The 288358-nt window shown below is 46.8% G+C and overlaps 1 protein-coding gene across 2 annotated transcripts; it reads left to right on the forward strand.

The window, feature by feature from the left end:
- Positions 1-10363: 10363 nt before the first annotated feature.
- On the forward strand, positions 10364-241503 carry cd276 (CD276 molecule). Of its 2 annotated transcripts, none has more exons than XM_080216223.1 (8): positions 10364-10640; positions 55860-56035; positions 91967-92308; positions 95672-95968; positions 163686-163820; positions 193111-193146; positions 200717-200752; positions 239789-241503. In XM_080216223.1, the coding sequence occupies exons 2-8, from the start codon at positions 55972-55974 to the stop codon at positions 239809-239811; spliced, it is 933 nt and encodes a 310-aa protein (XP_080072349.1). In that variant the 5' UTR covers positions 10364-10640; positions 55860-55971; the 3' UTR covers positions 239812-241503. The 2 variants fall into 2 exon arrangements, with proteins under 2 accessions (XP_080072349.1, XP_080072351.1); XM_080216225.1 differs by having other exon boundaries at positions 239792-241503.
- The last annotated feature ends 46855 nt before the right edge of the window (positions 241504-288358 follow it).

Genomic DNA, 288358 nt, shown 5'->3' on the forward strand with positions numbered 1-288358 from the left:
GGTCCACACTGGGACATACTTACCAACCAAACCAGAGTAAAATCCTTGTTTTTCTATTTAGCTTTCTTGCTGAGATATCCCTTTAGTACCAACTGACAGGTCAAAACTAAGAAGTTGTTGGCCAAGCAACCGTATAATTTTTGTTTCCCAGTTTGGTACCTTACTTACATTGTTAATGAAGTGTTTGAGTTCCTCCATGGCCTCACCCATCCCTATCTCTTCAGCCCTGCAGTCCTCCGAGATCTCTGTTGTTCCTCCAATTCTGGTCTTTAGTTTTTTTCCCAATTTTAACAGCTCAACCATTGGTGACCGTCTGTCAGCTGTCCATGTCCTAACCTCCTGATTTACCTCCTTAAATCTCTCCCTTTCTCTCTCTTTCTCTCCCTCTCTCCTTCCTCCTCATTTAAGCTGCTCCTCAAAATTACCACTTTAACCATGATCTTAGTCAACCACCCGAATACTTTGGCTTAGTGTCAAATGTTCCTTGTTTTAAAGTTTATTTATTAATGTCACAAGTAAATCTTACATTAATACTGCAATGACTTTACTGTGAAATTCTCCTAGTCACCACACTCCGGTGCCTGTTTAGGTCAATGCACCTAACTAGCATGTCTTTCAAACATTGGGAGGAAAGCGAAACAGCCGGAGGAAACCCATGCAGTCACGGGGAGAACATGCAAACTCCACACAGACAGTGCCCCAAGCTGGGAATCGAATCCGGGTCCCTGTCACTGTGAGGTAGCAGTGCTAACCACTGTGCCACCGTGATAGTGATGTTCCCATTTATCTGTCACCCTTGTCTTTCTAGATGATAGTGGTCATAGGTTTGGAAGGTGGAAGGAGCCTTGGTGAGTTCCTGCAGCCCATTTTGTAGATTGTACACATTGCTGCTGGTGGAAGGAGTGAATGTTTGTGGATGTTGTGCCAATCAAGTGGGCTGCTTTGTCCTGGATGGTGTCAAGTTTCTTTAGTGTTGTTGGATCTGCACCCAGGCAAGTGGGGAGTATTTCTCCTGACCTCTGCTTTGTTGATGATGGACAGTTTTGGGGAGTCAGGAGATGAGTTACTCAGTGCAGGATTCCTAGCCCTTGACCTGCTCTTGTAGCCGCAGAATTTATTGGCTAATCCAGTTGAGATTCTGGTCAAAGGTAACCCCCAGGATGTTGATTGTGGGGGATTCAGTGATGATAATGCCATTGAATGTCAAAGGGCAATACTTACATGCTCTCTTGCTGGAGATGATCATTGCCTGGCACTTCTGTGGCATCAATATTACTTGCCACTTGTCACCTGAAATCTAGATATTGTCCAGATCTTGTTGCATTTGAACTGGAGGGCAGAACACAGTTGGGTGCCAAATGGATCAGTGCTGAGACGGCAGCTCCTCACAATACGTACTATTGATGTGGAGCAAGGAATGGAGTGTACTGAGGCCAAGTGTGCAGACGAGAGGTGAGAGGGACGATGGGCTCTCACGAGCATAGAAATAGTTCAGAGAGAGATGTTGGCAGGTTCTGTAAGTGGGCAGTAACTAGACAAATGGAATTCACTGTGGGGAAGGTGAGATATTGTTCCTTATGAAAGAGAGAATGAGAAAGTATCTTCCGTACCTGAGGAGTCACAATAGGTGGCGAGCATTGCATAATCATCAGTGAACATCCCTACTTTCGACCTTACGATGAAGAGACAGTTATTATTAAACAGCTAAAGTTGGGTGGGCCTAGGACACTATCCTGAAGAACGTCTGCAGTGGTACCCTGAAACTGAGATGAATGACCTCCTAAAACCACAATCATTTTGCACAGTAAAGTTTATTTATTAGTGTCACAAGGAGGCTTACATTAACATGAAGTGAAATTCCTGTGAAAATCCCCTAGTCGCCACACTCCGGCGCCTGTTCGGGCACACTGAGGGAGAATTTAACATGGCCAATCCACCCTAACCAGCACGTCCTTCAGATTGTGGAAGGAAACAGCAGCACCCGGAGGAAACCCACACAGACACGGGGAGAATGTGCAGACTCTGCACAGACAATGACCCGAAGTGGGAATCGAGCCCGGGTCCCTGGCGTTGTGAAGCTGCAGTGCTAACCACTGTGCCACCACGATGCATTATTTTATGTATAAAGTAAGACATGGGTTCCCTTGGTCTCAGAGGGTTAAAATAGATGATGACCAACTGCCTGGCATTCCACCATCCTGCCCACTGCAGGAATTGTAGTGAGCACAACAGATAATTTGGAGATTAATTTAAAGATGCGTTGAGCTCCAGTTGGGAGGGGGGGGTATTTAAAACCTTGGGGTGCGCATGGCTGGAGAATCCTGCTCATCGTATGTGATTACTGGGAGGATTCTGTGATCTTTATTTCAGTTAGGTCTGTGGCTGTCCAGAGTGAATGGCCAACCCACTGCCTCACCCAGTTGACATGAGACGGATATAGATGAGGATCAGTGATAGCAGAGCCTGCCCTCAGCTAAATAAATTGGGATTACTGGGGGGATGTTAGGAGCAGGGGTCAACCAAGTAACCCCTCGCCTGCTAGTCAAATAGATCATGGCTAATAATCACAGTTGGCAGCAATGTGGGCAGACCAATTTTAAAATGACAGCCTCAAACAGGTTTAAGGGCCCTTTCTCGCATATGAAAAGTGACTTAACTCTTGTGTCTTTAAAATTTTTTATTTAGTCACAAGTAGGTTTATATTAACACTGCAATGAAGTTACTGTGAAAATCCCCCAGTTGCCACACTCCGGCACCTGTTTGAGTACAATGAGGGAGAATTTAGCACAGCCAATGCACGTAACTGCATATCTTTGGACTGTGGGAGGAAACAGGCGCACCCGGAGGAAACCCACGCAGATATGGGGAGAACATGCAGATTCTGCACAGTCAGTGACCCAAGCTGGGAATCGAACCCAGGTCCCTGGAGCTGTGAGGCAGCAGTGCTAACACTGTACGTTTCAGGCATAGTCTCACAATGTCTCTTCTCTCCCCACTCACATATATGGGAATCGAACCCAAGTCTTGGCAGTGTGAGGCAGCATTGTACCACCGTGCTGCCCCCAATGTATTCTATAAATGGTATGCTTTGTATAGCGCAATAAATAATCCTTTTCTTTGTATCCCAATACATGTTACAATATTAAATCAAACCAAATCAAAAGGGTGAATGAACCCTGCTTTGGGTGTTGTTGTAACTAAAAGAAGGAAGCACAGCCATGATCTTGGGTTGGCGCTCCATCTCCCTAACATCTGGAACCAGAGCAAGAAGGATAGGTGGAGAGACAAAAACTGTCCAGGTGTTTCCACAAGGCAAATGTTAATCACAGTTTGAATTTATTGGGCATGTCATCTTGTGTGTGGGTGTGAAAAGGCTTTGGGGAGGGATGCGTAATTACCAGCAAACTGAAAGAATGATGTTTTCCACAGTTTCACATAGTAATTTAACCCTTAGTTTTAAGTATCCAAATTAAGGGTAAGGTTAAACAGATGGAAGGCATTCATTACTTGAACACTTAGAAATGATCGCTTATTGACACTGGGCATTGAGTACGGTTAGAGGCTATGCACTTGTAATTTTACATTTTGTGAGTATGTCATGTTCATTAACTATTAAAATAATGTATCGTGAGAGAAGTGGAATATAGAAGTAGGGAAGTTTTACAGCTGTACAGAAGCTAGGTGTGACAACATCTCGGTTACGCTATACAGTTTTGATCTCCTGATTTGAAAACGAGAAGCTATAATTGCTTTAGAAGCAGTTCAGAGAAGCTTCACTGTGACCCCAATCTGCCTTTCAGAAATTCATGTTAGTGATGTTTCTCTGCAGATGTTTTAAGAGAGCCTTTTGTGTCTGTTGCCGACCTGGCTGATTAGATGTCCTTTCATTGCTGCTTAAATGGTTTAAATGGGGTTTTGTTTATTTTTGATCTGGGCCTAATGCACTTTCTAGGACTTTGTGACCTTTTGAATTATTAGAATCATAGAATCCCTACAGAGCAGAAGGAGACCATTCAGCCCATCGAGTCTGCACTGACCGCAACCCTATCCAGTCCCCATCCCTGTAGCCCCACTTATTTACCCTGCTAGTCCCCCTGTCAATAAGGAGCAATTTACCACGGCCAATCAACCTAACCCGCACATCTTTGGACTGTGGAAGGAAACTGGAGCACTGGGAGGAAACCCACACAGATATGGGGAGTATGCAAACTGCACGCAGACAGTGACCCAAGCCGGGAATCGAACCCTGGTGCTGGGAGGTAGCTGTGCTAATCACTGTCGTGGGAAGGATGATTGACAGGGATAGATTTTCTTTCTCTCTCAAGAGTTTCTTTCTCGTTCAGTTTTGGCTGTTGGCTAGTTAGAAGCTGTGTGGAATCCAGACTGACAACAGTATTTATGTGTGTGTCTCTCTCTCTCCCTGGTAATGGAAATTCTACTGGCTGCTGGTTAGATGGAAGCTGGCTTTCTTGCCTCTCTGGAGTGAAGATTTTGCTGTCAGTGGTTTGCTGGCTTAAAGGGAGAGGCCGTCGGTGACTCTACATCTACCTGGACAGGTGCTTGGAATTCCCAGAATGGAGAAGCCAGATTTTCAATTCTCCAACCAAAAGACTAATTCACAGTAGGTGCACTGAATGTATTCCAGAAGCAGCTGGATATGGCACTTGGGGCGAATGGGATTAAAGGTTATGGGGAGAGAGCAGGATTAGGCTATTGAGTTGGACGATGATGAGTGGCAGGGCAGGCTTGAAGGGCCGAACGGCCTCCTCCTGCTCCTATATTCTATGTTGCAATGCCAGGAAATCTAGCATCATGTGAACATTCTTATTTTCTGTGCAAAACCTGAGATTGGTGCATATTTATGGCGAGGTTTGTACAAATCTACTGGTGAGCTGACTATTCTCTGTCAGGTTCTTCTGTATGTCCTCCAAATATGGGCAGCGACAGTGGTTAGCACTGCTGCCTCACAGCGCCAGGGACCTGGGTTCAATTCCTGGCTTGGGTCGCTGTCTGTGTGGAGTCTGCATGTTCCCTGAGTTTCTTCCGGGTGCTTCTACATTCCGAAAGACGTGCTGGTTAGATGCATTGGCCAATGCTAAATTCTCCCTCAGTGCACCCAAGCAGGGGCCAGAGAGTGGCGACCAGGGGATTTTCACAGTAAGTTCATTGCAGTGTGAATGTAAGTCTACTAATGAGTAAACTTTAAAAAAGCCATTAAAAACTTTAAAAGTGTGGGAGGAAACCGGAACACCCGATGGAAACCCACGCAGACATGGGAAGAACATGCAAACTCCACACAGTCACCCAAAGTTGGAGTCAAACCTGGGTCCTGGCGTTGTGAGACAGCAGTGCTAACTATTGTGCCACCGTGCTACCCCTTATCTGATGTGTCCTCGTGCATGAACTGCACAATGTTAGCCAGCAGTTACAGCAAATGACCGGGAATATCAATAGAATGTTTGCCTTTATTGTAAGGAAGACAATGTGTAATGGTAGGGAACTCTTGCTACACTTGTATAGCGCATTGTTTATTCATTGGTGTCACAAGTAAGCTTACATTAACAGTGCAATGAAGTTACTGTGAAAATCCCCTACTTGCCACGCTCTGTTGCCTCTTCGGGCTACACTGAGGGAGGATTTAGCACGGCCAATGCACCTAACTAGCACGCCTTTCGGACTGTGGGAGAAAACCGGACCACCTGGAGGAAACCCAGGCAAACACAGGGAGAACGTGCAAACTCTGCACAGTGACCCAAGCCAGAAATTGAACCTGGGTCCCTGGTGCTATGAAATAGTTGTGTTAACCACTGTGTCACCATGCCTCACACTGGTGAGACTGCATCTAGAATGTGTACAGTTTTGGTTTCCTTACTCAGGAAAGACAAGTTTGAATTAGAAGCAGTTCAGATGCAAGGTTCATTTGGCTAAATCCTGGGATGAAGGCGTTGTCTTCTGAAAAGAAAATTATTAGTCCCAAGTGGGCTTACATAAACACTGCAATGACGTTACTGTGAAAATTCCCAGTTGCCACACCCCGGTGCCTGTTCGGGCACACCGAGGGAGAACTTGGCATGGCTAATGCACCTAACCAGCATCTTTCGGACTGTGGGAGGAAACCAGAGCACCTGGAGGAATCCCAGGCGGACATGGGGAGAATGTGCAGACTCCGCACAGACAGTGATCCAAGCTGGGAATTGAACCTGGGTCCCTGGCGCTGTGAGGCATTAGTGCTAACCACTGTGCCTCCATGCCAAAAAAAGATTGAACAAATTGAGCCTTTACTCACTGGAGTTTAAAAGACTGAGAGTTGATCTTATCAAAATATAGAGGGGGGGAGTCCTTTGGCTGAGTTCGCCCCAAAACTAGAAAACTCTTGCCCAATTTCAATGGACCTTTGCATGTTCTGCCCCAGGCCTGCTATGGTTCTGCGGACAGGAAAATTCTGCCTATATATACATACATATATATATAACATATTATATATATCTGGTCTGGAAGTAATTTGTTTTGACATTTGACAAATGGAAGTCAAATGGAAGCATTCCAACTGCCCAATACTATCAATAGTCAACGTGATACAAACAACATTCATTCAGGAGAGCAAAGAGAAAGGACTGTTATATTGTGGCATATATTTCATTTTGAGCAGAAATTGAGCCAGTGTACCATCTGGATCACAGATATCTTATACAAATACCCCAAGAGACCTCATAATAGATACTGCTGTTGTACACATGAAGAAAGATATGCCAAACCTTTTCTTCTCAGAGATGTTGTTTGTTGAGAGATCGTTGTGAAGGTCAATGAGTTTATTTGAAAGGTCTGAAAGCTCTGTCTTATAATAGCAGGAGAGGAACTCAATATGGTTCGACATTTGCTTGCGATGGCAAGATAACTAACCCAGGCTGCTGTCTTCTTGAATGCAAAAGCTCAACGCTAAGTAATCAACTTGATCGACGTTTTCAGAGTGGGCAGCACGGTGGCACAGTCGTTAGCACTGCTGCCTCACAGCACCAGGGACCTGAGTTTGATTCCTGGCTTGGGTCACTGTCTATGTGGAGTTTGCACATTCTCCCCATGTCTGAGTGGGCTTCCTCCAGTTTCCTCCCAGAGTCTGAAAGATGTGCTGGTTAGGGTGCATTGGCCGTGCTAAATTCTCCCTCAGTGTACCCGAACAGGCATTGGAGTGTGGCGACTGGGGGATTTTCACAGTAACTTCATTGCAGTATTAATGTAAGCCTACTTGTGACAATAATAAATAAACTTTAAAAAAAACAGATTGTTAAGGGGAACAGATAGGTGGATCAAGGAAAAGCAATTTCCACTGGCTGGGGAGACTAGGATTGGGGAACAAGGTTTAAAGATTAAAACCAGTCATGGAATCATAGAATCGCTACTGTGGACCCAGACCCTATCCCTCTAACCCCACATATTTACCCTTCTAATCCCTCTGACACAAAGGGGCAATTTGTCATGGCCAATCCACATCTTTGGACTGTGAGAGGAATCCGGAGCGTGCCCTTTCAGATTGTTTTCCTTGGAGAAGAGGAGTCCGAGAGGGGACATAATTGAGATGTATAAAATTATGAGGGGCACAGAAAGAATAGACAGGAAGAAACCATTCCCCTTTGTGGAGGGATCAATAATTAGGGGGCATAGATTTAAGGCAAGGGGCAGAAAGTTTTGAGGGAACGGGAAGAAAAACTTTTGGAAGATTGGGTGGAGGGAGTCTGGACCTCAGTGCCTGAATGGGTGGTGGAGGCAGAGTTTCTCACAACATTTAAGAAGTACTTAGATGTGCACTTATGATACCAAGGCTATGGGCCAAATCAGATTGGAATAGTTAGATGGATTGTCTTTGACTGGCACAGACATGATGGGCTGAAGAGCCTTTTTCTATACTGTAGACCATTATGGGTATACAACCAGGATCTTATCGCTGTTCACGCTGGCGGGATTTTCCAAATTCTCTGACCTCACTGCATTGGGAGCGTAGCGTAAACATCAAGTAAGATCACGCCCTGTGACTGAGTGAAATTAGGGAACACATCTGCATATAAAGGGTGATAGACTTTCCAAAATTTCATTAAAAAATATTCCTGAGATATTAGCATTGCTGGCTATACAAGCAGCTATTACCCAGTCCTAATTGCCCTTGAGAAAGTTTTAAAGTTTATTTATTAGTGTCACAAGGCTTACATTAACACTGGAATGACGTTACTGTGAAAATTCCCTAGTCGCCACTACTCGGTGCCTGTTCGGGTACACTGAGGGAGAATTTAGCACAGCCAATGCACCCTAACCAGCACGTCTTTCAGACTGTGAGAGGAAACCGGAGCACCCAGAGGAAACCCACGCAGACACGGGGAGCATGTGCAGACTCTGCATAGATAGTGACCCAAACCAGGAATCAAATCTGAGTCCCTGGCGCTGTGAGGCAGCAGTGCTAACCACTGTGCCACCATGCCACCACTAGGTAATGGTGAGCCGCCATCTTGAAACACTGCAGTCCATGTGGTGTAGTTTGGCAGTACCCTGTGGGAGGGAGTTCCAGGGTTTTGACCCAGCAATAGTGAAGGCATGGCAACATATTTGCAAACCAGGATGGTGCATGGCTTGAAGGGGAATATGTGAGCCCTGATGCCAATGACAATTTATGCCAGACCAGTGCTAAACTTGAGTCTAAGGTGGACAAGTGATTGTGAAGCAAAGGTATGATAGGATTCTGGGCAAAGACATGTGCAGTTGGTTTGTAGATGGAGGAACAGGTGAGAGGACCTCAGTGACAACCTCATGTTCCTGTGTCCCTGATACATGCCTTACACTGCTCTGCAATCCTACTGCAAGACATTAGCTACTGCTTTGGTTAAGAAAGCCCACCAACGCCTCTACTTTCTCAGGAGGCTAAGGAAATTCGGCATTTCCACAACAGCTCTTACCAATTTTTACAGGTGCACCATAGAAAGCATCCTTTCTGATGGTATCACAGCTTGGTATGTCTCTTGGTATGTCTTTATTGCGGTCTGACAAAAACCGCAATAAACTACAAAGGGTCGTGAATAAAGCCCAGTCCATCACGCAAATAGCATCCCATCCATTGACTCTGTCTACACTTCCCGCTGCCTAGGAAAAACAAAAGCTTAATCAAGGACTCCACGTATCTCTTCCGTTGGGAAAAAGGTACAAGAGTCTAAGGTCATGTACCAACTGACTCAAGAACAGTTTCTTCCCTGTTGCCATCAGACTTTTGAATAGATCTACCTCGCATTAAATTGATCTTTCTCTATGCCCTAGCTATGACTGTAACATCATACTCTACACCCTCTCCTTTCCTTCTCTATGTATGGTATGCTTTGTCTGTATAGCACACAAGGAACAATACTTTTCACTGTATACTAATACATGTGACAATAATAAATCAAATTAAATCACTGGAAAGCAGGCAATTTACACTAGGGGAGTGTACAGGGTGTATTTACAGAGGGCACAGTGGTTAGCACTGCTGCCTCACATGCCAGGGACTCGGGTTTAATACCTTGCTTGGGTCACTGTCTGTGCGGAGATTGCACATTCTCCCCATGTCTGCGTGGGTTTCCTCCGGCTGCTCCGGTTTCCACCCACAGTCCAAAGATGTGCGGGTTAGGTGGATTGGCCATGATAAATTCTCCCTCAGTGCACCCAAACAGGTGCTGGAATGTGGCGGATAGGGGACTTTCACAGTAACCTCATTGCAGTGTTAATGTAAGCCGACTGGTGACACTAATAAATAAACTTAGTGCTGTTGGGAGAAGCTGTTTGGAGTGTGGCGGCTACAGAACTTTCACAGTAATTTCATTACAGTGTTAAAGTAAGCCTACTCGTGATACTAATGAATAAACTTAGTGCTGTTGGGAGAAGCTACTGATATGTAAAATAGAATCTGGTTTGGATTGGAAGCATTACAGAAGTCAGATTAATCCGACAGTGGGTGGATTTTTGTAGAAAAAAAGGGCGGATTCTGTGAATTTTTAACCTGGGTGAGAGAAAGGGAATGAACTGATCCTCCCTTCCTACTGCACAGAAAACTAGGATGGGGAGTTAGTGAAATCCCACAAGCGGCTCCTTGTTAAAAAAGAAGTTAAGCTTCCCTTTCCCGTCGCCACTCATCAGAGGACAAGCAAATCATTATGTACAAGGGATTCGAGTGCATTTATATAAAAAGAGAGAGAAAGGGGGGAAGGGTAAGGCGGGATGTGTTGTGGAGTGGAGGCGGGCAGGGCGTTTGAAATGGACAGAGAGGACAGACAGAGGGAGTGTGTGATACTGACAAAACCATCCCCTTTGCTCAGGGAAACTCCGCTCAGACTGGTTACTGCACACACTCATACAACCAATGAACAGGAACTCAGCACAGTGTGGTGACATCAGCGGGACAAAAAGGGGGGCTCTATCCGACTTCTGTAGTCGCTGACTCACGCTTCTTGCACTTATTACTGATCCCACACCTCCCCCATCCCTCTGTGTATGTGTATTGTACCTTTACACCAAAGAAGAGGGACAAGACTGAGTGTAGCCGAGCCCTTAAGAATCCAACTGGTGTTTTGGGTGGGTGCCAAGAAGCTGGAACCGAGATTCTCTTTGCCTCCTGTCCTGGTAGCTTGGTGAGTACGTTTAGCCTTTTGTCTGCAATGGAACTGTAACCCCCTTCTTGAAAGAAATGTGGGACTGGTTTAGGAGCAGAAAAAGCGGGAAGTTTGCAATTATCAGGGCTGCTGCTGATCTGAGTTTTAACAAGTCCTTGCACAGTCATACACAGACTCTTAAAGCAATGTTACCCATTTCCTCCCAGAAGAGTCGAATGATAATTTGTTGAAATTTTAAAAAAAAATCCTCTGCCACTTTTTCTTTCCAAACTCTCTCCCTGTTCTCAAGTCATTAATTCTTGCTGGAGTAAATTAATTCTTGCTGGAGCGGCCCGATGGCACAGTGGTTAGCATTGCTGCCAGGGACAGCGGGGACCCGGGTTCAATTCCGGCCTTGGGTCACTGTCTGTGTGGAGTTTGCATGTACTCCCCGTGTCTGTGTGGGTTTCCTCCGGGTGCTCCGGTTTCCTCCCACACTCCAAAAGATGTGTAGATTAGATTGACCATGCTAAATTGCCCCTTATTGTCAGGGGGACTAGCTAGGGTGAATATGTGGGATTCTGGGGATAGGGCCTAGGTGGAATTGTGGTCGGTGCAGACTCGAGGGGCCAAAAAGGCCTCCTTCTGCACTTTAGGGACTCTGTGATTCTAAAGAGTTCACCCTCCAAATAGATATCACTTCTGCTTCAGTCAAGACAGCATGTGTGCCAGTAAGCTGATTTGACTGGGGGTTGAGGGCTATGTCAAGGGTCTGACCAAGCCCAAGATGGGGTGCAGTGTCTTTTCTTGGAGCTTTCGTAGAATCATAGCATGATTTGGGGTGGTGCAGTGGTTAGCACTGCTGCCTCACAGTGCCAGGAACCCGGGTTCGATTCTGGCCTCAGGTGACTGTACATTCTCCCCATGTCTGTGTGGGTTTCCTCCACCTGCTCTGGTTTCCTCCCACAGTCCAAAGATGTGCAGGTTCGGTGGATTAGCCATGCTAAATTGCCCATTAGTGTCCCAAGATGTGCAGATTAGGTGGCTTAGTCATGGTAAATGTGTGGGGTTGCAGGAATAGAGTGGGGAGAGGGCCTGGGTAGGATAGCCTGTCAGCGGGTTGAGGCAGACGTGATGGGCTGAATGGTCTCCTTCTGCATTGTTGTGATCCCTACGGTACTGAAGGGTAGGATACTCTGTCGGAGGGTTGAGGTAGATTCAATGTGAACTCTGCAGTCCAGAAGAGGTTGTTTGGCCCATTGACTCTCTGACAAAGATGAATGTTTGGAATCTGGATTTTCCATGAGTCTCCAACAAAGGCATTCCTTGTGTTTAAAAAAAGAATGGTTCTTCTTTCCTCAATATTCTCCCCTTAACTCAGGTCTGCACTGACCCTCTGACAGAGTATCTTACCTAGGCGCTCTCCCTTGCCCTATCCCTGTAACCCCTTTGGCTAATTCACCTAACCTGCCCATCTTGGGGCACTCATGGGCAACTTAGCATGGCCAATCTATTGTGTTCGTTTTTCACGAGACTCTTCTGTCCTTGATACAAAGGCAAACACCAAGCATTGTCAGAATCAAAGTTCTTTATTTGTCCTACACCTGTGGGCTGGCTAAGCTTTGCTACTCACCTTCCACTCAGTGCTGGAAGTCAGTTAGCAAGAAGTGCCCCGGAGTAACAAAGCTGAACCCTTTTTTATACAGTTTGTATCAAGTAGATGTGATTTCAAACAAGGCTTAAGCACACATCATCCGATTCAATCAAAAACGAATAGCAAAGGGAAGTAGTTACATAAGGAAGAACGCATTTACTAGTAACGACCCTCACCCATCAGAACATAAGCATAACGTCTTTAAGATACGCTATCTGTTAGTGCAAAAGAGAACATTGTCATGTACTTGGCTACACACACACCCCAGCCGTGCCCAGCAAACTGGAGCCTGTAGTTATCTTGTTTTGTCAGTTTGTTCCCATGCGCCGTTTCTCTGCCGTTCTTGCAAGCCCAATAGTTTATCCTGCCCTTTACAATGGACATTAACTCTTTAATATCTCAAATCCACCTAATCTGCATGTCTTTGGAGTCTTGTCTGTCTAGTGGGGAGCAGGAAATGGATTCAGTTTAAATTTTTGGCCTCTTTTAAGGCCAAACCAAATAAACAAACTCAAGTTAAATCAGGACAAAGTAAAAGGGGCAGCTCCCCTACAGGAAGGGGAACAGCCCGAACAAAATCAAAGTGCAAAGGAAACTTGAGAAACGACAAATTAAAATGTGATTATTAGGGTCAGTAATGCACCCCAGCCCCTGCGGTGCCCAATGGGCGTGGAAGGCGCCAGCTGCGCCTGTGGACACTGCATGCTCCCTCTCCAGGGACACCTGGCCATGAATGTAGCCGCGGAAGAGGGGCAGACAGTGTGTGGATTTTTGGAGCAAGCAAGGAGATGGATTTGGGTCCACTCTGAGCCTTGGTTTTGTAACTTTAAGAATGGGGTAAAAAAAAGGCACAACTGAACATGAACTTGTTCTGACCCAATATATATTTTTTATTATGTACCAAGGGCTCATGTGCCCAGAATGATAATTTATTCTGAGGTCATTAGTTGCCTATCCCTGCTGTTGCTTCCACAATGAAGCTCATCTGGACCACGGTTTATCAACCTTCAATCCAGTAATTTCAAGTATTACCTCTTTATTTAGACCAATTTCTTCTAGTTCCTCAGTTACACAGGTTCTTTGGTCACCTATTCATAGAGTTTTACAGAACATTGTCTCTGTGCTGGTCATTGAGCATCTATCTATTCTAACCGCATTTTCTGGGAGATTTTCTGTCCCTTCTTCCATGAAGATATTTCCAACATAAAAGTTTATTTTCTCTGCCATTTCCCAGTTCTCATAGAAGAGAATCACAGAATCTGTACAGTGTAAAGCAGGCCATTCGGCCCATCGACTCTCCACCGACTCTCTGATAAAGTAGCATACCCAAGCCCTCTTCCCAGCTCTATCCCCATAACTCCGCAAGTTTACCATGGCCAATCCACCTAACGTACACATGTTTGGACTGTGGGAGGAAACCGAAGCACCTGCTAGAACCCATGCAGACATGGGGAAAATGTGCAAACTCCACGCAGACAAAGATGAGGAGTAATTTCTTCAGCCAGAGAGTGGTGAATCTGTGGAACTGTTTGCTGCAGAAGGCTCTGGAGGCCAGGTCATTGAGCGTCTTTAAGACAGAGATAGGTTTCTCATTTAATAAGGGAGCGTAAGGGGTTATGGGGATGAGAAAAACATCAGCCATGATTGAATGATGGAGCACACACGATGGGCTGAGTGGCCTCATTCTGCTCCTATGTCTTATGGACAGAGTCATCTAAGCTTGGAACTGAACTCAGGTGCCTGGCGCTGTGAGGCAGCAGTGCTGACCACTGTGCCACCCATGTTCTCAATTATAAATTCTCCTGTTTTCCCCCCTCCATCTGTATGCTCTATTTAAAGGTACGTATGCACATCATAATGCAACATGCCTCTTTGTTCCAAACCAAAGAGTTACCCTAAAGAATCAAGGGGAAACTAACATGATGGGAGTTTTCCCATTCCGCCGGTCAAGGGAATTGTAGCAGGAAGGGTGGGGTGGGTTGGGGTGCGAGACATGCAAAGGTCCATCAACCTCGGGTGGGATTTTTTCCAGTTTCGTGGCGAGTGTGGCTGGAAAATCCCACCAGAGTGCCTGAATGTGCAACACGTTTATGAGTCTCTGAATTGTACTGGCCGTTTGTATATCTTTGATTTGATTTATTAGTTTGGCACATGAGTTAGTACATAGTGAAAAGTATTGTTTCCTGGGCGTTGTACAGACGAGCATATCGGTCATAGAGAAGGAAAGGAGAGAGTGCAGAATGTGGTGTTACAGTCATAGCTAGGGTGTAGAGAAAGATCAACTTAATGTGAGGTAGGTCCATTCAAAAGTCTGACGGCAGCAGGGAAGAAGCTGTGCTTGAGTTGGTTGGTACGTGACCTCAGACTTTTGATTCTTTTCCCCAACTCCCCTCTCCCCCCAACCTCACCGGGCTATGATTCCCATGGCATCAAACTTAGAAGCAGGAATAGGCCATTCGGCCCTTCGAAGTTGCTCCACCATTGATCTGATCATTGCTGATCATCAAATTCAACATCCTGATTTCCCCCCCCCCACCATATCCCAAAATCCCTTTAGCCCCTAGAACTACATCTAATTTCTTGAAATCAGACAATGTTTTGGCCTCAACTAGTGTTTGTAGTGAATTCCACACATTCACCACCCTCACCTCACCTCAGTCCTAAAAGGTTTACTCCCTATCCTCAAACTATGACCCCTAGTTCTGGTCTTTCCCACCATCGGGAACATGCTGGATCTTCCCTGTCTGACGCTGTCAGAATTTTATGCCCTCTGAAAATGGAAGGGATGGGAAAATTCTGGTGTCCGAGTTCATTTCTGTAATGGTCTTTGGAACGACTCTGGCCCATGTGCCAATCACTATCTTCCATAATTGCTACGGTACAGGATCATTAGGTGTTTACCGTTGCATCACATGACACTTAGACGTCCTGAAATGGTCAACATGCGGGATCTCTTCCATGTTTCAAAAGTCCATGACATTTATCTCGGGATCTAGGGAGATAACTACAATTTCTGATGGATTAGCCATGTGGGTTAGGGAATCAGAAATGGCTATCCAGCTTGAAGCATAAGTCACATTTGTAGCCTTGCATTTTGACCAGTAGGTGTTGCAAACTTGGGGGTGCACAAGTTCGGGGTTTGTGCCAGGTCACTTCACCTGGTTTATGGTTGGTTCCCATGACAAACTTCTTTCCGAATAGGTAAGAGTGGAACCACTGGCTGATGATTTGATTTGATTTATTATTGTCACATGTATACAGTGAAAAGTATTGTTTTTGCGTGCTCTACAGACAAAGCATAGAGAAGGAAACGAAAGAGTTCAGAATGTAGTGTTACAGTCATAGCTAGGGTGTAGAGAAAGATCAGCTCAATTTAAGGGAGATCCATTGAAAAATCTGATGGCAGTAGGAAAGAAGCTGTTCTTGAGTCAGTTGGTACATGACCTCTTGTATCATTTTCCTGACAGAAGAGAGAACGTCCGAGGTGCGTAGGGTCTTTGGTTATGCTGACAGCTTTCCCAAGGCAGTGGGAAGTGTAGACAGAGTCAATGGGTGGCAGACTGATTTGCGTGATGGATTGGGCTACGTTCAAAACCTTTCGCAGTTTCTTGCAGTCTTGGGCAGAGCAGGAGCCAAACCAAGCTGTGATACATCTGGAAAGGATGCTTCCAATAACACATCTGTAAAAATTCATGAGCGTCATCGTGGACATGCTGAATTTCCTTAGCTTCATGAGAAAGTAGAGGCATTGGTGGGCTTTCTTAACTATAGTGTCAGCGTGGAGGGTCAGTTGTTGGTGATCTGGGGACCTAGAAGCTCAAAGCACTCGACCATTTCCACTTCATGGGGTACGTCCTCCATCACACTTCCTGAAATTGATAACTATCTCCCTCATTTTACTGACATTGGGCCTGAGTCCCAATCAGGGTTTTGTACTCTACATTGAAATAATTAACTGAGAAATTGATAAGCTCTTGGGAGCAATAAATATAAAAGCAATAGCTTCCCAATCTGGAGCTTATGACTGCTGGCAAATGCAATTTAGTTCTGAGCTGCAGTACCTTTTGTGGCCACTGCCTCAGCTAGTCACAAACTGGTTCCTGACCTGCAATGGTGGCGCTGTTGAGCTGTGTTTCCTTTCCGGGTTACTGTGATTTTGGTGGGAGATGGAGATGTCTGCTTCAGGAAGTAAGTGATACAATGTAGAAAGCTTTTTGATTTATAGTTTTCTATTAGCTGGTTGTTGATTTTATCCCAGGCGGCAATATTTCGCTCCAGCACTAATGATTTCTCCTGTCTGAGGTCTGCCGCTTAAATTTGCAAAGACTTTTACAAACTAAAGTCTCCCAAATTTGAACAATCTTACTGGGACTCGATGCTGCTGACTCGAGTGCGGTTTGATTTGATTTTATTTGTTGTCACATCTACTGGGATACGTAAGAAGTCTCACAACGGGTTTATTTGGAATCACAAGCATTTGCAGTGCTGCTCCTTCATCAGGTGAGGTTCACAAACACGGCTTATATAGACAGACACAATTGTAAGATAATTACAGATTGAAATGTGAAGAATTGTCAGAATGCGAGTCTTCATATTCTTCACATTCCAATCTTTAATTATCTTGCAATTGTGCCTTTGCTTATATATGACGTGTTTGTGAACTAACCTCCACTCATCTGGTGAAGGAGCGGCGCTCCGAAAGCTCGTGATTAAACCTGTCGGACTTTAACCTGGTGTTGTGACACTTCTTACTGTATTTACCCCAGTCCAACGCCGACATTGCCATGTCAAAGGGGGTATGGGCACGGATTGTGCTATTCGCCTCACGCCCGACTTTACCAAATTTTCATAGCCGGAAATGCAATGGTAAAATCGGGTCCTCCGAGTTAAATTATAACCAGGAATGCACAAGAGACCAGAATGGAGGAGTGTGAAGATCTCCAAAGGCTGGAGAAGGCCACACATGAGGTGGAGATGCCGGCGTTGGACTGGGGTAAGCACAGTAAGAAGTCTCACGACACCAGGTTAAAGTCCAACAGGTTTATTTGGTAGTAAACACCACTAGCTTTTGGGGTTTGCACCTTTTTGACTTGATGAATGTAAAGACTCGCATTCTAATCAGTATTCTGTAAACTGAGTGTGTGCCTTTATTTGTCCTGTTTGTGATCAGAACTCCCCACTCACCTGATGAAGGAGCAGCGGTCCGAAAGCTAATGGCATTTACTACCAGATAAACCTGTTGGACTTTAACCTGGTGTTGTGAAACTTCTTACTATGAAGGCCACACGGCCAGATCATTTTTCCTTCACACGTGATTATCTGACATCCCTTTAGAAACTCCTCTGCTCCACTATCAATCATAGTGAACCCACAGGTTTTAGAAGAAGTTTTAATCTCAGATTTTCATCAGGTTTAAGAGCGAAACTGGTGCAGACTTGAACGCTGAACCACTTGAAGGCTCATGATGTGATCGTTGGACTGGGGTGGGCACAGTAAGAAGTCTCACAACACCCGGTTAAAGTCCAACAGGTTTATTTGGTAGCACGAGCTTTCGGAGTGCTGCTCCTTCATCAGGCTGAAGGGGCAGTGCTCCCAAAGTTTGTGCTACCAAATAAACCTGTTGGACGTTAACCTGGTTGTTGCGAAACTTCTTACTGCACTCAAAAGGTGCCTGTCAGCACTCAATCTTATCTGGTCAGCATGGTTTCAGCTTGATAGGAAGTGATTTCATGGACTAATTTTAGATGCTGTATCTGGAAAAATAGACTGACTCATCTCAGCTGTGGTGGACTGCAAAAAAACTACTGTTGCCAAACCCCAGGATGTCGTTCCACGTGATGTACTGACCGTTTTATTTTCAGACGGTCCTCTTTTTAGAGGCTGTACCAGTGGGTTACTCAGCAGCCGCTTAGTTACATACTTGCTCTTAATTTTATGTCAGTATATTTCGCTGTTACCTCCAACGACACCAAAGTCATTCCTTTAAAAAGTTGGGCGGCACGGTGGCGCACTGGTTAGCACTGCTGCCTCGCAGCGCCAGGGACCCAGGTTCAATTCCAGCCCTGGGTGACTGTCTGTTTGGAGTCGGCATGTTCTTGCCATGTTGGTGGGCTGTATGAGGGCACAGTGGCTGGCAGTGCTGCCCCTCAGTGCCGTAGACCTGGCTTCGATTCTGGCGTTGGGTCACTGTCTGTGTGGAGTTTGCACATTCTCCCCACGTCTGCGTGGATTTCCTCCGGGTGCTCCGGTTTCCTCCCACACTCCGAAGATGTGCGGGTTAGGTGGATTGACCATGCTAAATTGTTCCTTAGTGTTGGGGGCTGGGCAGAGCAAATATGTGGGATTACAAGGATAGGGCCTGGGTGGGATTGTTGTTGGGTCCTCAAAGGGATGCCATAGCGGTTAGCACTGCTGCCTCTCAGCGCCAGGAACCTGAGTTCAATTCTGGTCTCAGGTCACTGTCTACGTGGAGTTTGCACATTCTCCCCATGTCTGCATAGGTTTCATCCTCCTGTCGAAAGATGTGCCAGTCAAGCTGATTGGCCATGCTAACTTGCCCTTTAGTGTCAGGGGATTAACAGTGTAAGTAAGTGAGGTTACGGGGATAGGGCCTAGGTGGGATTATTGTTGGCGCAAACCCAATGGGCTGAATGGTCTCCTTCTGCACTTTAGGGATTCGATGATTCATTGAACTTTGTGGCACTGATGTTTTTGGGAGCCTAACAACTAGCAAAACAGCTCCAGATTACTAATTAATAATTATCCGGCCCCTCACCCTGCAGTGACTTTGCTGCTTTACGTTGCAACATGCACGCAATTCCTTAACTCTTCAAACTTTCTTGTCTTCACCCATTCCCATCCCTGAAAGTGGAAATGACCTTTGCATGAACTTTGTCTCTGAGCTGGTGAGCTTTTCAGAGGGCAGACAGAGAGGGTGGGCTATAACACATCATCGCTACTAATCCTGGGTCACACCTATGTGCTATGTTGGTTTGAGCTGTGTCTGTCCTGTTTAGATCTGCTGTGCCACATGCTCAAATGGTCTCTCAGTACAGTGCGAACATAAATATAGAGTGCCGAGAATGTTTGTACTGTGCCACTCGAAACATTAACCACAGCAGCGATTACGAGTGAGCTTGACTTGCTTGGTGCTGAGGGTTTCTTGAGCTTTATAACCCAGGTTTGGGAAAGTCAGAACTGCTTACTCATTGGACCTGCAAAAATCCGACACTCACTCCAGCTTCCATTCCCACCCCCCACTTCCCCCACTCTTCCCTTTTGAAGATGCACTTGTGAAGTTTGTTGTTCATAGAATCATAGAACCCCTACAGTGCAGAAAGAGGCCCTTCGGCCCATCGAGTCTGCACCGAGCACAATCCCACCCAGGCCCTACCCCCACATCTCATACCCACTTATCCCTCTAACCTACGCATCCCTGGACACCAAGGGGCAATTTCTTAGCACAGCCAATCAACCGAACCTGTACATCTTTGGACTGAGAGAGGAAACCGGAGTACCCGGAGGAAACCCACGCAGACATGAGGAGAATGCGCAAACTCCACACAGACAGTGACCCGATCCGAGAATCGAACCCAGGACCCTGGAGCTGTGAAGCAGCAGTGTTAACCACTGTGCTGCCCAATGTCTAGTTAAGTGGGAAGACAGTCACATTGTGACAATGTCACAACTAGGAATCCAGTGGCACAGGCTCGTGCCCTGTGGTTATGGATTCAAGTCCCACCGTGGCAGCTGGTGGAATTTAAATTCGATGAAAAATCTGGAATTAAAACCGGTGACATTGTTGACTGTTGTAGAAACTCACCTGTTTCACTAATATGTGACTGGAAATCTGCAGTAATATGGTGACTCTTGACTTCGGTCCGGCCCGTGAAAGAATAGAAACAATGGGGCCATGATTTATTGTCCTTGAACCTACAAGGTCATTTCAAAGGACATTTAAGAATTGTAGAATCCGTACTGCGCAGAAGCAGGCCAATCAATCCATCAAATCTGCACCGACTCTCCAACAGAGCATCCCACTCGGACCTTATCCTGGTAACCCCATGTATTTTCCCTGCTAATCCCCCTAACCTGCACATCTTTGGACACTGAGGGGCAATTTACCGTGGCCAATCCACCTAACGTACACACCTTTGGACACTAAGGGGCAATTTGGCATGGCCAATCCACCTAACCTGCATGTTTTTAGACTGTGGGAGGAAACCGAAGCACCCGGAGGAAACCCACGCAGACATGGGAAGAACGTGCAAACTTGACACAGTCACTCAAGGTCAGAATTGAATCTGGGTCCTTGGCACTGTGAGGCAGCAGTGCTGTGCCACCATGCCACTCATTTGCCACCGTACCACCCACATTGTCAACCACATTGCTGTGTGTCTGGTATCACATGCAGACCAGACCAGGTAAATAGGGTTTTTACAACACGGGTTTCGTGGTTCCATCCTTAGACTTTTAATTCCAGATTTTCTTTACATAATTCAAAACCCAACATTTGCCGTGTTGGGATTTGAACCTGGGTCTCCAGAACATTAGCCTGGCCTCTGGGTTACCAGTGATAATACCACTGTGCCACCACCTCCCCATTTACTTCCTGTTTTGAAATGACCTATTGAGGGCAGTTAGAGAGGGGCAGCAAGTGTCAGTGACACATTACCTGAAAGGATAAGTTTAAAGATGGCTTAATTGGGCTTCAGATGGCCTTATGTTGGTTGAGAGATTTCCTCTGAAGATCTCTTTGCTTCTCTTCACATACTGCCATTAGATCTTGTGTGTCCTTCTGAATGGTTTGACCGGAGGGAGTGATCTTCCATCCCGCTGTGCGCAGTGGGTCTGGAGAATCATGTTGGGGGGGGGGTGGGGTGATTTGTGGGGTTTCTCTGAATTTTGCACCCTACTAGTGTCTCCCAGCCCAGGAATCGGTGGGGAGGTGGGGCTTTCATTATTTTAAATGCTAGCCTTGCCTCCTCGCTGGTTTCCTGCATGGAACAGACTGTGCCGGAAATCTGGTGCTGGGAGAAGCTGGCGAGGGCATGAATACTGGCAAGAAGCCGGCAAGTTGCCCATTGCGTGACTTTCCTGGCCCGCTGCGTTACAAAATTAGCGCAGCAGGATGGGAAAATCACTCCCTTAATGTCTCATCCAGAAACCTCTGATCACTGCATGGAGAAATGGCCAAACGGTGGACTTAACCGATCAGTCAAACCAAACTAACATTTAATTCCACAGCCTGTCAGTGTTATTCGGAGAATAGCTCCAACATTAAAAGATGACTGACATAAGAACATAAGAACATAAGAACATAAGAAATAGGAGCAGGAGTAGGCCATCTAGCCCTTCGAGCCTGCCCCGCCATTCAATAAGATCATGGCTGATCTGTCGTGGCTCAGTTCCACTTTCCCGCCCTCTCCCCATAACCCTCAATCCCCTCTCTTATCAAGAACCCATCAACCCGCTTCTTAAAAATATTTAGCGAGGCAGCCTCCACCACTTCAACGGGCAGAGAATTCCAGAGATTCACCACCCTTTGAGTGAAGAAGTTCCTCCTCAACTCCGTTCTAAACCGCCTCCCCTTTATCTTGAGGCTGTGCCCCCTAGTCCTACTGTCTTTTTTGAGCGGGAAGAGTCTCTCCACCTCTATCCTATCCATCCCATTCATCATCTTATACGTCTCAATGAGATCTCCCCTCATTCTTCTAAACTCTAACGTAAGGATATAAAGATGTGGAAGAGCATTGTTTATTGTGTACTCAGGACTCCTCTGAATTGTAACCAATGTGGAAATTTGGGGTGACACTGTGGTTATCTCAGTTGCCTCACAGCACGAGGGACCCGGGTTCAATTCCATCTTTGGGTAACTGTCTGTGTGGACTTTGCATGTTCCCCCTGTGTCTATGTGCATTTCTTCCGGGTGCTCTGGTTTCCTCCCACAGTCTGAAAGATGTGCAGGTTAGGTGGATTGGCCATGCTAAATTGCTCCTTAGTGTCCAAAGATGTGCAGGTTAGGTGGATTGGCCATGCTAAATTGCTCCTTAGTACCTAAAGTTTGTTGGTTAAGTGTATTGGCCGTGCAAAATTGTCCCTTAGTATCTAAAGTTTGCTGGTTAAGTGGATTGGCCATGCTAAATTGTCCCTTAGTGTCCTAAAGATGTGCAGGATAGTGGGGTGAGCCTGGGTAGGGGTGGGGTTATTGGGATAGGGCATGGATGGGATGCTTTGTCAGAGAATCAGTGTAGACCTGATGGATTAAATGGCCTCCTTTTGCACTGTAGGCATTCTGCACACCGCAGCTTATCCCAGAGTTGATTTTTGTGAGGGAGGTTCGATCCTGGAAGCTTTCTCTCTCTGCTGGCTCCAGCTCTGAGCAGCGTCAGTCACTTGAGGTCGGGAATGATTCAAGGTGGAAAGTTTTTGAGTGTGAGTTGGCACTCTGTGTGTAACCGGGTGACCTGATAGAGTGGGTGGCCAGTGTAAATAGGCTGCTATATAAGGAGTTTGGAAAAGCAACCTACTATCAAGAAATCTACACTGGTATGCAGATGAAACATATAATTTGTGATTTAGCTTTGATGAAAAGATTAGCTGAGGCCCTTTCTGGTGAGGACAGTTGTTTTGGTTGAGAGAACAAGTGAACTCCAAGTTACTGCATTCTTTTTGCAGTAACTTATTGCAGTGTTAATGTAAGCCTGTTGTGGCACTAATAAATAAACTTTGAAAACTTTGCTGAGACAGCAACAATTTGTTAATTGAAGTTTATAATGGGGAGGTGATGGCCTAGTGGTATTAATCCAGAATCTCAGCTAATGTTCAGGACACAGGTTCGAATCCCGCCACGACAGATGATGGAATTTGAATCCGATTTTAAAAAAAATCTGGAATTAAGAACCTACTGATGACCACAAAGCCATTGTCAGAAAAACCCACCCTGGTTCACTAATGTCCTTTAGGGAAGGAAATCTGCCATCCTTACCTGGTCTGGCCTACATGAGACTCCAGGTCCACAGCAATGTGGTTGACTCTCAACTGCCCTCAGGCAACCACGGATGGGCAATAAGTGCTGGCCCAGCCAGCGACGCCCATGTCCCACGAATGAATAATAGAAATCAAAACTTTACCTATTGGAACCTTGAAATGCTATTTGGCTTAGCTGTGTTACCAATTCAGTTCTGTCAGAGATCTGTCTGCCCTTTGCAGTGTCAATTGTGACCCAGAAGCAATAGAAACTTGGAATCGCACTGTGCAAAAGAGGCCCTTCAGCCCATCGGGTCTGCAAGAAACACCCGCCTAATCCCATTTACCTGCACTTGGCCCATAGCCCTGAGTGTTATGATGTGCCAAATGCTCATCCAAGTACTTTTTAAAGGATGTGAGGCAGCCCACCACCACCACTCTCCCAGGCGGCGCATTCCAGACAGTCACTGCCCTCTGAGTAAGAAAGGTTTTTCCTCACATTCCCCACTAAATCTCCTGCCTGTCACCTTGGACCTGCGTCCCCGTGTAATGTTTACATACTTCAAAAGTGTCCAAAGTTTGCAATGTGGGAAGGCAAGGTGTAAAAGTAGGCGTAATCACATAGCGGTGGCCTGGAGGCGTTAACAGGGGATTATGATTCACTTTAACGTTCACTTATTAAAGCCAGAAATAGGCTTACATTAACACTGCAATGAAGTTACTGTGAAGTTCCCCTAGTCGCCACACTCCGATGCCTGTTTGGGTGCACTGAGGGAGAATTTAGCACGGCCAATGCACCTATCTTTCAGACTGTGGGAGGAAACCCACACAGACATGGGGAGAACGTGTAGACTCCGCACAGACAGTGACCCAAGCCAGGAATTGAATCCGGGTCCCTGGCACTATGAGACAGCAGTGCCACCATGCCACACTATACGCTGCCCGCTCATTTCAGTGGGAACCAGAGTTGATTCACCTGTTCTGTACCCCGGGGTTTGTTGCGCCTGCTTCACTGAGGCTCGAGCAACAGACCAAGGAACAAGATCAAAGATCAGCCAAAGCCCCATTTGAAACCCTCGCTTAGCCCTTCAAGCGAAGGGGTAATGAGAGTGCTGTAAATTACTGTACACCCTGACACTGCTGACCACTGTGCCACCTCAGAGGCTAACAGCGGGATTTCATGGTCTCGCTTCTCAAAACTGTAAAATACTGCCCAAGTCAACAGACCTTCCCATTCCTGCTCCGATTCCCACAGTGGGAGGGACGGTAAAATTCCAGCTTGTGATTAACAACACAAGAAGCAAACGTAAGGCTCCTGTGCTATAAACTCCAATGGTCAGTTGTGGTGGGATTGTTTGAGAGGTTGGCTGAATCACTAAAGCACTGATTTTTTAAGTAGCGTTTTTATGGTGCATTTGTACCAATTTGCTAAACATAGTCACCGTGGTAGTACACAGATGACCATGAGAAGGGGGCTGGTATTTGATAAGGAATTTTACCATCCCACCCGCTATGGTAATCAGAGCGGGCTAGGGGCGGAACTTGGGAACGTCTGTCGACCTCGGGGTGGGGGGGAGTGCAGAATTGTATAGTTTTGGGATGAGCGAGGCCATAAAATCCTACTGTTTGTCTCTGGGATGGCACAGTGGTCAGCAGACTTTTCACATATGAGGTGTTTTAAATCTTCCCCCAATCTGTTTCTAGAATTGTAGAATCCTGACTGTGCAGAGGGAGGCCATTCAGCCCATTGAGTCTGCACCAATCACAATCCATCCAGGCCCTATCCCCGTACCCCCACGTATTTACCCTGCTAATCCCCCTGATACTAAGGGGCAATTTAGCATGGCCAATCCACCTAACCTGCACATCTCAGGATACTAAGGGGTAATTTAGCATGGTCATTCTACCTAATTTACACATCTTTGGACACTAAAGGACAATTTAACATGGTCAATCCACCTAATCTATACATCTCAGAACACTAAGGGGCAATTTAGCGCGGCCAATCCACCTAACCTGCACATCTTTTGATTGTGGGAGGAAACTGGAACACCTGGAGGAAACCCACGCAGACATGGGGAGAACGTGCAAACTCCACACAGACAATGACCTGAGGCCAGAATTGAACCTGGGTCCCCGGCGCTGTGAGGCAGCAGTGCTGACCACGGTACCTCCGTGCCGTTTAGTAATCAGAAACAAACGATGAGGAATGGTTTCAAGTTTTTTTTTTAACAATCTTGGTTGGTTTCAAAGATGTGCTGCTGGTTTTACTGCCGTCCTCTTGTGTGACGTTATGGCGTGCTCTGGATTTATGGTTCATTATGATATCCTCAGTCGATATTTGTACCTGTTCCGCGTCCCCCGCTTACTGAGCGTGTCTGCAATGAGCCCAGTAAAAAAGTCATTACATTTTCTAACCACGGTTTACAAAGCTGGCCATTAGAGACCATTAAATTGGAGTGTTTCGTGTGGTGTTAGATGCTTACTTTGCTGGGGTTGGTTTAGCTCTGTTGGCTGGATGGCTGGTTTGTGATGCAGAGTGGTGCCAACAGTGGGAGTTCAATTCCCGTACCAGCTGAGGTTATTCATGAGGGCCCTGCCTTCTCAACTTTGCCCCTTGCTGAAGGCATGAGATTAAAACCCACCAGTCAGTTCTGCCCCCTCAAAGGGGGGAGAGCAGCCTATGGTGGTCTGGCACTATGGCATCTTTACAGTTACCTGCTCCTATTATTTGAAAAAGAGCTCCCATTTGTGGAAGAAACACTTTGGAAAATCTCATTGGTAGAAGCAAAGCAATTAAAGTTTTCGAGTTTATTTATTAGTCACAAGTAAGGCTTATATTAACACTGCAGTGAAGTTACTGTGAAATTCCCCTAGTCACCACAGTCCACCTGTTCGGGTCAGTGCATCTACCCAGCACGTCTTTCGGACCATGGGAGGAAAGTGGAATACCCGGAGGAAACCCGCGCAGACACGCGAAGAACGTGCAGACTCCACACAGACAGTGACCCAAGCCGGGAATCGAATCCGGGTCCGTGGTGCTGTGAGGCAGCAGTGCTAACCACCGTGCTACCGGCAACCTAAACCGATGTTTCAATTTACTAATTTTAATTTATTAATTCAACCAGCTGTTCCCTTCTAATCCAGGTTGTGAGATTAGTTTAACAGATTGGCTGTTGTGTGACAACTAGGGGCATCTCTTGATGCTATAGTTTAGAAAGCCCACCAATGCCTCTACTTTCTCAGGACACTAAGAAAATTTGGCATGTCTGCTCCCGCTCTCACCGATTTTTGCAGATGCGCCATAGAAAGCATCCTTTCCAGATGTATCACAGCTTGGTATGACTCTTGTTCTGACCAAGACCACAAGAAACTACAAACGGTTGTGAATGTAGCCCAGTCCGTCATGCAAACCAGTCTCCCATCCATTGACTCTGTCTACACTTGCCGCTGCCTCGGGAAAAGCAGCCAGCATAATCAAGGACCCCACACACCCCGGACATTCTCTATTCCACCTTCTTCCGTCGAGAAAAAGATGCAAAAGTCTGAGATCACATACCAAGCGACTCAAAAGTAGCTTCTTCCTTGCTGCCATCACGTTTGAATGGACATACCTTATATTTTGCTGATCTTTCTCTACACCCTAACTATGACTGAATACTACATTCTGCACTCTCTCCTTTCCTTCTCTCCTATGTACTCTATGAGCGGTATGCTTTGTTTGTATGGCATGCAAGAAGCAATATTTTTCACTGTATCCCAATACATGTGACAATAATAAATCAAATCCAAAACCAATGTATCCTTACCAATCTGAATGGTTGAAAAGATATGAACCTCTACATCCCTAAGTATTTCTGAATACTAACTAGGACCTGTTAACCAGTATGGCAGCACAGTGGTTCGCATTGCCTCCTCACAGCGCTAGGGACCCAGGTTCAATTCTGGCCTTGGGTGACTGTCTTTGTGGGTTTTACACTTTCACCCTGTGGGTTTCCTCCGGGTGCTTTGGTTTCTTCCCACAGTCCAAAGATGTTTGGGTTGGCCAGGCTAAATTGTCCCCTAGTGTCAGGGGGATCAGCAGGGTAACTGAGGGCTATGGGAATAGGGCATGGGTGGGATTGTAGTTGGTATAGAATCAATGGGCTGAATGATCTCCTTCTGTACTCTACTGCAGGGATTCTATGAACTTGCGTTAATATCAAGCCTTTATGTAAGACACTTTGCAGGTTTTTTTTAATTCTTTCCCAGGATGTGGGTATCTCTGACAAAGCTAGCAATTATTGTCCATCCTTAATTGCCCTTGAATTGGGTGCCTTGTAAGACAGTTTCAGAGAGCAATTAAGAATGAACCACATTGACCTTTGAGTCTTTCCTCTGGAGTCACAAGCAGTGCAGGCCAGGTTAAGAATGGCTGGTTTCTCTTCCCTGAAGGACAATAGTAATCCAATTTTTTTTTATATAACTTAAGAAAAATGTCTCCATGGTCACCATTACTGAGGTTAGCTTTTAATTGCAGACTGGTTGGATTCCTGGGGTGGGATTTGAACCTGGGTTCTTGGAGCATTAGCCTGGTTCTCTGGATTTCTGGGTATTACGCCCCCATCTTATCCCCCATGTGACATTGAGCCATGCAAGATGTTGCTTAAGTTTTAAGCTTGAAGTCTATTTATTAATGTCATAAGTAGGCTTGTGTTAACACTGCAATGAAGTTACTGTGAATGTGGATTGACCAAGACGCATCAGAGTCCAGAGCAGGAAGAATGAAAGTTGGAATTTTACCATCCTGCCCGTCATGGGAATCGAAGTGGGCGAGGGGTGGATCATAGGTTAATTTACACTCAGTTGTGACAAGTGAGGTTGTAAAATCCTGCCCGCGTGGTTTTTTTGGAAGGTTGTAAGACTGGAAGACTTGGGATGAGGCCAAGAAATTGATTTTGATCTGATTTGATTTATTTTTGTCACATGTATTAACATACAGTGAAAAGTATTGTTTCTTGCGCGCTATACAGACAAAGCAAGAAGGAGAGGAGAGCATGCAGAATGTAGTGTTACAGTCATAGCTAGGGTGTAGAGAAAGATCAACTTAGTGTGACGTAGGTCCATTCAAAAGTCTGACGGCAGCAGGGAAGAAGCTGTTCTTGAGTCGGTTGGTACGTGACCTCAGACTTTTGTATCATTTTCCTGGTGGAAGAGAGAATGTCCAGGATGTGTAGGGTCCTTGATTATGCTGGCTGCTTTTCCGAGGCAGCGGGAAGTGTAGACAGAGTCAATGGATGGGAGGCTGGTTTGGAAAGGTTTAAAGGCCAAAGATTAATTTATTAGTTCAAGGTTTAGTTTAACCTGGAAAAAGTTTCTGACTATCCATTCTGTCCATGCCCCTCATAATCTTGTAGACTTCTATCAGGTCACCCCTCAACCCTCGTCATTCCAGTCAGAACAAACCAAGTTTCTCCAACCTCTCCTCATAGCTAATGTCCTCCATAATAGACAACATCCTGGTAAATCTTTTCTGTACGCTCTCCAAAGTCTCCACATCCTTCTGGTAGTGTGGCAACCAGAATTGAACCTTATATTCCAAGTGTGGCCTAACCAAGGTTCTGTGAGCAATCTGTATTATGGTTGACTCTCAACAGCCCTCCGAGGGCAACTAGGGATGGGCAATATATGCTGTAAGAAGTCTCACAACACCAGGTTAAAGTCCAGCAGGTTTATTTGGGAGCAAGAGCCACTAGCTTGTGTCAATATGCGTGACCTTCTTGACGATCCTCTCCACTTGGAGCTGGCAATTTGATGGTAGCCATAATGTGGAGATGTCAGAGTTGGACTGGGGTAAATGTAGTAACTTCTTACTGTGTCTATCCCAGTCCAATGCCGACATCTCAATAAATGCTGGCCAGCCAGCAACGCCCATGTCCCATGAATGAAAGAGGAAAAAGCTACGTGTTTACTGTCTGTTCTGCTCCTCTGAGGTAATGGTGTGGGGCATCTGCCAGGTCGGAGGACGTTACTAAGCGTAGTGCACAGAATTATTTATCAGTGGGACTGAGCTTTCGATGTATTATAGCCAAACGAGGACTCATTTTGTTTTCAAAGGGTTAGACATTAACTATCAGTGAAAGAGTGTTATCCAATTTCAGCCTCTGCAGTGTAAATTGATTCCAGCTGTGGCTGGTTCATACTTTTTGGCTATCAGTCTATTGGGAAGAACTCTTGGCATTCTGGCTCCATTCTTTCACTATTTCACTGGGTTCTGTTGATGACTGTTGCTATTGTTTTGTGAAGTGTTGTCAGTGTCCAATATATACACAGCTTTGTGCAGCAAGCGCAAGATTTAGTACCAAGGAGAATGGGGATGAGAATCATATCAGCCATAATGGAGCAGACTCGATGGGCTGAGTGGCCTAATTCTGCTCCTATGTCATATGGTTTGCTGGAGTTCACCAGTGCCAGCTCTCAAACCAGGGTGGCATGGTGGCACAGTGGTTAGCACTGCTCCTCACAATGCCAGGGACCTGGGTTCAATTCCTGGCTTGGGTCACTGTCTGTGTGGAGTCTGCATATTTCCCCATGTTTGTGTGGGTTTCCTCCGGGTGCTCCAGTTTCCTCCCACAGTCCAAAGAGTGGCTGGTTAGGTGCATTGGCCGTGCTGAATTCTCCCTCAGTGTACCCGAACAGGCGCTGGAGTGTGGCAACTCAGAAACAAAAATCACAGAAACCCTACAGTGCAGAAAGAGGCCATTTGGCCCATTGAGTCTGCACTGACCACAGTCTCACCCAGGTCGTACATATTTACCTGCTAACCTACACATCTCAGGACACTAAGGGGCAATTTTAGCATAGCCAATCAACCTAACCCACACATCTTTGGACTGTGGGAAGAAACTAGAGCATCCAGAGGACATGCACGCAGACACGAGGAGAATGTGCAAACTCCACACAGTCAGTGACCCGAGCCGGGAATCGAACCCAGGTCCCGGAACCGTGCCGCCCCATTCTTGCGTGCAATTTTATTTATTTCTTTATTAGTCACAAGTAGGCTAACATTCACACTACAATGAAGTTGCTGTGAAAATCCCCTAGTCGCTACACTCCGGGGATGGGGATGATGATGGTTGTGTTGTCACTGAGTGTGTTTCCTCTGGTTGCTCTGGTTTCCTCCCACAGTGCAAAGAGCACAGGTTAGGTGGATTGGCCATGCTAAATCTTAGTGTCGGGGGGATTAGCTGGGTAAGTTAGCTGGGGTTAAGGGGAGGGGGCCTGGGTAGGATAGTTGTCAGTGCAGGCTCAGTGGGCTGAATAATCTCCTCCTGCATTCTTGTGATTGTATAATTTTTGTGTCAAGTAAAGTGATGGCTGGTGGCATTCTTTTTTTTAGCATCTTGAGCTGGCATCAGACATTCCCTCTGCAGATAGAGCATTGGCTGGTTAAGATAACAAAATAGCTAAAGCTTGGAGTTTGGGCAGATGGCCATTTCAGCTGGGTGACCTTTTCAGAGTCCCTGCCTTGACCTTCCTGAGTAATGAGCCTTGCTGGTTCAGCTAGGGGGTATGCTGAATTTGCATTTATATAGCAACTTTTCATAACCTTGGTACATTCCCCCAGTGCCTTTAGCAGCCACAGTAGTGCTTAACTTGCACAAAGCAAGTTCCCACAAACAACACGATAGTAACTGGATAATTTTGTTTTTCACTGTGTTAAGTTTTTTATTAGAATCTGGTTTTTGAATATGTTCCCAATCTCCTGGTCTGGTGCAGACACTCACCACCCTCTGTATGAAAAATTGCCCCTCTGGACACTTTTGTATCTCTCCCCTCTCACTTTAAACCTATGCCCTCTAATTTTAGACTCCCCTACCTTTGGGAAAAGATATTGACTATCTAGCTTGTCTGTGCCCCTCATTATTTTGTAAACCTCAATGAGATCACCCCTCAACCTCCTATGCTCCAGAGAAAAAAGTCCCAGCCTATCCAGCCTGTCTTATAACTCAAATCCATCAAGTCCCGGTAGCATCCTGGTAAATCTTTCCTGCACTCTTTCTAGTTTAATAATATCCTTTCTATAATAGGGTGACCAGAATTGCACACAGTATTCCAAGTGTGGCCTTACCAATGTCTTGCACAACTTCAACAAGACGTCCCAACTCCTGTATTCAATGTTCTGTCCAATGAAACCAACCATGCCGAAAGCCTTCTTCACCACTCTGTCCACCTGTGACTCCACTTTCAAGTAGTCAAGAACATGTACCCCTAGATCTCTTTGTTCTGTAACTCTCCCCAGTGCCCTACCATTAACTGAATAAGTCCTGCCCTGTTCAATCTACCAAAATGCATCACCTTGCATTTGTCTAAATTAAACTCCATTTGCCATTCGTCAGCCCACTGGCCTAATTGATCAAGATCCCATTGCAAATGGAGATAACTTTCTTCACTGTCCACTATGTCACCAATCTGAGTGCCATCTGCAAACTTACTTACCAGTCCCCTGTATTCTCATCCAAATCATTAATATGTGACAAATAACAGGGGACCTAGCACTGATCCCTGAGATACACTGCTGGTCACAGGCCTCCAGTTTGAAAAACAACTCTCTACAACCACTCTCTGGCTTCTGTCAAGAAGCCAATTTTGTATCCATTTTAGATACCTTACCCTGGATCCTGTGAGACTTAGCTTTATGCAACAACCTACCATATGGTACCTTGTCAAAGGCCTTGCTAAAGTCCATGTAGACAACATCAACTGCACTGCACTTATCTACCTTCTTGGTTACCCCTTCAAAAAACTCAATCAAATTTGTGAGACATGATTTTCTATTCACAAAGCCGTGTTGACTGTCTCTAATCAGTACTTGTGTCTCTAAATGCCTGTAGATCCTGTCTCTCAAAATACCTTCCAACAATTTACCCACCATAGATGTGAGGCTCACCGGCCTGTAGTTCCCAGGCTTTTCCTTACAGCCCTTTTTAAACAAATGCACAACATTTGCCACCCTCCAATCTTCAGGCACCTCACCCATGATAATCAATGATTCAAGTATCTCGGCTAGGAGACCGCAATTTCCTCCTTAGTCTCCCACAATGTCCTGGGATACACTTCAGGGGACTTATCTACCTTGATGTGCTTTAAGACTTCCAGCACCACCTCCTCTGGAATATGTACACTTATCAAGATATCATGATTTATTTCCCCAAGTTCCCTAACATCCATGCTTTTCTCAACAGTAAGATGGGTTAGGGGGATTGGCTATGCTAAATTGCCCCGTATTGCACAAAAGATGTGTAGGTGAGGTGGATTGGTCATGCTAAATTGTTCCTTTGTGTCAGGGAGACTAGCAGAGTAAATACATGGGGTCACAAGGACAGGGCCTGGGTGGGATTGTTGTCAGTACAGGCTCGATGGCCTCCTCCTGTACTATAAGGTTGCTAAGATTGTATTGTCCCAGCACTGTTCAAGCAAAACCAATTTTACCCAGTACTTGAGCCAGAGCCCCATGAATTCGACCCCATTTCACTGCCTCCAACCTTTGAGCCACTCATTCAACACTCTGATCTGAGTTAACTATGCCAACCTGCTTGTGTATCAGGTAATAATCCAGAGAACCACCTTTTGTGGTTCTGTTCTTTCATTTAGCTCCGAGCTGCTCACACTCGCTCAGCGGAACCTTTCTCTGAGCCCTATCAATGCTGTTGAAAGCTACATGGACCATGACTATGGGATTCTTCCCTTTACGTTCCATACTTCGAGCTGCTGTGCCTTCACTCTGACACTGGACTGGCAATATAGCCATTGGGATACATTGCTCTTGGCTGCAGAGAATAGTGTCCATCCCTCCACTGACTGTACCGTCCCCTGCCACAAACACTTTCCTTTCCCCAATGCCCACTTGAATGACCCCCCCCTGTACCCACAGTGCTGTGGTCAGTTTGCTCCTCCACCCAGCAATCCTACCTCTCATCCACACAAACTGTAAGGACCCCAAACCTGTTGATCTGCTGAAAGAGCTGACATTCAAAGAATAGCGAAGAACAAAGAAAAGTACAGCACAAGACCAGGCCCTTTGGCCCTCCAAGCCTTTGCCAATCATGATGCTTGCCTAAACTAAAACTGTACGCACTTACGGAGTCCATATCCTTCCATTCCCATCCTATTCATGTATTTGTCTAGTTGCCCCTCAAATGCCACTATCGTAAATGCTCCCGCCCCCTCCTGGGGCAACACATTCCAGACATTCACCACCCTCTGTGTAAAAAGACTTGCCTCGCACATCTCCTCTAAACTTTTCCCCACGCACCTTAAGTCTATGTCCCCTAGTACTTGACTTTCCTACCCTGGGAAAGAGCGTCTGACTATTCTCCATTGCTACCGATCAGATTCCCATTCCTGCCCCTCTTACCCTCCTGTCCCTGACCACAGGCTGAATCAAACCAAAAGAGATGTGACTTCCTCCTGGAACAATGTGTCCAGTAAACTTTCTCCCTCGCTGATGAATCCCACACGCAGCTCTGCAAATAGTAACAACGCATGTTTTATACATTTAAGTGAAATTCTCTTGTCCCCCAATTTAAAGAGGTCGGCAAGTCATTCAGGCTAAATGGAATGCTTTGGGAATAATGGAACAATGTATTTCACACGAACGTGCAAAATGCTCATCTGTTAGTTTCACACGCGAGAATTTCAGATTCACAGAATTGTTACAGTGCGGAAGCAGGCCGTTCGGCCCCTCATGTCTGCACTGGCTCTCCCAAATGGGCATCATGGTTTTGAACCATTCTCCTGTCTTTTCCTCATACCCCCTGCACATTGTTTCTATTCAAGTAATCATCTAATGCCCTCTTGAGCATGTGGGGCGGCACGGTGGCACAGTGGTTAGCACTGCTGCCTCACAGCGCCAGGGACTCGGGTTCGATTCCAGCCTCGGGTCACTGTCTTTGTGGAGTTTGCACTTTCTCCCTGTGTCTGTGTGGGTTTCCTCCGGGTGCTCCGGTTTCCTCCCACAGTCCGAAAGATGTGCTGCTCAGGTGCACTGGCCATGCTAAATTCTCCCTCAGTGTACTGTGTCCCCCTCTCCTTCCCGATCCTTTTCTGGTTTGAATCCTGGCCCTTGGGTCACTACCTGTGTGGCATTTGTATGTTCTCCCCATGTCTGCACGGGTTTCCTCCAAGTGCTCCGGTTTACCCCCAGTGTCCAAAGATGTGCGGGTTAGGTAGTTTGGTCATACTAATTTGACCCTAGTGTCAGAGGGATTAGCAAGAGGGTTACGGGAGAGCGGGGGGGAGGAATAGACTTGATGGGCTGAATGGCCTCTTTCTGTACTGTCGGGATTCTATGATTCAAATGCTGTCCAGCCCATGTCCCACAAATGAATGAATAAAGGAAAGAAAAATTGGCTGCTGTGTTTCCTACATTGCAACGGAAGCTACATTTTACAGGTTTACGAATGTTGCGATGTAAAAGCGATAACGTTTTCTATCTTCCTGTGACCATGGGCGGTGTGTTTCACTCCCCACTGGCGGTGGGATCTTGTGGTTCCCTGCCATTGTCAACAGGATTTCCTGTTGAACACATCACCTGCCATTGAAAAACCCCCTGGCGTGGGTGTGCCATCAGCAGGATACCACTGGTGTGAACGGTAGGGAAGATTTTGGTTTCTAAGCAGCAAAGTTCAGTGTTATGTAATTTCCTCAATAAAAGATGATCCAATTTCTGTATTAGCTTCCTGTTCAATTCCTTACTGGTTATTAGAAATTTCACTGTATTACATATCATAAAATTCCATAATATTTCAAACTTTAATTTACTTCTGCGCCTAGTCCTCTCTCCAGGAGCTTATGGACAGAGTAGAAATAACTGTAAGGGGTTGGAGTGCGATGGGAGTGGGAGATGAGGATGTGGGGGTTGGGGTGGGAGCTACATTCCTTAGATATGTGAGACTCCAGAATGTATTCCAGACACTGGTTCTATTGCCGAGTGTGCCAAACGGTTTCTGGTCTTGGACCAGGAGCTGAGGTGGATTAAGGTCAGTTTGGAATCCTGGCCAAATTCCTGGGCCTGGGAGACTTACCGTGCCAACTCGACAATGGATTCAACAGAGTGTGCAAATCTTACAACCGCCCGGGAGTATATGGTGTCCCTGCTTTCTGCTACTGTGGCCTGGCCTGTGAGAGGCCAGTGTTGGCTCACATCCATGTTGGACAACTCTCATCAAATGAGAATGTCGTAGAGGTTTACAGCATGGAAACAGGCCCTTTGGCCCAACCTGTCCATGCCGCCCCCTTTTTTTTTAACCACTTAAGCTGGTCCCAATTGCCCGTGTTTGGCCCATATCCCTCTATACCCATCTTACCCCTGTAACTTTTTAAAGTCTAAGTACTTTTAAAAAGTCAAAATTGTACCCGCCTCTACTACTACCTCTGGCAGCTCATTTCAGACACTCATCACCCTCTGTATGAAAAAATGCTCCTCTGGACCTTTTCTATCTCTCCCCTCTCACCTTAAAATATGCCCTTTAGTTTTAGACTCCCCTACCTTTGGGAGATGATGTTGACTAGCTACCTTATCTTTGCCCCTCATTATCTAATAGACCTTATAAGATGACCCCTCAGCCTCCTACGCTCCAGGGAAAAAAGTCCCAGTCTATCCAGTTTCTTCTTATAACTCAAAACATCAAGTCCTGGGAGCATCCTAGTAAATCTTTTCTGCACTCTTCTTAGTTTTAATAATATTCTTCCCAAAATAGGGTGACCAGAACGGTACACGATATTTCAAGTATGGTCTTACCAATGTACAATTTCAACAAGATGTCCTAGCTCCTGTATTTGATGTCCTGACCATTGAAACCAAGCATGCCGAATGCCTTCTTCACCAAGGCTGATCCACTTCAGATCAGCTATGATCTTATTGAATGGCGGGGCAGGCTCGAAGGGCTAGATGGCCTACTCCTGCTCCTATTTCTTATGTTCTTATGTTAAGACAGTCGAAGTGCGCTCTGTAAGCCAGTCACCATCTATTAGGTGCAGTGAGAATGACAGGTGCCCTTCCTGGTGGAGCTGAATAGGATCCGGGTGGGCTTGATGGGGTTTCTCCGCAACCCGGAGTAAACCTACGCGGACACCCAATGGGGTTTCACATTCTCCGCAACCCACCGCTAAAGTTCCAGTGGCGGACGGGATGGGAGAATTCCAGCCTTTAAGTTTCATTTGTCTCTGCCAATCCCTTTAAGTGGATGCTCTTGCGAGTTGCCCCTTGGTTTAGTCTAATTGGTTCAACCCAAGGTTGAATTCTGGGTCTTCCACAAGCCAGCTAAGCATTCTGGGAATTACATCGCCCTACTTCCCCCTTTCATCCTCGTAATTTGCTCTGACATTTTTCTCTTCACACCCCAACTTCTCACTTAAGAAGAAAAGGGAACTGGGAACATTGCATTGGAGAAGGGGAAGTGTTAAGGAAACATTAGAAGAGCTGGAGAATATTGGCGCATGAGCAAATATTTTCTTCAGTCATTTATTCCTTACTGCAGGAATGCGTGTGGCACTAAACCCAGACTTTGTCCTTCCCAGTGAATAAATGAGTGTTAAATATCTCCGTTCCATTATTTGAAGAGAGTGGGGAAAACATTACTCGTTGTCAATCTGTTTTTCTGGTGTTGGCTGAGGGAGGGACTGTGGCTGGAATCCAGGGAGCCGTTCCCTGTTCCTTGCCAGTGCAGCAGCTCCTTGGTGTCGCGTCAGTGCAGCCAACTGTACTCGAGCAGAGGTGGAAGGCACCAACGAGGGCCGGCACGGTGGTTAGCACTGCTGCCTCACGGCGCCAGGGACCCGGGTTCGATTCCGGCCTTGGGTCACCGTCTCCACGGCGATGAGCAATCCAGAACAGCGATGTGAATGATTTAAAAGCCCGCTTGTTATTTTAGTGTGCAAGTTGTGTGAGAACTCAGCAACTTTCTGCGATTTAACTGCGGCAAGCATTTGTGTACCATCTGAGGTGTGGGCTCACTTCTCATTCTGTGAGGTGGAATCATAGAATAGAATCATAGAATCCTTATGGTGCAGAAGGAGACCATTCAGCCCTTCGAGCCTGCACCAATATCAATCCCACCCAGGCCCTATCCCTGTAACCCCACATATTTACTCTGCTAATCTCCCTGACTCTAAGGGGCAATTTAGCATGGCCAATCCACCTAACCGGCATGTCTTTGGACTGTGGGAGGAAACAGGAGCACCCGGAGGAAACCTACGCAGACACAGGGAGGAGATGCAACCTCCACACAGAGAGTGACCTGAGGCCAGAATCAAACCTAGGTCCCTGGGGCTCTGAGGCAGCAGCGCTAACCACCATGCCCCCACGCCCCCAATCAAGATAGGGGGTCTTAATTTTTACATATTTTCATATGTTGGGGGTCTTAATTTTTATTTCCTTTGAAGTTAACAAAAATAAAGTCAGGGCAGATGTAAAACAGTCTTGTCAGTTTGCCAATGCCTGATTTATGTTATCACACAACATCACGTTACTCCCAGGGAGCGAGGTCCTGTGGGACGGAGGAGTGTACCCGAACATGGGCCAGAGTGTGGGCGACTAGGGGATTTTGCAGTGTTAACGTAAGCTGACTTGTGGCAATAGTAAATAAACTTAGACTTTAAATATTAAGTTCATTAAGAAAGCAGTGCCCATTTCAAATGCTTGTTCCAGGCACAAACTGTTGGTCTGTGCTCCTTATGTCAAGCCTAGTGGCATCATTGCAAGGCTATTAATCCAGAAACGCTGCTAATGTCCTGGGGACCCAGGTTCGAATCCCATCACAGCCGATGGTGAAATTTCTACCCCATTAAAAAAAATATGGTTAGGTGCATTGGTCTGAACAAGTGCCGGAGTGTGGCGACTAGGGGAATTTCACAGTAACTTCATTGCAGTGTTAATGTAAGCTACTTGTGACACTAATAACTGGACTTGGTCTGTGATTCTGGAATACATTTTCCACTGCATGCAGTTGTGGCAAGCACACATGAATAAGATAAATTATTTGTATTAGGACTAACACATTGCTCCTTAACCATTATCTTCTGAGTGTGGGATGTGGTATTTGTAGATGAACCACAGAAAGCAAGTTCCACATACTGGGTTTTTATTAAATGCAAACAGATTGCATTTGTTTCCCCGCACAGTAAGGGGGACATCTTTTAATGAGAGAGTGAATTTTTAATTTTCCGGTGGAAAACCTTCTGGAGTACATCTCCAGGGTGGGAAGTTGGTAACTTTCTCTTGTGATTCATTGAGTAAAAATTGATTGGATCATCTAGAACAGTAACACAGGAAAATGATGGTCAGGAGGATGTGTGTCTGGTGTACATGTGTGTGTGATGTATATGTATGTATGTATATGGTGCATGGCATGCATGTGTGCTGGGGTATGGCTGTGCGTGCTTTAGATATGGAGGGAACACGCAGACATTGACCCAAGCTGGGAATCGAACCCGTGTCCCTGGAGCTGTGAGGCAGCAGTGTTAACCACAGTGCTACTGTGCTATTTAGTCTTGGTGTCTCGGTGAAATCACTGCTACTTGTAGCAAAATTTGATTTTGCAAACTTTTTTTCCTCTTCCTTATGAATCTGAGGTTCCAGCACACGAATTGTGTTCGCATGACCTATTTTCAATTCTCTGTCCATTTGGCTTGGTGGCAGCATTCCTTTCTCGAAAGCATCTCCCGTTCCAGAGCCGGAGTTCTCCGATCTCGTCCGCTGCTGGGATTCCCTGGTCCATCTGCCACTTTTCCTTAATTAGCTACCGTTGCTGTTTATGGGATCCTACTGTGCATAGATGGTAGCACAGCACTGCTGCCTCCCAGCGCCAGGGACCCAGGTTCCATTCCCGGCTCGAGCGTCTATCTGTGCGGAGTTTGCACATTCTCCCCGTGTCTGCCTGGGTTTCCTCTAGGTGCTCCAGTTTCCTCCCACAGTCCAAAGATTTGCGTGTTAGGTTGACTGGCCAAACTAAATTGCCCCTTAGTGTTAGGGGTTTAGTACAGCAAATAAATAGGGTTATGGGATGGGATTATAGTTTTTGCAGACTCGATGGGCCAAATGGCCTCATTCCGCACTGTAAATATTCTACGATTCTATGAAAGATCAGTTTAATATAAGATTGGTCCATTCAAAAGTCTAATGGCAGCTTGCGTCGCTTGGTACATATTTTTTCCAGACAGAAGAAGGTGGGAAGCAAGAATGTCTGGGATGCATGGGTTCCTTGATTATGCTGGCTGCTTTTCCGAGGCAGCAGGAAGTGTAGACAGAGTCAATGGATGGGAGGCTGGTTTGCGTGATGGACTGGGCTGCGTTCACAACCCCTTGTAGTTTCTTGTAGTCTTGTTCGGAGCAGGAGCCATGCCAAGCTGAGATACATCTGGAAAGGATGCTTTCTATGGTGCATCTGTTAGAATTGGTGAGAGTCGTGGCGGACGTGCCAAATTTCCACAGCCTTCTGTAAAATTGGTGGGCTTTCTTAACTATATGGGGGGGACCAGGACAGGTTGTTGATGATCTGGACACCTAGCAACTTGAAACCCTCGATCATTTCCACTTCATCACTGTTAATGCAGACAGGGGGCATGTTTCCCACTACACTTCCTGAAGTTGGTGACAATCTCCTGTGTTTTACTGACATTGAGGGAAAGAGCTGGCGGCCTCAGCTGGAGCGAGAAACACGAGTTAACGTTTCGAGCCCGTGTGACTTCTTCAGAGCTGAGGCAAGGGAGCAACGTGATGGGTTTTATCCTGTTTGAGAGTGGGTGGAGGCTGCCTAATTAGTATCAAAGACATTTTACAAGCAGCACTGACTGATCTCCTGGGGTGCAACGGAGCAGCCAAAGTGCCACGTAACGCACTGATCAGCCGTGGATGTAAGTCAGTGACTGAGGTAAACGTTGCTCTAGTCAAACAATTAAGTGTGACATTGTCCAACCCGTCCCGGCGAGGCATATTGTGGGCAGGACTCTCCATTATTGCTAATTTTCCATTCAGAGATTCAGCAGTTTTTACAAACTGGATTTTGCTGGCTTCTCCATCTCAGCTGTTGCTAGCTACGCCCAAGCGATAGATTCTCTGGCAATGATCATTGAGACAGTCTCAAGCTGATACGAAGCACCGACACAGGCAACATCTGTTAACACTTAGACTCTGACTACAATAGGGGCAGGAAGTAAGATTTCAGCACCATGCACAGGAGCCACAGGCCTGCTGGAAGCACGTGAATCCTCCACAGAGCACTCGGAGTGCGGGGTTAAAGACACCCTCCTTCTTTACTCCTTCACTTCTCTTTTTTTTTGGACATCCTGTCAGGAAGGAAAAGGAAAGAGTTCCTTCTTCCTCCACAATTGGTTTGAATGAGAAATAGCCCCACGAGGAACTGAGGGATCTGTTCAGTGTCCAACCAGTGGTTGGCAGGGAATGCCCCAGCCATTATCTAGGGCAGCATAGTGGTTGGCACTGCTGCCCTGCGACGCCAGGGAACTGAGTTTGATTCCTGGCTCAGGTCACTGTCTGTATGGAGTCTGCACATTCTCCCCATGTCTGCTTGGGTTTTTTTTCTGGGTGCTCCGGTTTCCTCCCACAATCTGAAAGACGTGCTGGTTCGGTGCATTGGCCATGTTAAATTCTCTTTCAGTGTGTCCAAACAGGCACCACGGTTGGCAACTAGAGGACTTTCACAGTAACTACATTGCAGTGTGAATGTAAGCCTACTCGTGACACTAATAAGGAAACTTCAAGACACGGGGAGAACGCGCAAACTCCACACGGACAGTGACCCAAGCCGGGGATCGAACCCGGATCCCTGTCTCTGTGAGGCAGCAGTGCTAACCACTGTGCCACCGTGCCAACCCCCTACTGGGAGTGCGGGAAGAGACAAAACCGGCAACGATGAGTAAATCCGTGTGTACTAACTTGAACACGTAGCCATGAAAGCCTATTAAAGTAGTAATGACTTCAGAGAAGGGCAGTATTCTACCTTTGCTTTTGACAGTATAGTTTTGGCTCAGCTGCAATAATAATTGATGAACATCAACCTTCCACACTAAAAGTGGGATATCCCCATCTCCTCCACCCACTCCCCCATCCTCCCTTCTCCCCCCCCATCACCGTACCCTGTGACATGGTTTCCAGCAGCAGAGATAGCATGCCATTGGATGCCACCAGGGTATTCCAGTCCCTGGAAGTGTCTACAGCATTTTGCATGACTTGCCAGTCTGCCCGCTATAGGGAAAACCCATTGCCGGCTGGTTCAGAGGTTCCTCAGGAGGGGCTGGAAAATCTCACCCTCCGTGTCAGTCAACCCGACAGCGAGGCTGGCTATAGAGTGATTCAGCCCGCAGTTAGACCGGTCACGTAGTGAGTCTTCCAGGGTGGCAGTTGTAAAGACTGAACAGAGAGTATTCCTGATGGGAATAATGGAACATGGGCTCGTCCAGGTCACCCCAAGGAAAATGATCTCAGATGTATAGTGAATCTGTAAAAGAAACGCTATGTCAGAGATTCTTGGGTACCAGCAACCTTGGGCACACTTAGTCAACTCTTAATACAAACCACATTGGACACCATGCATCCAATGCAAGGTTTTAATTATTTGTACACAAGGAGAATTCCCCTCCTTCCATCGAAATGGCTGGAGTGGTTCTGACATTACAGAGAAACATTGCAGATGACACTGGGATGAGTGGCAGAACAAAGTGTGCAGAGGATGCTGAAAGTCTGCAAAGGGATATAGATAATCTAAGTGAGTGGGCGAGGGTCTGGCAGATGGAGTACAATGTTGGTAAATGTGAGATCATCCATTTTGGTAGGAATAATGAATTATTATTTGAATGGTAAAATATTGCAGCATGCTGCTGTGCAGAGGGACCTGGGTGTCCTTGTGCAAGAATCACAAGGAGTTGGTTTGCAGGTGGAGTATTGTGTACAGTTTTGGTCTCCTTACTTGAGAAAGGATATACTGGCACTGGAAGGTGTGCAGAGGAGATTCACTAGGTTGGTTCTGGAGTTGAGAGGGAGAGGAGAGACTGGGGCTATACTTCTGAATTGGAATTCAGAAGAGTCAGGGGAGATCTTATAGAAACATATAAGATTATGAAGAGAACAGACAAGATAGAAGCAACAAAGTTGTTTCCACTGGTGGGTGAAACTAGAACTAGGGGGCATGGCCTGAAAATGAGGGGGAGCAGATTTCGGGCTGAGTTGAAGACGAACTTCTTCACACAAAGGGTTCTGAATCTGTGGAATTCCCTGCCCAGCGAAGCAGTTGAAGCTACCTCATTGAATGTGTTTAAGGCAAAGATAGATACATTTTTGAACAGTAAAAGAATTAAGGGTTATGGTGAGCGGGCGGGTAAATGGAGCTGAGTCCACAAAAAGATCAGCCACGATCTTATATAATGGCGGAGCAGGCTCGAGGGGCCCGATGGCCTACTCCTGCTCCTAGTTCTTAAGTTCTTAGCTCTGTTCAGTTATAGTCAATTACAGCAAATCAGGAACAAGCATTTTGTTTCCGTCTTTCACTGACATACATGTTTGCCAAGTAAATCATGGCTTTTCGCCCTTTCTCGTTTGATGAAAAGTTGACTGCTGCTAATCCTTCATTTGCTTAGCATATCCCCATATCTCGCCTTTGGCATTTGTTATGGGAAAATCCAGTCTGGCTCACCCTGTGGCGGAAGTCAAGAAGCAGAATGTTATGTACCCTAGCCTGAAGCAGACAGGCTCCCTCGAAGGTCTGCCACTGATTCTCTCAAGCTGTTACAGAAAAGGCATGACGTTTTAAATCTGAGCATTTTAACTTCAGTACGAAGACTCACAACACCAGGTCAAAGTCCAACAGGTATATTTAATAGCACAAGCTGCCCGAGCGCTGCTCCTGAGTGCTCACCTGAAGAAGGAGTAACACTCCGAAAGCTTGTGCTTACCCCAGTCCAACACGGCATCTCTACTTCATTTTAACTTTCACAGATGCAAATTCTTTTCTTAAAAATAACTTGATTAACATGGGGCAAGTAGGAACCTGACCTTTTGAGAAGGAGAATGTGGTGGACATAAGAGACAGGTCCTTGACTTTTATATATTGGGTGGGATGTTTCCAGCCACAAACCACATCATGTTTTTGATTTGATTTATTGTTGAGAGGAAAAGAAAACACTGTGTGGCCCCTTTTAAAAGCTGGTTTTGTTTCAATGCTTGGAGCTTTTAAAGTGCAAAGTACAGCCAAAGTCCAGATTGAAACATTTGTATCCACAGCCACGCAGCAGAATTGCTTTGGTAACAGGCTTCAGGCATTTGAATGTTTCGAATCCAGCTTATCAATTTAAAAGCTGACACTCGGATACCAAGAACCTATCAGATTTGAATCTGATGGCATTAAAAATAAATCAGACCAATCCTGTTGTAGGAAAATTGATAGGTCATCAGGAATGAAAGAGAGGTCTGGAGAAAAAAATTAATTAGCCACTGCCACTTCTGATTTGCTTTATTGTTGTTACATGTATTAGCATATAGTGAAAAGCATACCGTTCATAGAGTACATAGGGGAGAAAGAAAGGAGAGGGTGGAGAATGTAGTGTTACAGTCATTTTGATTTGGTTTGTTATTGTCACATGTATTAGTATACAGTGAAAAGTATTGTTTCTTGTGCGCTATACAGACAAAGCATACCATTCATAGCAGAGAGTGCAGAATGTAGTGTTACAGTCATAGCTAGGGTGTAGAGAGAAATCGGCTTAATGCGAGGTAGGTCCATTCGGAAGTTTGGCAGCTGGGAAGATGCTGTTCTTGAGTCGGTTAGTACGTGACCTCAGACTTTTGTATCTTTTTCCCGATGGAAGAAGGTGGAAGAGGGAATGTCTGAGGTACGTGGGGTCCTTCATTATGCTGGTTGCTTTGCCGAGGCAGCAGGAAGTGTAGATGGATGTGAGGCTGGTTTGTGGATTGGGCTACATTCATGACCTTTTGTAGTTTCTTGCGGTCTTGGACAGAGCAGGAGCCATGACCAAGCTGTGATACAACCGGAAAAGATGCTTTCTGTGGTGCATATGTAAAAACCCGTGAGAAAGTAGAGGCATTGGTGGACTTTCTTAACTTAATACCAGCGTTGTTGGTGATCTGAACACCTAGAAACTTGAAGCATTTGAATATTTCCACTTTATCACCAAGTCAAATCAAAGAGATAATGCCCCAGATAATGACATCTTGGATGGGGAGCAGCTCACATCCGACAAGTCCAAACCCAACCTTCTGCTAACTGCTCTTCTACGCTGCAGAGACCACAAGGTGGTGAGTCACGCTGCCAGTCAAGGAATGTGGGCAAGGAGCACAGATGTCAAAATGGCACAAGGCCAATTCCGGGTTGCAGGAACTAAAGCTCGGAATATCGATGGAGTGCTGACACGAGGAACAATGCAGCAAACTCTACAGTGCAGCTGGAACCTCTGGCAGGCTGCCCACCTCCAACAGAAATAACCCAATATTGACTTGGCCCGAGGAGGAACCATATTGTGGCGCTGAAGGGCATTTAAAATGTGGGTTCCGCTTCATACAGAACAACAGATGCCTAGACCTGTTCTCTCCCATCCTACTCTCGCCTACCTGCTCACTATAGCAACTCTGACTGCTTTAGGCCAACTTAATCCAGAAATATAGCATCTTATAGCACAGAAGGGGCCACTCGGCCCGTTCCATTGGTGTCAGCTCTTTGAACATAGAACACTACAGCACAAACAGGCCCTTCGGCCCACAAGTTGTGCCGATCACATCTATACCTACCAGGCCATAGAACTATCTGTAACTTCCAATGCCATTAGATCCCATATACTCATCCAGAAGTCTTTTAAGCGAGTTTGCCTCTACCACCACCGACGGCAGCCGATTGAAGGAGCTTCTATTCTTCTGTTAAGTTAAAGACCACCAATGCCTCTACTTTCTCACGGGTTTTTACAGATGCAGCACAGAAAGCATCCTTTCCGGATGTATCACAGCTTGGTTATGGCTCCTGTTCTGCCCAAGACCACAAGGAACTACAAAAGGTCATGAATGTAGCCCAATCCATCACGCAAACCAGTCTCACATCCATCACAGTGCCAGGGACTGTGCGGAGTCTGCACATTCTCCCCGTGTCTGCGTGGGTTTCCTCTGGGTGCTCCGGTTTCCCCCCACAGTACAAAAGAGGTGCTGGTTAGGTGCTAACTTCTCCCTCAGTGTACCCAAACAGGCGCTGGAGTGTGGCAAATCGGGGATTTTCACAGTAACTTCATTGCACTGTTAATGTAAGCCTTACTTGTGACACTAATAAATAAACTTTAAACAATTTCATTTCATACTCCAGCTTTCTCCTGCAAATTAACTTGTTGAAAGCATGACCAATCTCATTCAGGAAGCTCCAGTGGAATCCGATGCCACCAGCCTTTTGCATGATGTATTCCAGATCGTAACATGCCACTTAGTGAAATGATTTCTCATTCCTCTTCTGGGTTCTTTTGCCAATAATCTTAAATGTATGACTGGATCTATGTGAGAGGTGGTGGGATTATGGACAGCACGGTGGCACAGTGGTTAGCGCTGCTGCCTCAGTGCCAGGGACTTGGGTTCAATTCTCAGCTTGTGTTGTTGTCTATGCGGAGTTTGCACGTTCTCCCCGTGTGTGTGTGTGTGTGTGTGTGTGTGTGTGTTTTTTCTCCGGGTGCTCCAGTTTCTTCCCACAATCCAAAAGATGTGCTGGTTGGGTGCATTGGCCGTGCTGAATTGCCCCTTAGAATCCAAAGATGTGTACGTTGGGAGGTTTGACCGTGCTAAATTGCCCCTTAGTGCCCAAAGATGTGCAGCTTAGGTAGATTGGCCATAGTAAGTTGCCTCTTAGTGTCCAAAGATGTGTGTGTCTGGTAGATCGACCACACTAAATTGATACTAGTGTCAGGGGTACTAGCAGGGTAAATATGTGGGGTTATGGTAATAGGGCCTGGGTGGGATTGTGGTCAGTGCAGACTCAATGGGCTGAATGGCCTCCTTCTGCACTGTAGGGATTCTGTGATCCTATAATTTCTGGTCATCAACTTGATTGCCACAAGGAAACAGTTCTAAAACCATTCCCCACCACCCCTCTTCCCCATCCCCGCAGCTGATTATTTTACTGTTGTTAGATCAGCCTTCCATTTTCCAATGGCGAAATCTTCCTGTCCCGCCGCCGTCAATGGGTTTTCCCGTTACTCTCACCCGCTGCCACTGGTCAACCTGCAACAGTGGCTCATTGTCTGCTGGACCGGAACATTCCACCGGCAGGAATGGCTGGAAAATTTCCGCCTTGTATGGAGACCAGTCGAGCTCACTGACAAGCCTGTCCTGATTCCAGGGGCGGGCGAGGCTGGGAGAACGGCATTCTCCACGGGCCTTGGGCGGGATTGTACGAAAATCAGTCGGACTTGGCGAAAAAATTCCGCCCTCTGTGTTATTTTCAAGTAGCTTTTAAATACTTTTTAAGTGGTGATGTTCCCATGTGTCTTCTGTCCTTACTCTGTCCCTGAGTCTGTTCAAGACCAGCTGATACCTTCCAAAGTTTTAAAGTTTATTTAGTAGTGTCAGAAGTAAGCTTACAGTAACACTGCAATGAAGTTACTGTGAAAATCCCCTAGTTGCCACACGCCTGTTTGGGTACACAGAGAATTTAGCATGGCTAATGCACCCTAACCAACACGTCTTTTGGACTGTGGGAGGAAACCGGAGCACCCGGAGGAAACCCACGCAGCCACGGGGAGAATGTGTAAACTCCACGTAGATAGTGACCCAAGCCGGGAATCGAACCTGGGTCCCAGGCACTGCGAGGCAGCAGTACTGAGCACTGTGCCGCCATGCGACGTAGGAGCAGAATGAGGCCACTCAGCCCATTTGAGTCTGCTCCGTCATTCAATCATGGTTGATATTTTTCTCACCCCCATTTTCCTGCCTTTTCCCCATAACCCCTGATCCCCTTATTAATCAAGAACCTATCTATCTCTGTCTTAAAGACACTCAATGACTTGGCCTCCGCAGCCTTCTGCGGCAAAGAGCTCCACAGATTCCCCACTCTCTGGCTGAAGAAATTCCTCCTCATCTCTGTTTTAAAGAATTGTCCCTTTAGCCTGAGGTTGTGCCCTCTGGTTCTAGTTCTTCCTAATTGTGGAAACAGCCTCTCCGCGCCCACTCTATCCAGGCCTTGCAGTATCCTGTAAGTTTTAATAAGATCCCCCCCCCCCCCCTCCCCCCCGTCATCCTTCTAAACTCCAACGAGTGCTGACCCAGAGTCCGCAACTGTTCCTCATAAGCTCTTCATTCCAGGGATCATTCTTTTGAACCTCCTGTGGACCCCTTCCAAGGACAGCACATCCTTTCTTAGATACGAGGTCCAAAACTGCTCACAATACTCCAAATGGGATCTGACCAGAGTGTCTCAAGGGAGCATTATGTATTTATAGTGTCACATGAATAACTGGAAAATGATGCCCTGGCAATATTTTTCGGGACGGATCACGAGTTCTGCTCTAACTCTAATGAAGAACAGTGCTCAGCTCCGCAAAACACATGGGCTCCTTGGGTGGCTCAAAACAGTCAGCCAGTGAGTTGCTAAGTCTCATGTACCGACGTCTGGTCTGTGAGCTAATCGCAACCAAGTGATGCAAAGGGGGCCCAGCAGACGGCTTTGAGATCTGTGGTTGGGGAGTGAAAATGAGGACACCCACTCTCCTGAAACACCGAGTTTCTTCGCCTTTATTCTTTCATGGAATGTGGGTGTCACTTGTGAGTGTACACAGCAGGATGCTTAACCCTGGCACGTAACGTGCTTCCAAATATGTTAGGCCAGAATTTTCCGGGCCCTGCCAGCGAGAGCGGAAAGCTTGACATTCGGCCAAACCTCTCTTCACCACAGCGGGACCGGAGAATCCCAGTCGCAGGCGAGTTCGGAGAGTTTCCAGGATCCAGATCTTGTTAACCCTACTGTAGTGAAGCCCTTGGCAAGGTCCCGTGAGGCAGGCTGAAGCAAAAGGTTAAATCACACAGGATCAGGGGTGAACTAACCAGGTGGATTCAGAGCTGGTTTGGCCATGGGAGACAGAGGGTAGCGGTGGAAGGGTGTTTTTCTGAATGGACGTCTGGAATTAGTGGTGTTCCGCAGGGATCAGTGCTGGGACCTCTGTAATATATATAAATGACTTGGAAGAAATCGTAGCTGATGAGGGAGCAGTGCTCCGAAAGCTCGTGATTCCAAATAAACCTGTTGGACTTTAACCTAGTGTTGTGAGACTTCTCAAATATATCAAGAGTTTATTTCTCCCAGAAATACTTGTAACTTTAACTGATAAGACACCGCCACTGACGCTCAGTAGCAGCAGTGTGTACCATCTACAAGATGCACTGCAGCAATTCACCAAAGATCCTTAGACAGCACCTTCCAAACCCACAGCCACTTCCATCTGGAAGGACAAGGACAGCAGATACACGGGAATGCCATCACTTGCAAGTTCCCCTCCAAGCCCCTCACCATCCTGACTTGGAAATATATCTGCCGTTCCTTCATAGTCGCTGGGTCAAAATCCTGGAATTCCTTCCCAAACGGCATTGTGGACTGCAGCGATTCAAGAAGGCAACACCCTCTCGAGGGGCAACTAGGGATGGGCAATAAATGCTGGCCTAGTCAGCAACACCCATGTCCCACAAACGAATAAAGAAAACTTCCAAGTTTTATCAACCTTTTGATGATGTGTTTAGGATCTGCAAAATTCCAAAACATTACTTATTTGCTTCAATATTTGTACACTGACAGTGGGATTAAGAGTTTCTTTCGCCCATGAGACAAGCAAAGCTGTTGCAACACAGAAATACAAGTTAAAAATTAACTTTTTTGTCTGCAAAGCCCCTTAGAACAGACAGAGCTTTGTTACTCCAAATTTGGTCAAGCCCTACAGGGTGGCATGGTGACACAGCGGTTAGCACTGCTACCTCACAACACTAGGGACCTGGGTTTGATTCCCGGCTTGGGTCACTGTCTTCCTGAAGTTAGCACGTTCTCCCCATGTCTGCATGGGTTTTCTCCCTCCTTGGTGTCAGAGGGACTAGGAAGGTAAATTTGTGGCGTTATGGGGATAGGGCCTGGGTGGGATTGTTGTTGGTGCAGGCTCGATGGACCGAATGGTGCACTGTAGGGATTCTATTCTTCTACTCTAGGAGACTTGGTAAAGGTGTACAAAATCGGAGGGGTATGGGCCTGGTAAATAGTGAGTAAGTGCTCCTTCTCGGGAGAGCTAGAGGGCCCAGACAGGCAGTAACAGTTTCCTCCCACAGTCTGAAAGAAGTGCTGGGTTGGGTGAATTGGCCGTGCTAAATTCTCCATCAGTGTACCCAGACAGGTGCCGGAGTGTGGGCGAGTAGGGGATTTTCACAGTAACTTCATTGCAGTGTTAATGTAAGCCTACTTGTGACACTAGTAAGTAAATTTAAGGCTTATTGTGCTGGCCATGCAAACAAAGCTGTGTGCACTCTGACTCAAGTTCTGGCTCCTCTCCCAAGCGATGATTAATCATTTCCATTGAACAGCTGTCTGACTGCGGCCTACTTCTCTCCAGCTGCGAGGCTGCCATGTTGGAAACTCTCCATATCTTTTTCCTGTTCAACAAAATGCAGACCATGTCGTAAGTTGGCTTGGCCTCACCTGGAGAAGGTGTCCAGCTCCGGACGCCGAACTTGAGGGAAGATGCCAAGACATTGGCGGGGGGGATTCACAAGAATGATTGCAGGGATAAACAACTGGAGCTGTGAGGAGAGGTTGGGACCATTTTCTTTGGAGAAAAGAAGGCCGGGCAGCATGGTGGCACAGTGGGTGTGCACTGCTGCCTCTCAGCACCAAAGACCCAGGTTCAGCTCTTGGGTTGGGTCACTGTCTGTGTGGAGTCTGCACATTCTCCCCGTGTCTGTGTGGGTTTCCTCCGGGTTCTCTGGTTTCCTCCCACACTCCAAAGATGAGCAGGTTAGGTGGATTGGCCATGCTAAATTGCCCCTTAGTGTCAGGGAGACTAGGAAGGTAAATTTATGGGGTTACAGGGATAGGGCCTGGGTGGGATCATTGTTGGTGTAGGCTCGATGGACCGAATGGCTTTCTCCCGCATTGTAAGGATTCTATTCTTCCATTCTAGGAGACGTGGTATAGGTCTACAAAATCCTGAGGGGTCTGATAAATAGTGAGTAACTGCTCCCTCTCAGGAGAGCTAGAGGGCCCAGACTCAAAATAACAGGCAAAAGAAATCAAAGTGAAGGGAGGAAATGTTTTTTCACCCAGAGGATGGTTGGAGTCTGGAGCAAACGAGCAGCACAGGGGCACAGTGGTTAGCACTGCTGCCTCACAGCGACAGGGACCCGGGTTCGATTCCCGGCTTGGGTCACTGTGCAGAGTCTGCACGTTCTCCCTGTGTCTGCATGGGTTTCCTCCGGGTGCTCCAGGTTCCTCCCACACTCCAGAGATGATGTGGGTTAGTTGGATTGACCATGCTAAATTGCCCCTTAGTGTAGATTAGGGGGATTAGTGGGGTAAATACTTGAGGTTAGGGGGAACAAGTCTGGGTGGGCTTGCCCCTTGGTGTCAGGGGTATTATGTGGGAGTTCAAGGAGAGGGCCTGAGTGGGAGTGTTGTCAGTGCAGACTCGATGGGCCGAATGGCCTCTTTCTGTCTGTGGGGATTCTGTAATTTAGTGAAACTTTTGAGAGCGTGGTGGAGGCAGGTTCGATCGACATATTCAAAAGAGAATTGCTATCTGAAAAAGAAGAATGTGCAAATTTTATAGAATCAGAATCCTTATAGTGCAAGAGGAGGCCATTCAGCCCATTGAACCTGCACTGACAACAATCCCACCCTATTCCTACTCCTGCAACCCCATATATTTACCCTGCTAATCCCCCTGACACTAAGGGGCAATTTAGCATGGCCAATCAACCTAACCCACATATCTTTGGACTGTGGGAGGAAACCGGAGCACCCAGAGGAAATCCACGCGGACACGGTGAGAATGTGCAAACACAGACAGTGACCTGAGGCCGGAATTGAACCCAGATCCCTGGTGCCGTGAGGCAGCAGTGCTAACCACTGTGCTGCCCATAGTTCGGGGAAATAAGGTAGGGGAGTGGGGTAGGTTGAATGTTCCTTCAGGGAGCCAGCGCAGACTCGATGGGCTGAATAGCCTCCTTCTGCACTATTAAGGGGCTGTAACGGGGAAAGGTTTGAATAGCTGTTCTGGACATGAATGGGAGTTGGAGTAGGGGCAGATTTTTCTAATCTGTTGCAGAGTTTGCAGGCAGAATGGATAGGGTAAAGTCTGGGAGGAGCGATCACGATTGTTCAGGGAGCCTGAATGATCTTGGTTTCCACGATGGAAGGAGCTGTTGCTGCTCTCTCTCTACGGGGTTTATGAACCTTTCCAACCCAGCTGTTCCCAGGTCATCGATTTTCCCAGGGACAACAGCCTCTTGAGTTATCCAGGGAGTTATTCAAGGAGCTTCCTGTCTGTTCTGAGTTCGCTGCTATCACAGAAGCACTGACTACAATACTGTTATTGGTTAGGGGGAATCGGTTTAGCTCAGTTGGCTGGACGGCTGGTCAGTGATGGCAGGGTGATGGGTTCAATTCCCATAGCGGCTGAGGTTATTCATGAAGGCCCTGCCTTCTCAACATTGCCCCCTCACCTAAGGTGTGGTGATCCTCAGGTTAAATCATCACCGGTCAGCGCTCCCCCTCACAGGGCAGGGCAGCCTCTGGCCAACAGGGACAATGGCCTCCCATCCATTGACTCTGTCTAACTTCCCTCTGCCTTGGAAAAGCAGCCAACATAATCAAGGACCCCATGCACCCCAGACATTCTTCCACCTTCTTCCCTGCTGCTGTCAGACTTCTGAATGGACCTACCTTGCATTAAGTTGATCTTTCTCTACACCCTAGCTAAGACTGTAACACTACATTCTGCACCCTTTCCTTCCCTTCTCTATGAACAGTATGCTTTGCCTGTATAGCACTCAAGAAACACTACTTTTCACTGTATGTTAATATACGTGACAATAATAAATCACAATCAAATGGCGACTTAACCTTTATTATTAGTTAAACATAGCGAGACACTCTTGCATTTAAATAGCACCATCACGACCCATGGACATTCCAAAACGTAGTAAGTAAAAGTTAATTGGCCACAAGTAGGCTTACATTAACACTGCAATGAAGTTACTGTGAAAATCCCCTAGTTGCCACACTCAGGCGGCTGTTCAGGTACACTGAGGGTGCATGGTCAATGCATCTAACCAGCACGTCTTTCAGACTGTGGGAGGTGACCAGAGCACCCGGAGGAAACCCATGCAGACACGGGGAGAACATGCAGACTTCACTAAACAGCCAATTAAGAAGTTTGGAGGTGGAGTCATTGGGATGTACATCATGCAGGGCAAGATCCCACAAGCAGCAATGCCACAATGACTAGACCTCTTTTGAGGTAATGGTTAAGGTATAGAATTTGAGGATTGCCCTACCCTTCTTTGAGATGGTGCCCAGAGATGTTGCACTGGAGAGGGCGGATGGGCTTTGGGTTTGAATCCTTATTTGAAAGTCACCATCAGTATGCTCTCATTGGCCAAGATATTCTGTGCACAAGTCGCTGGGATGGACTGGCATTGAGTCAGAAGTGAAGAATGCTCCCAACTGAAGCACTGCTGATATAGAAATGTTGGTGTGCAGACAGTATTGTGCTCATCTTCAAGTGATTGACACTTTCTGAAAAACACAGGAAATAGGAGCAGGATTAGGCCACCAGGCCCTTCCAGCCTGTCCCACCATTCAATATGACCATAGCTGATCTTTGCCAGCCTCAACTCCTTGTCGATGCCATTTCCTCATAGCCCTCTATTCCCCGATCTATCCAGTACTTATCCACCTCCACCTTAAATGCTTCTCACCCTACAGGGCAGAGAATTCCAGGATTCACCACTCCCTGTGAGAAGAAATTCTTTGCATTTCAGTTTTAAACGACCGGCCCTTTATCTTCATAAAATCCCTACAGTAGCGAGGGAGGCCATTTGGCCCATCGAGTCTGCACCAACCACTACCCACCCCGGCCCTATTCTCGTAACCACCACGCATTTAACCTGCTAATCCCCTGATGTTAGGGGCAATTTACCATGGCCAATCAACCTCACCCACACATCTTTTGGACAGTGGGGAGAAACTAGAGCACCCGGAGGAAACCCACGCAGACGTGGGGAGAATGTGCAAACTCTACACAGAGAGTGACCCGAGGCTGGAATTGAACCTGGGACCCTGGCACTGTGAGGCAGCAGCGCTAACCATCGTGCCACCGTGCTGCCCAAAACTTGTAGCCATGTAGCCTTGTTTGAGACTCTCCCACTAGTTAAAAACATCTCACCATCCACCCTGTTAAGCCCCCTCAGGACCTTATATGTTTGAATAAGGTCACCCCCTCCCCCACCCACCCCACCTCCCCTCACTCTTCTAAACTCCAAGGAATACTATTTAGTCTGTTTTGATAGGACAAGTCTCTCATCCCAGGAATTAGCTTGGTAAATCTCCTTTGGACTGTCTCCAGTGTTATGATGTGGAGCTGCCAGTGTTGGACTGGGGTGGGCACAGTAAGTAGTCTCACAACACCAGGTTAAATTCCAACACATTTATTTGGTAGCACAAGCTTTCAGAGCGCTGTTCCTTCAGCAGGTCAGCGCTCACCTAATGAAGGGGCAACGCTCCGAAAGCTCGTGCTACCAAATAAACTGGTTAGACTTTAAACCTGGTCCAATGTTACTATATCCTTTTTAATGTAAGGGGACACAAAACTTGTATGCAGTATTTCAGCTGAGGCCTCACTAACTCCCTGTACAATTGCAACAAAACTTTCCTATTTTTAAACTCCAACTCCTTTGCAATAAAGGGCAAAATTTCGTTTCTCGTCTTAATGACTTGTTGAACCTGCCAGCGAGCATTTTGTGACTCATGCACTAGAACACCCAGGTCCCTCTGTACTTCACTCACCTGCAATCTCTCTCCATTTAGATAATAGTCTACCTTTTTGATTCCTCCTATCAAAGTGTGTGACCTCGCACTTCCCCACATTAAACTCCGTTTGCAGGTTTTCTTCCAATCACCCAATCTATCTCTATCCCATCACAGAATAACCGTATCCTCCTCAAAATATGGCCTTCAACTTATTTTCGTATCATCAGCAAATTTGGGAACATTACATTCTGTTCCTTCGCCTGGATCAAAAATGTAAATAGTGAACAATTGCGGGCCAAGAACTGATCAAGCTTATTTGTCAGGAGTAAGGCTTACATTAACACTGCAATGAAGTTACTGTGAAATTCCCCTAGTCGCCACACTCCAGCGCCTGTTTGGGTCAATGCACCTTTCAGAATGTGGGAGGAATCTGGAGCAGCCGGAGAGAACCCACACAGACACAGGGAGAACGTGCAGACTCCGCACAGACAGTGACCTGAGGTCAGAATCGAACCCGGGTCCCTGGCACTGTGAAGCAGCAGTGCTAACCACTGTGCCACCATGCCACCCCTGTGCTACAGTGCCATCCCTGCGGTACTCCAGAAGTATTCCACTCTGAAAAGGGCCTATTTATTCCAAATACCTGTTTTCTATGTGACAATCAATTTTCAATGTATATTAACACACGCCCTCAAATTTCATGGACTTTTACTTTATGCACCAGCCTCTTATGTGGCACCTTGTCAAATACCTTTTGGAAATTTAAATACACAACATCTACAGGTTCCCCTCTATCTCCTCTCCCTGTTACATTCTCAAGAATTTAAGAAATTTGTCAAACATAATTTTGTGAAATTATATTAAGGAGGTTTGATCATATTCAACTTTCCACAATGATTAGTTATTTCCTCTTTGATTATTGGCTCCAGCATCTTGCCAATAATAGATGTTAAACCAACTGGCCTGTAGTTCCATCCCTTCTGCCTTTCCCCCTTTTCGAACAAGGGTGTCACTTTGGCTGCTTTCCAATCTTCTGGTGGAATTTAATGGGTTACGAAAAATTTCAACCATCACGACCTTATGAATGAGGTGTTCACAGCAGTTGTTCTCTGTGAAACCATACCCTAGTAGGTGGCTTCAAAACCTTCTGGAGAAATTTTGTTTTTGCTGGGTAAAGGCCTATTGAGGAGAAAGTGGAGAAATCAATTTATGGTCCAAATCGGCCACGATCTTCTCCTCGAAGGCTCGATGGTCTTAAGGGAAGTTTAGAGTTCATTTATTAGTAAGGCTTATATTAACGCTGCAATGAAGTTACTGTGAAAACCCCCTAGTCGCCGCACTCTGGCGTCTTTTCGGGTCAATGCACCTAACCAGCATGTCTTTCGGACTGTGGGAGGAAACCGAAGCACCCGGAGGAAACCCGTGCAGACTCCATACAGACAGTGACCCAAGGCTAGAATTGAACCTGGGTCCCAATGCTGTGAGGCAGCAGTGCTAACCACTCCTATTCCCCACTGTGTAATATTTCTACTGTATAAATCTTGCCACCTACGTAATGTTGTCACAATAATTTCCACATCTATTTCTCTGTCTTGTCCACAGGCAGGAAGCTGATTTTTGTGGGGGAATTCTAAACTCGACACCTTTGTTGAAATAAGTGGATCGCCTGAAGTTAGTTTCCTCGCTCTTCGCTGCTGAATTGTTGCTAAGCCCAATGATGTACACTGCCGTCTTGTCTGCGTGCTTTGCAGTCCATCTGCTGCTGGGACACTGTAGAGGTAAGACCTCAATCTTGCATGGTAACAGTGTGCTGACACTGAAAGACACAGCACACATCCCGTCAGTAGTGAATAATATAAATACAGAGTGGGTTCGGATAGGTACAGCTCATCGACACAGGCACTTGTAGAAACATAGGGATTTGGAGTGGGAGCAGACAAAATCTGGACCAGCATGGCATAGTGGTTAGCACTGCTGCCTCACAGAGCCAGGGACCCGGGTTCGATTCTGGCTTGGGTCACTGTCTGTGCAGAGCCTGCACGTTTCCAGAGCTAACCACTGTGCTATTGTGCCACCCAAATTATAATGATGGATAATAATTGGGCAGAATACATCAGTGAGACATTTCTGTAAATTATTGGTTGCGTGATGATGTATGGGTAGGCGTCTATATCAATGGGTTAAGATTTTGTATGAATACATTAATGCATAGACGTAGATGTGGGTGACTCGGTGGCAACGTTAGCACTGCTGCCTCATAGTGCCAGGGACCCGGGTTCAATCCCGGCTATCGGTGACTGTGCAGAGTTTGTATGTTCTCTCCATGTCTGTGTGGGTTTCCTCTGGGTGCTCCGGTCTCCTCCCACACTACAAAGATGTGCGAGTTAGGTGGATTGGCCATGCTAAATTGCTGCCTAGTGTCCAAGGGTGTGTAGATTAGGTGGTTAGGCCATGTTAATTTGCTCTTTGATATCCAAAAATGTGCAGGTTAGGTGGATTGGCCATGCTAAATTGCCCCTTAGTGTCAGGGGTATTATCAGGGTAAATACGTAGAGTTAAGGGGATAGGATCTGGGTAGAATTATTTGTTGTTCAGCTTGATGGGCTGAATGGCCTCCTTCTGCACTGTAGGGATTCTGTGATTTAATCCCTGTTGTATTTGCTCTCGTGACCATTGCAAAGTTTCCATGTTTTATTTTGAGACCGTAATATATTTATAAAATACAGTGGGGAGTAGGAGCTGGGTGAAAGGTTATAATTCCAATGGATCACTCATAAATCAGTTAACCCTGGTTTCTGTGGTCTGTGAGGCCTTATTTTGTACCCCCCAATTAAACAAACCCCTTAATGTTCACTTTGGTTGTCTGTAATCTCGGTGCTTTTTCGGACTCATCGAAGATACTTTCCCCCGTTTTCCTTTGGATGGTTTTCAGGAAAGGATTAGTGTGAGAATGAAGCTAATTTCCCATCTGCGTTGTTCAGAGCAAGAGGAGGAAGATATTTCCCGATTGAATTCTAGCCAAACTCATTCATTCGACAATGCATTGGATAGAAGCCCATTGAAATTCTCTTCCCGCATCTAGTGGTGCACGAAGGCAGACTTTCATCTGTGTCCATAGCTAGTAATGCCAGGAACTGGGCGCTGGATTTGTCGCCAGGAGGCTTGACGGAGGCCTCGCCACCTCAAGTGTGGCTCACCTGACACCTCTCTCACTCTTGCCGCCAGCCATGGACGTGTTTTGCAGGTTGACATTCAACCTGTTTGGCAGCGTTATGAACGCACGCACCTTGGCCGTCCAGTCATCCAATCGTAGAAGCCCTACAGTGCAGAAGGAGGCCATTCGGCCCATCAAGACTGCACTGACCACACTCCCACCCAGCCCCTGTCCCATTAACCCCATGCATTAACTCTAGCTAGTCCCCCGACACTAAGGGACAATTTAGCATGGCCAATCCACCTAACCTGCACATCTTTGGACTGTGGGTGAGATTTGAACCCTACGCTTGTGGCTCAGAGGCAGGGACGCTGACCCCACTGCACCACAAGATTTATTTATTTATCAGTGTCAAAAGTAGGTTTACATTAACACTATAATGAAGTTACTGTGAAAATCGCACAGCCTGGCGCCTGTTTGGGTACACTGGGGGAGAATTTAGCACGGCCAATGCACCTAACCAGCACGTCTTTCGGACTGTGGGAGTAAACCCACACAGAGATGAGGAGAATGTGCAGACTCTGCACAGACAGTGACCCAATGTTGGAATTGAATCTGTGTCCCTGGCGCTGTGAGGCAGCAGTGCTGACCACTGTGCCACCGTGCTTTCTGTCGTTGTTCTATTTTAGCTCATTCCTTGTTGCCGTGTCCCTGTTTCCGGCTTTGATCCACTCCTCCGGACATGAACACAGCTAGCTCTTCCATTAACTTGGTAAAGAAAATAAAGCTGACATTGCATCCCACTCTGTGTGCCAAATACCTTTCAACTTGTGGCTGGACACATTGGCAAGTATAAACCCTCCATAGTCTCCTCACCACCTCTGTCTGTAACCTACCCTGAGTCTACAATCCTCCAAGTTCTCAATTACAAGGGGGTACAGGTTCACGGTGAGGGGGGAAAGCTTTTCACGCAGGGAGTGGTGGGTGCCTGGAACGTGCTGCCAGAGGAGGCGGTGGAAGCAGGCACATTAACACCTGGATAGGTACATGAATAGGGATGGAATAGAGGGATATTGCCCGAGTCAGGGCAGAATATGTTTAGTTTAGTTAGGGCATCATGATCGGCACGGGCTTGGAGGGGTGAAGGGCCTGTTCCTGTGCTGTGCTTCTCTTTATTCTTTGTCCTTTGTTCTCTGCACTCCTCCAAACCATGGGCTTTGTCCACCACCTGTTCCTTTATTCATAGAATCCCTATCGCACAGAAGGAGGCCATTCGGCCCATCAAGTTCTGCACTGACCACAATCCCACCCAGGCTCTGTTCCCGAAACCCCTCATATTTGCCCTGCTAATCCCCCTGACACTAGGCTTAATTTAACGTGGCCAATCTACTTAATGCGCGCATCTTTGGACTGTGGAGGGAAACCAGAGCATCCTGAGGAAACCCACGCAGACACGGGGAGAATGCACAAACTCCACACAGACAGTAACCTGAGGCCGGAATCGAACCTGGGTCCCCACCGCTGTGAGGCAGCAGTGCTAACCACTGTGCCGCCCCAAGCAGCACTATTGCAGTTGTTTGGTTTCAAACTTGCCGTGTCCCTCAATCGCTCTCCCTCACTCTCCTTGAACTTGTGAATGGGCCTGGGTTAAAAGTTCAGAGAAAGGAATTTGTTTGGAGAGTTCAAACTTTTTCATTTTTAATATTGGCAGCAGTAATTCCCACCCTTTTAAGGTATATTAATATAAGCACAGTGGATGTTCGATATCCTTGCTTACAGTAAGTTGGGTGATGTGTTGTTGTAGCTGATAGAGACTGTATTATCCAGTTGCTAAGGCAGTGTGGTACTGCACCTCGCCTGTCCCTTTAAAGCTCCCAACTCTAATTGCTGTGAGTAAATGTGGTTGAAAGGCAGGATTTCTTTGCTGTGGGAGATGTGCATTTGGAAAGTTCTCATATCTTCCTGGTTTTGAGTCAGGCAAAGGAGAACCAATGGGCAGTAATCAACATTCCTTTTCTTGAAGATGTGATAGTTAACGTGCGATGGATTCCCTCCAAACCCTGGGAGAAGTTCCTCGGATATAGGCATAAAAGATTGCCGGGTGCCACGTCAAAGAAGACCGGAGCATCCTAGCCGGTGTTGGGGCCAATGTTTATCCCTCGATTAACATCACGGAAAACAGATTATCCGATCGTTATCACATCGCTCTTTGTGGGGGTTTGCAGTGGACGGATCGGTTGTCACATTTCTTAGGTTTAATTGGATAAGCAAAGGTGTAAGAACAGGGCAGGGAATAAAACAGCCCCAATGCCCGGGGTCACCGTTCCGCCCGGGGTCACCGTTCTGCCCAGGGTGACCATTCAGCCTGGAGTCACCGTTCCACCGGGGGCCGCCTCTGGCCAGCATTTATTGCCCACCCCGAGTTGCCTGAGGGCAGTTGAGAGTCAGTCACTTTGCTGTGGCTCTGGAGTCACATGGAGGCCAGACCGGGTAAGGATGGCAGATTTCCTTCCCCTAAATGACATTAGTGAACCAGATGGGTTTTTCCAATAATCAACAATAGATTTTTAATTCCAGATGTTTTTAAATTGAATTCAAATTCCACCATCTGCCGTGGCGGGATTCGAACCCGGGTCCCCAGGATATTAGCTGAGTTTCTGGATTAATAACCTAGTGATAATATCACGAGGCCATCGCCTCTCTCTCGATTCCAGTCCATCAAGTTGTACCATTGTGCTGTTTAAAATCAGGATATTTCAGTAACTAACTGTGGCTGCTCGGTGTAATTTGCTGCAAGTTATTCTGTATAATTACCCACTTTGGCAGGTGGTGGGGATGTTTCTGATTAGCTAACGGTCTGCCGCAAAGCTGTGAATCAATAGGCTGCTGTAATTTATTTGAGGGGATAATGGTTATCAGACGCAAAGTATACAAGGCTTCGATGCTTCAGACTGAGAAATGGCATCTCGCTTTCATAGAATCCCTACAGCACAGAGAGAGGCCATTCAGCCCATCGAGTCTGCACCGACCACAATCCCACCCAGGCCCTATCCCTGTAATCCCACGTATTTACCCTGCTAATGCCCCGGATACTAAGAGGCAATTTAGCATGGCCATCAGGAGGGTGTGATGCCAAAATGGTAGCGATGGCGCAGTGGTTAGCACTGCTGCCTCACAGCACCAGTGACCTGGATTCGATTGGGTCACTGTTTGTGTGGAGTTTGCACCCTACTCCCCATGTCTGTGTGGGTTTTCCTCCGGGAGCTCCAGTTTCCCCCCCACAGTCTGAAAGACGTGCTGGTTAGGGTGCATTGGCCGTGCTAAATTCTCCCTCAGTGTCCCCAAACAGGTGCCGGAATGTGGTGACTCGGGGATTTTCACAGTAACTTCATTGCATAAGCCTACTTGCGACACTAATAAAGAAACTTTAACTTTAAAAATGTAAATGAAGTATAAAGAAATATATGACTTCTGCAAGTAAATAATAAGAAAAAGAGTAGCTAAAGTGAGTATCGGTCCTTGAGAGGGTGACACTCTTGTTTTGGCAAAGCAGTCAGCATAATTAAGGACTCCACGCATTCCGGACATTCTCTCTTCCACCTTCTTCCGTTTCGGAAAAAGATACAGAAGTCTGGGGTCATGTACCAACTGACTCAGGAGCAGCTTCTCCCCTTCAGACTTTTGAATGGACCTACCTCGCATTAAGTTGATCTTTCTCTACACCCTGGCTATGACTGTACATTCTGCACTGTCTCCTTTCCTTCTCTATGAATGGTATACTTTGTCCGTATAGCGTGCAAGAAACAATGCTTTTCGTCATCTGTTAATACAATAATAAATCAAATCAAATCAAAAATCAAGACTGGAGATTGATGATGAGATAAGGAAGCTGTGAGTGGGGAGGGCGAGCAGTTTTTTGAGTGGTCGGTGGGTGGGGGGGGAAGGGAAGGAGGGGCTGTTTCAATGCAAGCTGGATGTCAAAGGAGAGATTTTCCTTTCTGTAACTTAATATCAGGAAGTGAGGCCAGAGAAACCACGAGGCTGGGATTTTTTCCACACGGGCTGGCACTGGGCCAGAATTTGCTGCCCATCATCAATTTCTCCTGGGAAGGTGGCTGCCTTCCTGAGTCGCTGCAGTCCATGATGTGTAGGTACACCCACCGTGCTGTTAGGGAGGGATTTCCAGGGGTTCGATCCAGCCGCAGTGTTACTGCACATCTCAAACCCAGAAAGAATGGGCAACTTGGAAACTAAGATAATTTTGAAATCTCGCTGGTGAGTCCGTTTTTTGTAAGTGTACGGTTGTACGATCGGTCAAGGGATACTTTTTAATGACCTTATTTTTGATGCCTGATGTTTTCTTGTTTCGTCAGTCTGAAGTTATAGAGTCATAGAGATACACCGCCTGCAAACAGGCCCTTCGGCCCATTGCATCCATGCTGACCAGGGTTTCTAAACTGAACTAGCCCATTTGCTTGCATTTGGCCCATATTCCTCTGAACCTTTCCCATCCTTGTACCTGTCCAAATGTCTGTTGAATATTGTAATTGTATCCACCACTACCACCTCCTCTGGCAGCTCATTCCGTACACGCACAACCCTATATTCCTCTGGGTGCAAAAGTTTGCCCCCCAGGTCCCTGTAAAAGACGTGCAGGTTAGCTGGATTGGCCATGTTAAGTTGCTCCTTTGTGTCAGGGGGACTAGCTAGGGTAAATGTATGGGGTTGTGGGGATAGGGCCTGGGTGGGATCGTGGTCGGTGCTGGGCCAAATGGCCTCCTTCTGCACTGTAGAGATTCTAGGATTCTGAATCATGAGGTCATGAACGGCATGGTGACACAGTGGTTAGCACTGCTGCCTCCCAGTGCCAGGGAGCAGGATTCGATTCCCGGCTTGGGTAACCATCTGTGTGTGTGGGTTGCACGTTCTCCTCAAGTCTGCATGGGTTTCCTCCGGGTGCTCCGGTTTCCTCCAACAGTCCAAAAATGTGTGGTTTAGATTGATTGGCCATGCTAAATTGCTTTTTAGTGTCAGGGGGATTAGTAGGGTAAATATGTGGGGTTATGGGGATGGGGCCTGGGTGGGATTGTTGTTGGTGCAGGCTCAGTGGGCTGAATGGCCACCTTCTGCTCTGTAGGGATTCTATGATTCTTTCCCCTCTCACCTTACGCCCTCTAACCTGGAGAAAAGACCTTGACTATTCACTTTATCTATACCCCTCATGATTTTATAAACCTCTATAAGGTCACCCCTCATCCTCCTACACTCCAGGGGGAAAAAAGTCCCAGCCTATCCTGCCTCTCCTTATAATTCAAACCTTCCAGTCCCGGTAACATCCTCGTAAATCTTTTTTGCACCCTTTCCAGCTTAGTAACACCCTTCCTACAGCAGGGTGACCAGAATTGTAGTGCTAATTACTGTGACATAATCGGTGCAGTCTTAGAACATTGTGACGTGCTGTTCGTTCCAAAGAAATAAGACTGGCGATCTTTTTCTCACGGAAACGGAAGGTCAGAAGGTGGCCATTCAGATTGTGATAGAGTTTGACGGGGCAGACACACACATGGGCAGGAGACCAAAATCATTGACCATAAATATGAGGAAGTCTCTAATGAATAAGGAATTCAGAACAAACTCGCTTAGTCAGAGAGTCATTTGAATGTCAAACTCAACACCACTTTGAGGTGAACAACACAGATACATCTACAGGGAGGTAAGATGAAGGAGAAAGGGATAGAAAGTTGTGCTGGCAGGTTTAAATAAAGTTTATTTTTTAGTCCCTCAAGCAGGCCCACATTATGTAATGAGTTTAATCAGGCAAGTGAGGTGGGCCTGTTAGAATATGACCTCCCTAATTAAGGGCCAAATTGATGGGCCAATCAGGGAGCCTCTTGCTTCGTACCTAGCCAGGCATGTCAGTTCCTCTGGCGCTCCGAGAGTGGGCTGCTAACTGACAGCGCTGCGTATGCTGTTGTCAGACTTGTAAAGAAACGGATTTTGGTGAAGGGACTTCTGCCTCTGAGAGCTTGTTACACACTAACACTGCAATGAAGTTGCTGTGTAAATCTTCTAGTCGCCACAGTATGGTGCCTGTTTGGGTACACTGAGGGAGAACTTACCATGGCCAATGCACCTAACCTGCATGTCTTTTGGACTGTGGGATGAAACTGGAGCACCCGGAGGAAACCCACGCAGACACGGGGAGAAGGTGCAGTCACCACACAGACACTGACCTAAGGCTGGGAATCAAACCCGGGTCCCTGGTGCTGTGAGGCAGCAGTGCTAATCACTGTGCCACCTCAAAGGATTTCTTTCTGTGCAGTAAATAATACGAGCTGGATATTTTTTGGGTTTTTTCCTGCGACAATCTCCTGATTGTTGCCTGACCAGGGGACACCAGGCCTCTCAGTTGAGAGAGTGAAAGCTGATTTCTTTCCCTGAAACCCTGTGGTCTCGGCATCCCTTTCTGTAATCTTCCCCCTCCTCCTCCCCCAGATCCAACTCCTCGGATTACTGATGATTCTGGATGTCCCAAACTTTTGATTTTCTGCATTCACTAGCCACATGGAATCTTCCAGATTCTGTGCCACTCGAGAACAATGTATTCATGGAAGAAATGTGTTTGGTGATTGTTGGAATTGAACTGGTGACACGGTGGCACAGTGGCTGGCACTGCTGTCTCACAGCGCCAGGGACCTGGGTTCGATTCCCAGCTTGGGTCACTGTCTGTGTGGAGTCTGCACGTTCTCCCTGTGTCTGTGTGGGTTTCCTCCCATGGCCCAAAGATGTGCATGCTACATGGATTGGCCATGCTAAATTGCCCCTCAATGTCCAAAGATGTACAGGTTAGGTGGATTGGCCATGCTAAATTGCCCCTTAGTGTCCCAAGATGTGTAGGTTAGGTGGATTGGCCACCTTAGATTGCCCCTTAATGTACAAAGATGTGCAGGTTAGATGGATTGACCATGCTAAATTAACCCTGAAATGTTCCAATATGTGTAGACTAGGGCAATTAGCTCTGATGGATGTGCTACATTGTGGGATAGGGCAAGGGGATGGGACTGTGCGGGTTACTCTTCGGATGGTTGGTGCAAGTTTAGGTGGATTGGCCATACTAAGTTGCCCCTTAGTGTCAGGGGACTTGCAGGGTAAATAAAGGTGGGATTGTGGTCGGTGCCAACCCGATGGGCCAAATGGCCTCCTTTTGCACTGTAGGGATTCTCGGATTACTGCTCGTTCCAACTGGCCCCAGTCCAACAATTTTAGGTCCAAATCTTCCGATCAGAAATATTGCCCTGAAAGTTACGCCAATACAAGCTGACCTCAAACTGGTTGTTGCCTAGAGCGAGAAATGATAAAATAAATCAATGTGCAACATGCTGTTTAAATCCAGATCGAATCATCCGAAACACACAAGGTGCAAGGCTTCTTTCCACCACTGGGGTGCAGTGCAGCTAAAGGAATAGGAAGGTTGTTCCAACCTGTTCATAACACAACGCTTCCCAAACCCTTCTCCAAACATCACCCCATTTTGACAATTGCAAATTAGTGTCACACCTGAAACCAACAAAAAGCACCAACAAAGCAGCATGGTAACAGGGATGAAGCAGAAAGGCTCGAGACTTCAAGTTTCTAGGGGTCTAGATCACTGATAACGTGTTCTGGTCCCTCCGTGCCGATGCTATAGTTAAAGGCTGTAAATGCCTCTATTTTCTCAGGAGGCTAAAGAAATTTAGCATGTCCGCTACATCTCTCCTTAATTTTTACAGATGCACCATAGAAAGCATTCTTTCTGGTTGTATCTCAGCTTGGTATGGGTTGCTGCTCTGCCCGAGACTGCAAGAAACTACAAAGGGTTGTGAATGTAGCCCAATCCATCTCACAAACCAACCTCCCATCCATTGACTCTGTCTACACTTCCCACTGCTTCGAAAAAGCAGCTAGCATAATTAAGGACCCCACGCACCCTGGACATTCTCTCTTCCACCTTCTTCCAATGGGTCTGATCTCCAATTTGGTGATCAGGATTGGTTGATTGTGGGAGGGGGGGGTTGATTTTTGCTAAATCTAAGTTTCAGATCTTGTGATCACTTTCAATCCATGACTGAAGTTTGAAGACAGGATGAGATTAATGTGATTTTTTTTTTGTCTCTCACTGTCCTATTCTTGGTGTCCGTGACCCCAGTTTGGGCACCGCTATCTGAACAATACTCTAAGAGTCAATGGGCAAGATTGTTCTCTACAATTGGCAAAGGCTGATATTGGGTAGGAAACATGGCATTGGGGTCACCAACAACAATGGTGGCATTTTGTGCCATGTTGCCTGGGACTATAGAATAATAAATAACAATCGTGGATTCCATGATGTATCACTTTTGGTTTGATTTGATTTATTATTGTCAGGAGTAATAGTATACAGTGAAAAGTATCATTTCTTGCACGCTATACAGACAAAGCATACCGTTCATAGAGAAGGAAAGGAGAGGGTGCAGAATGTCGTGTTACAATCATAGCTAGAGTGTAGAAAAAGATCATAGGTTAATATTTGATCTGATTTATTATTGTCACATGTATTAGCATGCGGTGAAAAGTATTGTTTCTTGCGCACTATACAGACAAAGCATACTGTTCATAGAGAAGGAAAGGAGGGAGCGCAGAATGCAGTAAAAACAAATTACTGCAGATGCTGGAATCTGAAACCGAAAGAGAAAATGCTGGAAAATCTCAGCAAGTCTGGCAGCATCTGTAAGGAGAGAAAAGAGCTGACGTTTCGAGTCCAGATGATCCTTTGTCAAAGCTAAAAAACATAAAATGTGGGAGATATTTACACTGCAGGGGGAGGGAATGAAAGATGAGACATAGCCACAAAAATAAGGGGAAAGGCTGCCCGTAGAGAGAGTAGAAGGAGTGAATGACCACACAGCAGAGAAGCTGAAATCAGAATGTAGTGTTAGTCATTTTGATTTGATTTGATTTATTATTGTCACATGTATTAACATACAGTGAAAAGTATTGTTTCTTGTGTGCTATACAGACAAAGCATACCGTTCATAGAGAAGGAAAGGAAAGAATGCAGAATGTAGTGTTACAGTCATAGCTAGGGTGTAGAGAAAGCTCAACTTAATGCGAGGTGGGTCCATTCAAAAGTGAGGAATTGAATTAAAGCGTTGTTAGAGCGTTTAAAAGAGTTAGAGTGAAGTTTTTGAAGTGAGTGAAAGATAGAATTGGAAGGTATGCTGGGTACAGCTTGTAAGAAGTCGCCTCGCTCCAGTGCCATCTTGGAGAAAAGTGTAGAGAAAGATCAACTTAATGCAAGGTAGGTCCATTCAAAAGTCTGATGGCAGCAGGGAAGAAGCTGTGCTTGAGTTGGCTGGTACGTGTTTTGAGACTTTTGTATTTTTTTCTCCCCGATGGAAGAAGGTGGAAGAGAGAATGTCCAGGGTCCTAAGCTGGGAATCGAACCTGGATCCCTGACACTGTGAGGCAGCAGTGCTAATCACTATGCCACCCCATTACCCACTCTCTGGAAATCTGCCCCTCTCCAAACTGCCTTCCTTTTGAATGAACTATTTTGAAAAGCTCTGACATTATCCTTTTAATTGTTCACATTTGAACTGCTGCTGCAGTGACTCAGTGGCTAGCGATGAGCTCCAACCACTAGATGGCAACGGTTGTCCATGAGAAGCAGACTTTCTCATGAGCATGAGGTAACCGACAACACTTAACGTTTGGGCATTTTAGCAATTATGCGTTCAGCGAGAGCAACTCAACAAGTCAATCTTGAGGGCAGGGCAAATACAAGAGGAAACAAAGAATTGCATTTTTATGGCTTCCTTCTTGACCTCATGATGCCCCACAGCCTTTTCCAGCCAATGTTTTGTAGTCAGTCACTGTATGACATACAGCAGTCAACTTGTGCACAGCAAGATCCCACATAAATCAACCTTCTACACTGGGGAGACTAAACACCGACTGGGTGGAACGTCTTTGCTCAGTCTGCAAGGATGACCCCGACCTTTTCTGTCAGTTCAGTTGCATGTGGTACGGTGGCACAGTGGTTAGCACTGCTGCCTCACAGCGCCAGGGACCTGGGTTCAATTCCGGCTTCGGGTGACTGTTGTGTGTGGAGTTTGAACGTTCTCCCTGTCTCTGCATGGATTTCCTCCAGTGAATGGGATCAAAGGTTATGGGGAGAAAGCAGGATTAGGCTGCAGAGTTGGACAATAAGTGATGAATCTACCGTCTTGAAGGACAAGGGCAGCAGATCCCCGGAAACGCCACCACCGGGAAGTCCACTTCCAAGTCACTTGCCATTCTGTCTTGGAAATATATTGGCCATTCCTTCACTGTCACTGAGTGAGGAACCCTGGAACTTTCTCCCTAACAGCACTGTGGGTGTGTGTACGCCAGATGGACTGCAGTTGTTCAAGAAAATCACCTTCTTGAAGGCAACGTGGGGTGGGCAATAAATGTTGGCCTCACCAGCGAGGCCCATGGAAAATTAAAGAAAAAGATTTCTCTTTGTCCAGAAGTTCTAGCAGACTCTGTAGTCATGGCTGGCACCGCAGATACCGGGAGCTGAGGGGTCTGCCTGAATTTTCTTTGTAACACGACAGAGCTGTGTGAAAGAATTGATATAACAATAGGATTGCTACAATTTCATTACTGATGCTCTGCCTCCAGGCTTTTACTTCTGTTAGATCCACCCTTTTGGAGTAGATGTATATCCTCGGGTGCTTTACTGTCGTGTGAGATACTGGACATCACCAGAAGGTGGTCTTTTGCTGATCGCAGTAAGGGGTAGGTAGCTTCTGAAACCAAAAGAGAAAACGCTGGAAAATCTCAGCAGGTCTGGCAGCATCTGTAAAGAGAGAAAAGAGCTGAGTGTTCGAGTCCAGATGACCCTTTGTCAAAACAGAGTACATTCTGATTGGTTTTCTAAGTTCCAGTTAGAATAGTTTTCTACAGGGTCTCAGGCAGAAATATTTCCCATATTTCAACCTTGACTACGCTTTGAAGTATAGAAACTAGGAGCAGGAGTAGGCCATTTGGCCCTTTTGAGCCAGCTCTGCCATTCAATATGATCACAGCTGTTCCTCTATCTCAATGCTATAATCCCAATTTCTCCCCATGCCCAACCCTAACCCTTGGTGCCATTAAAATCTAAAACATCTCTTGGATATGCTCAGTGACTCAGTCTCCATGGCCTTCTGTGGTAGATAACTCCGCAGGTTCACCACCCTCTGAGCGATTAAGTCTTTCCTCATTTGTGTCGTAAATGGTCTACCATGCATCCCCCAACCGTGGCCCCTGGTTCTAGATTCCCCAACCAGGGAAAACATCCTCCCTGCATCTAGTCTGTCCAATCCTGGTGGAATTTTACATGTTTCCATCAGATCTCCTCCCGTCCTTCTAATCTCTAGTGAATACGGGCCCAATCGAACCAATCTCTCTTCCAACCTTGATACCAGCCCAGTGAACCTCCACTGCACTCCCTCTAAGACAAGCATATCCTTTCTCAGGAAGGGAGATCAATATCCTAAGTGTGATCTCACCAAGACCCTGTATCATTGCAGTATGGTATGGGTGGCACAGTGGTTAACAGTGCTGCCTCACAGTGCCAGGGACCCAGGTTCGATTCCCGGCTTGGGTCACTGAGTGTGTGGACTTCGCGCATCCTCCCTGTGTCTGCGTGGGTTTCGTCCGGGTGCTCCAGTTTCCTCCCACAGTCCAAAGAAGTGCAGGTTAGGTTGATTGGCCATGCTAAATTCTCCCTTAGTGTACCTAGATAGGCGCTGGAGTGTGGCGACTAGGGGATTTTCACAGTAACTTCTTTGCAGTGTTAATGTAAGCCTACTTGTGATACTAATAAATAAACTTTAAAAAAAAACTTTTAAGTCTAGGTACTTAATTATCTGTTTGAGATGTTTAGAGGTGGTGAAAAGCACTATATAAATATAGGCTTCCTCTTGGAATCATAGAAACCCAACAGTGCAGAAGGAGATCATTCGGCCCATCGAGTCTGCGCTGACACAATCCCCACCCAGGCCCTATCCCTGTAACCCCACATATTTACCCTACTAATCCCTCTAACCAACACATCTCAGGACACTAAGGGGCAACTTAGCATTGCAAATGCACCTAACCCCGCGTATCTTTGGACTGGGAGGAAACTGGAGCATCCGGAGGAAACCCACGCAGACATGGGGAGAATGTACAGACGCCACACAGACAGTGGCCCAAGCTGGGAATCGAACCTGGGTCCCTGGAGCTGTGAGGCAGCAGTGCCGTTCATTAATTTACCCGAAAAATATTGTGTCACCTTACATTAGTGCCTCTATTGGCTGTTAAGTTTTAGAAGTTCAAGATCAAGGAAGGCGCTATTACAAGTGCAAACCTTACTTTGCAATTTTTCCTGCTACACTTTTGTTCTTGGAGGTGGCAGGTTCACGCTGAGAGGAGTAATGAGGTGTTTTTGAATTCGGGGCTTTAAATCGTGTGTGTTGCTAGACCGAGTGACTGGTGTCAGACTGGGTAGTTCCAAGATGCAGGAAGCCTAATTCAAACACAAGAAAGTGTTGAGTGGGTGTTCTTAATGTGACCTTGTGATCTGGAGCCATTTGTCGGAGCATGTCTGAGATTTTTATTTAATATTCATTATGTAACTTGCTTTGAAGCAGCTGTCATCACTAAAATTGAGATTTGCAATTAGAATGGGTCTCTAAAGTGCTGCCTGAACTTACTTTAATTCATTCCAAATCTAAATTGTGTTCTTTGAGTGCCCTACCTCATCAGTAGATTCTCCAATACCATTATGACATCCAATTTAATTCTTGTCAAGAATGGTTCCTCTATAATCTGTTGCTTAAAGTGCCGTGTTTCATAAATTGGCCACCCTCTTTTGTGTTATAGTGTCTGTGCCTCTATCTTATCAATGCTGATTAGGTAACGCAATTGAGAAACTCAACCAATGTCCAATAAAGGGAAGGGACATTGGAAGAGTGGTCTTTCTCTTCCCTGGTCACCAGTGGCTCGCACTGCTGCCTCACGGTGCCAGGGGTTTAATTCCCAGCTTGTGTCTCTCGTAGAGTCATAGGGCGGGATTTTATGGCCTTCTCTCGTCCCAGACATCATAAAATCCTGCCCGAGGTCAACAAACCTTCCCATTGTCCGCCCCTCTCCGATTCCCGGGGCGGTAAAATTCCAGCAATTGAATCATAGAGGTTTACAGCATGGAAACAGGCTCTTCAGCCCAACTTGTCCATGCTATCCCTTTTTTTTGAACCATTAACCTCATCCCAATTGCCCATGTTTGGCCCATATCCCCCTAAACCCATCTTACCCGTGTAACTGTCTAAATATTTTTTAAAAAACAAATTTGTACCTGCCTCCACTACTACCTCTGGCAGCTCGTTCCAGACACTCACCACCCTCTGTGTGGAGTAACCCTTTTGTATCTCTCCCCTCTCACCTTAGACCTATGCCCTCTAGTTTTAGACTCCCTTAGCTTTGGGAAAAGATGTTGACTATCTAGCTGACGCCCCTCATTATTTTATAGACCTCTATAAGATCACCCCTTAGCCACCTCCGTACGGAGTGTGCACATTCTCCCCATGTCTGTGCAGGTTTCCTCCGGGTGCCTCTGTTTCCTCCTACAGTCCAAAGATATGCTGGTTAGGTACATTGGCCGTGCTAAATTCTCACACTATTTTCACAGTAACTTCATTGCAGTGTTAATGTAAGCCTACTTGCGACACTGATAAATACACTTCAAACTCTGTTCGATTCTTAACCATCAAGATATGTACTATCTGTACCTCTTAGTGACCCAGATTGCTGTGTAGCATCTTGACTCCTGCTGATGTCTGTTGCCTCACGGTGCTAGGGACCCCCGTTCAATTCCTGACTTGAGTGACTGTCAGTGTGGGATGACAAGCGTCCACCCTTTGCCATCCTCAAAACTCCACGGAAAACTCGGGTTTTCCAGTCTTGCTTGCCCCGGAACTGGAAAATCCTACCGTGGTCAATGGACCTTTCTGTGGTCCGCCCATCAGGATAGGAAGAACCAGTGTTTACACCCCTCACCCAAACCAGCATGCAAGGGTTCCATGCTAAATTAGTATTCAGCCCAAATACCACGAGATCCTTTGCATTAAGTTGGCATGTAAATGACTGTGAAAATTTCAAAGAGGTGCTAATGATCTATGCACCCAGAAACCTATTAAACATTAAACATTTAGGTTGCCTTCCAAATATTTTTGACTTGAGAATTCATCACTGAATATTCACATCGTGATTAAACTAATCCTCTGCATGTGGTCCAGATGGTATTGGGTTGGAGTGACAGAGGATGAGGAGGAATCTGGTGGTTCATTGGCACAAACCCAGTTTTGTAAGTAAAACACTAGACTACAAAGCGCAATTCCAGCCTGTTCATACAGAAAAATAAATCAGCATATTGGGGAAAGTCATTGAGGAAGGACTTATTGTTGTCTGTGATCAAAGTAGTGTATACTGTGAGATCGCTGAGTTTCCCACCCTCGAGAGTGATGTGTCCCAATTGAAATGATTTCCAGCAGCAAGCTTTTGTGACTTTAAATAAATAAGGATTATCGGTTTCCTCCGATAAGAGGTTTGTGATGTCCCTCTCACGCACTGTCACAAACGCAAAGCTTTGAGTATGGCTGAAGGGAAAGAAACAATTATAAATCGTTGCAGTTCCGTACATGGCAGGCTTGTAGTTTCTTGGATGAATTGATGCTTTAGTTGGAATGGTGGCCTCATAAAAACAAAGGAATTGAAAGCTGCCTTATATTTGAATTGCAGCTCTCAGGTGAACTTGAGGAACAGGTTGTGGGAAGACTCCTTCAATGTTGTTAAGACCCAGACCAAAACTCCCAGTGGTTTTGTGAAGTTAGCCTAGACCTTAAGTTTTACATTTGATTTTGGCATTAGTGAGCATAAAATGTTTCACTCCAGGTATGATTCAAGTGACCCACGAGTGAGCTTTAATCAAACAAAGTTTATTGAAGAACACAGTTAAAATATGACAAAAAGAATTAGCATAACTTTTACCAATTACCAGACTTAAACATGACACAGTGTAATTCTTAACAGCTAGCTATCTCTGTTCTTCCAATTTAAAGCCATATCCCATATACATATTCCCTTCATCAGAATTAATTAGCACGAAAACGAGTATGTTCATGTAATGTTGGATTTTCACACTTCTGGACAGACGCTCAGGAGGAATTTTCAGAGAAGGATGTATCCCCAAAACCCCAGAGATGTAAACCCAGCCTCCAGCAGCTCCCAGTTTCCAGACCCAGAGACACAAAAGGATACCTCTCCCTCTGCAGCTTTCACAGCAACAAGTCTCAGAGAAAGATCCACCCTCATGCAGCTAAATCTCCCAGAAAGAGACTTATCTCCTGACAGATTTCAGTCACCAACTTCAGACGGGGAAAAGAGAGACACTTCTCTCTCAAAATGCAGCATCTAAGCTTGAATATTCTGTGTAAGCCCAGTTTCCCTGTCACATGACCATACCTCCCAATGAAGCCCCACTCTACAAAGTCCAAGGGAAGACACCAGAACAGTATTAGCTCAGATTAAAACCAGCACTGTAGCCATTGGAAGCAATTATGCTGCTGCAGCAACAACATGGAGTGCCAGTAGACAGGACAGCCCCGAGTATATCAAACTGCTACAACAGATACTGCACAAGAACATGGCTCAGATACATTTCTTAAAGGCACAGTATCGTCACAAGGTGTAGCCGGTGTATTCCTGAGGCTGTGTAGATGTCTTGCTGCTGGTTTGATGACTTAGATGTTATTCCTGGTGGTATCTGATTTTTCTTCTATATGTAAAAAGCAGATAACAAACATATTTGCCTTCCCCATAGGGCCTGTAACAAGTCCAAAGCCCTTTTCCCTGATAAGGTGGTGTGTTAGACGGCTAAGTAGTCCTCTGTTTTGACTTTTCATGCCCTGAGAGATTCAGATGGCTATGGTCTTAGTGTTTCAGATGCAGAGTCATCATAATACCTTGAAAGATCAATGAAATCTACGTCATGTTCATTGAGCACCCAACTGGATTTTGACATTGTCCATGGTCATTTTTATTGCCAGTGCATCCCTGACAAAGGGTTGTCCTGAATTTTACAAAGGTGATTCTCCGTATGCAGTTATCTATTTATTTCAGGACAGGTAGAGCCCTGCAGAGTGTTGAGGAACAGGAGTACAAGCGCAAGCAGCTTCACAGGTAGACAGAGTGGTGAAGAAGTCGTTGGCACAGTGGTTAGCATTGCTGTCTCATAGCGCCAGGGATCCGGGTTCGAATCCGGCCTTGGGTCACTGTCTGTGTAGAGTTTGCACGTTCTCCCTGTATCTGCGTGGGTTTGCTCTGGTTTCCTCCCACAGTCTGAAAGACTTGCTGGTTAGTTGCATTGGCCGTGCTAAATTCTCCCGCCATGTACCTGAACAGGCTCCATAGTGTGGCGACTGAAGGGATTTTCATAGTAACTTGAAGGCGATGTTAATGTAAGTCTACTTAATAAATAAACTTTAAACTTTTAAAAACTTTAGCATGCTGGCTTTCATCAGTCTGGGTATTGAGTACAGGAGTTGGGACATTACGTTACAGTTGTAACATAACGCGAGGGGACATAGCTTTAAATTAAGGGGTGGTAGTTATAGGATGGATGTCAGAGGTAGGCTTTTTACTCAGAGGGTAGTAAGGGCGCGGAATGCCCTGCCTGCAGCAGTTGTGGACTCGCCAACTTTAAGGGTGTTCAAATGGTCAGTGGATAGGCATATGGATAACATTGGAATAGTTTAGGTTAGAGGGTCATTAGATTGATTCCACTGGTTGGCGCAACATCGAGGGCCGAAGGGCCTGTACTGCGCTGTAATGTTCTATGTATAAGTCGTTGGTGAGGTTGCACTTGGAGTATTGTGTCCAGTTTTGGTCACCCTGTTATTGGAAAGACATTGGAAAGAGTGCAGAGATGATTTACAAGGATGTTGCCAGGACTCGTGGGCCTGAGTTACAGGGAGGGGTTGGCCAGAGTGGGGCTTTACTCCTTGGAATGTAGGAGAATGTTGTGCGACCTTATTGAGGCGTATAAAATCAGGAGGGGCATCGATTAGGATGAATGCACATAGGGCGGGATTTTCCAGCTGCTCTCGCCCCAGGACTGGAAGATCCCGCCTGAGGTCAATGGACCTCTACATGGTCCCCCCTCCTGCCCACTACAATTCCCGTGGCGGGGTGGGACGGGAAAATTGCAGTCATAGTCTTTTTCCCAGGGAAGAGGAATTGAAAATTAGACAGCGTAGGTTTAAGGTCAGAGGGGAAAGATTTAAAAGTGACCTGAGGGGCAACTTCTTCATGCAGAGGCTGGAGGGTGTATGGAATGTGCTGCCGGAGAAAGAGGTTGAGGCGTGTGCAATATTTAAAAAGCATTTGGATAAGCACATGGGGATGGGAATGGATTAGAGGGATATGGACCAATAGATGTGCAGGTTGGGTTGATTGGCAGTGTGAAATTGACCCTTGTATCAGAGGGGATTAGCGGGGTAAATATTGGCGTTCCTGGATTAAGGCATGGCTGGGATTGTGGTTGGTGCAGACTCGATGGGCTGAATGGCCTCCTTCTGCACTGTAGGGATTCAGGCCTTGGGTCGCTGTCTGTGTGTGGCGTTTGCATGTTCTCCCCCACGTCTGCGTGGGTTTTCTCTGGGTGCTCCGGTTTCCTCCCACAGTCCAAAGATGGGTAGGTTAGGGCCCAGCTGGGAGGTTAGCATGGACCAGTTGGGCCAAAGGGCCTATTTCCCTGCAGAATTGCTCAATAACTCTCTGACTATATCTTGCATTGTTTAAAGTTTATTTATTTATTGGTCACAAGTAAGGCTCACATTAACACTGCATTGAAGTTACTGTGAAAATATCCTAGTCGCCACAATCCGGTGCCTGTTTGGGTACACTGAGGTAGAATTTAGCACGGCCAATTCACCCGACCCTGCACATCCTTCAGACTGTGGGAGGAAACCGGAGCACCCAGAGGAAACCCATGCAGACACGAGGAGAACATGAAAACTCCACACAGACAATGACCCAAGCTGGGAATCGAACCTGGGACCCTGGCGCTGTGAGGCAGCAGTGCTAACCACTGTGCCACCCCTGCAGATGTATTACCTAGAAAGGTCCGGTGAGAAGCATACAATAAATAGGAAACTGTAGAATGGTGATGCAAATAATCTTGCTCTCAATTTGCCTGTGACTCAAGTGTGGTTTTCCAGTTTGATTAGTGAGACATTACTCCATTGGCAAAGGTAGTCACTAGCCTAGAAACTGTATGATTGATGAGCTGAACAAGATTTTAATTTCATTTGGGGAATACCCAACACTCGATCAGAACGCTACACTGTAATCATTGAATCAGCTCCCCACTGTGTAGCTCATGGAACTGCAATTCCTGATTAATTACCAAGGAAATGAGATTTAAAATCAAAAACAAAAATACAAAGTGCTTGGAAAATTTCAGCAGGCCTGGCAGCATCGCAGGAGAGAGAAATGATTCCTGGTTTTGTTTCAGATTTTCTGAATATTGCGATAGTCCTTGGACTTGAGAACAGGCTGAGAGTATTTTGTTACAAATGTACCGTAGTCTATTGTTCTAAAATATCTCTTCAGTTTGGCTTCAGTCAACATTTATGTTGACTGTAGACCAGTGGTGGGCAACCTACAGCTGCTGGGTCACGTGCGGCCAATCTGGGTTCTGAGTGTGGCCCCATCAGACATTTTGCTACCTGTTGCCCATCCGTGGGATTCCACATTCCGCTGATTCCCATCCGTGTAGTTTTTTTCCTATCGGTGTGATTAAAGTGATTGACACGTAAAGCAAGGGCGATTGAAGTTAGGTGCGTGCTGATTGCTCACCACATTGACTGTGAGAGCCCTGCGCTCCCTCTGCGTCGAAAGTCAATATTTCTTTTGTTTTTAACCATTTGAAGTTGATGACAATTCTATTAATATATAAATGATGAAACAATTTCTTAAGTCTTAAATTTATTTATGAGGAACAAAGCAGGCTTACGTTAACACTGCAATGAAGTTATTGTGAAAATCCCCAAGTTGCCACACTCCGGTGCCTGTTTGGGTACACTGAAGGAGAATTTAGCATGGCTGTTGCACCTAACCAGCATGTCTTTCAGACTGTGGGAGGAAACAGGAGCACCCAGAGGGAACCCACGCAGACACGGGGAGAATGTGCAAACACCACATGGACAGTGACCCAAGGCTGGAATTGAACCTGGGTCCCTGGCACTGTGAGGCAGCAGTGCTAACCACTGTGTCACATTGCCACCCTTTATGCAAATACAAATATACATAAAGCATTTCTTCTGCTCTGCGTGAGCCATTCCTATGAAATCGATGACAAATAAAGGATTTTAAATGCGCAGCTAAATGCTCATTGTCAACTTGCCGTTGGAGATGGGAGCACTGCAGTTACTGGTTCCTCCGGCTGAACAGTAAGTGGGTTCCAACAGCTAGAGGACATATTAGGCTGTTAAATGCTGCGGAACTCTAAGTGGAGATGAGCCTCTCTGTACCCTCCATCTGCAGAGTATCTCATTCCTGGAGCGTGATGCATGAGGGTGAGTCTATCTCTGGGCAGACTCCAGCTACAGAGTGCAAGGAGGCTGCTATTTACTTATTGCTGTTGGCATTGTCATTGCCCTACTGTTGAGGGGCATTGCTCTGGTTGTTCTGCTAATTGCATAATTAAATGGGCTCGAGAAAGACATGCTGTGGTCAGTATTGCAAAGGCTGTTTCACTATAAACATCCCGTTTACCATATTGCAACAACGGAACAGGCCATTCAGCACTTAAATCCTGATTTGATTTGATTTGTTTTATTATTGTCACGTGTATCAACTTCCAGTGAAATTTATTGTGTCTTGTGCAGTATACAAAGCATACCATTCATAGAGAAGGAAAGGAGAGAGTGCAGAAGGTAATGTTACAGTTACAGCTAAGATGTAGAGAAAGAGCGAGGTAGGTCCATTCAAAAGTCTGATGGCAGCAGGAAAGAAGCTGTTCTTGAGTTGGTTGGTATGTAGCCTCGGTCTTTAGTCTCTTTTTCCCAACAGGAGGAGGTGGAAGAGAGAATGTCCAAGGCGTGTAGGGTCCTTAACTTTGCCGAGGCAGCGAGAAGTATAGACAGAGCCTCTGGATGGGAGGCTGGTTTGCGTGATGGACTGGGCTACATTCACAAATCAAATCAAATATTGTAAGAATGGAACAGATCGTTCGGCCTATGAATCCTCTATGGTTGCTTTTCGCAACATGGTGCAACACTCGTTCCAATCTTTCAAACTATCCCAGTGAATGCAATAACCCCTCCTCCAAAAAAAATAACAAAACCAAATGTCAATGTTGAAGCACATTCAATCATGACATTTTTTCCCTTCCTCTCTCTCATTCTCTCCTCCTCTCCCAGACTACCTGGATCCACTACAGTTTGCCTATCGCCACAACACGTCCATAGCAGAGACCATTTCCCTGGCCCTGCACTCAACCCTGGAACACCTAGATAACAAGGACACCTATGTCAGACTCCTATTTATTGACTACAGCTCGGTCTTCAACACCATTATTCCCACAAAACTCATCTCCAAACTCAGTGGCCTGAGCCTCAGTACCTTCCTCTGGATCCTGAACTTCCTAACTCACAGACCACAATCAGTAAGGAAAGGCAACAACACCTCCTCTGCGATCATCCTCAACACTGATGCCCCACGAGGCTATACTCTCAGCCCCCTACTATAATCCTTATGACTGTGTGGCCAAATTCCCCTCCAATTCGATTTTCAAGTTTGCTGACGACACCACTGCAGTGGGTCGGATCTCAAACAATGATGAGACAGAGAACAGGAATGAGATAGAGAATCGGGTGAACTGGTGCGGCAACAATAACCTCTCCCTCAATGCCAACAAAACAAAGGAGATTGTCATTGACTTCAGGAAGCGTAAAGGAGAACATGTCTCTGTCTACAGCAATGGGGACAAAGTAGAAATAGTCGAGAGCTTCAGGTTTCTCGGTGTCCAGATCACTAACAACCTGTCCTGCCACCCCCATGCCGACACTATTGTTAAGAAAGTCCACCAACGTCTCTACTTTCTCAGAAGACTAGAGAAACTTGGCAGAATTAAGGACCCCAGGCACCCTGTACATTCTCTCTTCCACTTTCTTCCTTCGGGAGAAAGATACAAAAGTCTGAGGTCACGTATCAACCGACTCAAGAACAGCTTCTTTCCTGCTGCTGACAGACTTTTGAATGGATTTACCTCGCATTAAGTTGATCTTTCCCTACACCCTAGCTATGACTCTAACGCTACATTCTGCAATCTCCCATTTCCTTCTCTATGAATGGTATGTTTTGTTTGTCTAGTGTGCAAGAAACAATACTTTTCACTGTATGTTAATACATGTGACAATATTAAATCAAATCAAATCAAATCGGAATCCCTTCTCTGTGGAGTTAGGAAAATGACATGGCTTTTAATAATGGAAGGTGAGACCATGATTCAGGGGGCATGATGGCACAGTGGTTAGCACTGCCGCTTCACAGCGCCAGGAACCCGGGTTTGATTCCCAGCTTGGGTCACTGTCTAAGTCGAGGCTGCACATTCTCCCCATATCTGCGTGGGTTTCCTCCGGGTGCTCTGGTTTCCTCCCATAGTCCAAAGACATGCTGGTTAGGTGGATTGGCCAAGCTAAATTCTCCCTCAGTGTACCCGAACACGCGCTGGATTAGGAGATTTTTCACAGTAACTTCATTGCAGCGTTAATGTAAGCCTACTTTTGTCACTAATAAATAAACTTTGATTCAGAAGCCCCCCTGCTTCTGAAGGATCCAATTTTGCCAATGAAGGAAAGAGCGTAGAGCAAGAATTGCGTAGGAGGGAAAGTTAAAACTCAGCAGGGTCATTTCAGCTTAGCTGAGTTCAAATAGGGGCCGTACTTTAGAAGCCATGAATTTATGAAACAGATATAAACATTCTTAAAGGGTGGATGAGAGCTGTTCAGTTGTCATGGCCTGAAGTTTTTAAAAAGATATACTACTCTTTAAACTCTTTTTTAAAAAAAGCGGCTATGCTGTCAGTGATTGTTTTTTAAAACAAAATTCTGCTAGACTACTTTGTTTGACAGGCCAGTTGGTGTAGCATCTGTTTGAGAAGCTGCAACATAGTTCTTTGCTGGATCTTCCCTAAGGGCTAATCAGTATGATTTAAGTCTCCTTTGTTCTAAAGAAGATAACCTAGCTGATCCAATCTCGACACCAAGCTGCAATTTCCCAGTAGCTTAACTGCCGCAAAAAAATTTCTCACTGAACAAATAGGCTTCCATCACCACAGTTCCTCCACTTTTTCCTTTGATTTTAGATTTCCAGCATCCCCAGGGCTTTTCTTTTATTATTAGGCTTCATACCGGGGTTAATCATAGGTCTCTGTGGTCTCAAAATCCTTTTAGGTTTTGCCCATCTAACTTAATCTAGCCAACTCCAACAATCATCATTCTCTTCGCTGCATCATTCAATTGTGACTGGGAGTCTCCTCTCTGTACTGCCTGTGTGAAAACAATGGGCGGTGCAGTGGTTAGCACTGCTGCCTCACAGTGCCAAGGACCAGCGTTCAATTTCGGACTTGTCTGTGTGAAGTTTGCACATTCTCCCTGTGTCTGCATGGGTTTCCTCCAGTGCTCCAGTTTCCTCCCACAATCCAAAGATGTGCAGATTAGATGGATTGGCCATGCTAAATAGCTCCTTAGTGTCCAAAGATGTGTAGGTTAGATTGATGTATATATGCTGGCGTTGGACAGGAGTAAACAGTAAAATGTCTGACAACACCAGGTTTAAGTCCAACCGATTTATTTGATAGTAAACTCACAAGCTTTCAAGGTTTCCCTCTTCGTCAGGTGAATGGAGAGTTCTGGCCTCAGACAGAGCATATAAAGCACAGACAGTTTACAGATTACTGATTAGAATGCAAATCTTTACACCTAACCTGCTGTTCAAGTCCTAAAGTGGCCGACAATGTGAGTGGAAGGAGCACTGATCACAGGTTAAAGAGATGTGTATTGTCTCCAGACAGTACAGTACGTGAGGTTTTGCAAACCCAGGCAAGTCACAGGGGTTACAGATAGTGCGACATGAACCCAAGATCCCTGTTGAGACCGTCCTCATGTGTGCGGAACTTGGCTATTAGTCTCTGTTCAGCGACTCTGCGCTGTCGTGTGTCGTGAAGGCCGCCTTGGAGAATGCTTACCCGAAGGTCAGAGGCTGAATGCCCGTGACCACTGAAGTGTTCGCCAACAGGAAGGGAACAGTCTTGCCTGGTGATTGTCGAGCAATGTTCATTCATCCGTTGTCGTAGCGTCTGCATGGTCTCCCCAATGTACCATGCTTTGGGACATCCTTTCTTGCAACGTATCAGGTAGACAACGTATCAGAAGAACGGTGACCACAACACCACACAACCTTGCCACAGCAACCTCTGCAAGACATGCCGGATCATCGACATGGATACCATCATCACACGGGAGAATACCATCCACCAGGTACACGGTAAATACTCTTGCAACTCGGCCAACATTGTCTACCTGATACGTTGCAAGAAAGGATGTCCCGAAGCATGGTACATTGGGGAGACCATGCAGACGCTACGTCAATGGATGAATGAACATCGCTCGACAATCACCAGGCAAGACTGTTCCCTTCCTGTTGGCGAACACTTCAGTGGTCACGGGCATTCAGCCTCTGACCTTCGGGTAAGGATTCTCCAAGGCGGCCTTCACGACATACGACAGCGCAGAGTCGCTGAGCAGAGACTGATAGCCAAGTTCCGCACACATGAGGACGGTCTCAACAGGGATCTTGGGTTCATGTCGCACTAACTGTAGCCCCCATAACTTGCCTGGGTTTGCAAAACCTCACTTACTGTACTGTCTGGAGACAATACACATCTCTTTAACCTGTGATCAGTGCTCCTTCCACACACGTTGTCGGCCACTTTAGGACTTGAACAGCAGGTTAGGTGTAAAGATTCGCATTCTAATCAGTAATCTGTAAACTGTCTGTGCTTTATATGCTCTGTCTGAGGCCAGAACCCTCCATTCACCTGACGAAGAGGGAAACCTCGAAAGCTTGTGAGTTTACTATCAAATAAATCGGTTGGACTTAAACCTGGTGTTGTCAGGTTTTTTACTAGGTTAGATTGGCCATGATAAGTTGCGCCATATTGTTCAAAGATCTGTAGGTTAGGGGCATTCGTAGGATAGATGTGTATATATAGTAAGATATGGGGTAAGATACTCTGTCAAAGAGTCGGTGCAGACTGGATGGTCTGAATGGTCTCCCTGTGCGCTGTAGGGATCCTATTCCAAGACTTCTAAGTCACTTACCCTCCTGACTTGGAAATATATTGCTGATGTGCAGGTTAGATGGATTAACCATGAACAGGGTTAAGGGGATTGGATGGAGAGTTGGCTGCTCTTTCAGAGAGTCGGTACAGGCTGGATGGGCCGAATGGCCTCCTTCTGCATTGTAGGGATTCTATGATTCGAATTTCCTGATCTTTGCCTGGAATTTGCATTTTGCCGGTATTCCCCTTATCACTGCCACATTCCTTTATCCGGCTGTTGCAATTTAATTTGATACGAAGGATAGATAAACCTGGAGTAACATTTGATTTATTGCACCAGTTGTGCGAACCTGACAAGTTCTGGGAAGCCACCCAAGTCAAGACACCAATCTGTTCCTGTGAGCGTCTTGTGTTCACTTCTCATAGTCTTTCAGTAGTTGTCAGAAAACATTGATGAAGGAACACTATTTGATTTGATTTATTATTGTCACGCATATTGGGATACGGTGAAAAGTATTGTTTCTTGCGCGCTGTGCAAACAGACGTACCGTTCATTGAGTACATAGGGGAGGAGAGTAGAGGGTGCAGACTGTAGTGTTACAGCCATAGCTAGGGTGTAGAGAAAGATCAACTTAATGTGAGGTAGGTCCATTCAAAAGTCTGATGGCAGCAGGGAAGAAGCTGTTCTTGAGTTGGTTGGTACGTGACCTCAGACTTTTGTATTTTATACAAAGAAGGTGGAAGAGAGAATGTCCAGGGTGCATGGGGTCCTTGATTATGCTGGCTGCTTTCCTGAGGCGGTGGGAAGTGTAGACAGAATCAATGGATGGGAGGCTGGTTTGCATGATGGACTGGGTTTTGTTCACAACCCTTTGTAGTTTCTTGCGGTCTTGGGCAGAGCAGGAGCCCATACCAAGCTGCGATACATCCAGAAAGGATGCTTTCTATGGCGAATCTAAAAATTGGTGAGAATTGTAGCGGACATGCCAAATTTCCTTAGCCTCTTGAGAAAGTAGAGGCATTGGTGGGCTTTCATAACTATAGCTTCTGCATGGAGGGACTAGGACAGGTTGTTGGTGATCTGGACACCTAGAAACTTCTCAAACATTTCCCCTTCATTCCCTTTGATGCTGACAGGGGCAGGTCCTCTACTTCCTGAAGTCGATACTATCTCCTTCATTTTACCGGCATTGAGGGAGAGATTATTGTCATTGCACCAGTTCACCAGAACCTCCTTTGTGCTCGAAGTCAGTTTTCTCGATTTGATGACCGAGGGAACCCATTTACCTGGTTTTGAGGCAAAGATTCTCTCATGTTGACCAGAACCTTACAAGGTAATGGCTGAGCTGAGGCTTAGGTGCCACGTGGAGATTAGACTCATAGATCATAGAGATGTACAGCACAGAAAAGACCCTTCAACCCATTGCATTCTTGCTGGTCAGGTTGCGGAGTCTTCAAGTATGAACCTGGATGGTTTGAATCAGAAAGACCAAATATTTTTCGTACAGAATTCACGCCCCCTTCCACCCGCCTGTCTTTTGACAACGCAAACAATGATTTATGCTCTGGATGCTGGGAATCTGAAATAAAAACAAAGTGCTGGACATTTGTCAAGAGTTAGAAAGGTTATCATTTGAAGGGAGATTGAAAGACCAGAGTGTTATTTAAAAGAGGAAAAAAATGCACAAAATGCAGAATGATAGCACACAGGTAAAACAGGTAATCAGGAAGGCTAATTGAAGATTGGAGTGTATGAGTTGGGAAAAAATAAAGTTTATTTATTAATCACAAGTAAAGCTTACATTAACACTGCAATGAAGTTACTGTGAAATTCCACTGGTTGCAACATTCTGGCACCCTGTTCATGTCAATTAACCTAACCAGCATATCTTTCGGACTGCGGGAGGAAACCGGAGCACCGGGAGGAAACCCACGCGAGCACGGGAGAACGTGCAAACTCTGCACAGACAGTGACCCAGCCGGGAATCGAATCCAGGTCCCCAGCGCTGTGAGGCAGCAGTGCCACTGCCAAAGTCTTGCTATGACTGCCATGATGAGATTCGAACCCAGGTGCCCAAGACATTAGCTGAGTTTCTGGGTTAGCAATCCAAAAATGATTTAATTTATTATTGTCACATATATTGGAATACAGTGAAAAGTATTGTTTCCTGCGCGCTATACAGACAAAGCATACTGTACGTGGAGAAGGAGAGGAGAGGGTTCAGAATGTAGTGTTACAGTTGTAGCTAGGGTGTAGAGAAAGATCAACTTAATGCGAGATAAGTCCATTCAAAAGTCTGACAGCAGCAGGGAAGAAGCTGTTCTTGAGTCAGTTGGAACGTGACCTTGGACTTTTGTACCTTTTTCCCGATGGAAGGAGGTGGCAGAGAGAATGTCCGGGATGCATGAGGTCCTTGCTTACGCTGGCTGTTTTTCTGAGGCAGTGGGAAGTGTAGACAGAGTCAATGGATGGGCGGCTGGTTTGCGCGATGTATTGGGCTACATTCACAACGTTTTGTAGTTCCTTGCGGTCTTGGGCAGAGCAGGAGCCCATACCAAGCTGTGATACAACCAGGAAGAATGCTTTCTATAGTGCATCTGTAAAAGTTGGTGAGAGTCGTAACTGACATGCCAAACTTCCTAAAATCTATCAACAATACCGCTAGGCCATTGGCTCACCCGATAGGTGCCTACTTGGGACCAGTCAGCAGTATTACTACAGGAATTAGTGTTAGGGCTGTTGCTCTTCACTTCCCTTCTCGATGCTTTTGTTAAATTTGATGTACTATCCTCTACGCCCAGATCTCTCTGTTGTCTGTTGTTGAGCAAGACGTCATTACCAAATGTTTCAGCACACTGTGTTCATCTGGGCCGCTCCAGGTAGTGATTAGTTGAAGCAGACCCCACTGCGTCTGGCATTATTTATCCTTGTCATGGTAATTCCATTGCTTAGAGTTCAGAAGGCTCTGCGCTTCACAGAGCATCCAACGCAGGCAGAATACTTATCCTTCATCAACCTCAATGCAGTTCCTGCCCAGATGTTCCGCCAGCTGTTTTCTCTGTGCCTAATTAACATGGTATTAACTGAATTTGCTTGGGTGTCTGTTCCACATATCCACTCTCCTGTAAGGGAAAAAAATAATAATTCTTGTCTCAAATTGTGCTTAATGCTTGTTAATTTTACACTTCTGCCCTGCAGTCTGTGTTCCCAGTCCCAGTCGACTAATCAGTTCAAGCCTACTGTGTGTTATCCTTTCTTCTTGTGGCATTTCTGTCCTTTCATCTGGGTGGCACAGTGGTTAGCGCTGCTGCCTCACAGCGCCAGGGATCCGGGTTCGATCCTGTGTTACTATCTGAGCGGAGTTTGCAAGTTCTCCCGTGTCTACTTGGGTTTCTTCTGTATGCTCCGGTTTCCTCTCACAGTCCAAAGGTAGAATAAGATAGGGTAGAATCCTGACAGTGAAGAAGAAGGCCATTCAGTCCATCGAGCTTGCACTGACAACAATTCCGCCTAGGCCCTATCCTCGTAACCCCATGTCTTTACCCCGCTAATCCTCCTGACGCTAAAGGACAATTTATCACGGCCAATCAACCGCACATCTTTGGAGTGTGGGAGGATACCGAAGCACATGGAGGAAACCCTCGCAGACACGGGGAGAACATGCACACAGACAGTGACCCAAAGCTGGAATTGAACCCGGGTCCCTGGTGCTGTGAGGCAGCAGTGCTAACCGTTGTGCCACCATGTGCAGGTTAGGTGGATTGGCCATGCTAATTGCCCGTTAGTGTCAAAGATGTGCAGGTTAGGTGGATTGGCCATGCTAAGTTGCCCCTTACTGTCCAAAGATGTGTAAATTTGGTGGATTGGCCATGGTAAATGCGAGGTGTATTGAGGATAGGGTGGAGTGGAGGTCTTGGATGAGATTATCCTTCAGAGAGTCAGTGCAGACCTGGTGGGACAAATGGCCTCTCTCTGCACTGTTGGGATTCGATGGTTCTCAGTTGTTTTGCCCTTGTTGCTTACAGCTCCTCTCGATCTCCTTCGAACTAAGTTGGCTTGTGCGGAACCCTCTTCATGACTTGAGTCTTGTTTCGTGCAGGTTGGGATCCTTCCCGACACCATTAACTTGTATTCACAGCGAGAAAAGCAATTTCCATCATTAGCCCTGTATCCCCCGTGAAACTTGCAATGTCCTGGCAGGGTTGAATGAAATTGCGTGTCCCAGGGCTAGTGCTGACTTTTCTGTTAGAACAGTATGTTGCTACTGTAATTTACTGCCCACTTTGAAAGGCAGTAAATATCTCACTGTTGGATCATACATTCAGGCTACAATTAATGGGGCATTTCTTTACAAATGAGCTAATTATACAGAAGCAAAAAGCTACACTGCAAGTAATTCGTCATATAATAGTATATTGACTTGGAATACTCCCACTGCTCCAGAAACAAAGCAAAAGTTCAAACCTTTTAGAGTTTTTTTTTGCAACAATTATGAGGCCACGGGAGGAAATCACTACGAATCCCGGCTCGGGTCGCTCTCTGTGTGGAGTTTGCACGTTCTCCACGTGTCTGCATGGGTTTCCTCTGGGTACTCCGGTTTCCTCTCTCAGTCCAAAGATGTGCGGGTTAGGTTGATTGGCCATGCTAAGAAATTGCCCCTTGGTGTCCAGGGATGCGGAGGTTAGAGGGATTAGAACATAGAACATTACAGCGCAGAACAGGCCCTTCGGCCCACGATGTTGCGCCGACCAGTTAAAAAACAATGACCCTCTAACCTAAACCAAACCCTTTCCATCCATAAACCTATCCACGGATCTCTTAAACGCCCCCAAACTAGGCGCATTTACAACTGCAGCAGGCAGGGCATTCCAATCCCTCACCACCCTCTAGGTAAAGAACCTACCCCTGACATCCGTCCTATAACTACCGCCCCTTAATTTAAAGCTATAAGTGGGTTAGTGGGTATAATATGTAGGGATATGGGGGGTAAGGTCTGGGTGGGACTGTGTTTGGTGCAGACTTGATGGGTCGAATGGCCTCTCTCTGCACTGTAGGGTTCTATGATTCAAAGCAGCTTTAGACTGCCTCTACTGGTGATAGACAGTCACAGCAAAGGACTTGATCATAGAATCAGAGGCCTAAATTTTACCTCGGGGGCACGTCCGGGAATTCCCGCGTTGTTAATGCAGAGGGAGCCCTGGCTCAGTGTCTCACGTGTCTGTTGGTTGGGTCTCGGTGGAGGCGGGAGCGCATGGAGTCAGCCAATGAGGATCTGGCGGTGAAGGGGGTTAAAATCAGAGGAGGAAGAACCTTGGCGGCCGCCAAGAGATTTTGTGGGTGTGGGGGGGGTGCTGCCGCTGAGATCCTCAGTGGCTGATGAGCAGGAACTTCACTGGGCCCCAGTGCCAGAAAGCTAGGGAGGGAGGTGGGGGTGGAACGGAGGCAGACATGTCGCATGGGCTAAGTGCTCCCCACACCTGTGCACCCCCCCATCCCTCAAAGGAGTGCCTGTCAACACTGACACAGGAGGTCAGTGCCAGGCGCAACATCCTGATGCCCCAGAGTCACAACCTTAAGATTCCATTTAGCTTTTTGCAGCCAGCGATGTACTTTTGAAGCGTAGCTATCTATTTAATGTGGCAACCCATTTGCACACAGCAAACTCCCACTGATAGCAACGTAACAATGATCTGATTTTCTGTTCTCCTGGTGTTGATCCGTGGCACAGTGGTTAGCACTGCTGCCACGCCACGCCTCACAGTGCCAGGGACCCGGGTTCGATTCTGGCCTTGGATGACTGTCTGTGTGGAGTCTGCACGTTCTCCCCGTGACCTGGGTTCAATTCTGGGTGCTCTGGCTTTCTCCCGCGCGCCAAAGAGGTGCAGGTTAGGTGGATTGGCCATGGCAAATGTGCAGGTTTACTGGGAATAGGAAGGGGAGTGTGCCTGGGTGGGAAGCTCTGGCAGAGAGTTGGTGTAGATGCGATGGGCCAAATAGCCTCCTTTTGTCAGAATGGTTGGAATTTTGTGATTCTGATAATCTCAAGGGATCTTTTCCTTCCATCTGAGAGTGCAGACTGTTGTGTTATACAGCGAGGATTGGTGAGATAATGGGTGAGATATTGTCCCAAGACCATAGAATCCGATTCGAGGTCAATGGACCTTCCCATGCTCTGCCCCTCGCCTGTTCTGATTACCATGACAGGCGGGCTGGTAAAATACTGGCAAATGTGTGCTATTTGCTTCAAGATAATACAATATTCATATCATGGTAACTGGAAGGTTATGCAGACGTGTCTGACCTGTTGGACTGCTGTTCTGTTCTGACCACAGAGTCGATATTTTGATTTGATTTATTATTGTCACGTGTATTAATATACAGTGAAAAGTATTGTTTCTTGCGCACTATACAGGCAAAGCATACCATTCATAAAGAAGGAAAGGAGACAGTGTAGAGTGTGGTGTTACAGTCATAGCTAGGGTGTAGAGAAAGATCAACTTAATGCGAGGTAGGTCCATTCAAAAGTCTGATGGCAGCAGGGAAGAAGCTGTTCTTGAGTTGATTGGTACGTGACCTCAGACTTTTGAATCTTCTTCCTGACAGAGGAAGGTGGAAGAGAGAATGTCCGGGGTGTGTGGGATCCTCGATTATGCTGGCTGCTTTTCCAAGGCAGCGGGAAGTGTAGACAGAGTCAATGGAAGGGAGGCTGGTTTGCGTGATGGACTGGGCTACATTCACCACTTGTATGGTAGATTACAGTTGGATTGCGGCCATTCATGCCAGCGGGAATATCCGGTTCCGCTGACAGCAGTTTCCATGGCAACGAGGGACGTATTCAGTGGGATCCCCATTGACAATGGCGGGTCTGGAAATTCCCGCCATCAGCCAATGGTGAGTTTCCTCCGCTGCCATGAAACACGAGGCTGGGTGTATGGAAAATCTCGCCCTGTCTCAGGATAGATAGAGCTGGCCAGCAGTTGAAAATACCTCCCTTAAAGGCACATGCACATCACCGCAGACAGAACCTCAGTTTAACGTAGTTGATGGTCAATACCTCTCGCCATGTAGCACTCAATATCAGAATCATAAAATCATAGAATCCCCACAGTGCTGAAGGAGGCCATTTGGCCCATCGAGTCTGCACCAACCACAATCTCACCCAGGCCCTATTCCTGTAACTCCCCATATTTACCCTGCAAATCCCCTTAATACTAAGGGCAATTTTAGTATGGCCAATTAACCTAACCCACACATCTTTGGAGTGTGGGAGGGAACCGGAGGAAACCCATGCAGACACAGGGAGAACATGCAAACTCCACACAAGTCGCCCGAGGCCAGAATTGAACCCGGATCCCTGGCACTGTGAGGCAACAGTGCTAACCATTAGAATCGTAGAAACCCTACAGTGCAGAAGGAGGCCATTTGGCCCATCGAGTCTGCACCGACCACAATCCCACCCAGGCCGTACCCCCATATTCCTACATATTTACACGCTAATCCCTCTAACCTACGTATCTCAGGACACTAAGGGGCAATTTTAGCATGGCCTATCAACCTAACCCGCACATCTTCGGACTGTGGGAGGAAACCAGAGCACTGTGAGGAAACCCACGCAGACACGAGGAGAATGTGCAAACTCCACACAGACAGTGACCCAAGCCAGGAATCGATCCCCAGTCCCTGGAGCTGTGAAGCAGCAGTGCTAACCACTGTGCTACCGTGGAGTGTCAGCCAAGCTTATGTGTCCCTGACTCCCTGGGATGTGCCGTCCAGCCGAGACAGGCTCCGTGTCTCCTTATCGTTCATCACTTATTCCTTCAACGTTCTCTCATTTATCAGGAGGCTGCTCACTGGATTGCTGGATGTAGCACGGTGGTTTATGAAAAATGTAAGGCTTTGAAAGCTGTCTGTGTCAGGATATTGGAGGTCGGGACGAATCCATGATGGGCTGAGTGCTTTTGTCTGTATTAATAATTGAACTGGCAGTGTCTCTCTCAGGAGTGAATAAAGTTAGACACGGTTCAGATACAGAGGACACAGGATATTCCGAGAAAGGACAAAGAGGCAAATGTTTTGTCAGGGGCAACACTTGCTAGTCGGGGTTGTCTGTCACTGTTGGGTCATATTCTTTAACAGTCCCTGAGCTTAGAGTTTATTTATTAGTGTCACAAGTAGGCTTATATTAATGCTGCAATGAAGTTACTGTGAAAATCCCTTAGTTGCCACGCTCCGGCACCTGTTCGGGTACACTGAGGGAGAACTTAGCGCGGCCAATGCACCCTAACTAGCACGTCTTTCAGACTGTGGGAACACACCGGAGCACCCGGAGAAAACCCACGCAGACATCTGGGTCCCTGGCACTGTGAGGCAACAGAGCTAACAACTGCCCCCTGACACTACCTGGACACTGTTCTCTGGAATTACCTGGACTCTGTCCCCCTGGACATTGCCCCATTGGCACTAACTGGACACCGTTCTCTGGCATTACCTGGGCACTGTCCCCTGGCACTACCTGGGCACTGTACCCCTGACATTATAGAACATAGAACATTACAGCGCAGTACAGGCCATTCGGCCCTCGATGTTGCGCCGACCAGTGGAACCAATCTAATGACCCTCTAATCTAAACTATTCCAATATTATCCATATACCTATCCACTGACCATTTGAACGCCCTCAAAGTTGGCGCGTCCACAACTGCTGCAGGCAGGGCATTCCACGCCCTTACTACCCTCTGAGTAAAGAACCTACCTCTGACATCCGTCCTATATTTATCACCCCTCAATTTAAAGCTACGTCCCCTCGTGTTAGCCATCACCATCCGAGGAAAAAGGCCCTCGCTGTCCACCCTATCCAATCCTCAACTATGCCTCAACCTTCTTCTCTCTAACGAAAACAACCTCAAGTCCCTCAGCCTTTCAAAATCTGGACACTGTCCTCTGGCAGTGCCTGGACACTGTCCTCTGGCAGTGCCTGGACACTGTTCTCTGGCACTGTTGAGGAAGAGAGGGTAGGAGAGGTGAGGGAGGAGGGGTGTTCCTGGTTAACTTTTGCACACTGGGACATTTAAAAATGGTGTGCGATCTTCACAAAACCAAGTTGCTGGCGGGGTGGGCTCAGTCAGGGGAGATGCATGGATGAGGGTGAGTGGGAAGAACTGATCAGTCTGAACTGCAACAACTAACCATCACTCACCTGCTTTAGGCCGCACTGTGTCGGCCGCACTAAACTAATAACGACCGCCTCAATTAGTCATCTCATCTGCTTGAAGGAATTGCCTCCTCTGGGATGTGGGGGGTAAAATATTAAAGTGCTTGCAATCAACATTAGTGGGTGCTGATGCCCTTACTGGCCGTTAAATAATTTACAGCACAGGTAGGGGCCATTCGGCCCATACTTTATGTTTCGTACTAGCCGCCTTAGGTGTTATTTCATCTGATCTGGGCTCTAATCAGCATAAATCTTAGAATCTACAGTGCAGAAGGAGGCCATTCGGCCCATCGAGTCTGCACCGATGATAATCCCACCCAGGTCTCAATCCCATAACCCCACATATTTACCCTCTGGATTCCCCTGAGACGAACGGGCAATTTATCACGGCCAATCCACCTAACCCGCACATCTTTGGACTGTGGGAGGAAACCGGAGCACCCGGAGGAAACCCACGCAGGCACGGGGAGAATGTGACCCAGACAGTGACCCAAGGCAGGAATCGAACCCAGGCCCCTGGCGCTGTGAGGCAGCAGCGCTAACCACTGTGCCATTGCACCTTCTCTGCTTTGTGGGTGGCACGGTGGCACAGCAGTGGGACCTGGCTGGGATTGTTGTCGTGCAGGTTAGGTGGATTGGCCATGCTAAATTGCCCCTTGGGGCACTAGCTAGGGTAAATACATGGGGTAAGGCCTATTGGATAAACATATGGATGATATTGGAATAGTGTAGGTTATATGGGTTTTAGATTGGTTTCGCAGGTTGGCACAACATCTTTGTGGTCAGTGCAGACTCGATGGGCTGAATGGCTTCCCTCTGCACTGTAGGGTTTCCCTTCTCCTTTGTGAATGGAACTAGATGCAAACCTCATCAGGACTAACGAGTCCTTTTTTTTAATTTTTCTTTCCCAGGAGATCTGAGGATCGAAGTTCCGACAGTTCCCGTGATTGGCATCTTTGGCAAGGACGTCACCCTGAACTGTTCCTTCACCACCGACGCCAACTTCTCCCTGAGCGACCTGAGCGTGATATGGCAGCTGACGGAAACGCGCGAGATGGTGCACTTGTACTCGCTGCAGCTGAACCAGCAGGCGGACAGCTTTGTGAACAGGACGGCCCTCTTCACCCAGGAGCTGGCCAAGGGCAACGCCTCCTTGCTACTGAGGGACGTCCGGATCGAGGACGAGGGCAGCTTCACCTGCTTTGTGAGGATCCAGGAGCACCTGAGCGCCCCCATCGAGCTCCAGCTAGCAGGTACGGTGCCCACCGGCCTGCCACACAATGTGCCAACCTCTAGCCATGCCCAGTGCGCCACTGTGTCAAATCATTTTCCGACCCACCCATCCCCTCGCCCTCTCCATCTCCACGATGGGTTGCCAATCCCACAAAGTGCAATCCCTTCCCTAAATCTTTCACCTCTCTTTCTTCCTGAAGTTTATTTATTAGTGTCACGAGTTAGTGTCATTAACACTGCAATGAAGTTGCTGTGAAAATCCCCGAGGTGCCACACTCTGGTGCCTATTCGGGTACACCGAGGGAGAATTTAGCATGGCCATTTGGCCCATCGAGTCTGCGCTGACCACAATCCCACCCAGCCCTATCCCAGTAACCCCACACATCTACCCTACTAGTATTCCCGATACTAAAAGGCAATCTAGCATGGCCAGACCACTTAACTCGCACATCTTTTAGACTGAGGGGGAAACCGGAGCACCCGGAGGAAACCCATACAGACACGGGGAGAATGTGCAGACTCTGCACAGACAGTGACCCAAGCCGGGAATCGAACCCGGGTCCCTGGCGCTGTGAGGCTGCCCTTATCGATCCATATCTCTCTAATCCCTCCCTATTCATGTATCCACCCAGATGCCCCTTAAATGCCTGCTTCCACTGCCTCCTCTGGCAGGGAAAAGGGACCTGGGCTCAATTCCGGCCTTGGGTGACTGTATGTGTAGAGTTTGCACATTCTCCCCACGTCGGTGTAAGTTTCCTCCCACAGACCAAAGTTGTATTAGTTTGGTGGATTGGCCATGATGAATTGCCCATTAGTGTCAGGGGGCTTAGCAGAGTAAATCTCTGGGGGTCACAGGGATGGACCTTTGGGATTGTTGTCAGTGCAGGTTCGATGGGCCGAATGGCCTCCTTCTGCACTGTAGGGATTCTATATTCCAGGCACCCATCACTGCGTGAAAAATTTCACCCCCACACATCTCCCTTAAACTTCTCCCCTCTCAGCTTGAACCTGTGCCCCCCCCTTATAATTGACACTTCCACCCTGGGGAGAAAGCCTCTGACTCTCCACCCTGTCTCTGCCTCTCATCATTTTGTAGACTTCTATCAGGTCTCCCTCAGCCTCCGTCTTTCCAATGAAAAGAGTCCTAGTTTATTCAACATCTCCTCACAGCCAGCACCCTCGAGACCAGGCAACATCCTGATGAACCCATATTACAGCCGTATGGAACTCCCCCTCAATCCCCTGCTACTTTACAAGCCCAACCTGACCAGGCCTTACCCTTCAGTGGCTGCCCAACAACTCCCCAGACCCTCCCATACCAAATGGCATCCACCTACGCCCTTCCTCCCCGCACCCCCCACACAAACTCACAAGGCTCCACTCTCCCCCTCCCCTGGGAGAATGGGCAAACTCCGCCCAGACAGTCAACCAAGGCCGGAATCGAACCCGGAAACCTGTGGGTCAGGGCAGTAGTTACCCAGAAGTTAGAAGTGTTTTATGTTCTTCAGTTCTCCTCATGTTTCCTGAGTAACTATTGATGTTACACGGGCAGCATGTGGCACAGTGGTTAGCACTGCTGCCTCACAGTGCCAGGGACCCGGGTTCGATTCCCAGTTGGACTCACTGTCTGTGTGGAGTCTGCACATACTCCCTGTGTCTGCGTGGGTTTCCTCCCACAGTCCAAAGCTGTGTGGGTTAGGTGGATTGGCCATGCAAAAATTGCCTCTTAGTGCCAGGGGGACTAGCTAGGGTAAATGCATGGGGCTCTGGGTGGTATTGTGGTCAATGCAGACTCGATGGGCCGAATGGCCTCCTTCTGCACTGTAGGATTCTATGAGTTGAAACCACCCCAGAATTCGCAGCTGAAATCACATTTCTGGATAGTTCCCATGGAGAACAAAGAAAATTACAGCACAGAAACAGGCCCTTCGGCCCTCCAAGAGTGCATCAACCGTGCTTCCCTACTTAACTATAACTCCCTACCCTTCTGGGGACAATCGATATCCTTCTATTCCCATCCTATTCATGCATTTGGCAAGATGTCCCTTAAAACTCACTATTGTATCTTCTCCCGCTACCTCCCCTGGCAGTGAGTTCCAGGCACCCACCACCCTCTGTGTAAAAAAAAAACTTGCCTCGCACGTCTCCTTTAAACCTTGCCCCTCACACCTTAAACCTGTGCCTCCTAGTAATTGACTCTTCCATCCTGGGAAACAGCTTCTAACTACCCATTCTATCCACGCATCTCCAAATCTAATAGATTTCTATCAGGTCGCCCCTCAATCTCTGTAGTTCCAGCGAGAACAAACCAAGCTTCTCCAACCTTTCATAACTTATGCCCTCCCTACCAGGCAATATCCAGATAATGTACCTGCTCCAAAGCCTCTACATCCTTCTGGCAACCAGAATTGAACACTATCTTCCAAGTGCGGCCTAACTAAGGCCATAAGATATAGGAGCAGAATTAGGCCACTCAGCCCATTAAGTCTGCTCCGCCATTCAATCATGGCTAATAATTTTCTCATCCCCATTCTCCTGCCTTTTCCCCATAACCCTTGACCCCTTTAGTAATCAAGAACCTCTCTATCTCTGTCTTAAAGACACTCAATGACCCAGCCTCCACAGCTTTCTGTGGCAAAGCGTTCCACAGATTCACCACTCTCTGGCTGAAGCAATTCCTCCTCATCTCTGTTTTAAAGGATCGTCCCTTTAGCCTGAAGTTTTGCCCTCTGGTTCTAGTTTTTCCTACTAGTGGAAACATCCTCTCTACATCCGCTCTATCCAGGTGTCGCAGTATCCCGTAAATTTTAATAAAATCCCACTGATCCTTCTAAACTCTAATAAGTACAGACTCAGAGTTCTCAACCGTTCCTCCTGCAGAGATCATTCTTGCGAACTCCTCTGGATCCTTTCCAAGGCCAGCACTTCCTTTATTAGAAATGGGGCCCAAAACTGCTCACAATACTCCAAATAAGGTCTGACCAGAGCTTTATACAGCCTCAGACGTACATTCCTGCCCTTGTGTTTAGTCCTCTCGACATGAATAGTTTGCACTTCTGGGCAATTGCCGTGGAAACCTTATCTGGGAACTTCCATGGGTGTCCCCTGCACATCTTTGGGGTACCAATCACTACCCCCACCCCCCCCAACTTTGTCTCCACTCCACCAAATACAACGTCCTGGAGATTGCAAGTTATAGCCTAATGTGCAAATAGGATCTTGTTGCTTGGGCATCAGAAACATGTGGTCAGGATCTATGGCTTTATGTCGATCATTGGACGCAGAGACTTTGGGGAAATTGTCACCAATTGGGCGCAAAACCTGTCGCTATGTTTAGTGGGTTCACTTTGCTGATACTTTTTTCTCCATTTGCATGGTTTCAGCCTCTTACTCCAAACCCAGCCTGCACTTGGAACCCAACAAGAACCTGAAGCCCGGAGATGAGGTGGCCATCGCCTGCCACTCTTCGGGGGGCTATCCCCAGGCCACGGTGCAGTGGCATGATGGGAAAGGGAGCAACATCACGGAGAACATCACCACGTCGCAAGTGGCCAACAAGGAGGGCCTGTTTGACGTGCGCAGTGTGATCCGGGTGACGCTGGAGCCTAACAGCACGTACAGTTGCCTCGTGAGGAATGAGCTACTGAACGAGGAGACCCAGGCCTTGGCAACCATCACAGGTTAGTCACAATGTCACTGTTGCCGACTTTTCCACGTCGAGGTCCCCGTGCTACTTTGAGATAAAATAGAATGCTTTAACAGTATAACTATCACAGCTTCCACTCCAATTATTGAGCACTGCCTCAAAGGAGTTCTGAAGTGTTCACAACATCTGTTCGTTCATTCTGGTCTGCCTAAAGCCACTCGGCATCATAATAGGATATCGGCAAAACAGGTTCAGAAATTTTGATGGGCAATTTTTCTTGCCTCCAGCAGGGGGGAGGGAAAGAATGGGGTAAATCTCACCTGATCCAATTTATGGAACAATTTAAAATCATTACAAGCCTGGAAAGTGATGGAAATGTTTGGCAATTTCTGATCTGATTTGATTCATTATTGTCACATGTATTAATATGCAATGAAAAGTATTTCTTGTGCGCTACACAGACAAAGCGTATCATTCATAGAGAAGGAAAGGAGGGAGTGCAGAATGTAGTGTTACAATCATAGCTAGGGTGTAGAGAAAGATCAACTTAATTGCAAGGTCGGTCCATTCAAAAGTTTGATGGCAGCAGGGAAGAAGCTGTTCTTGAATCCGTTGGTATGTGACCTCAGACTCTTGTATCTTTTTCCCAACAGAAGAAGGTGGAAGAGAGAATATCCAGGGTGCGAGAGGTCCTTAATTATGCTGGCTGCTTTGCTGAGGCAGCGGGAAGTGTAGACAGAGTCAATGGATGGGAAGCTGGTTTGCGTGATGGACTAGGCTGCATTTATAACCTTTGGTAGTTTTGGGCAGGGCAGGAACCATACCAAGCTGTGATACAACCACGAAGAATGCTTTCTATGGTGTATCTGTAAAAATTGGTGAGAGTCGTAGCTGACATCCAAACTTCCTTAGTCTTCTGAGAAAGTAGAGGCATTGGTGGGTTTTCTTAACTATAGTGTCGGTATGGGGGGGACCAGGACAGGTTGTTGGTGATCTGGATGCCTAAAAACGTGAAGCTTTTGACCATTTCTACTTCGTTCCTGTTGATGTAGAATGAAAGAGGGAGCAAGATTGGTTAATGTTTGAGATAGCTGCCCACATCAGGTCTCTATAACTGTCCTATCTGTATTAATTTACTAACAGTTGGACATTTTGTTTTAATTTGGAGGGCTATAGTTTGAATCTGTTGTGAAGGAGTTGAATATAATTTACTCTAGACAGAGTGAGTAAGGAAACTGTTCCCACTGGCAGGGCAGTTGGGTAACTCAAAGACACTGATTTAAGGTTAGAGGTGTAAAATGTTGAATAATTCTAATACCAGGCAGCACTTAAGGTGAGTGGGGGAAAGTTCAAAGGAGATGTGAGGGGCAAGTGTTTTACACAGAGAATGGTAGGTGTCTTGAATACACTGCTGGGGTGGAGACAGATACAATAGGGGTGTTTAAGGGGCTTTTAGATAAACATTTGAATATGCGAGGAATAGAGGGTTATGGACAAAGGGCAGGCAGAAGGGATTAGTTTAATTTGGCGTCATGTTCAGCACAACATCGTGGGCCGAAGGGCCTGTTCCTGTGCTGTACTGTTTTACATTCTATGTTCTAAGAAGCACAGGGGAGATTTTATTTTTAATTTGATGAGCTGTTGGGAGCTGGAATTCACTACGTTCTCCCCATGTCTGCGTGGGTTTCCTCCAGGCGCTCTGGTTTCCTCCCAAACTCCAAAGATGTGCGGGTTAGGTCGATTGGCCATGCTAAATCGATCCTAGTGTCAGGAGATATGTGGGGCTACGGGAATATGATCTGGATGGGATTGTGGTAGGTACAGACTCGATGGGCCGAATGGTCTCCTTCGGCTCCATAGGGATTCTATGATTCTAAGACCAGCCTTGGCTGGATTATTACAGCAGCACTCTGGAGAAACAAGGGAATTGGACTAAATGGATAGCTCTGCCAAAGACCTAGTACAGGAACAATGGGCTAAATAGCCTCCTTCAGCGTTGTATCATTTTATATTAAGATGGAAGGGATGTACGTGGTGGCACAGTAGTTAGCACTGCTGGCTCACAACACTAGGGTTCTATTTCAGCCTTGAGTGACTGTGTGGAGTTTGCACATTCTTCCTGTGTGTGCGTGGGTTTCCTCTGGGTGCTCCAGGTTCCTCCCACATGCCAAAGATGTGCAGGTTAGGTGGGTTGGCCATGCTAAATTGCCCCTTAGCATCCCAAGGTGTGCAGTTTCTGTGGATTGGTCATGCTAAATTGCCCCTTAGTGTCCCAGGGTGTATAGGTTAGTGGGATTTAGGGGAAAATATACGGGCCTGGATGGGATGTTTGTTGGAGGTTCAGTGCAGAATTGATGGGCCAAGTAGCCTCTTTCTGTACTGTGGGGATTCTATGATAAATCTTATTTCATAAATAAAACAGCCATACCACAGGTCTTCCAAATTCAGTCACACTTCTTTTCCCAAAGGTAGGGGAGTCTAAAACTGGAGGTCGTAGGTTTAAGGTGAGAGGAGAGAGTTACGAAAGGGTTCAGAGGGGGGCTCACAGAGGGTGGTGAGTGTCTGGAACGAGCTGCCAGAGGTAGCAGTAGAGGCGGGTACAATTTTGTCTTTTGAAAAGCATTTACATGGGTAAGATGGGTATAGAGGGATATGGGCCAAATGTGGGCAATTGGGACTAGCTTCGTGTTAATAAAAAGGGCGGCATGGACAAGTTGGGCTGAAGGGCCTGTCTGCATGCTGGAAACCTCTATGACTCTGTAACTTGAGTCAAGGCTGGTTAACTGAAGAGATTTTTCAATTTCTACTGGGTACAGTTAAGAAACAAAAAACAGTGCAGCTCAGGAACAGTCCATTCGGCCCTCCAAGCCTGTGCTGACCACGTTTACCTTTCTAACCAACTGCTTCTATCCCTCTGTTCCTTGTTTATTCATAAGACTATCCAGATAAGTCTTAAAGAGTCTCTAACATAGCTGCCCCAACTACTTCACTGCAAAGCAGCCCCTGCCACCCTCTGCGAAAAAAGAACTTCCCCCGCACATCTCCACCGAACCTTACCCTCCCCCTTATCTTGAACAAAGATTACTTTAGCTTAACAACTGGAAGCTGTTAACCAATAATTTGGAACAAAGGGAACTGTACAAACAGTTCAATGTTTGCCGGATTTTCCTTAATTATTTGGATTCTGAAAATAGTGCTTAACTTTGTCCAATAAAAGATGTTTCTTCATGGCTTTGCAAATGGGGTTAAAGATACAGAACGGGTGTAAAGCCACGTTGAAATAGCACAATTGCTTGGTGATGCATCTGTACTGGTCTTGTCAGATTAATGTTAAATTGGAGGATTGACAGTTTTAACCTTCCGGCTCATTTGTCAATCATTCATTTTGTCCTTAATTTAATAAGACAAGGTTCTACGTGTGCCCATTATTGGTTAAGTGCATGACCCCCCTAATATTAAATGTCATTGACTTGCCAAATGTCAAATAAGGGAAGTTGACAGTGATATATTAGAATCCACATGCCGGTGAACTTGAATTTCAATCAGGAGATTTCAATAGCTTGACGAGCCTGCCCTCGAAGTCACCTTCCAGTTGAAAGGGGCGGCGCTGGCCTAGTGGTGTTATTGCTAGACCGTCAATCCATTAACTCAGCTAATGTTCTGGAGACCTGAGTTCAAATCCCGCCACAGCCGATAGTGGGATTTGTATTCCATAAAATAATATTTGGAATTAAGAATCTACCATGAAACCATTGTCGATTGTGGGGAAAAGCCCAACTGGTTCGCTAATGTCCTTTAGGGAAGGAAATCTGTCACGTGTAGGCCCTACATGTGACTCCAGAGTTGACTCTCAAGTGCCCTCAGGCAATCTGGAAACTCAGCTGATGTTCTAGAGACCCGGGTTCAAATCCCGTCTCAGTAGATACTGGAATTTGAATTCAATAAATAAAATCTGGAATTAGGAATCTACTGATGGCTGTTGTCAATTGTCGGAAAAACCCATCTGGTCTACCAGAATGCTTTAAGGAAGGAAATCTGCTGTCCTTATCTGGCTTACATGTGACTCCAGAGACACAGCAATGTGGTTGACTCTCAATAGCCCTCAGGCAACTAGGGATGGGCAATAAATGCTGGCCCAGCCCGCGACACCCATGTCCCACAAAGAATAAAAAAAGGGATAAAAGCAAATTACTGCAGATGCTGGAATCTGAGAAAGTGCTGGAAAATCTCAGCAGGCCTGGAAGCATCTGTAAGGAGAGAAAAGAGCTGTCGTTTTTGAGTCCAGCTGACCCTTTGCCAAAGCTAAAAGGCATAGAAAGTGGGAGATATTCATACTGCAGAGTGAAAGATGGGTCATAGCCACAGAAACCAGGAGAAAGGTTAATCTTGCCCAGCACGAAGAGAGAAACGGAAAGCAGTGAGGGTGATCAGGGCGCGGAGACGGAAATCCTGTCAGACAGAACAGCAGTACGTCTTCAGGGTAGGCATTCCTGGAAGAGAAGGGATGCTTTTATATTGTTAACCTGCTTTGGGATTATCAGCTAACAAAGACTCAGTCTTTGCCACGTTCCCGCTGCAGTGAGGTGGTGACCAGACCAGCCAACTCTCCGTTCACTGCAGCGGGATGGGAAAATCCCACCGGTGTGAACAATGGTAAAATTCCGACCTGTAAGTTCTTCACCCTTTCGTACTACTTGGGCATTTCTGGCAAAGCCAGCATTCCTTACTGTCATGGGTTTAAGTCACGGGTAGATAGATTTCTGATCGATAAGGGAATTAAGGGTTATGGGGAGCAGGTGGGAAAGTGGAACTGATCCCCTATCAGATCAGCCATGATCTTATTGAATGGTGGGGCAGGCTCGAGGGGCTAGATGGCCTCCTCCTGCTCCTATTTCTTATGTTCTTATGTACTATTAAGGTCCAGATCAGGAACTCCAAGATACATAACGCAGCTGAGACCCTGTCTTCTTTAAAGGCACAGAATCATCATTCCAGCTCCAATTACCTTTGAACCGAGTGGGTTCATTGCTAGGCCAATTTGGAGGGCAGCTATGCTCAGTGGGGCACAGTGGTTAGCACTACTGCCTCACAGCGCCAGGGAGCTGGGTTCGATTCTCGGCTTGGGTCTCTGCCTGTGCGGAGTCTGCACATTCTCCTCGTGTCTGCGTGGGTTTCCTCCCACGGTCCGAAAGATGTGCTGGTTAGGGTGCATTGGCCGTGCTAAATTCTCCCTCAGCGTACCCGAACAGAGGCCGGAGTGTGGCGACGGGGGGATTTTCACAGTAATTTCATTGCAGTGTTAATGCTTGTGGATTAATAAATAAACTTTATAAGACTATCAACCAGAAGTGTGGGTAGAGCCAGAAATCGGAGCATTGTGGATGCTGGGAATGATTACAATTTGTCGTCACGCATCTTGAGTGACTCTGAGTGAGGTATTTCCCTGCAGACTGCTGGTGTGCGAATGTTCAGGAATCTATTTTTACAGCGCTGCAGGAGTTTGTCACTAGTTGCTCTGTGTTGGTGACATTGCAGACTCAGTGGGAAGGAACCCCCAGGCAGTCATGATTTTGAATTGAAGCGTTCCATACAAAGGAGATTGTTCTATGCACCATCCTAATGAGCGAACCTCAAACAGCCAAAGGAATCTTCCTCCCACGTTAAACAGAGGGAACCAAAGTTGTTCCCATTTGCAAGCACTGATTTTATTTTGAGGTAATGCTTGTTGTTTGGATGTGTGTATTGGGCAATTACAGACCTGCAAACGTCTGGAACTATTTGGGCGGCACGGTAGTTAGCATTGATGCCTCACAGCGCCAGGGACTTGGGTTCAATTTTTGTGCTTGAACTTGTACAGGATTTGCTTGGATTAAATTCCAATGAATGAATGCATGCACCCTGACTAAAATACATCCCAAGGATCATTCTCTATTTATGACTTCAGTTCTTTAACAAATGAAATTTCCACATAAAATGTCTGCTCCCGTTCATAGAATCCCGACAGTGCAGAAGGAGGCCATTCAGCCCATCGAGTCACTCGTGAACTAGATGTGTTTTTCTGCCAATCGTTTCATCGTTAGATTCTTAATTCCGGATACTTTTATTGAATTCCACTATCTGCCGTGGCGGGTTTCGAACCCAGTTCCTCAGAACATTCACTGAGTTTCCAGCTCACTAGTTGGGCGATAAGACCACTCAGCTATTGCTTCCCCTGTGAATATCTTAAAAAAGGAGGGAGAAGGCGAGGGGTTTAGGGATGGAACTGAAGGTCTAAGAAGCTGAAGGCGTGGCCGCCAGTGGTGGAGAAATCCTCAAGAGGCAGAACACAGAGACCTTGAGGAGTTGTACCATTACCTGTGTTTAAAAGACATGCAGTCTTTTACGCAAACTTACGCACGTCCCTACATCAAAGCATGTCTAAATTTTAATCGGTATAAACACTCCTGGTTGAGAGAACACACACATTTTCACTCTTGCTTTAACATAATCCTCAAAAGGCTAGTCATAAAATTCCAACAGTACAGAAGAGGCCATTTGGACAATCGAGTTTGAACAAACTCCCTGACAGAGTATCTTAGCCAGGCCCTCTCTACCGCTCTATGCCCAGACCTTGGGTCACTGTTTCAGTGGAGTTTACACCTTCTCCCTGTGTCTGTGGCAGTTTCCTCTGGGTGCTCCGGTTTCCTCCCATACGCCAAAGATGTGCAGGTTAGGTGGATTGGCCATGCTATCTTGCCCCTTAGTGTCCAAAGATGTGCAGATTAGGTAGATTGGCCATGCTAAATTGCCCCTTAGTGTCCAAAGATGTGTAGATTAGGTGGATTGGTAATGCTAAATTGCCCCTTAGTGTCCAAAGATGTGCAGGTTAGGTGGATTGGCCATGCTAAATTGCCCCTTAGTGTCCAAAGATGTGCAGGTTAGGTGGATTGGCCATTCTAAATTGCCCCTTAGTGTCCAAAGATGTGTAGATTAGGTGGATTGGCCATGTTAAATTGCCCCTTAGTGTCCAAAGATGTGTAGATTAGAGGGATTAGCCATAGCAAATGTGGGGGTGTTATGGGCATAGGACTTTGTTAAGATACTCTGTTAGAGAGTTGGTATGAAGCTGATGGGCTGAATGGTTTCTTCCACACCGCAGGGATTCTATGATTTGAATCTTGGCTGGTTTGTCTGCCCAGAGGACAAGATTTTCATTCAATCTTTTGTCCACCAACCGCACTTCCGCGAATTCATGCTCGTTTTGTAATCCTCCCTCCACCTTCCCCCCACTACTCCCGCTCGTGGGTGCCTGCTTCAGTTGTAATAAAACACCACCCCCCCTCCCCCCCCAACAAAGGCAGTCTCGCTGACAAAATGGATGTTGCGGCCTTTCGCTTGGAGGGTGCCAGGGTGAAAGGAAAGCCAGGTGCATCACTGACAGAGGAGATGACGAGTGTGACGCCCAGTGCGCTGTTCATACTGCCAGACGTCACTGAAGGTTAATGTCTCACAGCCTGTGTTCGTACGGGATAGCGTCGAAATGCTGGCTAACGAGCTGTCAGGTCGTCGCTGGGTCAAATGAGGAACGCACATTGATGCGGCACCTTGTCCAACCTCAGGATGTCCCGATGGTTCACAGGTAATACAAGGTGACACCACGTCACTGTTATACAGTAGAACGAGGCAGCTAGTTTCTATGGTCCCACAAACTGCAACGTCATAACCAGATACTCCACTCATTTTGTAACCATGGTTGAGGAACAATTATTAGTCAGGGCGGCACAGTGGTTAGCACTGCTGCCTCAGGGACCCGGGTTCGATTCCCGGCTCGGGTCATTGTCTGTACATTCTCCCCGTGTCTGCGTGGGTTTCCTCCCGCAGCCCTAAGATGTGCGGGTTAGGTGGATTGGCCATGCTAAATTGACCCTGAGTGTCAGAGGGACTAGCAGGGTAAATATGTGGGGTTACGGGATTGTTGTTGGCGCAGGCTCGATGGGCTGAATGGCCTCCCTCTGCACTGCAGGTATTCTAAGTTAAGAGATCATAGAGCGGAAACACAAAATTGATCCGCAGTTTCTCGATCAGAGCACAAGTGTTGTATAGCTGTTTAGGTCAGGAATAAACCACCTTGGCACGCTATTTAAAGAACCCACAACATTTCACACAGACTTAAACTATTGAATTTGAATTCACCATCGGCTGTGGTGGGATTTGAACCCTCGTCCCCAGAGCATTAATGTGGGCCTCTGGTTTATTTGTCCGGTTTTAAGCTTATTTATTAGTGTCACAAGTCGGGTGACATTAATACTGCAATGAAGTTGTTGTGAAAATCCCTTAGTTGCCCACACACCGCCGCCTGTTTGGAGGGAGAATTTAGCACGGCCAATGCACCCTAACCAGCACGTCTTTCGGAGTATGGGAGGAAATTGGAGCACCCAGAGAAAACCCAGGCAGACATGGGGAGAATGTGCAAACTCCACACAGACAGTGACCCGAGACGGGAATCGAACCTGGGTCCCTGGCGCAGTGAGGCAGCAGTGCTAACCACTGTGCAGTCATTGTTCCGTTCCACTCTTTTCAGCTATGAATGATAAGGAGAGTGCAGATCTTACTCAACATTTTGCAGCCTGGCTGTTAAACGTGGTGGTTTGTTTGACGATTCCCTTCGCCACCACCTCACCATCTCCAGCTCTGCTGCTGTGAAGCTGAGAACAAAGGACATTAGGGAGCAACAGGAAAATTAGGACTTCCTGATTCGGGGACTCTGAGCAGCTCACTACCTCGTCGCAAACCTCAGTGGACCAGCTTCAATGTTGTTCTAGCCCTGAGCACAGGTCAGAGGTTGTATAATCTGCAGCAAGTGTCTCACCTCCCCCAACTCCTCAAAGACCCTCCACCGTCTACAGGGCCCAAGGCTGGAGCGCAATGGAGTTCTCTGGTCAGACCCCATTTGGAATATTGTGAGCGCCCAGAGGGAACCCACGCAGACACGGGGAGAACATGCAAACTCCACACAGACGAGGCTGGAATCGAACTCTGATCCCAGGCACTGTGAAGCAGCAGTGCTAATCACTGTGCTGCCTGAGGACCAGTGTCCCCGCGAATCATAAAATCCTCCGTACAGCCCCTAATTCTACGCTGAAAGGCTGGGGAGTGAGGTAGGGATCAAATAAGGGGAACTTCAGAAAGTTGAGGAGAAAGGATAGGGCAATGGTGCAGGGTGGTATCACAGGTAGTGATAATAAGAGAGTGACGAGAAGGGACATTCTCACAAACATAGAACATAGAACACTACAGCACAAACAGGCCCTTCGGCCCACGAGTTGCGCCGATCACATCAACACCTATCTATAACCCCCAATCCCATAAAACCCCATATTCTTATCCAGAAGTCTTTTAAAAGACCCCAGCGAGTTCGCCTCCACCACCACTGACGGCAGCCGATTCCACTCACTCACCACCCTCTGAGTGAAAAACTTACCCCTAACATCACTTCTGTACTTTCCTCCCCGCACCTTAAATCTGTGTCCTCTCGTAGTGACCATTTCAACCCGGGGAAATAGCCTCTGAGAATCCACCCTATCCATTCCTCTCAACATTTTATAAACCCCTATCAGGTCGCCTCTCAACCTTCGTCTCTCCAGGGAAAAGAGACCCAGTTCCCTCAACTTAACTTCATAAGGCATGCCTCCCAGTCCAGGCAACATCCTTGTAAATCTCCTCTGTACCCTTTCAATAGCTTCTACGTCTTTCCTATAGTGAGGCGACCAGAACTGCGCACAGTACTCCAAATGAGGCCTGACAAGGGTCTTATAAAGTTGCAGCATTACCTCCCGACTCCTAAACCCAATCCCTCGATTAATGAAGGCCAGTACACCATACGCCTTCTTGACCACCTCTTCCACCTGCGAGGCCGATTTAAGAGTCCTGTGGACCTGGACCCCAAGATCCTTCTGCTCTTCAACACTACTAAGACTCCTGCCCTTGATAGTGTACTCGTTCATCCCGTTGGTTCTGCCAAAATGGACGACTACACATTTATCCGCGTTGAAGTCCATCTGCCACTTCTCCGCCCAGTCCTGCATCCTATTTATGTCCTGCTGCAACTTTTGACATCCTTCCAGACCATCCACAACACCACCGACCTTCGTGTCATCAGCGAACTTACTTACCCATCCTTCCACTTCCTCATCCAGGTCATTTATGAAAATGACAAACAGCAAGGGTCCTAGAACAGATCCCTGGGGCACTCCACTGGTGACTGACCTCCATTCAGAAAAAGCCCCATCCACAACCACTCTCTGCCTTCTGCAGGCAAGCCAGTTCTGGATCCACAAGGCCAAAGGCCCTTGGATCCCATGCCCTCTCACCTTCTCAAGAAGAATGAGAGGGCATAAGAATGAATCCGCAATTATGGCTGGCACTGGGAAAAATGTGGACATTTGTCTGAATGTGTTTCTGAATTTGCTTTTTGCTTTCCTACTCCCTGGAAGTCATTTGCCGGAATTCTACCGCTACCGCCTGCCACGGAATCAGAGCGGGCAAGGGGTGGGCAGTGGAAATGTGTGCTGACCTTTGGTGAAAATTCCAGGTCTCGCTTGGGTGAGGCTGTAAAATTTTGTTGGCTCAGTGATGAACAGCCTGGGGAGAGGGTGAATCTGAGCGTTTGTCTGTAGGACACCAGCAGGTTCTTAGTCAGTCTGAGCCTTTCTGCTATAAGCTAATGATGAATGATCGAGCTTATTCTGGGACAGCTAATATAAGCGATTGTCACGCTTGACACAGTGGAATTCTGTTGTGAAGCATAGAATCCCGACAGTGCGGAAGGAGGCCATTCAGCCCATCGAGTCTGCACTCCCACCCTATCCCCATAACTCCACCCTCCCTAGTCCCCCTGACACTAAGGGGCAATTTATCACGGCCAATCCACCTAACCCGCCCATCTTTGGACTGTGGGAGGAAACCGGAGCATCCGGAGGGAACCCGCGCAGGCACGGGGGAGAACGTACAAACTCTGCACAGACAGTCACCCAAGCTAGGAATTGAACCCGGGTCCCTGGTGCTGTGAGGCAGCAGAGCTAATCACTGTGCTGCCCAATCGAATGTCGTCCTTACTTACGGCTATCTTAATTCCCTTGCGAGGAAGTTGTGATCTCAGCAGATATCAACCCAGAAGCAGGGAGCATTATCAATGCATTTGTTTGCCCTTGCAGACTGTGCTACCTCCTGTTTAAGCTGTTCATTAATCTTCCCAACGCCTTCGTCGTAAATTTTGAACAGGTTCTAGATACGAGATGCGCTGCTAATTTTGGAGAAGGCAATTTGAGTGATAAATTGGCTTATTCCAGCGCGGTGACAGTTAATGACACGTCACCTAAAGGAGCCCTTCCAGTGTGTTGGTAAAGAATCATCTTTATGAGAATCATGCGTGCAGTGTGTAATGTTCTGCCTGGTGCACTGGCACTTAACACTTCAAAACTGATTTTGACAGCGAACACTTGAGGATATAGCCATCACTGTGTAATCTTCAAAGTGCAAGGTCCTAAAGAGAGACTTCTGTGAGTTTAGTGTGAAGATATTTATTTTCTTGGCACAAGAAACGGGACGAAATGAGTTTGACGTCCTATTTTATTTTCAGATAATTTACGCTCCAAAGATGAGAAGTATCACAGGCCAGAGTCTGTTTCTGTTTTCCTAAGGGCATGTAAGGGCCGAATGGCCTACTGTTGCTCCTGTTTTCTGTGTACCGTGTGAAGGGAAGGAATAAAGCACAAGTGGTTGGCGCTACTGCCTCACCGCGCCAGGGATCCGGGTTCAATTCAATTGGGTGACTGTCTGTGTGGAGTCTGCACATTCTCCCCATGTCTGCGTGGGTTTCCTCCGGGTGCTCCATTTCTTCTCACAGTCCAAAGCAAGCTAGGTGGATTGGCCATGATAAATTGTCCCTTAGTGTCCAAAGATGTGCAGGTTAGGTGGATTGGACATGCTTAATTGCACCTTTAGTGTCCAAAGATGTGTAGGTTAGAGGGATTAATGGGGTAGATACATGTTTTTTTAAAGGTTAAGTTTATTTATTAGTGTCCCAAGTACGTTTACATTAACGGTGCAGTGAAGTTACTGTGAACATCCCTCAGTCACCACACTCCGATGCCTGTTCGGGTTACACTGAGGGAGAATTTAGCATGGCCAATGCACCTAACCGGCACCACTTTTGGACTGTGGGAGGAAACGGGAGCACCCGGAGGAAACCCACGCAGACACGAGGAGAACATGCAGACAGTGACCCAAAGCACGAATTGACCCGGAGTTCCTGGCCCTGTGAGATAGTCGTGCTAACCATTGTGCCACTGTGCCGCCCTAAGGATAGCACAGATAGGGCCTGGTAAGGTGCTCTGTCGGAGATTTGGTGCAGACTCGATGGGCTAATGGCCTCCTACTGCACTGTAGGAAGTCTATGATTCTGTGGATTCTTTGTGTAACATTCAGGAAGTGGGCGGAGGTACAATGGGCTCCTTCTGTGCTCAGAGGAGTGTGGGCTAAAATCCCCCCTTTTGCTCAGACTATTCCCTTTGATCTCTCAGGGTTACTGGGATTGTAAGGATTACAGGAATTGGTCAATTCCTTTGCAAACATGAAGAAAGTGTTGTCCTCTCCTTAATTGAGACAACTCCGAACAAAATCCTGAAACTTCCTCTCCAACTGCATTGCGGGTGTCCCTACACCTCGAGGATGTGCAGCAGTTCAAGAAGGCAGCTCACCAGCACCTCCTCAAGGGCAATGAGGGATGGGCAATAAACGGTAGCCTGGCCATCAAAGTTCATGCCCCAAGAACAAATTGAAATGATGTGAAAAGGAAGGATATGGGGATACGGTGGGGAGAATGGTACTAGATAAATTGCTCATTCGGCGGGGCAGCACAGAAACAATGGGCTGAGTGGCCTCCTTCTGTTACATTACAATTCTGCAATCTTGTAAAAATGATTTATCACATTTAGAGGAACTTTCTACTGCTCCCCTGTCATCCACCCCCCCCGCTCCCCCTGCCCCCCCACTTCAATAGAGCAATTCCAGTCATGGAATTCTTACGGTGTAAAAGGAGGCCATTCGGCCCATCAAATCTACACCGACAAGTCCACCAGAGGCATTAACCCCACACATTTACCCCACTAATCACGCTAACCTACAAATCCTGGGATACTAAGGGGCAATTCACCAAGGCCAATCCATCTAACCCGCACACCTATGGACTGTGGGAGGAAACCGGAGCACCCGGAGGAAACCCATGCAGACATGGGGAGAATGTGCACACTCCACACAGACAGTGGGGAGAATCAAATCTGGGTCCCTGGCACTATGAGGCAGCAGTGCTAACCACTGTGCCACCGTGCCACCCTCCGTCAAACCTGTGTTGGAGAGAAACCATTTACTCTGGTGAGGGGCAGGGCAGAAGAAGGGTGCATCACCTTAAAAGTAGAGCCAGACCATTCAAAGATGTTACAAAGCATCTCTTCACATAAAGGGCAGCATGGTGGCACAGTGGTTAGCACTGCTGCCTCACGGTGCCAGGCACCCAGTTTAATTCTAGCCTCGGGGTCACTGTCTGTGTGGAGGCTGCATGTTCTCCCCGTGTCTGTGTGGGTTTCCTCTGGGTGCTCCAGTTTCCTTCCACTCTGAAAGATGTACGGGTCAGGTGGATTGGCCATGCTAAATTGCCACTTAGTGTCCCAAAATGTGTAGGTTAAGTGGATTAGTCATGGTAAAGTGCCCCTTAGTGTCCAAAGGTGTGTACGTTGTGGATTGGCCAGGGTAAATGCGTGGGGCTACAGTGGCATGGGGGGGGAGGGGGAAGAGAGAGGTAGAGAGGTAGAGTTGGGGGGAGGGAGGATTTTGGAGAGTTGTTGTAGACTTGATGGGCCAAATGGCCTCTTTCTGCACTAGAGGGATCCTATAGATCTATAGGAATCTGGAACATTCCCCAAAAGGTCTTTGAGGATGGGAGAAGAATTGCAAATTTCACACCTGAGATGGATAGATGTTTGTTAGGCAGGATGTGAAGGATCCCCAGACTCATGGGGGTAGATTTGATTTGATTTGATTTATTATTGTCACATAAATTGGTTTATAGTGAAAAGTATTTTTTTTCTTGCACTTTACAAAGCATACCGTCCATAGAGCAGGAAAGGAGAGAGTGCAGAATGTAGTGTTACAGTCATAGCTAGAGTGTAGAGAAAGATCAACTTAATGCGAGGTAGGTCCATTCAAAAGTCTGACAGCAGCAGGGAAGAAGCTGTTCTTGAGTCGGTTGGTACGTAACTTCTGTAACTTATTTCCTGATGGAAAAAGTTGGAAGAGAGAATGCCTGGAGGAGAATCATAGAATCCCTACATTGCAGGAGGAGGCCGTTCAGCCCATCGAGTTTGCACCAACCACAATCCCACCCAGGCCCTATCCCCATAATCCCATTCATTTATCCTAGCTAGTCCCCTGACACTAAGGGGCAATTTTGCATGGCCAATGCACCTAACTTGCACATCTTTGGACACTATGGCGCAATTTAACTTGGCCAATGCACTTAACCTGCACATCTTTGGACATTAAGTGGCTATTTAGCATAGCCAATCCACCTAACCTGTACATCTTTGGAACTAAGGGGCAAATTAGCATGGCCAATCCCCCTAACCTGCACATCTTTGGACTGCAGGAGGAAACTCATGCAGACATGGGGAGAATGTACAAGCTCCGCGCAGAGAGTGACCTGAGCTGGGAATTGAACCCAGGTCCTTGGCACCGTGAGGCAGCAGTGTTAACCACTGTGCCACCGTGCTGCCCTTGGAGACCTTGAGTATGCTGGCAGGGAAGAAACTGTTCTTGAGTCAGTTGGTACGTGACCTCAGTGGCAGATCAGTCCTGATCGAGTTAAATGGGAGCACCAGTTCTCGGGATTATTGCCCCAATACTGCTTCCCAGTTAAATGTGACGTTGGCTGTAACACGGTGTTAACCTGCCAGTTTATGCATGACGTCTAGTGTTGGAAACTTGAGCAGCGGGAGCTATATTAAGGGTTGAGCACTTGTTAAATGTCAGACCCTGGCAGAAGGGAGAAGGAACTTGCATCCTGAAGTTCAGACAACATACATACACTGCTATTTGCTTGATAGGTAAAGCACAACCCCAGCTGGAGTGAAAAATTAAAGGATTCGGAACTGTTTTACATACTATGAAGGTATCCAAAGGAATGAAATTCTCCTGTAGAGAAAAAGAAAGGCTGGAGGAGGAAAATTGCTCTAATTAGTTTAAGTGACAGCATCCTAAGAACTTGCCTTTTGAAACAATTTAGAACCAGAGAATCATCGAATCCCTACAGTGCAGAAGGAGGCCATTCGGCCCATTGAGTCTGCATCGACAATAGGCCCCTATCCCCGTAACCCCACATATTTTACCCTGATAATCCCTTGACGCTAGGGTCAATTTAGCATGGCCAATCAACCTAACCCACACACCTTTGCATTTGTGACACTGCTATCCAGTCTGATCCGCTGGGGGTTTGACAATCCCGCTGTTATATTTAAGACACTCTACAACGATTTTCCTGGGTGGAATTTCCACTTTCTCCATATGGATTGCAGTCTCTTGCCTCACCTGTCCACCCCAGTGTGCTCAGGTGCAGAGAACCGAGGCAAAGTTTGGGACGAAGCAAAAGCTTAGGAATGTCAAATGGAAGTGAAATGTTATTGGAGATTATTTGAGTACAATCTCCTGGATCACCAAAATAGAATACTGGGAAGTTTAGAATCTTAGAATCCCTACAGTGCAGAAGGAGGCCATTTGACTCATTGAGCCTGCACCGACAACAATGCCACGCAGGTCCTATCCCTTAACCTGATGTATCTACCCTGTTAGTCCCCCGACACTCGGAGGCGATTTAGCATGGCCAATCTGCCTAACCTGGACATCTTTGGAGTGTGGGAGGAAACCGGAACACCCAAAGGAAACCCACGTAGACACGGGGAGAACAAGCAAACTCCACACAGACAGTGACTCGAGGCCAGAATTGAACCCGGATCCCTGGCACTTTGAAGCTAACCACTGTGCCACTATGCTGCCACCTACAGATGGCAGCGGTTCAAGGAAGTAGCTCACCATCATCTTAAGGGCAATCAATGATGCTCTTGTCAGCTACACCTTAAGAATGGAAAATATATCAGATCACCTATCGCATTGAGGCAAAGAAAGCAAATGGTATGTTGGTCTTTCATAGTAAGAGGATTTGAGTTTAGGAATCGGGATGTTTTGCTGCAATTGTACAGGGCATTGGTGAGGCCACAGCTGGGGTATTGTGTGCAGTTTTGGTGTCCTTATCTGAGGAAGGATGTCCTTGCTATAGACGTCCAGTGAAGGTTTACCAGGCTGATTCCTGGGACGCCAGGTCCCTCATATGAGGAGAGATTAAGTCGGTTAGGATTATATTCACTGCAATTTAGAAGAGTGAGAGGGGGATCTCATAGAAACTTATAAAATTCTAACAGGGTTAGACAGGGCAGATTCAGAAAGAATGCTCCCGATGGTGGGAGATCCAGACCGAGGGGTCATAGTTTGAGGATAAGGGCTAAACCTTTTAGAACTGAGGTGAGGAGAAATTTCTTCACCCAGAGGATGGTGCATGTGTGGGATTCACTACAACAGAAAGTAGTTGAGGCCAAAATGTTGTCTGATTTCAAGAAGAAATTTGATTTCGCTCCTGGGGCTAAAGGGATGAAGGGGGAAGGGGGGATCAGGATATTGAATTTGATGATCAGCCATGATCAAGATGAATGGCGGAGTAGGCTCGAAGGGCAGAATGGCCTACTCCAGCTTCTAGTTTCTATGTGACTGCGAGTCACCTTCAGTCGTGTTTAATATTGGATACACTGTGCTTTGGAACATGCTGGGACTGTGAATGATGCTATTTAAGAGCAAACCCTTTGTTTTATTTTGTTTTTTTCTTTTGGCAAATGATAATACAACAGCGAAGGAACAAATTTACTCAGTAGCGAACTGACAAATTGATAAATGAATCTAAACCACGGTCGGAAGCAAATGTGGCGTATTACTGCTGTGTTTAGCACAAAACTGTGGTGCTGACCAGCATTCCAGAGTAAGGATGACCAAGTTCAGAAAATATTTGACCTCTCAGCTTTGAATCTTAAACCGCTCCGTGCGTTCAAGCCAGGGGACAGCTATTTCATGCCTCCAAAGTGCCAGGCAATGATGATTTCTCTCGAGAGAAGGTCTTTCCCATTTCCTTCTCACCTTGAATCAGACCATAAGAAGTTGGAGCAGAAGTAGGCCATTCGGCCCATTGAGTCTGCACTGCTGTTCAGTAAGACTATGGATGATCTGATATTAAAGTTTATTTGTCAGTGTCACAAGTCAGCTTACGTTAACACTGCAATGAAGTTACTGTGAAAATCCTCGAGTTGCTTCACTCTGGCACCTGTTCGGGAGCGAGAATGCACCCTAACCAGCATGTCTTTTAGACTGTGGGGGGAAACCGGAGGAAACTCACGCAGACATGGGGAGAATGTGCAAACTCCACACAGACAGTGACCCAAGCTGGGAATCGAACCCGGGTCCCTGGTGCTGTGAGGTGATGCCATTTAATTGCTCACTCCCCATAACTGTTGACAATAAATTTCCATCCCATCCAGATTATTAGCACATGTCTGGGTAGATACTCTGAAGGTTTTTCACACAGAGGGTCGTGGGGATATGGAATGCACTGCCAAGTAAGGTGGTGGAGGCAGGCACGCTGGATTTGTTTAAGGTTTACTTAGGTAGACACATGAGCGAAATAGGGATGGAGGGTTATAGGAGACTGTTTTAAATAAGGATCAGAGCCTCGGGACGTTCCTGGAAATCCACTGTTACATGTGGTGAAGTTTTTCTCTTTTATTCGGCAGGTGTGTTGGTCCACCTTGTTGTTTAACGAGGGGCGTACACGCGGTGGGTCGTGTGTGGGCTGCTCTTGAACATTCGAGAGTAGCCTAGTACTTTGCATCGTTTGTGTATGCTTAAAACTGGACCAGATGCTGGGCACCACAACAGCTCAGTGACTATCACTGATTGCTGTGCAGATACATGGATTTGGGCCGGTGTCTGTGGGAGTTTGCGCATTCTCCCAGTGCTTGCATGGGTTTTCTCCGGGTGCACCAGTTTCCTCCCACACCCCAAAGGTGTGCTCTTAAGGCTGATTGGTGTAACAAATTGTCCCTAAATTATTCTCCCCTTAATCTGGTTCCCAATGGGGGTACCATAAACATAGACTTGGGTCAAGGGTGGAGGAGGATAAACACATTGTTAAGATGGCGGCGCGGGCTCGTTGGGCCAAAGGGCCTGTTTCCCGTACTGTGTTGTGTTGTTCTTTGTTCTTATAGGTGCATTGACCATGCTAAATTCTCCCTCAGTGTACCAAACAGGTGCCGGAGTGTAGTGACTAGGGGACTTTCACAGTAACTTTGTTGCAGTGTTAATACAGGCGGTAGCCATGATGTGGAGATGCCGGTGTTGGACTGGGGCAAGCACAGTAAGAAGTCTCACAACACCCAGGTTAAAGTCCAACAGGTTTATTTGGTAGCACGAGCTTTCGGAGCACTGCCCCTTCATCAGGTGAGTGCCTTTTCAAACTTATAAAACTTATAAAATTCCCACAGGGTTGGACAGAGTCGATTCAGAAGAAAATGAGGTCTCACTTGATGAAGGGGCAGTGCTCCGAAAGCTCGTGCTACCAAGTTAAACTGTTGGACTTTAACCTGGTGTTGTGAGACTTCTTAGTGTGTTAATGCAAGCCTACTTGAGATGCAAATAAATAAATTTTAAAACTGGGTGTCCCTCGTGTAACTGTTCAAGGATTCTTCCACGCAAGGACAGTGGCACAGTAGCACAGTGGTTAGCATTGTTGCTTCACAGCTCTAGGGTCCTGGGTTCGATTCCTGGCTTGGGTCACTGTCTGCGTGGAGTTTGCACATTCTCCTCGTGTCTGCGTGGGTTTCCTCCCACAGTCCAAAGATGTGCGGGTTAGGTTGATTGGCCATGCTAAGAAATTGCCCCTTAGTGTCTAGGGATGTGTAGGTTAGAGGGATTAGTGGGTTTAATATGTAGGGATATGGGGGTAGGGCCTGGGTGGGATTGTGTTTGGTGCAGACTCGATGGGCCGAAGGGCCTCTTGCTGCACTGTAGGGATTCTATGAAGGACGGAGGAATAATCACTCAGATTCCCCCTACAGGACTCCACTCTGAACTCCACTCCACTCAACTCTTCTTGTGATGTTAGGCTTGAGGCCTGGGGTTTTATGATGTGTTGCTGTCATTGTTTCTTTTCGGGCCATATCCATAACTTTCCCCATCGCTGGGCTGGTTAACGTATGTCCCTGAGATGAAGTCACGTGTACACCCTCCACTCCTGAGAAATATCGGACGTTAATTAACTTTTCCTCAGCCTTTTGCTCGATTTGTATCAGCAATCTTGTTAAACCAACAGCATTTGCGTGCTGCTCCGATTGACGACACTTAGGTGTGTGCCGATAATACCATCTCTGTAACCTTGTCGCTGCTGAAGAATGAAAACATTTATATGGCCTGAAGATTGTTGTCAGTGATCCGTCAAAGTGTAAAATGACATCCATAACGATGAAAGCTCCTTACTCCAAATGTAATCCTTCTTTCTCTAGCTGAGTACAGAATACATAGAAGCTCTACAGTGCAGAATGATGCCATTTGGCCCATCAAGTTGGCACCAACCACAATTCCACCTATCCCCATAACCCTACTTATCTACCCTACTAACCCCCGACACTAAGGAGCAATTTAGCATAGCCAATCAACCTGACCTGCACATCTTTGGAGTGTGGGAGGAAACCAGATCACCCGAAGGAAGCCCATGCAGACACGGGGAGAATGTGCAAACCCCACGCAGACAGTGACCCAAGCCGGGAATCGAACCGGGGTCCCTGGTGCTGGGAGGTAGTAGTGCTAACTATGGTGCCACCGTGCTGCCCATAATTTTTTTCTGCGCCAATAAGAGTTTGTGAAGCAAAGGCTATCGGTCGCTCTTCCCTCAAGGGCATGATGTGTGAGACAACTGCACCTCCCCATACAGTGAGGCATTGCAAGCAAGTTGTAAGCATGGGTGATGGCCCATTAGTATTATCGCTGGGCTATTGGCTAATAACTCGGCTAATGTTCTGGGGACGTGGGTTTGAATCCCGCCAAGGCACGTGCTGGAATTTGAATTCAATAAATCTGGAATTAAGGATCTACTGATGACCAAGAAACCGTTGTCGATTGTCAGAAAAACCCATCTGGTTCACTAATGTCCTTTAGGGAAGGAAATCTGCCGTCCTTACCCGGTCTGGCCTACATGTGACTCCAGAACCACAGCAATGTGGCTGACTCTCAACTGCCTTCTGAAATGGCCTAGCAAGCCACTCAGTTCAAGGGCAACCAGGGATGGTCAATGGTTCGAATCCCACCATGGTAGGTTGAATTTGAATTCAATAAAAAAAAAACTGGAATTAAGATTCTACTGGTGACCACAAAACCATTGTCAATTGTCAGAAAAACCCATCTGGTTCACTCATATCCTTCAGGGAAGGAAATCTGCCGTCCTTACCCGGTCTGGCCTACAAATGGTTGACTACAATGTGATTGACTCTCAACCACCCTCTGAAGGGTCAGTGTTCCCAATGGCTCACTGCCAAGCTTGAGTAGACATACGTTCCTACATCCAGGAGCATATCTATTCTGTGTCTCGGCAGTGACTGAACCTATTCATTATTGTTGCAAAATATGTTCCCTCATAAGAATCTCCTAGATATGAGTTCTGCTAGCTAATGGGTTCCCATGCCTTTGGCTCTAAACTATTTACCTTTCCCATCATGCCTTTTGGTAACTTGCATTGGCCAAAGTGAACAACCACAGTAAAATATTTGAAATACAGTTAGAATATCAGTTTACGTGTTTTAAAATCATGGTTATTTGTTTAATTTTCTTATCGCAGTTGCATGTAATTTATCTTCACTGCAAACTCTGCCAGTGTCTGTATGCTGTCTAAAACCTAAGAGAAATGTAAAATAATTACTTTCATCAGGGTAAATACATGGAGTTACAGGGATAGGGCAAAGGCCGGTGTAGACTCGATGGGCCAAATGGCTTCTTTCTGCTCTGTGGGAATTCTGTGATTCTTCTAAAGTGTGTGGGAGATTTTGGAACTTAGACTTCTTGCGAACTGCAGTGACTGTTCCACGGGCTAGGTTGTGACATGCAGAACTAGCTTGGCGCTGCATCGGGAAATGGCGCAGGAGCCACTGTGGGTTGGTTCCTTCACCGGAGGTCTTGCTGCTGCCCTGGGATCGATCGTCTACTATGTAACGTGCATTGGCTTCCTCTTGAATCTCTGCAAAATTTACTGAGTGTATTTATGGAACAAAAGAGCTGCCCTAAGTAATTTTATAAGGTTGTTATTTTCATGGAGCACTTTAGCTTTGCTGAATTTATGGCTGATAAAAATGCTGCAATTACAATTCCCCACTGTAGAGTTCAGTTATTTGCTATTTTCTTACTGTTTGATAGAGGATGAGGCCATTCTGCCCATCGAGTCTGCACCGTCCACAATCTCACTCAGGCCCTATTCCCGCAACCCCACATATTTGCCCTTGATTCGATTTGATTTATTATTGTCACATGTATTCGTATACAGTGAAAAGTGTTGTTTCTTGCGGGCTATACAGACAAAGCATACCGTTCATAGAGAAGGAAATGAGAGTGTGCAGAATGTAGTGTTGCAGTCATAGCTAGGGCATAGAGAAAGATCAACTTAGTGCGAGGTAGGCCCATTCAAAAGTCTGATGGCAACAGGGAAGAAGCTGTTCTTGAGTCATTTGGGGTATATGACCTCAGACTTTTGTATCTGCTAATCCCCATGATGCTAGGGTCATTTTAGCACGGCCAATGCCCCTAACCAACGCGTCTTTTGGACAGTGGGAGGAAACTGGAGCACCTAGAGGAAACCCACGCAGACATGGGGAGAATGTGCAAACTCCACACACTCACTGAACTGAGGTCAGTTTTGAGCCCAGGTCCCTGGCGCTGTGAGGCAGCAGTGCTAACCACTGTGCCATTGGGCCACCCCCAATTGTGCTACTTAACACACAAACATAGAAACTAGAAGTAGGAGGAGGCCATTCAGCCCTTTGAGCCTGCTCCACCATTCATTTTGATCATGGCTGATCATCAAATTCAATATCCAGATCCCCCCCCTTCCTGCCATATCCCGTGATCCTTTTAGACCCAAGAGCTATATCTCATTTTGGAATGTATGGTGACACAGTGGTTAGCACTGCTGCCTCACAGCGCCAGGGACCTGGGTTCGATTCCTGGCTTGGGTCACTGTCTGTGCAGAGTCCACACGTTCTCCCCATTTCTGCGTGGGTTTCCTCCGGCTGCTCTGGTTTCCTCCCGCAGTCCGAAAGACGTGCTGGTGCCTACCTGTGACACTAATGAATAAATTGTAACAAAATCACACAACATTTTGGCCTCATCTACTTTCTGTGGGAGTGAATTCCACGCATTCACCACCCTCTGGGTGAAGAAATTTCTCCTCACCTCAGTCGTAAAAGATTAAAAATGGCAATGTCCTTGGGGTTACCATTGACCAGAAACTCAACTGGACTCGCCACATAAACACAGTGGCTACAAGGGCAGGCCAGAGGTTAGAAATACTGTAGTGAGTAACTCGCCTCCTGACTCCCCAAAGCCTGTCCACCATCTACAAGTCACAAGTCAGGAGTGTAATGGAATACTCCCCACTTGCCTGGCTGGGTGCAGCTCCAACAACACTCAAAAAGCTCGACACCATCCAGGATAAAGCAGCTCCGCTTAATTGGCATCACATCCACAAACATCCACTCCCTCCATCACCAATGCTCAGTAGCAGCAGTGTGTACCATCTACAAGATGCACTGCAGCAATTCACCAAAGATCCTTAGACAGCACCTTCCAAACCCACGACCACTTCCACCTAGAAGGACAAGGGCAGCAGATACATGGGAACACCACCACCTGCAAGTTCCCCTCCAACCCACTCACCATCCTGACTTGGAAATCTATCGGCCGTTCCTTCGCAGTCGCTGGGTCAAAATGCTGGAATTCTCTTCCTAACGGCATTGTGGGTCAACCCACAGCACGCGGACTGCAGCGATTCAAGAAGGCAGCTCACCACCACCTTCTCAAGGGGCAACTAGGGATGGGCAATAAATGCTGGCCCAGCCAGTGACACCCATGTCCCAATAATGAATTTTTAAAAAGCACTCAATTTGCACACAGCAAGCTCTGTCGAACCGCTAGTACAATAATAACCAGTTCTTGAATAAGAGCTTTTTGCCCTTCCTTATTCAAGGACAACTGTCTCCTTCATTTGCATAGCATGTCCCCATGCCTTGCCTTCGGAATTCTGTTGTGGAAAACTCTCATTTTTCTCATCCTCTGGCGAAGGTCGGGAAACAGAATGTTTACGGGACTTATGCGGGTGAAGATGAGCCCTTCCTGCTGAATTCACTAGCACTGGCCCCCATGTATGCCGATAAACATTTTCCATTGCTTGACAGAGATTTATGGGACTTCAGTTTTAACAATTTAACTTCCACCCAGCAGTGGGTGACACGGTAGCACAGTGTGTTAGCACTGCTGCCTCACAGCGCCAGGGACCCGGGTTCGATTCCCGGCTTGGGTCACTGTCTGTGTGGAGTCTGCACATTCTCCCCGTGCCTGCGTGGGTTTCCTCTGTGTGCTCCGGTTTCCTCCCACAGTCTGAAAGATGTGCTGGTTCGGTGCATTGACCCGAACAGGCGCCAGAGAAGTTGAAGGAGAGGTTATGATGTCCTGATACTCGATGAGGGGAATTTCACAGTAACTTCTTTGCAGTGTTAATTTACTTGTGACTAATAAATAAACTGCTCAGAGTTGCAGCCCAGATTTTCCACTGGTCAACATTTTATGCCTCACCCAACTTTGGGAAAACTTAGTGGGTGGAATTTCCCCATCCGTCTGCCATGGGAATCATAGCGGGAGAGGGCACGGATCATGCAAAGGTGGGATTTTCCGATGAGCATGGGCTAAGAATATCACCTATTACATGGCCACTATCTTAATGGCCGTTTGTGAGAGCTTGCTGTGCGCTGGTTGGCCTCCCTGTTCCACTTGCTACATCGCGACAGTCGCTACGCTTCGGAACCACTTTGCAAAGCTCTTTGAGAAGCCTTGCTGAAAGAGAGAAGTGCTACCAAAGTTTTTCACCTTGCACTCATCAGATCAGATGCACGAATGGTGAAGTTCTTGGCAGGAATTGGTGCGAGCGTTTAAAATCTGGTCTTCTTGCATCTGTGAGTGCAAAACTAAAAGTTTTGGCGACACGAATCTCTTTTTTTAGCGATACTGAAGCCTTTAGGCTACCTTGAGCTTGGAAAAGGTGCTATAGAAATGCAAAACTTTTCCTTTAGTCTTGTCTGATGTTGGATGACTTGATCAGGTGGTCTGTATTGTCAGGTCTGATATTTTACATTGATCGAGTTGTCTGGATTCTGGAGTTGGAGAAGGGGTTCACCGCTACCCAGTTGGGGAAAATATATTCCGTCCTAATGATAGGTTGGTTATATTTCTGCACTGCTCTGCCCCTTGAAGCACTGTGGACTGTAATTCAACATGTAATTATATCTGCAATCCTGTTAAGCCTGTAATTTAAATCTGCGTTTAGTTGCACAGAATAAATACACTCTGATTCCTGGGATGAATTGTAAATTTACTTTTCATTCCCAGTGGTTCAATAAGACTTTCTATCAAATTATTCTTTCTGTTTCATTCCAAAATTCAACAGGATAGTACAATGTGAAAGGAGCTCCTCCATGGCGTGGTATTTAAACCACGCAGGGAGAATTCCGGAGGGTAGTGTCATGTGGGAAAATTGGGATTTTCCGGCTGTGCTTGCCCCAAAGCCGGAAAATCCCGCCTGAGTTCAATGCATGGCCCCCCCAAAAGAGCAAGTTCCCTCACCTGCAGTGTAGAAGGAGGTCATTCGGCCCATCGAATCTGTCCCAACAACAATCCCATCCAGGGCCCATTCCGTTGATCCCATGCATTTACCCTAGCTAGTCCCCCTGACACTAAGGGGCAATGGCCAATCCAGCTAACCTGCACATCTGTGTGGCTGTTGGAATACCTGGAGGAAACCCATGCAGATACGGGGAGAATGTGCAAACTCCACACAGACACTGACCCAAGCTAGGGATTGCATCCGGGCCCCTGGCGCTGTGAGGCAGCAGTGCTCATCCCTCTTGCCCACCCCTGCCGCAGTGATAGGGTTTCGACCTAAGTGGCTACATCCACTGCGCCAAATGGTTACCACACACCGGCAGCACCAATCTGGCTGCCGAATTGGGAGTTCTGGCACTACCTTCAATGGCCGTTAATCCTAATACGAGTTCACCTTTGCTGCACTGTGGGGTGGCCCGGCGGCAAAGTGGCTCGCACTGCTTTCCGCACTGCTCCGGGGACCCGGGTTCGATTCCCGGCTTGGGTCTGTGTGGAGTCTGCACGTTCTCCCCATATCTACGTGGGTTTCCTCCGAGCGTTCTGGTTTCCTCCCGCAGTCCAAAGATGTGCCGGTTAGATGCACTGGGCCATGCTAAATTCTCCCTCGGTGTACCCAAACAGGGAGTGTGGCGACTAGGGGATTTTCACCGTAACTTCATCGCGGTGTTAATGTAATCCTACTCTGCTCGCTCTTTATTCTTTCTAAGAGATCTGTTCCTTGTGCCGTGCAGAGTTGAGGCCCACCTGATCAGGCTGATAGATGTAAACTCAGAGTGTGGACCCGCCAACTACAACTCTACTCGTGTCAACTTTCAAATAAGGCTGGAGATCAGAAGGAAGAATTTATTTAGTCCACCCCCCCCAAGGGAGCAACAATAACTTGCGTTTATATCACATTCTTAACACATTGAAATATCACAAGGCACTCTACTGGAGCAGTGCCAAACAAAATTTAACACCAAGCCCCAAAAGGAGATGTGTAGGTGACCGAAAGCTTGGTCAAAGAGGGAGATTTTTAGAGGATCGGGGAAGGAAAGGGGTTTGGAGCTCAGGCAGCTGAAGGCACAGCCAGTGATGGGGAAATTAATATTGGTGATGGGTTAAAGGCCAGAACTGGAAAAGGGCAGATATCGCTGGAATAAATAGTTGGCGAGATTTTCCAGCCTCCTGACCTTGTGTATCCCGCCAGCAGGAGGTGGCACGTTGTTTGCTAGCGGCAGGTTTCTCTGGTTCCGCCGCTGTCATTGGGAATTTCCATTGCCGTCACCCTGCAACGGCGGAAAGCCTGCGGGTAGGGGCGCCCTGCCGGCGGGACTGTGTAATCCCTGCCGGCGGGACTGTGTAATCCCTGCCGGCGGGACTGTGTAATCCCTGCCGGCGGGACTGTGTAATCCCTGCCGGCGGGACTGTGTAATCCCTGCCGGCGGGACTGTGTAATCCCTGCCGGCGGGACTGTGTAATCCCTGCCGGCGGGACCGGATAATCATATGATATGAACAGCCAGAGAATTTCACCCAGTATGTTACATGTCGTAACCTACCAATCGTACTCGATCTTTGGTTGAGTCTTGAAGCAAAAATACAAAGGTTTGCATTGATGTGGCACCTATTGCAACCACTTAGTGCCCGTCACAGACAATGAGCACCTTCAGCGTCTAGTAATCTCGGAATTGCAGCAGGCAATTTACACAGAGGGCGTGATAGCCCGCTGTTTTCGTTAGTGTTACTGGCCGAGGGATAAGTAATGGCCAGGACGCTGGGGGAGAACCTCCCCGCTCTCCTTCAGATAGTGTGATAGAATCTTAGTTAGCCATCCAATGGGGCAGCCCAGGCCTCTGTTTAACATTTAATCCATCACTGTTCTCTGTAATGGTTTGATTTTCCAAAGGAACTGGCAAAGGCACGGCTCATTCTTTTAAGATTAGACATGTCTGGGCTGTGTAATTATTTTCCCTTTCCCAGCGAAATTAGATTAAGGTTATTATCTCAGGTGTTGCTTCTTCTTGTCTTATCTAATTCACGCTGCATCAATTTCACTAACTGGAGAAGGCACTTGATGCTAATCGCGGTGTAGATCCGTGGGATGACTCACTCTTCTCGGTGCGTGGATTGTGACATATTTTAAACACAAGCCTGTGCCAGGCACAGCAATCATTCTTTTACTCGTTCTTCAAGGCAGAACTTGACAATGTGGCTCAGTTGGGAGTGTTTCCATTTCTGGAGGTCGGTGGCAACTCCAACTTTTTCTTCATGGTCGAGAGCTTCAAGTTTTTAGGTGTCCAGATCACCAACAACCGGCCCTGGTCCCCCCACGCGGCGCAATAGTTAAGAAAGCCCACCAACGCAAAACAATACAAACGGTCGTGAATGTAGGCCAATCCATCACAAGCCTCCCAGCCATTGACTCTGTCCACACTTCCCGCTGCCTGATGTAGCATAATCAAGGACCTCAAGCACTCCGGACATTCTCTCTTCCACCTCCTTCCGTTGGGAAAAAGATACAAAAGTCTGAGGTCGCGTACCAACCGACTCAAGAACAGCTTCTTCCCTGCTGCCATCAGACTTTTGAATGGACTGACCTTGCAATTAAGTTGATCTTTCTCTACACCCTAGCTATGACTGTAACACTACATTCTGCACCCTCACCTTCCCTTCTCTATGAACTTTGTCTGCAGAGCGCGCAAGAAATAATACTTTTCACTGTATGCTAATATGTACGACAATGATAAATCAAATCAAAACTTCCTCAGGAGGCGAGGAAATTCAGCATATCCCTTATGACTCTCACCAATTTTTACATCTGGAAAGGATGCTTTCTGTGGTTTCACAGCTTGGTTTGGCTCCTGCTTTAACCAGGACCGCAAGGAACTACAAAGGGTTGTGAACGAAGCCCAGTCCATCAGGCAAACCAGCCTCCCATTCCATTGACTCTGTCAACACTTCCCGCTGCCTCGGCAAAGCAGCCAGCATAATCAAGGATCCCCACGCAACCCCGAACATTCTCTCTTCCACCTTCTTCCATCGGGAAAGAGATACAAAGGTCTGAGGTCACGTACCAGCTGACTCAAGAACAACTTCTTCCCTGCTGCATCAGACTTTCGAATGGACCTACCTTATATTAAGTTGATCTTTCTCTACACCCTAGCTATGACTGTAACACTACATTCTGCACTCTCTCGTTTCCTTCTCTATGAACGGTATGCTTTGTCTGTATAACGCGTAAGAAATAATGCTTTTCTCTGTATCCCAATACATGTGACAATAATAAATCAAATCAAAAACAGTGGGGGGGCTTCCTGGAAAGAAATATTTTGCGTATTTGCAACACGTTTTCATTTCTGTGCCAAGAATTGCAGAACAGTGTGTGTTGAAATTCAACAACTTGTACAGGGTTTGCTTGGATTAAATTCCAATGAATGAATGCGTGCACACTGACAAAAATACATCCCAAGGATCATTCTGCATTTATGACTTCAGTTCTTTGACAAATGAGTTTTCCACGTAAAGCGTCTGCTCCTGTCTGAGATGTAAGAAAAATATATTCAGTCGATTTTGTTGTCATTTTCAAGAAAGGTCTCTTATTTTTCATCTCCTCACTTGGCAACACGGTGACTCAGTGGTTAGCACTGCTGTCCCACAGCGCCAGCGACCCAGGTTCGATTCCTGGCTTGGGTCGCTGTCTGTGTGGAGTTTGCATGTTCTCCCCATGTCTGCGTGGGTTTCCTCCGGGTGCTCTGGTTTCCTCCCACAGTCCAAACTGTGCTGGTTAGGTGCATTGTCCATGCTAAATCGCCCTTTAGTGTCAGAGGGATGAACAGGGTAAATAAGTTGGGGATAGGGCTTGGATGGGATTGTGGTCATTGCAGACTTGATGGGCCAAATGGCCTCCTTCTGCACTGTAATTATTCTATTCTATACCCTGAGACCTCAGCGATGGCAGCCGTGGGCGAAACCTGAGCAAGTATTTTGTTTATGCATTCGTGGTACATGGATATCACTGTCTGGGCCAGCATTTACTACCCACCTCTAGTTGCCCTTGAAACTGAGTGGCATGCTAGGCCATTTCAGAGGGCAGTTGAGAGTCAACCACATTGCTGTGGCTCTGGAGTCACATGTAGGCCAGACTGGGTAAGGACAGCAGATTTCCTTCCCTAAGGGACATTAGTGAACCAGATGGGTTTTTCTGACAATGGTTTCATGGACATCAGTAGATTCCTAATTCCAGATTTTTTTCATTGAATTCAAATTCCACCAACCACGGGATTTGAATCTGGGCCCCCAGGTGTCATTTGATTTGATTTGATTTATTATTGTCACATGTATTAGCATGCAGTGAAAAATATTGTTTCTTGTGCGCTATACAGACAAAGCATACCATTCGTAGAGAAGAAAGGAGAGGGTGCAGAATGTAATGTTGCAGTCATAGCGAGGGTGTAGAGAAAGATCAACTTAATGGGAGGTAGGTCCATTCAAAAGTCTGACAGCAGCAGGGAAAAAGCTGTTCTTGAGTTGGTACGTTAACTTAGACTTTTGTATCTTTTTTGGAAAATGGAAGAAGGTGAAAGTGATAATATCTGGGGTGCGCTAGGTCCTTGAAAACGCTGGCCTTTTTGCCGAAGAGGAAGGTGCAGAGCTAGAGGGCACAGCCTCAAGATAAGCGGGGGGGGGGGGGGCAGCAGTTTAGATCAGAGTTGAGGAGGAACTTCTTCACTCAAAGGGTGGTGAGTCTGTGGAATTCTCTGCCCGTTGAAGTGGTGGAGGCTACCTTGCTGAATATATTTAAGTCACGGGTAGATAGGTTTCTGATAGACAGGAGAATTAAGGGTTATGGGGAGAAAGCGGGAAAGTGGAACTGATCCACTTCAGATCAGCCATGATCTTGTTGAATGGCGGGGCAGGCTCGAAGGGCTAGATGGCCGACTCCTGCTCCTATTTCTTATGGAAGACAGAATGCCTGGGGTCCATAGTTAGGCTAGTTGCTTTGCTGAGGCAGTGGGACTCAGCATTAGCTGAGCTTCTGGATTAAGACTGTGGGTGATAATTCCTCTGGACCATCACCTTCATCAGTTCCAACCCTGCGCGACGCGTGCCGAACAGTCGGACACCACGGCGGACGTTATCACGGTGATATAGTTGTTCCCCGTTGACTGCAGCGGAAGTTTCCGGAATGACACTTGAGGTAGATGTTCCTCTGAGATTAGGGTATTGCTGCCGTTACGCTGCAAAACGGCAGCGGAATTATTGATGGTGGACAATAGCCACGCGCGGAAATGCAATTGCTCTGTTCCTCGCTTCAATCACTAGTGACAGGGTTATGTGAAAGAGTGTGCTGGCACTGTGTGATAAGGGGTGTGTGTCAGACAGTGCAAGTCATTACCGGAGCTGTCGGGACAGACTTATTATCGTTTATTAAAATCGGACTGATAAACAATCTTCATTTGTTTGAAGTGTGAAGCCGGGAAGCGCACCAGTAAAGATAACTAAATGCCGGTGGTAGTTTGCGTGGTGTAATTGGGTTTCATCTTGCTGCTGTCTGTCTGGGTCATTTATCTAGGGTGCGGCATGCCACTGTTCGCACCTCTCTCCATTCCAGAAATTTCACCCTCTACATGCTTCAGGCCAGGTTGTTGAATTTTAAAATGTCCTCCAATAACTCATTGTCAAACGTTCCATTTTTCAAGTTTTGGCTGTCGGAGGAAGGTGTGTAAGTTGTCTTGTCATCTGAGCACTGCTGCCCCACAGTGTCAGGGACCCCAGGGTGCTGCAGTAAATGCTGGCCCAGCCTGCGATGCCCCTGTCCCACAGATGCCCAGCCAGCGATGTCCATGTCCCAACGATCAATAAAGAAAATAAATTCCACTTTCCCTCTAAATTTTTTTAAATTCATTCGCTGGCTGGCCAGCATTTATTGCCCATCCCCAGGTGCCCTTGTTCAGAGGGCAGTTGAGAGTCAGCCACATTGCTGTGTGGCTTTGGAGTCACATATAGGCCAGACCAGCTAAGGACGGCAGATTTCCATCCCTCAAGGGCATTAGTGAGCCAGATGGGTGTAGGTTAAGGAGATCAGCCATGATAAAGGAACAGGGCTACATGGATAGAGCAGGGGGTTGGGCCTGGGTAAGATGCTTTTTGGAGAGTCAGTGCACTCTCAATGGGCTGAATGGCCTCCTGTTGCACTTAGGGATTCTATGTGGGGTTTCACCAATGTCTCATAACTAAAGTTTAACCTTCCTACGTTTGTAATCGATACCCCTCATAATAAGCGATAACACCCTATTAACTTCCATAGTTACTTGCTGTACCTGTGTATGAGCTTTTTGTGATCTATTCACTAGAACACCCAGATCTCTCCGCACCTCTGCAATCTCTCACCATTCAGATAATTAGCGTCCATTTTATTCTTCCTGCCAATCAGCCTTGTCAGTGGCTACCTTCTTTTGGGAACAGATTTAAATGCACAAACAGCGAAAGTACAGAAGGATAACTGGTTATCCTCTCTTTAATGGGCAAATGACAATGGTTTCATGGTCATCAGTAGATTCTTAATTCCAGATATTTTTTATTGAATTCAAATTCCATCAACTGCTGTGACTGGATTCGAACCCGGGTTCCCAGAACATTAGATGAGTTTCTGGATTAATAATGATAATACCACTAGGCCAGTGCCTCCCCACTTGTGCTTACATTCTTGTTGAGTTTGTGACTTCCCATTCTTCTGTCCACCTTGAGCACTGCTGCCTCACAAGTTCAGGGACCCGGGTTCAATTCCGGCCTCGGGTCACGGTCTGTGCGGAGGCTGCACATTCTCCCCGTGTCTGCGTGGGTTTCCTCCGGGTGCTACGGTTTCCTCCCACAGTCCGAAAGATGTGCAGGTTAGGCGGGTCGGCCATGCTAAATTGACCTTCATGGTGGGATTTTCAGGTCTTGGGGCACGTGCGGTAGGAAAACGTATGTTTGCGTGTTGTTAGAATTCCTGTGGCGGGTGGGATGGGAAAAATTCCACCCTTAGGATTGGGGGATTAGCAGGGTAAATTCATGGGGTGATGTGGATTGGGCCTGGGTGGGATTGTTGTCAGTGCAGACTGGATGGGCAAAACAACCTCCTTCTGCATTGTAGAGATCCTAGGATTCTTCCAGGACAGGAATGAGAACCTTGTTGTTCTCAGCTGTGTCAAATACCAAAATGGCATTTTGTACTCAAAAATAAGATTTTTGATTTATTATTGTTCACATCTATTTAGTACGCAGTGAAAAGTATTGTTTCTTGCGCGCACTACAGACAAAGCATACTGTTCACAGAGAAGGAAAGGAGAGAGTGCAGGATGTGGTGTTACAGTCATAGCTAGGATGTAGAGACAGATCAACTCAAAGCGAGGTAGGTCCATTCGAAAGTCTGACGGCAGCAGGGAAGAAGCTGTTCTTGAGTCGGTTGATACGTGACCTCAGACTTCAGTATCTTTTTCCCGATGGAAGAAGGTGGAAGAGCAAATGCGTGGGGTCCTTGATTATGCCGGCTGCTTTTCCGAGGCAGTGGGAAGTGTAGACAGCGTCAATGGATGGGAGGCTGGTTTGCTTGATGGATTGGGCTACATTCACGACCTTTTATAGTTCCTTGCGGTCTTGGGCAGAGCAGGAGCCAAACCAAGCTTTGATACAACCAGAAAGGATGCTTTCTATAGTGCATCTGTAAAAGTTGGTGAGAATTGTAGCTGAAATGCCAAATTTCCTTAGAGAGCAGCGGTCAGTGTGTGGTCAGCAAGTTCCTGCCAACAACAACAGTATAAGCAGGCGATAATCTGAATCTTATACTCGAGAGTGAGACTTGAACCCACAACCTTCTGACTGAGGTGAAATTGCTGTCATGGTGTGGTTGCTACGATTGCAGGTTTGTTTGCGTTCAATGAAGTGATTCACATTGGAGTAAACCAGGTCAGCTTTGAGCACTGAATTCACTTGTCCGAATGTGTGCAATGTACAGCAGAAAATCAAAGTTAAGATCATTTGAGATGTGTGTATATAGGTCAAAGTTTAACCCCTTTCCATAAAATATATTAGCGCATTGCAGAAACTCGCCAAGGTTCCTTTGGCAACACGTTACAATCCCACAGCCGTTACCATGTGGAAGGACAAGCGCAGTAGATCCATGGGAATATCTCACCTGGAAGTTCCCCTCCACCCTCCCCAAGTTGGCACAGTGGCTAGCATTGCTGCCTCACAGTGCCAGAGACCCGGGTTCAATTCCAGGGTGACTGTGTGTGAAATTTGCATGTTCTCCCTGTGCCTGCGTGGGATTCCTCTGGGTGCTCTGGTTTCCTCCCACGCTCCAAAGATGTGTAGGTTAGGTGGATTGACCATGGTTAATGTGTTGATTTACTGGGATAGGGAGATAGGGGGGAGGGCCTGGTTACGATACTCTGTCAGACAGTTGATGCAGACTCGATGGGCCAACTAGCCTCTTCTACACTGTAGGGATTCAATGATTCTAAATACAGATTAGATGGATTGGCCGTGCTAAATTGCCCCTTAGTGTTCAAAGTTGTGAAGGTTAGGTGGATTGGGCATGCCAAATTGCCCCTTTGTGTTCAAAGATGTGCAGGTTAGGTGGATTGGCCATGCTAAATTGCCCATTAGTATCCAACAATGTGTGGATGAGGTGGATTAGCCATGCTAAATTGCCCCTTAGTGTCCAAAGATGTGCAGGTTAGGTGGATTGGTCATGCTAAATTGCCCCTTAGTGTCCAAAGATGTATAGATTAGGGAGTTCAGTGGGATAAGATGCGGTGTAAGATGGTCTGACAGAGACTCAGTGCAAATCCGATGGGCCGAATGGCTGTCTTCCATGCTGTAAGGATTCTATTCTATGATGCCTAAGTCACTTATCCTCCTGACTTTGAAATGTATTACAGTTCCTTCACTGTCACTGGGTCAAAATCCTGGAACTCCCTCCCTCACGGCGCTGCGGGTGTACCTAAAGTTTAGGTCTACTTATTAGTGTCACAAGTCTGCTTACATTAAGAGGCTACACCAGATGGACTGCAGCCTCGCAGCTCACCATTAACTTCTGAAATTAGGGATTTGCGGGAAACGTTGCCCTGGAGATTGTTACCTGCATCCCTTCAATCAATAAGTGGAAAAAACAATTTATCTCCCTTAATTTATATTTATGGAAGTTATAAAACTTCTTAAACCAATCAGTAGCGCATAAATAGTTATTCAAAGAAAAGCAATAGTTGAGTGTTCTTGACACGGGGACGAGGATAATGAAATGTTCAGGATTCTGGCCCAGTGTGCCATTTTCTTCATTTCAGTTGGGTTGAAGTCTAATTGGTGAGAATTATATTCATCAGTTCTCGGTAAATTCCTGTGTAAAATTATCCATTCAGAGTTATGTGTCTTGTCAGTGTATCGTGAGCATGTTGTAGTGTTTGAAGAGGATGCAGTGCTGGAGGATTTAGCCTTGTGCTTTGACGAGAGGTTGACTCACTCAGCAGAAGCTTCAGGATGTTTTCCCAGCTGCCAGAGCCCTTGGTGCCGTAATAAAGTTGCAGAACGGCTTCAGAGAATCAGAAAGAGGCCATTCGCTCCATCGGGCCAGCACTGGCAACAATCCCACCCAGACCCCATCCCCATTATCCCGTGTATTTAACCTGCTAGTCCCCCTGACACTAAGGGGCAATTTGGCTTAGCCAATCAACCTAACCAGCATATCTTTGGATTGTGGGACGAAACCGGAGCACCTGGAGAAAACCCGTGCAGACACGGGGAGAACATACAGTCTCCACAAAGTCAGCCAATGCCAGAATCGAACCTGGCGCTATGAGGCAGCAATGCTAACCAATTTAAAGTTTATTTATTAGTTACAAGTAAGGCTTTAATTAACACTGCAATGAAATTACTGTGAAATTCCCCTAGTTGTGACAGTCCAGCGCCTGTTTGGGTCAATCCTAACCAGCATGTCTTTCGGACAGTGGGAGGAAACCGGAGCACCCGGAGGAGACCCACACAGACACGGGGAGAGCTTGCAAACTCCACACAGACAGTGAGTGACCCAAGCGGGCAATCGAAACCAGGTCCCTGGCGCTGTGAGGCAGCAGTGCCAACCACTGTGCCAAGGATCAAAAAACAAAATTTCCTCTGCAGAGGATGAATAGCTGGATGGTGAGAGATTTGATCGACTGAGGATGAAAGTTCCCCTCAGTTTTCAGATCCATTTTCGCTGCAGCAATGTTACATGAGTTGGGACTAATTAAAGAGATGAGCAGGGTACGTCAATAGACCAACCGCTTTGCTGAGATCCCAGCACTTACTGGCGTGGTTCCATTCATCATCAAGGCTGGTCCCCGAAGCTTGGGATGTTCAACTCGGAGAATGAGGCATGAGAAATCGTTACCACTTTGGGCTGAATGATCGTGCTAATTTAAGAATGATAATCAGGCTGTGCATTCTCTGCAAATCAAAACCTATTCATCACGGAAAGTGAATTGCTTTATAATGCCCCCAGGGCATCCTTTACCTCTTAAAGCAGTGACAGGATAGACCTCTCCACGTAAGGAGAGGCAGACCACAGTGGCTTGATCAGGACGCAATGGAGGATGCCCAAAAAGGAATCGTGTGTCTGGTTTCCAATTACACAATCATTAATCTCGAGATCCAGAGGCGTCTTTCACTTCTCAATCCTCTTTCCCTTCAGCAAGGGCGGCACAGTGGTTAGCACCGCTGTCTCACAGCACCAAGGACCCGGGTTCGATTCCCGGCTTGGGCCTCTGCCTGTGGGGAGTCTTGCACGTTCTCCCCGTGTCGGATTTCCTCCAGGTGCTGTGGTGAGATTCAAACCTGGGTCCCCAGCACATTACCCTGGGTCCATGGGTTACTAGCCCAGTGACAACACCACAGTGCCACCATATGAAAGAGGTCAAATACTTTCGATTTAATCAATGATTAAATCTCCCTACTCACGGCACTGCTGCCTCATAGCGCTAGTGATCCGGGTTTGATTCCAGCCTCGGGTCACTATCTGCGTGGAGTTTACACGTTCTCCCCATGTCTGCGTGGGTTTCCTCCGGGTGCTCTAGTTTCCTCCCACCGTCCAAAGATGTGCAGGTTAGGGGGAATTGGCCATGCTAAATTTCCCCTGTGTCCAATAATGTGCAGGTTAGGTGGATTGGCCATGCTAAACTGCCCCTTAGTGTACAAAGATGTGTAGACTGGATGGATTAGTCGTGGAAAATGTGTGGAATTACAGGGATAGGAAGGTGGGGAGAGGGCCTGGATAAGCTCTGTCCGAGAGTCGATGCAGACTCGGTGGCCAAATGACTCAATTCAGTTAAACCTTTTTTATCAGTGTCACAAGTAAGCTTACATTAACACTGCAATGAAGTTACTGTGAAAATCCCCTAGTTGCCACACTCCAGTGCCTGTTCGGGTACACTGAGGGAGAATTTAGCACAGGCCAATGCACCCTAACCAGCACGTCTTTCAGACTGTGGGAGGAAACTGGAGCACCCAGAGGAAACCCACGCAGAGATGGGGAGAATGTGCAGACTCCACACAGACAGTCTCCCAAACCGGGAATCGAACCCAGGGTCCCTGGCGGCGTGAGGCAGCGGTGCTAACCACTGTGCCCACCGTGCTGGCCCCGTTAGGAGAATTGCAGGGTAAACATAACAGTAAGCTGCCATCGTTCCTTCTGTTGGTGGCTGGGGGGACATTTGACACGCTCCCGTTTTCTGTGCTGGAGAAATCGGAGAGTAGAGAAGCAAATACTCGCTGAGACCTGCTTTGGAATAAACCTGGAAACGCAACCAGCCTGCTGCTAAATGAGCTCGTTTGTGAAACCATTTCTGATATTACATAATTGCCCCTTTCTCTTGGTGAATTGGTCCTGCCGGCTTTGAACATACGACCGACGCAATCAGGTCATGTTGTGAGATGTGGCTTCCCCACCTCGGTTCGGGGACGTTATTGAGCACCTGACCGTGAGGTGGCATTGGTGCCAGGACATGCCAGGCGCTGTTATTGTTTATACACAGCCTGCTCATCCCTAATAGCGGCGTGGGATTTGAGCGATTCGACTCAGCGACTACAGCTGTTTGCAGATGTCTGCTTTTCCTCTTTGCAAAGACTGCCCCCTGTGTCTCCATCGAAAACAGTCTCTATTGAGCTGTGTGTGAAGGGCTAAATGTATTGGTTGGGTAAGTCTCTGCCAGGCCCGAGCGACTTGAGGACTTCATACAAGGGTAAAGATCAGTCGCTGCCCGATTTGTACTGGCGCTCGAACAGAGTAGACCCGAATTGGCTAGAGAGTGGCATCTCACCTCACGTCCCCTCGGTTACCCGTCCCCTGGGACGGCACCGTAGCCCAGCGGTTAGCACTGCTGCCTCACAGACCAGGGACCCGGGACGGTGGCACAGTGGGACCTAAGTTCGATTCCCGGCTTGGGTCACTCTCTGTGCGGAGTCTGAACATTCTCCCCATGTCTGCGTGGGTTTCCTCCCACAGTCCAAGAGACGTGCTCGTTAGGTTGCATTGACCCAAACAGGCACCAGAATGTGGCGACTGGGGGAGATTCGCAGGAACTTCATTGCAATGTTAATGTAAGCCGAATTGTGACTAATAAAGGTACTTTATTTTACTTTATTTATTTTTTGACTCAAATTCCTTTTAGCACATAGAACATTACAGTGCAGTAGAGGCCCTTCGGCCCTCGATGGTTTCACAGGTCGGCACAACAATCTAAAGCCCATCTAACCTACACTGTTCTGATATCATCCATATGTTTATCCAATGACCATTTAAATGCCATTGATGTTGCCAAATGTACTTTCCTCTGTAAGTAGCTGGAATTATGAAATGCTGGTGATACAGTCCAGACAACTGGTCTTCTGGGACTTGGGTGAATGATTCGCCACTCATTATGCCAATCCACCTAACCTGCACATTATAGGACACTAAAGGACAATTTGGCATGGCCAATCCACCTAACCTGCATATCTTTGGATACTAAAGGGCAGTTTAGCATGGCTAATCCACCTAACCTGCATATCTTTGGACACTAAGGGGCAATTTAGCATGGCCAATCCCCCTAACCTGCACATTATAGGACACTATAGGACAATTTAGCATGGCCAATCCATCTAGCCTGCACATCTTTGGACACTAAGGGGCAATTTAGCATGGCCAGTTCACCTAACCTGCATGTTATAGGACACTATAGGACAATTTAGTATGGCCAATCCAGCTAACATGCACATCTTTGGATTGTGGAAGGAAACCGGAGCACCCAGAGGAAACCCACGCAGACACGGGGAGAATGTACAAACTCCATACAGTCACCCAGAGCCGGAGTTGAGCCTGGGTCCCTGGCGCTGAGAGGCAGCAGTGCTAACCAGTGTGCCTTATTTATTACTGGCTGAGTGGCTACCTTTGGAGTCAGAACATTAGTATGACCTTAACTACCCTGGTAAACCTCTTCCCTTCTGCTTAACACCTCAAGATGAAGGGGGGCTCATTCACAGATCAGTTTGGAAGGGAAAAGAAAAGCAGGTCAAAATTTATTCCAACATAGTCAAAATGCTAAAATATTCATGAATACCTTCTCCTGCTTGTGTTCTAATGATGGTTGATATCAGTAACAGAACAGTCACCCTGTGCTCCCATCACAGTTTATCTGTGGCATATTTTGCCCAAAATATGAATTTCAGATTACTTGAAGTCTGTTTAAGTAATGCAGCTTTTTAACAATAGAATGGATTTGTGATATCTTTTCTTTCTCCCCAATATTGCTGTTTACCACACTGCTAAAAGTGTTGAGCTTGTGCATTCCAAACAAAACCTCATGTTTCATGTGTCAAAATCCTCCTCGTCACCTTCTTCAGACACGCACCCTGGGCGTAGCACAGTGGTTAGCACTGCTGCCTCAAAGTGCCTGGGATCCCGGTTTGATTCCTGGCTTGGATCCCTGTCTGTGTGGAGCCGACACGTTCTCTGTATCTGCGCTGGTTTTCTTCCACAGTCTGAAAGACGTGCCGGTTACGTGGATTGGCCTTATTGTCAGGGGAATCAGTGAGGGTAAATGCCTGGGGTTAGGGCCAGAGTGGGATTGTGGACTCTGGGTCTGCACTTTTTGGAGTTTAGAAGGATGAGGGGTGATCTTATTGAAACTTACAGGATACTGCGAGACCTGGATAGAATGAAAATGGAGAGGATGTTTCCACTCGTAGGAAAAACTAGAGCCAGAGGACACAACCTCAGGGTAAAGGGGCGATCCTTTAAAACAGAGATGAGGAGAAATTTCTTCAGCCAGAGAGTGGTGAACCTGTGGAACTTTTTGCAGCAGAAGGCTGTGGAGGCCAGGTCATTGAATGTCTTTATGACAAAGACAGGTTCTAATTAATAAGGAGATCAGGGGTTGTGGGGAAAAGGCAGGAGAATGAGGATAAGAAAAATATCAGCCATGATTGAACAGCAGAGCAGACTCGATGGGCCGAGTGGCCTAATTCTGCTCCTATGTCTTGTGGTCTTATGGTTGGTGCAGACTTGATGGGCCGAATGGCCTCCTCCTGGGATTCTGTTCTATGTGCAGGTTAGGTGAATTGGCCATGCTAAATTCTTCAGACACTTCTTCAGACACCTACCAAGGGAGAAGGAACACGTCAACTTGCGTGTGACCAATTAGTCTTCAAACTCAGCAATGTTCATTGCAACGCCATGTGACCTGTGACCGAAATCCCAATTGTAAAAGGGTTGGATCCACCTTGGGCTTGTTAAAATTTACCTTTCAACTTTGAGGATCGAAGCAACATTTTCTCACATTTCCCTCACTGGAAAGTACTGCACAGTTTGATCGAGACTAATGATGCTTATAGCTAAGGAGCGTGTACCTTCTTCCATTAGATGCTGCAGGCAACAAGAATATTGTTGTTCCTTAATGGGAAGAGCGCAGTGTGATATTTTTCTTTTGAAGGCAGTGCTATTTATGAAGCACTGACGTCCCCATTACTCAAGGACTAGCCCCCAAGTCAAAAATCCCTTGATTGTACCGCTGAAAAACTCTTTAAAAATGGATAGTGGGGCTTCCAGAATCTCACTTTCATTGTAGCTGGGACTAGGGTACAGTCATAGAATCATGGAATCTGTACAGTGCAGAAGGAGGCCATTTGGCCCATCCAATCGGCACCCACTCTCCAATAGAACATCCTAGTCTGTCCCAACGCCCCCCCCCCCCTCCTCTCTATCCAAAATTCCACACATTTATCCCATTAATACCCTCTAACCTGCATATCTTTGGACACTAAGGGGCAATTTAGCATGGCCAATCCACCTAACCTGCACATCTTTGGGATAAACAGATCAGTTTCGGGTTGGCAAATCGTAAATATATGCAGTGCCGCAGCAATCGTTGCTGGGACCTCAACTATTTATGATCGCCATTAATGATTCAGATAAAGTGATCAAATCTATTCTGGATATTTTGCTGACATCATCAAGGTAGATAGAAAAGCCGGTTGTGAGCAGGAATCTGCAAAGGGATACAGATAGGGCAGATGGTGTATCACATGGGAAAATGTGGCAGGAAGAATAGAAGGACAGGGTATCATTTAAATGAACATTGACTGCAGAATACTGTGGTTTAGGTGGACCTAGGAGTCCTCTGCAAGAATTACAATAAGTTAGTCTCCTTCCTATGCAGCAGGGTAGGAAGACCAATGGAATAGAACATAGAACTGTACAGCACAATATGGGCCCTTTGGCCCTCAATGTTGTGCCCTGAACATAGTACAGCACAATGTTGGTCCTGAACATAGTACAGCACAATACGGGCCCTTTGGCCCTCAATGTTGTGCCGACTATGCCAAAACCCAAGATCAAGCTATCCCACTCCCTATCATTCTGGTGTGCTCCATGTGCCTATCCAATAACCGCTTGAAAGTTCTTAAAGTGTCTGACTCCACTATCACAGCAGGCAGTGCATTCCACATCCCAACCACTCTCTGAGTAAAGAATCTACCTCGGACATCCCTCCTATATCTCCCACCACGAACCTTAAAGTTATGTCCCCCTAGTAACTGCTATATCCACCCAAAGAAATAGTTTCTGCACGTCCACTCTATCTATCCCCCTCATCATCTTATAAACCTCTATTAAGTTACCTCTCATCCTCCTCCGCTCTAAAGAGAAAAGCCCCAGCGCCCTCAACCTTTCCTCATAAGACCTACCCTCCAAACCCGGCAGCATCCTGGTACATCTCCTCTGCACTCTCTCCAATGCTTCCACATCCATCTCGTGACCAGAACTGCGCACAATATTCCAAATGACCAAGGAGTTGTATAGTTATGCTGCAGCTATACAACCCCTGTATAGTTGCAGCATAACCCCACGGCTCTGAAACTCAAACCATAATAAACGCCGTCACACTATAAGCCTTCTTCACAGCTCTATCCACTTGAGTGGCAACCTTCAAAGATCTGTGGATATGAACCCCAAGATCTCCCTGTTCCTCCACATTCCTCAGAACCCTGGCGTTGACTCTGTAATCCGCATTCAAGTTTGTCCTACCAAAATTAATGTTGGTCTTTATTTCAAATGAAATATAAAAGTAGGGAAATCTTATTACAATGATACAGGGCATCAGTGAGTCTGTAATGTAGATAAACTAGGATAAACTTACCTTGAGAGCTATTCAAAGGTGCAGAAAGAAACTAGAAACAGGAGGAGGCCATTTAGCCCTTCGATCCTGCTCCAACATTCATTTTGATCTTGTCTGATCATCAAATTCAAAATCCTGATATCCCTTTTCCTCCCATATCCCTTGATCCCTTTAGCCCCAAGAGCTATATCTAATTTCTTCTTGAAATCAGACAACGTTTTGGTCTCAACTACTTTCTGTGGGAATGAATTCCACACATTCACCACCCTCTGGGTGAAGAAATTTCACCTTGCCTCACTCCTAAAAGATTTACCCCTTATCCTCAAACTATGACACCTCGTTCTAAACTGCCCCACCATCGGGAACATTCTTTCTGAATCCACCCTGTCTAACGCTGTTATAATTTTAACAATTTTTAATGAGATCCCCTCTCACTTTTCTAAACTCCAGTGAATATAATCCTAAGCAGCTTAGTCTCGCCTCAGAGACAGATCTGACAACAATCTCACCCAGGCTCTATCGCGTAACCCCATGTATTTACCTTGCTAAATTGCCCCTTAGTGTCAGGGGTAGTAGTATGGCCAATCCACCCAACCCACACATCTTTGGAGGAAGCTGGAGCACCTGGAGGAAACCCACATAGATACAGGGAGGACATGTCGACTCCGCACAGACAGTGACCTGAGGCTGGAATCGAACCCGGGTCCCTGGCGCTGTGAGGCAGCAGTGCTAACCACTGTGCCACCATGCCGCCCACAAGTGAAACACTCTTGTATGTACTTGGGTCTTGATTTCGCCTCTTGCTGTGTTGTCTAGACTTTAGTAGTGAGAAACAAGGATCAAAATAGCAAGAGAAACAATTTTGAGATCAGTGAGATAAGTGTTGCAAATTGCACGCTCAACAGACAAGTTGTTATCGAGATATATTGCGTGAGATGTAAATGGGCTTCCTGAAAATAACAGCACTATTTTGAGCTTCTAAGTAAGTATGAGACTGAAAAAAACACTCTCAAAACAGTTTGAGTGCAGCAATCAGACTGAAACACTTTGAAGGGATGTTTCTCCCTGTGGGGGAATCTACAACTATAGGGGGCACAGTTAATTTGATTTGATTTATTATTGTCACATGTATTAACATACAGTGAAAAGTATTGTTTCTTTACAGACAAAACATACTGTTCACAGAGAAGGAAAGGAGAGAGTGCAGAATGTAGTGTCATAGCTAGGGTGTAGGGAGAGAGGGCGGCACGGTAGCACAATGGTTAGCACTGCTGCTTCACAGCTCCAGGGACCTGGGTTCAATTCCCAGTTCGGGTCACTGTTTGTATGGTGTTTGCACATTCTCCTCGTGTCTGTGTGGGTTTCCTCCGGGTGCTCCGGTTTCCTCCCACACTCCAAAGATGTGCAGGTTAGGTCGATTGGCCATGCTAAATTGACCCTTAGTGTCCTGAGATGCGTAGGTTAGAGGGATTAGTGAGTAGATATATGGGTAGGGCCTGGGTGGGATTGTGGTCGGTGCAGATTCGATGGGCCGAAGGGCTTCTTCCTGCACTATAGGGTTTCTATGATTTCTGTGTGCTTAACGTGAGGTAGGTCCAGTCAAAAGTCTGACAGCAGCAGCCAAAGTTGATCCCAGAATCCATGCAGTTTGAGCAAGGTGAAGGTCTCTCGCCTCTTAGGGCAACCGAGGACAGCCTCAGAACAAAGGGGCGCTCCTTTAAATCTGATATGAGGAGGAATTTCTTCAGCCAGAGGGTGGTGAATCTGTGGAACTCATTGCCACAGAGGGCTGTGGAGGCCGGGTCATTGAGTGTCTTTAAGACAGAGATGGATAAATTTGTGATCAGTAAGGGGATTCAGGGTTACGGGGAGAAGGCAGAAGAATGGGGGTGAAAATTATATCAGCCCCGATTGAATGGCAGAGAAGATGGGCCAAATGGCCTAATTCTGCCCCTTTGTCTTCTGGTCTAACTCATCAAAAAGTACTTCCCGGTCTTAAAAGTGCCTGAGACACCTGGTGGTGGTGAATAGTACCGTCTGAAAATCGAGACTTTCTTCTCTTCACTGCAACACGAATCATCTTCCTCGGCAAGCCCGGGGCTTCCCCCTCACCGCAGGCTCAGAGGCCAGTGAGTTGGTGCATACTTTGGATGTGCTGTCGGCATGGCAACCGATCGCTCCCACGGTGGACAAGTCCACAGGATTTTATTTTTTCTTTTGAAAATCTCCGAGCCAGCAGGCTCAACTAATCCCTGACTGAGATATGCATCGGCCCTTCAATGTAATTCTTTACACCGATTAGCTACTGCACCTGAAAGGGGAATCGTAGGATTCCAGCAGTGCAGAGGGAGCCCTTCAGTCCACCAGGTCTGCACCAACTATTACCCAGGTTTACCCTTGCTAACCTAAGTGGCAATTTAACGTGGCCAATCCACCTAACCTGCACATCTTTGGACGCTAAGGGGCAATTTAGCATGGCCAATCCACCTAACCTGCAGATCTTTGGATACTAAGTGGCAATTTAGCATGGCCAATCCACCTAACCTGCGCATTTTTGGACACTAAGGGGCAATTTAGCATGGCCAACCCACCTATGAACACATCTTTGGACACTAAGGGGCAATTTAGCATTGCCAGTCCCCCTAACCTGCACATCTTTGGACTGTGGGAGGAAACCAGAGCACCCAGAGGAAATCCACACAGACACAGGGAGAACATGCAGACTCCGCACAGACAGTGGCCCAAGCCAGGAATCGAAGGCGGGCCCCTGGCGCTGCGAGGCAGCTGTGCGAACCACAGTGCCACCCTACCGCTGAAGGGCCGCACCAATTTAGCAGTAGGCCCGACAGCCACACAGATGCCGCCCCGCTGCTGAAGTAGCTTGTCGTGCGTGCAATTTATGTGCAAAAACAAAGAGAAATCTTACTGTCTACAAAATAGGCAAAATCTTGGGTTGCAATTTGAGATGTTTGGCAAGAATGAATCGACTGGACTGGTCAAGTATTTGATGCTTGCATATCTCAGCAATAATGACACATATAATTAATGGTAACACTATAATTATTGGCATGTTGACAATACTTGCTCGTTTTTTAGTGCTTGCTGAGGCCAACTGACTTAGACTGAAGAAAAGTCATGTTTCCATCCCTGGCGAGACTTGTGTCTGTCTCGTATTGCTGATGTTCATTTAAAAGCCCGTGTTTTTTCAAGGTGGCAGGACCTCGGAGATACCCCGAGGCCGACACAAACACTGTCACCTGTTCTGATGCCCTCCTGATACATTGGGTACAGAAAGATCAGCTTAATATGTGATCGGCCCAAGTGTAAGGGCTGTGAAGTGAGTGCCGGTTACCTTGGTAAGGGATGGTGTGAGTATGGGAAGAGGACGGGGTGGGGGTGGGGTTTCCAGAGTGGCATGGTGGCACAGTGGTTAGCACTGTGCTAGGGACCCGGATTTGATTCCTGGCCTGGGTCACTGTCTCTGCGGAGTCTGCACGTTCTCCCTGTATCTCCATGTGTTTGCGCCGGGTGTTCCGGTTTCCTCCCACGGTCTGCTGGGTAGGTGGATTGGCCAAGCTAAATTCTCCCTCGGTGTATCCAAACAGGCGCCAGAGTGTGGCAACTAGGAAATTTTCACCGTAACCTCATTGCAAACCAGCCTCCCATTCATTGACTCTGTCTGCATTTCCCAGTGCCTCGGAAAAGTAGCCAGCATAATTGAGGACCCCACGCGCCCCAGACATACTCTCTTCCACCTTCTTCCATCAAGATAAAAACACAAAAGTTTGAGGTCACTTACCAACCAATTCAAGAACAGCTTCTTCCCTGCTGCCATCAGACTTTTGAATGGACCTACCTTGCACTAAGTTGATCTTTCTCTACACCCTAGCTTTGACTGTAACACTACATTCTGCAGCCTCTCCTTTCCTTCTCTATGAACGGTATGTTTTGTGTGTTTAGGGCACAAGAAACAATACTTTTCACTGTATCCCAAGACATTTGACAATAATAAAACAAATCAAATTAAAAGGAAACTACAAAAGGGTTGTGAATGTAGCCCAATACATCATGCAAACCAGCCTCCCATCCATTAACTCCGTCTACACTTCCCACTGCCTCAGAAAAGCAGCCAGCATAACCAAGGATCCCTTGCGCCCCAAACATTCTCTCTTCCACCTTCTTCCATCAGGAAAAAGATACGAAAGTCTGAGGTCACGTACCAACCGACTCAAGAGCAGCTTCTTCCCTGCTGCTGTCAGACTTTCAAATGGACCTACCTTATATATTAAGTTGATCTTTCTCTACACCCTAGCTATGATGGTAGCACGACATTCTGCACTCTCTCCTTTCTTTCTCTATGAATGGTATGCTTTGTGTGCATAGTGCGCAGGAACTTTTCATTGCATGGTAATCCATGTGACAATAATAAATCAAATCAATGCAGTGTTAATGTAAGCCTACTTGTGACACTAGTAAATAAAAAAAATCTAAAAGCTGCCTTTATTTTGTTTTTTAGAGAATTGCAGTTTGTGCAAGTTTTCTGCTTTGATCTTATAGGAGTTACATTCAGAATAATGCACTGGTACATTGTTTCATTGCCTCATTGGCTTTGGCTACCATTGGTAAATTCACTGTGCCCATTCCAATGGAGATTGGTTCTGAGTCCTGGAGTTCGAATGGGAGAACCCAGTTTTGCCGGAGTGGTAAATCTGAAACTGAGCCTTGGAGAAAGCTCAGTTTCAATCCACATAATCTAGCCGTCTTTGGACTGTGAGAGGAAATCAGAGCACCCGGAGGAAATCCACGCAGACACTTTCTGAAGAACAGTGTTCCCCTTGGAAAAGGCCAGTGAGTCAGCACAGAGTGCTTCACTTTCATGTGGTAATGTAAATATGATGTCTTCAAATCCAGCCACCTCCCCCCCCCTCCCACCCAATTGACTTTGAGAGAAACCAGTTACGAAAGCAGCAGGGGTTGGAAAGATTAAGAGGCAGCGTCACATAAATACATCAGTGAGGATTAGCTCACGTTAATACACGGTCACCGCCTAATTATACTTCTGTCGGAGAACTATTGAGACCAGGACGTGTGTTGTCAAGCTGACAGAACCTTGCAGCTTTGCTCTGCTGCCCAGAGCAGCATGGTGGCACAGTGGTTAGCACCACTGCCTCACAGCACCAGGGATCCGGGTTCGATTCCCGGCTTTGGGTCACTGCCTGTGTGGAGTCTGCACGTTCTCCCCGTGTCTGCGTGGGTTTCCTCCGGTTTCCTCCGAAAGACGTGCTGGGTTGGGTGACCATGCTAAATTCTTCCACAGTGTACCCAAACAGGGGCCGGAGTGTGGCAACGAGGGGATTTTTACAGTAATTTCATTACAAAAGCAATGTAAGCCTACTCGTGACACTAATAATTAAGTAAAAATAAATGTAAAAATATCCATAATTAGATAGTCACTGGAGACTTGATGCTGTGTCGCGTCCGAATACCAGGAATCACATGATTTGTGGCAGCCATCTTAACTCTTTTGCGGTCAATTTTTAAAAAGTATTGGGTGTATGTTCTTAAGATGACGTGCTTGTTCTGGGCATGACACCCATGCGGCTGATACTTGGTGCAATAGTGGCAGATTGCTACATTGTTCGGAGACATTTGGGGGCGGCAGATGTGAATGATCCCAAGGAAAGATTATTTATTAGTGTCACAAGTAGGCTTACGTTAACACTGCAATGAAGTTACTGTGAAAATCCCCTAATGGCCACACTCCTGCGCCTGCCCGGGTACGCTGAAGGAGAGTTTAGCAGGGCCGATGCACTGAACCAGCACGTCTTTCAGACTGAGGGAGGAAACTGGAGCACCTGGAGGAAACCCACGCAGACACGGGGAGAATGTGCAAACTCCACACAGACAGTGACCCAAGATGGGAATTGAACCCGGGTCCCTGGTGCTGTGAGGCAACAGTGCTAACCACTGTGCCACCCTGGCACGTGCGATCCCACGGCACATTGTCAAAGAAGAGTCCGGAAGGATGCCAAATTTATCCTTTCAGCCACCCAAGACAGTTTCTACTTGTTGAAGATTCTGGCACGTTATTGGCTGCTCTGTTTTCGTAGAATCAAAGAACCCCTACAGTGCAGAAGGAGGCCATTCGGCCCATCGGGCCTGCACTGACCACAATCCCAGCCAGGCCCCAAACCCTTAATCCACATATTTACCTTGCTAATCCCCTTGACACGAGGGGCAATTTAGTACGGCCAATCCACCTAACCTGCACATCTTTGGACGCTAAGGGGCAACTTAGCATGGCCAGTCCACCTAACCCGCACATCTTTGGATTGTGGGAGGAAACCGGAGCACCCGGAGGAAACCCATGCAGACACGGGGAGAATGTGCAGACTCCACACAGATAGTCAATCAAGGCTGGAATTGAACCCAGGCCCTTGGCCCTTGTGAGGCAGCAGCACTAACCACTGTGCCACCATGCCTCCCTTTGTCTTCAGGAGGAACTCATTGGCTGTCAGGTATTTTTGGATGTGCTAAGGTCTAAATGCAAGTTCCTCCTTCTACACAAATGTTCAGATGTTAATTATTCTAGGAGTTGGATTCGCATCTGTACGGCAAAGGCTAAAGTTGCAGGAGATGTCTTCGGATTAAGATCCCCTTCTCCGTTGAGTCACACTAATTCTGACATTGGTCTCATTGGTCTCCTATAAATAGAGGATTAAGCCTCAGAATGCAAAGTCAGCGAAAGCTTTGGATCACTGACTGAATCATGAGAATTGAAGAGATTCAGCAACAATTTCACATTTAGTGCAAAAATAATCTGACAGGCAATTTCTTCCTAGAGTATGCAAGGAAAGTGAGACACAGTGCAAGCAGCTATTCCGTCTGATGTGCAATTGCAAATTTATTATCCACCGCAGTCTCTCTGGTGCGCTTTGCCTCCCGTTACACAGATATCATTAGTTTGAGTGAGTGGGCAAAAGTCTGGCAGACGGAGCTGCATCCGACCAGCACGTCTTTCAGACTGTGGGAGGAAACCGGAGCACCCGGAGGAAACCCACGCAGACACGGGGAGAACATGCAGACTTGTATTCTATGGCTGGTATTTTACGACCTCACTCAGGCAAGGCTCGTAAAAATCTCACCCGAGGACAACAGAGAATTCTGTTCTGCGAGCTGCGCCCGCTCCGATTCTGGGGTGAGCGTGGCAGTAAAATTCCGACACTTGAATCCTACGGGGAGGTCAGTCAGGCAAAGTCCGAGGGGGTTATCACAGGGAGGAATTTCTTCTCTCAGGGGGTAGTCAAATTTTTTTAAATTTGTGTCACAATTAGGCCTACATTAACACCGCAGTGAAGTTACTGTGAAACTCCCCTAGTCGCCACATTCCGGCGCCTGTTCAGGTACACCGGGGGAGAATTTAGCACGGCCAATGCACTTAACCAGCACATCTTTCAGACTGTGGGAGGAAATCGGAGCACCCGGAAGAAAAGTAAAAGTTTATTTATTAGTGTCACAAGTACTGTAGGTTGATATTAACACTGCAATGAAATTACTGTGAAAATCTCCTAGTTGCAACACTCCAGCGCCTCTTTGGGTACACTGAGGGAGAATTTAGCATGGCCAGTGCACCTAATTAGCACGTCTTTCAGACTGTGGGAAGAAACTGGAACACCCGGAGGAAACCCACGCAGACACGGGGAGAATGTGCAGACTCCACACAGACAGTGACCCAAGGCCGGGAGTCGAACCTGGGTCCCTGGCACTGCGAGGCAGCAGTGCTAATGACTGTGCCACCGTCCTCCTAGGGTCACTAACAGTAATAGCTGCCAGCCACAAACCTGAGAATAAAAGAAATATTGATTAATCCTGTCTCTTCATTATGTTGCTCGCTCCAGCGAGGTTTCCAGTTGTCTTTCCAATCTTGTTCTGTTTTTTTCAGCGGTCTTCACCAATAACATTGGATAAATCTAGCCGAGCTCGGTGGGTAGCATTCACGTCAAGAGGTTAGGGGTTCAAATCCCACTCCAGCGATTTGAGCACGTGATCTAGGTTGCGTTCATCTCTTCGCTGTTCATGGGACATGGGTGTACCTGGTGAGGCCAGTACTATGATGACTACGAGTAAGGTAGTAGGGTGGCACAGTGGCATGGTGGTTAGCACTGCTGCCTCACAGCGCCAGGGACCTGGGTTTGATTCCCGGCTTGGGTCACTGTCTGTGTGGAGTCTGCATGTTCTCCCCGTGTCTGCGTGGGTTCCCTCCAGGTGACCCGGTTTCCTCCCACAGTCCGAAAGACATGCAGGTCCGATGCATTGCCCTGAACAGGCTGTGGTGACTAGGGGATTTTCACAGTAACTTCACTGCAGTGTTAATGTAAGCCTTAGTTGTGACTAATAAATAGACTTAACTTTACACTTCAAAATTAAAAGCCCTTCAGAAGTACTTTATTGGCTGCAAAATATTTTGAGGCATTTGAAGGGTGCCATGCGAATACAAGTTTTATAAAAGCTTTTTTCTTTTTGCTTTATAAGTGATATTTGATCGAAACACAATATTGAGTTATTTTAAGGATATTGCTGCACATATGCGGTTAAAAAAAACCCCTCATTTATCCTGATGCAGCAAGAGATGTAATAATGGGTGCACTCTGTGACAGAATGCAATTAATTTTGTCACAAAATATTTACTTTCGAGGCTTTAGCACTGCTGCCTCACAGCGCCAGTAACCCAGGTTCGATTCCGGCCTTGGGGTGACTGTCTGCATGGGTTTCCTCCGAGTGCTCCAGTTTCCCCTCTCACTCCAAAGATGTGCAGGTTAGGTGGATTGGCCATGGCAAATTGCCCCTTAGTGTCCAAAGATGTGCAAGTTAGGTGGATTGGCCACGCTAAATTGCCCCTTAATGTCCAAGGATGTGCAGGTTAGGTGGATTGGCCATGCTAAATTGCCCCTTAGTGTCCTATGATTTGCAGGTTGGGTGGATTGGCCATGCTAAATTGCCCCTTAGCGTCCAAAGATGTGAGGTTAGATGAATTGGCCATGCTAAGTTAGAACATAGAACATTACAGCGCAGTACAGGCCCTTCGGCTCTCAATGTTGCGCCGACCAGTGGCACCAATCCAATGACCCTCTAACCTAAACTATTCCAATGTTATCCATATGCCTGTCCACTGACCATTTGAATGCCCTTACCCCTTACTGTCCTACGATTTGTAGGTTGGGTGGATTGGCCATGCTAAGTTGCCCCTTAGTATCAAAGATGTGTAAGTTAGGAGGGCAAATGTGTAGGCTCACAGGGATAGGGTGGGGAATTGTCCTGGGAGAGTCGATGCAGACTTGATGGGCCTAATGGCCTCTTCCTGCACTGTTGGCATTCTATGATTCACTTAGATGTTGACTGCCATAAGCTAGGTTTGCCAGGTGCCTTAAATTCTAAATAACAGAAGTGGGTTAAAGGGCTTTTCGGGAGGGTGGGAGGGAGGGGAGGGACGTACTTCTAGGCCCAAGGGATTCCAGAAGAAGGACCAAGTTCTCAAGGACAACGGGGGGATGGACAATAAATACACACTTCGCTATTGATGCCCCATCTCAAAATAACCTCAATGAAAGATTATAAGTTATTGCGTCTGCAGCGTTTGTTACTGTATGATCCTACCATTAAGCATTGATTTACAAGCCTTCAGAGTTTGCTGTAACCATGGTAACACAAATTAGTTGTCAAGAGACTGCCAAGGAAGCTGTTCATTCCAGTCAGCTATAGATAGAGCGTCAAAATGAATGTCTTATCGATAGTATTTTCAGACTAAGTACTTGGTTACCTTCCTTTGGAATAGATATCTTTTATTGCCTGGATTATTTTATGTCTGCTTTATTTAACCTAATTAGTCTGTTGAGAAGGTTAACTCATTCTTAAAGGGGTATTGTCACGGTCTGGGGTTGGGTTACAGACGGCGAGCCTCGGTCCCTCATGAGCGTGAAGGTTTTGGGCGCGATATTTCCATTGCGACGTGCTGAACTCCCACTGAGAAAACCATCGTGACTTACGCCACCTTTCCCATCAATTCAGCACTTAGACATTTTTTGGAAGATTGCCCTCTTTACCTTAGAATCATAGAAACCCTGCAATGCAGAAAGAGGCCATTTGGTCCATCGAGTCTGCACTAACCACAATCCCACCCATATCCCGAATATTTACCCACTAATCCCTCTAATTTACGCATCTCAGGACACTAAGGGGCAATTTTTAGCACGGCCAAGCAACCTAACCCGCACATCTTTGGACTGTGGGAGGAGCACCCGGACAAAACCCATGCAGACATGAGGAGAATGTGCAAACTCCACACAGACAGTGACCCAAGGCCAGAATCGAACCCGGGTCCCTGGAGCTGTGAAGCAGCAGTGCTAACCACTGTGCTACCGTGCTGCTTAATGGAGGAGTCTTGTTATTTATATTGACATTGTCTAACATGTTCATGTAACATGTAGAGAATAGCTAGCAATCTCTTCCTTGATCGTGCAATGAGGTTCTAGAAAAGAGGCTTCATCATTGTCTAGACTGTAGCATTCAGTGCTTTTGCTGATGCAGGTGAAAGTAAGTGCGCAGATACAGCAGGCGGTAAAGAAAGCGAATGGTATGTTGGTCTTCATAGCGAGATTTGAGTATAGGGATAGGGGTGTTTTGCTGCAATTGTACAGGGCGATGGTGAGGCCACACCTGGGGTATTGTGCGCAGTTTTGGTGTCCTTATCTGAGGAAGGATGTCCTTGCTATAGAGGGAGTACAGCGAAGGTTTACCAGGCCGATTCCTGGGGTGGCAGGTCTGTCATATGAGGAGAGACTAAGTCAGTTAGGATTATATTCACTGGAGAGAGTGAGAAGGAAACTCATAGAAACTTATAAAATTCTAACAGGGTTAGACAGGTTAGATTCAGAAAGAATGTTCCTAATGATGGGGGAGTCTAGAACCATGGATCATAGTTTGAACATGAGGGATAAACCTTTTAGGACTGAGGTGAGGAGAAATTTCTTCACCCAGAGGGTGGCGAATGTGTGGGATTCACTCCCACAGAAAGTAGTTGAGGCCAAAATGTTGTGTGATTTCAAGAAGAAATTAGATACAGCTATTGGGGCTAAAGGGATCAAGGGATAGGGGGGTAAGGGGGGGGAGCAGGATATTGAATTCCTCTGAGCTACTCCTATTAGACTCAGAGCAGGTAATGATCATTTATTCAAGTATACTCCGGGAGAGAGCATTACTTCAGAGAAAAGCTTCTGAAGCAGATTCTGATGTTTACAGAACATGCACATATTAATACCCTGTTTCGCAAATACACAGGCACTGTTTAAATTTTAATTTAAAAATGCATATAGGTTTAACCAAAACTGGCATATCTTATACTAGATCATAGAACCCTCCAGTGCAGAAAGAGGCCATTTGGCCCATCGAGTCTGCACTGAACACAATCCCACCCAGGCCCTATCCCCATATATTATATCCACTAATCCCTCTAACCTACACGCCCCAGGACACCAAGGGGCAATTTCTTAGCATGGTCAATCAACCTAAACCACACATCTTTGGACTGTGGGAGGAAATCAGAGCACCCGGATGAAACCCATGCAGACACGAGGAGAATGTGCAAACTCCACACAGACAGTGACCCAAGCCGGGAATCGAACTCAGTCCCTGGGCGCTGTGAGGCAGCAGTGCTAACCCACTGTGCCCATGGGGGTTTGATCAGCCATGATCGAGATGAATGGCGGAGTGGGCTGAATGGCCTACTCCCTCTATTTTCTGTGTATGTTTCCTTGCATCTCCTCTGCAACCCTCTCCAATCCAGTCACATCCTTCCTATAATTCCTGCTCTGTTAGCCCACCAGCGCGTGACTGCCACATTTCAGCCCAGTCCGTTCATTCCAGCAGACTGTGTTGTTGACCATGGTCACTGACCCATAAGGACAAGTAACAAATTCTCTGTAATGTTTCAATGCTCCCTTGTGACGCACCATGACACTGACCGTTTGTGCTGGGGATGAGCTTCCGTCTCCTGATTAAGACATCTTGAAGTGTCTGCACCAGCAGTTTATATATTTTTTTGTCCTGGGCAGCACAACTTTATCCAAAAGAGTATAAAGCATGATCCTGACAGTTGGAAACATGCCGACAGAATCTTTGTGGAATATTGGTGTCTGACCAGTATTATTTGTCTTGGCAGTTTCTGCCAGGCACACATTATTTTAAAGACTCGTGTTTGCAAAAGCTCCTGTCTGCTTGGAACTGCCATATTGTAGAATAAAGTAAAAAAAAGACTTGCATTTAGATTGAATCCTTCCTGACCTCGGGATACTTTGTGGAATACTAAATCCTCTTTGAAGTACAGTCGCTGTTGTAATGGGAGTGGGGGGGGCCAACGTGGCAGCTGGTTTGGGTGCAGCAAGCTCCCACAAGCAAATAGAACCCTTACCCTGCTGAAAGAGGCCATTCAGCCCATTGAGTCTGCACTGACTCTTTGAAAGTGCACTTTACCCAGGTTCTCCCCTCCTGTAACTCTGCCATTTAGCATGGCCAATCCACCTAACTTGCACACCTTTGAACATTAACAGGCAAGTTAACATGGCCAATCCACCTAACTTGCATATCTTTGGATACTAAGGGGCAATTTAGCATGGCCAATCCACCTAACCTGCACATCTTTGGATGCTAAGGGGCAATTTAGCATGGCCAATCCACCTAACCTGCACATCTTTGGATACTAAGGGGCAATTTAGCATGGCCAATCCACCTAACCTGCACGTTGTTGGATACTAAGGGGCAATTTAGCATGGCCAATCCACCTAACCTGCACATCGTTGGATACTAAGGGGCAATTTAGCATGGCCAATCCACCTAACCTGCACATCTTTGGACACGAAGGGGCAATTTAGCATGGCCAATCCACCTAACCTATACATCTTTGAATAAAGGCTAGATGAGCTGATTTTAGTGACATTTGCAAAGATTAAATTTTTGACCAGAGAAACCTCTCAAAATGTTGGATGTAGAATCTTTGACGTCCATACTACAGGGCCACGGTTCAACTGCCTCATTTGAAACTGGGCACCTCTGCCAGTGCAGCACCACTTCAAACTGAAGGAGCCTCAACTCCAGACCTCGCGAGTTGGCACCTCGAGGAGGGAGCGTTGGCTGTTGAAGATGGTGTCGAGGCTGTCGGGATTACCTTTCCTTTCCCTGACACCGTGAGGCCTGGTTCCCCTCGGGCACCTTAAAAAAACTATAATGTCTCAGTGCCTGAATCCGGCTCACATCGGCTGCACAGTAATTAGAGGGGAGTGTTCCTTGTGTACCGTTGTGGACTGGGGGGTAGGGGTGGTATTTAATTAAAATACACGGTGTTTGAATGCCCAGTAGATGTGGGGGGACTGCAAGCAGCAGTATGTTCGAACAATACAGAGCGTGTTGCTGACTCGCTAGTGTTGTAATAATTAGGAAAAAGCAGGATTGCGTTTTATACCAAAGTACCAATTAGCTTTATTAGGATGTCACCCCTTTATGTAACACTTTGTTTCTCGAAAAATGTCATCGGGTGGCAATTAAGCTGTTGGCCGGCAGGGCTGGAGGATTTTTTTGTTCGAGAAAGTATATCCGTGTGCAGCCTTGGAAGAGCTTGGACAAGCAAAGCACAATATCTGCTGATTCCAGCGGCCAGTTAACAATTAAATTGAGCCTTTTATCTTGTATACCATTTCTGGGTTTATTTAATTGGCTCAGGTCGACACTGCTTAGAAAATAACAATGTGCAGAGTAACATTTTATTTTAGTTGTCCTTGAAACTAGGTGGCTTGCTGGTCCATTTCACAGTTGAGGGTAAACCGCATTGCTGTGGCTCTGGAGTCAAATGTAAGCACAAAAACCATTGTGGATTGTTGGAAAAAACCCATCTGGTTCACTAACATCCTTTAGGGAAGGAAATCTGCCATCCTTACCCGGTCTGGCCCACATGTGACTCCAGAGCCACAGCAATGTGTTCGACTCTCAACTGCCCCCCCAAGGGCAACTGGAGATGGGCAATAAATGCTGGCCTAGCCAATGACGCCCATGCCCCACAAATGAGTCACATGTAGGCCAGACCAGGTAAGGATGGCAGATTTCCAACAATCGACAATGGTTTCTTGGTCATCAGTGGCCAAGAAACCATTGTCAATTGTTGGAAAAACCCATCTGGTTCACTAATGCCCTTTAGGGAGGAAATTGCCATCCTTACCTGGTCTGGCCTACATGTGACTCATTTGTGGATTCTTAATTCCAGATGGTTTTATTGAGTTCAAATTCCACCATCTGCCGTGGCGAGATTCGAATCCGGGTCCCCAGAACATTAACTGAGTTTCTGAGTTAATAGTCTAGTGATAATATCACTAAGCCATCCCCTCCCCGGTCTGTGCTCCCATTCAATGGGAGTGTGCAGTGAGTGAAAACTCAAGTTTAGTTTAAAAGTTATTTATCAGTGTCACAACTAGGCTTTCATCAACACTGCAATGAAGTTACTGTGAAAATTCCCTAATTGCCACATTCGGGTGCCTGTTCGGGTACACGGAGGGAGAACTTACCACTGCCAGTGCACCTAACCAGCACGTCTTTCAAACTGTGGGAGGAAACCGGAGCACCCGGAGGAAACCCACGCAGACATGGGGAGAACGTGTAAACTCCACACAGACAGTGACCCAACCTGGGAATCAAACCCGGCTCCCTGGTGCTATGAAGCAGCATTGCTAACCACTGTGCCATCGTGCCGTGAGTGGGGAGAAAGACATTGATTAGATTGAATCTTTCTGACCACTTTTTTAGGGTGGCAGAGTGGTATTATCACTGGACCAGTAATCCAGAGACCCAGGGTAATGGGCTGGGGACCTAGGTTCAAATCCCACCATGGAAGTGTCCAAAGATGTGTAGGTTAAGTGGTTTGGCCATGTTAAATTGCCCCTTAGGGCAGGATTTTACAACCTTGCTTGGGTGAGGCTCATAAAATCTGGCCTGAGGCCAGCAGAGAATTCCATCCTGCGAGCCTCGCCTGTCTTGGAATTGTGCCGGGTGAGGGGGTAACATTCAGGCCTTAGTGTTCAAAACTGTGCTGGTTAGGTGCATTGACCATGCTACGTTCTCCCTCAGTGTACCCGAACAGCCTGAGTGTGGTGACTAGGGGATTTTCACAATAACTTCATTGCAGTGTTAATGTAAGCCTACTTATGTCACAGGAAGAGAATGTGAGAGTTCTGCCCTGTGCCTTAACAATCGTTATGCAAGATGTCAGCCTGGAGGGATCGTGGCTCATGAAGTGATCACATATGGGTGAGCGGGTTGGAGCTGATCCCACTTTGAGATCCTGCTGGTGTTGTAGTTCCTGCTATGAAGCAGATTCAGCAAAGCAGATGGATGAACCCATCTCCTTACAACCCAAAACCTGTCCGCCATCCACAAGGCACCACTCAGGAAAGTGATGTTGTACTCTCCACTTACTTGGACAACACCACTCAGGAACCTCGACAGCATCCAGGATAAAGAAGCCCCCCCTTGATTGCTCACTTCCAACACACACTCCCTCCACCATAAATGCACAATGGCAGCACTGTGTACCACCTACAAGATGCACTGCAACACCTCACCAAGGCCCCATCTATAACAAATGTACTTCCATGTAGAAGGAAGAGGGTAGCAGATACATGGGAACACCACTACCTGCAAGTTCCCCTCAGCACGGTGGCACAGTGGTTAGCACTGCTACCTCGCAGCGCCAGGGACCCAGGTTCGATCCCTGGCTTCTCTGTGCGGAGTCTGCACATTCTCCCAGTGTCTGCGTGGGTTTCCTCCAGGTGCTCCGGTTTCCTCCCACAGCCCGAAAGAAATGCATTTGGCCGTGCTAAATTCTCCCTCAGTGTACCCAAACAGGCGCCGGAGTGTGGCTACTGGAGGATTTTCGGAGTAATTTCATTGCAGTGTTAATATAAGCATTGTGACTAATAACAACACCATTCACCATCCTGACTTGGAAATATATCACCGTTCCTTCGCAGTCACTAGGTCAAAATCCTGAAATTCCCTCCCTAACGGCATTGTGGGTCAACCCACAGCACATGGACTGCCGCGATTCAAGATGGCAGCTCACCACCACCTTCTCAAGGGGCAACTAGGGATGGGCAATAAATGCTGGCCTGGCCAACAACGCTCATGTCCCACAAATAAATAATATTTGACCGGGGGGGGGGGGAGAGATAACTCTAGCCCCAAAACACTGGGGGAATGTCCATGGTCAACATGCCCGCTGCCTCCCAATGTATCAGCGGCACTGTGAAGTACTTAACTAAAGAAGAATATTTGAACATGTGCGGATTTATCTACTCCACGGTGGTTCCACACGAAAGGGTTGTAACTTTGACAAATTTGAGCGATTTGTATTTCCCTGGCTTTTTAATGGCGCTGCCTTGTTATCTGCTTAGCTATTCACAGCTTGTAAATTCATGCATCGTTATCTGTACATATTTCAGCTTTAGTGCAAGTGAAGTAATGGGTGCAACAGAGCAAAATAACACTAATGCCCGCATCTGAGAGGGAGAGAAGGGAACACTGCATTCTAAAGGGCAAAATCTCTAGCATTAAGCGAAAGGTACCGCTCTCTCTGACTCTCACTGGCCAATACACAAACACCCTGACCCTCTGTAACTTCAGCATGCCTGAGAAGTGTTGTGGAGGACATGCTCGTGTTCACATCAACGGGGATGAAGCGCAAATGGTCAAGACCTTAACACTCTTGGGCGTCCAGATCACCAACAACCTGTCCTGGTCACCCCCATGCTATAGTTAAGAAAACCCACCAATGACTCCACTTTCTCAAGGGCTAAGGAAATCTGGCATGTCCACCGTGACTCTTACCAATATTTACAGATGCACCTTCGAAAGCATCCTTTCTGGATGTATCACAGCTTAGCGTGACTCCCAAGATTGCAAGAAGCTACAAAGGGTTGTGAATGAAGACCAGTCCATCATGCAAACCAGCCTCCCATCCATTGACTCTGACTACAGGGTGTGGAATGCCCTGCCTGCTGCAATAGTGGACTTGCCAACTTTAAGGGCATTCAGATGGTCATTGGATAGGCATATGGATAATATTGGAATAATTTAGATTAGAGGGTTATTAGATTGACTCCACTGGTCAGCGCAACATCGAGGACCGAAGGGCCTGAACTGCGCTGTTATGTTATATGTTCCCGCTGCCTCGAAAAAGCAGCCAGCATAATTAAGGACCCCGGACATTCTCTCTTCCACCTTCTTCCGTCGGGAAAAAGATACAAAAATCTGAGGTCACGTACCAACTGACTCAAGAACAGCTTCTTCCCTGCTGCCATTAGACTTTTGAATGGACCTACCTCGCATTAAGTTGATCTTTCTCTACACCCTAACTATGATTATAACACTACATTCTGCACTCTCTCCTTTCCTTCTCCATGAACGGTATGCTTTCTCTGTATAGCATGCAAGAAACAATACTTTTTCACTGTATACTAATATATGTGACAATAATAAATCAAATCATTGGCAGCAAAAATGAGGAGAGGTAACAGAAACCAAATGGTACAAATTTCAAGGAGTGCAGCTACAGGAAGGACACGTGTGTATAAACCCTTGAAGGAAGGACGCTGAGTGACAAAACTGCCGAAACAAAGTAGATCAGATCCATTGCTTTGCTGATAGCACAGAAAGGAAGAAGGTTATATCAAACCTTTATAAAACACTGGCCTTACCTGGAACACCGTGTTCAAATTCTGAACAATTCACTTTCGGAAAGACAGCAAGCACTTGGAAAAGGTGCAAAGGATAAATGCTGGAATGGTATCAGGTGTCGGGTAAAGGGTGAGCTCTAATGGACGGCACGGTGGCACAGTGGGTTAGTACTGCTGCCTCATAGCATCAGGGACCTGGGTTCGATTCCCGGCTTGGTCCGCTGTCTGTGCGGAGCCTGCACGTTCCCCCCACGTTTGCGTGGGTTTCCTCTGAGTGCTCCGGTTTCCTCCCACGGTTGAAAAGATGTGCTTGTTAGATGCTAAAGACTCCCTCAGTTTACCCGAAGAGGTGTCAGGTGACTAGCGGAGACTCGATGGGCTGAATGGCCTCCTTCTGCGCTATAAGGATTCCATGATGATTCTATGATCATGAAATAAGACATAGGAGCAGAATTAGGCCACTCGACCCATCGAATCCACTCCGCCATTCAATTGTGGCTAATATTTTTCCCATCCCCATTTTCCTGCCTTTTCCCCTTAAACCCTGATCCCCTTAATAATCAAGAACCTATCTATCGCCGTCTTTAAGACACTCAAATGATTTGGCCTTCACAGTCTTCTATGATACAGATTCGCCACTCTCTGGCTGAAGAAATTCTTCTTCTTTGGGGGTATGGTGTTATATAGCTTTTAATCCAATTTTAGGTAAAATAACCCACTTTTAGGACTAACTTCCTTTGTATTAAGTGCTGTGAGGCAGCTGTGCTAACCACCGCCTGCATCTAATTACACTGACAAGTATAACAGCCTTTCTTCAAGCTCCAATATTAAGCCTGATCGCTCAAGAAAATGCAGCAAACACACCAATTTATTTACGCTCCTATGAATTTTCTCCTGAGCAACTCTCAGCATGAGTTATTTAGGTTCAACTCCTGAAGATTCTGTCAAATACCTGGGTACAAACAACACTAGACACTATACTCGACTTGGATACACAGAACACTAGGCACTAAGAGTACTTAGACTTCCAAGCTTTAATCACTTGCGCTCAAGTGAGAACATAATACAATACAGGGCAAAGCACTACAAGCTGCTCTGCCGATTCATACAGAAAATATAACAGTTAAAATTCACTGTAACTTGCTCTTTGGAATTTTGTTATTGAAAAGGGTCTTATTTTAATTGTCTGGCCAAGGCTGGGAACATAGTGTTTATAGAACTAACGCAAGGTTTAGATTAGTTGCTTATCCTGTGTATGCAAGTGCTGACCTCACTGAATTTGCTTATAAGCATTTTCCATTTCTTGACAGAGATGTTTGTCATAACTTAAGTTCCACAATTGTTGTGACTTAATAGCTGGAAATACAACTTAATTTCCACAAGTCACAGTGGTTAGCACTGCTGCTTCACAGCTCCAGGGTCCTGGGTTCAATTCCCGGCTTGGGTCACCGTCTGTGTGGAGTTTGCACATTCTCCTCGTGTCTGCGTGGGTTTCCTCTGGGTACTCCGGTTTCCTCCCACAGTCCAAAGATGTGCGGGTTAGGTGGATTGGCCGTGCTAAGAAATTGCCCCTTAGTGTCCAGGAATGCGTAGGTTAGAGGGATTAGTGGGTATAATATGTAGGGAAATGGGTGGGATTGTGTTCAGTGCAGACTCGATGGGCCGAAGGGCCTCTTTCTGCGCTGTATGACTCTATGAATTCCAGGACTGCTCTGCAGAATTAGAAATCCATTGCGTTTCCTCTTGAGCTCCACTTGTCTGTCAGGTGCGACGTGCCACTGGTGTGTGCTGCCTCTTACCTGTCAGAGAGACTAAGAGAATGCATTCAGCCCTAATGCTGTCCTAAAGCACATGTATCCGACCACAAGGCAAACAACTAAGCCTCTTAACTATTGCAGTGCTTTCCTGACCAGCACCTTGCTACGCATCCTGCCTAACACAACTTATTTTTTTAATTGTTAGTGTCACAAATAGGCTTGCATTTAACACTGTAATGAAGTTATTGTGAAAATCCCCTAGCTGCCACACTCCGTTCGAGTACAGTGAGTGAGGATTTAGCACGGCCAATGCACCTTCAACATTCCGCAGTCCAGCAAAGCCTCACTTTTGGAATTTTCACCTCCATTTGAGTTCCCTCCAGGGCCTTGCCACCCCAAAACTACATAACCTCCTCCAGCCCCACTACCCTCCGGGATCCCTGCGCTCCATGAATTCCGGCCACTTTGCGCCAGAATTGCTCCGCCATTATTGCCCATGTTTTCAGCCGTGTACATCCAAAGTTCTGGAATTCCCTCCCTAAATCTCTATGCCTTTTTCAAAAACCTCTCCCTGGCAAAGCTTTTAAGTCGTCTGTCCATGCGTGAGCCCCGAGGAGTTCCTTATGGAATCACTGATTGACTTTCCTGTAGGACTCAGAGAATTAACTCACCAGTGGCAGGTCCGTTCAAAAGTCTGACAGCAGGGAAGAAGCTGTTCTTGAGTTGTTTGGTATGTGATCTCAGACTTCTGTATCTTTTTCCCGATGGAAGAAGGTGGATGAGAGAATGTCCAGGGTCCTTGGTTATGAATCATAGAATCCCTACAGTGCAGATAGGCCATTGAGCCCATCGAGTCTGCATCGACAACAATACCACCCTGCCCCTACCCCTGTAACCGCACATATTTACGCTGGCAATACCCCTAACCTACACATCTTGGGACTGTAAGGGGTAATGGCCAACCCACCTAACCTGCACAACTTGGGATACTAAGGGGCAATTTAGCATGGCCAATCCACCTAACCTGCACATCTTTGGACACTAAGGGGCAATTTAGCATGGCCAATCCACCTAACCTGCACATCTTTGGACACTAAGGGACAATTTAGCATGGCCAATCCACCTAACCTGCACATCTTTGGACACTAAGGGGCAATTTAGCATGGCCAATCCACCTAACCTGCACATCTTTGGACACTAAGGGGCAATTTAGCATGGCCAATCCACCTAACCCGCACACCTTGGGACTGTGGGAGGAAACCGGAGCTCCCGGAGGAAACCCGCGCAGACACGGGGAGAATGTGCAATCTCCACACAGACAGTGACCCAAGGCCGGAATCGAACTCTGATCCCTGGCACTGTGAGGCAACGGTGCTAAACACTGTGCCACGCTCTTAATCTACCCTTTCTGCTCCACTTTCAGACCCCGTACCCCATTTGCAGTGCATCTCTGCTTTGCCCGAGCTGTGGATCTCGCTCTCTTTCAGTGGTAAAATACAAAATTGCTATTCCAAATAATTTCTGGCAGACTTTACCCAGTTTCAGACAGTCGGGCGTCCCTGGAGTAATAAATACTGGCTGTAATTTGACAGTAAACCGGCAAGTACACCGTAAGGACTAATGAGCCTGCCTGACCTGGGAATGGAGTGTAAACTATTTCTCTCAGTCGGGGAAGCTAAATTGCAATATTGTCAAAAAAGAGTGATTTATTTGTGTGCAATGAATTCACTCAGGGGTGTAATTAAATATTTAATAATGAATTTATTTAATCTCTGTATCTGACGGTAACTAGCTGTGTTTGCTGAAATGTGAATTGCTCTCCCTCCACTTCCCTAGCTAGTTTTGACAAAATCCCTCATGGAAATGCGCTTGCATGGGTTTGCAATGATGAAACCAGAACAGGAAGGAAGCAGCAAGAGTCAGGATCATCTGCAGTTCGGAGGTCGTGGTGTCGAGTGGATTTCCGTTGGATCAGTGCTGTGATCCCAAACTTCTCCCGATTTCCCCCAGACCGGGACCCGGGAATTCTTCATCTCGATTTGCCCTCCTGGAGGCCAGCGAGTTTTATGTTTAGGGTGAACCCTTGGCGGCACTCTCTGGCCCAAAGTTGTGGGCCCATTGCCCCCCGTTGACAGAATGCAGACCACAATCTGGACTGACCTTCTCCCCCCAGAGGCAGCGCTGATAGAGTGCTGCACTGCCAGATGTGCCACAGCGTGGAGGAGACTTCAAACCGAGGCCCCATCTGCTCCTTCAGGATGATGCGGAAGATCCTGTGGTATTATTTAAAAACAAAACGCCTTCAACCAAAACCCGTGATTTAATGTTGTAAGATAGTCCAAAGATGTGCGTGTGGGTTAGGCTGATTGGGCATGCTATATTGACCCTAGTGTCAGGGTAAATGTGTGGGGTTACAGGAGTAGGGCCTGGGTGGGATTGTGGTCAGTGCAGACTCGTTGGTTCGAATTCCCTCCTCCTGCAGTGTAGTGATTCTATGATATAGGAGCAGAATTAGGCCACTCGGCCCATCGAGTCTGCTCCACCATTCAATCATCGCTGATAAGTTTCTCAACCCCATTCTCTCACCTTTTCCCCATAACCTTTGATCCCCTTACCAATTAAGAACCTATCTATCCCTGTCTTGAATACACTCAATGACCCGGCCTCCTCTGTGGCAATGAGTTCCACAGGTTCACCACACTCTGACTGAAGAAGTGCCTTCTCAACTCAGTTCTACAGGGGCATTCCTTTTTTTCTGAGGCTGTGCCCTTGGATCCTAATAATGGAAACATCTTCCCCACGTCCACTCTATTTCGGTTTTTCGGTGTTCTGTAAGTTTCAATGAGATCCCCCCTCATCCTTCTAAACTCCATCGAGTTCAGACCCAGAGTCCTCAAATGCTCCTTATGTGACAAACCCTTTACTCCTGGGATCATTCTTCTGAACCTCCTCTGGACCCCCTTCCAAGGTCAGCACACCCCTCCTTAGGTACAAAGATGTGGGAGTTAAGTTGATTTGATGATCTGATTTAAGCAACGACCTCATTTCTGTCTGTGGGAGCTTGCTGTGCACAAATCTGCGCCAGTGAACTCCACATCAAGAGAAGAATTTCATCAGCTGTAAAGTGTTTGGAGCCACAGAATCCCTCCAGTGTGGAAGGGAGGCCATTTGGCCCATTGAGTCTACACCAACTACAACCACTCCAGGGCACTCCCTGACCATGCCCCTCCCCATCCCCGGGAGGTTATACTCACCTCGCAGAGGGATCTCGTGGGCAGGTTTACCCTTTGGATAAACCCGTGGCGAAGCTCATTGAGGTGGCATTTTGTCAACGAGGTATAAAAATTTAACAAGGGGGATTAATGTGGTGCGGAGGGTTGTGTGCATTTATTAGACCATAAGATATAGGGGCAGAATTAGGCCATTCGGCCCAGCGAGTCTGCTCCGCCATTCAATCATTAAAATATATTAAAGCCTGGTTCATGTCCATTCTGGTTTTTGCCACATTTTGGGCTCCCTCTAGCAATCTCGTCCTGGGAGAATACAGGCTCAATGGTGGTTAGGACTGTTGTCTCAAAGCCCTCGGGACCAGAGTTCGATTCCCAGCTTGTGTGGGTTTCCTCCCCCGGTCCGTACGTTGTGTTGGCCATGCTAAATTCCCCTTAACGGCAGGGAGATTAGCAGGGTAAATGAGGGTTACTGGAATAGGGCGGGATTACGGTCAGCACAGCCTCGATGGGCCAAATGGCCTCCTTATTTCTGTACTGTAGGGATTCTATGCTAAATTCTCCCTCGGCGTACTTGAACAGGCGCCGGGGATTTTCACAGTAACTTCATTGCAGTCTTAATGTAAGCCTACTTGTCACAACTAATAAAACAAACTTAAAATCCTACCCCAAGGAACAGGTCAATCCAGATTGCTCAACTCCTGGCACTGTACATCCCCAGGCCTTGTGTAGATCACAGCTTAATTCCAGATATTACTTTAAAATTCAAATTCCACCATCTGCTGTGGCGGGATTCGAACCCAGGTTCAGAGAACATTAGCCGAGTTTCTGGATTACTAGTCTGGTGATAATACCACTAGGCCATCGCCTCACCTGTAGGGGCACGTATCAACACATCTAGAGTGTTGTGTGCAGTTTTGATCTCCTTTTCTGAGGCAGGATGTTCTTGCTTTCGAGGGAGTGCAGCGAGGGTATGGCAGGACTGAGGTATGAGGAGAGATTGGCCAGGTTAGGATTGTTTTCACTGGAGCTCGGACAAATGAGGGGGGGGGGATTTCATAGAGACTTATAAAATTCTAACAGGACTATAGAGGGTAGATGCAGGGAGGATGGTGGGGTGGAGTCTGGAACCAGGGGTCACAGTCTGAGGATTCGGGCTAGACCATTTAGGACGGAGGTGAGGAGACATTTCTTCACCCGGTGAGCCTGTGGAATTCATTGCTACAGGAAGTAGTTGATGCCAAAACATTGAATGTATTGAAGAGGCGGCTGGATGTAGCACTCGGGGCGAACGGGATCAAAGATTATGGGGAGGATTAGGCCGTTGAGTTGGACGATCAGCCATGATCGTGACGAATGGCGGAGTAGGGCCGAATGGCCTCCTCTTGCTCCCATCTTCTATAAGCCACGTCCCCCGTTCCTCTGTTCTGTCTCACTCACGCAAATCTTGTCAATGTCAATAACTGTGCCTTTCGCTGGGACCTCCGAGGCAGCGAGTGTTGAGGCTGGGAGCGTGCATCAGCTTCCAGACCAGAGAAACGCAAATAGCAGCAGATGGTGTGTGGGTGGCTGTAACTCGCTATGAATTCCGTCAAGGGCTCTCCCTAAGCAAATCAGGCAAAGTGCCGTCAGGAGCTGCAACCATTTAAAGCATTCTGTTCAAAAATCTTCAAAGTCAAACCTCTCAAAAACTCACACAAGTGGCATTTTCCAGTCACGTTTGCCCTGAAAATCCCAGGTTAACGGACCTGCCCATGGTTTGCCCCTTGCCCGCTCCAATTCCCTTGGTGGGTGGTATGGCGATCCTTCACGTTGGCACCACTTCACGGTGAAGGGAATTGCTATCGGGATGTGAGATATTTTGGGCGGGATTTTCCAGCCCCGCTCACCCCAAGACTGGAGAATCCCGGCCCAAGGTCAATGGACAGTGGTCTGCTCCTTCCCCCACCCGCTACGATTCACGTGGCGGACGGGATGGGAGATTTTCCCCCTTTTTTCGGTCTGTACCTTTGCTGAAATTGAGAAGATTTGTGAAACGTTCTTTAGAGACCAAAAAAAATCCCATTTCTCAAAACCCTTCCCCTTTTAGGGGTCACCCCACAAGGTGAATAATTGCCTTGTTTACAGCACTCAGAATTTTTACTGGATTGTAGAATCTGACTGTGCAGAAGGCGGCCATTCGGCCCATTGAGTCGACCGCAATCCCACCCAGGCCCTATCCCCAAAACCCCGTACGTTTACCCTAGCGAGTCCCCCTGACACTAAAGGGCAATTTAGCACGGCCAATCCAGCTAACCCCGCACATTTTCGGACTGTGGGAGGAAACCGGAGCCCCGTGCAGACACGGGGAGAATGTGCAGGCTCCACACAGACAGTGACCCGGGATTTGAACCCGGGTTCCTAGCGCTGTGAGGCAGCCGTGCTAACACACTGTGCTGCCTGTATTTGTGTTAGAATCAGTTTGATGTGTGGACCCAAAAGGTAATTAAGGCTTTGTAATTACGTGAACAAAGCCAATGAGGTGGGCCTCTTGGAGCATGAACTCCCTCAATCACATAATGATTGCATGCCCTATCATCGAAACATTAAAAACTAGAATGAGGAGTAGGCCATTCGGCCCTTTGAGCCTGTTCATTTTGATTGTGGCTGATCATCGAGTTCAATATCCTGATCCCCCCCCCCCACATACCTTGATCCCTTCAGGATCAAGGGCAGAGTTCCACACAGTAACCCAAGATATTAGATATATCTAATTTCTTCTTGAAAACATTAAGAAGTCTCCAGGTTAAAGTCCAACAGGTTTATTTGGAATCACGAGCTTTTGGAGGACTGCTCCTTCGTCAGGTGACTCACCTGATGAAGGGAGCAGCGCTCCGAAAGCTCGCGCTACCAAATAAACCCGTTGGACTCTAACCTGGTGTTACGAGACTGCTAATCATGCCTACCCCAATCCAATGCTGGCATCATTTTGAAATCAGACAATGTTTTGGCCTCATTACCTGTGTATATATTGAGAAATATCTACTGATCACAATGAAACTAAGTTCGGGTGGCCCACGTTGGCGTCTATGTTCCACACAAGTCTTTCTCGGTCTCTCTGTATCTAACCCTGTCAGTCTAACCTTCTATTCAAGTTGCAGGGACGCTTTGACAGGTGTGTCGGCTGCACCAGCTCAGCAAAGGAGAGCAGTCACCCCCCACCTTCCCGAAGCCTCTGGCACTCACTGATTCTGTTTCTGTTTCTGTCACCCTCCAGGGCAGCATCTAAAGTTCCCCGCGGTCGCCCTGTGGTTAACGATCGGGCTCTCCGTCTGCCTGCTGGGGCTGTTGGCCGCCCTGGGCTTTGTGTGTCGACGGAAGATCCAACAGAGCTGCGAGGAGAATGCGGCAGGTGGGTTCAGTGCTCGGACATACACCCCCCCCCCAACCCCACTCCACCCCCCCCTCCCCCAACCCCACCCCACCCCACACTCCACCCCCCCTCCCCCAACCCCACCCCACCCCACACTCCACCCCCCCCCCACCTCCCACCCCCCCTCCCCCAACCCCACCCCACACTCCACCCCCCATCTCCCACTCCACCCTCCCCAACATCCCCCCCCCGCCACCGCCAACCCACCCCTCCACCCCACCCCACCCCACCCCACACTCCACCCCCCCTACCTCCCACTCCAACCCCCCCCACCCCACCCCACACTCCACCCCCTCACCCCCCGCTCCACCCTCCCCAACATCCTCCCCGCCACTGCCCACCCCCACCCCTCCACCCCACTCCCCCACTCCACCCTCCCCACTCCACCCCCCCACTCCACACTCCACCCCCCACCTCCTACTCCTCCAACATCCCCCCCCCCCCCCCACCACCGCCAACCCCACCCCCCCCACTCCACCCCTCACGGTGGCACAGTGGTTAGCACTGCTGCCTCATATCATTCGGGACCCCGGGTTCAATTCTGGCCTTGGGTCACTGTCTGTGATGTTTGCAAGTTCTCCCCGTGTGTGTGTGGGTTTCTTCCGGGTGCTCCGGTTTCCTCCCACAGTACAGGTTAGGTAGATCGGCCTTGCTAAGTTGCCCCTTAGTGTCAGGGAGATTAGCAGGGGAAATATGTGGTGTTACGGGGATAGGGCCTGGGTGGGATTGTGGGTCGGTTCAAGACTCAATGGGCCGAATGGTCTCCTTCTGCACCCTGGGGATTCTATGATTCTACGAAATGCTTTCTCTCTTAGAAACATTGGGTGAGATTTTCCAGCCCTGCCAGCCACTGGGATCGTCCAATCCCGCCGAACATTGATTTACTGGCCTAGCACGGCGGGGCTGGAAGATCTGGGCCATCATTAAAACTCTGGGGGTAATTTGCCAGAGGGAAGCTTCTGCTGACTTTTCCCACTGCCTTTTTAGACATTAGATCAAAAATAACCCAAAGGAAGAGTCCCAGACGTCACGCTGGCGATTCTCCACCCCCTCCGCCATTCCCACCCCCTGAAATCGGGAGCGGATAATTCCCCTCCCTCCATTAGCACACACATTTGATTTGATTGGAGCAGCCCGGGGCACAGTGGTTAGCGCTGCTGCCTCACGGTGCCAGGGACCCGGGTTCAATTCCAGGCCTGGGTCACTGTCTGTGCGGAGTCTGCACGTTCTCCCCGTGTCTGCATGGGTTTCCTCCAGGTGCTCCGGTTTCCTCCCGCAGTCCAAAGATGTGCGGGTTAGGTTGATTGGCCATGCTAAATTGACTGTTAGTATTAGGGGGAGTGGCAGGATAGCTATGTGGGGTTACAGGAATAGGGCCTTGGTGGGATTGTGGTTGGTGTGGACTCAATGGGCCAAATGGCCTCCTTTGCACTGTAGGGATTCTATGATTTGAGTTATTATTGGCACAAGTGTACAGTGTAAGGTATTATTTCTTGCGTGCTATACAGACAAAGCATACTATTCATAGAGAAGGAAAGGAGAGAGTGCAGAATGTAGTGTTACAGTCATAGCTAGGGTGTAGAGAAAGATCAACTTAATGTGATGTAGGTCCATTCAAAAGTCTGATGGCAGCAGGGAAGAAGCTGTTCTTGACATGTACAGCCTGACAGCATGGTGGTACAGTGGTTAGCACTGCTGCCTCACAGTGCCGGGGACATGGATTTGATTCCCAGCTTGGATCACTGTCTGTGTGCAGTTTGCGCGTTCTCCCTGTCTCTGCGTGGGTTTCCTCCGGGTGTCCCACTTTCTTCTCACAGTCCAAAGATGTGCTGGTTAGGTGCATTGGCCGTGCTAAATTCGCTCTCAGTGCACCCAAACAGGCGCCGGAGTGTGGTGACTAGGGGATTTTCACAATAACTTAATTGCAGTGATAATGTAAGCCTACTTGTGACAGTAATAAATAAACTTTGAATGCTTTTGCATTGTAACTATTATAAATTAGAATTTAGCTGAGGGTCTGTGATTACTAATGTGGTTGAAAGAGGGGATTTTCAACCCAGCAAGTATTAGCACCATTGTTCTAATTGCTTCAGAAGAGACACAGGATATTATTATTGTCATATGTATTCGTAAACAGTGAAAAGTACTGCTTCTTGCACGCTATACAGACAAAGCATACCGTTCATAGAGAAGGAAAGGAGAGAGTGCAGAATGCAGTGTTACAGTCATAGCTAGAGAAAGATCAACTTAATGGAAGATAGGTTAATTCAAAAGAGTGATGGATCTGGGGAGAAGCTGTTCTTGAGTCGGTTGGTATGTGTTGTCAGAAACGAAAGTACCAATAATTGTCACTGCATTTAACAATCGCCTGCTGTACAACCAACGTTTCTATACACAATATATTTTGAATAATGTAAATGGAACTTTTAGGAACAAATTATAAGCTTGTGCTGAGTTGCTGTTCCTTCGCTTCCTGAACTCATCCTTCAAACAAGATACACTCGCACTAACTTCAGAGAGTCTCAATTATCTTACCTTGGCAGAGTTAAATCGCATTTGAACAAAAATCATATTGATTTTGACTGCAAGCATTCATAAGGAAGAAATACCGAGACACCAGGTTAGTAAATTGTCCCATTGGGATGATGCAGCATAGGTTCATGCACGGTTCAACTAACTTAGCGGAATTCTTTGGGGACATTACGAGCGTGATAGACAATGGGGAACTGGTGGATGTGGTATATCTGGATTTCCAGAAGGCATTTGACAAGGTGCCGCACCAAAGACTGCTACGTAAGATGAAGGTATTACAGGTAATGTATTAGCATGGATAGAGGATTGGTTAACTAACAGAAAGCAAAGAGAGGGGTGTTTTTCTGGTTGAACTCAGTGAGTAGTAGTGTGCCTCAGGGATCAGTGTTGGGACCGCAGTTGTTTACGATTTACATAGATGATTTGGAGTTGGGAACTAAGTGCAGTGTGTCAAAATTTGCAGATGACACTAAGATGAGTGGCAAAGCAAAGTGTGCAGAGGATGCTGAAAGTCTGTAAAGAGATATAGATAATCTAAGTGAGTGGGTGAGGGTCTGGCAGATGGAGAACAATGTTGATGAATGTGAGGTCATCTGTTTTGGTAGGAATAACAGCAAAATGGACTATTATTTAAATAGTAAAAAAATTGCAGCATGCTGCTGTGCAGAGGGACCTGGGTGTCCTTGTGCAGGAATCTCAAGGAGTTGGTTTGCAGGTGCAGCAGGTAATTAAGAAGGCAAATGGAATTTTGTCCTTCATTGCTAGGGGGATAGTTCATAAGATGTAAGAGTAGAATTATGCCATTCGGCCCATCGAGTCTGCTCTGCCATTCGATCCTGGCTGATACGCTCCTCATCCCCAATTTCCTGCCTTCCCCCCAAAACCCTTCAATCCATTACCAATTAAAAATCTGTCCAACTCCTCCTCAAATTTACTCACTGTCCCAGCATCCACCGCACTTTGGGGTCGCAAATTCCACAGATTCACAACCCCTTTGGGAGAAGTAGTTTCTCCTCAACTCTGTTTTAAATTTCCCACCCCTTATCCTAAGACTGTGACCTCTCATTCTAGAATATCCCACAAGAAGAAGAATCCGCTCCACGTCTACTTCATCCATACCTCATTCTTCTAAATTCCAGAGAGCGTCGGCCTAAACATTTCAATCTCTCTTCCATACGACAAACCCCTCATCTCTGGAATCAATCTAGTGAACCTCCTTTGAAACACCTCCAAAGCCACAACATATTTCCTCAAATAAGGGAACCAAAACTGTGCACAAAACTCCAGGTGCGGCCTCACCAATGCCTTGTATAATTGCAACAATACTTCCTCACCTCTATATTCTATTCCTTTAGCTATAAATGCCAACATTTCATTCACTTTCTTTATTGTCCGCTGTACCTGCGTGCTAGTTTTCTGTGACTCATGAATGAAGACACCCAGATCACCGGAGCACCCCAAAGTGCCTCCCCATTTAGATAATAAGCCGCCTTCCCATTTTTCCGAATGAATGGGACGGGGTTGGGCATCTGGGTGGGATGCCCTTACGGAGAGTGCAGGTTCGATGGGCTGGATGGTCTCTTTCTGCGCTGTTGGGATTCTATGGTTTAAGATGCAGTGATGGTGGTAGGCAGGGTTCTGGTCCTTCCTGCCGCTGAACGCCCCTTCAGCCATTTGAGATTGAGGGAGGGAGTTAGCTGGGGTAAGTATCACCAATATGGAACCTCTGGCTTCAATTCAGCATCAAGTGCTCACTAAACTTGCAGTTTGCCAACTCCGCAAACTTACAGTCGTTCCTCCTGCGCACATGCTGATGCTGCCATAGTATCCAGTGTAGATCTCCATTGGAAGTGTATGCATGCTTGAGAGAGGCCATTTTGGATTCAAAAATGGCTGCCGTAGCGCCAAAGAGGGCCAAGAATAGGGCGCGATAGAACTAAATTGTGCAGACCAATTCTTTAAAGACCAAAACTTCATCTTTCTGTGTCAGCTGCATTGTTTAATTTAAATATTTAATTTGTAGCCCAAGCACAATTTTGATTGATGTGTGTACGGATATCATTTATTATACGTGTACATACATAATATATACCCGAGAACAAACAAATCGTTTGAAGATCCTCTGGGTCCACTTGCTGTCTCTGAAATTGGGGCTTCTCATAAGTTAAAAATAAGGTGTTCAAAAAGCCACATCAAAGAGCTATCTGATTGAAGGTAGGAGCGGAACTGGGGCAGTTCAGTGATCACCGGAATAAATTTTTGATCTCTTGAGTGCAGGAGATAATGAACTGATTGATGCTGAATAATAATTGCGGGCAAGGATAGCCATATTTAGGTTTATTTATTCGTGTCACAGCTAGGTTTATACTCACACTGCAATTAAGTTACTGTGAAAACCCCCTATCTCCACATTCCGGCACCTGTTCGGGTACACTAAGGGAGAATTCAGCACGGCCAATGCACCTAACCAGCAAGTCTTTTGGACTGTGGGAAGAAACTAGAGCACCCGGAGGAAAACCCACCCAGATATGGGGAGAACGTGCAGACTCCACACAGACAGTGACTCCAAGTCAGGAATCAAACCCAGTTCCCTGGCACTGTGAGGGAGCAGTGCTAACCATTGTGCCACCGTACCAAGGTGAGCGATAAGGATCCAGTTGTGCTTGACTATGTAGTAGGGACAAGTTCAACTGAGGCATTCAGGAGGCAATCCATGCTTAGCTGGAAAGAATAATTGGAGGGGGTTAGGGGAAGAAGTTGAGGGAACAATGCTAGGTGTGCCTGGAGGGCCTGTACATGTAACAACATGCTGAGTGGTCACCTTCTGTGCTCTAACAATTCTATGATGTCCTTATTTTCAGCCCAAGCCACACAGCCAAGTTTAAAACCACAAGATATTGTTATGTCTGAGAAGTAATTCAACCTTAGGTGGATTGGTAAAGTGCCTCTTGGTGTCCAAAGATGTGCAGGTTAGGTGGATTGGCCATGGTAAATTGCCCTTTATTGTCCAAAGATGTGCAGGTTGGGTGGATTGGCCATGCTAAAATGTGTAGGTTAGGTGGATTGGCCATGCTAAATTGCCCCTTAGTATCCAAAAATGTGTAGGTTAGGTGGATTGGCCATGCTAAATTGCCCCTTAGTGTCCAAAGATGTGCAGGTTAGGTGGATTGGCCAGGCTAAATTGCCCCTTAGTGTCCAAAGATGTGCAGGTTAGGTGGATTGGCCATGCTAAATTGCCCCTTAGTGTCCAAAGATGTGCCCGTTAGGTGGATTGGCCATGCTAAATTGCCCCTTAGTGTCCAAAGATGTGCCCGTTAGGTGGATTGGCCATGCTAAATTGCCCCTTAGTGTCCAAAGATGTGCAGGTTAGGTGGATTGGCCATGCTAAATTGCCCCTTAGTGTCCAAAGATGTGCAGGTTAGGTGAATTGGCCATGCTAAATTGCCCCTTAGTGTCCAAAGATGTGCAGGTTAGGTGGATTGGCCATGCTAAATTGCCCCTTAGTGTCCAAAGATGTGCAGGTTGGGTGGATTGGCCATGGTAAAGGGGAATGGTGGAGGTGTAGGGGGTAGTGAGCCTTGATGGTATGCTTTCTTTCAGTCGGTGCAGAGTCAGTTGCCCGAATGGCCTCCTTCTGCACTGCAGGGATTCAATGCTACCTACGTCACCACTTGGAGATCAACCACTTTTTAGCTTGCTGCTCCAGACTGAATCTTGCACACGACGGGAGTTGACATCATATTTTCTGGGGTGTTTTATAGAATGGAATCCCGACAGTGCAGAACTCCACCTGTGCAAACTCCACGCAGACAGCCAAACAAGGCCAGAACTGAACCCGTGTCCCTGGTGCTGTGAGACAACAGTGCTAACCATTGTGTCACCGCATTGGCATTTCTCACCTGCCCTAAGCCTGGCCCTGTGGCCCACCCACACACACAGTCCAAAGTAAACCGTAGCTGACCTCCAAGGTATGAATGGAGCGGAACTGGGGTCGGATCTCTGGAAGGAAATCCACTGATTCCTGCTCTTGAACTTAAATGTACCCCCACAACCCCCTCCAGCTGTCCAGAACAAGGATTGAGATACCTCACCTTGGAGGGAAGAAAATTATTTTTAAAATAGCCTCGGAGAAATGCGATCTAACTCGCGGATAATGAGAAAAGAGATGTTAAAGTGGTCCATTTAGTTGGTTAATTAGCAGAGCAGTATTTGCGAAGGTGCGAATGGGGGTCATTAATCTGATGCTTAAAGCATTCAGAATTAGCTGCATTGTTCTATAAGTAAATTAAATAAGTAAATTTTTATTGAACAAATACTAGCACCAGTGGAAATATTGCCGTGTCTTTTTTTGATAAACATACGGATTAACTCAGAGTTAAACCAACAGTGATGCGGAGCAGATGGCACAGAGAAGATTTCTGTACCGTTCTGCTGAATAATTTACAAGTAGAATATTAGAAAGTGTTCACTTACTGCTGAACTGTCCTGGATAAGCATCAGTTTCAGAATCCTAAGATGTCTAATCTGTTGCATTTAGGATATGGGACATTAGCTGTACCCCAGTCACAGATGGCACACAGAATCATCGAATTATACCAGGCTGAAGAGGCCCTTCAGCCCATCAGGTCAGTGAGAAATCTGACCTCCCGCTTAATCCCATTTATCAGCACTTGGCCCGTAGCCCTGAATGTTGTGGCGTGCCAAGTGCTCATCCAGGTACTTTTTTAAAGGATGTGTGGTATCCCGCCTCCACTACCCTCCCAGGCAGCGCATTCCAGACCCTCACCACCCTCTGGGTATGTTCCTTCTCTCATCCCGCCCTCACCTTGAACCCATGTCCCCTTGTGACTGACCCTTCAACTAAGGGGCGGCACAGTGGCTAGCGCAGCTGCCTCACAGCGCCAGGGACCTGGGTTCGATTCCAGCCTCGGGTCACTGCGTGGAGCCTGTACATTCTCCCCGTGTCTGCGTGGGTTTCTTCCGGGTGCTCCGGTTTCCTCCCACAATCCGAAGATGTGTGGGTTAGATGGATTGGCCGTGCTAAACTGTTCCTTAGTGTCAGGGAGATTAGCAGGGTAAATGTATAGGGTTATGGGATAGGGCCTGGGTTGGATAGTAGTTAGTGCAGATTCAATGGGCCAAATGGCCTCCTTTTGCACAGTAGAGGTTATATAATTCTAAAGAGAACAGCTGCTCCTTATCCACTCTGCCCATATCTCTCATAATCTTGTACACGTCAATCAGATTGCCCCTCAGTCTTCTCTGCTCCAACCAAAACAGCCCAAACCTACCCAACCTCTCCTTAAATGTTCCATCCCAGGCAGCAACCTGGTGATTCTCCTCTGCACTCCCTCCAGTGCCTGATTGGTATGTTTGTGGGCCAAGCCCCATATCAAAAATGGATATTCTAGGATTAGTGTTCCAGTACAGTACTGAGGAAAGGCAACACTGCAGGAAACAGTCAGCTGGATTCTCCCAAGACCCCGCCAGCGTGTTTGATGGTGAGTACAGCTGGGGAGGTGGGGGAGAGAGAGAGAAAGAAAGAGAGAGAATATGGCAGAACTCTATTTCACCTTGTTTGGTGTTTATAGTGGGTCTTCTGCTAGGTGTGGGATGGTGCTGAAGTAATGATACTTAATGGCTAACTTCATCATACATATTAAATCCGGCAGCATGATGGCACAGTGGTTAGCCCTGCTGCCTCTCAGCGCCAAGAACCCAGGTTCAGTTCCCTGCTTGGGTGCCTGTCTGTGTGGAGTCTGTACATTCTCCCCGTATCTGCATGGGTTTCTTCCGGGTGCTCCGGTTTCCTCCCACAGTCCAAAGATGCGCGAGTTAGGTTGATTGCCCATGCTAAATTGCCCTTTAGTAAAATATATACCAGATATATAGGTGGCACAGTGGTTAGCACTGCTGTTTCACAGTGCCAGGGGCCTGGGTTCGATTCCTGACCTTGGTCACTGCCCCTGTGGAGTTTGCACGTTCTCCCCGTGTCTGCGTGGGTTTCCTCCGAGTGCTGCAGTTGCCTCCCACACTCTGAAAGACATGCTGTTAGGTGCGTTGACCTGAACGGGCGCAGAATGTGGCGACTCAGGGATTTTCACAGTAACTTCATTGCAGTGTTAATGTAAGCCTTACTTGTGACACTAATAAATAAACTTTAATATAATAGTAAATATGTGGGGTTACAGGGATAGGACCTGTTTGGGATTGTTGTCGGCACAGGCTTAATGGGCCAAATGGCCTCCTTGTGCATTCTATGAGTCTTGTACCCTCTGCGGTAGGTTGGAAAGCTCACCAGAGGCTGGGCTGTACCTCCCTTGCCTCTGCAGTGGGTAAGACGCCACATTCTCGCCCCCTCCACTGTGGGATCGCCCCCTGCCTTTTCGACAAATTGTGTAACTGAGACGCGGCCTACCCCCTCAATTGTTGGACGTCAGTTGTGGTGCAGTGTAATATAAACCTACGCTTCATTGCAACAGGGACAGAAGAACTTGTGTTGAGATTGGGGGTTGGCTGACTGACAGAAAGCAGAGGGGAGCAGATGGGGAGGTGGATCTGAGAGCAGGGAGAGATCAGTCTTGATCTAATTGAGTGACGGAGTAGGCTTGAAGGGCTGGATTTGTTCCTAATTCCTATGTCCATGTGACATTTGAACCCTTATCACTAAACTTCAAAATGCTGAATAGCAAGTTCTATATTGGCAGAACTGTTCTGATTTGTAATCTCCAAACTAACTGACATATCACAATAATATAGTATCTTCCAGATTGAGAAAGATTAAAGCTAAAAATTTGTTTTAAACATGTTAAGTGCCAAATTTAAGTGTCGCACTGAACAGAACTGAAGTTTTTATTCCTGCACGATTGTTTTCTGTGGCTTGTTGATTGCAGTGGTGAACGTAGGCAGATAATTTAGCAATTATTACATTACAATATGGGCAGCACAGTGCTGCTGCCTCACACCACCAGGGACCGGGGTTCGATTCCAGCCTCGGGTCACTATCTGTGTGGAGTTTGCACATTCTCCCCGTGTCTGTGTGGGTTTCCTCCAATGCTCCGGTTTCCTCCCACAGTCCAAAGATGTCTAGGCTAACCAAAAGAGAGAAAAAAAGCTGGAAAATCTCAGCAGGTTTGGCAGCATCTGTAAGGAGAGAAAAGAGCTGACGTTCCGAATCCAGATGATCCTTTATCAAAGCTAAAAGGCGTAGAAAGTGAGAGACATTTATATTGCAGGGGGAGAGAATGAAAGATGAGTCATAGCCACAAGAACAAGGGGAAAGACTGCTAATGGCAGCCCGTAGAGAGGATAAAGGGTTTGAATGGCCAAACGGCAGAGAAACTAAAATGTAGATGTTGGGGGGTGGGGGCAGGAATGGATGGGACAGAGGTAAAATTTAGAAAAGGGGAAGCAAAGGGGGGAGAAAAGATAAGGGAAGGGGGATAAAGTAGAGAAAAAGAATGGAGGGGGAAGAAAAATGAAGCAAGACAAAAATAAAAGGGAGAGAACAGTAAAAAATTAAATACAATAGAATGAAAACAAAGGGGTGGAGGTGAGCTAGAGCTAATCATCTGAAGTTGTTGAATTTGATGTTGAGAGCAGAAGGCTGTAAAGTGCCTTGCTGGAAGATCAGGTGCAGTTCCTCCTGTTTGCGTTGAGCTTCACTGGAACATTGCAGCAGTAAGAAGTCTCACAACACCAGGTTAAAGTCCAACAGGTTTGTTTGATAGTAAACGTTACAAGCTTTCAGAACGCTGTTCCTTCGTCAGGTGACTCACTCGATGAAGGAACGGCGCTCCAAAAGCTTGAGGCATTTACTATTAAATAAACCTGTTGGACTTTAACCTGGTGTTGTGAGACTTCTTACTGTGTCTACCCCAGTCCAACGCCAGCATCTTCACAACATTGCAGCAGGCCAAGGACAAACATGTGGGCATAGACATGCCCATATGAGACATAGGACATGTCTACATGAGCTGGTCAGGTTGATTGGCCATGCTAAATTGTCCCTTAGTGTCAGGGAGGTCTAGGAGGGTAAATTTATGGGAATAGGACCTGGGTGGGATTGTTGTTGGTGCGGGCTTGATGGGCCAAATGGCCTCTTTCTGCACTGTAGATTCTCTGAATCTCATGAATGTACTAAACCGGTCAGAGAGCAGAGATGGTGGCTGAAAGCAGTTGGGTTAAAATAAAAAAGAGAAAATCTCTGCAATCTCTGTATTGGTGGCTTTCAAAAATAAAAGTTTGAATTGGTTGGATTTGAGCTTGATCTCATTTATGATTGGTAGATTTGTTGAATTGTATTTGAGCAAATCCCCATGATTAATGTTGTTAAGCTAGTTAGCAAGAGTGTCAATTGGTCTTAGCTGTGATAAGCAGATTTGTGTAATGTTCCGCAAACATTCAATCCTCCCACCGCTGACACTCTCAATGTCAGTAAAACAAAGGAGATTGCCATCAAGTGCAGGAAGTGTAGCTGATGGTATCAACGGGGATGAAGTGGAAATGGTCGAGAGCTTCAAATTTCTAGCGTCCAAATCACCAACAACCTGTGCTGGTCCTCACCATGCCGACACTATAGTTAAGAAATGCCTCTACTTTCTCAGGATGCTAAGGAAATTTGGCATGTTCACCACAACTCTCACAAATTTTACAGATGCACCATAGAAAGCTTTCTTTCTGGATGTATCACAGCTTGGTATGGCTCCTGCTCTGCCCAAGACATCAAGAAACTACAAAGAGTTGTGACCATAGCACAGCCCATCACTCAAACCAGCCTCCCATCCATTGACTCTGTCTACACTTCCAGCTGCCTCGGAAAAGCAGCCAGCATAATCAAGGACCCTGTGCACCCAGACACTCTCTCTTCCACCACCTTCCATCAGGGAAAAGATACAAAAGTTTGAAAACATCTCAAGAGCATCTTCTTCCCTGCTCTATGAACAGTATGCTTTGTCTATAAAGCGTGCAAGGAGCAGTACTTTTCACTGCATCCCAATACATGTGACAATAATAAATGAAATCACAGGGGCAGCTGCATGTACCATACACTGATGCACTGCAGGAGAGGGTGCAGAATATAGTGTTGCCATTACAGATAGGGTGAAATTAAAGATCAGCCTAAAAGTCCGAAGGCAGCAGGGAAGAAGCTGTTCTTGAGATTTTGGGACACGTTTTCAGACTTTTGTATCTTTCTTCCGACAGAGGAAGGTGGAAGAGAGTATGTCCGGGGTACGTAGATTCTTTAATTATGCTGGCTGCTTTTCCAAGGCAGCAGGAACTGTGGACAGAGTTAGTGGATGGGAGGCTGGTTTGTGTGATGGATTGGGCTACGATCACAACACTTTGTAGTTTCTTGCGGTCTTGATTGGAGCAGGAGCTATACCAAGCTGAGATACACCGAGGGTTTCAACAACCTTGGACAGTATCATCTGGAAGGACAAGGACAGCAGGCCCATGGGAACATCACTGTCTGAAAGTCCCCCTCCAAATTATTTACCATTCTGAATTGGAAATAAGTAGGCTGTTCCTTCACCGTCGCTGGGTCAAAATCCTGGAATTCCCTCCCTAACAGCACTGTGGGTGTAGCTACGCCTCAGAGACTGCAGTGTTTTAAGAAGGGCGGCTCACCGCTATCTTCTCAAGAGGCAGATCAGGATGGGTAATAAATTCTGGTCTAGCCACCAAGACACACATCCCATAAGTGAAATATATCGAATCATATTGAGACACGGTGCGGGAAGAGATCATTCGCCCTATCTGGTCTCTGCCGTAGTTTATGCTGTTTGTTACAATCCTCCCACTATCCGTCACTGAAGTTAATTTACATATCCTCCCGTTCTTTCCTGTCTCATGTACTTCCTCCCTCATAAATACGTCTCTTTTTAGTTATTTATTCATGTCACAAGTAGGCTTACATTAACACTGCAATGAAGTTACTGTGAAAATCCCCTAGTCGCCACACTCTGGAGACTGGTTGGGTACACTAAAGGAGAATTTAAAGTTTAAACGTTATTTATTCATGTCACAAGTAGGCTTACATTAACACTGCAATGAAGTTACTGTGAAAATTACCCCATCCAGAGCCTGTTCAGGTACACTGAGGGAGAATTTAGCACGGCCAGTGCACCTAACCAGCACATCTTTCGGACTGTGGGAGGAAACCCACGCAGATACGGTGAGAACATGCAGACTCCACAGTGACAGCGACCCAAGCGGGAATCGAACCCGGGTCCCTCACGCTGTGAGGCAGCAGTGCTAACTCGTGCCAGCGTGCTGCCCTTCCTCAGGGCCCAACCACTTAAATCTTCTAACTGTAGTCCAAACAAAGTTACATAGAAAATAACATAGAAAATAACATAGAACACTACAGCACAAACAGGCCCTTCGGCCCACGAGTTGCGCCGATCACATCAACACCTACCAACCTACAGACCTATCTATAACCCTCAATCTCATTAAACCCCATATACTCATCCAGAAGTCTTTTAAAAGACCCCAGCGAGTTCGCCTCCACCACCACTGACGGCAGCCGATTCCATTCACTCACCACCCTCTGAGTGAAAAACTTACCCCTAACATCACTTCTGAACCTCCCTCCCCGCACCTTAAATCTGTGTCCTCTCGTAGCAACCATTTCAACCCAGGGAAATAGCCTCTGAGAGTCCACCCTATCTATTCCTCTCAACATTTTGTAAACTTCTATCAGGTCGCCTCTCAACCTTCGTCTCTCCAGGGAAAAGAGTCCCAGCTCCCTCAACCTAACTTCATAAGGCATGCCTCACAGTCCAGGCAACATCCTTGTAAATCTCCTCTGTACCCTCTCAATAGCTTCTACATCTTTCCTATAGTGAGGCGAACAGAACTGCGCACAATACTCTAAATGAGGCCTGACAAGGGTCTTATAAAGTTGCAGCATTACCTCCCGACTCCTAAACTCAATCCCTCGATTAATGAAGGCCAGTACACCATACGCCTTCTTGACCACCTCCTCCACCCGCGAGGCCGATTTAAGAGTCCTGTGGACCCGGACCCCAAGACCCTTCTGCTCTTCAACACTACTAAGACTCCTGCCCTTGATAGTGTACTCGTTCATCCCGTTGGTTCTGCCAAAATGGACGACTACACATTTATCCGCGTTGAAGTCCATCTGCCACTTCTCCGCCCAGTCCTGCATCCTATTTATGTCCTGCTGCAACTTTTGCCAACCTTCCAGACCATCCACAACACCACCGACCTTAGTGTCATCAGCGAACTTACTTACCCATCCCTTCACTTCCTCATCCAGGTCATTTATGAAAATGACAAACAACAAGGGTCCCAGAACAGATCCTTGAGGCACTCCGCTGGTGACTGACCTCCATTCAGAAAAAGCCCCATCCACAACCACTCTCTGCCTTCTGCAGGCAAGCCAGTTCTGAATCCACAAGGCCAAAGGCCCTTGGATCCCATGCCCTCTCACCTTCTCAAGAAGTCTTGCATGGGGGACCTTATCAAACGCCTTGCTGAAGTCCATGTACACTACGTCCACGGCACTTCCTTCGTCAATGTGTTCAGTCACATTATCGAAGAACTCAACTAGGCTTGTAAGGCACGACCTGCCCTTGACAAATCCATGCTGACTATTCCTGATCATGTCAAGCCTCTCCAAATGTTCGTAAATCTTGTCCCTCAGAAGCCTCTCCATCAGCTTACCAACCACTGAGGTCAGACTCACCGGTCGGTAATTTCCCGGGCTATCTCTGTTCCCTTTCTTGAAAATAGGAACTACATCCGCAATCCTCCGGAACCTCTCCCGTCTCCATTGACGACGCAAAGATCATCGCCAGGGGCTCTGCAATCTCTTCCCTCGCCTCCCACAGTATCCCATCTGGTCCAGGCGACTTATCTACCTTGATAGCATTCAAAAGTTCCAACACATCCTCCTCCTTAATATTCACGTACTCAATCTTTTCCATCTGCTGCAAATCCATAACAAAATCTCCCAGATCAGCTTCCACTGTGAATACTGAGGCGAAGTACTCGTTAAGCACCTCTGCCATTTCTTCTGGTTCCACACAAACCATTCCCCCCTCACCTTTTATAGGTCCTATCCCTTCTCTTCTTATCCTTTTACCTTTCACATATTTATAGAAGGCCTTGGGATTCTCCTTAATCTTACCCGCCAAGGTCTTCTCATGACCCCTTCTGGCTCTCCTAATTTCCCTTTTAAGTTCCTTCCTACAGTCCTTATACTCCTCAAGATCTTTAACCTCTCCTAATTCCCTGAACCTCTTGCACACCTTCCTTTTCCTCCTGACTAGGTTCAACACAGCCTTTGTGCACCACGGTTCCCGCGACCTACCAAAACCCCCTTGTCTCATCGGAACGTTGTCATTCAGAGCTCCAGACACACATTCCTTGAATATCTGCCACCTTCCTTCGGTACTTTTCCCTAAGAACGTCTCCTTCCAGTTTATTTGTCCAAGTAACTTCCTGACTTCTTCGTATCTCCCCTTACTCCAGACAAACGCCTTCCTAGCCTGCCTGATCCTATCTCGTTCCAATGCAATTGTGAAGGAGATAGAATTATGGTCACCATTCCCAAGATGCTCTCCTACCGAAAGATCCATCACCTGCCCTGGTTCATTCGTCAGTACCAGGTCAAGTACAGCCTCTCCCCTCGTGGGCTTATCCACATACTGTGTCAGGAAACCTTCCTGAACACACCTAACAAACTCCTCCCCATCCAAACCCCTTACCCTAGGGATATTCCAGTCGATGTTTGGGAAATTGAAGTCTCCCATCACGACAACTCTGTTATTAAGACATCTCTCCAGAATCTGTTTCCCTATTTGCACTTCAACTTCCCTGTCACTGTTGGGCGGCCTATAGAATACACCCAGCAAAGTTTTCGACCCTTTGCTGTTTGTAACTTCCACCCACAGAGATTCTGTAGACAGTCCCTCCACAACATCCTCTTTCTCTGCAGCCATGACACTGTCCCTGATCAACAGTGCCACTCCACCACCCCTTCTGCCACCCTCCCTGTCCTTCCTGAAGCACCTGAAGCCTGGCACCTGAAGTACCCAGTCCTGTCCCTGAGACATCCAAGTCTCCGTAATGGCCACCACATCACAATCCCAAACAGCAATCCACGCCCTAAGCTCATCTACCTTATTCACTACACTCCTTGCATTAAAATATATACACTTCAGCCCCTCAGTCTGGGCATTTCCCATCTCCACCGCCTGTCTAACCTCCCTCCCATACTGCCTGCGGTCCTCCCCTACCTGGGAGCGAACCTCCTCCGTCCCAGTTTCCCCATCACAGTTCCCTCCCCCAGTTCTGTACAAATTTAACATAAAACCCTTGTTTTTCCCTTTAGAAATGAATGTGTAAGGTGTGATGTATTGTACACAAGAGCCGCTGGTGTACAGCTTTATTCCTCTTTAGCTCCAGCTATTTATTTTGCTTTGACATATCTTTTTCTTTCTACAATGCCCTGACACATTTTGGTATGACTAACAGATAACTGGAGAGAAAGAGAGGCTGGTCTGTGGACGTGGGAGTGAGCTGTATGCCTGCACTGATATAATTTGTACGACATCTTTCTTGGAAAGGGTGCAGTGTTTACAGATTGCTTTCTGGAAAAGAAATTGTGTTTGCCCATATGTACGGCAAGGAGATAAAGAAATATTACAGTTTCATCGCCTGCGTGTAACATGGGAGAGCCCATCTGTTCTTTGTAGCAACAAGCTAAACATGCAAGTCTAAATGTAAGATCCATTTATCTGCACCTTTTCATTATTAATTACCTAGGCCACCATAATATAAATATACATGTGAATTGGGAGCACCCCCCAACTTGCTCTAGCATTCAATAAGATCATATCTGATCCAATTGCAATCTCCACTCTAGATTCCTGCCTACCCCCCTTGCTTGTCAAGAATCACTGAATTCCCTACAGTGCAGAAGAGGCCATTCGGTCCATCAAACCTGCCTGGACATCAATCCAAACAAAGTCCTATCCCTGTAAACTCATATATTTATCCATTGGGTCCACACTTTCCTCATAAGATAAACACCCCCCTCGATCCCAGGATATCATCGAATCTCTGCAGTACTGAAGGAGGCCATTTGGCCCATCGAGTCTGTACCGAATGCAATCCTATCCATGCCCTACTACCATAATCCTCATTTACCCTGCTAATCCCCCAATATTAGGGTTAATTTAGCAAGGCCGATTCGTCTAACTCGCACATCTTTGGAGTGTGGGAAGAAACCCACACAGTCATGGGGAGAAGGTGTAAACTCCACACAGATAGTGACCCAAGCCAGGAATGGAACCCAGGTCCTTGATGCTGCGAGGCAGCAGTACTAATCACTGTGCTATCTTAGCACTAGATGTGCCCCTGTGACTGCCTTAGTACCCTTTCTGGAGCCCGTGGACCTGATTCCAGTTACCTAGAATGGAAGTCTCTCTTCCAGGGAATCAGAATCAGTATCAACCATCATGTTTAAAAGTCCATGGAATCTCTCAAAGCTGAAAAAATCCCACCAAATGGATAATTGCACGGTCAGCCCATATTCACTGGCCAAGTCCTCTGTCCATATTTCCTGCCCCAGCCGCAATGATTCCCATTGCGGGAGTAGTTCGAAAATCCCAGCCATAGGGATAAAGCTTGAAGGCGCCTGAGCTGTGCGGGTGTGCTCTGCCCTAAGCGGAATTGAAACTGAGACTGGATCACGTGATATGTTCTTATATTGTCATGATGTCATCCCTAAAAGGCACATTACAACACAGCAACTTCTTTTAGTCCCACAAGTAGGCTTACATTAACACTGCAAAGAAGTTACTATGAAAATCCCTTAGTCATCACACTTTGGCGCCTGTTTGGGTACACTGAGGGAGAATTTAGCATGGCCAATGCATCTAGCCAGCATGTCTTTTGGATTGTGAGAGGAAACCCAGGCAGACACGGGGAGAAGGTGCAAACTTCGCACAGACAGTAACCCAAGCCGGGAATGGAACCCGGGTCCCTGGCACGGTGAGGCAGGAGTGCTAACCACTGTGCCACCGTGCTGCCTCCGTGTAGAAATAGGGAGAGGAGAATTGAGTCCTGCTGGAAGTGAGGAGAAGCATAATCCTGATAGTGGTGGGAGTTTGTGGGCGGGTCCCAGCGGAACTCCCATTCATGGAGAAATTTAAAAGGAAATTAAATTGCTTCCTTTTCCTTGTCATTTTGCTCTCTTCTCCCGCCTGCGTGTTCAGATAGGATAAAGCACCAGTTGTTTGATGATCTCATTCCCTACTTGCTCAATCGGTCGTAGCTAGAATTGTCAAATTAATTTGCCAAGTGCACATGGGATGACAACAATGGAATCTGTCTCTGGTGTCAGAGCTGAACACAAGCATCTGGTTTATAATGTCATTATCAGCCTTGCCTCTCCTGTGTTAAACTGCTCGTTAAGGCAAGCACTGCGTTGCAGAATTATTCTCTTCTGTGTCTTCCCTGAAGCTGGCGGGACACTGATCGCAGAATGACAGAGCTGTTACGGTGCAGAAGGAGGCCATTTGACCCATCACGTCTGCACCGGCTCTCCAAGCGGACAACGTGACCATCCTCCCTGCCTTTTTCCTGTACATCATTTCTATTCTCATAACTTCTCAGAGTCACTGTGGTTACAATATCCCAGCAACTGGAGTATATTGCCTACAGGATAATAGATGGGTCAGACTGTATCATAAACGTTCAAGCGCCAAAGGCCAGGCTTTCGCCCTGATCATAAAATCCTACAGCGCAGGAGGACATTCGGCCCATCAAGTCTGCAGCCACCACAATCCCACCCAGGTCCAATGTAAGCAGGCCTCTCTGACGTGACAAAGGAAGTCATGCCCCCTCCACACCCTTTGCCCTTACCCTTTCCGTGCCAAGTTGCTGAGTATCATTTGACAGCTCCTTGACAGTTTTGACAACTCCTTGACAGGTTTGACAGATCCTTGACATACAGTGCAAAATGTTTGAAACATAGAAACTGGAAGCAGGGGTAGGCCATTCAGCCCTTCGAGCCTGCTCCGCCATTCATTTTGACCATGGGCTGATCATCAGCGTCAGGATATTAAATTCGAACCCTCGCAATATTTATTTAGTATTTAGATAAGCACTTGAAATGCAGTAGCGTACAAGGCAAGGGAAGAAGTGTTGGACATTTGGGTTAGAATAGCTCGGTCCAAAGATGTGTAGCTTAGGAGGATTGGCCATGCTAAATTGACCCTTAGTATCCAAAGATGTATGGGTTAGGGGGATTGGCCATGCTAAATTGCCCCTTAGTGTCAAAAGATGTGTAGGCTAGGGGGATTGGCCATTCTAAATTGCCCCTTAGTGTCCAAAGATGTGTAGGCTAGGGGGATTGGCCATGCTAAATTGCCCTTTAGTGTCCAAAGATGTGTAGGTTAGGTGGATTGGCCATGCTAAATTGCCCCTTAGTATCCAAAGATGTACAGGTTAGGTGAATTGGCCATGCTAAATTACCCCTTAGTGCCCAAAGATGTGCAGGTTAGGTGGACTGGCTGTGGTAAATTGCCCCTTAGTGTCTGTCCCAAGACGTGTAGGTTAGGTGGATTAGTGGGTTAAGTACATGGGGTTGCAGGGATGGAATGAGAAGCCCTTGGAGAGCTGGTGCAGACTGAATGGACCATTGGCACTGTGATTCTATGATTCTCAGTGCTTGCTGGCAGCCGTAGACACGATGGGCCGAAAGGCCTCTTCCTCAGTCACAAAGCTCTATGACTCTCGGATCATCCAGGCATTATCGCATCCCTGCTGTGGGATTTAGTTCTGTGAAAACTGGCCTACAGATACACGAGTATCACACCTTCAAAAAAAAAATGTATTTCATTGGCTGTAAAGTGATTTGGCACTGAAAAGTGGCACGCGAGTACCAATCCTTTCTGCCTGCCTTATCAACACGGCAGCTGAAAGTGAGACAGAAGTGTGGAGGTGGAGGACAAACACTCTGACAATGGCAGAGTTCCCCGGCGCTGCTTAGTATCGCTTGTTCTAACATATTACAGCAAATCCTTACCCCATGCAATTGCGGCTCCATCTCTTGCATGTCCTCCAGTGGAGATACCAATCAGAAAAACAAAAATCATATGAAGCAGCCCATCCTCCAGTTACTCAAGGCCTAGTTTGTCTTTCAATGCCTCCTGGCATATTTTCCACCCTTGGCAACCAGGGAGAGGTGCATTCTGGTACCCTCTGGCCCTGTCCTACTGCGCCAACTTTGGCCGCAACTTGTTCTTTTACGAGACGAATTAAAATCCAGTTTCCTCTATCCCTCCCTCATTCTAACACCGACTTCTCATTTCTCAAGCTTTGCGTTCAGGGGATAAAGGAAGAGGTTTTGATTTAAGCGTACCAGTCAGTTTGTGCTACACACTCCCAAAGCTTTTTGATCGCAAGATCAAAAGAAATATTTGAGAGTCTGGCGGAGGCAGGATTAACTGAAGCATTCAGAGGGGAATTAGACTGTTATAGGAAGAATTTGGACTCTTTTATGGGGAGAATGACGCTGTGATTTGTTCGGTTGGTCGACTCTGCAGAATAGAGCAGGATTAAGGCCATTCGGCCCATTGTTTGTATCACACCATTCAATTTGGTTTGTGGCTGGTCTGACTGTGTCTGACTCCACTGTCCTGCCTCGCAAACAATGACGAGACAGAGTACAGGAATGAGATAGAGAATCTGGTGAACTGGTGCAGCAACAATCATCTCTCCCTCACTGTCAATAAGATGAAGGAGATTGTCATTGACTTCAGGGAGCATAAAGGAGAACATGCCCCTGTCTACATCAATGGGAATGAAGTAGAAAAGGTCGAGAGCTTCAAGTTTTTAGGTGACGAGATCACCAACAACCAACTCTGGTCCCCTCGTGCCGACACTATAGTTAAGAAAGCCCACCAATGCCTCTACTTTCTCAGAAGACTAAGGAAATCTGACATGTCAGCTACGACTCTCACCAATTTTTACAGGTGCACCATAGGAAGCATTCTTTCTGGTTGTATCACAGCTTGGTATGGGCTCCTGCTCTGCCCCAGACTGTAAGGAACTACAAAAGGTTGTGAATGTAGCCCAATCCATCACACAAACCAGCCTCCCGTCCATTGATTCTGTCTACGCTTCTCGCTGCCTCGGGAAAGCAGCCAGCATAATTAAGGACCCCACACACCCCGGACATTCTCTCTTCCATTTTCTTCCATCAGGAAAAAGAAACAGAAGTCTGAGGTCATGTACCAACTGACTCAAGAACAGCTTCTTCCCTGCTGCTATTAGATTTTTGAATGGACTTACCTCGCATTAAGTTGATCTTCCTCTGCGCCGTAGATATGACTGTAACACTACGTTCTGCACTCTCTCCTTTCCTTCTCTATGAACGGTATGCTTTGTCTATATAGCGCGCAAGAAGCAATACTGTATACTAATACATGTGACAATAACAAATCAAATCTTCCTTCATAACCCTTGACTCCATCAACCAAAAATCTGTCTAACTCAGCCTTGTATTTGTTCTGACCCAGCTCCCTCTTGGACGGGTGGCAGAGTGGCAAAGTGGTTAGCACTGGAGGGTCTTGTGTACAATACATCACACGTTGATTTCTCGGGGGAAAACACAAGTTTTATGTTAAACTTGTAGAGAACTTTGTTTGGACTACAATTAGAAGATTCAGGCTATGGAGTTGGTGATCCTTGAGGAAGGGCGGCACAGTGGTTAGCACTGCTGCCTTACAGTGCCAGGGACCCAGGTTCAATTCCTGGCTTGGGTCACTGTCTATGTGGAGTCTGCATGTTCTCCCTGTGCCTGCATGGGTTTCCTCTGGGTGCTCCAGTTTCCTCCCACAGTCTGAAAGACATGCTGGTTAGGTGCATTGGCCATGCGAAATGTTCCCTCAGTGTACCCGAACAGGAGCCGGAGTGTGGCAACTTGGGGATTTTCACAGCAACTTCATTACAGTGTTAATGTAAGCCTACTTGTGACAAATAAATAAACTCAAACTGAAGAGAATTACAAAAACTCTTTAAGAGAAGAAGTTCCTTCTCCATCAGGGAGACCCCTTTCTGTATAATTACTCTGGGAATTAGAATCACTTTTTTCTCATTCTAACTCTTTGAGAGTTAGTATGACTCTTCAGTCAAAGTTTATTTATTAGTCACAAGCCAGCTTACATTAACACTGCAATGAAGTTACTGTGAAAAACCCCTAGTCGCCACACTCTGGCGCCTGTTCGGGTACACTGAGGGAGAATTTAGTACGGTCGATGCACCCTAACCAACACATCTCAGCAGTGTAAGCCCCGCACTAGACATTGACCCACTGGCAAAACCATCCAAAGTCAGTGATTTAAATTGCTCTGTCTGATGATTCCTAGCTCAGCGCACGTTAGCTATTCTGGACAATTGTGGGGGTGAACACAAAAATGGGAATTTCGAAAAGAGAATTCCCAGCACATCATTGGGCTATTCCCCCCAAGTCCGACACTGGGGAACCAGGAGGTTATGGACCTTCAAACCATATGGTGGGCTTGATATGATAGATGCTGGGAGGCTGTTTCTTCAGTGGGGGGGAGGAGTGTTTCTTCAGAAGGAACTCTTCAAAATGCAGCAAATGAAAATACAACAAAACTTACTCCCACTTATAAATCTAAGAAAGGGCTTAATAAAGAAACATCATTACTCCAAAATTGGGGCCTCACCCTGGGCCACTCCAAACTTCCCACAATGAGTTGGTCAGCTGACTATTACATCCCTCCCTGATTGGTTCCATGTTTTACTGGGTCAGCTGACCCTAACACCTTGTTCCCATTGGTCACATTACATCCAATGCAAAGTTGTCACCGATTACATTCGAACTGGGGGACGGGGCAGGGGCGATGGATGCTAAGAGTCTATCTTTTCAACTGGATAGGGTTGGGGGAGAGGGGTGCGGATCTAAAGTTAAGGTACATAGTTTGAAAAGAACAGATCAAGCCCCGCACTAGACATTGACCATCTGGCCTGACTGGACACTGCCCAACCTCCATCCAACACACCCCTTTGCTGCCCCCCTCACCTCCAAGCCCAATTGCTCCTCACCTCCAGTCCAATTGTTTCCCCCCCCCACCAACTCCAGTCTAATCCTCCCCCTCAGCTTGTCTAACCCTCTCCACAACCCTGTCCCAAAACCACCCCCTCCCTTTCATGCGCCTCCAATAGCCTCAACTTGTTCACGGTGGCACAGTGGGATTATTTATCATCATAGAATCCCTACAGTGCAGGAGGAGGCCATTTGGCCCATCGAATCTGTACTGACCACAATCCCATCCAGGCGCCATTCCCGCAATCCCACACGTTTACCCCATCAATCCCCCGACACTAAGGGGCAATTTAGCATGGCCAGTCAACCTAACCCGCACATCTTTGGACTGTGGGAGGAAACTGGAGCACCCGGAGGAAACCCACGCAGACATGAGGAGAATGTGCAAACTCCACACTGACAATGACCCAAGCCGAGAATCGAACCCGGGTCCCTGGCACTGTGAGGGAGCAGTGCTAACCACTGTGCCACCGTGCTGCCTGGGTGTAATGTGTGTGATGAAGTTAGCCAGTAAGTATTGTCACATCATTACTTCATGCCTGCAGGATGGTTAAAAAAGTGGTGACAGATTTACTGGGACTCAATATGGTTGCAGTAGACAATTATTTTGATGTTGGTCTCATGTCAGATGCAGTGCACATCTCCCACTCTCAGAAGATACGTCAATATTAAAAGTGTTGTGACAGCTGACATCTCCAGACAATGTTTCTCCATGCACAATCCTTGTACATGATGGTGGAAGCAGGCACATTTATGGATGGATATATGAATAGGGAGGGAATAGGGGGATATGGATAAGGACAGTAGGATTTATTTTAAGCTTTATTAGGGCATCATCGTAGAATTCCTACAGTGAGGAGGAGGCCATTCGGCCCATCAAATCTGTACCAACCACCATCCCACCTACAGCACGGGTTTGGAGGGTTCAAGGGTCTGTTCCTGTGCTGTACTTTTCTTCCCTCTCTTATAGTGAAGGCAGGAGGGTGGTGGGAAGAGGTGGCACAGTGGGTTAGCTCTGCTGCCTCGCAGCGCCAGGGACCCGGTTCGATTCCCGCCTTGGGTCACTGTCTGTGCAGAGATTGCACGTTCTCCCCGTGTTTGCGTGGGTTTGCTCCGGTTTCCTCCCACAGTCCAGAGATTTGTGGGTTAGATGGATCGGCCGTGCTAAATTGCCTCTTAGCGTCAGGAGGACTAACTAGGGTAATTGCATGAGGTTTGGGGGATTGGGCCTGGGTGGGATTGTGGTCGGTGTAGACTCAATGGGCCGAATGGACTCCTTCTGCACTGTAGGGATTCTGTGATCTCTGATCATGTAAACACGTCAGACCTCCACTCCCACCGCAGCGCCTCCACTGGCAGGAGGGTATAATTGCTGCATTGACAAGGTTGCGGGAGCTGTTTCTGTTCAACTGGTGCTGATAATGGAAATATAAAAATGATGGTACCACGTATGTTTTTAAAGTGTCCTAATCCCCCGCTTTGAGCTGCAGTTTTACTGGAAAGGAATTGGCGCATCCCCTCTTACGAATAATGTCACCCACGTTTTACCCAAACTAGCGGACATGGTTGAAAAGGAAGGGGTTTCATATTGAAAATGGACATGGGGGAAATATTTTCTCTCAGACGGTCATGAGCTCTTTTCCTCAGAGAGTGGTGGCGGCAGGGCCATTGAATATCTTTAAGGCAGAGTTAGATAGATCCTTGCGTAACAAGGGTGTCAAAGGTTATCCGGGATAGGCACAGAGTGGAGTCGAGGCCTTAGTTGAAATATAGAACGTTACAGCACAGCACAGACCCTTCGGCCCTCAATGTTGTGCCGAGCTATGTCCAATCCCAAGATCAAGCTATTTCCCCTCCCATTCAATGAGATGAGCCATGATCTCATTGAATGGCGGAGCAGGCTCGAGAGGCCTACTCCACTCCGAATTTCACTTGGCCTGAGCTTCCTGTGTGAAATGCCTTGGACAATCGAGATAGAAAGGCCCCCCAAAAAAAAACCCAATCCTTCCCTCACGCAGCTGATCCATTGAAGGAAGCATGAGATGCATCTTTTCTCTGCAACACTCCCCTAGCGATGGTTTATTGTCCCTATTTATTTGTTCTAAGATGTAATTTATTTGAAATATAAAGCTCAGTAAATCACAGTTCAATATTAGTCAGCCACAGCGGAAAAGGCCTGGGATGCCCAGCCACAATTCTCGATTAAATTCCTCCAACTCTCTGCAATAAACCAAAATGACATTCCTTACAGCAATGCAAACATTTGATTTTTTTTTCCTCGGTGCGTGTTTAATCATTTTGATTTAAAACAGTAACCTGGGGAGGAAAATCAATGAAATTATAGAATAACTCCCATAAACCATGTTCACTCGAGAATCATTTCCGCCACAGCAATCTTTAATAATCTCCCGCTCTTTGAAAGGCCTTCTTGTTACCTGCCATCAGTGGGTAGCTCTATGGAGTTTAAGACATGATATAGAGCTTTACAGCATTGAAACAGGCCCTTCAGCCCAACTTGTCCATGCCGCCCTTAAAATGAAGGCCCGTTGCCGTGTCATTGCAATGCTATGACTCGGATATCCAATGGCCTCTTCATGTTCAGTTATTTTCCTCGTATGTGCAGGTATTTAGTTATATCTACGAGAAAAATTTTATATTGACTGTTTTTAATGCAAGGGTAGATACATTTTTGAACAGTAAAGGAATTAAGGGTTATCATAGAAATCCTACAGTACAGAAAGAGGTCATTCAGCCCATCGAGTCTACACCAACCACAATCCCACCCAGGCCCTACCCCTATATCCCGACATATTTTACCCACTAATCCCTCTAACTGACGCATCTCAGGACATTAAGGGGCAATTTTAGCACGGCCAATCAACCTAACCCACGCATCTTTGGACTGTGGGAGGAAACCGGAGCACCCGGAGGGAAACCCACGCAGACACGAGGAGAATGTGCAAACTCCACACAGACAGTGACCCAAGCTGGGATTCGAACCCAGGAGCTGTGGAGCAGCAGTGCTAAGCGCTGTGCTACCGTGCCGTTATGGTGAGTGGGCGGTAAGTGGAGCTGAGTCTATGAAAAGATCAGCCATGATCTTATTGAATGGCGGAGCAGGCTCGAGGGGCCAGATGGCCGAGTTCTGCTCCTAGTTCTTAGGTTCTTAATGATGAGGCACAGTGGTTACACACTGGTACATGTTCAGTTGTGTGGTGGGTGGTGGTGGTGGTTGTCTGGGGTGGGGGGGGCGGGGGAGGAGGGGAGGTGTGGTGGGGGGTTGGGGGGAGGGATGATGGCTGGGTGCAGATGCAAAAATGTATGCATAACCATTACATTTGTGGGTATGAACCTCTTGACGTCACTGGCGAGGGGCGTGGAAGATTGGGAAACGCAAACTCGTCAGCGAGAATGATGTTTTCCAATCCTCACCGTATCTTCAGCCTATGTCGCCGTTCTCTCTGGCAGCTAACGGGTTGAAAATGCCCATAACTGTTGCTTGAAGCTTGCTTATTACAAAGATGCTTTGGGGCTAAAGGCATCAAGGGATATGAGGGGGGAATCAGGAGATTGAATTCAATGATGGTGTGTAGATAGTTTGGGTCACGTTGGGATCAAAATGGAAGAGGTTTTGGGGTCTTGGAAAACATTAAGGTAGACAAATCCCCAGGGCTTGATGTGATATATTCCAGAATATTGAAAGAGGCAAGGGAGGAAATTGCTGGGGCCTTGAGAGAAATCTTTGTATCCTCACTAGCTACAGGGGAGGTCCCAGAAGATTGCGGAATAACTACTGTCGTTCCTTTGTTTAAGAATGGTAGCAAGGATAATCCAGGCAATTACAGGCCAGTGAGCCTTACGTCAGTGGTAGGGAAATTATTGGAGAGGATTCGTCGAGACAGAATTTACTCCCACTTGGAAATAAGTGTACGTATTAACAAAAGGTTTTGTTAATGATGTGGTTTTGTGAAGGGGAGGTCGTGTCTCACCAGCTTGACTGAGGCTTACGAGGAAGTGACGAAGATGATTGATGAGGGTAGGGCAGTGGATGTTGTCTACATGGACTTCAGTAAAGCCTTTGACAAGGTCCTTCATGCAGACTGGTGCAGAAACTGAACAGCAGAGCAGCCTTGAAGGGCCGAACGGCCTATTCCTACTTCTAGTTTCTGTGTTTTTATCCAATATGGGTAAGAATGTGAGTGTCTTGCAGCCAGGAAATAAGGAGGTGGTGTGGCTAAGTATTCTGATTTGATCTGATTTATTATTGTCACATGCATTGGGATACAGTGAAAAGTATAGTTTCTTGCACACTAGTAAAGCTTTTTTTATTAGTGTCACAAGGAAGACTTACATTAACACTGCAATGAAGTTACTGTGAAATTTGCCTAGTCACCACACTCCGGTGCCTGTTCGGGTCAATGCACCCTAACCAGCACGTCTTTCAGACTGTGGGAGGAAACCGGAGCACCCGGGGGAAACCCAGGCAGACACGGGGAGAACGTTCAAACTCCACACAGATACTGACCCAAGCCGGGAATCGAAGCCGGGTCCCTAGCGCTGTGAGGCAGCAGTGCTAACCACTGTGCTGCCCCTATCCAGACAAAGCATACCGTTCATAGAGAAGGAAGTGAGAGAGTGCAGATTGTAGCGTTACAGTCATAGCTAAGGTGCAGAGAAAGATTAGCTAAAGGGGTCCAGGGATATGGGGGGGGAAGGATATTAAATTTGATGATCAGCCATGATCATAATGAATGGTAGAGCAGGCTCGATGGGCCGAATGGCCTACTCCTGCTTCTAGTTTCTATGTTTCTGTCAAAATTCGTGCCAATGGAATAAGCAGAGTATTTGACAGAAATACAATAATATTGCCATAAAGGGCACTGGATGGAGAAAATATATAACAGTAAGGTTCACAAGACCAAAATCTAGTTTATTTTATCATTAACTCCTTCTCTACACCATTCAATGTAAGGTGATTTAAGCCATGCCAGACAGTAGACTTTGCCTTGTCTTCCGTAACTCGAGAATACAAAATCCGACATGAACCAAACCTTTCTCAGCGAGTTTCCATGGTTACGGCCTTTGGTCTTGTCTTTTACCTCAGAAGTTTTCCTTCTGTAAAATGCCAGAGGTTAGTTCCCTGAGTAAATCTCTGCTGCTTGTGAGCCAGCTTATGATCGAGTGATCACAGCAGGGAGCGGATGAAAGCCCATCTCATCCACCTTTACATCAGAACATGGTTCGTTGGCCGTGAACCACGGCCACAATGAAAGAGAGAAGTTGCATTTCCAACACGCTTTTCATGACCTCAACACACTGTCGCAGGAGAGAGATGTGGAATGAGTTGTCCTTTTCATTCTGCCTCTCGATTAAGCACAACTATCTTTTGGAAAACTGTTTTAAGGCTTTGAATTCTGAGTCTTTTCATGGAATAGAATCACAGAATCCTTGCACTGATAACAATCCCACCCAGCCCCTATACCCATAACACCAGTATTTACCCTGCTAATCCCCCGACACTAAAGGGCAATTTACCAGGGCCAATCCACCTAACCTGCCAATCTTGGGACACTAAAGTGCCTTTTAACATGGCCAATCCACCTAACCCACACATCTTTGGACACGAAGGGGCAATTTAGCATGGCCAATCCATCTAACCTGCACATCTTTGGACACTAAGGGCCAATCCACCTAACCTGCATATCTTGGGACACTAAGGGCAATTTAGCATGGCCAATCCACCTAACCCACACATCTTTGGTCACTAAGGGGCAATTTACCAGGGCCAATCCACCTAACCTGCATATGTTTGGTCACTAAGGGGCAATTTACCAGGGCCAATCCACCTAACCTGCCAATCTTGGGACACTAAGGTGCCTTTTAACATGGCCAATCCATCTAAGCTGCACATCTTGAAATACTAAAGGGCAATTTAGCATGGTTGATCCATCTAATCTGCACATCTTTGGACACTAAGGGAAAATTTAGCATGGTCAATCCCATAGGTAAAACAAGGCACATGAGAACAGTTAAACATAGGGTGGGGCTATCTGCACAAAATTCACTGGCCAAGTCTGCTGCCAAATTTTTCTACCTCTCCTGCAATGATTTCCATTGCGGGTGTAGCCTGAAAATCCCAGCCACAGGGATAAAGATTGAAGTAACCTGAGCTGTGCGTGTGTACTCTGCCTTAATCAAAATTGAAACCAAGACTGGATTACGTGATGCTTCCCTTCTTGTATTGTCATGGTATCATCCTTTAAGGGCAGATTACAACACTAGCAACTTTTATTAGTCTCATAAGTAGGCTTACGTTAACACTGCAGTGAAGTTACTATGAAAACCCCCTCATTGCAACACTCCGTTTGAGTACACTGAGGGAGAATTTAGCACCAAACCAGTACATCTTTTGGACTGTGGGGGGAAACCGGAACACCCAGAAAAAGCCCATGCAGAGAATGTGTAGACTCCACACAGACAACGACCCACGCCTGAATGGAACCTGGGTCATTTGGGTATATGAACTATTCAAGCTTGTTTATCACCTATTTGCTTGTCAGCATTTTCAACTGCCCATGTTCATTTGCACTGAGTAAATAAAATGTTTCTGTTCCATTACAGAGGATGGTGAAGAAGAGGAGACAGAAGCAAGGACAGGTACGTAAATGGTAGTAATTGTGTGAGTTGTTTTATACGTTCCTGAGGTAACTCATCTAGGCGACCATTACTCATGTGTAACCATTGACAATGATCTGAACTTGAATTTGAAGGCATGATAATGGTCCCAAAATTAGTTTGATGTGTGACTGTCAGGTGTCCAAAGCATCTGCTTGATTCAGGTGCTTGGTTCCTGTGATGTAAATTATAGAATCCTTACCCTGCAGAAGGCCATTTGGCCCATTGAGCCTGCACTGACACCAATCCCACCCAGTTCCTATCTCCCATTACTCCACATATCTACCCTGCTAATCCCCCTGACACTAATGGACAATTTAGCATGGCCAATGCACCTAACCTGCACATCTTTGGACACTAATGGACAATTTAGCATGGCCAATCCACTTAACCTGCACATCTTTGGACACTAAGGGACAATTTAGCATGGCCAATCCACTTAACCTGCACATCTTTGGACACTAAGGGGCAATTTAGCATGACCAATCCACCTAACTTGCACATCTTTGGACACTAAGGGGCAATTTAGCATGGCCAATCCACCTAACCTGCACATCTTTGGACACTAAGGGGCAATTTAGCATGGCCAATCCACCTAACCTGCACATCTTTGGACACTAAGGGGCAATTTAGCATGGCCAATCCACCTAACCTACACATCTTTGGAATGTGGGAGGAAACCAGAGCACCTGGAGGGAATCCACGCAGATACGGGGAGAATGTGCAGACTCTGCACAGACAGTCGTCTGAGGTCAGAATTGAACCTGGCGCTGTGAGGCAGCAGTGCTAACCACTCTGCCACTGTGCCACAACACAGTGGTTGGCACTGCAGCCTCACAGCAGGGACCATGGTTCAATTCCGACCTTGAGGTGTGTGTGTGTGTGTGTGTGTGTGTGTGTGTGTGTGTGTGTGTGTGTGTGTGTGGAGAAAAGAAAAATTAAGCTATGTGTTAGTGTTGTTTTTAAACTGGCAATTTATTGAATGTGGCCCTGCAGCAGATGAATAGAAAATATCTTTGTCGATATGTGTCATAAAACAGTGATCCCCAGTCAGTCAGTGCCTCATAATGACTCTTACTGAATATTTATTTTAACCCTGCCAGCTTTGTGATGTAGGGAACTATAATGTGATGTCCTGTAAACTGTAATGTGAGCCTCTTCCCAGAGGGAAGCTAACACTGACAGCGAGCATCTCCAACACTCATGGCTATTTCGTGACTTGCAGTGATTAACAAGTGAGAACTCCACAAAGCAGCAGGCAAGCAATGCCGAGTGTATATGGATTTTGGATCCCCATTAAGGCACAGACTGACAGGCTTATAGAATCCTAGAATCCCTACGGTGCAGAAGGAGGCCATTCAGCCCATTGAGTCTCTACCGACCACTATCCCACCCAGACCCTATTCCCGCAACCCCACACATCTACCCTACTAATCCCCCTGACGCTAAGGGTCAATTTAGCACGCCCGATCTACATCTTTCGGACTGTGGGAGGAAACCGGCGCACCCGGAGGAAACCCAGGCAGACACGGGGAGAATGTGCAGACTCCACAGACAGTGACTCAAGCCGGGAATCGAACCCGGGTCCCTGGCGCAGTGAGGCAGCAGTGCTAACCACTGTTGCCCTGAAAATGAAGCCTTATTCATTTTGTTTTTAATTCTGTGGCATTGGTGAACAAAATCAAATGTTTGCTTGTGCAGCTTCTCCCTCAGAGGATTCTCAAGTGTGCTCACCTCGACTTTAAGTCAGCTAGGTGTCTCCGCGCAATGAGATGTGACTGAATAATCCACTTTTGACGTGCGTGGGCACAAAATTGAACATGTGAAGGAATTATGACCATCTCCTGAGTGGAAGGAATGGAGATCTTTGAGGTTAATTGGATAAGTCAGTTAGCTAGCAGCGGCAATCCCTCTGCCACTTTATCAATAGTGAGCTGGAACTTATTTATTTGCTTTCGGTTGTCATGAAGGCAACTGCACAAATCTGTCTTGAATATTTCAAAGTCTTGAAGTTCAGCTCGTGGAAGCCTTTGTGTTCTGGGATAAGTGTGTAAGTCAGCACCATTCATACTGACGTGCTTTAAAAAGCTAAAGATGGGTATTTATACTTCTAAGATCATCCTGGTTTGCCCTTCTCACTTTGTATTAGTGGGAAGAGGAGGGCAAATTGAATTTTGGGCGAAGCTCTATCTGGATATCATTGTTCCACCCTCCCCTACGGGTGGATGAGGGCAGAGGGGGTGATTTTTCACAGAATTATAGAATCCAGAAAGAGGCCATTCAGCCCGTCGAGACTGCACTGACCACAATTCTACCCAGGCCCTATCCCCACAACACCTCATATTTGCCCTGCTTGTCCCCCTGACACTAGGGTTAATTTGGCATGGCCAATTCCCTCTAACCGGCACATCTTTCAGACTGTGGGAGGAAACCCACGCAGACACGGGGAGAACGTGCAGGCTTCACACAGATAGTGACCCAAGCTGGGAATCGAACCTGAGACCCTGGTGCTGAGAGGCAGCAGTGCTAACCACTGTGCCACCGTGCTGCGCCAATACATCTTATCACAGAGGGTACTACAAGTCTTGACCTTTCGCCCACAAGCAACTGTTGAGTCTGGAAGTTATTGAAAGATTGAGATTTCTTTTCACAAGGACATTACGGATAATGAGCAGAGGAATTGAGGCATAGATCAGCCATGTTTATTTATTTATTTGTGCCTCAAGTAGGCTTACATTAACAGTGCAGTGAAGTTACTGTGAAAACCCCCTAGTCGCCAGGCTACTGTCTGGGCACACTGAGGAAGAATTTAGCACGGACAGTGCACCTAACCAGCATATCTTTTGGAGGAAACCGGAGCATCTGGAGGAAACTCAAGCAGATATGGGGAGAACGTGCCGCCTCCACACGGTAGCACAGTGGTTAGAACTGCTGCTTCACAGCCCCAGGGTCCTGGGTTCGATTCCTGGCTCGGGTCACCGTCTGTGTGGAGTTTGCACATTCTCCTCGTGTCTGCACAGGTTTCCTCCGGGTGCTCCAGTTTCCTCCCACAGTCCAAAGATGTGTGGGTTAGGGTTGATTGGCCGTGCTAAGAAATTGCCCCTTAGTGTCCAGGGATGCGTAGGTTAGAGGGATTAGTGGGTATAATATGTAGGGATATGGGGATAGGGCCTGTGTGGGATTGTGTTCGGTGCAGCGTCGATGGGCTGAAGGGCCTCTTTCTGCACTGTAGTGTTCTACGATTCCACACGGACGGTGACCCAAGCCGGGAATTGAGCCCAGGTCTCTGGCGCTGAGAGGCCGCAGCGCTAACCCCTGGACCAGCCGTTTTGAGTGAATGCCTGCACAGGCTCGAGGGGCCGAATGGGCTTTTCCGTTTGTTTTGTCCTTTGAGTGTGTGTGGACCATACACAGAATATTCAGGAAAGGCAGCAAACTTAAAATTGGCCATGATGGGATCCACTGCCAACTCAACTGGAACAACTCTTGCTGACATTGAAAGCCTGAATTGAGTCCTGAAAATGATGAGCGTGAGGCCTACTTGCAGTACAGTTGGTGGCTGTTTAATGATCCCTTTCACTGTCTGTGATGTGTTGAAAGCAGATGGTAATATTAAACATGGGAGCTATTTAAACCCAGCTCAAATAAGGACCTGATTATATAGATACAACACTGGAGTGCAAGTTTAGTGTGTTGCCTGGATGCCACACATGTTGACTCTATCAATTAGAGGTATAGCAAATTGGCACAGTGGTTAGCACTGTTGCCTCACAGCACCAGGGATCCGGTTCGATTCCCAGCTTGGGTCACTGTCCGTGTGGAGTCTGCACATTCTCCCCGTGTCTGGATAGGTTTCCTCCGGGTGCTCCAGTTTCCTCCCACGGTCCGAAAGACTGGTGCTGGTTAGGGTGCATTGGCTGTGCTAAATTCTCCCTCAGTGTACCCGAACAGGTGCAGGAATGTGGAGACTAGGGGATTTTCACAGTAACTTCATTGCAGTGTGCATGTAAGCCAACTTGAGGCTAATTAAAAAAAAACTTTAAATAAATAAACTAACCTGCACATGTTTGGACACTAGAGGGCAATTTAACATGGCCAATCCATCTAACCTGCATATCTTTGGACACTAAGGGGCAATTTAGCATGGCCAATCCCCCTAACCTGCACATCTTTAGACACTAAGGGGCAATTTAGCATGGCCAACCCATTTAACCTGCACGGTTTTGAACACAATTCTGGCTTTGGGTCACTGTCTGAGCAGAGTCTGCACATTCTCCCTGTGTCTGCATGGGTTTCCTTCGGGTGCTCCAGTTTCCTCACGTAGTCCAAAAGACATGCTGGTTAGATGCATTGGCCATGCTAAAAAAATTGTACTTTAATGACAAGGGTATTAGCGGGGTAAAATACTTGGGTTACAGGGATAGGGCTAGGTACCTATATATTTACATCAAATATATATTTGTTGCCAAATATTAACCGTAGTAAAGAAGCTTTTTTTTCCAATCTCCAGCAATCAACTTGGCAATTGAAAAAAACGCACATCTGATGTTTAGCCGCCATGTTCCACAGCATTTCATTTAAAATTAGTTTTTAAAGCAGTCATTGAAAAACAAGGTCCCGTCAAGAGTTCATGGCTCTTCTTCTTTGTGGGTGGGATTGTTGTCAGTGCAGGCTCGATGGGCCGAATGGCCTCCTTCTGCACTGTTGGAGTTCTATGACTGATAGTGAATGGCAGAGCAGGCTTGAAGGGCCAAAAGGCCCACTCCTGCTTCTAATTCTTAGCTGCTGTTCTTGGTCAGATCAGACATGTCTGCGTACAATTTGAGACATCACCTCCTTCCCTCTTTGTAAAACTGCCATTGACCCTTGACCCTTTTAATCCAGGTTTTGGGTGACAACTGCAACCAAAATGTTGGGTGGGATTTTCCAAAAATGGAGAGGGTTTTGGCCTGTTTATTAACGGATGGAGATATGCAATACACATAGGGCGACACGGTGGCCCAGTGGTTAGCACCGCTGCCTCACAGCACCAGAGACGTGGGTTCGAATCCCGGCTTGGATCACTGTCTGTGTGGAGTTTGCACCCTCTCCCCCTGGGTTTCTGGGTGCTCTGGATTCCTCCCACGGCCTAAAGATGTGCAGGTTAGATGGATTAACCGTGGTAAATGTGCAGGGATTTGGGGAGAGGATGGGGGAAAGGGCCTGGGTATGGTAAACCGTCAGAGAGAGTCAGTGCAGACTCGATGGGCCGAATAGCTTCCTTCCGCATTGCAGGAATTCTATTGCTGGAATTTCACTGGCCCACCTGCCACGGAATCAGAGAGGGTGAGGGGTGGGAAAGCAGAAATGTCTGTTGACCTCAAGCAGGATTTTCCAGTCTCTCTCTCTCTCGAGCGAGGCTGTAAAATCCCGGCCTATGAATTGAACCCGGGTCCCTGGCGCTGTGAGGCAGCGGTGCCAGCCACTGCACCATGGTCTGTCCTTGTTCCCGAGACCACCCTGGGCAGTGGGAGCCGGTGCCCTAGCTCTGGTCTCTGAGGTCTCCTGAAAGACCAGGTTGGATTATTACAGGTGATGCTGGGACACTGACACAGAATCACTACCCTGAAACTGTTCCTGACCTACATTAATGACCTACATAACATTCAGACAAAGGGAGATGATGGAGTGTGCCTTTTGTGAGCCATTCTCCACAACCAATTCTCTTTTATAACCAGCACACATGTTTATGTAAGTGATGGTTGAAAACAAATTGCTTTAATGTGCTGGTATTTTTTTTTCCCTCTGTACTCATTACTCTTCATAAGCTGCTTCATAAATCACAAAGCTAATGCCCCACATTCTTCCCTGGGCCAGACCCATTTCCGAATCAGGCCTTATTTATTTGCCAGCGTTCCTCTGTTTTGAGATTTCCTCCCGTCACTCCCTCGGCCTTCATTCCTCCCTTCCGCTATTCCTCAGTTCGTGTACTTTGACCCATCCACAATCCTGGTATTCCTCAGAGGTCCCACGCTCCCACCCACAGCTCACTATCAAACCATAGAATCTCTACGGTCCAGGAAGAGGCCATTCGATGCATTGTGTCTGCATAGACCCTCTGTAAGAGCACCTCACCTCCGCACTACCCCCCTCACTATCCCTGTAACTCCGCGCATTTACCATAGCTATGTCTACCAAACTGACATGTCTTTGGACACTAAGGGACAATTTAGCATGGCCAATCCACCTAACCTGCACATCCTTGGATACCAAGGGGCAATTTAGCATGGCCAATCCACCTAACCTGCACATCCTTGGATACCAAGGGGCAATTTAGCATGGCCAATCCACCTAACCTGCACATCCTTGGATGCCAAGGGGCAATTTAGCATGGCCAATCCACCTAACCTGCACATCCTTGGATACCAAGGGGCAATTTAGCATGGCCAATCCACCTAACCTGCACATCCTTGGATGCCAAGGGGCAATTTAGCATGGCCAATCCACCTAACCTGCACATCCTTGGATACCAAGGGGCAATTTAGCATGGCCAATCCACCTAACCTGCACATCCTTGGATACCAAGGGGCAATTTAGCTTGGCCAATCCACCTAACCTGCACATCCTTAGATGCCAAGGGGCAATTGAGTTTGGCCAATCCACCTAACCTGCATGTCTTTGGACACCAAGGGGCAATTTAGCATGGCCAATCCACCTAACCCACACATCTTTAGACACTGAGGGACAATTTAGCATGGCCAATCCATTGAACCAGCACATCTTTGGACACTAAGGGGCAATTTAACATGGCCAATCCACCTAACCCACACATCTTTGGATACCAAGGGGCAATTTAACATGGCCAATCCTCCTAACTTGCACATTTTTGGACTATGGATGGAAACCAGAGCACCCGGAAGAAACCCACGCATTCACAGGGAGAACGTGCAAACTCCGCACAATGACCTGTGCCCGGAATCAAACCCGGGTCCCTGGCACTATGAGGAACACATGCCACCATGCCGCCCTCAATAGGGGTAGGGTTAGGTTAAACACCAGGTTAAAGTCCAACATGTTTATTTGGTAGCACAAGCTTTTGGAGCACTGCCCCTTCATCAGGTGATTTATTCATCAAATAAACCTGTTGGACTTTTACCTGGTGTTGTGAGACTTCTTACTGTGTCTATCCCAGTCCGGTCGCCATCTCCACACCCTGGGTGGGATTGTTATCGGTGTAGGCTCAATGGGTCAAATGGCCTCCTTCTGCAATTCTACGATTCTATGAATTGGAAGAAGGAGACAAAAGAATAAACCAGAAGTAAACACCATTGACAACATCTAAACCTTTGTGAGCAGCTCTGAGACTGAGTAAAAATATCAGCGAGCGACAGAAATGATTATAGGGTGGGTGGAAACTGGAGCACGGGAGACATAATTCCAAGAAAAACTCTGCACAGGAAACTCAAAACCTTTAATATATGAGCTGAGTAATACACTCAGTGGAGTAAAATCTAGCCTAACAATGATGGAAAGAAGCTCTTGAGTAAACATGCCTATTTTTTGACTTTTGCAGTGATGAAGCCTTTGGAAAATGCTGATGATAAAGAAGGTAAGTTCCATTCTTCTCAAATCTAACAGTTCAGTCACAGTTTGAACATTTTTACTGGCCCGTTCAGCCCTGCGTGATTAAGAGAAGGAGTCATATAGAAAATAGAAACAGGAGTAGGCCATTTGGCCCTTCGAGCCTGTCCCCCCCCCTTCATTTTGATCATGGCTCATGGCAAATTCTATACCCTGATCCCACCTTCCTCCCATATCCTTTGATCCCTTTAGCCCCAAGAGCTTTCACTAACTTCTTCTTGAGATTAGACAACATTTTGGCCTCAGTTACTATCTGTGGTAATGAATTCCACATATTCACCGCTCTGAGTGAAGAAATTTCTCCTCATCTCTGTTCTAATCCTTATCTTCAAATGGTGACCCCTAATTCTGGGCTCCCCCACTCAAACTGGCCCCCTGTAACCTGGAACCAAAGTTCCATTCTTTGGAGAGTTTGCCAGTGGAGGGCTCTGAGCTTTGCCTGTAGAAATGACTTGGCTCCGTACCGTGGAGGAACCCGCCATGGTGGCTCTCCGATTCTGTCCACCATGCTTGAAGGGGGAAGGGGATGGATGCATGATGTGTGAGCGTGAGTTTAAATCCACGTTCCAGTTCATTTGCATCTACCTTGAGTCAGAGACTCAGAGACAAATACCCATGGAGACAGGCCCTTCGGCCCAACCGGTCCATGTCAGCCATGATGGCCTCCCCGACCCCCAGCCAATCCCAATTGCCCATGTTTGGCCCTCTAATCCTTTCCCATCCATGTACTGATCCAAATGCTTTTTAAATGTTGCTATTGAACCCGCCTCTACTACCCCCTCCGGCAGCTCATTCCATACACGTACCACCCTCTGTGTGAAGAAGTTTACCCCTCAGGTCCCTTTTAAACCTTTCCCCTTAAACCTATGTCCTCTCACTCTCAATTCCCCTTCCCTGGGAAAAAGACTATGACTGGAATTTTCTCATTTCCCGGGAATTGTAACGGGCAAGGGGCGGATCATGGGAAGATCCATTGACCGGGGTTGGGATTTTACGGTTTCAGGAGTAGCTGGAAAATCCCACCCTAGGTACATTCATCCTATCAATGCCCCTTTAAGATTTTATACACCTCAATAAGGTCACCCCCTTATTCTCGTGCATTCCAAGGAATAAAAGCCTAGCCTGGCCAACCTTTCCCTATGCATGAGTCCTGGCAACACCTTCTTTGTGCTCTTAACAGTTTATCAATGTCTTTCCTGCAATAGTGTTGCAAAGTTGAGTTTGTGAAATGCGGTCCCTTTCAAATCTGATTTTGTGTTCAGTGCTTGGATACTTAAAATGCAGAGGCACATGGGGTACACAGATTGCAACGTTTGTAACAAGGACCAAGCATCAGGGCTGCTTTGGTAACAGGCTTTGCAGGGGCTTTTGAATTTTGAATTCAGCCTATCAGTTCAAAGAAGGCATGCAGCTATCAAGAACCTATCAAATTTGAATTTGGCTGTTGTTGACAACATCAGACCAATTCTAGTATAGGAAAATTGATAGGTCATCATAATTATTTAAACAGGGGATTAACTGCCTGCCGACAATTGAACTGAAGAGCTGCCACCTTTCAAAGCCTAGAGAGGGAAAGAGCAGCTCCCTGCTAGCTTAATGTATCTCTTAAGAGAGCTCACCATCTATCTAACAAAGGATACCAAAATCAGAAAGAGCTTAAAGACAGCAGAATCAACAGAAGAACTCCAAAAATTTGCCAAAGTCACAAAAGCTGGTTATATATTTTTTAAGAATGACTAAATTTTGCTTTTTTTTGGATTTATGAATGTTGTTGTGTTTATTTGAACAGGATTCCAGCAATATCTTATTTCAAGGGAACTTCTTCACTCAAAGGGTGGTGAATCTCTGGAATTCTCTGCCCGTTGAAGTGGTGGAGGCTGCCTCGCTAAATATTTTTAAGACGCGGGTTGATGTGTTTTTGATAAGAGAGGGGATTAAGGGTTATGGGGAGGGGGCGGGAAAGTGGAACTGAGCAGCGACAGATCAGCCATGATCTTATTGAATAGCGGGGCAGGCTCGAAGGGCTGGATGGCATACTCCTGCTCCTATTTCTTATGTTCTTATGTTACTTGTTTAGTTAAAGTTCCCGGTTAGTTAAATAAATAACTTGTTAATTTTTCACTTCAAGCGAGGGTCAGGTCTTTCAGTTAATGAACCTTTAAACGTGAATGAAGAACAGTTCATACCTTCCCAAATACTTAACAGCAAAGTAAGTAAAGTTTATCTATTAGTCAGAAGTAAGGCTTACATCAACACTGCAATGAAGTTACTATGACATGCCTCTAGTCGTCACAATCCGGCGCCTATTCGGGTAAGTGCACCTAAGCATTACATCTTTAGGACTGTGGGAGGAAACCAGAGCACCCAAAGGAAACCCATGCAGACATGGGGAGGATGTGCAGTCTCCACGGAGACAGTGACCCGAGCCTGGAATTGAACCCGGGTCCCTGGCACCGTGAGGCCGTAGTGCTAACCACTGTGCCACCGTGCCAAGTTCAGATTACAAAAAGAGGTAAGTATTCCTCTTTGGAGGATTCAGTGTGGCTTCTCAAATGGGGATCAGCTTCTGCGTCATAACAACAGGGTGACCATAACTGCACACAATAGTCCAAGTGCGGCCACACCAACAAGTTGGGAGTACGTGGGCTGCAGCGGTTCCGGAAGGTAGCGCACCACTGATTTCTCGAGGATGATTCTCAAACGATGCCCACATCCCATGAAGGAATTGAAATAAAACAATACTAGGTGGCGGTGTTCAGATTGCGCACTGTGCCCTGGCAGAAGCCATGGTGGTTAAGAAAGCAACCTTCATGTTGACAGGACAGACCAGGGGCTGAGAAGCACAAATAGACTTGGGCTACCCACTGACGGATGGGTGAAACAAAGTGATTGATCCAGTTGTCCCCGGCCGTTGTGAAGTAAAGCCAGCGATTTAGCACAACTAATGATCGGAAGAAACCTTCATATGACCTTGAGCAGAAAGAAGATTTTGACTGTTCCTGGAGCATTTCGCTGCCTGTTCTTCCTATTGATTGTCTCTGTAAAATTCAGAGTTCTTCCATTATGTGCCTGCAAAATAACCACACTCGTACCTTTTCTTTTTTCCCTTCTGAGGCAGACTGAAGCCAACTTCTGTGATCAGAATCGATTCAGTGGCATCCAGACTCAGGTCAATTAAGATGCTCACGTTGATTCCTCGGGGACAACAGATACAATTTATGATTGAGGGAAAACTTGTCCTCACCTGGGATAATGCATACAGTCCTGGTTGCCCCATGCTATCAGAAGGATGTGAAAGCTTTGCAGAGAGTGCGTACAAGTTTCACCAGGATGTTGCCTGGTCTCGAGGGCGTTGACTGTGAGGAGAGGTTGAATAAACTAAAATTGTTTTCACTGGAAAGACTGAGGCTGAGAGGAGATCCGATAAAGGGCTATAAAATTATGAGAGGCACTTCTCGTAGAAACCCAGCAGTGCAGAAGGAAGCCATTTGGCCCATCGAGCCTGCACCGACAATCCCACCCAGTCCCTATCCCGTAATCCCACATATTTTCCCCGTAATCCCTCTAACCGAACCATCCCGGGACACTCGGGGCCAATTTAGCACAGCCAATGTACTTAACCCGCACCTCTTTGGACTGTGGGAGGAAACCGGAGCTCCCGGAGGAAACCCACACAGACACGGGAAGAGCGTACAAATCCACACAGACGGTGACCCGAGCCGGGAATCGAACCCGGGCCCCTGGAGCTGTGAGGCAGCAGTGCCAACCACTGTGCCACCCTGTGCTGCCCTCAGGGTGGCATAGTCAGAGGCTTTTTCCCAGGGTTGTGGTGTCAAATGAAAGGGGGGCACAGTTTCAAGGTGAGCAGGGGAAAGTTTAAGGGAGATGTGCGGGAGTAGTTTTTCGCACTGAGAGTGGTGGGTGCCTGGAACGCGCTGCCAGAGGAGGGGATGGAAGGAGGCACATTAGCAACATTGAAGAGTCATCTGGATGGATACATGAATAGGGAGGGAATAGAGAGATACAGACCAAGTAGGGGCAGAAGGTTTTGTTTTAGTTTAGTTGGGGCATCATATTGGACACAGCCTTGGAGGGCCGAAGGGCCTGTTCCTGTGCTGTACCTTTCTTTGTTCTCTTTGTTCTAATTGAAGCCTTTAGTAGGTGCCTTCAAAATGCTCGCAACATTCGATAGGGTAGACATAAGATGCTTCCACCGAGAATGCAGACCAGAGTTGGCTGTTAACATCACAAGAGAATTCAGGAGAAGCTTCTTTACCTGGGGAGCGATGGGAACTTGCTGCAAAAGGGAGGTGATTTATATCCAACCCCAATCTCTCTTCAAGCACGCTGGACAGTATTGTCTTGATCCTTTGATAGGGAAAAGCTGGAGGGAGAAAGGGATAAAAGGATACGTTGATAGGGTTAGAGAAGCAAGATAGGAAGAAACCTGCGTTGCAACATAAACGCTGTCACTGGCCCCCGATGGGCCAAATGGCCTGTATCCTGTGCAAGTTAGTCATTAATGGATGTGAGCCATGGGTGGTTTGCTTTCTCCGAGGCTGAGGCACCCAAAAGCCAAATGCAGTGGATACATCTGGTCGATTCTGGCATTAAATTTGGAATCTTCCTGTTCTCATTTGACATTAAGCAAATGACTTTCCAATGGAAGCCTGGAGGAGTATTCACAGCGGAGAGATTAATCAAAAGAGCTGCACGCTTTGGGAAGCCGCTTTGAAGGTCAGTGGGGTAGAGTCCCAGATATTAGTCACCTGTACATTTCAATTTTAACTCTGAAGTTGCTTAATCCAAACAATGGTCGTTTGACACACTTTTGGGATTTAAAAACCCACTTTGTGTGTAATGAGTCCTCGGAGGCAGAAATCCCTTCATTTACAAGATCCAACAACTCTATATAGAGTGTTCTCAGTGTGCAGTCTACACCCGGAGTGCCAGAGGAACTGACACTCCCGTGTAAATACAAAGCATGGGGCTTCCTGATTGGACTATCATTTTGGCCCGTAATCAAGGACAGCATGTTCAAGCAGCCAATCTCAATTGCCTGATTAAAATCATTACACTGTGTTATTTAAACACAGAAACCCCATACATTTAGCATGACCGTAAGCTACGTACCTTGGGACAATTTAGCATGGCTAACCTCCATAACCTACATATATTGGGGCACTGAGGGAGAACTTAGCATGGCCAATCTATCTTAACTGCACAACTGTGGGAGGAAACTGGAGCACCCGGAGGAAACGCACGCAGGAGAAGCTGCAACCTCCGCGTACACGGTTCCCTGAGGCTGGAATCGAACCCGGGTCCCTGGCGCTGTGAGGCAGCAGTGCTAACCACTGCTGACCTTGAAACCATTGTCGATTGTCATAAAAACCCATCTGGTTCACTAATGTCCTTTAGTGAAGGAAATCTGTTCACCTTACCCAGTCTGGCTGACAATGTGACTCCATAGCAATGCGGTTGACTCTTACATGCCCATGGAAGTGGAGGGCAGTTAGAGATGGGCACTCGTGAACCAGATGGGTTTTTATGACAATGGACAATGGTTTCAAGGTCAGCAGTGGTTAACACTGCTGCCTCACAGCGCCAGGGACCCGGGTTCGATTCCAGTCTCAGGGAACTGTCTACGTGCCAATGGTGCTTGCATCCTGTAAATGATTTTTTTTTAAAAGCTCTTGCGACTTTATTCATGTTACAGGATGTGGGCATCACTGGCTGGACCCCGTATTTATTCCCAATCCCTAATTGTGCCTCCAAGAACCTGGGGAGTGTTTAGGGAATCAAGCAGTGCGTCACCACCCACCCTCTGACCTGCGGTGCTAGTCATTGTCATAATCTGGAGTTGGTCAACTCTCTGTACTCAACCACAAGACCATGAGATATAGGAGCAGAATTAGGCCATTTGGCCCATCAAATCTGCTCCACCGTTCAATCATAGCTGATATGGTTCTCATCCCCATTCTCCTGCTTTCTCCCCGTAACCCTTGATCCTCTTATTGATCAAGAACCTATCTATCTCTGTCTTAAAGACACTCAATGACCTGCTCTCCAAAGACGTCTGTGGCAATGAGTTCCACAAATTCTCCACCCTCTGGCTGAAAAAATTCCTCCTCATCTCAGTTTTGAAGGAGCGTCCCTTCACTCTGAGTTTGTACCCTCGAGTTCCAGTCTCTCCCACCAGTGGAAACAACTTCCCCATGTCCACTTTATATAGGCCTCTCAGTATTCTTTAAGTTTCAATTAGATCCCACCCCTCATCCTTCTAAACTTCATTGAGTATAAACCCAGACTTCTCAACCACTCCTCTTCATTCCTGGATCATTGCTGCCTTGGCAAAGCAGCCAGCGTAATTAAGAATGCCACATACCCTGGACATTCTCTTTTCCACCCTCTTCCATGGGGAAAAAGATACAAAAGTCTGAGGTCACGTATCAACCGACTCAAGAATAGTTCTTCCCTGCTGCCATCAGACCTTTGAATGGACCTACCTCGCATTAAGTTGTTCTCTCTCTACACCCTAGTGTAACTATAAGACTACACTCTGCACTTTTCCTTTCCTTTCTCTATGAATGGTATACTTTTTTGTACAGCGTGTAAGAAACAATACTTTTCACTGTATACTAATACATGTGACAATAATAAATCAAATCAGATCACCCCAGTGAACCTCCTCTGGACCCTCTCCAGGGCCAGCACATCCTCCCTTGGGTACAAAGATGTGCGGGTTAGGTGGATTGGCCATGCTAAATTGACCTTGGTGTTGGGGGATTAGCAGGGTGTGTGGGGCTACGGGAGTAGGGATTGTGGGTCCGTGCTGACCCGAGGGGCTGAATGGCCTCCCCTCCTGCACTGTAGGGATTCTGAGGTACGGGGCCCAAAACTGCTCACAGTGTTCCAAATGTGGTACGGATGGAAAAACTCCCTCCAGCCGCACAGGCAATTAAAAAGACCACTCTGTCCAACCTAAAACACGTACGCAGCCGGGGAAGTGCACCGTTGTGCAGCTGAGATTCCTAAAAGTAGCACAAGTATTATTTTTGCATGGACGAAGGAGGAGAATGTGGGTCATTACGAGCCTTGAGGGACTCATTAGCATCTCTCACTTCAGTTGTTCCCCTGTTGGGCCCCTCAAGGGCAGCGGGACCATGGTGTTGTCCCGGATAACTGTGCCGCTTTGGAGTAAGCATTTGTTCGGAACTCGAAACATTTGGTGCGGACTTGCATCGGGCACTTCCTTCTGACTCAGCTCTGCCTCTGATTAATGAGGGACCAGTCTCTTGGTAACATTAGTGATGATAGGCTTGCGGTAACGGATTGGCAATAATGAAGTCCTGTTGAATTCTGCCCCTGTCAGGGCTCCAGATTTATCGACCTGAGGTTCTAATTCTGTCTTCTCGCCACTTCAGGACCAGCCATTGTAGAGTCAAATCGGGAAATGTGCGCCCACAGAAACCGCAACTTCCAGGCGTCCCTCAACTTGTCTGATAGGCAGTCATTGCTCACCTATTCCTGCCACACTTCTGAGGAATGAGTCCCCCTCTCACTTCAGATAAGATTGCTTTAACTCTGGGTGTGTTATCGCTGTTGCTTCTATCCAGGCCGGGCGCAACACGTGAAGAAATCGCGGCTATGTTCTGCAGTGCGCCAGGGAAGAGCCTTGAGGCTGGCCAAGCAAGTGGGGGGGCCCACCCGGAATAGAATCTCACTTCAACGCACGGGAGGTAGTTAGGGGTTTGCACCATGGGTAGATACACCATTGGCATGGGGGTGAGGAAGCCTGGTAGACACTACGTTCGCTCTGAATAAGCTACCTCGTTGCAAACAAAAATAGAAAGGGAAGGCCCACCCTCAGCACCTCTGGGGGCGCAACAAACGTGATCTCCTCCACACCATTCCCATTTGAAGAACATTTTCTCTCAGGTTACAGACAGTGCGGAAGGAGGCCACTTGGCCCATTAAGCCTGCAGTGACAATACTCCCACCCAGACCCTATCCCTGTAATTACACACATTTTTCCCTGCTGATCCCCCTGATACTAAGGGAGAATCTAGCATGGTCAATTCATCTGACCCGCACGTCTTTGTGATGCGGGAGGAAACTGGGGCACCCGGAGGAAACCCACGCAGATACGGGGAGAACGTGCAGACTCCACACAGACAATCACCCGAGGCCAGAATTGAACCCGAGACCCTGTCGCTGTGAGGCAGCGGTGCTAAACACTGTGCCACCGTGCTGCTCATCTAGGATATGTAGCTATTTATTCAGTGGTGGCAGTGGGGCACAGTGGTTTAGCACTGATGCCTCGCAGCACCAGGGGCCGGGGTTCGATTCCAATCTTAGGTGACTACCTGTGTGGAGTTTGCATGTTCTCCCATGTCTGCGTGGGTTTCCTCCAGGTGCTCCGGTTTCCTCCCACAGTCCAAAGATGTGTGGGTTAGATGGAGGATTGGCCATGCTAAATTGTCCCTTTAGTGTGTAGATGTGTAGGTTAAGGATTTTTGTCCTTGCTAAATTGCCTCTTAGTGTCCAAAGATGTGCAGGTTAGGTGGATTAGCCATGCTAAATTACCCCTTAGTGTCCAACGATGTATAGGTTAGGGATTTTTGGCCTTGCTAAGTTTCTCCTTAGTCTCCAAAGGTGTGCAGGTTAGGGGGATTAACCATGCTAAATGCTCCTTAGTGTCTAAAGATGTGCAGTTAGGGGGGATTAGCATGCTAAATTACCCCTTAATGTCCAAAGATGTGCAGGTTAAGTGGATGAGCCATGCTAAATTACTCCTTAGTGTCTAAAGATGTATAGGTTAGGGATTTTTGGCCTTGCTAAATTGCCCCTTAGTGTCCAAAGATGTGCCAGTTACAGAGATTGGCCATGCTAAATTGTCCATTATTGTTCAAAGATGTGCTAGTTATGGGATTGGCAGGGTAAATCCATGGGGTTACAGTGTTGGGGACTGGTTGGGAGGCTCTGTTGGAGACTCGGTACAGACTCAATGGGCCGTATGGCCTTTGTCTACACTGTAGGGATTCTATGATTCCATGAGGTACGTGGTGTAGAATGCCAAATGCAGACCTAGCAGTTTGGGTGAAAAACTATTTAATAAGAATGGTACAGCATGTAACTCAATGTTCTTAAAACGTCAATCGGTTATTTGAATTTTAATAGTGAAAAGCTGGTGGCATAGTGATGTTATCACTGGCCTAGTAAACTGGAGACCCAGGGTAATATTCTGGGGAGTTGGGTTCAATTCCCGCCGTAACAGATAGTTAGCTTGAATTCAGTTAAAAAAAATCTGAAATTAAGTATCTACTGACGACCATGAAACCATTGTCGGAAAAACCCATCAGCGTCACTAATGTCCCTTAGGGAAGGAAATCTGCCGTCCTTACCTGGCCTGGCCTACAATGTGACTCCAGAGCCACAGCAATGTGGTTGACTCTTAGCTGCCCTCGGGCAACTAGGGATGGGCAATAAATGCTGGCCAACCAGTGATGCCCATGTCCCATGAATGATTAAACAAAAAAAATGCCCTAGCAAGCTAGTCAGTTCAAGGGCAATTAAGGATGGGCAATAAATGCTGGCCTAGTCAGCTATGCCGACATTCTAAATACGAGTAAAAAAAATCTACTTCAAATGCAGATGGTGCTGAGGAGGTCATGTTTGTCGCACCCCTAGATTCCCTGAGATGCGATATGGTGGCCCTTTTCCATCTTTTTTTTTTGCAAATAGGTAGTTTGCTAGGCTTCTTCAGAGACATGCAGTATCTACCATATAAGTGTGGAGTTGGAGACAAAAGATGTCAATGAAATTTTTGGGTTTCACGGTTGGTTCTTTCCAACACAGCCTCCAGATGATTGAACTTATTGATTTCAATTTGCAATTTACCAAGGTGTGACGTTACCGCCTGATCTATGATCCACTAGCTGTTCCATTACCAATCCCCGTTACTCTGTGTAATACAGAATTCAGTGAAACCTCTTACTCTGACCAGTCAGACTGTGAACTTGCCACCGCTATTTCCACCAACAGGTCAAACCAGAACTCGGGGACATGGCCTCAGAATGAGGGGGAGCAGATTTAGGTCTGAGTTGAGGAGGAACTTTTTCACCCAAAGGGTTGTGAATCTGTGAATTCCCTGCCCAGTGAAGCAGTTCAGGCTACCTTGTTGAGTGTTTTTAAGGCAAGGATAAATAGATTTTTGAACAGTAAAGGAATTAAGGGTTATGGTGAGCGGGTGGGTAAGTGGAGCTGTGTCCATGAAAAGATCAGCCATGATCTTTTTGAACGGCGGAGCAGGCTTGAGGAGCCAAATGGCCTACTTCTGCTCCTATGTCTTATGATTTCATGGTTCTCTAGCCTCACTTTTTTTTGCATTTATACTATTTATTCATAAGAACTAGGAGCAGGAGTAGGCCATTCGGCCCATCGAGTCTGCTCCACCATTTAATGAGATTGTGACTGATCTGATGTGATAATCTGCAACTCCACTTTCCCGCCTTATCCCCATACCGATTAAAACTCTGTCTATCTCAATCTTAAACATACTTAACCCAGCCGCTAGAACCTTCTGTGGTAATGGATTCCACAGACTCATGAGCCTCTGAGAGAAGAAACTCCTCCTCATCTCTGTCTTAGATGGGTGACTCCTTGCTCTGAGATTGTGCCCTCTGATTCGAAATTCTCCCACAAGGGGAAACAACCTCTCAGCATCGACCCTATCAAACCCTCCTAGGATCCTATATATCTCAGTAAGATCACCTCTAATGTTAAATCAAACATAGGGCTGAGAAGATAGAATCGAATCCCCAGGAGGATTTGGCCCATCAAGTCTGTGCCAACTCTCTGACAAAGCATCCTACCCTTCCCTACCACTGCCTCATCCCCACTACCCCATGCATTTACTATATTAGCCCATCTAACCTAAACATTTTTGGATACTAAGAGGCAATTTAGCATGGCCAATCCACCTAACCTCACATCTTTGGATACTAAGAGGCCATTTAGCATGGCCAATCCACCTAACCTGCACATCTTTGGATAGTAAGGGGCAATTTAGCATGGCCAATCCACCTAACCTGCACATCTTTGGACACTAAAGGACTTCTCACCGTCCTGACTTGGAAATATATTGGCTGTTCCTTCAGAGTGGCTAGGTCAAAATCCTGGAATTCCTCCTTAACAGCATTGTGGATCAACCCACAGCATGTATACTCTATGAATGGTATGTTTTGAAAATATGCCGTGGTAGAAATGACACTTTTCACTGTATTCCAATGCACATAACAATAGAACCCTACAGTGCAGAATGAGGCTACTCAGGCCATTGAGTCAGCACTGACTACAATCCCACCCAGACCCTATCCCCGTAACCTTGTCCATCTAGGTGTATGTGCTCTCCTTAATCTCCTGGGAGAGATGAGAAGATAGAATCATGGAACCCTACAGTGCAGTGGAAGGCCATTCGGCCTGTCAAGTCTGCACCAATCACAATCCCACCCAGGCCCTATCCCCATAACCCCAGACATTTACCCTATCTAGTCCCCCTGACACTAAGGGGCAATTTAGCATGGCCAATCCACCTAACCTGCACATCCTGGAGTGTGAGAGGAAACCAGAGCACCCGGAGGAAACCCACGCAGACACAGGGAGAACGTGCAAACTCCACACAGACAGTGACCCCAGGTCAGGAATTGAACCCAGGTTCCTGGCACTGGGAGGCAGCAGTGCTAACCACTGTGCCACCGTGCCGTCCTTGTTTCCAATGCACAAAATTGTCCTGTCACATTGTTCTCCAATCGAGTAAGCAAGTATAAATTGTAACAAAAGTGAAGCCAAACTTCATTTGGTTCCAGTCCAAGAAAACCCAAGCCAAATGGGGAAAATCCTCTCTGAACCCCTTAATTGATGGATATTAGTCTTGGGCGATCCCATTGGGAAGCTGTTCATTCTCCGTACCACCTACCCTTTGGATTTCTGCTAGATTTGTGTCTACCAGCTTCACGCCCAGATCCTAGTGAAAAACAGGACAATTCTCTGATTATGTTGACAATAGAAATTTCTGGACTCAAACCTGCTAGCATCCTTGCTTCAGTGTTTCTTCAACGTGTTTCTAACACGTTGTTTATGGTACTAATTAAACCTGAACCACTCCTCATCTATTAGGCTTTGTGTTTATGAATTTTTCATTGCATTAACAGCAACATCTTTTTTATAAGGGAAAGATTCACATCATAGCCTGAGGTTGCATTCTGAAATGAAGATCCATAGAACTCCTACAGTGTAGAAGGAGGCTCTTCGGCCCATCGAGCCTGCCTCGACCACATCCCACCCAGGTCGTATCCCGTAACCCCACATATTTATTCTACTAATCTCCCTGACACTAAGGAGCAATTTAGCATGGCCAGTCAAGCTAACCTGCACATCTTTGGACATTGTCTACACTTCCCGCTGCCTCAGAAAAGCAGCCAGCATAATCAAAGCCCGGACATTCTCTCTTCCACCTTCTTCCGTCAGGACATAGATACAAAAGTCTAAGGTTACTTACCGACTGATTCAAGAACAGCTTCTTCCCTGCTGCCATCAGACTTTTGAATGGACCTACCTCACACTAAGTTGATCTTTCTCTACACCCTAGCCATGGCTGTACCACTACATTCTGCACTCTCTTCTTTCCTTCTCTATGAACAGTATGCTTTGTCTATGTAGTGGGCAAGAAACAATACTTCTCACTGTATGCTAATACATGTGACAATAATAAATCAAATCAAATCAAATCTTTGGACTGTGGAAGGAAACTGGAGGATCTGGAGGAACCCACGCGGTTAGTATGGCTGTGCTCTGACCAAGACAAACTACAAAGGGTCATGAATGAAGCCCAGTCCATCAGGCAAACCAGCCTCCCATCCACTCTCTACACTTCCTGCTGCCTCAGCGAAGCAGCCAGCATAATCAAGGACCCCACGCACCCCGGACATTCTCTCTTCCATCTTCTTCTGTTGGGAAAAAGATACAAAAGTCTGAGGTCACGTACCAACCGACTCAAGAACAGCTTCTTCCCTGCTGCTGCCATCAGACTTTTGAATGGACCTACCTTGCATTAAGTTGATCGTTCCCTACACCCTAGCTACGACTGTAACACTACGTTCTGCACTCCCCCCTTTCCCTCCCTATGTATGGTTTGTTTTGTCTGTGTGGCACACAAGAAACAATAATCATACATGTGACAATAATAAATCAAATCAAATCGAATCAAATACTGCTCTGGGGCACCTGGGTTTGAATCCCAGCAGGACACCAATTGTGGAGATGCATTGAAAGGAAAGAAAGGGATAAAACGATATGTTGATCAGGTTAGGTATTAGAGTGGGAAGTGGCTGGTGTAGGGCACAAACACTGGTGAGAATTAGTTGGGCTGAAGAGCCAGTTTCTGTGCTGGGGAACCCGATCTAAACTGCAGATTCCTTGAGGGAAACATTGAGTTAATTGAATGATGCAATAAGTTCAAAGGGCTGAATGGCCTCCTCCAGCGCCAATGTTACTGGCAGCTGATAATTTTATTAATGCGATGTGGGCGTCACTGGCAAAGCCAGCATTTATTGCCCATCCCATCTGAAATGGAAGGGCAGTTAAGAGTCAACCACGTTGCCATGGGTGTAGAGTCACATGTAGGCCAGACCGGGCAAAGACAACAGACTACCTTCCCGTAAGGACATTAGTGAAGCAGAGAAGTTCTTACAACAATTGGATAATGGTTTCGTAGTCATTGTTAGACTTTTAATTTCAGAACTCAACGATGGGCAGGTTAGACGGATTGGCCGTGCTAAATTGCACTTTAGTGTCAGGGTAAATATGTGGGATTATGGGGATAGGGCCTGGGTGGGATTGTCCTTGGTGCAGGCTTGATGGGCAAAATGGGATGGTACAGTGGCATAGTAGTTAGCACTGCTGCCCACAGTGCCAGGGACCCGGGTTCAATTCCCAGTTGGGTCACCGTCTGTTTGCAGTTTGCACACCTTCTCCCCCAAGTCTGCATGGGTTTCCTCCAGGCGCTCCGGTTTCCTCCCACAGTATGAAAGACAGGCAGGTTAGGTGCATTGGCCATGGTAAATTCTCCCTCAGTGTACCCAAACAGGCACCCGACTGTGGCGACTAGGGGATTTTCACAGCAACCTATTACAGTGTTAATGTAAGCCTACTTGTGACTAATAAATAAACTTAATTAAAATGGCCTTGTTCTGTACTGTAGGGAATCTATAAACTTCATTAGAATCCAAATTTCACCATCTGCTATGGTGGGATTCGAACCCAGGTCCCCAGAAGCATTACTGTGGGGCTCTGAATTACTAACCCAGTGACAATACCACTGGGCCACCATCTCCCCTTAGTCACAAAGGAAGAATATTATCCTTCTCTACCTCCCTCCCTTTAGGCACACGAATGCTTTGGTTTTGATAGCTTTGCATGACATTTGCACAGAAGAAAAGTTTAACAAAGAACTTTGCAATTCTTTTTCTACAAACTTCGATTAAGTAGGTCATGAACAAAAGCACATGGAGTAAAAAAAGCTTTGCTGAATCTAAGATGCGTACACAATATGTGACGGAGAACCATTAGTTATAATGATATCTTGAACATGCACAGGAATGAGTGCGCAGAAGAATAATTAGGCAGTTTCAGAGTAAATCCAACTTTGACCGTACAGGAGTGATAAACAAGAGGGCCTGATGGTCAGTGCATCTCACACAAAAATAAACTACTCCGAGCTGTGTACGATTAGGGCGGCACAGTGGTTAGTACTGCTGCCTCACAGTGCCAGGGACCCCGGTTTGATTCCCGGCTCGGGTCACTGTGCAGAGCCTACACGTTCTCTGCATAGGTTTCCTCTGGATGCTCCAGTTTCCTCCTATTGTCCAAAAGACATGCTGGGTAGGTGTATTAGCTCTGCTCAGTGTATCCGAACATGCGCTGGAGTGTGGCAACCCAGGGATTTTCGCAGCAACTTCATTGCAGTGTTAATGTAAGCCTGCTTGTGATTAATGAATAAGCTTAAGTTGCTAGTTCCCACCTCCCCCCGAATATAAGTCAAAACGACTTAGAATCATAAAATCCCTACAGTGCGGAAAGAGGCCATTCAGCCCATCAAGCCTGCACTGACAACAATCCCACCCAGGCCCCATTCCCCATGTATTCACCCTGCTCGTCCCCCTAACACTGAGGGACAATTGAGTGTCGCGCATCTTGTCTACATTTTACAAAAACAGAGAATGTTGGAAAATCTCAACAGGTCTGACAGCATCTGAGGGGAGAGAATAGAGCCAATGTTTGGAGTCTAGATGACCCTGTGTCAGAGCAGTGAGTGAGCAGAGATTTATGTTATGTGGTTGGGTGGTGGATCTGGACAAAGGGAATGTAAATGAACTAGCAGAAGGCTGAGAAAGTGTTTGAAATGTCCATTAGGTGATCAGAATGCATTAATGACAAAACAAAGATACAGCTTGGCAAAGGACTGCCTGGGGAATGTGGCAGTTGTCCATGTTGACCCCGTCAAATCCCTTCATTATTATAAAAGCTTCTCTTTTTGGGAGAAAATATTTACTTAGTCACAAGTAGACTTACCTGAACACCGCAATGAAGTTAATGTGAAAATCCGCTAGCCGCCACACTCTGGCACCTGTTCGGGTACACCGAGGGAGAATTTAGCACGGCCAGGGCACCTAACCAGCACGTCTTTCGGACTGTGGGAGGAAACTGGAGCACCCGGAGGAAACCCACGCAGACACGGGGAGAATGTGCAGACTCTGCACAGGTAGTGAGTGATCCAAGCCGGGAATCGAAATCAGGTCCCTGGAGCGTGTGCCCACCGTGCCGCCCCAGCCTGTTGAGCAAAGTGGCAAAGCTTCCCTTCCGTCGCTGAGAGTGTGCCTTCAGTCCTTGCTCAGGTCCGCACCACTGTGGCCGTTTAAGTACCTGTGAAGCCTGTGCAGATGACTTGGTCTCTTGTTGTTGAGTGAGTGCCAGTTGTGTTAGCTTTGGCGGTTGTGTTGCATTGTGCCTGGCATCTGTTGGGCAGTGGGGATTAAGACTTTCCAAGCTCATTTTATGTAGGAATTGGAGCAGCTGCTCAAAGAGGGAGTTTGGCTGGAGTACCATCTGCCTGGGCTGGAGTAGAACCAAATGTGCGCCCACTGCCATGTGAGACAAAGAACAAAGAGACAACAGTAGCAAAGATGAGCATGAAACCAGAGCCAAGATCCAAAGCCTGCCTCAGTGACTCAGGCTGGAGTCATAGCTATTGTAGACGAAAGAATCCCTACTGGGCAGGAAGAGGCCATTTGGCCCATCAAGTTTGCACCAACCCGCCAAACGAGCACTCTACCTAGCTCTATTCCCTCACCCTACACATGTAAATCCATGCATTTACCATGGCTAAGCCATCTAACCTGAAGATGGAGGCCATTTGGCCCATCTGGTCTTCACCAATCCAGCTCCATCCTCCCATCCCAGTAATATATTTATCCTGCTAATCTCTTTAACCTACACATTTTGGGACATTAAGGTGCAATTTAGCATGGCCGATCCACCCAACCAGCGCATCTTTGGACACTAAGGGGCAATTTAGCATGGCCAATCCACCTCACCTGCGTATCTTTGGACAATAAGGAGTAATTTAGCATGACCAATCTACCTAACCTGCACATCTTTGACAAAAAGGGGAAATTTAATATGGCAAATCCACCCAACGTATGCATCTTTGGACAATAAGGAGTAATTTAGCATGGCAAATCCAGGTAACCTACACACCTTTGGGCAATAAGGGGTAATTTAGCATGGTTAGTCTCCCTAATCTGCATATCTTTGGCAATAAGGGGCAATTTAGCATGGCCAGTCCACCTAATCTGCATATCTTTGAAGTGTGGGAGGAAACTGGAGCACCCAGAAGAAACCCATGCAGACGCGGGAGGAGAATGTGCAAACTCCACACAGTCAGTCACCCAAGGTCAGAATCGAACCTGGGTCCCTGGCTCTGTCAGAATCAAACCTGGGTCCCTGGCTTTTTGAGGCAGCAGTGCTAACCACTGTGCCACCGTTGTTGGTTGACTGTCCACTGGTGCAACCCTTCCATGTAGAGCAGGGAAGCCAATACAGCGATAATCAATGCGACCATTTTGAAATTCATGGTGGCTTTGACCAGGGATATGGTTTAGTACCTTGTTCTACCAGCTGTTTGCTTCTGCTTTCTAACATATAGAGCTGGCAGTGTATTACTCCACACCTCACAAGAACTACTTGGAAAACTCTTCAATATTGTGCTCCCAAGAGCCAAACATAAAATGTTGCTGGACTTTCTTTTTTGGCTGACATGTAATGTTTGTGCCACTTTTCAACGTGGGGCTTCAGGTATCTTGACTGTCGCCATCCATTAGATTGTGATAGGTTTGGATTCTGTAGCAGTTGAAAGAAGACCGTGACATACCACGTAACGTGTTGACTTCAGCTGGAGGTCCAATAACCAACGCCATGCTTGCAGATATATACAAACCCTCCGAGGCAGGGCAATAATCACACTCAGGCAACTGGCCTCCCATGCGTGAATAAAAATGCTAATTTTGAGTTCTGAGATGCAAGGTGTGCCAACGGAGATTTCTCAGCTATTTTTAAATCTTGTGAAACTTTAGTGTCGCTGGCAAGGTCAATATTTGTTGCCTGCCCTTGAGAAGACTGTTGAGAGCCACCTTTTGGAACTCCTGTAGTCCGTGTATGGCAGTTACACCCACTGTGCTGTTATGGAGAGAGTCCCAGGATTTTGACCCGGTGACAGTGAAGGAACGGTGATATATTTGGTGAACTGGTGCGGCAACAATAATTGCTCCCTCAATGTCAACAAAACAGATTGTCATCGACTTGAGGAAGCATAAAGGAGAACATGACTCTGCCTACATCAATGGGGACAAAGTAGGAAGGGTCGGGAGCTTCAAGTTTTTAGGTGTCCAGATCACCAACAATCTGTCCTGGTCCCCCCCCCATGCCAATGTCTCTACTTTCAAGACTAAGGAAATATAGCATGTCAACTACGACTCTCACCAACTTTTACAGATGCACCATAGAAAGCATTCTTTCTGGTTGTATCACAGCTTGGTATGGGCTCCTGCTCTGCCCAAGAGCGCAAGGAACTACAAAAGTCGTGAATGTAGCCCAATCCATCACACAAACCAGCCTCCCATTGACTTTGTCTATACTTCCTGCTGCCTCGGCAAAGCAGCCAGCATAATTAAGGATTCCATGCTTCCTGGACATTCTTTCTTCCACCTTCTTCCTGCGGGAAAAAGATACAAAAGTCTGAAGTCACGTACTGACCGACTCAAGAACAGCTTCTTCCCTGCTGCTGTCAGACTTTTGAATGGACCTACCTTGCATTAAGTTGATCTTTCTCTACACCCTCGCTACAACTGTAACACTACATGCTGCACTCTCTCTTTCTCTATGAAGGATATGCTTTGTCTGTATACTGCACAGGAAACAATACTTTTCACTGTATACTAATGTGTCGATAGTAAATCAAATCAAATCAAACATTTCGGGTCAGGATGGCAAGTGACTTGGAGAGAAATCTCCAGAAGAAAAATGTTCCTTTTCTTCTGCTGCCCTTGTCCTTCTAGATGGTGGAGGCGCTACTGAAGAACCTTGGTGAGTTCCTGCAGTGAATCTTGTGGTTGGTGCACACTGCTGCCAATGTGTTCCTGTTGTGGGGGGACTGAATGATTAAGGTGGTGATTGGGGTACCAATCAAGTGGATTGCTTTGTCCTGTATGGCGTCGAGCTTCTTGAGTGTTGTGGGAGCTACACTGTCTAGACAAGTGGAGAGTATTTCATCACACTCCTGACTTGTGCCTTGTGGATGGTGAACAGGCTAGGGTGTGGGGCAGAGGAGTATACCAGCCCTTATTTTTCTGTATTGCATTGAGATCTGGACCACATAGAGCAGGTATGAGGGAACATATCTACTGCACTAGAATATAAAGTAGGAAGGCACACTTCTTGATGCCAGAGCACTTTGAGGAAAGCTAAGTAACTAAGGTTAATAACCTTTCCAAAGCACAGATGTCTCTGGATCATCTGCACCAGTTGGTTCATAGAAACACAGGAAATAGAAGCAGGAGTAGACCACTTGCCCCTTTGAACCTGCTCCGCCACTCATTTTGATCATGGCTGATCATCAGATTCAATATCCTGATTCTCCCTCCCTCCACCCTCCTCCCCCCTCCGCCCATATCTCTTGATCCCTTTAGCCCCAAGAATTATGTCTTGAAACCGCACAAGGTTTTGACCTCAACTACTTTCTGTGGTAGTGAATTCCGCAGATCCACCACTCTCGGGGTGAAGAAACTTCTCCTCACCTCAGTCCTAAAAAGTGATGTGGAGATGCCGGCATTGGACTGGGGTGAGCACATTAAGAAGTCTCACAACACCAGGTTAAAGTCCAATAGGTCTATTCAGTATCACGAGCTTTCGGAACGCTACTCCTTCATCAGGCCAGTCAGTTTATTTGATATCACGAGCTTTTGGGCCATTACCCCTTCATCAGATGATGTTGTGAGACTTCTTAGCCAGTCCTAAAACGTTTACCCCTTATCCGCAAACTCTGAGCCCTAGTTCTGGACTCCCCCACCATTGGGAACATGCCTCCTGAATCTAACTTGTCCAATCCTGTTAGAATTTTATACGTTTCTGTAAGATCCCCTCTCACTTGTTTAAACTCCAGTGAATATAATCCTATTCGACTCAGTCTCTCCTCATATGACAGACCTGCCATCCCAGGAAACAGCCTGGTAACCGTTCGCTGTGTTCCCTCTATAGCCAAGACATCCTTCCTCAGATAAGGACACCAAAACTGTACACAATACTCCAGGTGTGGCCTCACCAATGCCCTGTACAATTGCAGTAAAACATTCCTATTTCTTTCCTCAAATCCTCTCGCTATGAAGGCTAACATAACATTTGCCTTCTTTACTGCCTGCTGTATCTGCGTGCTTACTTTCAGCGACTGATGCACAAGGATACCAAGGTCTCGCTGAGTATCCGCCTCTCTCAATTTATACCTTTTTAAATAATAATCTGTCTTCCTATTATTGCCACTAAAGTGGATAACCTCACATTTATCCGCATTATGCTGCATCTGCCATTCAGTCGCCCACACACTCTGCCTGTCCAAGTCACACTGAAGCATCTCTCCTCACAGCTCACCCTCCCATCCAACTCTGTACCATCTGCAACTTTGGAGATAAAACATTCAGTTCCCTCTTCCAAATCACTAATATATAATGCGAAAACAGTAGGAGTCCGAGCACAGATCCCTGCGGTATACCCCACTCGTCGCTGACTGAAGGATATTTTTCCTGGAGATCCTGCGGGAATTTCAAGGCCACCTTGGAAGACTTTCCCAAGGGGGATGTGAAACTCTGCGAGATTGGCTCAGCCAATGGGCAGGACAAGGGGGTTGAGTAGTTGCATTACGGAGTTAGGGGGGCTGAAATGAGGTGAGCGAGAAAGGGAAGTGAAGGAAGTAAAAACATAGAAAGTAAGAGCAGGAGGTACGACAATAGGCGGCACGGTGGTTAGCGTTGCTGCCTCACAGCGCCAAGGACCAAGGTTCAATTCCGGTCTCCGATGACTGTGTGGCCATTCTCCCCGTGTCTGCGTGGGTTTCCTCTGGGTGCTCCAGTTTCCTCCCACAGATGTGCAGGTTGGGTTGATTGCTCATCAGGAATTGCCCCTTAATATCAAGGAGAATAGGAAATGTGTGGGATTACAGGGATAGGGCAGGACCCTGGGTGGGACTGTTGTCGGTGCAGGCTCAATGGGCCAAATGGCCACTGTGGATTCTATGAGGAGGCCATTTGGCCCTTTGAATCCGCTCTGCCATTCATTCTGATCATGGTTGTTCATCCAACTCAGTGACCTGTTCCTGCTAGCCCCCCACCCCCACCTCATTATCCTTTGATTGAAACTAACAGCATACTTGGACAGAATGGGCATGGGGAAGGTGTTTCTATGAGTAGGAGAGACGAGAATGTGAGAGCACAGCAAAGAACTGAGATGAGGCGGAATCTTTTAGAATCATAGAAATCCCTGCAGTGCAGATGGAGGCCATTCGGCCCATCAACCTGCAACTACAACAATCCCACCCAGGCCCTATCCCCACAGTTCAGTATGAGTTTCAGCCAGAGGGTGGTGAATCTGCGGAATTCATTGCCACAGAAGGCTGTAGAAGCCAGATTATTGAGCGTATTTAAGACAGAAGTTCTTGATTGGTAAAGGGGTCAAAGATTATGGGGAAATGGTAGGAGAATAGGGTTGAGAAACTTATCAGCCCTAATCGAATGGTGGAGCAGACTCGATGGGCTGAAGGGCCTAATTCTGCTCCTACACCTTCCAGTCTGATGATCCATCCCTTTAGCTGTAAGAGCTATATCTAAAACCTTCGTCAAGTCTTGTGTGAACACTCAGTGGTGTCAGATCAATGGCCTTGTGATTTACATTGCAGCTTCTGTGGCAAGGACGCCTTGTTGGAGGAATGGATTTTTCAGCCTCTTGCAATGTTTCAGAGTGGCAAAGTGATTGAATTTCCTTGGCGCATAAACCATCGTCTCTGAAGGTGGACATTTGTTGTACGCTAGAGTTCCATTTGTGGCCTCTTGGCACGATAGAAGATTAGGCTGGCTGACAAAGAGGTGAATTAGAAAATTGTATCTCATCGGTGGAGGGGGGGGGCTGATCCTTTGCATGGCGTTGAGTTTAATTGTCTCTTTAAATATTAGGTGACAGTCCACTTTCTAGATCAGGAAGGTGCAAACTAACTGAGGAATATAAATAGTCTGATAGAAGAACTCGACCCAAACACTCTTATCTTTATTTTTCACCCAATTTACCATCAAGCTTTATTGCCCCCTGCTGAAGCCATATCTTTTTTTTCCTGAGCAGCAGATGCAAGAGGCTGATACATGGGATTTCTCCCTCTGAACTGTATCGCTGCTGTTCCTTCACAGTGGCTGGGTCGAAACTCCCTCCCTAACAGCGCTGTGGGTCCACCTACACCACAGGGGCTGCAGCAGCGCCAGAAGGCAGCTCACTGCCACCTTCTCAAGGGGCAATTACAGGTGGGCAATAAATGCTGGACGTAGCCAGCCATGCCCGTACCCTGCGAACAAATAAAAGAAATGTAATAACTCCATGGAGGCAGAAGCCCTGTCACCAAGTTACTTTATTTACACCACACATCTGTACACAGCCAGCTCTCCAGTTGCTGAATGCAGGCAGAGAGTCTAACAGACCTGCTTTAAACAGGGAGCATGAGGGTCCTTGATTTAACCAGCAATTAGGACTCATCAGGCAGTTCATACCCTAGCAAAACAACCATCACAAGAAGACGCCAGGTGGAATTTTCCTATTTTTTGACAGAGTAGCACGGCGGTTGGATAAATGGCTAGAATCGAACCCGTGTCCCTGGTGCTGTGAGGCAGCAGTGCTAACCACTGTGCCACCGTGCCATATTCTTATCTACCTTAGCTATGCTTCTTAACACTGACAATTTTGATCAAATTATCCTTTTTGATCAAATTAACCTTTTAAATTTCATGGGATATGGGTATCACTGGCTGAGCCAGCATTTGTTGCCTATCCCTAGTTGCTCTTGAACTGATGGCATGTTGGGTCATTTCAGAGGGCAGTTGAGAGTCACCCACTTTGCTGTAGCTCTGGAAGGCCAGGCCGGGTAAGGACAGCAGATTTCCTTCCCTAAAGGACATTAAGGAACCAAATGGGTTGATGATGAAGTTAAAGTTTATTAGTGTCACAACTAGGCTTACATTAACGGTGCAATGAAGTTACTGTGAAAATCTCCTAGTTGCCACACTCCGGCGCCTGTTCGGGTACACGGAGGGAGAATTTAAAGTTTAAAGGTTATTTATTAGTGTCACAAGCAAGCTTACATTAACACTGCAATGAAGTTACTGTGAAAATCTAGTTGCCACACTCCGGCGCCTGTTCGGGTACACTGAGGGGGAATTTAACATGGGCAATGCACCCTAACCAGCACATTTTTTGGACTATGTGAGGAAACCAGAGGACCCAGAGGAAACCCACGCAGACACGGGGAGAACGTGCAAACTCTGCACAGACAGTGACCCAAGCCAGGGATTGAACCCAGGGTCCTGGCACTGAGAGACAGCAGTGCTAACCACTGTGCCACAGCGAGGGGCTGTACACTGTACACTGCCCACTCATTTCAGTGGGAACCAGAGTTGATTTATCTGTTCTGTGCCTCGAGTTTATTGCGCCTGCTTCTCTGAGGCTCGAACAACAGAGCCACCAAGGACCCCAGAACATCATCAGGTCTATTAGGTAGGAGGCTTTAGCTGCTCAATGGCAGCTTGGGTAGCCCCGTGAACAGAAAGCTGTGGGTAGTGGTTAGGATAAGAGCAGATTGGAAATCTTCCAGTAAAACACGTTGACCTCCTGTTGACCTCCACCGCAGTTGTCTCAAGCAGATCGATGCATTATGGATGCCTGGGGTCATCAAACCAGGTCAGTGTTTATTCAGTTACAGTGTGAACCCAACCTCCGCAAATTCTGGCTCGGCCTGTATTTGCCTAGACAAAAAAAAAGGACGTGCTTACCTAGCGTTCTACTAGAGGGTAGCACGGTGGCACAGAGGTTGGCACTGCTGCCTCACAGGACCCGGATTTGATTCCCAGCTTGGGTCACTGTCTGTGCGGAGTCTCCACATTCAAGGACCCCACGAAATCGCGGGACATTCTCTCTTCCACCTTCTTCCGTCGGGAAATAGACACAAAAGTCTGAGATCACTCAGCCGACTCAGGAACAGCTTCTTCCCTTCTGGGATCAGACTTTTGAATGGACCTACCTCGCACTAAGTTGATCTTTCTCTGCACCCTAGCTATGATTGCACCCTCTCCTTTCCTTCTCTGCTTTTTTTTTTAGTAGTGTTACAAGTAAGCTTACATTAACACTGCAATGTAGTTATTGTGAAAATCCCTTAGTCACCACACTATGGTGCATGTTTGGATACACTGAGGGAGAATTTAGCATGGCCAATGAACCTAACCAGCGCGTCTTTCAGACTGTGGGAGGAGCACCTGGAGGAAAAGTAAAGTTTATTTCACAGTCGCAAATAGGCTTACATTAACACTGCAATGAAGTTACTGTGAGAATCCCCTAGTCGCCACACTCCGACGCCTGTTTGGGTACACTAAAGGAGAATTTAGCATGGCCAGTGCACCTAACCGGCACATCTTACAGACTGTGGGAGGAAACTGGAGCACCCGGAGGAATCCCACACGGGGAAAGTACTAACTCTGCACAGACAGTGACCCAGGCCGGGAATCGAACCCGGGTCCCTGGCGCTGTGAGGCAGCAGTGCTATCCACCGTGCCACCCTGCTGCCCTGATAGTTGTCGTGGTCACCATTACTGGGATTAGGGCTGTAATTATGCTGCCTCGTTCGCCCCGGAAATGGCCCAAAAAACGGAGTTCTCTGTTGGCCTTGGGTGGGATTTTCTGAGCCTTGCCCGAACGAGGTCTTAAAACCCTGCCCTAGATTTCAATTCCAGAATTGAATCAATCGAATTAAAATTCTGCCAGCTACGATGGTGGGATTTGAACCCATGTTCCAGAAAATTAACCTGGGGGTTGGGGGCTGGGGGTTGGGGGGGGGATTTGGATTTTCAGGCCGTGCTCACACCAAGATAGGAAAGCCCCATCCGAGGTCACGGATCTTTGCCTAGTCCAGTTCCGTCCGCTAGGATTCCCGTGACGGGTGAGGTGGCAAAATTCCACCCTGGGCCTCTGGATAGTCAGTCCGGTGACATCTTTACACTGCTGCCTACATCACATAAGTCAGAATTAATGCCACAGAATCGGATTAGTCTTTTGCAGGGAGTGTTAAAAATGCGGGAATGCATAGAATCTACAGTGCAGAATAAGGCCGTTTGGCCCATCGAGCCTGCACCGACGACAATCCCATCCCCCCCAACCCCATATATTTACAGCCCTAATCCCCCTGATACTAAGGGGCAATTTATCACGGCCAGTTAACCTAACCCGCACACCCGTGTCTGCGTGGGTTTCCTCCGGGTGCTCCGGTTTCCCCCCACACTCCAAAGATGTGCGGGTGAGGTGGATTGGCCGTGCTAAAAATTGCCCCTTCGGGATTGGCTAGGGTAAATGTGTGGGGTCACGGGAATAGGTGCCCGGGTGGGATTGTGGTCGGTAACGGACCGGGTGGGCTGAATGGCCTCCTTCTGCACTGTAGGGATGCCATGACCTTATGTAACAAATGTTCTTGATCTGTAATTCTGGCCCCTTTGGCCACTCGCTGACAAAGCGGGTCCATTCACAGCGGAGAATGCTTGAGAAGGGGTTTGTCGTTAACACAAGGGAAAGCACATCCCGGAACCGCAGTCAAAGAGCTGTTGCTGCGATCCTACCACGATGGCAGTCCCAATTATAACCACGCACTGCGAGAAAGTGGATATCTCAATTTTGCAGCCTTCCGTTTGGCTTTCATCCTTTTGTGCCAGGCAGTGAATAAAGCCCCGGTTTAAAATAAAACAATTTATTAAGGTCCAATTTCTGTAAAGCTGTGGGGCGCAGATTAAGCGGAGGAGTAGATGTTAATACAATTCACGGATTGCCTGCTGATTTGTAAATGTTATCTATCCCGACCTCACTTTTAAACGTGTACTAGTTCCCGGGGCGGCTGAGGGTTATTCATGAATGCCCCACCTTGCCCCTCCCTGAGGTGTGGTGACCCTCAGCTTAAATCAGCACCAGTCACCTCTCAAAGAGATTTTTCAAATCATTCATGGGACATGGGCATCGCCATGGCGTTTATTGCCCATTCCTAGTTGCCCAAGGGCAGTTAAGAGTCAACCACATTGCTGTGTGGCTCTGGAGTCACGTGTAGGCCAGACCGGGTAAGGACAGCAGATTTCCTTCCCTAAAGGGAACCAGATGGGTTTTTCCAACAATGGCCATCAGTAGATTTCTTAATTCCAGATATTGTTTATTGAATTTAAGTTCACAATCTGCCGTCCTTACCCGGTGTGGCCTACATGTGACTCCAGAGCAATGTGGTTGATTCTCAACTGCCCTCCAAGGGCAACCAAGGATGGGCAATAAATGCCATGGCAATGGTCCTTGTGCATGAGTCGCAAAAACCCAGCTTGCAGGTGCAGCAGGTGGTCAGGAAGGCGAATGGGATGCTGGCCTTCATAGCGAGGGGGATTGAATATAAAAGTAGGGAGGTCTTGCTGCGGCTGTATAGGGCATTGGTGAGGCCGCAGCTGGAGTACTGTGTGCAGTTTTGGGCGCCGCACCTGCGCAAGGATATTTTGGCCCTGGAGGGAGTGCAGAGGAGGTTTACTAGGCTGATACCGGAGTTGAGGGGATTGAGCTATGAGGAGAGGCTGAATAAACTAGGCTTGTACTCGTTAGAGTTTAGAAGAATGAGGGGAGATCTCATTGAGACGTATAAGATGATGAATGGGATGGATAGGATAGAGGTGGAGAGACTCTTCCCGCTCAAAAAAGACAGTAGGACTAGGGGGCACAGCCTCAAGATAAAGGGGAGGCGGTTTAGAACGGAGTTGAGGAGGAACTTCTTCACTCAAAGGGTGGTGAATCTCTGGAATTCTCTGCCCGTTGAAGTGGTGGAGGCTGCCTCGCTAAATATTTTTAAGAAGCGGGTTGATGGGTTCTTGATAAGAGAGGGGATTAAGGGTTATGGGGAGAGGGCGGGAAAGTGGAACTGAGCCACAACAGATCAGCCATGATCTTATTGAATGGCGGGGCAGGCTCGAAGGGCTAGATGGCCTACTCCTGCTCCTATTTCTTATGTTCTTATGTTCTTATGTTCTTAATAAAAAAAATTCTCTTTGAGAGGTGACTGGTGCTGATTTAAGCTAGGGATCACCACACCCTTAGGCTAGCAACACCCATGTATGAATAAACAAAACATCCAGAGACCCAGAATAAGATCTGTGGACCCAGGTTCGAATCCTGCCACAGTAGGTGGTAAAAATTGAATTCAGTAAATATCTGGAATTAAGAATCTACTGATGACCATGAAACCATTGTTGGATAAACCCATCTGGTTCACTAATGTCCTTTAGGGAAGGAAATCTGCCGTCCTTATCTGGTCTGGCCTACATGTGACTCCAGATCCACAGCAATGTGGTTGACTCTCAACTGCCGATAGGTAACTGGGAATGGGCAATAAATGCAGACCAGCCAGCGATGGCCATCTCCCAAGAATGAATAGAAAGAAAAATCCAGAGACCCAGAACAATATCTGGAGACCCGAGTTCGAATCCCGCCACGGCATATGGCAAAATTTGAATTCAGTAAAAATCTAGAATTAAAAATCTAACGATGACCATAAAACCATTGTCGATGGTTGTAAAAATCCATCTGGTTGGCCTAGACAGAGCAGACGTGGAGAGAATGTTTCCACTAGTGGGAGAGACTAGAACTCAAAGGGCCCAACCTCAGAGTGAAGGGGAACTCCTTGAAAACAGAGATGAGGAGGAGTTTCTTCAGCCAGAGGGTGGTGAATCAGTGGAACTCATTGCCACGGAGGAGGCCGGGTCATTGAGTGTCTTTAAGACAGAAATAGATAGGTTCTTGGTCAATAAAGGGATCAAGGGTTACGGGGAGAAGGCAGGAGAATGGGGATGAGAATCATATGAGCCATGATTGAATGGTGGAGCAAACCTGATGGGCTGAGTGGCCTCATTCTACTTCTATATCTTATGGTGTTCTGAAATGGAGGGCAATTAGAGGATGGGCATTTAGGGATGAGTAATACACCCATATGAAATGCATCTAAAAAATGCAAATAAGAAAAGACTACACCGATTCATTATAAATTTCAGATCGCTTAATTTGGAAGCTCTTGGGTTTGAGTTTGTGCTAGACTGATTGCTTAAAATACAAATAATGGTCATTTGTAAAAATATGAGGGCAAGAGTTTCCGGCTTTTTCTACTCTTGAATAAATTGTTCTCTTCTGTGACAAGTTATTGTCGTCAATTTGTGATGAGGAGCAGGGCTTATTTTCATCAGGAGGTTGGCTGGAGATCTACAGCCTCTGTGCCAAAGATTTAGAAAGTTGTGTTCTCCCGTCAGAAGCTGACGCGGGGTTAGAACGCGAGAAGCAGGGACCAGGGTAGGCCGTGCAGCCCTTAGGGCCTGTCCCCGTCAATCAGAACGATGCTTCTTTTAATAAAGAAGTTTGCACATTCTCCTCGTGTCTGCGTGGGTTTTCTCTGGGTGCTCCGGTTTCCTCCCACAGTTCAAAGATGTGCAGGTTAGGTTCATTGGCCATGCTAAAAATTGCCCCTTAGTGTCCTGGGATGTGTAGGTTAGAGGGATTAGCGGGTAAATGTGTAGGGATATGGTGATAGGGTCTGGGTGGGATTGTGGTCGGTACAGACTCGATGGGCCGAAGGGCCTGTTTCTGCACTGTAGGGTTCCTATGTTCTATGTTTTATTGCTTCTTTATTATCCTGTGAAGGATGTGGGTCATTGCCCATCCCTAATTGCCCTGGAACTGAGTGTCCGGCTCGACCATTTCAGGGGTCAGTTCAGGCCTCTGGCCTACATGTTCCCCAGACCACATTGCTGTTGCTCTGGAGTAACATATAGGCCCAGAACTGGGTATGGGCAGCTAATCTTATACCCCCCCCCCTTTCCCTATCTGTGGTCAGTTTGAAGGCAGTGGGGGGGTGGGGGGGGGGGGGTGGTGGTGGTCTTTAATCAGACAGGAAGGCCGATACATGGATACAGTCTCGCCCCGACTGGTCCGGGAAGTGACAGCTCACAGATGGCTGAGTGTCACACCACCCCCTCAACACCCCACCGCCCTTCCTTCCTATTCTCCCTCCCCGCCACACCCCATTCCACCCTCACTCTGTTAGAGAGTGGCTCCCCTGTCAATCCTCGTGCTTTGGTAGATGCATTACTGTCAGTCGCCACCACTCCCAGTGGCGCCGATGGTCCTTGGAGAGTGTACTGTAAGAGCTGGCACAGAAGGGGTCAATGTGAGGCTGGGTACAGTGCCACCCACACTGTGATGTAATGACCGGATGACCCAAGGCTCGAGGATAGTCACGTAAGTGGACAGACAGAGAAGTGTGTAGAGGTAAGCATGGAGATAACTCCTAGCTTAGGCCTTGTACTGTTTCTCTCTCTGGCTAGTGTTAAACTAGACAAATTAAACTATACTTTATAACACAACCTCTTCATCAGACCTAGCCATCTTATGACAGAGAACTGCTGGCCTCTGATTGGTTGGCAACTCCAATGGTGGGGCATGGGCAGTGGGGAGTTGGGGGGGGAGGTGTTTGGTGTTTGCACGGGTAGGGATTTCTACTCCCAGGGTAAGTCCAAGGTCCGATGTTACCCAGGTTGATGCCTGATGTGGACGACGCAGTGGTTAACACTGCTGCCTCTCAGCGCCAGGGACCCGGGTTCGATTCCCAGCTTGGGTCACCATCTGTGTAGAGTCTGCACGTTCTCCCCGTGTCTGCGTGGGTTTCCTCCAGGTGCTGCGGTCTAGAAAGGTGCAAGTTAGGTGGATTGGGCCATTGCCCCTTAGTGTCAGGGGGTTGTGGGGATAGGGAATGGGTGGGATTGTGGTTGGTGCAGAATCGATGGGCCGAATTGCCTCCTTCTGCACTGTAGGGATTCGATGATTCCCTGAAAGCTATGAATGAGCAGAGATCTTGTCTGAGCATGTGCAAGGCGCTGGTCAGAACAGGACGCAGGGTATAACTCTGGTCTGCTGGCCTCAATTTTAACAGGTGTCAAATGCTACTAGTGAATTCTCTATTAATAGTATCTTTTTGGGGTCAAATTGCCTCACCAGTGAGAAATTCTGATGAAAGAAATTGCAAGACATGGAAATCTGTAATAAGATAATTTAAAAATTTAAATTATAATCCGCTCGTTCTGACAGTTTCTCTGTTACCAATGCAGAAAGATTTGACGTGTGCGCTTCCACTTGAGAAGGTTCGCTGATAAAGGAATATCCTTTGTTGATTCTTCTCCCTCCTGAACCCCCCTTACAAGCGTGCCAACCCTCTTTCCATCGCAAGGGTGGCACAGTCGGCTGTGCCAACTCCCCCACAGCCGACGTCGATCATCGTTACTGCCGGCTAATTGGAGCGGGCACTCCAGCATCCTGCCTCTTGTGAGGTCTGTCCAACCCTCGGCCCACTCGCAGCTTTTCTGATGCCTGCCTCCGTCAGCCCTGCCAGTCCGTGCCCAGTGCGGGACGGAGTAGCGCCTCAGTGTGTCCTCCGGTTTGACTCGATTCCCGGCTTGGGTCGCCACTGCCTGTGTGAAGTCTGCACGTTCTCCCCGTGTCTGCGTGGGTTTCCTCCGGAAGCTCCGGTTTCTTTGATTGAATTTGATTTATTATTGTCACATAGAGTCATTAGAGCATGGAGACAGGCCCTTCAGCCCAACTTGTCCTTCTTTTTAACCCCTAAGCTAGTCCCAATTGCCTGCATTTGGCCCATATCCCTCTATACCCATCTTATCCGTGTAATTGTCTAAATGCTTTTTAAAACACAAAATTGTACCCGCCTCTACTACTACCTCTGGCAGCTTATTCCAGACACTCACCATCCTCTGTGTGAAAAACTTGCCCCTCTGGACCCTTTTGTATCTCTCCCCTTTCACCTTCAACCTGTGCCCTCTAGTTTTAGACTCCCCTATCTTTGGGAAAAGATATTGACCATCTAGCTGATCTGTGCCCCTCATTATTTTATAGATTTCTATAAGATCAGCCCTCAGCCTTCTACGCTCCAGAGAAAAAAGTCCCAGTTTATCCAGCCTCTCCTTATACCATCAAGTCCCGGTAGCACCCTAGTAAATCTTTTCTGCACTCTTTCTAGTTTAATAATATCCTTTCTACGATAGAGTGACCAGAACTGTACACAGTATTGGAATACAGTGAAAATTATTGTTTCTCGCGCTATACAGACAAAGCATACCATTCATAGAGTAAATAGGGCGGCACGGTGGCACAGTGGTTAGCACTGCTCCCTCACAGCACCAAGGACCTGCGTTCAATTCCTGGCTTGGGTCACTGTGTGGAGTTTGCACATTTCCCCCATGTCTGCATGGGTTTCCTTCAGCTGTTCTAGTTTCCTCCCACTATTCAAAGATGTGCAGGTTAGGTGGATTGGCTAGGCTAAATTGCCCCTTAGTGTCAGGGAGACTAGCTAGGGTAAATGCATAGGGTTGTAGAGATATGACCTGGGTGGGATTGTGGTCACTGCATATTCGATGGGCCAAATGGCCTCCTCCTACACTGTAAGGTGCTATGACTCTATATTAAGTAGCCCGGTGGCATAGTAGCCACAGTGCCTCACAGCGACAGAGACCCGGGTTCGATTCCTGGCTGGGAACACAGTCTTTGTGGAGTCTGTACGTTCCCCCTGTGTCTGCATGGGTTTCCTCTGGGTGCTCCGGTTTCCTCCCACAGTCCGAAAGATGTGCTGGTTAGGTGCATTGTCCGTGCTAAATTCTCCCTCAGTGTACCCGAACAGGCGCTGGATTGTGGCGACTAGGGGATTTTCACTGTAGCTTCTTTGAGTGTTAATGTGACACGAATTAAAAAAATGGGAGAGGGAAAGGAGAGAATGTAATATTACAGTCATAGCTGGGGTGTAGAGAAAGATCAACTTAGTGGGAAGTAGGTCCATTCAAGGTTTGGTGGCAGCAGGGAAGAAGCTGTTCTTGAGTCACTTGGTGCGTGACTTCAGACCTTTACATCTTTTTCCTGACGGAAGAAGGTGGAAGAGAGAATGTCTGGGGTGCGTGGGGTCCTTAATTATACTGGCTGCTTTTCCAAGGACAGTGGGAAGTATAGACGGAGTCAATGGACGGGAGGCTGGTTTGCGTGATGGATCTCTGCTACTTGCGGTCTAATTCCCTTGCTATCTCACCTACACTTTTCAAGGCTTCTTCCATCCCTCTGCTAGGCCTTTCCACCCAAACCCCTGACACTTTCTTGCTCCCTCATTGCTTTTCCTGATTAGTCAATGAACAAAACTTTGATGTTTCTTTCCATTGCTGTGCGAGCGAAAGATTTACAAGTGATTTTTGAAGGAAATCACCTTCTATTATTTTTTTTCGCCAGGGTTCAATGTATAGAAGATGTTTCCACTTACGTGGGAGACAAAAGTTGTTAGCACTGCTGCCTCACAGCAACAGAGACCCAGGTTCAGTTCTGGCCTTGGATGACTGTCTGTGTGGAGTATGCACATTCTCCCCATGTCTGCATGGATTTCCTCTAGGTGCTCCAGTTTCCTCCCAAGATATGCAGGCTAGATGAATTGGCCGTGCTAAATTGTCCCTTAGTGTCCAAAAAGGTGTGTAGATTAGGTGGATTGGTCATGCTAAATTGTCCCTTAGCGTACAAAAAGATGTATAGATTAGGTAGATTGGCCATGCTAAATTGTCCCTTCGTGTCCAAAGATGTGTAGGTTAGGTGGATTGGTCATGCTAAATTGTCCCTTAGTGTCCAAAAGATGTGTAGATTAGGTGGATTGGTCATGCTAAATTGTTTCTCATTGTCCAAAGATGTGCAGGTTAGGTGGATTGATCATGTTAAATTGTCCCTTAGTGTCCAAAAAGATGTATAGTTTAGGTGGATTGGCCATGCTAAATTGTCCCTTAGTGTCCAAAGGTGTCTAGGTTAGGTGGATTAGTCATGCTAAATTGTTTCTCATTGTCCAAAGATGTGCAGGTTAGGTGGATTGGTCATGTTAAAGTGCCCCTTGGAAATGTAGGTTAGAGGAATTAGCAAAGGTGAATGCATGGGGTTAGAGGGATAGGGCCTAGGAAGATGCTCTGTGGAGAGTCTGTGCAGACTCACTGGGCCGAATGGCCTCCTTCTTCACTGCAAGGATTCTGTGATTCTGTTTAACTTTAAGCAAGGCATTTTAGGTTTAGCGTAGAGTTATTGAAGGTTTGGTTACCTGGCAACAATGTTATTAAGCAGCAGAAGTTTCATTTTTATGATGGATGGCTCAGTTACCTTACCTATGCAATCACCAGCAATAACCTTCTCCTGGAAGCTTCAATTAAAGGTTGTTTTGGAATGATTCCAAAATTCCTGATAAACTCCAAGTTGATCTTGGGTCAGATCGCTCACTATCTTCCTCAACTACAGTAACTTGCAATTAAATCACACCTTCAACATTGCAAAGCTTTTAATACTAGCATCAGTGGTACTGTCACTGGACTCACAATCCGGTGGCACAGTGGTTAGTACTGCTGCCTCACAGCGTCAGGGATCCAGGTTCAATTTCGGCTTGGGTCACTGTCTGTGTAGAGTTTGCCTATTCTCCCCGTGTTGGAGTGAGTTTCCTTCAGCTCCTCCGGTCCCCTCCCTTGGTCCAAAGATGTGCCGTTTAGGTGGATTGGCCATGCTAGATCGCCCCTTAGTGTCCAAAGATGTGCGGGTTAGATGGATTGGCCGTGCTAAATTGCCCCTTAGTCTCCAAAGATGTGCAGGTTAGGTGGATTGGCCGTGCTAAATTGCCCCTTAGTGTCCAAAGATGTGTGGGTTAGATGGATTGACCGTGCTAAATCGCCCCTTAGTGTCCCAAGATATATAGTTTAGGTGGACTGCTGTGCTAAATTACCGCTCAGTGCCCAAAGATGTGCAGGTTAGGTGGATTGGCCGTGTTAAATTATCCCTTAGTGCCCAAAAGGTCTACGGGTTAGGTGGATTAGCCATGCTAAATTACCCCTTAGTGTTCAAAGATGGGCAGGTTAGGTGGATTGGCCATGTTAAATTGCCCCCAAATAGATTAGGTGGATTATTAATGCTAAATTACCGTTTAGTGTAATAAGACATGTAGATTAAGTTGATTAGACATGGTAAATGTGTTTGTTTATGGGGACAGAGCTTGAGAGGATCTGGGTGAGATATACTACTGGCGAGTTGGTGCAGACTCAATGGGCTGAATGGCCTCCTTCTCCACAGTAGGTATTGTGCGGATTCAACGAGCACCTTTCCAAGCACCGTACGATGCCCCCTCCCACTTGTGCCTCCTCCTCCTCCTCCTTGCCACGGTGATTCCTTTTTGCGTTACAGCGATTTACTCGCCTCGGGTTCTGGAGTTTGCACTCTGCTGCCCTGCACCTTTAGAAGCTGCTTCGAGCAAAAACCCGTCGATGGATGCACACGGCAGCGACCGGGTGACGTTAGTGAAGGTGACAGTTGGCACTCGGGGCAGTTCAGCTCCAGAGGTGCCTCTGTGAGTCGTGCTTTTTTACCCCTTCCAGCTGTTTCCTTGACTTGTCACTCAGGAGACCCTGACTGTGCGATGATGCTGCAAAAGGGATCTTTTTTTGGACAGGAGTTTCCTTTTCGGTTGCTAGGTTTGTGCTTTTCCATCTTAGTTTCTGCACGGGAGTGCAAGTCCTGGTTTTTTTGCTCCACTTTCTTACCAAGGGAAACTGGGCCTAGTGTGAAGCCTGAAGCCTGTCGCTTGATTGTGAGTGAGCTTGGTTCAAAAACATCTGACAACTACCATGTCTTCTGTTTAAACTTATCAGAAGGTCCAACCATGTAAGGACAAATCATAATGTGTAGTGAAAGTCTACAAAATTGATTTTTCTGAGGGTTTAGTTTCTTTGTAAAGCCATTTGAGCTGTTTCAGAGGCCTGCAGCGTGGTAGTCACATATGGATGGAGGGAGTGTAACGTGAGGGAGCTGCAATGAGTGATTGAAAGAGAAAGAAAACAACAATTTCATAAGATTCCCTACAGTGCAGAAGGAGGCCATTCGGCCCATTGAGTCTGCACCGACAACAATCGTATCCATGTACTATCCCCATACCTTGTTAATCCCCCTGAGATTCAGGGTCAATTTAGCATGACCAATCCATCTCAGGAAGGACGTAGAAGCTATTGAAAGGGTACAGAGGAGATTTACAAGGATGTTGCCTGGATTGGGAGGCATGCCTTATGAAGATAGGTTGAGGGAGCTGGGACTCTTCTCCCTGGAGAGACGAAGGTTGAGAGGCGACCTGATAGAGGTTTATAAGATGTTGAGAGGAATAGATAGGGTGGATTCTCAGAGGCTATTTCCCCGGGTTGAAATGGTCGCTACAAGAGGACACAGATTTAAGGTGCAGGGGAACAAGTACAGAGGTGATGTTAGGGGTAAGTTTTTCACTCAGAGAGTGGTGAGTGAATGGAATCGGCTGCCGTCAGTGGTGGTGGAGGCGAACTCGCTGGGGTCTTTTAAAAGACTTCTGGATGAGTATATGGGATTTAATGGGATTGGGGGTTATAGATAGGTCTATGGATTGGTAGGTATTGATGTGATCGGTGCAACTCGTGGGCCGAAGGGCCTGTTTGTGCTGTAGTGTTCTATGTTCTATGTTCTATCTCATCTGCACATCTTTGGACCGTGGGAGGAAACCGGAGCACCCGAAGGAAACCCATGTAGACACGGGGAGTGTAAAAACTCCACACTGACAGTCACCTGAGGCCGGAATTGAACCCGGGTAGCTGGTGCTGTGAGGCAGCTAACCACCGTGCTGCCCAAATTTACATTTTTCTAACATTTTTCATGACCATTGAACATCAATCAGCCATGATCAAAATGAATGGCCGGGTAGGCTCGAAGGGCCAAATGGCCTACTCCTGCTTCTAGTTTCTGTGTCTCCAAGTGTATTACAGCCGATGCTAGCTATGATTGCAATACTTAATTCTGCACCCTCTCCTTCTCCCCTATGTGCTCTATGAATGGCATGCTTTGTCTGTATAGTGCGTAAGAAACAATACTTTTGACTGTATCATAGAATCGCTACAGGACAGGAGGCCATTCAGCCCATCAAGTCTGCACCAACTACAATCAAACCCAGACCCTATTCCCGTAACCTCACATATTTACCCTGCTGGCACTAGGGTCAATTTACCATGACCAATCCACCTAACTCACATATCTTTGGACCGTGAGAGGAAACTGGAGTACCCGGAGGAAACCCACACAGACATGAGGAGAATGTGCAGACTTCACAGAGACAGTAATCATAGAACCCTACAGTGCAGAAAGAGGCCCTTCGGCCCATCGAGTCTGCACCGACCACAATCCCACCCAGGCCCTACCCCCCATATCCCTACATATTTTACCCCCTAATCCCTCTAATTACACATCTCAGGACACTGAGGGGCAATTTTATCTTGACCAATCAACCTAACCCACACATCTCTGGACGTTGGGAGGAAACTGGAGCAAACCCACGCAGACACGAGGAGAATGTGCAGACTCCACACAGACAGTAACCCGAGCCGGGAATCGAACCCAGGTCCCTGGAGCTGTGAAGCAGCAGTGCTAACCACTGTACCACCGTGCCGCCCTGGGAATAGATCAACATCTGTCCTAGTATGTGACAATAATAAATCAAATCAAATCAAAATGAATACTTCTAATGTGCCGTGCAGGGAGTGTGGCGGTCATTTTCCAGCTCAGAAAGCTGCCACAAACAACAACGTGAGAATGACCAGATCGTCTGGGTTTTTTTTTTGCGGTGTTGATTGAGGGACGGGACACTTGGTCGGGACACGGAGGTGGGGGATAACTCTTCATCGAAGGAATGCCGTGGTAACTTGTGCATCCAGTTGAGCTGCCAGACGGGACCTCAGTCTTATGCCCCAGGTCTCCAGCACATTAGCTGAGTTTCTGGGTTAATAGCCTGGTGATAACACCACTAGGCCCCTGCCTCTCCTAGCCCAAGTTACTGGACTGATTCATCAGTCACCTGCCTGCAGCATTTTGATTGTTGATTACCCTTTCCGTGAGAGAAAAAAAACTTCCCTGAACTTCTACCAGTTTGATTCTATCTCCCACTGGACTATCTCAGGCCTTTGATCTCTAAATCGGAAACTGGTGAATAATTTAGAAAGTTCCTTCTGGTACTTTTCCATAAATTAATTTCTTGGTTCTTTTGTCTACGTACACACGGATGCAGCTTCTCAAAGTTATGTTGGGAAAACTGTTGAAATAATCCTTTGGAATGACTCTAAATGCAGTTGGGGGGGGGGGAGGGTGGGATTGTGTGCCCTCTCTCGTGGTCTGTTTGGAGTTGTGGAGGGGATTTATTGGGGCGGGGGGGAGCTGGTTGTCAGTTGAGCATCCAGCCCCCTTTCTCAGTCAAAGTTAAGAGTGGAAGGGCCTTAATGAGGCCCTTAAGTGTATCATAGACTCCCTACAATGCAGAAGGAGGCTGGTTAGTCCATCAAGTTTGCACCAACACTCTCTGACAGAGCATCATCCCCAGGCCCTCTCCCCCACCCGGTCCCCGTAACCCCGCACGTTTACAATGGCCAATCCACCTAACCTGCACATCTTAGGACACTAAGGGGCAGTTTAGTATAGCCAGTCTGTCTAATTCCAATCTATGCATTCCAACCATTATTTTGTAAATTGAGTTTGTGTCTTTAAATGCCCTGTTTGTGAACAGAACTCCCACTCACCTGATGAAGGAGCAGCGCTCTGAAAGCTTGTAGCTTGTGCTACCAAATAAACCTGTTGGACTTCAACCTAGTGCTGTGAGACTTCTTACAATCTATCTAATCCACACATCCTTGGACACTAAGGGGCAATTTAGCATGGCCAATCCACCCAACCTGCACATTTTTGGGCACTAAGGGTCAATTTAGCATGGCCAATCTGTCTAAACTGCACATCTTTGCACTGTGGGAGGAAACCGGAGCACCCGGAGGAAACCCACGCAGACACGGGGAGAACATGCAAACTCCACACAGACAGCAACCAGGCTGGAATTGAACCCAAAACCCTGGCGCTGTGAGGCAGCAATGCCAACCACCTGAATTGGCAGATGCATCTTGGCTCAGTATCACATCCAAAGGCACCTGCCCATGTTTCTCAACTCAGTGTATAAGGCATTGATCTACGGAAGATAAATGCAGCGGCAAAACGAACAGGCCAAATGATTTTGATTGATCATGTTTGCGCTTTGGTTATTGACCCCGTGATCCAGTCCTACATGAGCTCATTCCATTCAAATCATCCACCTCTTTTTGTCTCTTGTTGAATTTGTGAGCTGTGGTCCCTTTAAAAGCTGGTTCTGTGTCAGTGCTGGGACATTTAAAATGCAGAGGCACACGGGGTATGTAGACTGCAACATTTGTAACAAGGACCGTGCATCAGGGTTGCCTTGGTAACAGACTTTGTGGGCTTTTGAATTTTGGCAGCCTATCAATTTAAAGAAGACACTCAGCTATCAGGAACTTATCAAATTTGAATTTGGCTGTTGTTGGCAACATCAGACCAATCCCTGCATAGGAAAGTTGATAGGTCATCACAGTTATAAAAAGAGGAACTCAACTGCCTGCCAGCAGTTCAACTGAAGAGCTGCCATCGCTAAATACCTAAAGAGGGCAAGAGTGGCTCCCTGCCAGCTTAGCATATCTCTTAAGAGAACTCTCCATCTATCTAACGAAGGAGACCAAAATCAGAAAGAGGTAGCAGGCAGCAGAATCGACAGAAGAATTCTAGAGATTTTCCAAAGCTAAGACACCTGTTTGTATATTTCTGTTGAGAGTGACTAAATTTCTGTTATTATTATTTTTGTGGGTGATGAATGAACCTTGTATTTATTTGAACAGCATTCCAGAAGCGTCTTACTTTAATCGATGTGTTACTTGTTTAGTTAAAGCTCCCGGTTGGTTAAATGAATAACTTGTGAATCATTGACTCAAAACGAGTGTCAGGTATTTCTGTTCATGAACCTCTAGCCATGCAGGAAGAATAGTTTTCAAACACCTTTAACGGATTACGAAGCAAGGTATTCCTCTTTGAGGGATTCGGCCAAGAAGGGATCAGCCTCCGCGTCGTAACACTCTCGTTTCTTTTTCAGCAGAAGAGGAAGTACTTGAATGACAAGATGGAGAACCTCAAGACAAGCCAGGCTGCCCGTCTGCCGTTCCACAAGTGCTTACCGTTTTGCTGCCGTGCTCACAGTTGTAATCATTAAGCGTAACCCAACCGTGCTGGACTGGAGTGGGGAAGGGGGAAGGGGGGTGAGGGGTGGAATAACTGAGGGTTGGAATGCCACAGCTGTGTTGTGCTTAAATCCTCCTTCATCTACATGTTTAGCCAAACTGTTTTGCTCCGCTCTCCTGGGGATTGTCACAGATGTCACTATCGAAAGCTATTATGATGTCAAAAACTTGAGAATGTGGCTAATTACGCTCTTTTGTTGGCCCTCTGAGGCCAGCCCAGTCCCTGACGAACCTTGTTCAGAATGTAAAACAGTTCGAAGCAGAATGTAATTTTTTTTTTTGTAACTGGGAGATATTTTTATCTGCAGAATTGAATTGTCCTTTCCACGGCTTGTGTTGGTGATTTTATTACTGTCGAATGTAGCGATGCGCACGTACCCAGCCACCGGCTTCGATAGAACATCTGCGTTCTCTCTGCAACCGCGGTCATTCCTGTTGTCGGGGTGCGAGCCTCCTTTGCCGCCGCTTGCCTTGCGAAACCTCTCCGCGTTTCCAAATGCGACTTCAGCAACACAGCGTTCCGCAGAGTGAAAGACTTGCAGTCATTATTCTGCCCGAGCACAATAACGACTGGAGTCGGCACATTCGCAGGGTAACGCAGAGTTCCAGGAGGCATTCAACGCCTGTCCTGAGGTCATGTTCACAGAATCGTAGCATCCCACAGGGCAGAAGGAGGCCGTTCGGCTCATCGACTCTGCACCGACAACAGTCCCACCCTGTCCCCGTTACCCCACATACTTACCCTGCTAGTCCCCTTAACACTAAGTGACAATTTAGCATGGCCAATCAACCTAACTACACATCTTTGGACGCTAAGGGGCAATTTAGCATGGCCAATCCAGCTAACCTGCACATCTTTGGACACTAAGGGGCAATTTAGCATGACCAATCAAACTAACCTACGCGTCTTTCAACGCTAAGGGACAATTTAGCATGGCCAATCCACTTAACCTGCACATCTTTGAACATTAAGGGACAATTTAGCATGGCCAATCCACCTAACCTGCATATCTTTGGACACTAAGGGACAATTTAGCATGGCCAATCCACCTAACCTGCACGTCTTGGACACTAAGAGGCAATTTAGCATGGCCAATCCACCTAACTTACAAACCTTTGGACACTAAGAGGGAATTTAACATGGTCAACCCACCTAACCTGCACAACTTTGGACATTAAGGGACAATTTAGCATGGTCAATCAACCTAACCTGCACATCTTTGGACTACGGGAGAAAACCAGAACACCCGGAGGAAACCCACGCAGACACGGGGAGAATGTGCAGACCCCACACAGACAGTGACCCGAGGCCGAAATTGAACCCGGGTCCCTGGCGGTGTGAAGCAGCAGTACTAACCACTGTGCCACCGCGCTGCCCATTGTTGAGGACCCCTTCCTGCTCCCCATCCCCAAAACTGCAATCAGTAGAGAATGAGCAAGTTGGGGGAGGTGTGGCCTAGTGGTATTGTTGCTAGACTATTAATCCAGCTAATTTTCTGGGGACCTGGGTTCAAATCCCATCGTGGCAGATATGGAATTTGAATTCAATAAATGCTGGACATCTCAAAGACCCTTGCAGCCACTGAAGTGTAGTTATTGTTGTGATCACATTCAGCAAATTTCCAGAAACGGAAACCGGATTGAAATTTTGCATGCGGGTTAATTATTCACCATCTCCCGAAAAGGAACATTAGTTTGGACAGTATTTATATTTCACTATTTTTGCTGGTGTCCCCTTTCAAGATATACAAGAGGCAGTTCAGACCAGTACCCTTCTTCCCCAGTTTTTACTGGTTTTTTTTGCCTTCTGCAATCTATATTCCATTAAGGATTTTTAAAATATTTGTTCTGGGGACCCGGGTTCAAATCCCGCCACTGCAGATGGTGGAATTTGAATTCAATTTTTAAAAAATCTGGAATTAAGAATCTACTGGTGACCGTGTAACCATTGTCGGAAAAACCCATCTGGTTCACTGATGTCCCTTAGGGAAGGAAATCTGCCCTCCTTACCCGGTCTGACTCTAAAGCAATATGGTTGACTCTTGCACTAGGAGTGGTTGAGGACTCTGGGTCTATACTCATTGGAGTTTAGAAGGATAGGGGCATCTTATTGAAACTCACAGGATACTGCGAGGTCTGGATAGAGTGGACACGGAGAGGATGTTTCCACTGGTAGGAAAATCTAGAACCAGAGGGCACAACCTCAGGCTAAAGAAACAGAGATGAGGAGGGATTTCTTCAGCCAGAGAGTGGTAGATCTGTGGAACTCTTTGCCACAGAAGACTGTGGAGGTCGGGGTCATTGAGTGTCTTTAAGACAGAGATAGATAGTTCTTGATTAATAAGGGGGATCAGGGGTTATGGGGAAAAGGCAGGAGAATGGGGATGAGAAAAATATCAGCCATGATTGAATGGTGAAGTGGACTCGATGGGCTGAGTGGCCTAATTGTGCACCTATGTCTTATGGTCTTATGAACTCTCAACTGCCGCACTCTGAACTGGCCTAGCAAGTCACTCAGTTGTTCAAGAAGGCAGCTCACCACCGCCTTCTCAAGGGCAACTAGGGATGGGCAATAAATGCAGGCTGAACCAGCAACACCCATGTCCCAGAGACTAATAAAAAGAAAATACATTTTTACACTATTAGTCTTGCAATACAAACCCTTGGAAAATGTATAATCTTGTTCAGTGAGGCATAACTAGATTTTTAATGGTGTACTAGCTTCATAATTACTGCCAGACACCTCCTGTGGCCCCCGAGAAGATGTCATTGTCAAATGTCAAATTTCTCCATTATGAGAAGACAAAACACATTTTAAAGTAATTGTTTTTTTCAGATTTCTTTACATTAATATTTTGGCTTTTATCTAAATCCACTCAATCACTTGGTTTTGCTACCTAAACAAGTCAAACTGAAAGTGAAGGAACAAATGCTTTCGATTGCCTGATTTGCTGCCTGTGGGGATTCATCCCAAAGATTGGCTGCTTATCTTGCTCGCTGACGTCATATCGAAACAGAGAGATTAGAAGCAGGAGTAGGCCATTCGAGCCCGCTCCGCCATTCATTTTGATCATGGCTAATCATTAAATTCAATATCCTGATTTCATAGAATCCCTACAGTACAGAAGGAGGCCATTCAGCCCATCAAATCTGTGCCGACCCATAATCTCGCCCAGGCCCTAATCCCGTAACCCCAGGCATTTACCGTACCAATCCCCCTTGACACTAGGGTCAATTTAGCATGGCCAATCAACCTAACCTGCGCATCTTCAGACTGTGGGAGGAAACCGGAGCACCCGGAGGAAACCCATGCAGACATGAGGAGAATGTGCAAACTCCACACAGGCAGTGACCCGAGGCCAGAATTGAACTTGAGACCCTGGCATTGTGAGGCAGCAGTGCGAACTACTGTGTTACCATGCTGCCAACACCTCCCCACCCCCAACCTCCCCCAACTCGCATATTTCTTGATCTCTTTACTATATCCAATTCTTTCTTGAAATCACACAATGTTTTGGCCTCAACGATTTTCTGTTTTAAGTTTATTTATTAGTGTCACAAGTAGGCTTACATTAACACTGCAATGAAGTTACTGTGAAAATCCCCTAGTCGCCACACTCTGGAGCCTGTTCGGGTACATTGACGGAGCATTTGGCACGGCCAATGCACCAAACCAGCGTGTCTTTTGGACTGTGGGAGGAAACTGGAGCACCCGGCGGAAACCCACGCAGACATGGGAAGATGGTGCAGATCCTGCACAGACAAGTTGGGAATCGAAGCTGGGTCCCTGGCGCTGTGAGGCAGCAGTGCTAACCACTGTGCCACCCATATCACATTCACCACCCTCTGGTTGAAGAAATTTCTCCTCACCTCAGTCCTAAACGGTTTATCTCTTACCTTCACACTATGACCCCCCCCACACCCCCCAGCTCTGGACTCCCCCACCATCAGGAACATACTTTCTGAATCACAGCTCCTGGCAATCCCCTTGGCATCAGATTGACATTGGAAAGGGAAAGCACACAGAACGTGAGCTGAGTGTTTTTGCTAACTGCAAAATCAATACCATTAAAAGTTAACAAAGTACAATAAAAACCGAATACTGGTGCCAGTTCTCTGACTGGGAGCTCTTGGCTGAGAAGGTGGCGTTCAGGCCAATAGTCCTCTATTTCCATCCAGCTATTAAATTGGTGGAAAGTCAGAGGCTGCTGCCTCACTCCACTTTCCTGGCTGGCTTTCCCTTTACAAACTCCTTAGCAACAGCAACAGGCTGTGGAATTAACCCTCCAGTATTAAGTACAATTGGATTGGGTGACAGACACTTCGAGAGCTGTTTCTCCATTGTTGCCGCAGACAATTTAATTGTCTGTGTGAGTGTTTGTGTGTGTGAGTGTGTGTGTGTGTGTGAGCGTGTGTGTGTGAGTGAGCATGTGTGTGTGAGTGTGTGTGTGTGTGTGAGCGTGTGTGTGTGAGTGAGTGTGTGTGTGTGAGCGTGTGTGAGTGAGTGTGAGTGAATGTGTGTGTGAGTGAGTGTGAGTGAATGTGTGTGTGAGCATGTGTGTGTGAGCGTGTGTGTGTGAGTGAGTGTGTGTGTGAGTGAGCATGTGTGAGTGAGTGTGTGTGTGTGAGTGAGTGTGAGTGAATGTGTGTGTGAGCATGTGTGTGTGAGCGTGTGTGTGTGAGTGAGTGTGTGTGTGAGTGAGCATGTGTGAGTGAGTGTGTGTGTGAGCGTGTGTGAGTGAATGTGTGTGTGAGCATGTGTGTGTGAGCAAGTGAGCGCGTGCGCGTGTGTGTGTGCGAGTGAGTGTGTGCGTGACTGAGAGAGTGTGTATATGTGTGTGTGTGTGTTGTGTATGTGAGTGTGTGTGTATGTGTGAGTATGTATGTGAGTGTGTGTGTGAGTGAGTGTGTGTGTATATATGTGTGTGTGTGTGTGTGTGTGTGTGTGTGAGTATGTATGTGAGTGTGTGTGTGAGTGAGTGTGTGTGTATATATGTGTGAGTGTGTGTGTGTGTGTGTGAGTATGTATGTGGTGTGTATGTGAGTGAGTGTGTGTGAGTGAGTATGTGCGTGAGTGAGACTGTGTGTATATATGTGTGAGTGTGTGTGTGTGTGTGTGTGTGTGTGAGTATGTATGTGAGTGTGTGTGTGAGTGAGTGTGTGTGTATATATGTGTGTGTGTGTGTGTGTGTGAGTATGTATGTGGTGTGTATGTGAGTGAGTGTGTGTGAGTGAGTGTGTGCGTGAGTGAGACTGTGTGTATATATGTGTGAGTGTGTGTGTGTGTGAGTATGTATGTGGTGTGTATGTGAGTGTGTGTGTGTGCATTTTCTCCCCCAGGAGTAAGAAATTTTATTTTAAATAACCCAGCAACAAACTGTTTTTATTAAAAAAGAACAGGCTCACTTATTTCACTCTAACTATTAATGTTACTTAAGAATGGATGAAGCTACTAACACACAGAAACGTACACACATACACATATACATAAGTACACCCACGCACACATATATACACACAGAAATGTACACATATATACATACACATACACACACAGAAACACGCACACACAATATACACAGAAACACACATATATACAAACATATATATACATGCACACACACACAGAAACACACGCACATATACACACGCAAACACACATATACACACATACATAATACATGCACACACACAACCATATATACATGCACACACACACAGAAACACATGCACATATACACACGCAAACACACATATACACACATAATACATGCACACACACAAACATATATACATGCACACACACACAGAAACACACGCACATATACACATGCAAACACACATTTACACACATACATAATACATGCACACACACACACATACATATACACAAATACACACACATACACCACACCCACATATATACTGACAAGCATACACATACGCACATATATATACACACACGCACACATATATACACACACATACATGCGCACATGCACACACACACATTCATATATACACGCACGCGCACACATATATATACATGAGCGCACACACACAGCATAGCTACAAATGAAGATAAAACAGCACATTAAAAAACTGGATCAGTTTTACTCCATATTTGGTGCTCTCCTGATATTTCTGAAGTTGTGTTAGGAGTGGAAGTTTTTTAGTTGTAAGATTTTCTCAGCAGCTATGATGGCTTCCATTGTCGAATTGCAGAGGTTCTTCGAACAGGTGAGCTCAGTAGTTGGAATCACAGAGTTGTTATGGCGCAGAAGGAGATTCTCCAAATGAGCATTGTGATTTGGTGCCTTTTCCCCTGTACCCCTGAACATTACTCCAAATTCAAGTAATAATTTCCTCTCGAAAACCCCAGTAGAATCTCCCTCCATCACACTTCCCCAGGCCGTGCATTCCAGACCCCAACCACTCACCGTGTGAAAAAAAAATTTACTCGCGTCACCTTTGCTTCATTTGCAAATTGCTCTGTACCTGTATCCCTCTCGTTCTGGATCCTTTTCTGAGCGGGAACAGTTTTCTCCCTATTTATTTTGTCCTTCCCTCCCGTGGATTTGAACACCTCTATCAAATCCCCTCTCAGCCTTCTTCCCTCCAAGGAGAACAGTCCCTAACCTCGCCAATCTATCCCAATAACTCAATCAGCTTCACAGGGAAGACAGCCACTTTTCTTGCTTCCTTGCCGCTGTGGCTCTTTTAGCTGCCTGGCTATTTTTCAGTCGACAAAGCAGTTTGTCTTTTAAATGTCTATCTCCATCTGTCCCTGAGCTGAAGCTTCTTCTTGCTGGATCTGTTACACCCTTCCCTTTTCAACGTAGACAAACCAAGATGGCGGCTGTTGTCATGTGACCTGGATATACTGGCACTGGAGGGGGCGCTGAGGAGATTCACTAGATCGATTCCAGAGTTGAGAGAGTTGGCTCATGAGGAGAGACTTTTATTCATTCGTGGGACATGGACCTCACTGGCTGGGCCAGTATTTATTGCCCATCCCTAGTTGTCCTTGGAGGGCAGTTGAGAGTCAACCACATTGCTGTGGCTCTGGAGTCACATGTAGGCCAGACCGGGTAAGGACGGCAGATTTCCTTCCCTAAAGGGCATTAGTGAACCAGGTGGATTTTTCTGACAATGGTTTCATGGTCATCAGTAGAGTCTTAATTCCAGATATTTTTTATTGAATTCAAATTCCACCAGCTGCCGTGGCAGGATTTGAACCCAGGTCCCCAGAAAATAAACTGAGTTTCTCGATTAATATTCCAGTGATAATATCACTAGGTCATTGCCTCCCCTGAAGGGACTGGGGACATGTAAAATTATAAAGGGAATAGATAAGATAGAAGCAGGGAAGTTGTTCCCATAGGCGGGTGAAACTAGAACTGGGGACATATCCTCAAAATAAGGGGGTGCAGATTTAGAACTGAGTTGAGGAGGAAGTTCTTCATCCAAAGGGTTGTGAATCTGTGGAATTCCCTGCTCAGTTGAGGCTACCTCATTGAATGTTTTTAAGGCAAAGGATAGATAAATTTTTGAACAGTAAAGGAATTAAGGGTTATGGCAAGCGGGTGGGTAAGTGGAGCTGAGTCCACAGAAAGATCAACCATTATCTGATTGAATGGCAGAGCAGGCTCGAGGGGCCAGATGGCCTACTCCTGCTCCTAATTCTTATGTTCTTATGACCTGTACAAAATGCCACCTCATCTCCCAAATAAGTCATCAACACTTCAAACAGGCTTTCTTCCAACAGTGGCTTGAAGGCGTACAGTGTGTTAGCTTTTATTGGTAGAGGGATTGAGTTTCGGAGCCATGAGATCATGTTGCAGCTGTACAAAACTCTGGTGCGGCCGCACTTGGAGTATTGCGTACAGTTCTGGTCACCACATTATAGGAAGGATGTGGAAACATTGGAAAGGGTGCAGAGGCAGTTTACCAGGATGTTGCCTGGTATGGTGGGAAGGTCTTATGAGGAAAGGCTGAGGGACTTGAGGCTGTTTTTGTTAGAGAGAAGAAGGTGAAGAGGTGACTTAGTAGAGGCATACAGAGGATTAGATAGTTTGGACAGTGAGAGCCTTTTCCCTCAGATGGAAATGGCTAGCACGAGGGGACATAGCTTTAAATTGAGGGGTGATAGATATAGGACAGATGTCAGAGGTAGGTTCTTCACTCAGAGAGTAGTAACAGCATGGAATGCCCTGCCTGCAACAGTAGTGGACTCACCAACATTAAGGGCATTTAAATGGTCGTTGGATAAACGGATGGATTATATTGGAATAGCGTAGGTTAGATGGGCTTTAGATTAGTTTCACAGGTCAGCGCATCATCGAGGGCGGAAAGGCCTGTCCTGCGCTGTACTGTTCTATGTTCTATGGCGTTTTAAAAATGAATTTGTGAGATAAGGGCCTATATTGGCTGGGTTAGCCTTTACTGCCCTAAGTGCCCGCTGTTTCAGAGGGCATCTGGGAGTCAATAAGACTGGCAGTTGTCCTGGTAAAGACACAACGTACATTCTGACAACGAGACGCCAACAAAACCTGACGGGATGTTGCCTGCATCGAGGCGATGGGCAAAAGAATTGAACATGAAGGGGTGATATATCTGTATGCTAATCTTCAGCAGCATATTCACGCAAGGCTAAACTAGAGCGGCATTGAATTAAATAACTCCAAATTCAGTACAGGGAGCTTTTATTTGATCTTTGTATCACAGTTAGAGAAGTTAGGCATGTGCCATAAGGTATTAACTCTTCATTAAGTTCAGATGGAGTCTACAACAGCGTGAGCACAATTCAGACAAGGTAGCCATGTTGGCTGAGGTCCGTTTGTCTAGAGATGCCTGTCTATGTGTTATTCCTATAGTATGTACAGAAGGGCTAGCACTTAGTCATAGAATTTCTCCAGTGCACAAAGAGGCCAGTCGGTCCATCGAGTCTGCGCTGACAATAATCCCATCCTAGGCCCATCCCCGTAAACCCCACACATTTACCCTGTTAATTCCCTGACACAAAGGGACAATTTAACAATCCGTGGGGGGCACGGTAGCACAGTGGTTAGCCCTGCTGATTCACAGCTCCAGGGACCTGGGTTCGATTCCCGACTTGGGTCTCTGTCTGTGTGGAGTTTGAACATTCTCCCCGTGTCTGCGTGGGTTTCCTCCGGGTGCTCTGGTTTCCTCCCACAGTCCAAAGGCGTGTGGTTTAGGTTAGTTGGCCATGCTAAAATTATCCATTAGAGTTCTGAGATGCGTAGGTTAGAGGGATTAGTGGATAAATGTGTAGGGATATGGGGGGGTAGAGCCTGGATGGGATTGTGGTCGTTGCAGACTCAATGGGCCAAATGGCCTCTCCTTGTGCTGTACGGTTCCTAGGATTCAACCTAACCCATAGATTTTTGGAGTGTGGGAGGAAACCAGAGCGTCTCGAGGAAACCCACGCAGAAATGGGGAGAATGTGCAGAGTCTGCACGGGCAGTCGCCCAAGGCCAGGAATTGAACCTGGGTCCCTGGCGTTGTGAGGGAGCAGTGCTAATCACTGTGTTACCCCATTGTATTTACAAAGTTGATAGTAGGGTTGAGTCAGAGAGTGAGAGAACAACATGAACCTGCCTGCACTGCTATTGCAACAGACAGTCCTATGACACCTATGATACGACCATGTGACTTACATTGCGGTGCTATTATACCATGTGACTCATAGTTTCTCCATGAACTTTTATTTAACTGACTGTTATAATTAAATAATGATACAGTTAGGCAACTGAAAACACAGTTTAAAAATTACCAAACAGCACAATACAGTAATCATTCCTGAATTTCTTGGTGTTGCCTCTGGGAAGCGCTGTGGTGTGTTTTTATGTGGTGTGTTTTTATGTGGTGTGTTTTTACGTGCCCAGGGAACTCAGTTGATGCAATTTCTTGAAACAAATTGAGGGAAGGAAGGTAGAAGCTGGCCACAGGTCAGCATTTGTTGTTAATGTGCCATCACTGTTGGATCTCATTCATCTTTCAGTGAGGTTTATATCGTCGGGATATGCAAATGGGACCAGTTAACTCTAGTTATGGGTGGCACGGTGGCTCAATGGTTAGCACTGCTGCCTCACAGCTTTGGGGACCAGGGTTCGATTCCCGGCTTGGGTCACTGTCTGTGTGGAATTTGCACGTTCTCCCCGTGTCTGCGTGGGTTTTCCGCCGGGTGCTCTGGTTTCTTCCCACAGTTCAACGATGTGCAGGTTTGGTGAATTGGCCGTGCTAAATTGCCTCTTAGTGTCCTGGGATGTGTAAGCTAGAGGGATTAGCCGGGTAAATGTGTGGGATAGGGCCTGGGTGGGATGGTTGTTGGTGCTGACTGGATTGGGCCGAATGGCCTCCTTCGGCACTGTAGGGGTTTGATGATAACTCATTGAGTCTTCAATGTAGCTGATCTGTGACCTAACTCCATGTGTCCATCCTTCTCCCATATCTTTTAATACCTATAGTTCGCAAAAGAAATCTATCGAGTTGGATTTAAAATGAACAACTGATCTAGCAAAGCTTCTGCCTCTCACCATCCTGTAAGTGAAGATTTGTCTCTAGCTGGCTCTCAATTTGCTGTTAATCTTCCACTCCCTAAATAACAGAAAGAGCTTCTCTCTTACGGTGGCGCAGTGGTTAGCACTGCTGTCTCACAGCGCCAGGGTGCCGGGTTCGATTCCCGGCTTGGGTCACAGTCTGTGCAGACTCTGCACGTTCTCCCTGTGTCTGCGTGGGTTTCCTTCAGTGCTCCAGTTTCCTCTCTCAGTCCAAAAGACGTACTGGGTTAGGTGCATTAGCCGTGCCAAATTCTCCCCGAGTGTACCCGAACAGGCGCAGTGGATCGCCCTCCCTTCAACTTCTACCCCTCATTACTTATTCCTCGATCCCACTAACATACTCTTTCAATACAAGAATGTTGACAATTAGGTTGGTACGGTGGCACAGCGCCAGGGACTCAGGTTCGATTCCCAGCTTGGGTCACAGTCTGTGCAGACTCTGCACATTCTCCCTGTGTCTGCGTGGGTTTCCTCCGGGTGCTCTGGTTTCCTCCCACAGTCCAAAATGTATTGGTTAGATACATTGGCCGTGCTAAATTCTCCCTCTGTGTACCCGAACAGGTGCCGGAGTGTGGCAACTAGGGGATTTTCACAGTAACTTCATTGCAATGTGAATGTAAGCCGACTGTAACGCTAATAAAACAAACTTTAGAAAACTTATTTGCTCGCCTTAGTATCTTAGATCAATTTCTCCTTTACCTTTCAGAGTAATACAGCTCTAGTGCGCCTAATCTTACCTCATGACTTAGCCATCTAAGTCCAGGCATCTAATGAGCTGACACTGTGGCTGGAATCTTATCACCGTTCACACCGGCGGGATTTTCCCTTCCCGCTGCAGTGAATACAGATCCGGCTGGCTGCCTAATTCTCCAGCCTTGCTGTAGCAGGAGCCTGGCGCGACCGGCAGATAAGATCGCACTCTCTGTCTTTAGCCAACCGGGGTCCTTTGCCATCCAGGGACCAGAGGAATCTAGCATTCTGAAGTTGTGGAAGTGTGACTGTTAGTTATCGCCAACAAGAGACTCTTGTTTGAGGATTGAATAGGCACGCGCCGCAACAATTAAAGACACAGAAGGTAATCCATGGCTAGGAGTTCTGAGAGAAATGGACACTACAAAGCTCCCACCCACAAAATAATTGAATCGTGTCTGATGAAAGTCGGCATTAGAACGGAACATGAAGGAGGATGAAAACTTAGGCATCGGTCATCACTTCTGATGCATCGGAAATGAGTCCTGAATGGAGCAGTGTTCATAATATCGCTCATTTCATGCCTTTTAATGTCCAAACACTTTGATCTCTCATATTCGTACGATGAAAGCACACCGCTCTCTCATCTTGTGGGCAAAATCTTCCCTGTTTAACTAAAATGGTCGCATAACCTATTGCGGGACGCTGTCAGCAGAGGTGATGGCAATTAGGGTTGTAATGGGACCCGTGACTCCTGTGGGGGAACGAGGGAATTAAGAATCGTTCAGATGCAACATTATGGACCAAGCTGTGTGGATACGTTAGTGTCTGAGTCAGTCAGATCACTCCCTGCGACAAATCCTGGGTGAGTTCTCTTTGTCCCAGCGATTCCTTTTCATCTTGCTTTTCGCTTCCCTTTTGACATTGTGCCAATAAACTTTCTCTGTGTTTACAAGGAATGTTACCCCAGGTCAACACTACCAAAAGAAACAAACTCTTCACCACCCCTAACACCCCCTTCCAAAGAATGAGACAAATTCATGAAATGAATGGCTAAGCTGTTAGCTCCCTAAGATTGGATTCTTCCAGCAACCACTGATAGATATCAAGCTTTATGTTTCCAGATTTATTGAATTGGATTTTCACCAGCTGCTGTGGTGGGGGTTGAACCCTTAACCCAGACCATTAACCTGAGCTCTGAATTACTAACCCAGTGACATTACCCCTACATTACCATCTCCCCCTAATTGGTACTTTAAAGCAATCTTCTGTGTGTTTACTGTTGGATTGCTCTGGTCATGGTTCGGAGCACCTCACTGGCAAACGTTGGGTGGGATCATTGGCACGCAATGTGGCAAGAATGGTTAGCTTTGCTGCCTCACAATGCCAGGGATCCGGGTTCAATTCTGGCCTTGGGTAACTGTGTGAAGTTTGCACCTTCTCCCCGTTTCTGTGTGTGTTTCCTCCGGGTGCTCCAGTTTCCTTCCACAGTCCAGAGATGGGCAGGTTAGGTGGATTGGCCATGCTAAATTGCCCCTTAGTGTTCCAAGATGTGTAGGTTAGGTAGACTGACCATGTTAAACCACCCCTTATTGTCCAAAGATGTGCAGGCTCGGCGGATTAGTGTCCAAAGCATCTTACCCAGTTTCACAGGCCCCTTCCCTATCTCTGTAACCCCTCACATTTACCATGACCAATAGTGGAAACATCCTCCCAATGTCTACCTCGGCCTCTCAGTATTCATTCCATTCACATTCTCCCAGTGTCTGTGCGGGTTTCCTCTGGGTGCTCTGGTTTCCTCCCACGTCTGAAAGATGTGCAGGTTAGGGTAGATTGGCTAAATGCACAGGGTCACAGTGATAGGACGGGACGGGAGCCGGGGGTGATGGGTGTTCTTTCAGGGAACAGGTGCAGGTTTGATGGGCCGAATGGCCTCTTTAAAATCTTTTACATTAACACTGCAATTAAGTTACTGTGAAAATCCCCTAGTCGCCACACTCCGGCGCCTGTTCAGGTACACTAAGGGAGAATTTAGCATGGCCAGTGCACATAACTAGCAAGTGCAGAGGTAGGCCATTCAGCCCATCGAGCCTGTACTGACAACAATACCACTCTGTCTCTCTCCTTGTAACCCCACGTATTTACCCTGCTATTCCTCCTAACCTACACATCTTTGGACACTAAGGGGCAATTTAGCATGGCCAATCCACGTAACCTGCACATCTTTGGACACTAAGGGGCAATTTACCATGGCCAATCCACCTAAGCTGCATATCTTGGGACACGAAGGGACAATTTAGCATGGCCAATCTACCTAATGTGCACATCTTTGGAGTGTGGGGGAAACCGGAGCACCCAAGGGAAATCGATGCAGACACGAGGAGAACATGCAAACTCCACCTAGACAGTCACCCAAGCCGGGAATTGAACCTGGGTCCCTTGCATTGTGAGGCAGCAGTGCTAATCCCCCTAACCTACATATCTTGGGACACTAAGGGGCAATTTAGCATGGCTAATCCCCCTAACCTACGTATCTTGGGACACTAAGGGGCAATTTAGCATGGCCAATCCACCTAATCTGCACATTTTTGGACTGTGAGAGGAAACTGGAGCACCCCAGGGAAACCCATGTAGACATGGGGAAAATGTACAAACTCCACATAGACAGTGACCCAAGCCGGGAATTGAACCCTGGTCCCTGGCATTGTGAGGCAGCAGTGCTAACCACCGTGCCACCCCCTTCTACACTGTAATAAGTCTATGATTCTGCGGACACCTCACTGTGCCTCCTCTCTTTGATAAATATACTTGTAGAAAAGAAATGCATGGTCAAGAATGTAACATTTTCACACAAAACAATGAAGGGCAAACATCAGTACCTGAAAGGTTAAATTTTTAGCTCTTCTGGTAAAGGATTTGGAACGGGGAGATAGACAAGTGGAAGTTCAGATTCCTCAGGCATCGGTATTAGTACAGATGAGTTGCTTTTGATTTTTCTCTGCGGATGTGCCCCATGTGAATAGCCCAGCTGAAAACTGTCAAAACTCATCATGTTTCTTGTTTGGGAGGCAGCTTTGAATATTGAACTCTGTGGTGGGCCTCGGATGCGCAGGCTTAGGGATGTGGCTGACTGCTCTATAAACAAGCAGATCTGTGCATCACGGCCGGGAGATCGAAAACTATACACTTCCCGAGCAGCAGTCCATCAAAGGCAAACCATCATTGACCGTGTGGCACTTGTCAAATGCGGCCTAACAAGGGAGAGCATCACGAGGCGGGAGTACATTCAGAAAGCGCTTGAAATTCTCAAGAGGTAAGCCAGCAATTGCGGAGTGAGGAAATAGTCTTGCCCTTTACCAGGTTTGTAGAGAAGTCTCACAACACCAGGTTAAAGTCCAACAGGTTTATTTGGAATCGCGAGCTTTCGGAGCGCCACTCCTCCTTCGTGATGTTTCCCGATACTTCAGCTGAAGTGGGATCATCATTGAAACAAAGAAACCAGAAGGAGTAGGCCATTCGGCCCTTCGAGCCTGCTCGAAGAATGTGCAGGCTCCGCACAGACAGTGACCCAAGCTGGGAATCGAACCCGGGTCCCTGGCACTGTGAGGCAGCAGTGCTCACCACTGTGCCACCCTAACTGCTCTGTCAATAGGCTAGCTACCCATTCCAAGTAAAACACTCAATGGAGACAAAGGAAAGTCAGCCTTTGGTCGTCATTAGGCCCAAAAAGAGAAACAACAACGAGGTTGAACTTGATCTTTTCACACAAGTGCATATTTGATCTAAAAAGGATTCACAGAATCACAGGATTGTTACAGGGCAGGAATTCGGCCTATCACTTCTGCAGTTGTTCTCCAAACAAATTCTTGAGTTGGTTGGTACGTGACCTCAGACTTTGGTATCTTTTTCCTGATGGAAGAAGGTGGAAGAGAGAATGTCCGGGGTGAGTGGGGTTCTTGGTTACGCTAGCTGCTGTTGCGAGGCGGCGGGAAGTGTAGACGGGGTCAATGGATGGTAGGCTGGTTTGAGTGATGGACATCTGCAGCCTAATTCCCAGAACCTTGCTGTCTCACCTACACTTTTCAAGGCTTCTCCCATCCCTCTGCCAGGCTTTCCCCGCCTAACTTCTGACACTTTCTCACTCTCTCATTGCTTTTCATGATTAGTCAATGAACAAAACTTTGATGTTTCTTCCCATTGCTATGCAAACGATAGATTTACAAGCGATTCTTGAAGGAAACAATCTTCTACTATTTTTTTGCCAGGAGTCAATGTACAGAAGTTGTTTCCACTTGTGTGGGAGACAAAAGGGGCACAGTTGATGGATGATCTCAGACCTTTGTATCATTTTCCCGATGGAAGAAGGTAGAAGAGAGAATGTCTGGGGCGCATGGGATTCTTGATTAAGTTGGCTGCCTTTCCGGCCAGCGGGAAGTGTAGACGGAGTCAATGGATGGGAGGCTGGTTTGCATGATGAACTGGGCTTCATTCTCAACCCTTTCTTGAGACCTTGGACAGAGCAGGATCCATACCAAGTTGTGATACATGCAGAAATGATGCTTTCTATGGTGCATCCCTAAAAATTGGTGAGAATTATAGAAGACATGTCGAATTTCCTTAGCCTCTTGAGAAACTTTTGATTTGATATATGGTTGTCACATGTATTGTTTCTTGCAATTATATAGACAAAGCATACTGTTCATAGAGATAGAAAGGAGAAGATGCAGAACGTAGTGTTACAGTCACAGCTAGGGTTTAGAGAAAGATCAACTTAATGTGAGGTAGGTCCATTCAAAAGTCTAATGGCAGCAGGGAAGAGGCCGTTCTTGAGTCAGTTAGTACATGATGTGATGGAAGAAGGTGGAAGAGAGAATGCCCGCGGTGTGTGTGGTCCCTTTCTGAGGCAGTGGGAAGTGTAAACGGAGTCAATGGATGGGTGTGTGACTATTTTTAAACAAAATAATGCCACTTGGTGTGCTGTGAGGTTAATTCAGTTTACTTGCCCTAATCTCTCTCTGCATTGACCTAAGATTAAACCCCAAGGCTTCCATCAAACGTTAAGATACGTTTCATTCACAAGCTAACACTCGTGGCACCATCCCTGGAGCAACAGAAGGAAACATAACGTTGTGTTGGCGAGTGAATAAACAACCTACTTTGTTGTTTTACCCGCTGACTGGAACAAGCTGTTTCGCACTCCACGTTACCTCAGTGAGGAGCCCCTTTAACCTTGGTTCAATGCATCCCGTGATGTACTTTCTGAATCTTAATTCATCCTAATTGCTCTTATTCACAATGAACACAATGTGGATTCTTTGCAGCGCTCTGCCTAGAGGGAGGCAGAATCAGACACAGAATGAATTCTCAAAGCCAGAATTGGAGACACAGTTGAAGACAACACGCCTACAGTGCAGAGGGGGTATTATGGGCTGCTGCCTCACAGCTCCAGGGACCCGGGTTCCATTCCCGGCTTGGGTCACTGTCTGTGTGGAGTCAGCACGTTCTCCCCATGTCTGCGTGGGTTTCCTCCGATTTCCACCCATGTTCCGGAAGATGCGCTGGTTAGGGTGCAATGGCCGTGCTAAATTCTCCTTCAGTGTACCCGAACAGGTGCCAGAGTGTGGCAACTGGGGGATTTTCACAGTAACTTCATTGCAGTGTTAATGTAAGCCTACTTGTGACAATAATAAATAAAAACTGTAAATGGATAGATCAGCACAGGCACGATGGCCTCTTTCTGCGCGTTGTGATTTAAAGTTGATTTATTAGTGTCACAAGTGGCCTTACCTTAACACCGTAATGAAGTTACTGTGAAAATCCCCTAGCCGCCACACTCCGGCACCTGTTCGGGTACACTGAGGGAGAATTTAGCACGGCCAATGCATCCTAACCAGCGCATCTTCCAGAATGTGGGAGAAAACTGGAGCGTCTGGAGGAAACCCACACAGATATGGGGAGAATGTACAAACTCCATACAAAAGTGACCCCCCAGGCTGGAATTGAACCCAGATCTGGAGATGTCAGGGGTAAGTTTTTCACTCAGAGGGTGGTGAGTGAGTGGAATCGGCTGCCGTCGGTGGTGGTAGAAGCAAACTCGCTGGGGTCTTTTAAGAGACTTCTGGACGAGTACATGGGATTTAATGGGATTGGGAGTTACAGATAGGCCTGACAGGTTGGGATATGATCGGTGCAACCTGTGGGCCGGAGGGCCTGTTTGTGCTGTGGTGTTCTGTGTTCTATGTCCCTGGTGCGTTGAAGCAGCAGTGCTAACCACTGTGCTACCGTGCCAACCACGGGCATACGCAAAAGATCTCGGGCAGAATTCTCTGGCCGCACTGATCTAAAAACCGGAAACTCCCGCCGACTGTCCATGGAGTTTCACGTTCTCCGCAACCCGCCCGCGGAAATTCCAGTGGCAGGCAGGATGGGAGAATTCCGGCCCTCTTGTCTCTATTTGTGGAATAGAGGGGGGAATTATTCCAGTGACCTGAGCCAATATCCAGTCCAAAGATGCGTGGGTTAGGTTGATGCTAAATTGACCCTAATGTCAGGGGGATTAGCTGGGGTAAATGTGTGGGGTTACGGGAATAGGGTCTAGGTGGGATTGTGGTCGGTGCAGACACGATGGGCCGAATGGTCTCCTTCTGCACTGTGGGGATTCTATGATTCTACAAATATGTATCTCTCAACGGACATCAGCGTTTTCTCCAAATGAGCACATTCAGAGAAGTAGTCCATTGGCTATAAAACACTTTGGGACATCCTGAGGTTTTTAAAGGGCCCAGTATAGATACAGGCTCTTTCTTTTTGTCCTGTTCCCAGGCCGGCTTTCCTGACACAATATCTGAGTCGACTGTGTTTATCCTCCATCGCAGCGCCTTCCTCGCTGCTGTCTCCCTGTCGTCCCTTCATTATCTCCAGGCTTTACTCTCCTCTGGCTGCCCTTATCTCCGCCATTATTACCAATTTAAATCAAATGAGTCTCATCGCTCATTCTTATCTCTGGGCTTCATCCCTTTCCGTTCGTCGAAATTCTAATGAGAGAGGGGTGCCAACACTTCACCTTGCCACGTACAAAACGATTCATTCGTTGAAGGTTATGAGTGAGGTTTTGCGAGTTTCTGGTGAAAATGCAGGGCGAGAGAGAAAATACAACAGATAGCGACTGTATAATTAAAGTTTAGCATCGCTGCTGTATTATTGGGACAGGCATTATCTTATCCTAGACATGCCGGATAAATTGGAACATATCCCCTGCGCTTCTACTAAATTTCTCCTTCGTCGTTTTATTTAAGAATTCGCTGCCAGAATTCTTTCAAAGGGATGATCACAAGAGCCAAGAGTTTTTGGGCTGCGGGTGTGCATGTGTGCCCCAATGCGTACACTCAGAGAAGGATCACAGAATCGTGGAATCCTGACAGGAGGCCATTCAGCCCATCGAGTCTGCACCGATTACAATCCCACCCCCAGGCCCTAGCTCCACAAATTTACCCCGTTAATCCCTCTAACCTACACATTCCCTGACACTGAGGGGCAATTTAGCATGGCCTATCCACATCACCCGCACAACTTTTGACTATGGGAGGAAACTGGAGCACGCAGAGGAAACCCAAGCAGACACGGGGAGAATGTGCAAACTCCACACAGACTCTTAACAGGTTACGAAATGCCACTTGTTTCCAATCATAACATTTGAATTGATTTATTATTGTCACATGTGTGTGAACACGTCCAGCAGTTCAAGGTGGTGTTCCATCAGGTCATGTTATCTGTTCAGCAGACATGGTTTTGGTTTGATTTGATTTGATTTATTATTGTCACATAGAATCATAGAATCCCTACAGTGCAGGAAGAGGCCCTTCAACCCATCGAGTCTGCACCCAACACAATCCCACCCAGGCCCGACCCCCATATCTCTACATATTATACCCACCAATCCCGCTAACCTACGCATCCCTGGACACTAAGGGGCAATTTCTTAGCATGGCCAATCAACCTAACCCGCACATCTTTGGACAGTGGGAGGAAACCGGAGCACCCGGAGGAAACCCACGCAGGCACGGGGAGAATGTGCAAACTCCACACAGACAGTGACCCGAGCCGGGAGTCGAACCCGGGACCCTGGCACTGTAAGGCAGCAGTGCTAACCCACTGTGCTCCCCCGTGAATAGGGAGAAAAAAAAATTGACAGTTATGGAATAATCACTCTGCTTTTACAAGGCTAATGTGGATTTAATCTGGTTCACCAGTTCTGCCTTGTTTTGTTTTGGTGAGGCTGGAGGACTCCTACAGCCAGTTAGATCATTCTTTGCAGCGAGTTTTCTTATTTCTCCGGCAGCCGGTACTTTTAACAACGTCCGGGATTATCAAAGGAATTCCAGCCCAGGGCTCATCTCCCTCAAGTGGCAACACAAAAACAATCGGATTTGCAACAACAAATGCTGTTATCGATTCTTTTCAAGTCGGGAAGGGTGGGTGAGTGAGTGGGGAATGAAAACATTGGCCTCGATGCGCCTGAGCTCAAACTGTGCTGCCGACCCTTCCCAAACAGACACCGTGTCTGGCTCACATGCTAAGCTGGGTTAATGCAACATGATAATGGCATCGTTGTAACTTTAACAAACTAACAGCGTTCTTTAACCACCCGAAACGTCATTCGATTAACAGATTTGAATTCTTTTCCTGTTGCGATGACCTCGCAGAGTCCAGTATTCCAATACAATGGGTGCTTTGTCGAGAAGGGCAATGTCCGTGGGTTATACTAACTCAGTTATTATAAGCGGCACCGTGGCACAGTGGTTAGCACTGCTGTCTCGCAGCGCCAGGCACTCGGGTTCAATTCCGGCCTTGGGTCACTTTCTGTGTGGAGTTTGCACATTCTCCCCATGTCTGCATGGGTTTCCTCCGGGTGCTCCAGTTTCCTCCCATAGTCCAAAGATGTGCAGATTAGGTGGATTGGCCATGCTAAATTGCTCTTTCGGTCCAAAGATGTGTTGATTAGATGGATTCGCCGTGCTAAATTGCCCCTCAGTGTCCAAAGATATGTTGGTTAGGGGGGATACGTCATGCTAAATTGCCCTTTAGGTTCCAAAGATGTGTTGGTTATGTGAATTGGTCATGCTAAATTGCCCCTTAGTATCACGGGGACTATCTAAGGTAAATGCATGGGGATAGGATCTCTGGAGAACAGCCGGAGGAAACCCACGCAGATACAGGGAGAATGTGCAAACTCCATACAGACATTGACCCAAGTCGGGAATCGAACCCGGGTCCCTGGCTCTGTGAGGCACCACTGCTAACCACTGTGCGTGAGAAAACCGGAGGAAACCCATGCAGAAGGAGCAAAGAGAGTGACCCAAGCTGAGAATCGAACCCAGGTCACTGGCGCTGGGAGGCAGCAGTGCTAACCACTGTGCCACCCATTCGAACTTGATTTTTGCCTGCGGTTAGCCTGGGGCCTTTGGACTAATTGCAGAATATCCTTCCTGTTGGCCCAGGGCTGTGAGCAGCCGAGTCAATCCAGCTCGTTACGATACATTCTTAAAGGAAGTGTCCCGTCCACACCAAATTTAGACTTCTAATTGAAGCAAATTAATTCAAATGAGCCCAACGTATCTCTCGGGTTCTCAGTTCAACCCACGCAGTCACGGGGAGAATGTGCAAACTCCACACAGGCAGTGACCCGAGCCGGGAATCGAACCCAGGTCCCTGGCGCTGTGAGGCAGCAGTGCTAACCACCGTGCCACCCATGATTCAGTTGAGTTTCTTTCCAGCCACCTAATTGAGATGTTCATGATGATGTCAACCCACCACAGTGTGAATCTCCAGACGGAATCCTTCAAACCCCTTCACATTATCTGTGCCTCTTCCCCAATGTTTTCTTCCTCCTCCAGCGTTACCGATTTGTTTACTTGCTTTGGATCTTTGCAAAGTGACAATTCATCATTTTCCGTTGCGCTGGCAGAGGGTCAAGGGTCTTCTAGAATTTTCAGCTTTAATTAATCCTTCTCATTGACTTGCTGGCAAGTTGTTAAAACAATTTAGCAACTGGGAGTTGCTTCATTAACCCCTTTTTCTGCAGGTTCTGCTGCTGGAATCCTTCATTTTAATTTGATTTATTATTGTCACATGTTTAGGGATACAGTGAATAGTTTCACATTCTGTCAAATTTTGTTTGACAATGTTCCCTTGAACCCCTTTGGGAAGTTGTCACATTAAAGGAATGATATACATGCAAATGTTATTGCTGTCAAATCACAGCATGCGTACATGTGTGTCAATAATTGTGCTTGTTCATGTGTGTGTGTGTGCATGCATGTCAGTGAGTGTGCATGTGTGAATGTGCATGTGTGTGTGTGAGTCTGCATGTTTGTGTGTGTGCGCATGCATGTGTGTGTGTGTCAGTAAATGTGGATTTGTGTGAGTGTGCATGTGCATTTGTGGTCTATGTGCATGTGTGTGTCTGCATGTATGTGTGCGTGTGCGAGTCTGCATGTGTGTGTGTGTGTCTGTGTGAGTAGGTGTGTGAATGTGATTGTGAATGTGCGTGTCAATGAGTGTGCATGTGTGAGTGACTGCATGTGTGTGTGTGTGTGTGTGTATGCATGTGTGTGTGAGTGAGCATGTGAGTGTATATGCATGTGTGAGTGTGTGTATATGTGTGTGCATTTGTGTGTGTGTGTGTGTGCAGAACTCTGTGCGTGTGAATGTGTGTGTGTGTGTGAGTTAGTGTGTGTATGAGTGTGTGTGTGTGTGAGTGAGCATGTGTGAGTGTGTGTATTTGTGTGTGTGTGTGTGTGTGTGTATGAGTTAGTGTATGTATTAGTGTGTGTGTGAGTGAGCATGTGTGTGAGTTAGTGTGTGTGTGTATTAGTGTGTGTGTGTGAGCGTGTGTGTGTGAGAGTGTGTGTGTGAGTGTGTGTGTGTGTGAGTTAGTGTATGTATTAGTGTGTGTGTGAGTGAGCATGTGTGTGAGTTAGTGTGTGTGTGTATTAGTGTGTGTGTGAGTGAGCGTGTGTGTGAGCGTGTGTGTGTGAGAGTGTGTGTGTGAGTGTGAGTGTGTGTGTGTGTTTGCGTGTATATGCCTGAACTTCCTTTCCCTGTTGTTTTAATAAACGCATTAATCTATTGAAAATAAACTGCACATTACAGGGTAATCACCACGCTGTAACTTCATCGCGGGCCCAATAACTTGACTCTTACCAACATGCATTCCTTAATGTGCAATAAATGGAATCATTTACCAGCGAGTATATATTCATTCTCGGTGCAGTGACACTGAAAGAGCCGTGTTATTGAAAAGACTTTGAGGAGAATTCAGATTGTAGAGGACATTTCGCTTGTTTACTGCTGATGTGACTGGGAGACAATGCAGGAATGTCGTCAATGGCCTAAACTCTCCTCAGACCCAGTTTTAGCTTTTCCATCATTGTGCAGTTAGTTAAATCCCAAAATTACTGTCGATTAACTGCAGCCGCTTCCATTACACGAGTGAGCTGGAAGACAATCATTCCAAACTAAAATAATAGCAATATTAATGTGTAAATTAATTGTCCAATTAAAAAGCACACTCTGAAGACTCATTATATTAATTACAATTAGCTATTTGATTAAATTCCCATTATCAGAATATAAATATGAAATGCATCAACCCCAAAATACTCCAAATTGCATAATGCAAACACTGTTACTCATCAAATCAATTAAATCCCCTTTAAATTAAATTTTGCCATACAAACTTCTTGCAGAGTCTCTTCCTTCCTGCTGGAATATTCCTCTATTCTCTTCATGCCCTTCTCCCTCCTCCTGTCCACAGAGACTCCTTCATCCCTCAGGGGGCATTACAGGAATGCACCAGCACCCCTTAGGCAGCACCTGCCAAACTCACAGGGTTGGCACTGTGGATTAGTGCCTCGCAGCACCAGGGACCCGGGTTCGATTCCCACCTCGGCCCCCTGTCTGCGTGGAGTTTGACCTTCTTCCCGTGTCTGCGCGGGTTTCCTCCGGGTGCTCCGGGTTTTCTCCCACAGTCCGGGGATATGCGGGTTAGCTGGATTGGCCGTGCTAAATTGCTCCTTAGGCCAGGCGATTAGCAGGGTAAATGCTTAGGGATGCGGGAATAGACCCTGGGTGGGTTGTTGTTGATGCAAGCTCGGCTGTCGTAGAAATCATAGCATCCTGACAGTACAGAAGGAGGCCATTCAGCCCATCGAGTCTGCACCGATCATAATCCCACCCAGGCCCTATTCCCGTAACCCCACGTTATTTATTCTGCTAATTCCTCCTGACGCTAAGGGACAAATTAGCACAGCCAGTCAACCCAAACCACACATCTTTGCACTGAGGGAGGAAACTGGAGCACCTGGAGGAAACCCACACAGACACGGGGAGAATGTGCAAACTCCACACAGACAGTGACCCAAGCCGGGAATCGAACCCGGGTCCCTGGCGCTGTGAGGCAGCAGTGCTAACCCACTGTGCCACCGTGCTGCCTCGAGAAAGAAATTTCTCCTCACCTCAGTCCTAAAAGGTTTACTCCTTATCTTCAAACTATGACCCTCTCGTTCTGGACTCCCCCACCATCGGGAACATTCTTTCTGAATCTACCCTGTCTAATCCTGTTAGAATTTGGTAAGTTGCTATCAGATGATTGAGTTATGACTGGGTTGCGTCTTGGGATTTCTCACCTTGCGTTTTCTCTCTGCCTCTGATATGAGCTTGCTCTTGAAGGATACAGCAAAATCTTTTTTATTGGGTGCACAAAGTGCAGGGACCCTGGGTGAGTTTCTCCCAGGCAGATTTTTAAGTAGTGAGGGATCCAGGGCTATGGGGATAAGGTGGGTAAGTGGAGTTGAGAATGATCACATTAGGGTAGAAATGTCCCCAGTGTAGAAATGTCAATTACGTAGAAACATAGGAGATAGGAGCAGGAGGAGGCCCTTCGAGCCTGCTCCCTCATTCATCACGATCATTGATCATCCGACTCAGTAGTCTAATCCTGCTTTCTCCCCATAACCCTCGATCCCATTCACCCCAAGTGCGATATCCAGCCATTGAATACATTCAATGTTTTGGCATCAACGACTTCCTGTGGTAATGAATTCCACAGGCTCACCACTCCTTGGGTGAAGAAATGTCTCCTCATCTCCGTCCTAAATGGTCTACCCCGAATCCTCAGACTGTGACCCCTGGTTCTGGACTCCCCCACCATCAGGAACATCCTTCCTGCATCTACCCTGTCGAGTCCTGTTGGAATTTTTTAAGTCTCTGTGAGACCCCCACCTCATTCGTCTGAACTCCAGCGAAAAATATCCAAACCAAATCAATCTCTCCTCATATATCAGTCCTGCCATCCCCGGAATCAGCCTGGTAAACCTTCACATCGCCTCCCCTGCTTAGTAGGGGATGAAGATAAAGTAAAAGGGGGTAAGTTTAAAGGAGATGTGAGAGGGAAGTTTTTTTTATATAGAGGGTGGTAAGTGCGCTGCCAGAGGAGGTGGAAGAAGCAGATACAATAGCAACGTTTAAGAGGCATCTTGTCAGATACATGAATAGGAAGGGAATAGAGGGATACAGATCGCCTCGAGGCAAAGGGGCTTTAGTTTAGGAAGGCATCATGTGTCAGCTCAGAGTTGGTGGGCCGCAGGGCCTGTTCCTGTACTGTTCTTTGTTCTTTAATTGGTTGAGGTCTCATTGAATGGCGGAGCAGGCTCAATGGGCCAAGTGACCTACATCTGCTCCTATGCCTACGGTCTCAAAGATGATCTCAAAACTCCTAAGCGTGGCCTTCTGGGCGTCCTTTCCTTGACAGTCATGAGCGCACGCACCAAAGTCAATCTCTCCAATATCTCTCTTTGCACAGGAATCCTGACAATGTAATCAGACGCAACTCAGGCTCAATATGGCATTGATCATAGAATCCTTACAGTGCCGATGGAGGCCATTTGGCCCATTGAGTCTGCACCAACTCTTTGACAGAGCATTCCATCCTGGCCCCATTCCAATAACCCATGTATTTACCCTGCTAATCCCCATGATTTACACATCTTTGGACACTAAGGGGCAATTTACCATGGCCAATCCACCTAACCTACACATCTTTGGACACTAAGGGGCAATTTAGCATGGCCAATCCACCAAAACTACACATCTTTGTACCCTGATGGGCAATTTAGCATGGCCATTCCACGTAACCATTTTTGTTGAGAGTGGGAGGAAATCAGAGCAGTCGGTCAAAACCCATGCAGACATGGGGAGAATATGCAAACTCCACACAGACAGTGACCCAGGGTTGCAATTGAACCCAGGTCCTTGGCAGTGCTAAGCAGTTGGAAGTCTGGTTGCTGTGTGACTTGGAGGACAGTCTGAAGGTGGTGGTGTTCCCATCTGACTGCTGCTCTGCTCTATGAACCTCTATAGGGCCTCTTACGGTGCAGAAGGAGACCATTTGGTCCATCAAGTCTGCACTGATTCTCTGAAAGAGGATCCAACCCAAACCAGCACAGACCAGTTGGGCTGAATGGCTAGTTTCTGTGCTGTAAATTCCAGCACAGTGGTTAGCACTGCTGCCTCATCACACCAGGGATCTGAATTTGATTCCCGGCTTGGGTCACTGTCTGTGTGGAATTTGCACATTCTCCCCGTGTCTGCATGGGTTTCCTCCGGGTGCTCCGGTTTCCTCCCACTGTCCAAAGATGTACCTTCTCCTCTGCCTTATTCCCATAAAGCTATGCATTTATCATGGCTAATACACTTAACCAGCATATCTTTGGAGTGTGGGAGGAAACTGATGCATGTTATTGATGTTTTTCTCTTTTAATCCACAGGTGCTTTGGTCCGCCTTGTTGTCCAACAAGAGGCGTACACACGATGGGTCGTACAAGGGCTGCTCTTGGATGTTTCGAGAGTAGCCTAGTGCTTTACGTCGTTAGTGTACGCTTAAACTGGACCAACTGCTGGGCAACATGACAGCTCAGTGACTATCACTGTTTGCTGTGCAAATACATGGATTTGGGCCAGTATCTGTGGGAGTTTGCACATTCTCCTCGTGCTTGCGTGGGTTTTCTCCGGGTGCTCCAGTTTCGTCCCACACCCCAAAGGTGTGCTCTTAGGCTGATTGGTGTAACAAACTGTCCCTAAATTAGTCTCCTCTCAATGTGGAGTGCCATATGTGTAGACAAGGGTCATGGGTAGAAGAGGGAACTCATAATGTTAACATGGCGGCGCGGGCTCGTGGGGCCGAAGGGCCTGTTTCCCCTGCTGTGTTGTTCTTTGAAACCCATGCAGACACAGGGAGAACGTGCAAACTCCACACAGACAATGACCCGAGGCTGGAATTGAACCTGGGGGTCCCTGGTGCAATGAGACAGCAGTGCTAACCATTGTGTCAACATGCCACCCATTCTTCTTGGAGATAGAGGTCACGGGTTTGGAAGATGATGTTGAATGAGGCTTGGTGAGTCACTGCAGGGCATCTTGTAGATGGTAGTCATCGCTGCCACTGTGTATTGGTGGTAGAGAGAGGGAAAGGAATAGAAAAATATGTTTATGGGATCAGGTGAAGTAGTGTGGGAAAGAGATTGTTTGGAGTATAAAGATCAGAACCGAACAGTTGTGCCAACTGGCCATTTTCTGTGCTATAAATTCTGGCATAGTGGATAGCCCTGCTGCCTCACTGCGCCAGGGACCCGGGTTCAATTCCCGGCTTGGGTCACTGTTTGTGTGATGTCTGCACATTCTCCCCATGTCTGCATGGGTTTCCTCCGGGTGCTCTCCCACAGATGTGCTGGCTAGGTGCATTAGCCGTGTTAAATTCTCCCTCAGTGCACCCGAACAGGCGCCGGGGTGTGGCTACTAGGGGATTTTCGCAGTAACTTCAATGCAGCGTTAATGTAAGCCGACTTGTGACGCTGATAAATAAAGGAATAAAGTAAAACTAATAAGTAAAGGTGAAAGAGGTTAGGGAGCGTACACAAAACACGGGAAAAGGGAATCACGTAAACAGGATTTACGGGGAGAAACTCTGTGAAAAATGATAGTCTGCAGAACTGCTTGTAAATAAGTTATCATACACTTTTAATAATTCATGCATTATGTAGCACCTTACCCACTCCAGTCTGCCAGCAGGGAGTGCTACATAGTGATTTACTTTGATGCGCACTAACTGTTGACATGTACACCACGTTGCTATGGCAACACCCCGCAATGAGAATGAGATAAATTTGCAAGATTTGGTTGGAGGTTTACAGCACAGGAAAGGCCCAATGGTCCATTGTGTCTGCGCCAGTCAAAATAATAGCATTCTAATCCCACTTTCCAATACTTGTCCTGTAGTCTTGTCTTGGCTCATCTTCTTAAAGATACTTCTTAAACGTTATGAGGGTCTGTGCCTCCACCAGCCTTCCGGGCAGTGAGTTCCAGACTCCCACTTCCCTTTGAATTATAGACTGGAATTTTACCAGAAAGGAATTCTCCACTACGCTCGGGCAGGATTTTAGGAGCCTCGCCTGAGTGGGGTTGTAAGATACTGGCCGTAGAATAGAATCCCGACAGTGCAGAAGGAGTCTGTACCGACTACAATCCCACCCAGGCCCTGTCCCTGTAACCTCCTGTATTTACCCCGCTAATTCCCCTGACACTAAGGGGCATGGCCAATCCACCTAACTCGTGCATCTTTGGACTGTGGGAGGAAACCGGAGCACCCGGAGGAAACCCACGCCGACACGGGGAGACTCCACCATCACCAGAGGCTGGAATTGAACCCGGGTCCCTGGCACTGTGGGGCAGCAGTGCTAACCCCTGTGCCACCCATCATCTTTTGGGTGAAAAAGCTTTTCCTCACACCCCCTCTAAACCTCCTACTCCTGCCTTAAATCTTTACCCCTGGTTATTGATTCCTCTACCAAGGGGTAATGTTTCTTCCTGTCTATCTGTACCCCCTCATCATTTTATACATCTCAACATTGTCCCCTCTCAGACTGTTCTGCTCCAAGGAAAGCCACCCCATTCTATTCAATCTCTCTTCGTAGTTACTGATGGGTATTGACCAGGAGATCAACACCATTTCCCTCTCCATCTTCAAGTAATGCTTCAAGGGCATCATGGTGGCACAGGGGTTAGCACTGCTGCCTCGCGGCACCAAGAACCCGGGTTTGATCCCCGCTTGCATCACTCTCTGTGCAGAATTTGCACATTCTCTCCGTGTCCATGTGGGTTTCCACTGGGTGCTCTGGTTGTCTCCCACGTTCCAAAGATGTGCAGGTTAGGTGGATTGGCCATGCTAAATTGCCCCTTATTGTCCAAAGATATGCGGGTCAGGTGGATTGGCCATGCCAAATTGCCCCTTGGTGTCCAAAGATGTGCAGGTAGGGGGATTGGCCATGCCAAATTGCCCCTTATTGTCCAAAGATGTGCAGGTCAGGGGGATTGGCCATACCAAATTGCCTCTTATTGTCCAAAGATGTGCAGGTTAGATGGATTGGCCATGCCAAATTGCACCTTAGTGTCCAAACGTGTGCAGGTTAGGTGGATTGGCCATGCTAAATTGTCCCTTAGTGTCCAAAGGTGTATGAGTTAGTTGGATTGGCCATGGTAAATTGATCCTTAATAGCAGGTGGATTGGCAGGGTAAATACATGGGATTAAGGAGATAGGGCCTAGTTGGGAATGTCGTTGGTGCAGACTTGATGGGCTAAATGGCCTCTTTTGCACTTTGGGGCTTCTATGAATACCATGGGATCTTTAACATTCACTGGAACCATTGATAATGACACTGGGGTTTCTGTTTAACACAGGCCCAATAATTCTATATCTTGGTCTGTACCATCGCAGGATCGAGACATTTAAGATTTGACATTCTTGCCCCTTTTGCTATAAATTTGTTTCATGAAAGCAGTGATTATTAGGGAACTTGTTGCACAAGGCAAATAGCTATGTTAATAGCTTAGGACAGTCTGATATATGTTGGTTTTGGTGGCATTCGAAGACTATCAGACTATATTAGTGACAATTACCAGGATGTTTTACAGAGTGTAGACCTAGCTGACCCTGTAGCATTTTCAAAGCTTAGGAAGCCTGTTATTTAGAAGTAGGTCTTGAGGTGGATTCCCTGGGTGGAATTTTTCTGACCTGCTTGCCACGGGGATCGAAGTGGGCGGGACACAGACCATGCAAAGGTCCGTTAACCTTGGGTGGGATTTTCTGGCCTTGGGGTGAGTGCAATTGGAAAATCCCACCCCCTGTGTTTTCAGTAAGTACAGGAAATGTCTTCAAAAATAGCATTAGTATTTGAGTGTTTTACTGAGTATTAGAACCAGAGAATCCCGACAGTGCAGAAAGAGGCCATTTGGCCCATCGAGTCTGCACCTACAACAATTCCACCCACAGCCTATTCCTATAATCCCACATATGTACCCTATTAATCCTCTAGACCTAACACTAAGGGGCAATTTGGCATGGCCAATCCACCTTACCTGCACATCTTTGGACACCAAGGGGCAATTTAGCATGGCCAATCCACCTAACCTGCACATCTTTGGACACTAAGGGGCAATTTAGCATGGCCAATCCACCTAACCTGCACATCTTTGGACACTAAGGGGCAATTTAGCATGGCCAATCCACCTAACCTGCACATCTTTGGACACTAAGGGGCGATTTAGCATGGCCAATCCACCTTACCTGCAGATCTTTGGATACTAAGGGGCAACTTAGCATGGTCAATCCACCTAATCCGAACATCTTTGGACACAAAGGGGCAATTTAGCATGGCCAATCCACCTAACCTGCACATCTTTGGACACTAAGGGGCAATTTAGCATGGCCAATCCACCTAACCTGCACATCTTTGGACACTAAGGGGCGATTTAGCACGGCTGTGGGAGGAAACCGGAGCACCTGGAGGAAACCCATGTAGACACGGAGAGAATGTGTAAATTCCACACAGACAATGACCTAAGTCAGGAATCAAACCCGCGTCCCCGGTGCTGTGAGGCAGTGGTGCTAACCACTGTGCTACCATTGCCTTTTCCGTTACCCATCAGGTATATGTTTACTCAAGTACGCACACAAGCAACAGGTAATGGACAATTCCGGCCTTGGGTGACTGTGTGAAGTTTGTACGTTCTCCCTGTGCTCTCTGGGTGCTCCAATTTCCTCCCACATTCTGAAGATGTGTAGGTTAGGTGGATTGGCCATGGGTAATGTGTTGGAATTGAGCAGGAGAGAGGGCCTAGGTAAGATACTTACCAGAGAATCAGTGCAGATTCAATGGGCTAAATGGCCTCTTCTGCACTGTAGGAATTCTATGAGTCTAAGATTAGCAGGAGATTACATTGAAGAAAACCATCCAAAAACAACTTCACATTCTAAATGCCATTTGGGCCACCATGACAAATCTAACCCCATTTTCTGGCTTTTGATAGATAGCCCTGTAGCCTTTTAAATAGGTGTCCAGGAACTTGAAATGTTATGAAAGATGTGCAAGTTAGGTTGATTTGCCATGATAATTTGACACTAGTGTCTGGGGGAATTAGAGGGGTAAACATGTAGGGTTGCAGGAATAAGCCATGGATGAGATTGCAGTTGATGCAGACTCGATGGGCCGAACAGTCTCCTTCTGCACTGTCGGGATTCTATGACATGGATTTCAAGGGTGGAATTCTCCCACTTTGAGGCATCTCCAGATGCATCTGTCGACCAGCTAACTTCTGCACTTGGAACCTCATTAATTATTCATAGGCGAGTTTCCCTCCGTCTCTCCTGGTGGGCTGGCACCAACCCGCCCTCAATGTTTAACATGTAATAAGAAAAATTAGCATAACTTTTACCAATGACGAAAAAAAACCCATGATACTGTATCAACATTAACAACTAAATATACTGTTCCAAATCAAAACAACTCCCACAAACATACACCCCACTCCAGACTTGGCACAGAAAGCAAGTATGCTCACGTGATGTTGGATGTTGCAGCTTGTTAACACCTGCTGTGAATTGGCCTTTTGGGTGTTGACTTAAAACCCTTGGCTTCCCCCTCCTGGAACTTTCAGGAGATCTTGAGTTAAAGACAGAGACACTGCTTGCCTCCAGCTTCTAGCTAGTAACTCACTGACAGCAGATCTTACATTCCAGGGAGAGATAAGAAACACTGCATTCAGTCTGTGGTCCAAACAGCTTCTGACATAATGTAACTAAAACCTTGGATTTTTCCCGTGGGAAAGAAAAACTGCCCCAAGGGAGCACCTGACCTGTCAATCATGCTCCACCCAACAATTCCAAAAGGATCGTACAACCTGAGTTTAGGAATAGGGATGCTTTGCTGCAATTGTACAGGACATTGGTGAGGCCACACCTGGAGTATTGTGTGCAGTTCTGAGGAAGGATGTCCTTGCTATAGACGGAGTGCAGCAAAGGTTTACCAGGCTGATTCTTGGGATGGTAGGTCTGTCATATGAGGAGAGAACATAAGAACATAAGAACATAAGAAATAGGTGCAGGAGTAGGCCATCTAGCCCTTCGAGCCTGCCCCGCCATTCAATAAGATCATGGCTGATCTGTCGTGGCTCAGTTCCACTTTCCCGCCCTCTCCCCATAACCCTTAATCCCCTCGCTTATCAAGAACCCATCAACCCGCTTCTTAAAAATATTTAGCGAGGCAGCCTCCACCACCTCAACGGGCAGAGAATTCCAGAGATTCACCACCCTTTGAGTGAAGAAGTTCCTCCTCAACTCCGTTCTAAACCGCCTCCCCTTTATCTTGAGGCTGTGCCCCCTAGTCCTACTGTCTTTTTTGAGCGGGAAGAGTCTCTCCACCTCTATCCTATCCATCCCATTCATCATCTTATACGTCTCAATGAGATCTCCCCTCATTCTTCTAAACTCTAACGAGTACAAGCCTAGTTTATTCAGCCTCTCCTCATAGCTCAATCCCCTCAACTCCGGTATCAGCCTAGTAAACCTCCTCTGCACTCCCTCCAGGGCCAAAATATCCTTGCGCAGGTGCGGCGCCCAAAACTGCACACAGTACTCCAGCTGCGGCCTCACCAATGCCCTATACAGCTGCAGCAAGACCTCCCTACTTTTATATTCAATCCCCCTCGCTATGAAGGCCAGCATCTCATTCGCCTTCCTGACCACCTGCTGCACCTGCAAGCTGGGTTTTTGCGACTCATGCACAAGGACCCCGAGGTCCCTCTGCACCGTCGCCTGCTGCAGTTTTTCGCCACGTAAGTAATAGGAGAGACTAAGTCGGTTAGGATTATAAGCGACATGGTGGCACAGTGGTTTGCACGACTGCCTCACAGAACCAGGGACCCGGGTTCGATTCCTAGCTTGGGTCACTGTCTATGTGGAGTGAGCACATTCTCCCCGTGTCTGCATGGGTTTCCTAGCAGCACTCTGGTTTCCTCCCACAGTCCGAAGATGTGCAGGTTAGGCGGATTGACCATCCTAAATATCCCCTTAGTGTCAGGGGGACCAGCTAGGGTAAATGCATGGGGTTATGGATATCGGGCTTGAGTGGAATTGTGGTTGGTGCAGACTCAATGGGCCAAATGGCCTCCTTCTGCACCGTAGGATTCTATATTCATTGGAGTTTAGAAGAATGAGCGAATATCTCATGGAAACTTATAAAATTCTAACAGTGTTAGACAGGGTAGATTCAGAAAGAATGTTCCCAATGGTGGGGGAGTCCAGAACTAGGGGTTATAGGATAAGGGGTAATCCTTTTAGGACTGAGGTGAGGAGAAATTTCTTCACCCAGCGGGTGGTGAATGTGTGGAATTCACTCCCACAGAAAGTAGCTGAGGCCAAAATGTTGTGTGATTTCAAGAAGAAATTAGATATAGCTCTTGGGTTTAAAGGGATCGAGGGATATTGGGGGAAGGGGGGATCAGGATATTGAATTTGATGATCAGCCATGATCAAAATGAATGGCTTGAAGGACCGAATGGCCTACTCCTCTGGTTTCTATTTTTCTAAAACTCCAAGAGACTGCATTAGGCCAGATTAAAAATAACCATAATGTCCATTGTATTGCTTCAGTGATGATTAGAGGACACCGTCTCATACATCACGGCAACAATAAACCATTAAACAGGGCCTGTTTAAAAAAGAAACTGCAGAGAAACATCATTGAAATACATTTCTTAAAGGCACAGTAGCGTCGCAGGACATTGAAGAATGTCTAAGGAACACTTATGTAGCGTAGGAGGAAATGGAAATGGGGAATTGTTAACTTCAATCAGACCTGGAGTTAACGATCTCAAGAAAAATTGGGAATGATCACCGTGGCAATGGTCAGAGCAAGTGACAGAGAGGACTCTCCTGCACAGAGTATGGATATCATGGGCGGCACGGTGGCACAGTGGTTAGTGCTGCTGCCTCACAGGGACTTGGGTTCGATCCCCAGCTTGGGTCACTGTCTGTGTAGAGTTTGCATGTTCTCCCCGTGTCTGCGTGGGGTTCCTCCGGGTGCTTCGGTTTCCTCCCAGAGTCCAAAGATGTGCAGGCTAGGTTGATTGTCCATGCTTAAATCGCCCCTTATCATCAGGGGGATGAGCAGGGTAAATATGTGGGGTTACAGGGATAGGGCCTGGGGGGGATTGTTGTCAGTGCAGGCACAGTGGGCCGAATGGCCTCATTCTGCACAGTAGAGATTCTATGATTATGGTTATTGATAGGTACCACACAGTGTAGTAGGGCAAGAATTTTACCAGCATGGGCAAGGCTTGGAGACTGGCATTGTCCGTTGACCTCATGCAGGATTGTACAAATCTTTAGGCGGATGTGCCGGTAAAATTCCGCTTGTAGTTTTTGCTCACCAGACAGAGATCAAACACTGATGATGATTTGAGGGAAGACTGATGCTGAGCATCAAAAACACAGAGCAACAAGGCAGATTCGTGTCTGATAACTCGCCGCTGTGGAGATGCCCAATAGAAGCAGACACCATCGGGAAGTAGAATTCAATCAATAACGAAAACTTTCATAAAGAATATCGTGCAAGACACCAATGGTCTGTCTGAACTTCCAACGCTCCAAAAATCAAATACAAAGCGGGGAACAGTCCGAGTCAGCAGACATTTTAACTTACTTGAGCTATGAGGAGAGGCTGAATAAACTAGGCTTGTACTCGTTAGAGTTTAGAAGAATGAGGGGAGATCTCATTGAGACGTATAAGATGATGAATGGGATGGATAGGATAGAGGTGGAGAGACTCTTCCCGCTCAAAAAAGACAGTAGGACTAGGGGGCACAGCCTCAAGATAAAGGGGAGGCGGTTTAGAACGGAGTTGAGGAGGAACTTCTTCACTCAAAGGGTGGTGAATCTCTGGAATTCTCTGCCCGTTGAAGTGGTGGAGGCTGCCTCGCTAAATATTTTTAAGAAGCGGGTTGATGGGTTTTTGATAAGAGAGGGGATTAAGGGTTATGGGGAGAGGGCGGGAAAGTGGAACTGAGCCACGACAGATCAGTCATGATCTTATTGAATGGCGGGGCAGGCTCGAAGGGCTAGATGGCCTACTCCTGCTCCTATTTCTTATGTTCTTATGTTCTTATGTTCTATGAAAGTTGAATACAATTCCTTTGACACATTGTCCAATGGGAAGAACCCGACCTTGTTTGGAATAGGTTTTCCCATCGAAACATTGACTCGCCTGTTTTGTACTTTGCAGTCAGAGTACAAAGGTGGGCAGAGGAAGAGATCCTCGATGGATTAGAGATATCGATATCGAGGTAGAGCCTTGGTGCTGAGATCATAGTCCGCCATGAATAATTCAAGAATGATGACTATTTGCTGCCAGATCAGTTTATTCTTCAGCGCTGCAGCATTTCATCGGTTTCTCACTATTTCTGAGCCCATTCTTTAATTGTCACTATGTGTCTGCAGTGCTCTGGGTGGCACAGTGGTTACTGCCTCACAGCACCAGGGACCTGGGTTCGATTCCCAGTTTGGGTCACTGTCTGTGTGGAGTCTGCACATTCTCCCCGTGTCTGCGTAGGTTTCCTCCGGCTGCTCCGGCTTCCTCCCACAGTCTGAAAGACGTGCTGGTTAGGCATACTGGCCATTCTTATTTAACTTGAACAGGTGGACAGTGGTGACTAGGGGATTTTCATATTAACTTTGTTGTAGTGTTAATGTAAACCAGCTTGTGACACTAATAAAGAAACTTTATAAATATGCATAAATCATTGAAGGTGGCAGATTGAGAGAGAGAAGTAATAAAATGTACAATGTCTTAGGCTTTATTAATGGGGATTTAGGAGTACAAGAATCCATACACTCCCTACAATGCAGAAGTAGAGTATTTGGCCCATTGACTCTGCGCTGACTCTCTTTGAAAGCCCTCACCCAAGCCCAACACACCTCATCCCCGTAACCCACATATTTAGCATGGCCAATCCACCCAACCTGCACATCTTTGGACACTGAGGGGCAATTTAGCATGGCCAATCCACCTAAACTGCACATCTTTGGACACTGAGGGGCAATTTAGCATGGCCAATCCGCCTAACCTACACATCTTTAGACTTTAGAAAGAAACCAGAGCACCCGGAAGAAACCCAAAGCCGACATGGAGAGAATGTGCAGACTCTGCACAGACAGTGACCCAAGATCAGAATCGACTCCTGGTGCTGTGAGGCAGCAGTGCTAATCACTGTGCCACCGTGTCACCCATCCAAAAGCAAGCAATTTATTAAAAATCCACATAAAGCTTTGATTCAGCCTTAAGAAGGAATACTGGTGTCCAGTTCTGAATGCCACATTTCAAGATGTATTTGAAGGCAATAGAGAGAGAGAGTGCAGAAAAGATTGGCGAGATTTGTTCTGGGAATGAGGATCTTATGTGGATATGTGGGAGAAATTGGTGTCTTTCTCCGTAGAGAAGCCAGGGCTAAGGGCCAAGTGTATTCCAAATCATGGTGGGGTCTGAATGGATCAGAAAGGGGAAGAACTGTCTCAGTTGGTGGAAGGATTGAGAATCGTTGGGGCGTAGAACTAAGATTATCGGCTAAAACAGCGAGGGGAAAATCTCTTTCACACAATGAGTTGGCTAGGATCTGGAATGCACTGCCTGAGGGCATGGCAGAGGCCTCACGGCCAGACATGACTTTTGAAATGCCGACGCTGTGGGCAATCAATTTATGCACAGCAAGATCCCACAAATATCAACGCCATAACTGACAATGTTTGCTGCAGGCAGAATGTTGGCTCGGACGTGGGGGGTGGTGGCCAGGGGGATGGGGGAGGAGAGTTTGCGTGCCCTTTTCAAAGAAAGTGCAATGGGATTTTTTTTGCCTGAGGTAGCGAAGGAGGTGGCTGGAAAATTCCCACCAGAGAGCAAGACTTAATGCAAACAATTTGTGATCGAATAAGTTGACAAAAGAGGAAATTATAGACTGGTTGCCCCATTTAAATATATCTGCTCATAATTTCTTCATTTAATAAAATTAAACTTCTGACTTTAGCACATTAAGAGCATTCTCTTTGTTAAGTACAGCACTGGATAGAATTTCTAAAGATTTTAAGTTTATTTATTAGTGTCACAAGTAGGCTTACATTAACACTGCAATGAAATTACTATGAGAATCCCCCAGTTGCCACACTCCGGCGCCTGTTCGGGTACACTGAGGGAGAATTTAACACGGCCAATGCACCCTGACCAGCACGTCCTTCAGACTGTGGGAGGAAACTGGAGCACCTGGAGGAAACCCACACGGATATGGGAAGAACATGCAGACTCTGAGGAAAATCGAACATATAAAATACATAATAGTGACCTTAAAAACTCTGAAAGTTGACACAGGTATTCCCGTTTGGGAGGGAACAGAAAATCTACCCCCATCTTAGGTGAGGTGGTCCAAGGAGAATCCATTAGGCCAGAAACAGTCGCTACTGCCCCTACTGGCGTGGAGGGCTGGGACATAAAATATGCAAGGCAGTGGCCCCAATTTTGACAAGACCACAGAATAATTTTTAAGCTATTTCTTACTGTCAGAAGCAGGCTTACGTTAACGCTGCAATGAAGTGACTGTGAAAACCCCCTAGCCGCCACACTCTGGCGCCTGTTCGGGTACACCGAGGGAGAGTTTAGCACCTAACCAGCATGTCGTTCGGGCTGTCGGAGGAAACTGGAGCACCCAGAGGAAACCCATGCAGACACGGTGGGGGGGGGAGAATGTGTGGACTCCGCACGGACGGTGACCCGAGGCTGGAATCGAACCCAGATCTGTGAGGCAGCAGTGCTTAACCACCGCCGAGGAAACAATCCTCCCTCCACAAAGCAAGCCTTGAGTGGTGTTTCTTTTATTCACCAGCCAGTGATCTAATTATGATATGCCAATGATTTATACGCACCAATGTATTGTCAGGAATTCTATGGGGAGCGCACAAGGCAGATTCAAGGCTTACTAAAGAGTCGCCTGCGAGGAAAATCTCTGCCAGCGAGAAGGTCACAAGTACAGCTGAGGGAGATGAAACAACATCGCACAAAAGGAGGAAAGGTGTCATTATCAAGTATTCCACTTGTCACTGTATAATCTCTCTGTTTGTGCACAGTACAGTGAAAAAGACATTGACATTTCAGCTGGGGGTAACGTCAAGCTTACGAAAACGCAATGCTACTACCAGAGAGTTACGTGCTTTTTTCCCCCGCTCCCCCCCTAGTAACTCGCTCAACTGCTGCCTCACAGTGTCCCGGGTTCGATTCCCAGCACTGTCTGTGCGGAGTCGGCACGTTCTCCCCGTGTCTGCACGGGTTTCCTCCGGGTTTTCCAGCTAGCCATGGTCCGGCACGGTTAGATGGATTGGCCATACTAAATTGCCCCTTAGCGTCGGGGCTACATAGAACGTAGAATCCCTACAGTGCAGAAACAGGCCCTTCGGCCCATCGAGTCTGCACCGAACCACAATCCCACCCAGGCCCTATCCCCATATCCCTACACATTTACCCGCTAAGCCCTCTAACCTACACATCCTAGGACACTAAGGGGCAATTTTAGCATGGCCAATCAACCTAACCCGCACACTGATATGTCCAAAGACTAATATCTTTGGGTAATATGTGGGATTACGGGGATAGGTCCTGGGTGGGATTGTGGTTGATACAGACTCGATGGGCCTATTAGCCTCCTTCTGCACTGTAAGGATTCTATGAAATGGTACATTTTTAACCCAACTCAAAATGTTAACTCTGTTTCCCTCTCCACAGATGCTGACAGATCTGCTGAGTTTATCCAGCATTTTCTGTTTTCAGGCCACCGTTTTCTGATTGGTCCCAAGGCCACTGGGTGGATAAGCAGCACGGTGGTTAGCACTGCTGCTTCACAGCGCCGCGGACCCAGGCTCGATTCCTGGCTTGGGCCACATAGAAACTAGAAGGAGGTGGATGCCATTTGGCCCTTCGAATCTGCTCCGCCATTCATTTTGATCATGGCTGATCATCAAATTCAATATCTTGATTTCCCCCCCCTCTTCCTCCTATATCCCTTGATCCCTTCAGCCCTGTCTGTGTGGATTCTGCACATTCTCCCCGTGTCTGCGTGGGTTTCCTCCGGGTGCTCTGGTTCCCTCCCACGCGATGGTTAGGGTGCATTGACCCGAACAGGCGCCAGAGTGTGGCGACTAGGGGAATTTCGCAGTAACTTCATTGCAGAGTTAATGTAAGCCTTACTTGTGACTAACAAATAAACGTTTTCCTGAACCCACAATGTCACCTCGTTTGCTACGTAAAGGCTCCCTTTAGCAGAAAAAAATTAGCAATTTGGGTGATGAATGTTGACACGGATGCGCATTTGGACAGAGATGTTCTCAGCGTTGTTCCAAAGTCCTGGAAGCCTTTTGACAGGACTTGGCTTTCCAAAGGACACTTCAAGGTAACGAGGAATGGCGCCAATGGAAATGGTGGGGGGGGTGGGTTATAAAATGCCTCGAAAGCATCAGTGCACCAGCTCTCCGAGTGTGGCTGCTCAAGCCTGTATTTTGTTCAGCGCACTCTTAAGAGAGACCCTGTCACTGCTAACCTAAATGTGAAGCGATGTACTAAATGTTATTGCTCCCATTATTCACAAGGTCATGCCCCAAACCTACCAAAAATAAGATACATCCTTTCTTGCCACACGCGTCCCGCTACGCTTGACAATATGTGGAGGCTGTGAAAAATAAAAAAAAGGCTACAACAGAATGTCAAGGACCCAATTAGCAGGCCGCGTATCCTTTCAACTACACAGGTAAAAAAATTAAATGCTACTTATTGTCTGCAAGCTCTTATATTGCGTGTGCCTTGTCACTCTTGTTTTACAGGGTCAAAGAACAAAGAACAACACAGCACGGGAAACAGGCCCTTCGGCCCAACGAGCCCGCGCCGCCATTTTAACATTGTGAGTGCCCTCTTCTACCTACGACCTTTGTCTACGCCTACTGGGGAAGACTAATTTATGGATAATTTGTTACACCAATCAGCCTAAGAGCACGTTTTTTGGGGTGTGGGAGGAAACCGGAGCACCCGGAGAAAACCCATGCAAGCACGGGGAGAATGTGCAAACTCACACAGACACCGGCCCAAATCCATGTATCTGCACAGCAAACAGTGATAGTCACTGAGCTGTCATGTTGCCCGTCAGATGGTCTAGTTTAAGCACACACTAATGACGTGAAGCACTAGGCAACTCTCGAAGCAACATCCAAGAGCAGCCCTCGCACGACCCACCGCGTGTATGCCCCTTGTTGGCCAACAAGGCGGACCGAATCACCTGTGGATTAAAAGAAAAGACATCAATAAACATACACAACTTATTTCAGACATTCACGGAATCATGTTATGAAGCTATTACCTCCATACCAGCCAAATGGGAGACATGTACGTGTGAATAAATGTGTGAGATAAAGAGATTATCAGGCTCTCTGGAGGCAGTCCTTCTCTGGTAAAAATCCTTGTATCCATGCTAATGGGGCACTTTAATTCCAACTGTGCTGCTTGCCTGTTGGAATAAACAGAGTGAAGGCTCACACATCAACATTATTCACTCAAGTCGATGTTGCAAGAACAAAATAATTGGCTTCTCCCAGTGTTAATCAGAAAAAAAAAGCCCTCCCCTGAATATGCCTATATTGGAAAAAAATCTGGGCTTTTCTATGGTGACAACAGCTGGAGCTGATGAATCAATTCTAATTTACTCTTTTCGGAACCTGCTTGTAATGAAAAGTGCCTTCAGATCATAATGCCTGAAAACTTTCGGGAAGTTATATTCGCGGCATGATGGTTAGCACTACTGCCTCGCAGCGCCAGGGACCCGGGTTCAATTCCGGTCCTGTCTGTGCGGAGTTTGCATGTTTCCTCCCCCCCATCACCCCCCCATCACCCCGTGTCTGCGTGGGTTTCCCACCGGGTGCTCTGGTTCCCTTCCAGAGTACAAACTTAGGTGGGTTGGCCATGCTAAATTGCCCCTTAGTGCCTAAAGATGTGCAAGTTAAATGGATTGGCCGTGCTAAGTTGTTCCTTAGAGTCCAAAGATGTGTAGGTTGGGTGGATTGGCCATGCTAAATTGCCCCTTAGTGTTCAAAGATGTGTAGGTTGGGTGGACTGGCCATGATAAATAGCTCCTTAGTGTCCAAAGATGTGTCGGTTAGGTGGATTGGCCATGCTAAATTGCTCCTTAGTGACCAAAGATGTGTAGGTTAGGTGGATTGGCCATGCTAAATTGCCCCTTGATATCCAAAGATGTGTAGGTTAGGTGGGTTGGTCATGCTTAATATATGGGTTTATGGGGATAGGATGGAGTGGAGGCACTGGTTGGGATGCTCTTTGAGTTGGCATAGACTGAATGGGCCAAATGGCCTTTTTCTGCACTGTAAGGATTGTATGGTTTTGTGGAAAGGCTAGAGGAACAACAACACCTTGTACTGATATGGCCAAGGCAGCTAACCAGCAGGTCTTTTGGACTGTGGGAGGACACCAGAGTATCCGGAGGAAACACACGCAGACACAGGGAGAATGTGCTGACTCCACATAGACAGTTATCCATGCCAGGAATCAACACTGGGTGTCTGGCGCTGAGAGACAGCAGTGCTAACAACTGTGCCACTGTGCCACCCACCGTGTGAAGCCATGGAGGGATCTGAAATCAAGCATGTCTAGCTTAAGGTTGAAGGGTCACTTAACTGGGTGCCAGTGGACACAAGAGTGATTGGGTGAGCGAGGATTGGTGTGATTGAATCATTGAGTCATAGTGGTTTACAGCATGGAAACAGGCCCTTCGGCCCAACTTGTCCATGTCGCCCAGTTCTTACCATTAAACTAGTCCCAATTGCCCGCATTTGCCCATATCCCTCTAAACCAATCTTACCTGTGAGATTGGTTTAGAGGGATATGTCTAAAAGTCTAAATGATTTTCAAAAGACAAAATTGTACCCGCCTTTACTACTACCTCTGGCCGCTCGTTCCAGACACTCACTACCCTCTGTGTGAAAAAATTTTGTATTTCTCCCCTCTCACCTATGTCCTTTAGATTTAGACTCCCCTATCTTTGGGAAAAGATATTGACTATCTAACTGATCTGTGCCCCTCATTATTTTATCGACTTCTATATGATCACCCCTCAGCCTCCTACGCTCCAGGGAAAAAAGTCCCAGTCTATCCAACCTCTCTTTATAACTCAAACCATCAAGTCCCAGTAGCTTTCCAGCAGGTTGGCAACACAGCTATAAACGATTTCCAGTTTGAAAGCTTAGTGCCGGAACTTTCCAGCCAATTGTGCCCTGTTCTTGCTGCGAGCGAGGATGGAGAATTTGGCGCTCAGCCAAATTTCCATGCACTGCAGCGGGACTGGAGAATCTCGCTGCTGTGAATGGCTGAAAAATTCTGGACTAGAGCTAGGCCGTGGGTCTGTAACAGTTATTTCGAGAGGTATGGGGGAGGTGAGATGGGAGTAAAGAATCTACCTCTGACATCTGTCCAATATCTATCACCCCCTCAATTTAAAGCTATGTCCCCTCATGCTAGCCATCTCCATCCGAGAAAAAAGACTCTCACTGTCCACCCTATCTAATCCTCTCATCATCTTATATGCCTCTATTAAGTCACCTCTTAACCTTCTTCCCTCTCATGAAAACAACGTCAAGTCCCTCAGCCTTTCTTCATAAGACCTTCCCACCATACCATTCCTAGTAAATCTCCCCTGCACCCTTTCCAATGCTTCCACATCCTTCCTATAATGTGGCGACCAGAACTGTACGCAGTACTCCAAGTGCAACCACACCAGAGTTTTGTACAGCTGCAACATGATCTCACGGCTCTGAAACTCAATCCCTCTACCAATAAAAACTAACACACCGTACGCCTTCTTAACAACCTTGTCAACCTGGGTGCCAACGTTCAGGGATCTATGCACATGGACACCAAGATCTCTCTGCTTGTCGACACTACCAAGTAACTTACCATTAGCCCAGTACTCTGTATTCCTGTAACTCCTTCCAAAGTGAATCACTTCACACTTCGGAGGGGGAGAGGGAGAGAGAACATCTCCTAGCAACAAGAGCGGGCACGAGAGATTTTCATCTTACGATTATAGATTCCGGGTCTCCCAGGTCATGCGAAACCAAGTGGGAAATCTACCAGTGAAAGAAAGTAGATTTTCTCCATGAAATCCCATTTCACAGCAAACTATATTTATCTAACTGACAGCACAGTCACACACACACACACACACACACACTCACACACACACACGCACACACACACGCACACGCACACACGCACACACACACGCACACGCACACACACGCATAAACACATGCACACACATACACACACATGCACGCGCACACACGCACATACACGCACAAACACACGCACGTGCACACACACACACATACACACACACACACGCACACACACACACACAAAACACACACACACAAATACATTATTTAAACCAGCTCACAACCATCTTGCAATGAAACTCACTTGAAACAACACAAGTCAAATTAGAAGGACAACCTTCTCCATGACAACTCTTTGCAAAACGCAGGTTCTATTCATTTGATAAATTTACATTCAGAGTAACTGAATCGCATATAGGTGGAGATGAGAATGTCCTTTGTAGCAACATCTTTGATAATATCATCATTTCAGCTTGCTACAGGGCTGTCACGACGTTTTCCTTGTGGTAAAAATTATCATTCCCTCAAGTAGCCAGAAAAATTCACCGAGTGGTTTATAATGATTTATTACTGTAGCTACAGGACCCTGACTAAATCTCTGAGACCAGCCAGAGTTCTGTATTCAGAAATTCACAAGCAATTATAGTTTCAAATTCAATTACAACTAATTAGCAATTACTGCTCAAAGTATAGAAGTTACCTCTATCCACACACAGTTATTGATTAAGGTTACATCATGCATACATAAGGGTATAGTATAACTTATTCATGTTATATCATCAAACAATGATAAGTCTATCTCTGACTAATGGTCTATCAACCTCCCTTTCCATTGGTAGTGTCATAGAAGTTTACAGCATGGAAATAGGCCCTTCGGCCCAACTTGTTCATGCCGCCCTTTTTGTTAAATCCCTAACCTAATCCCAATTGCTTGCATTTGGCCCATATCCCTCTATCATGTTCCTTGTTCTGATGGGAAAATGTGAGCTGCAGATGCACATTGTTCAAATTTTTAAAAAAAATTATTCATTCATTGGACATGAGCGTCGCTGGCTGGGCCAGCATTTATTACCCGTCCCTAGTTGTCTGAGGGCAGTTGTGAGTCAACCACCTTTCTGTGGCTCTGGAGTCACATGTAGGCCAGACCAGGTAAGGATGGCAGATTTCCTTCCCTAAAGGACATTACTGAACCAAATTTCATTTGTTTTTTTTATTATTGTTGTACCAGCATACAGCTAATACACCTTCACAGCTCCAGGGTCCTGGGTTCGATTCCCAGCTCAGGTCACTGTGTGTGGAGTTTGCACATTCTCCACGTGTCTGCGTGGGTTTCCTCCGGGTACTCTGGTTTCCTCCCACAGTCCAAAGATGTGCGGGTTAGGTTGATTGGCCATGCTAAGAAATTGACCTTTAGTGTCCAGGGATGCGTAGGTTAGAGGGATTAGTGGGTATAATATGTAGGGATATGGGGGTAAGGCCTGGGTGGGATTGTGTTCGGTGCAGACTCGATGGGCTGAAGGGCCTCTTTCTGCACTCTAGGGTTCTATGATCTATAGTGAAAAGTACTGTTTCTTGCATGCTATACAGACAAAGCATACTGCATGTAGAGAAGGAAAGGAGACAGTGTAGAATGTAGTGTTACAGACATAGCTAGGGTAGGAGTGAAAGATCTACAAGATGGGTTTTTCTGACAAACAGCAATGGTCATCAGTAGATTCTTAATTCCGGATTTTTTAAATCAAATTCAAATTTCGCCATCTGCCATGGTGGGATTTGAACCGGGCGCCCGGAACATTAGCTGAGTTTCTGGATTAATAGTCTGGCAATCACCTCCCCATTAAATGGTCCTTGACTCTCATCTGGGTTAGCTTTTAGTCAAAGAACAAAGAACGAAAAAAAGCCCAGGAACAGCCCTTCGGCCCAACGAGCCTGTGCCACCATCTCAACATTATCAGTCCCCCCCTCCACCCATGACCCTTATCTATGCTTATGGCCATCCACATTGAGGGAAACTAATTTAGGGACAATTTATTACCTCCAATCAGCCTAATAGCACATCTTTGGGGTGTGGGAGGGAACCGGAGCACCCGGAGAAAACCCACGCAAGCACGGGGAGAATGCGCAAACTCCCACAGACACCGGCTCAAATCCATGTGTCTGCACAGCAAACAGTGATAGTCACTGAGCCATCGTCTTGCCCAGCATCTGGTCCAGTTTAAGCACACACTAACGACATGAAGTACTAGGCTACTCTTGAACATTCAAGAGCAGCCCAAGACCAGTGGTTTTTCACATAGATTTCTCTGTGTGACTGAAAATTTTAAACTTGTGTGACTATTAACCCTTTCGCTGCTGCAAGATGACCAAAAGAGAGCTAAAGATATCACTGTCCACGCTGGAGATTTCCGAGCCATTTTAACCCATAAGTTTGAACTGAAACAAGAAACTAAAAAATGCATACAGTTGATGACAAATGCACAGCAAAGTCTCCCATTCATCTGTCTGAAGAGAGACCAAAGAAAAGAATGAAGAAACCTTGGACTGTGGGAGGAAACCCACACAGACATGGGGAGAACGTGCAGACTCCATTAGACATAGGAGCAGAATGAGGCCACTCGTCCCATCGAGTCTGCTCCACCATTCAGTCATGGCTGATATTTCTCTCGTCTCCATTCTCCCGCCTTTTCCCCATAACCCCCTGATCCCCTTATTAATCAAGAACCTATCTATCTCTGTCTTAAAGACACTCAATGTCCTGGCCTCCACAGCCTTCTGCGGCAAAGAGTTCCACAGATTGACTACTCTCTGGCTGAAGAAATTCCTCCTTATCTCTGTTTTAAAGGATCGTCCCTTTAGCCTGAGGTCATGCCCTCTGGTTCTAGTTTTTCCTACTGGTGGAAACATCTTGTCCACGTCCACTCTATCCAGGTCTCGCAGTGTCCTGTAAGTTTCAATAAGATCCCCCCTCATCCTTGTAAACTCCAATGAGTACAGACCCAGAGTCCTCAACTGTTCCTCATTTGACAAGCTCTTTATTCTTAGGAACCTTCTCTGGACCCTTTCCAAGACCAACATATCCTTCCTTAGATATGGAGGCCAAAACTGCTCACAATGCTCCAAATGGGGTCTGACGAGAGCCTTATACATTCTCAGAATTACATCCCTGCTCTTGTATTCTCGGCCTCTTGACATAAATGCTAACTTTACAATTGCCTTCCTAACTGCTGATTGAACCTACACGTTAACCTTAAGAAAATCCTCCTGCAAATCTAAATAAACTACATCCACTGCCTTTCCTTTATCTAACTTCATTGTTACATCTTCAAAGAATTCAGACAGGTTTATCAGACATGGCATCCCCTTGACAAATGTCATTGCACAGACAATGACCTAAGCTGTCTAAAGACTCGCTAACCCCATTTTCCTGCTCTTGTCCACATCCTTGAATCTTATTTTAATCTTATATTTGAAGTGCTCATCCAAATATTTTTTTAAAGGTTGCAAGGTTTCTAGCTTCTCAGCATTCCAGATTCCCACCACCCTCTGAGCGGAAACATATTTTACTCAAATTCCTCCCTGAATCTCCTAACCCCCCCCCCTCTAAAATTATAGCTCTTTGTGACTGACCCCTCAACCAAGGGGAGCAACTGATAACCTACTCACCCTGTCCATACCCCTCATAATCTTACCCACCTCAATCATGCTCCCTTCCCCTCCCCACCCACCTGCCTCTCCCCCCCAGCTCAGCCTTTTCTGCTCTGGAGAAAACAATCCAAGCCCATCCTTATAGTTCAAATGCTCCATCCCAGGCAACATCCAAGTGAACCTTCTGTACATACAGCCAAAGGCTGGACATCTGCTCTGTCAAACTGCACTGTAAGGTTCAGAGCACCAACTGTAATCTCTGTGCCTTTCGCACAATCCCAAAAAGACTGGGAATGCATGAACTGCAAACATGTCCCTTTACCAATATGAAACTCGCTTGCACCCACTCCAAAATTTTTTAAATTCATTCATTCGTGGGACATAGGTGTTGCTGGCTGGCCAGCATTTATTGCCCATCCCTAGTTGCCCTTGGAGGGCAGTTGAGAGTCAACCACATTGCTGGAGAATTCAGCAGCCAGGTGGACTAACATAATCAAACACTGATCAACCAAACCATTAAACACTAAGAGCGCAGCTATCGAAAGAACAATCGGGTGACTGTCGGTGTGAAGTCTGTACGTTCTCCCCATGTTTGCATGGGTTTCCTCCAGGTGCTACAGTTTTGTTCCACAGTCCAAAGATGTGCAGGTTAGGTGGATTGGCCATGCTAAATTGCCTTAGTGTCAGGGAAATTAGAAGGGTAAAGACGTGGGGTTACAGGGATAGGGCCTGGGTGGGATTGTGGTCGGTGCAGTCTCAATGGGCCAAATGGCATTGTTCTGCACCATAGGGATTCTATAAACACTATGAGCAGGGCTATCAAAATAACATTGCAACAATGAAGGGAGAACATATTATTTCACAGCCGTTAGGAAGCTTGAGAATTATACTGTAGCAGCTAACCATATTATCTTGAATGAGTTAGAAATTGAATGTAAACACAATAATTGGCTTGCATTGTGTAGATGGTTTCTAGTTAACGGCTAACCATATTTCTCCAATATTGACCAATTATCTGTAGCAACACAAACCTGTGCTAAACTGTGACAATAAGGAACACGTTGCAGTGAGACCGTATGTAGTCAGATAAGATTCTTAACCATTATAGAAAGAGATAACATTTATATTAATTTTCAGAACCTCTTAATGTTCTGAATTTTTGAAATGGAGCCTCTTCTGTCATTTGATTTGTTTTATTATTGTCACATGTATTATAGTGAAAAGTATGGTTTCTTGTACGTCAAGCAGACAAAGCATACTGTTCATAGAGTACATAGGGAGAAGGAAAGAACAAAGAGCAAAGAACAATACAGCACAGGAACAGGCCCTTCAGCCCACTAAGCTTGCAGCGATCATGTGTTCCTTACTAGGCCATCTGTTGTATCCCCCTATCCCCAGTCTGCTCATGTGGCTATCTAGATAAGTCTTAAATGACACTTGCTTGGCACCTTGCTTGGTAGTGCAGTCCAAGTTCCCACCATCCTCTGTGTAAAGTATGTGCCCCACATATTCATGTTGAACCTTGCCCCCCCTTACATTGAACTTGTGACCTCTTGTGTTTGTCATTTCCAACCTGGGAAAAAAGTTTCCAACTGATCACCCTATCTACGCTCTTCATAATTTTATAAACTTCTGTTAGGTCGCCCCTTAACTTCCAAAGGAGAGAGTGCAGAATGTAACGTTACAGTCACAGCCAGGGTGTAGAGAAAGATCAACTTAATGCGAGGTAGGTCCAGTCAAAAATCTGTTCTTGAGTTGGTTGGTAAATGATCTCAGGCTTCTGTATCTTTTTCCCATCAGAAGAAGTGGAAGAGAGAATGTACGGGGTGTGTGGGGCCCTTGATTATGCTGG

The sequence above is a fragment of the Carcharhinus amblyrhynchos genome, chromosome 32, assembly GCF_965287045.1.
Source record: "Carcharhinus amblyrhynchos chromosome 32, sCarAmb.v2.hapA, whole genome shotgun sequence".
In the NCBI taxonomy this organism is placed as follows: Eukaryota; Metazoa; Chordata; class Chondrichthyes; order Carcharhiniformes; family Carcharhinidae; genus Carcharhinus; species Carcharhinus amblyrhynchos.

Excerpts from the sequence above, each read along its gene's own strand:
- cd276 (XM_080216223.1), top strand. The coding sequence starts at position 55,972 with ATGATGTACACTGCCGTCTTGTCTGCGTGCTTTGCAGTCCATCTGCTG. Across the intron at positions 92,309-95,671 it reads CATCGAGCTCCAGCTAGCAG|CCTCTTACTCCAAACCCAGC; the intron begins GTACGGTGCCCA and ends GCATGGTTTCAG. Across the intron at positions 200,753-239,788 it reads AAATGCTGATGATAAAGAAG|CAGAAGAGGAAGTACTTGAA; the intron begins GTAAGTTCCATT and ends TTTCTTTTTCAG.